The following is a 288,358-nucleotide window of genomic DNA, read 5'->3' as shown; positions in this document are numbered from 1 at the left end:
CTTAGAAAATTAAGAGACATTTTTAAACTAAATACTACTGCGATTACTCTATTCCTACTACTAATATCGACCATCGATTTATTTTTTTTTCTCAGTAGTTACAGTTTTCCCAAACACCATATGCCAAAAAATGTTTAAGAGTGAGACTTTAAATTGGATGTTAACAAAGCTTTAACTTTATTTTCTTATGTGAATTTTTCTTAGTAGAGCCACAGTGAGTGTATCGGGGAAGACACAATTCAGCACCTCTGTTTTTCAGTGCAAATCCTACTTTTTTTTTTTTTAACACCATCATCACTCCTGAGATAATACTTTGGAAAGGTGTGTCCTTTCCCGTCTTCCTCCTTTTTCTTCAGTTGGACTTTTCTTTTCTTGTTTTTTTGGTATAGTGGTGCAGGCTTCTCTCTTGCTCTCAGCTTTCATCCGCTTCACTTCGAGGTAAACCTGTTTACTGATGTAAAAGCAGGCACTGAAGAATGTAGATTGCAGATTGCGAGCATGAGCCTTTTGGTTTAGCTAGATTCTGATTCAGTAGCGCATGCAGGTTTCATGAATCCAACAGTAAATTTGCTTGTGCATTTATCTTTTGTCCAGGGAACAATATTTCTATGCACATAAGGGCGACAGATAGCATTTAGTATTCCCTTAAATAAGCTTGCTTTTGTCAAATTTGACTGTATGATGAGAAGAACATCACACTCAGTTGGTGTCTTAAGTTGAAGGACTAGTGTAGTATGTGCTAGATCAGGGGTGCTGAACATAAGGCTGGGGCCAGAATTAGCATAGACTACAACTCAGCCAGCCCACGAGAGGACTTTGGAAAATGTGAAAGCGTGCATAGGTTTTCAACTTTCAGCTGTATTTTCATTATCTGTACAGATCCTATCTACTATAGAAATGTCTGGGGGGGGGTTCACAGTGAGTCAAACTGAGTTTGAGATGCCGCTGATATAACTGATCAGCTTTAAATAAATTGCCTCTGTATTCTTTTGTATATGCACCGACCTTATGCCTTTCATCCCTCTGGCTATGGCTGTTAGCCTCTGCCCCACCTTCCTGTTTGCACTGAAGGGTAGCCTTGGCACATTCTGATGCTGGTCTGTCTTTAAGAAGTTGTTTAGCTATGGCCAGTGGAAAAATCATTTTAGGGCGCAAGGAATACAGAGCTGGCAAGTTTTCCTCCACTGTTGAAGAAGTAGCTGTTGCTGTTTTATGTATATCAAGAAGATAACATTGTACACTTTCAAGGACTGTTATCTACGGTGGGAACTAGATTATCCACATTCCAGAGACTGGACTTTTGTTTGTTATTGCCAGCCATACAAAAAGGTGATGAGAGTCCCGCTTTTGCTCTGGCAGCATGTTTTTTTGCAGCAACAGCAAAATTTGTTAATGTTAGCTGAAAGACGAAGAGCTGTGGAACCTCAACCGACAATACTTCACAATTTAATTGTTAGTAGTTTGCTAATTTAATGCATTTTTGATTTTTCGATGTCAGCAAGGTTTTCACACAAAACCTTATTTTCTAAACAAGACTGGGTAATGGAAATGGACTGGTGACAGTGCTAACCACTGCATCATTGTGCCACCCTGTTAGTATTTGTATTTTTAGACCGCTGATGACTTTGTTGCATTTCAGTATTGCACGTTTCAAGACTCTTTGATGGTTGGCTTTGCATGTTTCTCCTGTTTGTAAAGTTGTATCTAATTTCACCCTTTCTAGTGAGCCACCTTCTAGCATGCACGAGCAAAATACACAGTCTACCTTAAGAGTAGGGATGGGTATCGTTTAGGTTTTATCCGATACCAGTAGGAAACAGGTACTTTTGAAACGGTGCCGGTGCTTAAACTGTGCTCGAACCGGTGCTTAAAGAATGGAGAACACAAAATTGGTCCAAAAACCTCTCATGTTCAGTTGTTTTTTTGTAAAAAGATAACAATGTAGCCTTTTCTGCAGCTATAGGCGATTTATGGCATCACTCTTGGCTGGAAGCAGTGCTTAATCAATGGAAAAAACACAAACTTTGTCCAAAAACCTCTCATGTTTAGCTGTTTTCCACTTTTTCTTTGGTCATTTTAGCCTTTTTGGCCAGGGTGAAGGGAGTATCTGCCATCAAACAAGAAGACAGCCGCATAACTATGAGGGTGTTTGCTAGTTCACCTTACATGCATTAATTTAATAACGCGGTTAGCCTACTCAACGTAAATTACACACGAACAACATGAAGCTACTCACGCAGAGAAGAACGGCTGTTGCTGCCATCATCATCCGTCATCATTTCTGCTACACTGGCAGGGCTAGGGGCCAGGACTCTACTCTTCGGGTTTTTGGGGGATGTTGCTAACTCCGGGTCCGATAACAGGCACCACACCCACAGTAGGTGTGCACGGTGTGAGGTCTCGCAGCAAGCTATCAAATATGGCGCATTTCTCGGCTTTTAACAAAATGCTATATGTCGCTAGGTGTTTCATCAGATTTGAGGAGTTACCTCTTTTGCACAGTATCACAGAATCAGCTTAAAGCACTTGTTGCAGGCTGCTGAGTTTGCATCTTTTGCTGTGAAGTACAGCCAGACTTTGACCGCTTTTAATCATTTTTAATCTGTAGCTCTGCTCTAAAAGAACGTACGTACCTGGGCCCGCCTACTATCCTCGGAAAGGTAAAATGATTGTCTAGAATCCAAAGTGTATGACATCTCAGGAAAAAAAGGACCGAAATAAAGCACCGAAATGTGCGCTGCTTTTCGGTATGGTTACTACCGATACCGGTACCCATCCCTACTTAAGAGAACAAGACTTATGGTCACAAACTATCTATATATGACTTAATGACTATCAAAATATCCGACAATCCTGAACTTCCAATCCCTTGTAGTGGGTTGAGTTATATAAGGATGTTGTAAAAATAATGCCACCAGTTTTTGAATGATCTTCAGCCGTAGAGCTCCACTGAATAAACACTCTTTTGGTGTAAATTCATGCTTTAGTTTTGGTTTCTACTCATCTTTCTCTTCATCTTCTTTTTTTATAGTTTATACAGTTATAGTGGATTTTCCACTGCCCTCCACTTCAGCTATGAAAAATTAAATAATCATTTTCTTCCTGTTTACATTTTCAAATGAAAGTTTGTATCCAGTTGCAGGCGGAATTGGATACTGAAAGCAAGATTTCTGGGAAACTAATCAAAATCATTGAATTCTCTTTATTACATTGTGCACTGAGAATTAACATTAACAAGTAATTTAATTCCATTAAATTTTATCATGTAATTTTGCCCTAAAAGGCAAAAATAACATTTATTGTATACATGTAGAATGCAAAAATTAACTTTTAGGAAAAAGAACCGTCTTAAATGTAAATTCCTGTGTACATTTCCATGTTACTGTATAGACTGATATTTAATAAAAGGGGAAAACAACGCTGTAGTGAAGAGATCTCTTGTAAATTCCTTATTTAGCTTGTATTTTGCTTGCTGCCCCTGTGACACTGTCTCGGTTAAGTAGGGCACTTGTTAATGTACTTGGACATGTGTGTCATAGTGGCAAGATTTTCATGCAGGAAGTGTTTTTTATAGCTTTAAAATAAAGTTAATCTAAAGATTAAAAACAGAAAAGCAACATGCGTTTCCTTTTTAGTGAAAATAAATTTACTTAATACGTCCCTTAGGTCTTATTTACTCACAGTGTCATCTGTCTCGGTTGGTGACCTAATAATGTTTATGCTAGTGTCAGCAGGTAGTTGGATTTGTTTAGGCCACTCACTGTGCTGTATTGTCTCTACTGAGGAGGCGCATGGCACTGGATTAGCCATCCCTGTCTCTCTCATCCTTTCTCTCTGCCTCTCATTGGGGCAATGGTCAAGCTTAGATGTAAGGTATTCACTTTGTAATCATTGACTGTTCCTCTACTCTTGCCCAGAATGGTCTGTCATCATGCTCCCCTGTTCTTTTTAAACCCGATAGAACAACTGGTCTCCGGGTCAGACTTGAGGAGAAGTTGAAGAGGATCAGAGATGAGCACAATTTTCTGTTGGGAGTAGCAGGAACTGAATTACATAACAACAATGGATATCTTAACTTGATTAAAATCACCTGGATTAATAAAACATAAACTTGTAAACTTGTGACGTCTTAGAAATTCACTTGTTTTTGAGCTCAACCTTCTTGTGGAATTATCTGAAATTCCCTCTGGACTGTTTTGTCTGCAGGTTGCTTCACTGTGTAGCTTTGGAACGATCTTGAGGACTTGAAAAGCACACATTTTTCTCGGCTGGCTTTGGACTGTGGTTAGAATTTACAATTGGAGTGTGTCCAGGTTTGTTGTAATGTTGCTGATATAGTGGTTTTTATTGAAGCTGGGAAATATGGACTTTATAAGACCACAGCTTGTTAAAGTGTGAGAGGAATTCTTAGCTGTAAGCATAGTACTTAAATTAACTCTACAGAGTTAATTCTACAGAGTTAATTTAAGAGTTTTCTGATAAAGTTAGTTTTATTTAACAGTACCCTCATGGCATCTGAGCCTTGTCCTCTGACTGGAGCAGAGAGAGCCGTGTGTAGACTTGTCCACTGTGGACCCCGACCTCAAGCTATGCTAAAGCCTTTACCTCTGGAGCTCCAGGTGTATGTGGACAAAACAAGGACCAAGCAAAAACACAGGTACTGTAAAAAAAAACAAAACAAAACTCAAAAGGAACCCGTCAAGGTTTTACAAACCAAAATGACATTGGTGAACACATGCATCCCATATTAGGGCAATGTTATGAAATCTGACTAGAACATAGTGTAACGTCAGCTGCTTTAAATTACTGTTCCCGTCACAGTAAATCCTTTTTGCCTCAAAAAGGCAGATGCATTCGCATCTTCGATTTGACAGTAAATAAGCTGTAATGCAAAAAACTCATGGTACATCTCTTTACCTTTTGAGTGGAGCCTTTTGCAAAGCCTTTTGATTAGATGCAAGGATAATCCTTGCTTATCTCTACATTCTAGTACTTTATCTGGAATTTAGTGTTACTACTAAACTGTCTGGTCTTGTTTATCCTGGATTATGCAATGCATTTAGGGTGTATACTTCTGGATACAGGTCACTCATGAAGCCTTGTTGTATGCTCAGAATTGTTTTTAGTGGGTTGAATAGTGGTAAACTCAGCGTGAGTTCTGGCCGGACACATTGGTATCTATTGAATCTCTCCCTGGAATGTGCTGATGTATTTTAGCTCAGCAGCCAACTTCAATCTCTGAAACATAGTTTTGTTAACTTCAAGGCATGGAGTGTGACACAGGGCAAAATACAAACCCCTTTAGCTGTTCAGAAATACCAGATTTTGAAAGACTTCATGCAATAACCCTGCAGTGGTCTGGCATCCTATCCAGACCATACCCCTGCTCTCATCAGAGACAGCTGGGGTAGGCTTTAAGCTGCCGCAGCCCTGAAGTGGATAAGCAGTTAAGGAAGTGAATGGATGACATTGTCTCAGATTGCAGTCAGTAGAGAACCATATTGTTTTTCAAATGTTTTATCTCTCTGGTGTGGGTGGGACATTCTGTCTCTGTCTTATTTTGTTTCATATCCTCATGAAAATCTCAGAACATGCAAAAGAACGGCACGTCTTCGAACATCAGACTGTAAACTGATTTAAGCAGTTAAAAGTGTATCACCTTTTCAAGGTGTTCATCTTCGAGCTCAAACTCAGTTACTAAGGCAACCATCCACAGAATTTATTACAGACCTTGTTGTCATGGTGATACTGCCTCTCTGTGAAAGTATGTTTCACTCCCACTGTAATGGTATCCATGTTTACTGTATGTCCTAATCTGTGGTAGGGCTATTGTTTTTATTTCATTAGTTTCATGACTTTATTGTATGCGTGTACCTTGCAGGATGGAGGCCTCGTGTTTAGAATTGGCCTTGGAAGGAGAGCGGTTATGCAAGGCTGGGGACTTCAAAGGGGGAACAGCGTTTTTTGAAGCAGCCGTAAAGGTCGGCACAGAAGACCTGAAGACCCTCAGTGCCATCTACAGCCAGCTGGGCAATGCATACTTCTACCTTAAGGAGTATGGCAAAGCCCTGGAATACCACAGACATGACCTTACCTTAGCAAGGTGAGCAATGTGCACAAGCTATGAGTAAAACATTCACCTCAGCTTTGTGCTGCTTGTTTTGAGCTGCTTGGGAGTCTCATTCAACAATCTGTTTGCTGCACAGTAAACAGTTGATACATTTCACATTTGAAATCAGTTAACAGGCACTTTAGCTGAGAAGAGCTGCATCGTTACGATAAGGGAACTTATACACAGATCAATAAACCCCGCGTACATATTGCATCCAGCACACGGACATATAAGAGGACTATGCACCAGTATGCAGGAATCATATGCTACGTTCTGTTATTTGATGTACACACAGTTCAAAAGGAAAACAGTCTTTTTCACACTTTTTCCTTTACGTGAGACCTTCATGAATTTCAGACAAAGAATTTTTTTTTAAAAAGTGAGGGGACTTTTACGTAGTAACAGTTGACAAATACCAACTGGATATTTAGCTTGTGAGTAATCTGGTCTCCTGCAGTTAGTGCAGCTGGTACTCCTGCAGGGAACTGATTAAGGACCCTAGGGAGATTTACCTTGTTACATTACAGTCTCACCAGGGCCACTGGGGCTTGGTCCTTGGAAGTAGGCAACTGTTGTTACAGTATTTTAATGGTTATTCATTAGCTAAATGGATAACTCGTGGCTTCCTGTGGGTCATCTGGGCCGCCTGCTAGAGGACAATAACGTAATGAAACAATGTGGTAGTAGCAGGTTCATAAGAGCATATAGTAACTGCAAGCACTTAGTGCATACCATCTTTTAGTTGCTCAGTTTCAAAGTGTGAAAGTGAAAAAAGGAGAACAACACAATGGGGAAATTATTTCTCACTTCCAGCATGAAGAGAAAGTAGGCCATAGCAACCAGAGAGGAACTAATCGTGTTGACAAGTTCCGATTCAACGATGCATGATTAAGCCTAAAGTAATTAGTGGACATGGTGCTCTATTTAGTGCTTGTTATGCTTTATAATGCATTGTCAGTGACTCTCTAGGGTTGTGCATAACTTTACATGTATAACAAATAAAGAAAATCATTTATGTTCAATAGCCCATTGTTGAATAAATGTAATATAGCAGCAATATGACTGAATATCTTATAAATTCCTCGATGTGGATAGTCATTTTAGATCCAGAAAAAACAGTCTTGGAAAACAGAAACAGTGAACAAAACCACAACCTTAAAGTGACATTTGATTTCCTTGATTTGCCTGATGAGCAGCCCAAATTCCAAAGAGATTCACTTTACTGTCATCTGGTGAAGAAAACGATCAAATAAGATCTGTTGTAGATATTAATTGTACTGATGTTTAGTTTGTGGTACACCAAGCTTATCATTGTGTGTTTTTATTATATTTATTTATTTTTTTAAATAAAAGCTGTGTAGATCACTGTTTGATCTAAATGTTTAACTACTGGGGTCTCGAAAAAGCATTGATTTTGATTCTAATGGTGCAAGATCACTGAGTAATAACTTGGTCTTTAACTCTGCCGCTAATCGCCAAAGATGTCTTTCCTCCACAGAACAATAGGAGACCGAATTGGAGAAGGAAAAGCCAGCGGCAACCTCGGTAACACTTTAAAAGTATTAGGGCGTTTCGATGAGGCCGCTGTCTGCTGCCAAAGACATCTGGAGATTTCTCAAGAGCAGGGCGATAAGGTAAGATTACGTACATATATTTGGATATCCAAACAAACCAACACAAACACAAATATGAAAACCTTCTGGGAAAAAGATAGACAGCCTGCGTTTCTTCACTGTCCTGAAGGTTGGAGAGGCCAGAGCACTGTATAACATGGGGAACGTGTTTCATGCGAAGGGCAAACAGCAGTTATGGGGCTGCACCCAGGAACCAGGGGACCTGCCTCCTGATGTCAGAGACACACTGCAAAGGGCTACTGGATTTTACGAGTATGTATGTTTTATGCCTGTATGAATGTTTAGAACAGCATATCAGAGTCACATCAGTAGCTCTGACATACGAATGTTGCTGCGTTTTGTGGTGCTATTGATGATTTTTGAATATTGTCAATTGGTCCTTCCTTTTTTTGTCAAGTAGTGGCCGAGAGTTGGCTTGGCTGCTTACTCATTTAAAACTGAATAACAGTGTATATGTGTGTAACAGTGAATTTACTTTTGAGTCCCTGATGATTGAAAGCAACCATCACAGCCCTTGCTGTGCTACTGTCTTTATGACTGGGGTGAGGTTGACTTTGAAAAGATTTTTTAAATCCGTTTTAATACAGTCTTGGTACCACCACTGTGATAATGAAGGTTTCATTTTATTTTCACCATACTATCAAATATTTTAATCTCTACTCTCCTGCTGTTATTTTAGCAAGATCTTTTTCATTAATATGGCAAGATAAGAGGAAATAAGTTAGCCACTCACAACGAATGCAAACAGTTTGGAAGGTTTAAGACGTCTGTAAATGTTTCATATTTACCAGATAACCCGATGAGGTCCTTGACAAGGTTTCTCCTCCACATGATTAGAGGGTTGAATTGGGGCCAAACTGGCCCAAACTCATTGTAATGCAGGTTTTACAGCATAAAGTCTTCAGTTGAACTTTGATAAAGGAAGTGTTGTCTTTCAACACAAGAAGTGCAACACAATTAGTATTTTGCCACACACCATCTTATTTCTTTATAAATTATGGGCTGAAATGTTCACGGGCAGACTGTAAATGACATTAAAAAGAAACTTTTGGTGTTTCTATGATGTTTGAAAATATGGCCAATACATAAGAAAAAGGGTACACTGAAAAAACACTATTTTACAAATAAAAGTGTGTTCAACACAGCTCATCTTCCTGGGTAACTTAAAGAGCCCATAAAAAAAAAAAAAAAAAAAAAAAAAAGAATTAATATTTTACTTTTTTGGTTTCTTTCTAACCATAATGAATGTAGTAATTGCTTTATATCAACATCAATTAATTAGCTGTTGTCTCAAGTCATACCTCGCATAGTAGATTCAATTCTGTTGATTTCACATAAAAATGGGAATGCAAAAAAAATTCAACAACCAATCACAACTTAATGTGTGTGTCTGGATGTGTAGGATGAACCTGTGTTTGGTCAAAGAGCTTGGCGACCGAGCTGCTCAGGGGAGAGCCTACGGGAACTTGGGCAACACCCACTACCTGCTGGGTAACTTTGTGGAGGCTATAAAGTTCCACCGTCAGGTAAGAAATCCACATGTCATCCACAAGTATCAAGATTGCACTGCTGTAATGCAGAGATGGGAAGTATCAGCTATAATGATGTTTTCCAGCTTGGACCATTCACTGTGCAGCTGTTCAGCAACGGTGGTCTCCCATCATATAATACATGTATGATACATACATATCATGTTTGGGTGAATAATGTTGAAGTTCTTAGGTGTATTAATAGATTGTAAATTAAGTAAGGAAACTCAATAAAACATATTTCAATAAAAATGTTTACAAGAATCACATTATTACACCAAGTCAAAGAATTTATAAATCCCGTTTCTTTTTAGATAATGTGCTGCTCACTCATAGTTCCATACTTGACCTACAAAGTGGAATGGAATAAAGTACGGTGCAAAATTTTTTGGCAGGTGAGAAAAATGCTGTAAACAAAGAATGCTTTCAAAAATGGAAGTGTTAATCATTTATTTTCATCAATCAACGAAACACAGTGAATGAACAAAAGAGAAATCTAAATCAAATCAATACTTGGTGTGGCCACACGTTGCCTTCAAAACAGCATCAATTCTTCTAGGTGCACAGTTTTTGAAAGATCTCGGCTGGTAGGTTGTTCCAAACATCTTGGAGAACTAACCACAGATCTCCTGTGGATGTAGGCTTCCTCACCTCCTGCTGTCTAATCATGTAATCGCAGACACACTCGATGATGTTGAGATCAGGGCTCTGTGGGGGCCATACCATCACTTCCAGTACTTCTTGTTCTTCTGTACGCTGAAGATAGTTCTTAATGACTTTGGCTGTATGTTTGGGGTTATTGTCCTGCTGCAGATTACATCTGGGGCCAATAAACAATCATTTATATTTATGAAAGCATTCTTTGCTTACAGATTTTTTTCACACCTGCCTAAGACCTTTGCACAGTACTGTAAATAGATAAATAACAAATCTATACACATAAAGCATAGGTGCATATATGCTTGTGAAAATTATATGCCCTTTTTGCAGAGATAAAGTTGTTCTTTTCTTGTTTCCCTTTGCTTTTGGAAAATACTGCTTGTTTTGCAGTATTTTTGCAGTATTTTCAGGCAGAAACAAAATGAGTTAATGAACAAATGTTATTTGCATCTGGCTGAGCAAAAAAACCCCAAACATTTGAATGAAGCTCTTTCATTTTACAAATTAGTTTCACAATATCATATAACAGATGAACCTAATGTTTTACATATGTTTTGCCTTGTCTGGTGTGGTTTTGGTGGCTTGTGTCCTTACTGTTGTGGCCTTGACATCCTGGATGTTTGAACTGCAGCACAGAATGAAACCACATTTTCTTTATTTTAGCCTCCTTTATCTATTAAATGCACCTGAGAAGCAAACAGGTGGCCCGCACCGAATTTGCTTTGATGTTGAGATGAGATCAGAAACATTTGCATGACTTGAGCGTTTAGCTTCTAAGTTCAGTCAGAGTAGAGTACAGGTCATTTAATTTCAGTCAGTGAAGCAGGTGGTGTTCCTGAGAGATGTTTTTGTTGATCTTACCAAAGTAAATGTGGTGTAAAAGTGTGTGTTTCAGTGCTTTGCTATCCATCTAAAGCTGCCCTAGCGCACAGTTTGCAGAGACTGATGGCTACTCATACAGAAAAAGGAAAAAATTGGTTTCTTGGTGAATCAGCGGGAAGCTTGACTTCAGGCTTCCGCCCTCCATGTTTCTATTGAAAACCAAGTTTTTCCTCAAGTGGGAAACTGATTTCTCCCCCTCCTTCCCTGTTACTAATCTATCAGTATGCTGCAGAGGAGAGGTTTCCTATGGAGAGAATCAGAGGAGCTGATTTGATGCACCAGTGCTGCAGCATCACCTCTGCTTATGAAATAACGTTTCCTACAGAGTTTCCAGTATGAACTTGTGAAAAATCTCTCTGCCTGAGCACCAAGTAAAACAAATGCACTTACGTAAAGCAAAGTGAAAGGAGGATTTAACTTCTTGTCATTAAAGTTAACAATTGAAATTAAAAGTCTTGATTTGTGAACTTGTTACTCTCATCATTTACAGCGATTATCCATTGCCAAAGAATTTGGGGACAAAGCAGCTGAACGGCGAGCTTACAGTAACTTAGGCAATGCCCTGATATTCCTGGGACAGTTCAACACAGCCACAGAGTACTACAGGTGAGGAAAGAGTGCAGTCTGACATCTAGTGGACTGAAGGAGAAATTAAACAATTTTAACCACTTAGAAAATCTCATGAATGCTTAAATACATGTAGTGAAATAGCTATGTAGCTGTTTAATCATCATTCTTATTCATGTACCCTGTTTCTCGCATTCTTCCTTTGTTAGCCTCTATTTTCTTCATTTTTTCCCAACCCTTATTTATCCCATTATTTTCCTTCCTATAGGAAAACTCTGCAACTGTCCAGGCAGCTGAGGGACCAGGTGATGGAGGCTCAAGCGTGTTACAGCCTGGGCAACACTTACACTCTTTTACAGCAGTATGAGAGGGCCATAGACTATCACCTCAAGCACCTGTACATAGCGCAGGAGCTTACAGATAGGTATCGTTTTAAAAAAAATTGAAAGAAAACCAAACAAATGACCACAGGAACAGTTTTTAATGTCGTACATTCACTTTTTCGTAGGGTTGGAGAGGGCCGTGCATGTTGGAGTCTGGGAAATGCATATGTGTCTTTAGGGAACAACAAACAAGCGCTCTACTATGCCAGAAAGCACCTGGAAATCTCTAAAGAAGTGAGAAATCTTTACAAGCGCAATAATATAAAAAGGCCTCTTGCATTTCATGTGATTTTTTTCATCTCTTTGTCCCGATTTCTTCCGTAGATTGGAGACAGAAATGGTGAACTGACAGCCAGGATGAATGTGGATCAGCTGATGGAGGCCCTGGGGGTCACTGAGAGCGACCTTTCACCCTCAAGTTCAGAGTTTGAGATGCAAGGTAGCACTCAAATATATATATTTTATTGCTTTTTACATGAAAGGTAATCTGGTCATGCTAGACTTTGTGTTTAGGATATACTTTATTGATGTCGAAAGTTGGGAAGTTATCGTCACAGTAAAACATGAAAAACAACCTGCCTCAGTAAATACAAGATCCCAAAACAGAAATAGCTCAGAAATATTAAAATATATACTTGTTGATTAGTTTGGGCAGGTGCTTTCAGGTAAAAGTCCCACTGAGATGATCTCTTTCAACAAAGTGTGTGTCTGGAATATGTCAGAGCACAAACCGTATCGTGTAGCTTGTTAGCATGCTGTTGTTTATGCTCAGTATTAACTTCCTTGTTTTGCTCAATTGTGTGAAGACAGTGCTTCTTCTTTTCAAAGTATGTGCAAATACTTACTTCTCTCACAGATAAATGCACCAATCCAGAACACAGAACCTTTCTCCTGCAATTACTCTATCGCTTCCCCCCAAATAAAACTACTTATCACTAATAAGTAGTGTGAACGTCCTCATGTGGTTTGCAATGTCTTCTTCTTCAGCTGTCAGAAAAAAGGCGCGAACCAAGTCTTCTGAGAGGAAACGCTTCTTACACATATGCATGCATAAACAATAAATGGAACAGCAGTGGAAAGTGCTTATTATCACTAAGACATATATATATTTGCATGTAAAAAGTATGTAAATGCACTGTAAGGCAAGTATTTTACACTTTTCGGCTCAGTGCTTAACAAATTTGGTACAGCAACAGTCGCTCAGGCTGATGCCACATCTGCACTAAAGTAATACATTTGTATGTTTCTTTAATGGTTAATCTGCTAGTATGTGCAGACTTTGTAATCAAAATTATGTTTTTAATGCTAACATTTAATAATAATCATCATCATCGTTGTTGTTATTATTAGTATTACTATTATCCACAGATTTTTTACAAAAAAGCTGGAAAAAGTATTTGCTTAAGATGCCAAATCACACCTGTTTAAGTTGCATTCTTAAACAGAAAATTTTAGTGATGAAATTATTTGGTTACTTGTTACTTGTGCCAGCTCAAAACATAAATACACTTCAGTAAATTTGTATTTATTTATTCATTTTTTTTACAAATTTCTAAAATATTTCTATTTTGTTGTTATTATGACAGGTCATAGTTAAGCACTACATATATAATCAAAAACATTCTTGTAAAAACAAGAATCATTCTGAACTTTGTTGAAGGAGTTAGTAAGTGTACATTTAAATCTAAAGCTTTTCTTATCTGATTAGGCCCACACATAATGCACAAATTCTGTGTGGTATGTGTGGACCCGAGCAAGCTAACTAGAATATTTTATGTGTGCACAAAATTATAAATGCAAAACAAACTCCAGGTGGGACGGTGTGTTAAATCTGCACTGAGGCTAAATGTGACAGAAAACATATTTATGAGGTAGGATAAAGATGCTTGTTTCACTCTCAGTGGTCCAGGAGGATGGGCTGTCCATAAGGCATATAAGGCCTCGAGTAACAACAATGTTTTATTGAGTCCCCTCAAATGGTCCACCAGCTCACATAGACGTCAGAGCCTTGTATAATAAAGTGAGTAGAAACTGTAATATCTGAACAGTCTGCCTGGCTTCTCTGTGATATTTGCTTTCATAAACCATCCTCCAGGCAGAAATTCACACCCATGTCCTACATTTCCCTCTTTGGAGCAGAGCTGGCAAACAGACTCTTATTCACTTCGCTTGCATAGTGGTCGGCCTAAGCCTCATATCCACACCGAACATCATGGGACCACAACCGAGATTGCAGCCTACTGCGAAAATAAAAGATAAACAAAGGGCAGCTTGCAATCTTAAATCGGCTCATAAATGGGATTCAAGACTGTCTAAGTGATCAAAACCTAAAATTGCAATGTAATGTAATGTAATGCTTTATTACATATTTGTTTTTTTCCCCTATAGGAGCAAGACCTAAATTCACCAAGAGAAACAGCATGGACAGTGTAGAACTGTGGAAATACTCTTCAGATAAGGTGATTTCTATTATTTGAACATGTCTATAAACCACTGTAGGAAAATGTGCCTACATTGTGATCCACCTCTAACAGCATGCTCTGTTCATGCAGAATGGTGAGAACCAAGACTTGGAAAGTATACCGAGGAGATCTAAGAGTCATCTGTCGCAGCCTAGCAAAAGAAAAGGCTGTTCTGACAGCCAGTCATCAGAGGAAAGGCTGTGGTTTGACTCACCTGTGGACACTGATGACATCACTGTGCAAGTTCCACCTCCAGTGCCAGTAAGTGGCCTCAATGTTGCTGTTTTTTATTACATACTTATCGACTCCCGACCTCACATCATATCCTTATCCTAATAGCCACGTCACTGCACTCGTAACCTGATCTTCAACAAGTATCAAAAATTAAACAGTAGTTATTCCAGCTCATTTCATGGAATACAGTGTGCAAATTCTTGAAGTATAGGTGTGTTCCTGTATTTTTTGTTTGTTTGTTTGTTTGTTTGTTTGTTTTATACTTTTCCCCCCCTTTTTTTTTGCTGATAACAGCAAACAAAAAGCTTAAAATTTAACTTCAAGCTTTACAGTTTCAAGAAGCCTAAAATGTCAAGGACTTTCCTTCTTATAGGATTTTACCAGCACTTGAATAACAGTTTGTTTAAACTGGGGTGTCATTTACTCAATAACTATAGTAGACATTTTTGTTTATGGACTGATTTGAAATAACAAGAAAATGTAGATATTTCTGTTACAATATATCACAGACACTCATTTACTGTAAGGCATTTACTTTACATGGACTGATGAGTGTTCATTTCACCTGCTTCATATTTCTGAGATACACCTGAGCCTCAGTGCAGTCTCTTACAGTGCATCTGAGAAAAGGTGGAGATATTTTTGTAGAAAGCATGGTATCACTGTGAGATAGTGAATATTTCACTTAACTTCGCTTTCTTATCTTTTCTGTTCATTGTAGCTTCTGCTTTAAAGAGAAAACTGAGGGAGAAAATACATTAATTTCCAATAACTCTGGTAAAAGATGTCTTCTGCAGTGTAAAAGTGACTTCTCTGTTAATAATATAAACTAGATTCTTAATGGATATGTTTTTCCCCCCACAGCTGTTCTGTCTGACTCACCACAGCACCTAATCTTGCCTTGTTTCTGTGGCACTGCTAATTGTTGTTATTAGTAATCTGACATGCGAAAAAAAAGAGTGAAAATTACAGGGCTTTGGGAATAATAGTTTATCACAGTGAAGTAGAAGTACAGAAGTACAGAAGTAAATGTGGGTGATCTTGAGTCATACCTATTTTCAAATCTGGCATTAAGACCGTTTAAGACCATTTGTGTGTCTGTGAGCTGCAGATGTTACGAGTTTTCTTTGTTTTTGCTACAAGTTAATGGATGGCTTATTTTTGATGAAACCATAGTTTATAAAGTCCTCGGCTTCGGTTGCTAAGCATTTCATGTTTCTGGGTTTTTTTTCATGCTACATCTGCAGCATGCAGTTTGACATTTGATTTTGCCATAGCGAGTGTATCTAGGCAGATAAGCTAACTTTAGCTCTCGGAGTTGGTTGAAAAAGCTGCATCGTGCTTAGTTTTTAATATTACCAGACGACTCGATGCCTCTGTCAACTGCGCCTGTTTGATAGGGTCGGGATTACCCAAAAAGTACCGGAATGGAAACTGTTTCACGAATTTAGCCTCACCAGTAGCTTGTGAACAGGCATGCCAAGCTCCATGCTTGGAGCCTCGGGTTGTTAATGGGCCACTGAGGACTGACAAACTTTACTCCCTCCCTGTTAAGTAACCAACAGACGGTTTGCAATGGCATATCAGTAGAAAAACTCCCGAGAAAGGGGCCCTAGGTAGAGGGTGAATGCAATCCACACCAGAGTTTAGACTATGAGAGAGTGTTGGGTCTAATTGGGATTTCAGTGATGTTTAGTGTTACTCCTTTGTGGTTTAAGTACATGGTGTGTATGTTGATTGGTGTTACGTTTTGTTCATGAATAAATCATTATGATGTTTGATCTGAGTGTTTGCTGTGGGGGATGTCTGCAGTGTCTGTGTCCTTCTAGTTCTTAAAAATCAGAAACATGCAAAAAGTAGATAAATGCACTGACAGGCGATTTAGGCTGTATATACCAGGGAAAAAGTTATGTAGAAGACAGAACTCAACAAGCAGTGTTTTTCTTACATTGGTTAAAATCTGGCAAAGGCCTCCCTCTTCATACTCTATAGACAGGGGAAGGGTAGCCCTGAAAGAAACCTCTCCCATCAGGATTAAAAAATTTCATCATAGAATAAAGTTAATCGCTTCTTTCTAAGGGGAGAAGCAGACCTAAACCATCGAGCAAAAGGCCCTCCAAAGCATATCAAAGCCACCAGATCCCCCTCACCTTGGGGGTCAGTGATTCAGATCCTTCTTTAATTTTGTCACCTATCTATAATTTAGGAAGAACTTCCTTTTATCTTTGACTGTCCCGGTCTGAGACTACTCCCAGTCTCTCTCTGCAAGCACACACATATCTTTACCTCTCCCACCCTCCTACTGTCTATTCTCTTCCTCTCTCCATCATCACGTGTTCCTTTGTCTCTTGTTCTTTCCATATGGTCTACTTGATTAGTTGGCCTATACAGAGAAGCAAATGACAGCATCCACACAGAGACAGAGCAGAAACTGCTTTAAGTCTCATTGGGTGTGTTTATAGAGCCCAGTCATGTGAGTTTGTAAGAAATAAGTGATGAAATTGGTGGTTTTTGCCATTTCAGAGTAGTTGACTTCTGATGGAAATGGGTGCTCGCATGCAGTTCACTCATAACTGTACTCCTCCACCCATCTTTCTACCCCCTGCCTCCCCCTCCTTCCCTTTGTCCATACCAGCCCTCCCTCTTAGCTGATAATGTGACCTTGATCAGAGAAGCGCTACTCTCCCCATAGGGTCAACACTCCCCCCCCCAGCTCTCCATAATGAGTTGTTTTCCCACAGTGAGTGAACAGGACAAAAATGGCCTGCTGGAGAGCTGCACAGAGAGAGTAAGATAGACACAGGGGGAGAGAGAGAGAGAGAGGGAGAGGGGAGGCGGCAGTGGTTGGTAGAGATTAAAAAAAGTCTGGAAGAGGAGAATGCAAGGAAATTAGAGGTGGGTAGTTGTGTAGGAGCAGCAGGAAAGCAGAGAGTGATGTAAAGGGGTGGGTGAAAGTAGGGGAGAAGGAGGTGTGAGCCAGACGTGTGGACAGCGCTAGACAGAAAGTGAGCTCAGAAAGAAATGAGACAGAAGGGTAGATAGAGGACAAAGAAGTGCTGCTGGTAAGTTGTCTCACTTTTTGTTTTGTAACTTGGAAAAACAGCTTCCCGCAAAGGTTTAGCGGGGAGTATTCACTTTCTTTTCACATTTGATACCGAAGCGTGCCTTTATTTGCAGTTTCTGTGCATGTCTTGCACTGCATGTAAAGATATTTCACTGTTTTCACTGAGCAAATACCGCAGAGTTGGAAAAAAGGATGTTTCTTTATGATCTACAGTACAACTTTTTGTGTATTTTAAACAACAGTTTGACTTTTTCAATGCAGAAGTTGAAAAACACGTGATTCTTAGAATAGAGATGCATGAAATCTGGTGTCTGCTGACCTACTTCACATATTGCTGTAAGGCAAAGAGATTTGAGCTCTGTTCAGTAGTCGGTGTTGAAGGTGTTCAAAACAGATTATTTGTAACATATTTTGGAACAAGTCCATTATATTTGCTACGCGTGGGAGAGGAATGCAACCAGAAAACTTGTATAAGGAAGACCCCATCAGCTTGTGTTGATTTTAGTGCCATTGACCTAAGTTTCCATTAACCTGCTCTGGCATTTTTGTGTCACAAATATAAAGCAGCGGATGTTGTCGATTGTTCAGTGTTGAGATATGAAAAGCCAAACTTTTTTAAAGAATTGATATTAGGCTTTAATTTATAAATTACTGGCCGGTAACAAGTTTTTCAAAATAATTCTGACAAATGTACAGTATTATATATCACATATTTTCCCAGCTCTAGAGGGTCTAGAGAGTTAATGCAGCAAGTGTTATCATTTATGCACAAATGTTTATTTTGAAGTGCAGCCCACCACCCTTTTGCACGATTGTAGTTTAATATTTTGTGAAACATGCAGCTGAAAGTTGTTTCTCTTTTCATTCTTTGGCTTTGTGATGTGTTGCCTGAAAGTTGGTTTGTTAGCAGTTTTCCATCTTCAGATGAGGTCTCTGGATCGGCAGCTTAATTTTAATTTGAGATGGTGTTAGCGTCTCGTTTCATCTGCTGCCGTCCGGTCTGGGAGATTAGCTTTTCTTTCAGAGTTATGATATTGTAGCCCGAGTGCCACAATATTTAGCAGCATTGTTCAAACATGATAAATTCCACATCTGCTTTGCTAGCGCGGGGTATTTGTTTCACACATAAATTATCTACTTCACTTGCAAACTTGTTTGTATTCTCAAGACTCTGACTGTGTTTAATTAAAAGGAAAAAAGCATCATTCAGCAGGATATGAGCGAGAGAACCTCTTGGTGTTATCTCAGAATAAACAGCAGAAAGCTGTTGCTGGAGGACTGACTCCAGGGAAGCCAGTGCCAAAAATGGCATTCAGTCGGTGTGACTGACCCATTGACTAGATCTGATACACAAAATGATGTTTAACAGTTCAATGATTCTGTGGCAGCTGCTACATTTTACATTTCCATCTGATTTTACTAGTTGATGGTCATTGGTCCATATGACTTGCTGCAGATGATACTCATTTTATATGCTTGTATCACATTGAGTATGTAGGTCAAGGTAGTCTCATCAGAAGTGCCATCCCTTGTGAGTTAATCAGATTATTTTTCACCTCCGCAAGCTGGCTATCTTGAAAATCCTCATTATGCAACTCCTAATGGCATTGAGCTTAATTAAGTCACCTGCACATAATGGTTTTTTAATGTACGAGCAGTTCATCATAATCAAGTGCACTTGAAGTACTTTAGTTGCCTCACTTTCAGGAAGTATCTTTTCAGACAGAGCAGCAAAAAATAAGAAAATGAGAAAACAGGCACTCGGCGGATAAAACAGACGCTCTTTGTGCTTAAAGTGAGAGATTTGTTGTTTTCGTTGCAGAAGCTGGGCCGTGACCCCTCTGATGAAGACTGCTTCTTTGACCTCCTCAGCAAATTCCAGAGCAGCCGCATGGATGACCAGCGCTGCCACCTCGATGAGCCACAGAATGGAGACGACAGAGAAGGCGCCGCAACCTCCATGTCATCCCTGAGTGAGATGATAGGTTTGTTGACAACAGCATATGCCTTTTATGTCCTTTTGTCCTATGTTAGGATTAACTGTTTTCTTTATGGCATCTCTGGATCTACCAGATCATTTGCACTCACTGGGATATCTCCGCCCCCCCTTTTCCTTTAGATCCTGCAATTACCACTTCCCCCCAGACAGAGGAGCTGTTTGACTTGATCGCCAGCTCTCAGAGTCGACGTCTTGATGACCAACGCGTTAATGTTGGTAACCTCCCAGGCCTGAGGATTACTCATAACAACCTGGGCCACCTGGTGGGAGAGGGAGATCATCAAGAGCCCAGTGATGACTTCTTCAACATGCTTATCAAGTGCCAGGTAATGACACATTAGCACACACAGAATTTTGAAATGTGGTTGTTGTATTGTTTATATAAGGTTGCCTCTTTAGCACATGTGAATCCTATATTAAATAATCTGTATGCGCTCTTTCTGATTCTAGTCATCTAGAATTGACGATCAGCGGTGCTCCCCACCAGAAGCGGGCCCCCATGCCCCTACGGTGCCCGATGAAGACTTCTTCAGTCTGATCCAGAGGGTGCAGGCCAAGCGTATGGACGAGCAGCGTGTCCAGCTGCCCACAGACGACCAGGACAGCCCTCCGTCCCCAAGTCCTGAGCCAGCTAGCGGATTTTCCAGCTAGGATTTGGTGAATAAAGCTTCATGTCAAAGAAAATAGAAGCAGGAAAAAAGGAAAGGATGAGCCAACATTTAAGGACAGTGCTAAAGGGTGAACTAACAAGCTTTTTAATAACAAGACAAATTCAATGTGCAATAGATGTTGCCCTGTTAAATGTTGCTCAGTGTATTATGTTAAATGTGTGTAAATATAATGGCAAACAGGCAGATTTTAACCTCGGTGGTGCAGAGAAGAGGAAAATGTAAGTGTGGGGGTGACATGATTACAAACATTAAATATATATTCAATCTAATGCCTTATCAGCATTAAAAAAAAGAATCTGACTCAAGATTGTATTCACGGGTGTCAGATGTGTTTCTTCTAGAAGCACATTGTATAATACGGACATTTAATATAGATAGCTACAGTGGAAGTCACAAAGATTTATTTATAGAAACAGTGTTGACATTAGAGAAAATGTAGATTCGCACAAAGATCTTAAAAACATACCTGATAACGCAAAATTTGAGACAGATATATCTGAAGTGATCAATGCTGCTTTTATCATTCAATTTTCGTGGTCCCCACTGCTCATAGAAATGTGCTGTTATTTACAGTATTACCCCCCCACCCCCCAAGTGTTAGGAAAAAAAATGCTTTGGTCAATTTGAACTTCTCCATTATTGGTAACTGCACTCCATCCACACGAAGTGATAATATTTGGTTAAATTAAAACACTGATTTAAGTCAAAAATGTAATTTATGCAAAATTATGCATTTAAAAAGTGCATCTCGACACATGCTGTGCTAATGTTACTGAGCAAAAAAACAAAACAAAATCTGCAACATTTCACAGGCTCAAAAGTATGATGGTGTGATATTTAATCTCCAGTTTATGTTTCTGCTTGGCTTTTAAAGTGGTGCTATCTGCTGCCCTTCGTGTTCAAAAAATTCTGATAATGGACTACTGCTACTTACTGCCTTTATTGTTACTTAAATAGACTTAGAAGCAAAAAAATTAAATAAAAATGAGACACGTGTGTCATATTTTGGAAGTTCTAACACAATGAGCAATGCTAACTGTGTGTTGCTACTATATGTTGCCTCTCGGTGGCCAAAATCTAGTATTACCTCTGTGAAATGAAGAGTGCAGTCTGTCAGGGAAAACAGGCTTCCCCTCTTCTAGAATATTTGAAAGTTTATATTATACCTACATTTTGTTCTGCACAAATTCTGCAAACAAAGTTATGCTAACCTGTACCCTAATTGTTGCCATGATATATTGTTTCGTAAACTTTAAATTGCACCATTAAATCCAGGTACGGCCTGGTGCACTTTCCTGTTTCTTACAAACTTTCTTTTTGTTTTTTTTGGCTAAAGGCTTGAAAATATTTATTGTACAAAGTGACTGCATCATGGCACCGAAAATATTTGACCTTACCCAGTGGCTTGCTTTATTTTTAATTTTTTTAATCAAAAGTAGTACCTCAAAGCTTGTATGAACCTTAAACATACTGAATTGTGAATCAGGATGGATCATGTACCATAGTGCTTTATGTTTGGTCCATCTCTCTTTGATAAACAACACATTGGGAGCTAAGGTTAAAAAATTCTCTTCATGTTTTTTGTGAATTAAGATTTTTTTAGACACTACACGGTACGCTTCGATTTGTCTTTGCCATAATTTGTATATATAAAGATATTTTGTATTTATGTTCCTTTTAAGGGCATGAATATGTCCCCTCATGCTTTTAATAAAATGTTTGAGATGTTTAGTTTGGACTTGTTTTTTTTTAAAAAAAGCTTGCATGCATTAGTTCCTCTTTGCTTACACGTACACCTCTGTGCTGTATGAACCTCGCAATCATTTGGATTGGATTTCTCAAGCTGTAATCTTTTGTGGAACACTTCACAAAAGACTAATCGGACTCTGTTGGCCAACTCAAATATGGTTGCACAACTAAGACTGGGTAGGAATGTGAAGAATTAAATATAACAAACATAAAGTTTCTTATTTGCATTTACAACACTCCCTGCATCACGAAGCAACTTAGTGTCGAATAAACCTGTGGTGTAATTACAGCTGTATTACTCTGCATGCTGTAATTACAAAGAACTGCAATTCTATTATATAATAATTATACATTCTCTCAATATTAGGTTAAAAAACACCATTACAATGCATCTGTGTTTTTTCATGGTTACATATCACTTAATCAGACTTCCTCAAACACTTTGAGCATTTTTGCATGTCACATGTCCCCTTCTTCTCATCAGATATCCCCCAAAACTTGCAAAGACACACTGACCACAAGATTTTAATTTACTAAGAGGGTGTACTGATGTGCAGCTGTCAGACCATGCCACTCCGCTTTCCACACTTCCTCCTGTCCATCATCCCTTCTTTCCTCCCTCCTACCCAGAATGCAATGCAGATTTGAGCAGGCTCAGCCGAGCTATAAAAAGGCATAGAAGCCGGGAGGGAGGGCTGGCGTGCAGCAGGAACTGTACAGTCACACGCACACGGGGATCCAGGGAGAGCAGCCCCTTGCGCTGACATCTAAAGCCACAACGCGAAAGAGAGGTCAGTACAGAGGACAAAGGCTCTATAGAGGAAGAACAGGCAGGAAACGCCTCTGAACAGGGCTGAGTTTGTCAGAGAGGGAGACAAATAGAGGAATATCGGAGAGACAAAGTGGGCAGGGCAGTTTGACGGGATGGAGAGTGGGAATGACAGAGGCAGAGGTTCTTATGGTAACTGTCATGGGACCGTTTAGTCACACTTTAAAATGGTTCTTTTTTTCTTTATGTGCCAAAGGAGCCAATCATGGATTTCTTTGCAGTGTAAAGGCATGCAGGGCTCGTCTGTCATTCACAGTGTTGTTACTTAAGGCATTACATCATAATTATCCCAAAAACTATAATTAGCACTGATTGTATTTGCTTGTTTTGCTTTGACTTTTCCTTCCCTGGTTTCCTTCTACTTTAATACCGTGTCAACATTCTCCTGAACCTGCAGCCATTTAAAAGGGCATTTTCATGCAATCCCGCGTAGCCATTAAAGTCCGCTGCAAAGCTTTTAGAGCCCGCGAGGATCATTAGCAGCTGATGAGGCCTGAGTGCTATTGATTCCTGTCTTTACGTGCAATTTGGAACACAGACACATTAATAACACCCACAGCAAACAATTGAATGTCTTATGCTCCATCCTTTCACAAACAACACGGAATATCTCCCACCGCACTGACGTCAAAGGGTCCCCTGATTTCCCTTAAAGGGACAGCGCTCTCAATTAAAACCGCAGAGCACCCTGGTAACCAAACGATTTACAGGGAGAATGTACTATTAGATCATCGCTTTCTGTGTTTTGCTTTCAGGGGCGGTCAGTCAGAGCTTCATCTCCATGGGCTTTTTGGGAATGCTTGACAGATACCCTTTAACAGCTGCACATCGGCTCGAGGCTTTTTTTAGCAGGGCCGCATGTTTAAAAACGGTAATTAGACATGAGGGTGGTGCAGGCAAGATGGACTGTCCCATCTTCCTTAGGATGGATGTAATGGTGATTGTAGGATCTGTAAAGATAGAATTAAAAAATCCCAAACTGCATATATGAATAGACCATCACTGATATATCAGGTTCTCTAAATAATTTCAGCACTTGATTGGACTGAATTGAATTTTCATATTGCAAGATTATATAAGGGACAATTTGGACACCACGTCTCTGTTAAGACTCTCCCGAGGAAATGTAATGAAACAACCATGCTGTGGGAAAACCACTGTATGTAGTTTCCCTTCCATAATTGCAGACAGTGTTAAATGCCATGCCCACACCTAGGAGTTGTGGAATCAGGAGTTAGAACACATATGACATGTCGGGACACAGAAGGTGGCACCATAATAGGCCACACCGAGACTCCCAAAACAGGCTCTGTGCTGACTCAGATGTCAGCCTCCGAGTGACATTTACCCAGACCACAGGGTTAATGGCTGCTGACATAAAACTGGACACCTGAGAAGCAACGGCAGGGAGCACTGAGGTGTAGTGCAAGTGAGAATCAGAGAACAAGCTGACAAACTTTTAATACAAACCAAGAAGCACACATTAGGTTTAGGAATGTACAAGTTTCCTTCAGATTAAGTATACTTTAATGTATATCTTACTTTTTCTGTCCGGCAGTTTAGCCATAAAATGACTCATGTCGCACTGTTCTGCAAGCGTATTTTGCAACCTGGCACTATGCAAACTGTACTAGTTGAATTGCAAGGGCTAGATAAAATGCAAACTGCTGCAATGTCACCAGGTCAGGTTTGTTTCAATGAATTTAATGCTACTCCTCGAGTTGTGGTTCTTTTAATGCAGTGCTAATAAAATCTTGCCACAGAAAAACAGTTCCTGGAGATCCTTGAGGAGTATTTAACTCCTATTAAATATTAAAATCCTAAAACACTGTTTTTTAGTTGTTCATTCAAATACACGTTCCACGATTACACTCAAAATGTCCAACCCTGTACCTATGAAGATATTTGTTAGCATATAATGTTTTTTTTCTGGTGTACAGTGTGTCCTTTCCTTTTTAGTGCCGATGCCAAGATACTTGGAGGCACCAAGTAACCTGAGAAGTACTCCCTTGCCTTTTGACACACATTTAATTTCACACACCAGCAGCTTCTTAGGTTACTTTAAGACTATAGCTAGCCAATTTGTTTCATGTGCGTAACATAGTAACAAGCACAATAGCCAAAAAGTGCTGTATGCATAACTCCAAAGGCACACAAGTAGTGCAAAAGGGGACATTCTGACCTTGAACTCACCTCAGTGCACAGGAGCTGTGTGAGAGAAATCCATTTAATTTAGGAAACAAAACATGACAACTTTGACAGAGTGTGTGGGCATATTTTTGACTGGCACTGCTTTAAAGTATTTTGTTTTTCAACTGTACGTTCAGACGGACATGCAGCTACTTGAACATGTCTATTTATGCCAGCAACCCAGCCTTCTTCCTCATTCTTCAGACTTCTGTCTTTGAGTCAGCTAAAACGGACGTGTAAACAGGAAACAAACTGGCTATTGTCTTTTTTAGATATGCCCAGGTCTATTAATACAGCACTAAAATGTATTTTATTACGCCGAAGGTTTTGTTAATCAAAATATGCTCATAACAGCTTTTACACTATAGGAAAGAAAAGCAGGGTTGCCATTAACAGCATGCTGCGTGCTGTTGTGTCTGCTCAATCGTGCTCAGTACACTGTACTCTCAATGACACACCAGAAAACTGGCTTTTCCTACATTATACTATACAAAACACACACACAAACTAACTGTAGTGACTTTACCAGGAATAGTAATATTGCCACCTTTACTAAAACCAATTTCCTCCAAAACGTTGGAATATTGTGTAAAATATAAAATTGTTATAATATCTACTCCAAAATTTTCTCTGCTTTTATGCCCATTTCTTAAAGATTTCATACGAATTCTGTTAAACTTTTAATTATAAATACTGAAATCTCCAAATTATTTTCAATTTTATGTTGGGAATTAAAAAAAACTATTTTAAATAGAGCAATTTGATCTTCTGAGCACACAAAACTCTCCTGTATTGCTTAAAGAATATGTAGAGGTGAAAATGACCCTGTTATGGTGATTATAGCCTAAATCTGGCACAGTAATTAAGGTGATCGTGCATACATAAACCAAAGTTATTGATTTATACATTAAAGGGCTACCTATAAATCTATGCCTTGCTTGACCTTGCTTGACCTTGCTTGCTGTATGTATCTTCTGTGAATATATTTACTTTTCTGTGTCCTTTTCTCTCTTTTAGTTGACCGAAAACACTCAGACGTAACACAATGGCAGGTAATTAACACACCTGTTCAAGTATTATTATAAATGTCTCGTTACTGATGATTAATGAGGTGGAACGTGTTCATTTGTGTGTTTATTATTAATCTAATGGAGTAAAGGAAAGCAGACAGACTTTTGCGTTTCCATGGACTCTACTGCCCTCTTTTGGACAGTTTGGAGAACACAGTGAAGGTTTTAATATGTACATTTTAAAAATATTGCGCTCGGATTCTTTGTCGTGATACTGCATTTAATGAAAAACCCAGACACGATCGCAGAATATGATTAAGAACAAATGGAAATGGCCTTATTGGTTAGATTTGCAATTCAGACTTTGTTATAAGTGCCTGGGAACACTTGGCAACAAAACAAGGGGTGACAACAGTTGCCATGCCAACACTATTTAAGCAATAGCACTAACCTAGACATAAACAAGCTCAGTCTAAACAGCCTGTTGCAGCAGCTAAAAATGGACGTGTGTTCTTCTTCATCGTGTGCGCGTCTGTCCTGCACATTCAACTATCAAGACGGTTTGTTGCAAAAACATTTTCCTTGTGATTTGAACTTTTGCTGTCAAGAAAAACTTCCAGAATCATGCATGTATAATTTTGTCTGTGCCTGCTCATTTCAGACAAGCTCAAAGATGCCAAGATCATCTTTGTTGTGGGTTAGTATCCTGAGCCGCTCTTAGCACTTTAGCAGTAGCACATTTAACTTTTATTTGCCTTTATGCCACATGACTGTTTTTTTTGTTTTTAAATCTTCTTTTTATAGGTGGGCCTGGCTCTGGAAAGGGCACCCAGTGTGAGAAGATAGTGGCAAAGTACGGCTACACTCACCTGTCATCTGGGGATCTGCTCCGTGCTGAGGTGGCTTCTGGCTCTGAGAGGGGCAAGCAGCTCCAGGCCATCATGCAGAAGGGAGAACTTGTACCTTTGGTAAGAGAGGGCACTATAACGGAATTAATTGCGAGTATACATAATTTAAAAGAAAATAAAAGGTTTCATGTTTTTTTTGTCCAATACTAAATGAAAAGATAAAATACAAGCGTCAGCTCTTCTAATGCAGCTTTTTTGTCAGTGCCATATCATAGTGAAGATTGATCATAATCTTTTGGGGCTACCTGCAGGACACAGTCTTAGACATGATTAAGGAAGCCATGATTGCCAAGGCTGATGTCTCCAAGGGTTTCCTTATTGATGGCTATCCCCGTGAGGTGAAGCAGGGGGAGGAGTTTGAGAAGAAGGTATGGGCTTAATTCATCTTTGCAGCAATGATTTAAAAAAAAGAAAGAAGGAAGCTTAAATGAACAAACTGTCTTTGATCCCAGATCGGCAAACCCTGCTTGCTGCTGTACGTCGACGCAAAATCAGAGACGATGGTCAAGAGGCTTTTGAAACGCGGTGAGACCAGCGGCCGCTCTGATGACAACGAGGAGACCATCAAGAAGCGCCTGGACCTGTATTACAAAGCAACCGAGCCAGTGATTGCCTTTTATGAGAGCCGTGGTATTGTCAGGAAGGTGTGTACGACTGCTGTGACAGCGGAAAAACAACATTTGAGTCTCATGTGAAACGTCAACATATATTCTAACGCATCCATTGTCATCTTATTTTGCCTAGGTTGACTCAGAGCTGCCAGTGGATGATGTCTTCGTCCAAGTCTCCAAGGCGATTGATGTGCTGTAGTAAAGCAGCATAACTAGATGGGCCTGTGTCTGATTGTTATTTTGTTTTCAAATTTCTCAATGTGAGTTTCAAAAAAACAAACAAAAAAACAACAAAAAGAGCAAAAACGAAAGAGAAACAATACACTTTCAACTCATTTGGCCATGAAATCTCAAAGATGTCTTAACTTTATTCCTAATCCAGCAATAAGAACCTAAAGTTTTAAAGTTACACAGAAATGAATCTGTGTGAAGCAACTTTAAAAAATATCTCTATATGTACAACGTATAAGCCTTGTTTCCATTCTATACTTAACATTTACAGATATGGATGCAGGCCTGTCTACAACTCAGTGGAGCTGTATACAAGAAATGTTAACCACCTTCTAACCTTTAAGGCCTACACTTGGTCAAACACGCACTTTACACTCCCCCTTTTTCCCCTCTTAAGCGCTGCCGTATTAGAACCAAGAGTTAATGACTTCTTTATACATTGTGCCATTAAATAACTGCAGAGATCACCCACTGTGGACAAACTGGTGGAACTCCATTTTCATGTACGTTGATGGAGCTTTTAAATTACAGTTGCTGACCGCTTTTAACTTCACACGGTCATTTCTGTTCATCTATTTACAGTTACATTTAAAGCACAAAAATGTTCAATTTCTTTTCTATTTTTTCATTAAGATATACACATGTTACATGTATTTCTATAATGTGGTATATGTAAAAATGAAAGATTAAAATAGCCTATAATAAAAAACAATTTGATTTATTACTGGTGATCGTGTTACCATTGCCCTGCAGTCTGTAGTAATACTTAAAAAAACATACTGTGTTCTTTACAGTGCATAAAAAAATATACAAAGTCATATTGTGAGGAATCCTGGACAACAACAAGCACACCTAAAAAGGGGACTGTGACGAGGCTTACGAGTTCAAAAGGGGAAACAGTGGTATTGCTGAAGCTTGTAGACACAACAGGATGCAGAACGCTGCGAGCCAGTCCTCTCCTGTTATAAAGTTTTCCTTTAAGACCTTGGTGACCACCTGGTCTTCACTTGCCTCTTATCTTCCTCTCGCTCACACACACAAACACACATTTCCAGCTGGCCAAGCAAACACTGCGGCAGGTATCCGGACTACTCTCAGAGGAGAGCTCTGATCATGACCGTGCGCTGCAGGGACAAGGAAGAGGAAAACGACCTCTGAAAGGTGCACAGGATGTGTCCATCGGAAAGTCAATCAGGAGAAGGCGTCTGTAAGCGCTTTCATGAAGCCATTGAGGATGCGGCTTGAATGCTAGGAATGCTGGTCTTACTTAATAAAGGTAGAAAACAAAGGGAATGACCAGAGGTCGCAGTGGAATTTATCACGTACAGCAGAGAAAGAAAGACAGAGGCGCATGTCTCTGAATGGGGGAGAGAGGTGAGAGGGAGAGGGGGGGTGACAGCAACCCTAAGTGTGTGCTCGTGTCTACTTACCTACAGCCCTGCAAATTTGGGCTCTCCACCCAAGCTAACCTATTGTGATTTACTAAAAAAATATACAATACAGAGCAAATGTTTTGAGTCCCCCTTTATTTCTTGCTCTGTTACTAGTTGCTTTTAGTTTATTTAAGTAGTCCAGGCATCTTGAAGGGCATTCAAAGCTCTTCTTAGGATATTGGCTTGCTTTTGTTGATCCCACTCTGCTTTAATAATGTTAAAGTCTGAGTTGCTTCTGAGTGTTATGGATCATTGGTATGATGAAAATTGAAATTTTTGATAATCAGATGGTATTGCAGGGGGGATCAAAATCTGATGGCACTTTTATCCGTTCATATTTCCATCAATTTTAAAAAGATCAACTAAACTACTGGCTGGAATGCAACCACAAACCCACAATAAAGCCTCCACCATGTTTTGCAGAAGGTTGTTGATACTCACTGTATCTCCATCACTCCATCAGACCTGTTGCCACTGGTTTTCAGTCCACTTCTTGGCTAATCTGGCATACCTCAGCCTCTTATCCCTGTTTCTCTTCTGTCCAGTAAGACAATTTCTGATGAGGTTTTGGTGAACAGTAGATGGATCAGCTAAAGGCCCAGGCCCTTAAGTACATGACTTTTGGATGTCGATCATCAGTGTCCTTAACATTTTTAAGGACTACTGCACAGCATGCTGAGATATGCCAAATCTTAAACTAATAGGATTTGGGGAATCATCTTGTTACACTTCAAGAATTATACATCTAGTTCTTTGAAAGCAAGAATGTAACAAAATAAAGATTGGCTCAAGACTTTTTTTACACAACACTGTGTGATGTTTTGTAAAAATTAATGTATAAAAGAAGAGACCTACTTCATTACATTTTTCATTTGATATTGTGGCAAATATTTTCAATAGGTGGCAGGCCTGCATTGCAGACAGGCCACATTTGCACCTAGACTCTTTTGCTATGGAAGAATTCTGATGAGTGTGCAGATTGTAGTTTGGCATTCTCTGCATATGATTCTTCAAAAACATTCATATATAAAAATTTCATCTCTTGCCCACTGATGCCTTCTTGTTCCAGTAGCCCACTTCTCATCAGGGTGTCCTGGTTACTCAACATCTGGACCTTGTTAATCCGGGCGACGTCCAAGCTGACATGACTTCATATTTATTTTGAAAAACCTCATGTCTGCGGCAGATTGGCTTAGCATGGGGAATCTAGCCTTAGAACCTTTCCTGGATACAGACACCCCGGGCGGGAAGCAAACTTGCAACTCCGACTCCAAAGGCGTATAGTCTTACCACTACGCTATCCAGCTGCTAAGATACAGCACAGGACCTTCAAGCCCCTAGACCCCTACATATACATATATTTATATACATATATGTAGATGCTATATATATAGATGTCTTACTGGCTTTTGAAGTTATAACAACAATACATAACAGCTGCTCATAACAAGCTGGAAAATCTCTTGCCTCCTCAAACCACAGGCTTGGTGTCCATGACTTGGTTGGACCAAGAGACAGTTCTTCACTTTGCCTGAGTCCATCTTTAATGAGCTCGGGCTCAGTGGAAATGGTGGCATTTCTGTATGTTGTTTATATGTTTTTTTTCATTGCATGAGCTGCGTGTGCAGAGGTATTGATGATGTATGTTCACTGTCAGTGGTTTTTAGTGTTGTGATGTGCATTTTCTTTTTCTGGTGTTGCCCCTTGCAGTTAAATGCTGCTTTACATTCTCTGGATTATTTAATGATATGTGTTATCTACAGTATGAAGATACATCACCTACTATGCAGTATGAATAGAACCCCCCCCCCCAATTCTTTGCAGTTTTATGTTGAAAAGCATCATTTTTAAATTATTTGCCCACATAGCCTGTCACTGAGTGGTAAACTCTTTCTGTAATTATGAGTGAAAGAAAAGTTTTCCAGTGTTTTGTAGCCCATATTACAGCTTTATCAAAGCAGCATAGGGAGTGTTGTTAACATAAAATTTAAAGTAACATATTAAAGATTATATATTTGTGAGTTTGATCAGTAGAGGTTTAATTGATTTTGTTTTATTTTGACTTCCTTTTAGGGGTCACCTAAAGTTTCACTAACAGTCCTCCTTCTGTCCTCCTCGCTTGCTTTTTTTTCACCACCATGTGTCATTGCCTTCTTCTGTCCAGAGGATACACCAAATACCTTCTTTGTAGTTTTCCTTACTACTTCAGTCCTTCCTGAACTCAGCAACATTTTTCCTCCCTTGCCTTCCATTGCTTGGAAGTCTAATTCACTACTAAGTCAAAATGATTTGTACATCTTTACACTCTTTTTTTACTAATAGGTTTTATGCAGTGTTCCAAGTCTAACACCTGCCTACTGAACTACAAGCAGGGAAGTTCTGAAAACTCAACACTAGTGCTTATTTCTTCATAGCCTCAGTATTAGGACTTGATATTTTTTTCAGCGCCCCCCTGTGGAGGTTTTTTAAACAGTGAATGACCTCACATGCACAAAAGGATTTGCTTTAAAACCTGGTTAAAAGGTAAATTTCAAATGTGTAAATGAAACAGTCCATGTGTAAGATTTCAGCAGAGGCAGATAAGTTGATCTGAAAAAAATGTGTGCATGATGTATAACTGCTTTCACTTATTTTCACAACAGAGTCTAACGTCAGCTAGAAATTCTAAGCAAAGGCTTGTTGGGCTTTGTTTATCCCAGACATCAGGTATCTCATGGGAGTCATTCCAGCTACCAGTAACTTATGTATACAGAGTTTTTCTTTTTTTTGAGGGGGGGGGGGGTTCAACTTCCTGAGAAAATAACCTGCTTTCAGACTGTCACAGACTGTTACTCACGGCTTTAAGGCTAAAAATAACCAGGGCCGCTCATTTAACTCAAAGATAAATGCACTCTAACAAAAGCCTTGGATTACTTTTAAAGGTGAGATATGATTTTGCAAGTGGGACTTTTCTATAATGAGGGTCTTGCCAATTAAACACCATAGGGGATTGTGGGTGTAGGTTCAATTGCTTTGTAAAACGGACAGACTTCTGTTCATCTGGTATCAGCCTGTGAAATTACCAGTGGAAGGCCATGTGTCAGATCCCCCCTCGGAGTACGATAAGGAAATAAGTAAGCTGGCTCATAGTCCCCATTCTCCTTCTACTTTGCTGTGGACTGCATAGCACGGGCTGGCTGGCACCACCACAGAGACCAAGTGGCACCGTGCGGGAACCAACGTCAACTTGTGATGAAAGACGACGGCCGATTGTTTCCTGTTATTGAAAAAGGACGCATGGGTGGGGGTGGAGAGTTGGGGGCTGGCTCCAATAAAAAAGGAATGCCATTGAAGCAGAGGGCTACTGTCCTTTAGCTTCAGAGGGAATTAAATACCTGAAGCAAATGCAAAGTGTGATATACACCTCAGTACAAGAGCACTGCAGTTGTTTGAGCATCAAACACATGTAGCATGCAATTGTCTCTGTTTAGTGTCACATCCTATGTGCACTTCTTTGTTCATGCTGCCTGAAGGAATGAGGTCATTTTACAGAGTCCATACACAGAATACTAACCAGACTTAGAGACATGCGCTGCCTTCATTAAACATGTCCACTAAACTGTGTAATTTCAGGGTGATTTAGGCAGTTAAATATTTCTTTTACATCCCTATATTGCACATGTAAATCATTAGAGAGAGAGAAAATGAAAGAAAGCCACAAAACTGCAGAGTTGCTGTTTGTGCAAGTTTGTTTGCTACAGGACTTTTGTGATTACTGCGAACGCTTTTGTTGCATTGTTGATTTGATACGACGATGACTCCTCCGAGTCTGTTCAGTGCAAAAAGGATGTTGTGTCTACTCTTTAGAGCTCTCACTCTTTCTTTGTGAGGCTGATGTAGTCAAACATAAACACAGTTCAAAGAAAAATCGAACTTTTTTTTTTTTTTTTCCAGTTTTGGTTTTTAAAGTAAGCAGCTTGTAAAAATGTCACACTATTTCTTTTTAAATAAAAAACAATGACAAGGCGTTCTTACAAATAATTACAAATAACAAAATATTTTTGAAATGTTAAATAAGTAATTAATTAATGTATGTACAATTTTAAAAAATGCCAAAATGTTTAAATGTTTCCTTGAGTTTTTGAGCCGTATGTTTTAGTCTCAATTCTGGATTGCTCAGTCTTCATATTTGCAGGTTATGAATGTAAGAATAACTTTAATGATGTCTCATATCCACTTTGCTGGCACTGAAAAGCCAGCCATGAAAAAAAAATTGCATATTAGTTAAAGTAAAATGTGACAAAATGTGGTGTGGGAACAAATTTAGTAAATAAATCATGATTTAAATGAGACTAGAAAAATTTGCATTTCCTGCGAAAATGCTGTGTGGATGCTGTAACGCTGAAGCTGTCTGCTGAAAATAACTGAAAAACATGAAAAAGTGCAAAAATTGTATGGCATTGAGGAAACTGAAAATGCTGCTGAAAATAGGTGTAGAAGCAGAAATTTTTGCTGAAAAGTGGTGTTAAGCCAAAAATTCTACTGACAGGGGATAAAGAAGCTGAGACATGTACTGAAAAGAAATACTGACATGACGAGGATTCGAACCCAGCCCTCCTGGTCTCAAAGCGGCTACTCATCTCACTCAACCAAACTAATTCACACAACAACAGAGATTGAGAAAATGACAAGTCTGCTAAATGAGCAGAAGCTGCTGACCTTTGTTCAGAGAAGTGAAAAAGATGAAAAATTTGTAGAAAATAGGTGAATCAGCAGAATTTCTTCTGAAATGAGCAGAAGTTGCTGCGAATTTTGCTTATAAGAGGTGAAAAGGCTGAAAATTCTGGAGAAAAGAGGTGAATCAGCAGAATTTCTGCTGAAAAGAGTTTCTGCTGAAAACAGCTGAAAAAGCTGGGATTTGTGCTGAAAAGGGGTGAAAAAGCTGAAAATTGTGTTGAAAAGAGTAAAACAAAGTTTAACTGTGAACTGAAAAAATTGTTGCCATAAGCATAAGCTGCTGAGAATTGTGCTGATAAGAGGTGAAAAGGCTGAAAATTCTGCAGAAAAGAGGTGAATCAGCAGAATTTCTGCTGAAAAGTGGTAAAGAAGCAGAATGTTGCACTGAAAAGAGGTGAATCAGCAGAATTTCTATTGTAAAGAGGTTTTTTCTGAAAACAGCAGAAAAAACTGAAAATTTTGCTGAAAAGGGGTGAAAAAGCTGAAATTTGTGTTAAAAAGAGTTAAAAAGTTTAACTGTTAACTGAAAGAAATGTTGCCATAAGCAGGATTTGAACCCGGGCCTCCCAGTCTGAGAACGGCAGCTCATCTCACTGAGCTAAAACACAGCTCATCCCAGCAAGCAAAATCAGTCACGCCATGGATAAAGTGGAAGAAATGGGCAAAAAATATTGCATAAAAAATTCAATATCTCAAAAAGTATAGAAGTGAGGAGCACCAAAAGTCATAGCTGGAAAGAGCAGAATTTTTTAAGATTTGAACGGTGAAAATAGCACAAAAACTGAGGGAGTAGTTAAGTGCCAAAAAACGTACGGGTGTGGCCCAGTGATGATCTTCAAATTGATACATAAATACCATTTTTCTGTTAAACTGTGAATATGGTTTCTCTCACTTTTAAAATGTTTTGGTCTTTTACTTCTGTCTCCTTTTCCCATCCCCCCCTGTAGCACTTCACTTGTGAATTTGCTCCTAACTGTTAGAGATAAACAGCACTCAACTGACAACAGACTGCATTTTCCCCCTCATTGGTGAAATTGTATTCTGCCTTTTAACTGAAACTTGAAAACTGTCTTGTTGTAACTGATTGCAGGTGACACTGACCTTGCTTACTATGCAGCTGTCAAACTTAGCGTTTGACTTCTTGGATCCTAGTCCAAAACAATCCCATCTTAATACACTTTAAATAATCTATAGTGTCCATGTGCTACTTTGCACCATCACAACCACAAACGGGAGTCACAAAATGCACGTCCTTTGTGCGATATGGTAATTATTGGCATTTACTCCATTGTGGGGATATTAGTAGAAAATGGTGTACATAGGAAAAGCACCTGCAGTGACACCTGGTAAATAATTTTAACTAAAATGGACCTGCTAATATCTTTAAATTATGCATCGGTTTCCTAAGTATAGACCATTAAACACAGCACTGACCTTTACCTGATAATAGGTGTGTAATTTCCATAATAGCACTGTAATGACACCGATTATGCTTCCCTGAGGCATACAAAAACTTATTTCCATATTACACAATTCTGTGTTGGTCTGGGGACAATACTGTACATGAATAGGTGTGTGACCGGAAATAGAAATGAACATGCATAACTCAAAATGAGCAACAATTTATTTGTTCTAAAAGTGTGCCGTCAGCTCTGGGCAGCTTGGACTTTGTATGTATGTGCATGAGACGAGCAGACATCTGAACCTTCTTGTCTCACTGAAAGATGAGAAATAACCAAATGTGACAGTAATTGCTGAAACACCTTCTTGTTGATATATATTTGGTAACACCTGTGCTCTGTTGTGTGGCAGATGTGCCATTTGGTCTTCTCCAAACACATTTGGACAAGTGTGGAACAGAAACTTGGATATCTAGATGTATCTTTGGGAATACCGCTTTAATCTGTTTCACCACTGACTGCAGGCACAGCTCAGTAAATTTGCTCGCAGCAGCAGTTTTGTAATTACGGTAAATGCTTTTGTTGCACTGGTTTTCATGACACCTCTGAGCCTGATCAATCTTGCTTTTCATCACAACAAACCTAATATATTAAGAAAAGGTCTAACAACACACTGGTGACCAGAATGAGTGGATGCTTCTAATATACACTCACCAGACACTCCATTAGGTACAGTTTGCTAATATTGGGCTGGGCCCACTTTTACATTAAGAACTGTCTTAATTCTCTGTGCTAACGACTCTGCAAAGTGTTGGAATGATTACTCTGACATTTTGCTCTATATTTACATGACAACATCACAGAGTTGCTGCAGATTTAATGGCTGCACATCCATAATGTGAATCTCCCACAGTAATCCAAAAATGCTGTATTAGATTTAGATCTGGTGACTGTGGAGTTTTAGTACAGCAAACTCACTGTCATGTTCAGTGAACCAGTTTGAGGTGATTTGACATTTGTCACATGGTGAGCCATCAGAAGAAGACGGTCAGACAGTGGTCATCAAGGGATGACTACAGGCAGCTGTTGTGACACAGTAGGATGGATCCATGCTTTCATGTTGCCACCACCAAATTTTGACTCCATCATCCAAATGTCACAGCACGGCATTGGGACCATGCGTCGTTTTTCATCGGACCAGGCAATGATTTTCTTCTACATGGTTCTGTTTTGTTGGGCCCATATGAGCCTTGGATTCATGTTCTTCTGTTGCTGTAGCCCATCCACTTCAAGGTTTAACGTACTGTGTTGACTAAGAGACAATCTTCTACATACTTTGGTTGTAGTGAGTGCTTATTTAAGGTCTTATTACCTTCCTATCAGCTTGAAGCAGTCTAGCTTCTTTCCTGTGACCTCTGGCAAAAGCAAGGGATTTTTTCTCCAGGCAACAAGATATTTTCTCTTCATCAGACAATTATCTGTAAAGCTGATATGGTTGTACATCTAAAGTTCTCAGACCTATATTGCCATATTCACAGTCTCTTAAATCCTCTTACTTCCCCAGTCTGACACTCACTTTGAACTCCAGTGGGTTAACTTGACCACAGTGGGCACACTTAACTGGGCTGGGTTGTTGCCATGTATTTGTTAGACTAGGTATTTGCGTTAACTGGCAGGTGAGTGCAGATGATCAGTGTTTGTGCCAGATAAAACAGCTAAGGCTCATGGAGCTGATTCCAGAAGGTTCATATCCTTTGCGATAAAATTCTGGTTTATATTATTCATCCCTCTATTGAAAGTCCAAGCCCACTTTGGAAAGTACAGCTAGTATGTGTCATAGGAGTTTTTCTTTTCTTTCAACAATATGATCATCAGTCATCAACACATGTATAAAGCATGTTTTCCTTTCTTATGTAAGCATGCCCTGCACTAGATAAGTTTTAAATACAATAATTTCGCCCTGTGCGTTGTCACAGTTGGTTTAAATATCTGTAAAGTTTTATTAGTCAAAAACTCCACGGAATGACAATAGCATGACGGTGGGAGTGCTTATTAGATTGAAAAAAAGAGAGAAGCATACCGGTGGGAGGGGTGCTGAAGTAAATTCGCACCGCCCAGAATGCACAAAAAAGTTTGGAAAGTCCAGGCATCGTTACATTGCGCAAAGTACCACATCCCCGCCCGTGGATTATAAACCTACTTTATTCGAGATAGACACCTACATAAAAAGTAAGTTTTTGCTGTTTATAACTTTCTCTACTTCATCTTTGTAACCCTCTGTGATCTGTGATTCATTTCCTGAAAGTTTGTTGGGAAATTTTTGTGTCTAGATCCTAAGCATTCCGGCTTCATGTCCGTTTAAAAACAATTTAATGCGCATGTTTTGGTCAAATAACGCTGTAAAGATGCCAAATGTTAGACTTGCGAAAACACGGAATTATGGGAGGCAGAAAGGCGCGTGCGTATGTTAAAGGCAAACTACTTTCTGTATTAACGCAGTGCCTGATAAAATCCGCGCTTATTAGTTTACTAATATGCACATCTGTGGATTTCAAAAAGCACGTTAGTCCTTGGTTAAGTCATTTTCTCTCTTGCGGGAAATAACGAATTAACGAGACATTTTGTTTTCCATTTGGAACTCCATAAACAGTTTACACAGGCTCTTCCTTTTACTCTATATGAATCATATAACAGGAGCAGTCTCCTTCTTATCTGATGCTGGCATTGTGGTATTATTTAAAGAAAACGGTGCCGTGGTGCTTCCTGAAACCGTCGGCCAGAAGCATAGTGACCACCAGATAACCTCTAGGTTCAGACCCTCATTGTGTGCCAGGAAGACGGGCAGAAACATGATGGGATTGTCTCATAAGGAAATTCCAGTCGTCCTATGAGGAAGAAATATAAGCAGCTGTCTCCACCAATAATATCATTACAATATTCATGTTAATAATAAATAATAATCACCATAATCGTGGTTGCTCAGGAGTAGAGACCAAACTCATGCTATAAGCTGTCCATTACACACATGTGGACTCTTGGCTTGACATCGCACGCTGACTCTCAGTGGGACATGCTGGAAATTGGCAGTTAGTCAGAGCCTTATCAGCCATCACGTCTCCTCCTCTCCTCATCGTTTCCCCAGCTTCTTACTTTCTGACCTTTCCACCTTTTTAAGACTGGAATTGTTCTGCTCTTCCTCTGTCACAGTCTTTTGCTGCTCTGCCACCAGACAAGCACGCTTCAACCTCCGCCCGAGTGTCTTCACACCCCAGAGACTGAGATTCAGCTTTCTCCCAACACCTTAAACTTCAGCAGCAGAGATGGAGGATTGCGTGACACGGTTTGCCCTTCTTCTGTGCATCATCGCTACTACAGCCTTTGGTAAGTCTGCCTGCTGTTATTGAGCATTTTAGCAGTTCAGATCTGAAGTTAGTTTCCGTTCTTTCTTTCTTTTTTCTTTCTTTCTGCAGCTTGATTTTATTAAATTGGGAAAAAGGAAAACATTATCATCCTAGTCAGCAGACACTAGCTTTAGAAGATGTGAAACCTCCAGGGACTGTTTCTGGCCTAAAGTTCAAGTGCAGATATTGATCGTCTCCTGTCTCGTGCTCTGACAATAATGTATTTTTTTAGATGGAAATCAGTTTGAAGACGAAAAAAATACATGCCAAAAAAAAAACTAAACTCTTGAATGATGGTTGAATTTTACAAATCAAATGAAGAATTATACTGGTAACAAGGGAAACACTGTTATTCCAAGTCAGCCAAAGCATTTGTTTGTAAAAAATATTTTCTTTAAAGATTGTCCAGATTCAGGTAACAAGACGGCATGTGGATGCTAGATAGATTTTATGTGATCTTCCTCTGTTGTCCGCTCTGCCATTCCCTGCCTTGGCTGCATGTGGCTGCTCATATCGAATTCAAACCTGTAATCCCTGCGAGGTGGCGAAAGGATCAGAAACCCTTCCTATCTCCATAGGCCGTAATCCAGCCTCGCTCTCTTACCTCCGGTGATGCTTCAGGGTGTTTGCGTCACACTTCCCCACAGCAGCATGGCATTTGAGGTGGCCACAGTTTTTTTTTTAACAAGGTTAAAAAAATGTTATATATTTCATGTTAAAACATTAGCAGGTAAAAGTGGATTAAAGTGCACATTTTTTGTTACAGACATCTTTCCCCCCTCCAAATAAAAGATATGCTAATCTGAATATGAAAATGTTTCCCTTTTAAAAAAAAGAAATTATCAATATGTTATTATTAGCTTTAGGGAAACCTTTTATCCCAATCTGGTTGTTCTGAATTGTCAAGTGTTAAAAGCTACGAGCCTCAATTTAATAGCTGACTGTAAATGTAAAACACACATTTCCTCACTCTAAATGTCATAAAAGAACGCATAACACGCCCTGGTGTTATTTAATACAGCTTTAAAATTAACTGTCAGTTAAATGAGCTCGGTGCTTGTATTTTTCAGAGCCATATACTTAAATATGCAAAAAAAACCACAAAAAAACGAAAACCTAACAAAACACTTAAGTGCCAAATAACCTTTTCCACACTCCAGCCCCATAAACATGCAGCAGAAAAAATAAAGTGACATTTTCAGCTTGCTCTTTAAATAAAGCAAAGTAGCCGAGGCAAGCATACATCACTGTTAAAGTTATGCGCCAGAAAAACAAGCCTATTCACTGAATTTGGCTTCAGTGCTGACCTGCTGTATGACAAATCACAATATTGCCACAAGTGCTAAACACCCTCTCAGCAGGGGTGCTGGTGGCAGAAATACAGAGGTATTTTTTGGCCAACTGGCAGACCTATGGAGAGCTGACCTTATGTAGCATCCACCGCAGGGGATCAGTCTCGCTGTCTGCTGGTGTAGTCTGTGAGGAGCTGTTTTGCTCAGTCCTAATTGCCTCTGTGACACATAGTTCTGTATTTGCTATCATTTTTTTCTTTCTTGAATGAGGCTCTGTGAATTTTCCTTTTTTCCCCTCCTTCTTTTGCATCTGCTGCAGCAGCTTTAGAAGAAGACCCAGAGGGAGCTGTGCCACTATTTTCAGGCGACAAAGCGCTCTGATTCTCTGTACATCATTTCTGCTTTAAGTTTATTTCTTTATTATGCAGCCCAGTACTGTCATATTATTTAACCATTTTCTCTTATATTGTCTTCTGGGATTAATAATGCGTTCTTAAGTAAATCAAGCACAATCCTCAGGTGTGACATGCCGTACCCAGCGCTATAAAATCATATTTCCAGACAGGTGATAGATACATAAATAGATGTACGAGTATATATTCCGTACACATTTGGAAACATCCACTGTGATTCGATGTCTACGTGTTTAATCGAATCAAAGTAAACTTCAAGTCACTGTGGGAGAAGACACGATGCGAAGGCAACTGAAAAGAAGAGGTAAACAGAAAAAAGTAAATCAAAACTAGCCTGCAGCCTGCCACAAATCCCATGAAACCCTTACCCAACTGCAAGAAATGGCATATTGTGTTTTGCTTCAGGTCAGTCTCGCTTTAGCTTTATTTAAGCTTTCCATATGTTTGACCCCCTGTCAGCTCCTTGAAATCAGACTCATGAAATCCTCGTGTGACGTTTAAAGCAGGGTTTGAATTTCAAACAGTTGTTAAGCTCAAAGTTAAAGCAAGCCTTATACTTCATGTATAGATCTTATTGGTATATTACGCACTCTGAGCTACTACAGATGCACAATCTTGCAAAATGACCCAGTAAAACCCAGAGGATTATGTTTGTACCCTTAATTCTGAGAGTCATATACTTAACGTGTGCACCTAATATCCTGAAATTGGAAACTTAATTGCTCCTTGGAGCTCCCCTTGGTCTTCTGTCATGTGTTCATTTACCTTTGGACAGATTATTAGCGTTAAAGCGTTAGCAGTAAAAAAAACTTGGAGGCTGGGGCTTTTTCCTTAATGTTCCTGCACGCTTATCAATTCACTGTTGGGCTGTCTGAGACCAAAGGACTGAAATATTCTTTCTATTACAATAGTACAGACAGTGTCTTTCATTAAAATGACACTATCTAACTAATCCGGCCAAATTTAGAGACTCTATAGATGATAATAAGGTGGATGCCTCGCAGCAGTCCCTGGGTAAATCAGTAAAACTGCAGTCATCTTGTTAAGCCCACCAGACTCCAGTTCTTTAGCTCTTACGCTGACTTGCTGGCTTCCTTTCTTAAAAACCCAGACATGACTTTTGTACTTACCCTGCAATTTGACAAACACGGATAAATTTGGTTCCGAGGCCGTGTTTTCTTTAGCTCTGGATTATCTGTAAAGTCACCCTCTGCCTATGTCTTTCAGTGAAACGATCATCCGTTCTTTCATGTTACAGCATGATTATTAAAATTCTCTCTGTGTTGGGATCAGTCAGGCCTCTCCCTTTCTTGTTTGCAGCTCATCCATATTCTCTGGACGAGCTTCTGTCAGGCTCCAGTAAAACAGACAACATCACGCTGGTCTTAGTTTCACTACACTGCCTCCCTGTGAGGTCAATTGTGTTCAAAATGTTGCTGTTTGTTTTGAAGGTCTTACATGGTCCAAGCTACAGGTTTATCTCTGAGCGCCTCTGAAGCCGCGATGTGGCTGAATCCGTTTTAACTGTGGTATTTGCTTGTGTCAAGCTCATATAGACACTGTGATAGGTCTAATAAACATGCAGTTTCCCCTCAGTTGTCTAACTCTCTTTAAGTTTTCCTTCTGACTCTTTTTTGTGTAGTTAGTCGAGTGTGTAGTGCAGCTACTGTGTCACGTTTTCTTGCAATTGCATTGTTTTGAGGCATTATGTGAAGCTAACGCGGCACCTTCTCCGTGTGGATATGATAACATTTGTCTCGCTTACTGCTCGGCCTGTCTGCAAGTAGGATGACTGTTACTGATGTAAGCCAGTGCTTATGTTGTGTCACGTTAAATTTGCACTGGCTCACTGTTCAAAAATAGTGTGACGGAGAGTTGAAACACTGAAGACCGAAGACGCCTTTGTTTCCCTGGCACCACAACTGGTGCCTCCCTGTCTTGTTAAGAAGTCTACTCTTGTAAACGCCCCCACTTTCTCTTATAACTCTCTCATTAATCTTAACTTTCTAAGCACAAACTGCGATAACCCTCATGATGTCATCGGGGTTAATTTGCCTGACTTGAAAAAAGCCCCTCCAGGATACAGAGGACATTATGCAACTAGCTTTCAGGCTGTGACAAATGAACTGATCTTTGTGTATACAATCAGCGGAGTGCCCCTGCTGGCCTTTTAGATCTAGACATTTTAGCATGTATATAGTTTTGCTATCCAAGCGTCGCTGCAGATTGCGTCTCGCCAGCCTTATAATATGGGAGGTAGCTGCATGCCACCTCCTTTGAAGACAATTTTCAGATTATTATTTCCAGACCAAGCACAATAAGCGTTACCACTTAAGCCGACTGTGGCAGTTGGACGCATAAACAGTTATCTTTGCGTCTGACTGAAGTCTTTGTATTTAGTGATTTTTATCCACTGTGAGTCCGGCATTTCCTGGCAGGAAAATCGTGTTGAATATGCCCCCTGCTGCAACAGCTTTCCCAGTGGGAGACAGACATCGTGATGTTAACTGCCAGACCTCCTGCTGCACTTTTGCTTACCCCTGAGCCTCCCGCCACGGGCTAAAGGAAAAGTACAAAAGTGATTAGCGAACCACTGGAGAAGGACGACAAGCTGTCTGAAAATTAATCTTAAAGAGGGAAAGAGAGAGACGGGCGGACAGACAGAAACACAAACAGAGATAACAGAATTCATAAAGGCTGATTCATGGAGACAGTGAGGGAGTGGGGATCAAATTTATGTGACTGTCAAAGAGAAGATAAGTGGTTCAGAAGAAAGATTTGGGGGGGGGGGAGAAGTAAATAGTGGATTAAAAAAAAAGAAAGATAAGAAAAATGCAAAACGGATAAACATTAAGAGATATAGAGGAGGGAAATTTCAAGTAGTGATAAGTGAAAATGCAAAACTATTAATTACACAAAATAATGACACCAAAGAGAAAGACGAGGGAAAAAAACTTCTGAAACCAAAAGAGGGATGTGTTAGTTTACAGAAAGGGGATGCCAGGGACTTAAAAAGATTAAAAGAAATCGAAAGAGATGACTGAGGCTTCTCAGAAAGCATGCTGAAGTAGAAAAAAAAGAAAAAAAAAACACGTCATGTTAAAAATGGCTTTGAGAGTCAAAACAGTCCACTTCCCCTGTTTTACTGCAGTGAGCCAGCTCTGCCTGCAGTCAGACTGGGTGGCAGGGAGACGCGACCGCTTGTCGCTGCCTGAGACCGATTTCAATCTCCTTCAGTGTTATGCCCCTCCCAAATAACAATCCATTTCTGACTGCCTCGCTTTTCCTCTGTTTGAATACAGAAAGCATTGTGGGGAAGCCTCACTAACACCATGTCCCGGCACTTGACTGGACGGCTTTGGCGTGCAGTGTGGCGTACACGCGATGGTATCTGTGCGATCTCAACAAGGGAGTCCAAAGTTTTTTGCGTTAAATCCCCGTTTTTACTTTGTCTTTGAGAAAACTAGTGTTAATTTCATCAAAGAAAAAGCAGGATGAAAAATATTGACAAGTAATTTTTTTTCATGATCAAAGCGAAGCGGCTGCGTGTGAGGAAGCTGGATAAAATCAGCATGTCGAGATTAAAACTATAAAGATATGTTTTAGAGGGTTTTTTTTTTCTTCAAATAAAAATGATTTAACAAATAAAAACGTAATTAAAGTATTCACGATGAACCAAAGAACACTTTACGGTTTGGAGTCTTTGGAATTAAATAGTGCAACTTTTCATTAGCAAACATACCCACTGACCCAAAAAAAATCCCTTCTGTCAGTGTTTCTGTCGATAAAAGATAAAAGCTATATGAGGTCTCGGTCTAAATTCTGCTCAGTGTTTCCCAGTTTATGGTTGAATATGGGTATTTAGAAGGCAGGATACAAACATGGACACATTTCCAGGTGGGATCTGATTTATAAAAGGAACATGGGATCCAGGTGTGTGTTCACGTGTTTTATAAATTATAAATATAAACTCTTTTTGTGTGCGTGCCATTATTAGCTTTCGTGCTCATGTACACTTGTAGTATTGATCTTTAGCGCTCTTTTATAGATGAGACCTCTAATCTGGACTGAACACACCTGTGATTGGCTAAGGCTTTTTTACTTCCATCTCAGACCACCTGAATTACAATATGTTGCCCCCAAGGTTATTATGGATTTTTTTTTTTTTCATCAAATGATGCCCAAAACATGTTTCCTGTCCCAGGTTTAATCTGACACAGTTAATGAAACACAGGTGATGCAGTGTTAATGTTAATTTCAGAGAGGTATTGTCTGTGCTTTCAAAAGATTTGGCTCTCTTTACCAGGCAAAGCCAGAAAGAGCTTTTGTTTTTAAAGTAAAGAAGTGAATCAATGATCTTCTGAATAGCAGCAGCTCATCATTAGAGAACAAGTAGCTGCGGCATTAATGCTACAGCAGGATGAGCAGGATGGACAGAGAAGAGCGGCTCTGCTTAAACAGAATTTGTAAATGATGACGTTAACTGAGAAAAGTCTTTTTGGAACAGAGCAGAGAGGGACATGGGATCTGAGCCTCCTGCATTAACCTCGCCACAGATGAGAATGACTCTTGTAGCCATGGTAACCTTACACAAAGATCCTTAGGAGATATAATAATGAAAAATCGAGAAATTAGATAAAAAAGAAATCAATAAGGTCTTCAATTTTTATTGACAGAAATCATACAAAAACCTAATAAAAATCCATCCGCCTTTTTCTGTTGATCCAATTTAGGGTTGCAGCAGGGGCGGGGCCTGGAGCCTGCACCAGCTGTCATAGGGTGAGAGGCAGGGTACATCCTGGACAGGTTGCCAGCCTGTTGCAAGGCTAACACATACAGACAACCATTTAGATCTATGGCCAAACCGCTGCAATCATGTGCTTACCTCTAATAATAAAATCAGTTGTCAAAAATTTGAATGATGTCACAAGTCACATTCAAAGGTGATCAGGGCTAAATGTATCACTGGACAAGAAAAAACTGCACAGTGTTTCAGTAAACAAACAAAAACAAACAAACCAAAAATGTAAAACACGGTTCATGCTGCAGCTGTGCTATATCTCGCCTTTATGTTACATATAAGTGAAACCATCTTCTTCTTAATGGCTCTGCAAGTTTCCTTCACTACTGAAACCTGAGTGCAGCATCATCATATAAATTTAAGATACCGGCACTTAGCCGTGTCCTGAACATCATTATTATGTGACTGCAAGGTCTCATGGCCTCTGGCCCAATGTTTTTCATTATGGAGCTGTATGAGCACTGAATGCCTCATTAGTGCTGGGCGAGATAAATGCCTAGTCAGCATGGCGACCACTTGTACCCATGTCAACATGCCTGCTGTCTGTGAAGATAAGGCATAGTGTTATGCATTCTTATCTTGTGGTCTGTCTGCCACAGTCACCCTTGGTCTGCACAAACGCAGGAAATGTACCTGTACAGTATTACTGGATTTAGTGGATGAACTATTGGCAGGTCATCTGACTCACCCTATGACTTCAAGTCAGAGGTGCCAAGTGAAGTAGGGTTACGTGGTTTGTCCTTACTTAGCAAAATCTTCGACGGGTATCTTTAATTAATGCTTTTGCAGGTCAGAGTTCAAAATTTCTTGACAGAACAGTTTGACAACAATATGCTCAGTTGAAAAGCTTTCAGATATTTTGTGTCACGTTACAGCGTGAGTATAGAGCTGTTGCTCGGAAATTTCCTTTTACTTTGAATTAACTTTCAGCAACATAAACTGCTCACATGTGTTTTAGATGTTAGCGTACAATTTACTTGTACACGGTGCTTTCCTAAACAGGAAATATGGGCTTTCTCAGTACACGATATACTGATTTCTAATGGTTCACAATGTGCAGTCAAGTGCTTTAAAATGGCAGGGCCTCTTGATTCAAGCACTGGGTGGGTAGTTTTCCTGTTGATTCAGGTGCCAAACCGGTCAATCTGTATTTAAAGAGCTGAAATTTCTCTGTGATGTCTGGCTGTGCGTGTGTTTTTTCCTAGCGTGTGTGTGTGTTTGATGTGATGAGAGAGCCCTCGCTGGATTTGGACGCTCGATATTTCATTTGCTTGCATTTCTGTGATATGTCAGAAAGCAGAATATGTGACTCGAAGAGAAAGCTTTGAGACATCTGACAGATTATTTTAATCTGCTCATACAGTGTTACTACAACAAATCCAACAGTCAAACTTGGGGTACTTAATAATCTTTTCCCTGCTGCAGGGAATAAAGTTACACTTGTCAAATAACAAGTGCCGGAGTCCGGACACTTCCATTAGTTAAACAGTGAAATGAAATCAGAAAACTTGAAGCTGTCTCATAGATCTCTTTTTGAGATGATTCAAAAACCTTTGAGGCCCACTAAAGTCGTTTGTGTGGCCACATATATTTAAATATCTCTTCATGGAAATAAAAAGACACTATTCATTTTGTGCTTGTCGGCTGAACGCAGTAGATTTTTTTTTTTAAATTTCACTGATGTCAACAGGCTTTAACGGCATCAGAAAATAACATTTAGTAGTTGTCATGTACGAGTGTTTGCAGAATACCACTTCCAGTTTGAGAGCCTCTCCAGTCCCGTATAGTGCACTATGGTGGCTCTCAATCCATGGATCATGAATCGCACCCTTGACCCTCCCTCACTTAGAATATGTTAAGAAAATATCAGAGCCTTCATTAATATGCAGTCTTCATGTTGGAAAGTATTAATATTTACTGGCAAAACTCAGTCAAGAAAAACAGGCTAATCTCTATTGGTTCTACACGAAGCATATGTTGTGCAAAGCTACATCAATCTTGAATGATTAGGAGCAGCCACTGTGCAATGAATCTCTCAACGCTTCAGCCTGTTTTGGTTGCACGCAGTTAGCATGAAACTTGCTAAATTAGTCTGTCTATCCACCAATTAACACTTAGATGATTAATTGTGTTTTGCCAGTGCTCTTTTGGTGTAGAGGAGAGAAATCTAACGAAACAAGTGGATAGAAAAGAAACACTTTACCCGTTAACCATCTGCAGTATAATACATCACCGAGAGAAAATGCGAGCATCGGCATTAAAATTATGCTTTTTAAGTGTGTCACTGAGCTAATCAGCAGCAGTGGCTAAATACTAGCAACAGACAGGGCATAAGGTTGCGCGTGTGTGTGCGCGTGTGTGTGTGTGGTGAACATCGCCACTGGTTGACGACAATGATGAGACGACGGACGAATGGCTCCCAGAGGTGTAAACAGAGTTAGTGTGAAGACAGGCTGTCTCCAGACCCGCTATCGCATCCGTAATTCCTGCCCCAGCAAATAGTGGAAGCAGGACTTCTAGGACTTGCTATCAAGCTAACAAGACTAATCAGCATTTTTTTTTTTTCTTTTTTGGATAAAATATCAGACTTAGAAGAGGGAGGTGAGATGGTCAGGAAGCTTGTGTGTTGCATGGAGTGTGTACTGTGTAGTATGCAGGGGTGAGAGGCCAGGGGACAGTGCAGGCCCCTGCAGAGCACTGATAAGAGCTTGTTTACCTTCCTGTGGATGGTCAGGCCTCAATCTGCAGTCGCGGAAGCGCCAGGACAATAGGTGTGTGTGTGTGTGTGTGTGTGTGTGTGTGTGTAATCAAGAGAGAAACTTGAGCTAGCCTTGAAGCTCCCCTTTCCCTCTCTGACTAACTAGGGTAGGACTGCTGACCCTCCCTCCACATTCCCCGTCACGACTCTGTCGCCCGACCCTGGACACAAACAGTTTACTTGACCCCAAGGGACCATGGGAGACAGCTGGTCTTGATGTTGTTTGCTGTCAGGGTTTCCCCCTCCTGTTTTTTTTCTCCCTTTCCTCTCTCCTCCCTTTCTCTCTCTCTCTTTCTCTCTCGCTTTTAAACCATCCTACTGCGAGTTTTGCAAGCCTTCGTTTTGCATACACTCCAGGCAAGTAGCTCTATTTTTCCACAGAGACTCACAATGAGGGTGTGCGTGAAAGATCGGGCATGAAATCAAGCCTGCCTGCTTGCTTTCCTGAGGTGAATGAAAAGGCAGCAAGTTATTGAACAGCAAGTACTCAGTGCTTTGAATCAAAATCAGCATTTAGTTAAGGTATGATGGAACTTTTTAAATTCAAGGACTCGCTGCTGGCTGTCAGCATTCTGCACGGTGGGGTTGCTTCAAGTTAACGAAACGCACAAACAGTCCTGGGCTTTTGAGATCTTTAAGAATGCCTTAAAACATCATGTAAAACTACCCAAATCCCGCATTTTTATGGCGAATAATACAACTAAATAATTATTTGTGTGTGCTGACTATGTGCAACATCAGTCTGTGCAAAACCAAAACTGTTTGAATATACCAAGCAAGATTTCTCTTGGGTTCATTACATCAAGGGTGCTTTCCCATAAAGGAGATGTTGTATTTTCCGTTCACAGGCTTCTAGTCTTCTTTAATGTTATTGCTCCCATTACCGGAGTCAGCTTTCGTCCTTTTTATTTTTGCTGACCAGTGACATGCTGACACCCTAGAATATGTTCAAAATGAGAAGCTGACTGAAAATGAACTTTACTTTTTGCATATATGTGCTTCTCCTTTTCCTGGCAGTTATAGACAGTCTGGAGCCATAGTGAATCATTTCTAGGATTTGTGATGTGAGCAAAAGAGTTATACTGGAATGGACTGTGTGCACATAAGTAATGATCAGCTAACATATATTTAAAAAAAAAAAAGCTCAAATACATTATAGAGAGCTGTTATGTTATAGTGTTTGTAGCACTGAAAGCATAGAGTTCCACATAACCCCATTCAGCCTATCTAATGCTAGCGCCAGTGCACAGGTGCCCATATTATACTATTTCCTAGCATTTGTAATAACTTGATAACCTTGGGAACATTCAGCTTGTTCTTTTGTGGATTCACAAACACTACTTGACGCTGGTAGCATATTGTGTGATGACTAGACAGTCTATGTTTTAGATGTTGTAGAGAAGGTTTGCTTCCCATAAACGTGTTACAACAAATTTTACACAAATGTAAAAGGAACAGATTTGAGTTTGAACACGTATCAAGTTAGGATATCAGCAATGTGTAGGGTACCTTTGATCTTAATAATGATAAATCACCCCAAGTCTCCAAGCACAGCCTCTGGCCTCAGTTCAGCTACATTGCACTCTTCATAATTATGTGTCTCCCTCCTGGACAGTGATACTTCATTTGAGAGGTTCAGGTTGGCATCCCGAATTAATTACATTTTTCCAAAGTGTTTTAATTTAAATCTGGAAACAATGCGGAAGAACACTTTGGTGCACACGTGGATAATCTGTTTAGTGGGGTGTTGCTGGTCAGACAAGCTGCAGTCTAAAAATATGAAAATTACCATAATGTAATTAATACATAAAAAACAAGATGTCACACATTTCTCATCCTGCGGTCTAGAGCAGACAAATCTGTGCTCTGTTTTGTGAGGCTTATTTTCTGACTCAGTCAGGTGATACTTTTGTAAAATGCTAGCGTTAGCATGATAACATTTTTACTTAAAGAACCCGACCTGACCTCACTGCTAACTGAAACTAAGTGTAAAACAAGCGTGACAAAATAAAATGTAGCTTGCTGAGCTAAGCATAATAAAGTATGGCCATTTATTGAATGAGCACTTGAGTACCAGTGTTGTTCACATTAATCAGATATTTTTATCCCTATATTATCTTGTTTTGACATCTATGCAGTGTTTTACGCTGCACGGGTAGCTGGGGAAATAGGGGAACTATATGTATATGTGTTTTGTGGTGTGTATGTGTTTTGGGGTGAGATGAGAAGGTGGGTGTTGTCAAAACATGTGCATTTGATATTGTTACCTGCTTAGGGATTACCGATGGAAATTAGCTAGTTGCTACAGCGCTGTGCAAAGGTCTTGAGCCACACTTCATTACTTTATATTTTCACAGGAACATGGGAAATAGGTGCAGCAATGTATTGAAATCTGTGCAGACTTAAATGGGAATACAGTATATAAGGAAAAACATAGTTTGTACAATCCTAATAAGCTTGGAAATCCATATTTGCTAAGACAGCTTTTATTTTTCAAGAAAATCTGAACTGAATAAAGCCAAGCTTTATTGCCATTTCTTCTGTCTTCAGGGGTAGTTCTGCAGGCTTCATGAAGGACACTCAGAGGTCTTCTTTGAATGTTGGCTGCCTTTTATTCTGTTCTCTGTCAAGATGATCCCACACTGCTTAAATAATGTTGAGGTCAGGGCTCTGGGGAGATCAGTGCACGACTGATACTGTTCCATTGTGTGCTGTTCTATTCAGGTATCATTTTGCTTCATTGCTAGTGTGTTTGTCATGCCATTCTCATGATGAAAAATGCATACATTGTCAGTCGGGTGGTTTCCAGCTGGTATTGCATGGTCAATCTAGCGTCATTTTTTTGTGTTTGTAATTCAGTCAGTTTTCAATGACAGCACCTTCACTGTGTTTCAGATGGTTGTAGACTCACTGTTGTACCTCTTTCCTGACCTCCTCCATACATATTGATGATGATTTGAACCAGAATTTTAAAATATCAATTCATCACTCTATAAGCACTGTTGCCACTGATTTTCAGTCCAGTTGTTGTGTAATTTGGCATACCTCAGCCTTTTCTGACCATTTCACTTCTTTAAGAATGGCTGCTTGACAGCCAGCCTTCCACTGACACCATTTCTGATGAGGCTTCAGTGAACAGTAAATGGATCAACTGAAGGCCCAGATGCAGCTCCTGTGTAAAATTGTGTTGTTTTTTGTAACTAAAGAAGTGTTTTTGCAACAGGCTGCTACTAACAAAGGGCCTAAAAATACAATTTAAAGTTAGTTATTTGATAAGTTGTCTGTTATGTGTGATCACAGCGCTGGTTCATCCCTCAAGAGTGTCCCTTTTTGAAGTTTGAACAATTCATAGATGGGCGTTAAGTAGCTTAACAAAAAAATTATTTAAAAAAGCAAAATAATCATTCCTATTAAAATGGTAAAGTACAAGGATGAAAGTGAGTTAGAAGCAGCCAATGTCCAAAAGGAAAACGAAGTTTGAAAGGCCTACAAAACACATTGAGAACTACTGCTCAAGACCACAAATCTGTCTCCTTGGAATACAAAAAAATGAGGGGTGGTTCAGGACTTTCGCACAGTACTGCAAATCTGATAGACTGCATCTCTACTCATTGAGATCAATATTTGTATGCATAATTGCTAACAAATAAATAAATAAAGTAGAGCTATGAAGCAGAACATAGTTAATGTCAAGCTGATCCAGAGATTTCCTAAAATGGGCACAGTGTTGATGCTGGATTAATGGTCCCATGCACAATTGAACATGTGGAAAACGGATGTCTGTCATTTTCTGAGTCCGTCTCCCATCCTCTGGTAGAATGCCCTGAAGGTTAAGAAAGCAAGAGCAGATAGAACCTGGACACGCAAAGGGACCAGATGGACCCCCCCCCCTCAGACAAGTGTGTCATGCAGTATGGTTTTCATCAGTCACAGATATTGGCTTAATCCGCAAATATGAACCTTGTCCAAAGTCTCTTTTACAAACAGCAAATTGACAATTATTGATTTTGACTACAGACTTGGTTTTATTTTATAAGCTTTCGATCGGTTTGCTACGATTGGGTTTCATCGGTCTCCCGTTGAATAAAACTGTCTTCAAGTCTGTTTTCATAAGAGATGGATTTCTAAGTAGTCTGTTTAGGTCTATAAAATAATAGACATGACATATACAACTACTGAAAAGGAAAGGAATAAAGATTAAAGAAGGCTTTAAGATCAAATCTTATTTCATGAATGTTTTCAATTTATATCTACCCCTGATACCTAACATCTAAATAGAAAATCAGCAGCATCCATAAACACGTCTTCTCATGGAACGGAAAATGGAGGCGACTGATATAAGTAGATAAAGAGGACAGCGAATGAAATAGTTCTTCTATACCTCATTTACCAGCAGACCGCTTAGCGAGGCCATTGGCATTTCCGGGGGCAAGAGGGCAAAATGAATGTTCTTCATATCCGATGGTGACTCGTAAAAAAAGGAGGCTGGTGACACAAGCATGCACAAGCACGCAAACATACACGCACATTCTTGTGTGGTCAGTGTGATTTATACCCAGAGCTCTTGGGCAACAGTCATGGGCCGTTGACTCTATGACAGCAGAACAAGAGAGAAATAACTTTATGGTTGTGGTTATTGAGCAACAAACATTAACACAGAAGAGCAGAATAACAGGAAGCCAGCCTTGACCTCTGGGGTAAGAGGCAGAGGGGGAAAAAAAAAAGAGAAAGCAAAGAAGTATGGATGGCTCCCCATCTGGATTTTCAGGAAAACTTTTAGTTTGACGCTGAGCAGACTGAGGAACAGTGAAGATGATGATTTACAAATGATACAGGCCTCCCAAGTCCCTCAATTTGTGCCAAATATGTTCCTAACTTCATGGAATAATGAGACAACTTGCTCCACAATCTGAGAGGAAAAAAACACCACGTGGAACATAAAAAGATGCATCACTACTACAGTGCAAAAACGTGATATGATAACAATGATATAACTGAGTTTAGAATAAAAGCAGCCTATTTCCATCAGGGATATCTTAGGTCACAGGTAATGTGAGGGGAAAAAAACATGTGAATTTACCAAATGAATAAAAGCCCCCAAAAAAAACCCCAGCCCATTAAAGAAGAGAAAGAGCTGATTATGTAACATGCACTATCTTGCCGTTGTTAGTAGCATTCATCCATTTCTGTCCCATTTTTATCGCAATCTCTGGCCACTCTCGCCCACCAGCAGTGATGACATTGCCTTAAACAAGGCCGCTGATTAGTGCCACTTCTAAATAAGGCACATCCGGTTAGCTTTCCAATCCTTGTAATGTATCCATTAACCCCTTCCACCCCATTCTTCTGTCTCTGTCTCACTTGCCTCACTCCAGATCTCCTCTGTGATGAATTGTGGCCTGCTAGGTAAACAGACCAAATGCATCATAAAAGTCAGTGGAGCGCTGTGTTATGCAGCATTTGCTTAGTAAACTCGTCGCTTCTGTCATGATACCACGCTCGCTCACTTATGTGCTTCAGTGCCAGCTGCTTTGAGGGTGATTGAGGCATGGATAGTGGATGTTTCGGCATATGTTGCGTATATTCATCACACAATGGATATGCTTATCTTATTTTTGAGTGCAGATCGGTTCTGACTGATTCAACGAAAGCTCATTGCATAGTGCAGGTGGGCTAAGGCAGACTCTGTAAGGAGTAAATCCAAACTAGTGACTGTGTCAGCCGTGATGTGGCTGTGACTAGTGCCAGAAAACTTCTAGAATAACCCACTTAAACTCTGTCATCTATAGTCAGCGAACGGTGAGCGATGGGCGAGGAAAGCGATCTCTAATTGAGCTGGAAAAAGCCTCTGACCTTTTTTCTTGAGGAAAGAGGAAGTTTGTTGTGTCCCTGGCAACTTTATACAGGTTAGAATAAGCATGCGTGCACACATATTCATTCTAGTCTAGCACAATAGATCTCTCGCACACACACAGACATGCACACACAGTCCAGGTCAAATACCAGGCATTTATACCCACCCTCACCAGTGATCATACACCCTTGGCTGGATTAATTCAGCCTCCCAAGACTTGGATCCTCAGGTTAAACAGCAGTCTTCTAGCAGGGAGCAGAGTGAGCACGGTGATGAATGACCGCAGCCCCGTGTCCTGACACGTCTGATAAACGTGAACCAGCGGATCTGTTTTTAAACAATGTAGTCCTACCCACACATTTAACATCCATTCTCTGCGACCAGGGGAAAGCTTTCAAAATGATTAATAACAAATTTAGCCCTGTTCTGACAAGAAATCTGTAACATTGCTGGGTTTATCTTTCTTTTAAATAATAGCTTTTTGGCTTTCACACATGAAGGTTTTCATTTGGTTTTTCTCCTGTTATGTCAAAATATGACAGGATTGTTACAGATGGATTCAAATTCTTGCAATACAAGCTATTTAAGATATGAGACTAGAGAATACAGGGGGTTTCATTATTTACTGCAACTTAAAAACACGCTGCTGTTCATATTTAACTATTTTGACTTCATTTCTTTCAGCCACAAGTCAGACATGCACCCCAGTGACTGCGAAAGATGAGAAAGGTGAGAAAGGCAGCCCGTGGATCGTGAATGATATCGGCTGCTGGACCAGTTTTGTCGCAGAGGACAAGGCAGAGGTCCACATCTTCAAACTGAACTTTGATAACCCGGTAAGCATGTCAAAGTTATTTGAGTTTAATGCTGACTATCTAAGCTATCTAAATTATTTTTATGGAAAGAAGTAATAACCTGAAAAGTAGTGGTAAAATTCAAATAAAACTTTAGGTAAACATCACAACGTAGAAAGTTCAAATGTTTCACAATCAAACTGCTGCCATCTGTCAAGCACAGCGTAGTTGTCATTTAATCCCAAATCCCCCTGTGCGACAGGGATACGTTATCGTCTGCTCATTCATCATACTTTTTAGCTGATGGAATAGTATGTCAGGTGCTGTCATGCTGAAAAGGAGAAAGCTCTGCACCTATGTTCACCTCACAGTTCACAGCATTCCTAAAATGAAATGTTTCATTCCACTGAACTATCATTACACTGAATTTAATGATGCTCATTTACTTATGTATAGAGTTATCAGATGTTATGCAATGTTGGACTAGTATTAAAGCTGAGTCAGTTTTAAAAACTGACCATACCCAGTAAAAAGAAACATGCACTGTGTAATTATGCATATTTTAACTTTAAATATATCAGGTTTTTTTCATGATATTTTCGATGACGTATGATTTCAGCTGTGTTAGAGCTAACAGCTAAATTCTATCGTAGATAGAACCAAAGCACCACAAGAACTTTTGCAGTCAACAGTCCAAAATTCAAAATAAATACTTGAACTAAAACTTGCACAAAATCAAAACCACTTTTATACAGTATGTGAGTAATCACCAGTTCAACCAATCTCCTCAATACAAAGAAACAGACTCATCAAAAGCACCAGCAAACACCCTCCTTTCCCTTTCTTGCTCCGTCTCTAAACCTTGGCTTAACTGGCAAAATATCAGACAGCTTGTTGCAATTTTTGACATAAATGGAAGATTGTGTAACAGCAGTGCTTGTTTTAGGGATGAAGCCCTCATTGTTAGCAGTTGACCTTTAGTTTCTAATCAATAAGCTTGAGCAAAGCTTATAATGATGGCAGTGCAGTTATTTCTCAGTACCTTGACAAAAATTAATTCTCAGAGTTCAGCACTTTACTGATTATGTCACAGTAATTATGCAGTTTTTACTTCTTGTCCATAACTTTTTGGGCTTTTCAATGTTGTGACCAGGGCTTTCAGAGACCAACGTGAATGATGAATGCTTCCTTATTCATTTCTAAAAATATCAGCGTTACATTCGAGCATGTTCTTCTAATTTTTTCAAGCCAAGTGAAGCATCCAAAAAAACACCTCAGTATTTGAACACATCTGCATTTCAACTTCTTTTGAGTAATTTTTGTCATAGTTTGGCACAACTTTTCTTAAAAGGTCCTATGACTGCGTCATCTGCATATATGAGGATTATGACACTGTAATTTCACAAGAAATAAAACTGGCATAGGATGGAGCATATAATTTACACACTTGATATAGTTTGACAGATATGATTTTATCCAGTTTAATGTGTTCAAATTAATGAATAACAGTGTTAAAAGCGCTGCACGGACCATTAAACACTTCCCTTCTTTATGTAAATTGATGACCTGTGAATAAAAAGAAAAATACATAATGACTTATTTATGAAGGAAATATGTTAAATTATTCCTTTAAAAAAAAAAAGTACAACACTTTGTGTGCTTTCCTGTATCAGACATTATATTGTGGTAAGGTAAATAAGTGTAGCTTCAGAAGAGTTTTATTCCTTTTAAAGGCACATTTTCAGCTGGATGGGAAAGGATATATTTTAGTATTCAAATTAGAAAAAGAACGGGTGTAATTGTATGAATTAATGATGGCTGAGCTCCTTTAGAACTCCTTTAGTAATGTGCATACATGTTCACGGTGCCTTGCCTTGAAATGGATGTACATTATTGTTTAGTTGTCAAACCTGCGGCTTTTCTTCTGTGACAACTCAAAATGTCAGTGTAACGCAGAGATGTAAAGATGCAGCTACCTGTCTTATGTAAAGACTGAGTCTTGATGAGGAACAGCTTTTGTAGGTTAGAAAATCTGTCATGTGATCTGGGATCTTACTGCTGATGGTTGTCAGGCAGGAAAACAAAACTGTAGGCTAAAAAAGGCCTATGGAGGATCAATGTGTGGAACCTGGTATTTTATGAGAGAAACTTAAGGCAGAAGATAATAGTGTATCTGGCATGTTTTTTTTAAAATGCACATTTTACCATATTTGGTCAACATTCTGTGCAGACTTTCCCCAACTCTGAAATAAATAAGCTTTTAAACATCTTCCCACATTACAAAACATAAACACACACTCCTTTCCCAACTTTATCAGCCTGATAACTAGCCAACCATTAACAGATGCCAGATGTGAAAGAAAATTTTCTTAACACAGCTTTTTTCAACCCCTTTTAAAAGCCACATTGTTCAATTTTGGTCTGTGTTTAAAGAATTCATTTTCCAGCTAAACAAACATATGCAGTAATTGCTGATAGGGTATTAGGATGTTTTGATTTTTAAACTTTTTGCTTCAGGGAATGTCAGTGAAAAGTAATTCCAGAAAAGTTCTAATCTATATGTTGTTATTGTTCGGCCAGACTCCATTTTTCACTGTCCAACATTGTCGGTCAGCTCGCATTAGTCATTTCTTTATCAGTGTCCTTTGTTTGTTTGCTTGCTTCTGCTGTTTGTTTTCACTTAGACTATGTAGTATGTTCGCACAACTTCTGTTAAGCAAATGCTATTTATTGATCGTCCCGTTTTATTTTTCACTGTATTGGTTTTTCGCCGTCATCTGGCAGAGATTATGAGAAGGGGAAAGCAGATGTGTGCAGCCTCGCTAAGACATTGTCACAGGATGGTGAAATACAATCCCTGCCTGCCCATCCATCAGCTCCAGAATTAATAAAAGCCTCAAGGTCCTTTCCTTTAACCTCTCCCAGGAAAGCCATTGAGAATCCTGTCATCCTTTAGCAGAAACGTTTACCAGCAAGCTAAACTGATTCAATTTGATTTCCACGGGAAAATTTTTATGATATACAAAGAAACATTAACACAAGCGTCCTTAAGAATGAAGCTTGGTTATCTCACATATGGTTTTGTGCCTTTCTTTGCTTCGAGTAATGCTGCTAACATTGTGCAAGCGCATCATTGTCTTTGTCTCAAAGACACAGTTACTGCTGCAAATGTCGTCAGGTCTTTAGTCTCATTTAATGGACTGTAAATCAGAAGAAAATGCAGTTTGATGACAAAACAGATTTAAAGCATATTAGAAAGGAAATGGTTCTCGGTCTTTTTATTAGGCCCGAAGAGTAAAATTAGGCACATTATGTTCTGTGGGAGAGGAAGAAAATTTAATTGCGAAAAGTTCTAAGTGTAGTTTGTGGAAAGAATGGCACAAGCTCTCTGATAAGAAAAGGTGAACTCTGTTTGAGACTGGTGAGAGTTCACAAAAGGAATTTGGTGTGATCCACTCAACACTGTGCATCATTGGCACATCCTGGTCTCTTGATGGGACCACGAGTGGACATTTTATCATATCAAAAAGCAAGTAAAAAGTGGACATGTGACCTCTTAACACATACCCCTTATCTGTTTTTGGCTGTCTGTTTATATTTAAAAAAACCTGTTCTTGTAAACAAAAAGATAGGGGAACATATTCATCTTATGCCAGACTGTCCAGTCAAAAGGGAGGTTTGCTCTTGCGTCCTCTTTTCTTTGTCCTCCAAATTGTCTTATCACCTTCTTCCCCATTCCTTTATTTTCATACTGATTTACAACCTGCCAGGAACAGTTGACTGTCACAGTTTGACCCCACAGAGAATTATAGAGGGAGCATCAAGGGGGTACACAGTCAGAGAGAATTCACCGGGAGGAGCTGCTTGTACAGGACTCACTGATGTCACACAGAGGCTTGGATAGTCAGGCTATTGGCACAAGGCCGAGATGAGACCAAGAGAGCCAATTCAAGCCAAGGGAGAGAGTCAAAAGAATAACTGGAAACTGCATCAGCAAAGGCCCTTCAAAAAATGCTCTGAAGAAAAGAAAAAAAAACCCTGAAAAGGAAAACAATTGTATCTTGAAAGCACAGGAACAAAAGCAGCAAAGGTGAGTGATCAGGGTCAGAGTTCAAAAGGAAAGAAAGAAAGTCACAAAAGGATGAAGGGAAGTTAGACAGAAAGCTCATTAGAAAGGGGTATTTAAGGAAAACACCGCCGAGAGTTATCTCCGTATGAAGCACAATGAAGTCAGGAGGAAATGCCGTTCATTCATTTGCTCTACGCACAACAAGTGAGGCACAAACTAAATGTTACAAAAGAACCTCAGACCTCACCAAGGTTAGTCTGTCTTCAGGGCAATCTAGCTGTATTCTTCTTTTTTTTTGTAAATGTAATAATATATACCACGCACAGAAGATGGAATCAAAAATGTGATTTCCTGTGGCTCACCTTGCCACATTCACACAGTATTGCACACGTTATGCATTTATAGGGACTGACACATGGAAATCATATACAGCAGTAGCTCATATTTTATGGCCACCTTCTCCACTGTTGCAGACAACTAGCATTATACTGTATGCTAATATGTTAGCCAATTATTTTTCAACACCCTTTGCAGGGTTTTTTTTTTGGCCTGTGATATTATCTTATAGCCCCTGTCTTATTCACTGATATCTGATTTTCCTGTGGGCTATCACAGGAATTTTAAATTCCCCGACCTGTAGAACTGGGTCTATCTTTACATTCAAAGTGAGTGTGATGCTATTATGATGGGCAGAGCAGCATTTGAGTACTTGGATATCTAACAGCTTTAGACACTGTGTTCCAGGTTCTTGTGGTAAGTTATTATTTTCATGCCAAACCCTCCGCCTGTAGCGAACATGTTGCTTTTATAAGTAGTCCTAACCAGATAAATTCCACTGTATCTTCACCTGGGACTGCAGTCGCCCTTTTTAGACATTTTTCCTTTCAAACTGGGGACTGAACCCATTTATAAGGTGCAGAAGTCATTAAGCAAAAGCCTCCATGTACTAGACACCGGTTAAAGCGTGTGTCTCACCGTGTGTGCATATCAGTGATCCTTCTGTCCATAGCACTCAGCGTGCAAGGCTGTCTTTTAAATTCATCTGTGTTTGGTTTATAGGCAATTTGTCCATGGTCTCCTTAGACTTAATTTGCTCTGCTCTGTATTCGCCTGAAAATTTCCATAGCTTCAACCTGAGCTCATCACAATTCTCTTGGATCACGCTCTGGCAACATCAGGTAGCAAGTAAATGAATTTAATATGAGGGATTCTTACTGTTTCCCCAGCAAGCTCATTGTCTCCCTAACAGGTTCTGTCTGAAAACAATCTGCCTTCAAATACACACAATATAACAGAATAAAGGATTTGGTGTCAAAAAAAAAGCATCCCCCAGTGGATGAAAGCAGAAAGTTGTGTGAATGTTAACTTCCCATAAAAGCCTCACATTGGAGCAATACTTCCAAGTTTTTTTTTCCTTCTTCTTCTTCTTCTTTTTTTTTTTTTAAAGCTGTTGTTCATTTCTAATGCACTGAGTCATAAAATTGAGCTGATTACAAATCCATGACTCTTTCACTTTTCTAAACCCAATTATCTTGGGGCTCTTGCGGAAGTAAAAAGACCTGGGATTCATTGGAATTAAGTCTGTGTCGAAAAAATAAAAAGTCTTTAAACCCAGACTTATTATTCCACATTCAAAAGGTTTACTCACCACCACTTACATCCATAAACCTCTGCAGCACCAGCTTTGCCAAACGCATATGCGGAGCATAGTAATTAAGGCTGATTCATAGTGTGACTGGGGTGGTGATTAGCAAATCACATCACCATTATGTTACTGTGGTTAAAATATAGTTAATTGGATATTACATTATGTGTTGAATTATGTTAATGGAGTTTTATATATAATATGCCTCATAACAACCACCAAGGTTAGCCATTGTTAAGACAGCAGGTTGTGAATGAAACGAAGTAGATAAATTAATAATAAGACTGTACATAAGTAATTCTGACTACACCTTTAGGGATAGTTTTAATGCAACCAAGACACAGAGTATACATTACACAAATGCATCTAATTGCACATCTGGTAAATAATTAATTTTATAGCTTTGCATGTTTTTTATTTCTCCTCCCTTGCACTGCATAGAAATGTAATAATAGAAGCAAGCTACATTACCTCATAAATATCAGCGTCAGCACAAAAGCAGGCATTTGAAGACTGTTTTCTTCTTGCCTGTTTTTGACTCTCTTCAAATGAGTGGTTACACGTGTGTCTGGAGCGATCCACGTGTTGACATCTCATGGTTGCGAAAATAAGGAATAGTCACGTCCCCCCTACTGAGATTTCCTCCAGCATGGAAATGAAATCAAAGTTGTGCGGTATTAAATTGGGGTTGGAACTGTTTTTGTGTGCGGCAAGTAAAATATCTCCCTCCTCTGTCAACTTGAGGCCTATTAATTTAATGACAGATAGGGAAGGTTGCAAATTGGTGAGCAGCTCTACCCAAGACCTTTAAAGTTTGAGCACTGTCGAATTGTGATTCAGTGCAAAATGACCATAATAATGTTGGTCTTTTTATTTGAATGAGAAGTTTCAGAACTTCTCATTCTTCATGTCACAGGTTAGAAAATGCTTAAATAGCATTCGTGATGTTATTCAGCTTAAGCCAGTGTAATAATGTTTGAATTTCAGGAAAATATTACATTTTAATTTAGCCTGTGCTAAAGGTTAATCCTTGTCATTTCATTAAAGAATATTTTTCATTGTCTACAATAATTCACCCCCCCAAAAATGATTTAGCATAGCTGCTATGTATTCTGTTTTCCTTTCCTTTTCCATTCTGCTTTATGATAACACAATCAAAAACTATACAATAGGAGCCAGAAGCATTGCTTGAAGTGCTTTTCAAACATTTTAATGTTTTGATTTTATTTCTGTATTACGTGGCACATACACAACGTGGAAGGCTTTCCAGAAAACTTCTAATAGACAGTGCAGTAGCTCCCATATGGCTCAACAGTGTGACTGAATATTTATAACACTTGATTGCTTTGTCTTTCGTATCAATCCCAATCTTCCACCTGGAGATGTATACCACCTTCAAACATCATTTGCCTGCAACACTTTCAGAACCTCCAAACTATTTGGAAAGTTGTTAGCTCTTATATGTAAAGCAGACTTTCCACTGTAAAAATAGACGCTGCGTGTATGTAAAACTTCAGTCTGAACTTATATGAATAGATCTTTAAAATAACAGCTGCATTGTGTGATTTTTCTATTTTTATTCTTGTAATAATTTGTGTTTTTTTCCTTTCAGGAAAATGCCATGTTTGAAATTGATTTGACCAATGCAAAGCCAATGCGCGTTATCCTCACGTCGGCAGAAAAAGCTTATGGTGTATACGATCTCAACAGCAAGGTTCACTTGTATGTAAGTAATGCATCTTTGTTTTTCCTTTGTTTCCTGCTGTGCACACATGCAGTTTTTTTCTTTTCTTTTGAATGCATATGTGGGACTGAAACTGGAAATGAAATGCCACCTTTAGCCCACTTTTATTTAACCCTGATTACACATACTGCCTCAGCTGTAACATAAGGTTGTTAAAGAGTCACTAACTAATCATAAAAAAAGATCAGGTTGTGGGGATGCCACTACAAGTAGTTAGTTTTATCCGTAATGCATGATTTTCACATGTCTCCAGATGTGCTTGTCTATCGCCAGCTGTTTTCACACACAGTCAAGCTGACACAGCTGTGCAGCTCTGTGAGTCTGTTTGGAGAGACAGTAAACTATGTTGATTTTGCAGTGTTGATTCCCCAGTGGCCCCTCTGTAGTGAAATGTTACAAAAGAGCAAGCAGTTTGTGTTTTGTTTTTTTACTCTCCACACTATAAAATCGTAAGAGAAGTTTTAGAGAGTATCGAGGAAGGCTGATGCTGATGGCACTGGCTATAAAATTAATGTTCCAATGAAACCGGAGATTCTGACTTTTATACACTGTTCTTAGATCATGTTTGTGGACTGAACCCAGGAAGGACTTGAAACTTTTGTTCAGTTGTGTGCTTAAGTGATAATGTCAGGGCAAAATGCTACAGTGGTAATTAAAAACATAAACCAGGATTTAAATAGCACTGAGATGGGCAAATAAATGAGATTGCCTCTAACTAGGCTATTATTTCTAAATATGTTATTGATGAAGCTCCTCGTTGCTAAATGAAAAAATGTTCCAGTATCTGTACATAAGGACCCTTATCCTCATGAAAAGTTGCAATAACTTTGATTAAATCAATATTAAAACCATTAGGCATCTCCTGCTGTTGAGGGCTATAGAAAGTATTTGGTTTTTAAAGTCACTTTAGTTGTACAGTGCAGCACTGTACAACTACACAATGACTGTAACACTTTGTGCTCCCAAAGGAAGGATGGAGGTGTTTTTCCTAACTTAGAGTAAACTGAATTTAGATTTGAAACTTCCTCGAGAGGAAGAATCACAGTGAACATTTAATCGTCTTTATTTCTTTCCACAAACTTTGACAATCTAGTTTAAAACATTTTTTCGCCTGGATTGTGTGACTGTTTTTGTCTTGAGAACAATTAACATTGGATTGTAAAAACAAAAAAAAGGAAGAAAGAAAAAAGCTAAATCTCACTGTCCTTTTCGTGAAGTTAGCGTTTCGTATTTGTCGGTTTTAAGAAGCCATGATACGCTTGAAAAACAATGAAATGTTTGGAGGAATGTCACCAATTACTGATATGCTGACAGCAGTGTGATAGCATATCCTGTATCATGTCCTGTCGAGAGCCTAGACAACATTGCCTGTGACTGCAGGATGTTTTTGTGGGATGAGCCATATCACTGGGGGATAATAGCGCTTTACTGCAGATTGCATTGTAAGAGAATCAGCATCTGTTCAGCATCTGAGAAAGTACGTCACCAGCTTGACAGCTTGGCTCAGTGTCACAGCTCTTGTTGACCTCCCATAGCTGACCCGAATACATGTGGCGAAAGCAGCGTTTTATCTGTAACGTCTTGCAGCATTTTTTTAACAATGTTACGTGACAGCTTGTTAGTTGAAAAAGCTTCTTTTTTTTCTCCACCAGATTTCAAACAATTTGTAACAAACTTAACATAATTAAAATACTTATATGAACTGATAACATTTTATGGAGGAATGCCCAGCTTCTGACATGACACTATACAATTATTGCATGGAGTAACTGATGGGTAGTAGAAGAAGAAATTCCTGTAATCCTCAGCAAACAGAAAGGCTCATTTATTTCAAAAGGAAGGTTCCTTGATCATTACTGGAAGAATTCACAATAACAAACTGATATTACTGATACTAATGTGAGTTAAATTCCGCTGTAGTCATTAAAATGATTGCCATTGTTATTTCCTTTTTTCTTTCCATCCTGCCTTTGAGGCCTTCCCTGTCTGTCGTGACTAACTTGCCTTCTTTTATTTCTGTCGTTTCCCTTCACACTATTTTTGATCGCGCGTCAATCAAATATTTATGTAGAAAGACTGACTCCCTCAGGCTTCCTCGGCTTTCACCAACCCCCCCCCCCCCCTTCCTTGTGACGCAAAAGCTTACACATAAATAGTCACGCATAGTAGACAGGTTAGAGGGGGATTTTTATTTGATCTGTTTTGGATGTTCTACAGCATTTCAATTATGGTTTTTTTTCGTGTTCTTATTATTTTGGTCAGATGCTATGGTATGCCAAACATCTGTTGAATGTGTTCACCTCTAGTTGAAGCACCAATCAGCATGGTAGTTGTAGTAATGTGCTGAACAGTGAAAGAAACACTGATGACCCCCAATACGCATAAGAGCTGTTAATTTTAGCGTGTTCATTTAAAACTTCAATTTTAAAACTTCAGATACAGCTAACTGAAATATTCAAAGCAAGGCAAAAAGTTACTGTGAAATTGAAATAACATTTTCTTTTATTTGGCCAGTGATGTCATTGGATTGGTATAACCTATTTCTTCAAAATTAGCTGTTCTCCATTCATTGTGTGGCACTGAATGCACTGAAGAGGTGCAGTACTTTTTTCTTCTTCAGCTCTTGGGTCAGACAAAAAGAGAAGAACAAATCAGCCTAGATAGAAATTCATTAAAGATTGAGCCCAAAATAAACCTGAAGCCCATGGTTTCTTTTTTAATTGTTATTTATTGAGCACATTTTTACATATCAAGGTTATAAAAGCCTACTCTTAACAGTCTTAGCAATCCCTATTCCTAAAGCCTTCCCCTGCTTTCTTATTCATGCAAAACATAATATAAACTCCATTATTTCCCATTGGCCCAGACGAGGAAACAGCAGTGTCTAGTCGTTGGGATGGATGTATATATTTATACCTTGTATGGAGCCAGATTCCAGCCGACCGTGGTGACGCACAAAGCTAAAAAAGGTCCCATTTCCTGGCCCCACACAGGAAGCAAAGGAAAGACCTTGGCTCCAACAGGGTTGTGCAACTCGGCTCGTGGACACTTAACCATAATAAACATTTCTTTTTAACAGGGCCCTGCTAAGAGAATAGGGGGAGAGTTGGGTGTGGAGGGTAAGAAAAAGTATAATGAGATTGATGGCCAAATACGTTTGATCTAACAAATTCTAAGCAGACAAGAAGTAAATAAAAATACATGCAAAGCTGACTCATACAGTTCTGTGTAATCATAGCAACAGGTAGTGGACATGCCTTTTAGGACCTGATTTAGCTCTGTGCTTTCTCAAAATTGCATTTAATGAAGGTAATGAATTTGTTTTTGTCTTTTCTCTCCAGACAAACCAAAACTCCACAATTACACTACACAGTACCAATCCACCAAGTTTTGAGACAAATTCCCATTTGATACAAGGTTTACCCTCCGAAGAGGAGGAGCTGATCAAATGGGCAACAGAGTCGTTTGGGGGTGTGACTTCATTCACTACTCTTAGTAATGTTAATCATATCACATCAGCAGGAAAACAAGGTGAGAGACATTTGTGTAAAGGTGATTTTGAGTTAATTTTTATCACGATCATCTTCTAAACCATCCATTTACTTGTAAGGCATGGAAATGTGCCATACACACATTATGAAATAAAGATGAAGATCTCTCTCTCTCTCTCTCTCTCTCTCTCTCTCGCTCTCCCTTTATATATATAGATATATATAGATGTAGATATATAGATATATAGATATATATAGATACATCAGATCACAGAAGAACAGCAAAAAGGTTTCTTATCTGTCTCTAAAACAGTGTTTTAAATGAACTTTGAAACTGTGTGGTTTTTTGTATTTAGGATATGCTATCTGCATCTGTGTTTGGTCTAAAACAGCATGTTTGGATGCTGTAGAGAACAAAGTAATTACAGTCAGCACATCATGCAGCTCCAGCTTACATAACTCAGGAGAGAGTCTGCATTATAGTAATCAAGGCTGGATGCGGTGCTGTTTCTGGTGCTCTATAGAGAGCATTCATCACTAACCTTCTTTTATCTGAAGTATGCCTAAAAACACTTTCTGATGAAATAACTGCAAAAAGCAATGTGTGCACCAAAAAGCTGTTTAGAGTTGAACATTTTCATAGGCAAGATTTCTATTACTGAATGTCATCGGTGCACTGCTTTCCAATGCTTTTCATGCGCATTTGTAGGTGGACAAGCCAGAGGAATTAAAAGCAAAACAAACAGCTGCGACAGATTTTTTTTAAATTTATTTTTTTTTTCTATAAAGCTGTATGCAACAAGCACAACATGTTAAAATCTTAAGTATTCTGAGGAAATCTTGAGCTTGGCTAAAGTGTTGAGGATGAATCAACATATTTTTTTTAGTGCTGACAAGATGTCATTACATATGGCAGAACATTTGGAAAGAGTAGTAATTGAGAAGTGACCATTGATGCTGAAGATGGAAGCGCAAAACAACACAGATTTAAAGTGAACATTCATGGATGACTAAAAGCTGGACATTAGGAATATTATGGGATGTTACTGCCATCAGCAGTAGCAGCAGGATGCTCAGTGCAAGCACAATTATTTCCTAGCAAAGCCTCCTTAAGGCAGTCTGAGCCAACGCGGAGCTCTTAGATGGATTTAAAAAGAAGTGAACAGTGGTGGGGCTGAAATAGCGACGGCTGCTTGTGCTCCATTTCTATTATAATTTTGAGTATTTTAAGGAATTATGTTTGAATCTGTCTTCATGATTCCCTGTCCTTCTCTGTGATTTCCAACATGTAATGTGTTACAGTACGAGGGAGCTCAGCTTCCCTTTCAAGCAGTGCTTTCTCTCATTGAAAATGCCATATTTAAATTGTAAGCAAAAGGATGTTTTCAGCCTGCTTAGTTTTAGCTAATGTTGTAACTGAGTCATGCTCCACAAGGGCATGATAATTACTCAAGCACTGGAACATTTTACATTTCTATTTTGTTGTATCATTTGGCCTTGCCTGCATTGGGGTGTTAGGTGCATTTGCGTAGGCCTTGTTGTAGGTGTTTGAAAAGTCTGTGCAGTGACACACAACAATATGTTGCTGAGACGCCGGCTCGCCGAGCAGCTAGAGTAGAAAATGTGTGCATGTCCTTTGGGATTCGTCAATGTCAAATTTGAAATGTGATTTCAAATTCATGTCATGCTATTGCTTTTGCAGAAGACAAGTGTTAAGCAATGATAATGAAGCTACTTTTGAATTATAGTTAGAAGAGCTACAAGCCAGACAAGATTTTAAGTAATTAGAAGAAGACTGCTCCAATCCTCTGTGCAAATGGAGCAATGGCAGCCAGCTTGAATTTGACTTGGTCACAGATTGCAATAATTTGTAGTATTTAATAAAAGTGTGGGGAAAAGCAACCCTGTCCTATAGCATGAGCCATTTCTCCCCATGTGTCTTTTGGTTCCAAACACACACTAAGTATTCTTGGCACACACCGCTTGCCCATTAGTGTGATGATGCGGTGTCAGGAGCTGTGGGAAACGTATATCAACCCACAATTCAGCCATAGTGTTCTAAAACTTTTGGAGCACTGTAGCAAGTTACACCTTTGAACCATCTGTGTGTATCTTCAAAACTGCTGCTGGAGTATGTTTAACAGCAGTAAATGATAGGTGTTAATGTTCCTCCCAAAGCAGGTTAGTCCTTGGTTAGAGATTAGCTCATCAGTGTCTTTCTTGAACCATTGGACGACCGATGATAGAAAGTAATTGTTTTATGGTTTTACAGGAACCAAGCCAGGCTCTCCAATCTGTACACTTGAAATTGAAGATATGCTGGAGAAGCATTTCATGAAGATTCGATCAAGTCCAAGCAAATTTTGCTTCCCACAGCAGCAGGCCTCAAGTACTGAAACTGAGCTTCATATTATAAACATCGCAGAGAATTCCAGCATTCGGTAAACCTTAATATAAAATGCTTTTTTAAAGCTATATTTACTGGCAAAATCTTTCTTGTGATATTTAATTTTTTATTGCAGCAATGTATCCCTGCACGTGCATGCAGAGAAGCACACCACCGTGTTCATGAGGGGTCCTCAGGGCACCATGTGGACCTTCATCAATCCACAACACACCTCGTTTGTTGTAAGCATACATATTAAAGTCTCATACTTCAAGAAGTATTTATGGCATGCACCATGTGTGAGATATTATTTATTAAGATGAAAAAGACTTCAGGTATTGAAGTTATCATGTCTACCTCTGCATTGTTACTGATTTATCTTAACCTGTCCTCATTTTCTTCAGTCTAACAATGAAATAACGCTGAATACTACCTCAGTCTCGCACACAATACCCCCTCAGTTCACACTGACTAGTGATACTGCATCAGATGTGCAAAGGACGGCTTTGGGCTATTTTAAAGTTCCTACTTTTACCAGCTATACTGAATTGGAATTAAAAGAATCGAGGATTTCACTGGTTTTTAAGAAAAGCGAGACCCCAACAGGTAAGACAATAAAATGAAAGCATTCTTCTTGTTTTATGTTGGAAGTTTTACCACAAATAGAGTAGACTAAGTATTGCAAAATACAATAACCTCCCCAAAAAATACATGTTACCAAACCCAGAGACTGTACTGTATCAGTAGGATAATGACAGCAATAACAAATTAAATACTAACATTGTTGCATTTGGTGTATATTTTTTTTACTATGTTGTAATTTGAATGGTCAGTTAAGTTCTCAGTAACAGAGATACTCTTGTTTTTCAGAAATAATCTAAGAACATCAACAGTGATACAGTTGTTTCATGCAAAAAATTTTTGTTGACCTATTTTAATTTAATTTCTCACTCAGTTGCGCCAAGCGTTCCGACACCAGGCAATCCTGTTACGACAAATTCCCCCACTAAAATCCCCATGGTGATAACGCTGTACACCTCTGCAGACTATCAGACGCCCATAGACTTTAACACCAAAATCCAGACCGACAAGAGAATTTTTGCACAGGTAAAACTCTCTTTACCTTTTTAACTGCATTTATTCACTGCTTAAATAAGTGATGGGTAATGTTTTTTGTCTTTGTGGTCTTTTTTTAAATTGTTACAGGGATGACACCCATCACACAGTTACTGCTTTTAGTTAACTGCAGTCTGCAAACTGAATTAAATAGAATTTTTTTTCTATCTAAATATAAATATTTTACAATAGCAACAAAAAGGCTTACTGTTTAACATATCAGATTGTCTTTCATCAGCTAATGCCCATTGAACTTATCATCTTTGTTTTGAATTCTTTTCTGTTCTCTGCAGATTTCTGGAAATAATTCAGGGAGTCTAATCTTGACTTGGAAGGTGACCAAATGTATTTTGCGATCCAAAGGCTCGTGCCTTGGAGAGAAAAACCTGCCCTTCTTTCCAGTGGACTGCCCCTCAAATTCTTGTCTTAACAGAGCTCGATTCACCTTCTTATTAGAGCAGCTTCAGGAGCTTTCATCCACCACATGGGACATGGAATGTGATGTCAGCTTTTGTTATAGTGAGGTAAGGATTTATCAATCACTTTTAATGTTTCACATCAATACAACACTTTACAGTTTTTACATGTTTAACTCAGTCGCTTTGAATTCAGAAAATCTGCCTGTATGACAAACCTATGGACACTTTGAACTTTTGGGTGAGCTGTGTTTTTGCTTCTTCCCTAGCAATGTGCATATGGAGGAAAAGCCAGCAGGAATTTGGAATTTACCCAGCCATGCCCAGAAGCCCAAAGTGAGTTCAGTTTAAACTCCAACATGTGGATGAGTTTTTTTATTTTTTTATTTCTTTAAATTAATAAAAAAAAGTTGCAAAAAAAAGTCCCAATGGTGGCCTTGCGTTTAAAATTAAATTTTGACAGATGAATGTTTTATATTTAATTCTCTAAGAATAAACTCTCCAAACTCTCAGCAGAAATACCAAAACTTTTAAATTACCTTTTATGCCTTCAGGACTTAATTGCTAGTCTGGTGCTTGGTCAGAGTGTTGTTGCTTGCTGCAATAATTTTCATTCCTATTATTGCTTTCAGTGCAAAACAAATGCTGCACAGGCTGTTGTCATAACAGTGGATATGCAGTGAGGCACATAAGGGGTTGTGGGGCAGGCCCTCGTCCTTTAGGAAGGTCTGCAGGCTGACCTTGTGGCCACAATCAAAAATAATGACCCTCGGGGGAGGGGGGGCGAAGTCCTTTGTGTTTCCAAGGGGTTTGACTGCGCTGCTGTCCAAACATAGGCACTGAGCTTTGTGCTATTGTCAGACCAATCAACACAGTTGACTCAAACAAGAAAAGATGTCTTTCTTGAAAGAAAGTACAGTCGCCACACGTCATGATTAATTTCTAGGAAATTTCAGATGAATCAATTTCTAAACGAGAAGACACAAGGAAGCAGAAGCTGATTAAATGGAAGGACACATGAAGTGTCTTAGTAAAACTTGTAATTTGTTTGTTTATGCCTTAAGCTGCCTTTATGTTTCCTGTCCTTTTAGAGGAGAAAGATAAAGGTTTTTATGTCAGTATTGCAGGGGAAGCTGCCTAAACTACTCATCCATGCTTCCCTGTGTCCTGGTTGTCCTCCTCCTTGATTCTCTCTGCATTTCTTTGACTTATATGGTTTAAAGAAATGTGTCTTTTTCTTGGATACCAGGGTAAATTGAGAGATCTAACTTTAAAGTACCACACTTGTTTGGTTGGTCTGTTCACTTCATTAGCCAGTGTCAGACATGCAAGGGTTATTGTATACCAGCAGCACTAGCAGACTGCAGTCTGCTGCAAGCCTTCACTGGGCAGGACTATGAACTCCATTCAGCAATCTTTCCTGTTTGGTAGTTTTCATACAGAGGGCTACAGGGAGTCTGAGCGCAGGCATGCTGTCTCTCTCCTCCTCTCCACCTGCACTGAAGCTTCTGCTTCCTCCTCTTGTTTATTCAGCTTCGCTGTCAAAGTCTCACTTATACAAACTAGCGCACCAATTGATAATAGAAAAAAACGTCTCTAGGGAAAACCTACTTAGGTTGCTGTGATGTTTCTCACTCATTTAGGAATGTCCTTTGCTGTAAAATCAACAAACTGGGCTGACTGCCTGGAATGCAGTCAGCCCAAATGCCCACAAGATGTCACTGTGTCAGTGCTCTGGTTCACGTTTATGTGAAATGACACACACAAACACACACACTCATTGAGAATAGTTGCACATTTCTGCGTTAATTTAGAGTTAAATGTGTCTTGGCCTTATAACGACTTTATGAAGACACGATTCAGCTTCACACAGATATTAGTCAAATGACCATACTGTGTTAAGTAGGATTACGTTTTTGCAAAGCAAGCTCCTGCTTTCTGGTTGTTATGTCCTGATGAGGTTTTGTGTTTTGTGCATTAGTACGTAGCTTAGCATGTTCAACCCAGAGGCAGAAGGCAGCAGAAGGCAGGTGAGAAACTCATGGAAAGGTGATGATTAGTTTCCTCCTACTGCTCTGGATACTTGTGGGAAAATCTCTACAGGCAGCAGTAGAGGGGAAGGAGGGAAAGCCGGTATTTACGCAGTGGTTTTCTTGATAGATAACACATAACATACTGCCTCTGCTCTTGTGGGGACTTCTCACAGCTTACATGGTTTGGGACAAGGTTGTTTATTTGCAGCCTTGAAAAGCTTCACTACATTCCCAGATATTGATTTTGGTGCAAATTCTGTAAACAATTTGACAGTTAATTCAGGCCAGTCAGATGGATACTGAACAAATCAAAGTTTAGATCTAAGCAATATGTTTTTAACATTGTTTCTCATTGCAAATTCTAATACATTTAAGAACATCTGTTTATTTTTCCAATCCTTTTCAAATGAGGATTAGAGTTTACTGTGATGTTTGAGTGAAGGGAAGAACTGTCAGTGATCTGCTGCGCAGCCTTTTTTAAAGGTGTGTTTCTCAAGGTTGTTAATTTCTAGCTTTGCCAGCCCACTAAAACTAAAGAAAAAAATTGCTAGGCTGTTACAGTATGTACAGTCTGGTTGATGCAGTTTTTGGGTAATGATATTTTTTTGTCATTTTGAATCTATACACTACCACAGTGGATTTTAAATCAAACACTCAAGATATTTCCACCCTTGAGATGATCCATTAGGCTTTACTGCAGCCACCTTCAGTTGCTCCGTGTTTGTCGGTCTGCCTTCAGTTTGGTATTTAATAACTGAAAACCACGCTCTGCTGGGTTGAAGAATATTCAGTTTCTTTGCTCGGAGAAACTCTGGGGTTGCTTTCGCTTTGTGTTTTAGGTCATCATCCATTTGCACTGTGAAGTGCCGTCTGATCGCTTTTGCGGGTTTTGAGTGAATCTGAGTACACCACTCTACAATTCAGAATTTAGAACGGCTACTGCTATCAGCAGACCCAGTTCCACTGACAGCTGTACATGCAATAGCATGGCCTCCCCAGTTTTTGACAGAAGATGTGGTTCAGATCATGAGCTCTTTTTCTCCTTCTCCATAAATTTCTCTTCCCATCAATTTTGTACAAGTTAATCTTTGCTTCATCTGTCCAACGAATTTTTTCCCCCCAGAACTCTGCAGGGTCTTTTAGATGTTTTCTGGCAAAGTCTAACCTTGAGTGCAACCAGTGGTTTGGACCTTATTGTAAACCATCTGTATTTTAATTCATTCATTTTTAATTCAGTTGGACAATTAACTGGCAAGCAGGCCAGGTGAAACAGAGAGTGATCAAAAATGTATGAAATGGCTTTAATACAGGGCAGCATGGTGGTGCGAGGTTAGCAATTTTTGCCTCACCACAAGAATGTCCCGAGCTGGACTTCACCATCTGGCCGGGGACTTTCTGTGTGCCTCTCGCCCTCTGGTTGCAGGGATAGGCTCGTGCGACCCTCATAAACATAAGAGAATGGATGGATTCACACAGTCAATGCAATACTTTTGTTAAACCCCTTTGAATTAAAGCAGAAAATCTCCTCTTCAATCACATTTAAATTTAATTTATTTTTTTTTAAAGTTTAAAAATCCATTGTGGTAGTGTACAGAAAAATTTTCATTTTCCAAGTATGCTGGACGTCTGTATGTGCCTCGGTACATATTCATTCTGAGCTGCTTTGAGGGAAAGTATTTTATTTTTATAACTACTGGTTCAAGGTTATATGTTATCTAATATATTTTGTTAGCCAAAAAGTCTCTTGTGTAGTGGAAGCCAGCTCATGGCATGCTCAGAAAACTTCAGAAATTGCAAAGTTGGTTGTTAATCAAAATTTGTATGGCTACATTGGAACAGGACGAATTCCATTTTCTTTAAAAAAAAAAAAATTATGACTCACCCAAAACATTGGCTGTAGTTTTGGGAGGTGATAAATAGCACTGTATGTATGTTCTATTGATTTCCAGAAGGTGTTTTAGTAGATGCATAGATAGTCTGCCAGCTTCAGGAGTGGATGGAAAGAATTATGGCGATTATCATTAAGTCCTTTGTGGAGCGGCTCTGGCGTGCATTAAGGTTAAGTAGCACTTAATTGTGAAACACAGAAGCTGTTTTGGATATAGATGGCACGATTATTATTGTTAATATAGTACTTTATGTAGAGGCATGAACTATTGGCAGGTCATGGAAAAATGTCCAGTGTATTGCATGTCAGTCAGAGTATGGGTTTGAAATTTGGTGGTTTCATAGAGATGTAAATTATAACTGTACATTGCAGAGCTAGCCTCTCATTTCAGGGAGTTCATAAACTTTCACTTGTTTTTTCTATTACACAGGATATGGAATAGTAACTTTTAAGCATCACACATAAATGTACGAACAGCAGCTCACTGGAACATTTAATAGAGATGCTCTCTAAGGACACACATGGGTTAGTTGGGGTGAATTCTTTATTGAACTAAGAAGATTACATTGTAGTAATCGTGATTCACAGTGCAGATTTAGGACAAACCCAAATTAAGAACATATTTTCAGATGGAAAATCAGTTAAAGTGGTGGACGCAGTGTTTATCCACAAGTCAAAAAATCTCTGTGTGTAGAGTTGAGTTCAGTTACATAAAAAATGCCAAGTACATTGGTCTTCCTGAAAAGAAAACACTTGCTATGTGGCTATGCGATTTTGTTTTTGTTTTTGGTTAGAGTGAATAGATAGAATCTGTGTTTGTGTTATAATAGAGATAATCTAATCTACATATTCTACTTGTGTGCATTATATAATGAACCTATTGCATGACTTATTTTATTTGGTATAGAGGAAACAATTCTGTCTGTGTACTACCAAACCTTTACAATGTGAAAATGCAATGTTATTAAAAGGACACGCCATAGCTTGTAAGAAGAACATGTATTTTATGCCACCATATAAATCGTTGTATATCACATGCTGTTGATTGATTGTCCGGTGTAGTCCTGCTGGAGCACAACAAATAGGACTTTTCAGTGGTTCTTTGAGGAAATAATATTCAAGCTGCATTAAAGGAGGATTTCGGGTCTCTAAAGATTTTGTAGTTGTAGCAGTTGTAGTAAATCTTTTTCTTTCTTTTTTTTAAATTTAAGCTTGCATACATTGTTTTTGCATGTCTGCTTTTCAGCCCCAACATGCATTGATTTTCGCCTGTCTGAAGTTCTGGGCATTGCCTTTGGAGGGTTCCTGATTGGGGTATTACTTATTGGAGCGCTGTGGTTTATCAAAATCAAAACAGGTAAATTTATGAGTGAGAACAGAATGTTTGGACTCCAGAATAGATCTGAATCGATGTATGCCTGAATTTGAAATTGTCCAATTCTCCTTAATTCAGGGTACCCAACTGGACTGGAGATGAATTCAACTGTAGTCAATATTCCTGGTAAGGACTCTTATTTTTTAATAATTTCTTTTTGTTTTTAGCAGGTTCTTATTGGCTTGTATTTCCTTTCCACAGGATGTCCTTGCTCAGGAGCAAAGCGACAACCTGTTTCTACCAACCCATCCCCCTCTGAGAACAGCAGTGCCAATGCTAGCATTGGAAGCACCCAGAGCACACCTACCAGCAGCATGGCTTGAGAATGTGGTATTTTCACCCAGCAGGGCCACCATCCTCCTTCAAATTTACCTATACGGGTTTTGTGCTTTTTTTTTTTTTTAAATCAATGCCTGAAAAGCATTTGTTACATTCCTACTTCTTTAGATTCTCCTTTAAAAAGCACAACCCATGTCTTTGGCATAACACCTCTGAAACGGATGTGATCTGGGAGCTTGTAATTGGCGGTGGGGAGGGCTAAGCGATGGTAACCAAAGTTTAATCAATGCCTTCTGACGTTCACCTCTGCTACCTCTCTGTAAAGTCAAGCTCTAAGACAGGAAGTTAAAGAGGGCAAAAGAAAAAAAATAAATTGGCTTGCAGCAACAGGAAAAACAAACCATATCCCCACAAGAGCTAACAGGAAATTCACTGCATTCCTTCCAATGAATTGTGCTTGTGTGATGGCAGCACAATAATAGTCAGACAGGAGACAAAACCAGTCAAAAGACATACTTTGTAAAACAGATGAAAAGCTGTTGTGCGCTCACATCAAGCTACAAAAATATGAGGGGCTGTTTGCTAGCTCAGTCTAGTCAGCAGCATTTTGCGGACTGAAAAGATCAACGTGTTTGGATCTCAAACAAGTCAACAAAATGCTTATTTCAGTGGCTATTTTTCTAAAATAAAGTTTAAGGTTAATGGTTAACAGCTGCCTGTTATTATTTAGTCTAGACCTAAGTTTAAACTTAGATGTCTGTAGTGAATTTCATTTTCTTTCTTTCTTTTTTTAAATTCTGTGTCACTTTAGGTGAATCTTAAAATGACTGTTTGGGTCATATGTAGCCTATGAAACAAAGTTATGGTGCCATTTTCATGCTATTAATAGGCGAATCAATGCTGCTGTACTAATGTGTTGTGGAAGATATATTTACTAATTGCTCAAGAAGTACAATCAAAGCTATCATTTATGGCTCACAGGTTGCAATTAATACTGAATCATTAAGACGTCAGTTCCTTTGGTTGTCCAAAGTGTCACATGTAGAGACGTATGGCTGTATTCAGAACTGAATAGTATGGCTGTAATTAGGTGTTAGTTCTAAAACGCTACAATATCCATTCTAATGAGAGTCATCAATCACCACGTCTATCACCACGGCCTGACAATTTGCTGTACTGTTTTCACAACAGACTATGTTAAATCACATCTTGGTGTTTTCAGGGTGGTGTAATCATCACCCAGTAGAATTAAGCACAGCTGTTTATAGTGTTAACAGTATATTGTACTTACATTTGAATACTTGGCATGAAGACCAGCTGACCTTCTTATATTCAATGTCATTTTATTCAAAATGTAGGCAGTAATTTTCTGCTCTATTTTTTGATTGGAGATGAGTGCACAGGGTGTAAAAGGGCTTTTGTCATTAAACTGATGCTGTGGACCACGAATGCATCAGAGATTTTGCATTAAAGAAAAAAAAAAAAACAGCTATTGTTACCCATGCCATGACCTTGCTTAGGTGGAAAGTACAGGCTCAATGAAAAGGTGAAGATTTTTAAAATAATAAATATAAGTGCTAATGTAACACATTAAATGTTTTTTTTTTAATGTGAAAAAAAAAATGAATCCAGTCTAAGGCAAATGTTTGCTTTAAATGAGATGGCTGTGCTTGAATGTGCCCACGTGTATGTAAATTTGCCCCTGAAAACAGCTCCCCCCACTTATCCTTTGACCTTTAACTTTTTAACTGCCTACTTAAATCAGCTCTGAACACAGCCCATTGTGACTCTGCAGTATCAATTGCAACTGTTCTGTAAGACCATATTCTGAATGCACTGCCGCAGAGTATTAAAATTTGAATTCAGCTCCATGCATGCTATGATAAAAATTCAAATCTTTATTTTTTTTCATTTGTCACATGACCTGTGTAAAGATATGGAAGCTGTCATTTGCAAGAAATTAGTTTGTGGTTACCAATAATAACTTCTGCTTTCCACGTTTAATAGGCTGCATCAGCCACTGCCTGGCTAATGTTAGACTTATGCTGCATATTTGCATGATGAGGATGTTGGGGGGGGTGGGGGGGGGGGGGCTACAACTGTAAAGTGACGGTTGATCCGTGAACCCACTTTCTTATTTTAATGTACAAATGTAAATGAGTTTAGTATTTTATTGCCACTCTTTTACCTCTAAAATATTGCCATCGCACATCAACTCTGGTGTAAGTAAGCAGAAAAAAGAAATCATTTTGCATTTACAGTACATTGCATCAACACAAGTAGTAAAACTGTGATATGTTAAAACTTTATGATCACAAACACTCTCTCACACACACATATATATGATGTATATATAAAAAGTACACCCTTACTGTTTACTCAGGAATTAAGAGGGGAAGTAGCAGCCAGATTGCTGCCAGTCAAATGCACTTGATTAACTGATCATCAGTAAGTGTGAACACCTCTGTAAAAGCAGCAGTTCTGGCGATTTGATCAGCAATCAGCTCTGTTTTAAAATGCCCCTGTTTTACGCGGATGGATGCCACAGTAAATTCACCGCAAAGCCAGAGAGATCGCACAAAAACTAAACATCTGTAACTCTTCAGGCCTCACTTAGCATGTTACAATTTATGAAGATACAACTAGAAGAAGAGTGAACAAAAATAGCATGTCAGGAGAAAGCCTCTTTTGTAAAAAGAACAGGCAGAAGGGATAACGTTTGCTTTTCTTACATCTGATCAAACCACAAGACTTTGGAAGAACTAAACTCAGCATATCAGCAGAAACACCTCCTACCAACTGTCAAGCATGGCGGTGGAGGGGTTATGATTTGGGCTTGTTTTGTAATCACAGGACCTGTGCACCTTGCAGTCATTAGATCATGCATGATCTCTTCTTTTTACCAAAGCATTTTATTGTTTAGAAATTGGGTTATGCAGCAGTACAAGCTCATTAGCAAATCTACAGCAGTGCAGCTGAAAAGGGAAGATTACTACACGTTATAGTGCTAAGGGTTGTTCTTCAAGCTATTGAAACATGAAGTGTGCCTAGTTTTTCCGAGGATATACAGTATATATATTTATATCTATCTATGTGTGTGTGTGTGTGTAGACCTAGGAATTATTTAAATTCAAATGAGAAATGCTTATCCTCCTTCTCCTTCTGGTTTGCTAAAAGAATTTGTTCACCTTTAATTATGATCTTAAAAATGTTCCGAACCACCAACACTGTAAAATGTCTTTTCTTTGTATGTGAGCAATGTAGCAGAACCACATTTTCTCTCTTACTCAGTGTGTCTGCATGTACATTTTTCCAGTGCATGCCTGATTTTCTTTGTATATTTTTTGTAGACAAAGAGGGCCAGTACAAGCTGTCACTTGATTATTTGTGCAATATAATGAGGTAAACCTGTATGTAATGTCTATATGTCATTTTTATCCTTTTTTTGTAAGTTTTGTATGATAATCTTACATTGAATGATTTCTCAACCTGTATTTAATTTACTGGGACAATTCATAATCATGGCACGTATAAAATGCACATTGATTCTGTATAGCAACTGTTTTTGAATCTCATATAGGTTTTATTCTGTAATCACAGACAGTGCGTGTCACCTCACGTCACAGTACATATGGTTTATTGATTTTAGCCCTGTTTCACTTTTGCCCTCACCCTAAGGGTCCCGTGCTGTCCAAAAACACGAGATATCTCTGCAAACTGACATCCTGACATTGTGTTGTATTCATTGTACAATCTTCACTGGGTGTGAGGGGGAAGGTGCATTCTGGATTCTGAAGACAGGATGTCTCACTAAACAGTAGCATCACAGTTAAATATTCAGCACTGACAGTTACCAGGATACATTCGCACCTAAAATAGTCAAAACGCAGCTATTATTAAAAACTTTTTTTTCATTAGATTCGTGGAAGCGTTTGCAGCATGAGACTTTTTTTCTATTATAACTATCCTGCACCTGTGTTAAACCAGCCCCAGTAACTGTCTAAGCACTGACAGTAGAATCAGACAGGTTGTCAGTTAATTCAGTGTTAACCCTGCAGATCCCTTCGTTACCTCTGACAAAAGCTCTCCCTTCCACAGATGCTCTACACAGTTAATGAAATATGTGCGCATATACACAGTATGCGTGCTCTGTGTGTGTGCGTGGGTGTGTCGTTACAATAGGAACTACAGCTACATTTATGCGTGAGGATTCATACCTGTATTCCTACCAAACAGTCGGGAATTGTAACAATGTGTCAAAACGTCTGCTTTTATTTTATCAAGTATAAGATGCAGTGTTATTTTTGTTCTGGAGTTGGCAGCCTTTTACTGTTTAAAATGAGTCCATTTGTTGAGACAGTATTCAACTGATGCCGTGTACTTCTGTGTTGTCTCAGAGAAATGTATGTTTTGTCAAAATTATCTTAATAAACTCCATTTGAAAAAATTTCCCTGTGTTTTCTGCTGTGTTTCTTAGACCTTTATGTTACGCTAGCTGGTAGACCTTGGAAACAGCAAACTCCCAGGACACCACAGATCTCCCAGGATAAGCAATATCAGAGAGCAGTAATATAGCACACTTTGTAGAGCGCTGATGTGGAATAAAGAACCAGATTTACCGCACCGTCTCAAATGTATTCATAGCACAAATGAAAAATGCAAAGGAACAACAAAGAGTACAGTGTTTTTAAGCCATATTTGCCCACCAATTTGATGAAATCATTGCTGAACATGCAGGAGGCTATAAAAATGAAGATTTATTTGACTGATTTTTTTTTCTATGACAACTACTTTGGCATTCTCTTGCTTGCGGTCAAGTGAGAGCTTCTCTTGACTGCTGTGTTTTTGATTAGACAGCAAATCCATATGAGTATGGTGCAGAGAGTTTATACTAATAGATACATTATATACACACTTGCGGTTACTTATCAACCCGTATGGACATACTTTATAAGGTTATGGCATATTACAGAAACATTAAAGCTTGTATCATATTAGTTTTTGACTTAACTTACAAACGTCTCCATTACTTGAAATGATTAAATCCGCCAAGGAGGTTATGTTTTTGGTAGCGTTTGTGTGAGTGTCTGTAAACACGATGCATCCACCAAGGCCTTAAAGGTGAACTTAATGATTTATTGGTTGAAAATTTACAAAAAAGCCATATAACTGTGATTGCTACAAGTTTAGTGTGTGTTGTCAACATATAGAAAGTACTGTGTAAAGATTTTAAATATCATTGTACATTTGAACTTGTCGTTCAAGGTCAATAGATTGATCTGAAGTGATAGTAATGGAGCTATTTATTAAAACTATGTTTACTGCCATTGCATGTATTGACACGGAAGATATTTAGGGCATTTAGGGAAAGCTATATAGGGATTCTAAATATCACGCCACTTTAAACCGCTGACATCTTCTTCAACATGTCAGCGGTTCAAGGTCAAATAAGGTCAAACTTTCATGTGTTTTATCTTTAAAACTATGATTGAAATTCTGCTGCCTGTGTTTGTACTGATAAGGCGTAGGAAATGATACTGGTAAATGGGGATATTAAATATTACATTGTAGTTTGCATCCAAATGTCATGTCATATTTGACCTCTGATCTCACTTTTACATTTTACATCTGCATTTCTTGTAAGTTGACCCAAAAAGTGTATTGCCACATTTATTCACCTGTACTGTCAAGAGACAGCAAATGAATCCACATTTAAAAACAAAATTGTAGTCAAAATTTTGTCAAGTATATCAAAATGGATTTCAACCAGGCAAATAATAAAAACCTGGACTTTGCTCTCTTTTTTACTGCACTACAAAGTTCATAAAGTATGTTTAAAAAACAAAGAAAATAAAACGAATTTATGCAAAATACAATAGTATTCCATCAAAAGTGGATACTGGCCAGAGATTAAGGTTTGCAATCTCCGAGTCTTCTTGTTTCGTATGTAGTCAACAGCATCCCTGTTAGAGTTTAGCTTTATGGCTAAACAAAAAATTGTAGTGGTACAGCTAAGTTTGTCACTTACACAGTATTTGCAGCTGTAACATACTGTAAATAAAAGTTTAATGTTTAGCTCTAAAGTGCAATGAGATACATTAATAAAGTTGTGTAAGACGTGCCTGGGTTAATGCATTTCCACCAGCAGTATCGAGTAGTCAGTTTTTCAGATTTTATTATTCTGACTCAGAAAAAAGTTTGACTCATGAATGACTGAATTCAAAACACACTCTAATGACCTTGTGAGTCATATATAACCCTTATTGTTGGGGGATATAAATGAAAAGAATGTGTTTTTCTGCTGTAGTCATTCTTTAGGCTCCAACTCTTCCTTTTAATACACAAGTTCAATCAGTGTTTTCAGGACTGCAGCCAAGGCACACAATCCATGTTTATGGACAGCATTCATCTCCAAATGTGACCATGAAACCATTTGGCCTTGCACAGGATACATTTCGTGATGTGTCCGTCTGTGTGCGTGCCTGTTCTTTTCTGCAAAACTGTGCCTGGTGAAATGTGTTATCCATGCATAAAGCTCGCAACGATAGCCTCGGGGTAAAAACAGTTGTCAGCTCTTTTCTATAGAATTAAGGTGTGAATGTGTAAGAGAGAAAGATTTTTCTTTTCTCTTGACAACATCATGCACTCCGTGTGTTTATATGTAAATAAAGAAACAGATGTCAGTGTTGTATGGAGCTGTAGGCTCTGAGGATATATTTCAAGAAGTAGAAGGGAAAAAAAGCCATTGTTGCCAAGGAGTTGCTTCCCAACGATATACATCATAGTGTGTTGCTAGGCTCTCAAGGGCAGCAGAGTCGGTAAGACATTAGTGTTCAGCAATAGACCATTAGAAAAACAATTTCTTGTTCAGTCAGCTCAGATGAGTATAATAAGTAATGTACTGCAGACAGTAGTTGTTAAATATATTGGTTAACTTTTAGCCTTTCCTATTGTTAAAAAAAAAGTTAATTAAGATCACCGTGCAAGCTGAAATATAGAAAATTACCACACAGTATGGGAACACATTACTTTTAGGATTATTAACTAGTATATCGTGTTTAGACTACATTCTCTGTATATTAATAGAACCTCTACATTTATATTTAAAAAAGTAAAAATATATTAATGACACAAATGTTCTAAGTAGTAGACAAACAGAAAACATTACCTCTGATCCGCTGCCATCTGTTTTGTAAGAACCGCATAGAGTGCATATAATAGATGGTAAAAGCACAGGGAGAGAAAGGAAAAGACTGGAAATAGAAAGGTAATCATGGGAGCTGTGCCTGTGTGTATTTGCTGCGAGGAAAACGGACGCAAAGGAATGGCATCATTAAATTAGAAAACAAAATCAACCTCATACACAGAAGAAAGAAGGAAACAACATTAATAATAAATATGTAATATATATAATACGACATTATGAATAATAATCCATAATAATGTGTTATTATTGTGATGCAAATGTATGTTTGGATCTCCATTATGTTTCTGGGCTTTATTTACATTTACATTATTAATATATAGCATTTAATAAGCTGAAAAATTCACAAACTACTCAAAAAAGTAAGTAAGAATGGGAGAAAACTGGTGCAGTTGGAGTTTACCGGTGACTCTAATTTCGTGGTCTTGTTCAATGGTATGTCCCAGAGCACCACCTTAGTACTTAATAAACCCAATTGTGTAGAGGTGACCATTGACTATGATGAAATTAAAAAGATAAACTATCCCAGTATAGATGTCATTATACTGTTAAATATTCCTTTAACACTGCATAATGAGTGGCTGCGGGGAAACATACCATTCCATTTAATTACCCTGATGAATGGATTACTGCTGGCCACCACCAGATGGTGCAACAATTTGTATTTTTCTCTGAATGCACAGATTGCGTGGCCTGTCAACAGAAGAAGACAATGAGCCTTCACTGGAAGCAAAGTACCAAACAAATTTGCAGAGAAACACTTAAATGAAATCAATAACAAAGCAAAAAAGAAATTGGGTGTAAAAGCCTGACACGAAGCCTTATAGCCATGTTGAATTCAGGAAGCTACATCAGAGCACAACTGGAGCTACCCAGAGTAAGGCGGCTCTCCGTCAGACTTTCACACCCTGAGGCGCTGTGCTGCACACAAGGTTGTTTACACTCTTCAAGCCTGTGTACAGGCTCAGCCTCTCACCTCATCTCTCACCCACACATCACTCTCTCGCAGGCGCCCGTGTACTTGCCCACACCTCACTGAGTATCTACCGCCTGGTCCGGGGTAATCCTCTAACTTAAAGGCAGTACAGTCTGCTAGAAGCAAATTGTATTCCTTCAAAATGCAGACACCTCTGAGCTGATGTTTGGATAAAACACCTCAGAGGTGTACAGCAACACTTTCCCTTCCTTCAGTCTTTGCTCATCTTGCTCCCTTGCTCAGCTACATGCAAACAGTTATTGGAAATGTGACATTTAATACAAATATCCCAGCTAGTATCATATTACTCCTCTAATTAGAAAGAAAATGATTTTTTTCAAGGCATACATTCTCTTAAAACATAGTATTTAACAGGTGAACTGCTTCTAACAATAAGCAGCTTAACTTAAATTTGTAATTTATTGCTTTTACACACAAACAGGTCTACATATAAGAAAAGTGAATGTCGTGAGCAGCTTTTGATTTTTTAACATTTTTGCCAGTTTCTTCATTATTTTCTTCTAACAGTGCTCGGATTGAAATAGTGCAAAATAAAAGCCAATATAGATGCAGACCCTGTAAGCTCATACATATCTGATTTTTAAAATACATACAGTTCTACTTCCTAACATACAGCACATCTCAGTCCAGGTGCCGCTAGTGTGTGGATATTTTCCTGATAGGTGAAGGGAAACCTAGTCTGCAGATGGTAGGTCATGTCAATCCAGCCATTCATCCAACTCGTTATTTTGCAGACCTGCTAGTAGAAGTAAGCCACAGCCTCTCCATACCAGTGTGTCCTCAAAGTTCCACAGTTGTATCCTCAGATGTGCTAACAGCTGCAAAGTGCTGCCCTGGGAGATCATCAAGGTTCAACAGTTTTAACAGGATGGTCCACAACAGTTCCCTCTGCTGGAGAAAACTTTTACCCCGACAAACCCTTACTGGTCTCCTCATCTAAAATTGCCAGGTTGTCACCAGCTGAATTCTTCTTGAAATTACATACCCAGAAGTAGTGCCTGGAGCAATGCATTTTAAACTGCTGCAAAAGTAGGTCTGACAGACATCCTCATGTGACAGAGCAAAGCCAGGACTGTTGCGTTTACTTATTGAGTGAACACGGAGTCTTGAAACACGTGTATTTTCTTCATTATTACACATATTCAGCCACAGTTAATCTGTAGCCTAATGTAAGGTTACTTTTACTGGAACCCAATCTTGCTGTTGCCCTTTCCTTTTGCAACAGCTCTTTGAAAAGGAATAAAGAACAGAATAGTGTCTTTTCTATCGACTCTACCTTTGTTTTCCATGACTTCACTTTTAAAAAAAAGGCTCTTGCAGTAACATTTTAGGTGCTGAACATTTTCTGCTCTTGCCTGGTGATCCAGCTGATGTGTAATTGGTTTCGCCTAAATCCTCTACAGGTATTGGGTTTTGTTTCTCTTTTAGTTTGTCTCTCTGCTGACTGCCACAACAGATTAAAATTTTCATCAGGTTGCTCGCTTCTGCTAATGCTGGTCTATCACAGAACATTTTGTTTACCACTTTCAAATGGGCTGAACTAGGTAAGCGTTACAGAGTTCACAGTTACAGGTTTGTTTTATATATCTAGTGGATCTCGATATAACCAAACACCCCTGAGTTGTTTTGACTCGGGAATGATGGACCAGTGTTTGCACATAAAACGGTAAAGTCACAAAGGCAAAATATAAAAAAATAAGCATCTAAATATATCACGGTACAAGAACAGATTACATAGTACAGTCTAGTGAGTCATGCTGACTCGCCACGAATGGTTCTGATAGAGCATACTATGGTAAAGATCATAAAGTCATTTCAGTACACAGACTAGATATCGGTAAATTAATAAATGAGTGAGAATCACTGTATATGAACCCTGAATGTATTAAGAAGAACTGGACAGTAGTGATCTGACTGTATAGCGGTGCAGCGGTTGGAAGGGAGGCCTCACTGCAAGATGGTTTTGTGTTTGAACCTCTTGGTCAGCAGAGACCTTTCTGTGTGGAATTTGGATGTTCAGTCCAAACAGATCAATGTTAGAGATCAATGTTAATTAGCGGGTGATTCTAAATGACCTATACTGTAGGTGTGAAACTGGATAGGTAGCTGTCAGAAACAAGGCGACTGGTTAGACTCTGGTTTACAAAATGTTGCTTATTAATGCTAATTAAAGATGTTCATGACAAAACATCTTCCATGCTTCTTACATGAAATTTGTGATCATAGAGTATGTGTGTCAATATCCTTGTACCTGATATGCTGGTGTTTATGTACCAGGCACTTGTCTAATTGGTTATGTAGCCCTAAAGATAGATAGATCAATAGATACATAGATAGATAGATAGACATATGTATGTATATATGTATATAGATAGATCGATAGATAGATTCGACTGACAGGTGCAGTTTTTTTGGCAAAATTGAACTCTTAAGGTTTCTCACATTAAATTATGAGAGACAATTAGATAAAATAAGATTTTGAATACGGCAATATTCAATGTTTTCACAATCCATAAGTCTCCTTTTACTTGATCAAAGTGGTGTGCATTTCCATGGTGTTGGGTATTTTACCCTTCATCAGCTATTTAAGGTCCTCAAGGATATTTTCAGGATGTTTTCTTTGAAGTTGTCAAATGCTTTTCTTTTTCTTTCACCCACAATGTTGTTTTGCTTATTTTTTTAAGACCAAAATTATTATTTGACCTCATCCAGCAATGCTGTTTTCCTTGATGGTGATGATGTTATTGCATCACCATTCGATTTCTTAAAAGAAACTGAGTGTAAGCTCATGTTTTTGTAGTGCTGAAGCAGCCTGTGTTAGTTATAGCTTAAATGTGACTGATAAATTTCCTCTGTGAAGGCAACCTAGCCCCACCGTGGCAGATATGGAAATAAGTGGAAAGGAAAACACAAATGTAAATTAGTGTAAGCAGTAAGTGTAGCTCTAGATAAACCTCTGGCTGGCTGTAAAGACAAGTGCCTCCGTGCACAGAATGCTGAGTGCAGCTATCCCCTTGTAAACAAAGCTTCTGCTATTTAGTTTCAGTTGGCTTAATTAGAATGAATGAGGGGGCCTTGTGCAAAAAAAAAGAAAGACAGTTTTTGTGGGTGGGGGGGAGAGAGGACTTGGCTACAGTGGATGGAAAGCTGGACTGAGAGATAAAGTTAGTAGCGGGTGGCACGGACCAATTGGACAATGACTAACAGTGCCCTGAGCCAAAAGCACAGCCGTAATGAATTTTGGGGAACAACATACATGTTAATGTGGTTTCAAATCGAATTATTATGATTATATCTGCACACCAAGGAGAGATGAAGTGTGTGTGTTTATGTGTGTGCTACACAGGAGTGAAAGAGATGATGGTTTTATGTGTAATTGCTCGAGTGCATTTCCGTCCTTCTTTTTACAGACTGATATTTAGCATTTAAGTCCTGCAGAGGCCCTTCACCATATGTTGCTTGGAACAAATTTCAATGCCAGTGTTATGGAGATTACATTATAAAATGAAAATGACCTCTCACAGTGAAGGCTCCGTGCAATGAACAAAAGCCAGAAGGATAAAAATCTGTGAAATGGCCATGTGCTTACTAAAGTCAACATTTTCAAGTAATCTTGCAGTGATATTATTGATACAATTTTTCTTTTCTTTTCTTTGTTTTTTAATTGAAAGATACTGGCTGACCTTGTTATGGTACCAATGTTTTTTTTCCTGTAATGTAACCATGAATGCAATACAGAAATACAGCATTCAGCGTATGCTATTGACTCCTGTTGTCAGTGTTTTCTTTTCTTTTCTTTTTAGATCAATCCTTCTATTTGGTGACGTCTCACTATCTGTTAAAGCTGGAAAAAACCTTTAGGACTATCATGACCTTCATCTACTGATGGTAATCAGTGTTTTGGCTCTATTGTAGCCCCAAGAGCAGACTACCCATATTGTCTTTCCTTATCTGGAGAGTTTATCTAGGATGGTCTATATGACTCTATGTAAGATTTTAACTTCAGAATTGGATGACCATGCCAGCTATAATATTGTTCACCAGTTCTCCTTGATATCAAGTGATAATCCTTAGTAAATGTGTCTATATTTTATATAATATACTTTGTATTATCCTTTTTTTTTTTTTTTACCATCCTTCTGTGTCTCCTGACAATTATTTATGCACAAGGGCAAACCTAAAAGCCATCATATGCATGAATATGCTACATCCCACTCTCTGTCCGCTATATGGTTGTGTAATGAACTCAGTCAAGCACTTTTTTTCTTTTCTTTTCTTTTCTTTTTTTGCATAAGACTACAAGATATAATCAGCACAGCTCCAAATCTGTGAGGCTCCACTCAGATTTAAACCAACTGAATGGAAGCGTTTCGTATTAATTTTAAAACAAAGCGGGCATATGTTTTTGAACACCGAATTAATCCTGAAAGTACTCCGTGTTCTGATTCAGCTTACTTCTCTGTGCCATAGGACTAAAATAAACTATTAAAAAGGCATTATTGAGCCACACCGCCGAAGTGACATCTTTCTTCATTCTAAAAAGCTAGACGGCGCACTTTATTCAGTCATAGCTCCACACACTAATAACAATGATCACTTTCACTTTACAAAGACGTGAAAGTGTCCACTGTTATTCTGTGGCAGCATTAAGCTACTATACCTCTCCAACATGTTTGTCATAGGTAAGCTGTTAAAATTTAATAAGAGTTGTAGTTACACAAAAATGAATCAAAATGTGTGATTGAAGAAACCATCAAATCCATGGTCATGCACAGTCATGACATATTGAAGGTAAGCTGTCACACCCACGTGGAGAAGGTGATAATAAGGATGGTGATAATGATGATTGGAGCAAAGAAGGAAACTAGTGCGGTAGGCCCACCACCCGCAGGAGGCGCCATAGGGGTCGGGTGCAATGTGTGTCGGGCGGCGGCCAGGAGCGGAGGCCCTGGCGGACCGATCCCCGGCTGCCAAGACTGGCAATAGGGACATGGAATGTCACCTCTCTGGTGGGGAAGGAGCCTGAGTTAGTGCGTGAGGTTGAGAAGTACCGGCTAGATATAGTCGGGCTCACCTCTACGCATGGCTTGGGCTCTGGAACTAGTCTCCTGGAGAGGGGCTGGACTCTGTCTCAGTCTGGAGTTGCCCCTGGTGAGAGGCGGCGGGCTGGGGTGGGTATTCTAATATCCCCGGCTTGCTGCCGGTGCGTTGGGGTTTTTCCGGTGGATGAGAGGGTTTGTTCCCTGCGCCTCAGGGTCAGGGAACGGGTCCTGACTGTCATCTGCGCTTATGCGCCCGAGTGGCAGTTCAGAGTACCCAGCCTTCTTAGAGTCCCTGGGGGGGGTGCTGGAAGGTGCCCCACCTGGAGACTCTGTTGTCCTACTGGGAGACTTCAATGCTCACGTGGGTAACGACAGCGAGACCTGGAGGGGCGTGATTGGGAGGAACGGCCTCCCTGATCTGAACCCGAGTGGTGTTTTGTTATTGGACTTCTGTGCAAATCACAGTTTGGCCATAACGAACACCTTGTTCGAACATAAGAGTGTCCATAAGTGCACGTGGCACCAGGATGCTCTAGGCCGCAGGTCGATGATCGATTTTGTAATCGTATCACCAGACCTGCGACCATATGTTCTGGACACTCGGGTAAAGAGAGGGGCTGAGCTGTCAACTGATCACCACCTGGTGGTGAGTTGGATCAGGTGGCGGGGAGGGCGCTGGACAGACCCGGTGCACCTAAACGCGTGAGTGAGGGTGTGCTGGGAACGTCTAGCAGAGGCCCCAGTCCGCGAGATCTTCAACGCACACCTCCGGCAGAGCTTCAACAACATTCCGAGGGAGACTGGGGACATTGAGTCCGAATGGACCATGTTCAGCGTCTCCATTGCCGGGCTGCTGCATTGAGCTGCGGCCGCAAGGTGGTTGGTGCCTGCCGTGGTGGTAATCCCCAACCAAATGGTGGACACCAGAGGTGAAGGGAGCCACCAGGCTGAAGAAGGAGTCCCATCGGGCTTGGTTAGCTTGTGGGACTCCAGAGGCAGCTGACAGGTATCGACAGGCCAAGCGGAATGCGGCTCGGGCAGTGGCTGAAGCAAAAACTCGGGTGTGGGAGGAGTTCGGAGAGGCCATGGAAAAGACTTTCGGACTGCCTCAAGAGATTCTGGCAAACCGTCAGGCGTCTCAGGAGGGGAAAGCGGTGCTCTACCTGCACTGTGTATAGTGCTGGCGGTGCGCTGCTGGCGTCGACTGAGAAAATTGTCAGGCGGTGGAAGGAATACTTGAGGACCTCCTTAATCCCACTGACACGTCTTCCGAGGAGGAAGCAGAGTCTGGGGATGAGGGAATGACCCGCCAATTTCTGGGGTCGAGGTCACTGAGGCAGTTAAACAACTCCTCGGTGGCAGAGCCCCTGGTGTTGATGAGGTCCGCCCGAGTTCCTGAAGGCTCTGGACGTTGTAGGGCTGTCCTGGTTGACACGCCTCTACAATGTTGCGTGGAGATCAGGGCAGTACCCTGGGTGGTGGTCCCCATCTTTAAGAAGGGAGACCGGAGGTGTGTTCCAACTACAGGGGATCACACTCCTCAGCCTCCTGGGAAAGTCTATGCCAGGGTGCTGGAAAGGAGAGTTCGTCCGTTAGTCGAACCTCGGATACAGGAGGAACAATGCGGTTTTCGTCCTGGTCGCGGAACACTGGACCAGCTCTTTATCCTCTCGAGGATACTTGAGGGTGCATGGGAGTTTGCCCAACCAGTCTACATGTGTTTTGTGGACTTGGAGAAGGCATTCGACCGTGTCCCTCGGGTGTCCTGTGGAGGTGTTGCGGGAGTATGGGGTGTCTGGCCCACTGCTACGGGCCATTTGATCCCTATACAACCATTGTAAGAGTTTGGTTCGCATTGCCGGCAATAAGTCGGACTCGTTTCCGGTGGGTGATGGGCTCCGCCAGAAACTGCCCTTTATCACCGATTCTGTTCATAATTTTATGGACAGGATTTCTAGGCGCAGCCAAGTGGCGGAGGGCTTTCACTTGGTGGCCTCAGAATCTCATCTCTGCTTTTGCGGATGATGTGGTTCTGATGGCTTCATCGGTGGGGGGCCTCCAGCTCGCACTGGAACGGTTCGCAGCCGAGTGTGAAGCAGCGGGAATGAGGATCAGCACCTCCAAATCTGAGGCCATGGTTCTCAGCCGGAAAAGGTGGAGTGCCCACTCCGGGTCGGGATGAGTTCCTGCCCCAAGTGGAGGAGTTCAAGTATCTCGGGGTCTTGTTCGCGAGTGATGGGAGAAGGGAGCCGGAGATCGACAGGCGGATTGGTGCTGCGGCTGCAGTGATGCGGACGCTGCACCGGTCCGTCGTGGTGAAGAGGGAGCTGAGTGTAAAAGCGAAGCTCTCAATTTACCGGTCGATCTACGTCCCGACCCTCACCTATGGCCACGAGCTGTGGGTAGTGACCGAAAGAACGAGATCGCGGGTACAAGCGGCAGAAATGAGCTTCCTCCGAAGGGTGGCTGGCCTCTCCCTTAGAGATAGGGTGAGAAGTTCGGCCATCCGGGAGGGGCTCAGAGTAGAGCCGCTGCTCCTCCACATCGAAAGGAGCCAGTTGAGGTGGTTCGGGCATCTGACAAGGATGCCCCTGGGCGCCTCCTGGGTGAGGTGTTCGGGCATGTCCCACCGGGAGGAGGCCCAGGGCAGACCCAGGGCGCGCTGGAGAGATTATATCTCTCGGCTGGCCTGGGAACGCCTTTGGTGTTCCCCGGATGAGCTGGAGGAGGTGGCTGGGGAGAGGGAGGTCTGGGCTTCTCTGCTTAGGCTGCTGCCCCCGCGACCCGACTTCGGATAAAGCGGATGAGGATGGATGGATGGATGGATGGATAGTGCGGTATATATCACACTGGGGTTTTTCAACAATAGCACGCTGGATTATAAAACAATAATGTCACATGATATCCATCCAACCAAGAATTAAATGACTAATTTAAATTTTTAGTGGAAGAAAGTGATAAATAAAACATTTACAATGCAGACGTTAATTAATGTAGTTAATCTATATTTTTTGGTGGAAACGCATAAGGCTCTGAACAGTGGTGATTAATCAACATCAATCATCGAAGTTTGCATTCTTCACCCTGTAAGTTTTATAAAGAAACAAGAAAACCCAGAGGATATTCTGTGACGTGTTCAAACATCAACAAGTCTCCCATATTGACTTTGTGTCACCCTACCACTTGGCCTTTTGTTTTGGTGGGGATGGCCTGTCACTGTGATGGCCGTAGAAGGAGGGACGATTTCTCTGAGGAAAGATGTTGAGCGAAAGGTCACGGTGAATAAAAGGCTTTTAATCTGAGTACCTTGTGTCGTGTGCCCAGGGAATATCAAAGTCATCCCATTACTAGTGAGGTCAGACCAGGGCAGCCTCCCCCGTTTGCCCACTGCACTATTCTGTGTTTGTGATGCCTAAATACCCAGGGTAGGGTAGTTTTAAGAAAGGTGAGAAGCAGCATGATGTTTGGCCTCATTGTCTCTGGCTGTATGTTTCTCTCTCTGTGTCCATGTGGTTATGTGGACTTGTGTAAAGCACACTGTGCTGAGACGAGCTATAGAATGAGGCGGTGTTGCTGATGCGACACAGAGCGAACACCAGAAAAGGTCAGAAGTATTTTTAAGCATTTTTAAATACATCAAGAGTTGAACATTGTGATGCGTGATCACGAAAATGAGTAGCAATGGGAACATTCAATAATTCTCTTAGTGTTGTTTTGCTTGCAACTCTTCAGATTTATTCAGATTTCAGCATTTTATTCACACAGTATGCAGTATATAGGGGTATTTGTCTTATTGTACTGGTGGAGCTGGATCATAAAGTTTTAATTAGATGGAAGGACTGTTGTCAGCTTTACAAAATGACTGGGCTTTTATTTTGGAATCACGAGCAGTGTAGGGGATTGGCTGCCAGTCCATTAGGTGTGAAGTGGAATCACTTTTTCCACAACGCTGGGCACAAGCATCCATCATGCCACACTTTCACAACTCTTAAACTCCACAGTGCTCGCTGGCTGCTTTTAAAGTTGCACCTTGTGATCCAAACACACACAGAGGTGTTAAGGAAGAAAACAGTACAATGCAAACAAACAAAGAAACCCACCCAACCACCCCCAAAAATTGCCCTAAACCAAAAAAATCGCCATTTTCTTTTTCATAAACATTGCTACACTTTGTGAATTCTTTTGTAGCACAACTATCCCCGAGTACTTTCCTTACTTGAATGACATCTACTCTTAGTGGCCATCTTTTATTATTTTATACATAGAACCATTTTTTCTCTGTGCACAAAATATGTGCACAGGAAATATTTTTAAAATTACAGGAAGACTCATGAAAAACATTTTTTTTCTTAACATTGAGTCAGAATTAGTTGGTCTAAAAAACTGTGTCCAAAGAGGAGAAAAGGTGCATATTACTAAAATATTTCTTGAGAAGTGGAAAAAAAAGCGACTGAAATAACTGCAGGTGGTGAATGCTATGACGAATGCTATATCCCCTGATATGAACACCTGTTTAGGACAAAGCAAGTGAAAGTAATTGACACACAAGGATATTGCAAACGCTGCTGGGGTGATTTCTTAAAACAAGTAATGTATTAGACATTTCTTTTGAAAAGCAGTGCCATGTGTTACTTAATTACTTGTTTGCATTATGTTACATGACCTAAGATGAAAGTTGACACAGTAACTGTTCCCACATAGTCGCACACATTGACTGAAATCTATATCCTAATGAGGACATAGCCAATAGCAAAGCTAAAACCATCACTGCAGTTCTACTGTAGAGGCAGGTGTAGAGGCTACAATACTCTAAAACTGACTGCTTTTCTTACCTGTTGATCAGCCTCTGGGGTCATGTCCACTGACACTCACCTTTTAACATTCCCTACTGGATTAGTACTAGCTTGCTGACTTTGCAGATACTTGCAAAGAAATGATGTCCTGTTAGCCGCATTGGATAGTTGTTTCTGTTTCTGGACACAGTGTGTGCTTTAACAGCATGTTCAATGCTCCTTTTGTTCTGTGAAAATAAAAGCAATGCCCATATCTCCACTCCTTAAAATTTAAAGACTGGCCCAGCTGACTGTAGCACTGAAAGAGATTGTTATTTATCTGTCCATTGCACAGATAGACTAATAGAAGAACCTTTGTAACACAAGTAATGATGTAATTATAAATTTAACGTGATTACTTAATTTAGTATAAAGTGCTGCATTACAAAACTACCCAAAAAATGTGATATGATTGAGGTAACACATAACTTTGTTGTGTTATAGCCAGTGTAGACTGCAAATAAATCAATGTCTTTTTTTGTATGACTTGCAGTCTCTCACATCAACCTAGTATTTCTATATTAAATTTCTGTACAATAATGTAAACAACCGGATATCATGGCAAAATGTGTTAATATGCACCGGTCCATTTTATGCTTTGTCTCTCTGAAATGTGACATGGACATGCATGCAGAAATTGCATTACTGCATGCAGAAGTTGCCTTACCAGCAAGGAGAGATAATATATTTATTTAAAGCCACAAAGTCAGTACTTAGCAAAGAAACGTATGAAGTACATTCCAGGGTCCTTAATAGCCAGAAATGATTAAGCTAGGTGGCTAATATGTATACACATGCAAATGCGTCAATAATGTCTGTTTAAATGCTTTCCCGTGATATTTTTAATGTTGTCTTGAAAAAAAAAATATCTCCCTCTGCTGTTACTGCAGCTTACTGCACCTTCTGTCCATTTCACGTTTCGAAGTGTCAAGGTGTGAAATGGACACAGCAGAACGGCATGTCTATTACACGTTTTCTACACATTAATGTAGAGAAATTTAGAGACACTCTAGTTCATTGATATTTGCAGGCATTTTATTTATGCATTAAGGTCTTGGACCCTATTCTTTTCTTTTTCACGCACTCCGGTTGAATTTCTGGTGTGCTTACCCTGTTGCATGACTCATTTTGGGCAAAACTTTAGCTGTCGACACATGGCCTCACATTTGACTCTAGAATAATTTGGTATGCAGTTTGACTCAGTTACTGCAATGTGCCCAGCTTCTGTGGCTTCGAAATAAGCCCAACTCATCACTCCTCCACGGGTTGACAGTTGGTTTGAGGGGTTTGTGTTGATTTGCTATGTTTTTGATTTCTGGCACATGCGACCCTGTGCTTAATGGCCAAACATTATTTTGATCTTATATGTCTTAAGTGCATCGTTCCAGATGTTTTGTAGTTTGATTTGTAAACCTAAGCCATGGTGCCAGAATTGCATAAAACATAAGAACACAACATTCAATTTATACCCAGTAGGTTGATGTTCATTGTTCAGTGTTGAGGTGACTTGAAGGATGTGTTAGTCTAGTCATTTATATGAACTACAACACCCTGATTGAGAGGCATTTAAACAGCTTGGTATTCTACTGAGTTAGACTAAATGAGAAAAGTCAGGAATGGCATGCAGGTCAGGATGAGTCAATGTCTGAGTGACTGTTCCATGACTATTCATTTTGACAGTGTGCCTCTCCCCTCATGGACTGCTTAAGTGCAGTAGTTTAGTTTGGCTTTGTGGAAGACAAGAGAATAAAAGCATTTTAAGACAGTGGTGAAATCCAACAAACAACAACAACAACGAAAAAGTGATGGGCTCCTGGCAACTCAGCATAAGTGTTACATGTCCCACATGTTTTATGAAATTATATGGACAGCCAGCATCTGTTGCAGCAGCTTCCCTGTCACGAGTACCTTACGTCAGGTTTCCTTCTTTTATAATGCTTTGCTCTTTTCCATTGCTTGTGACTCAGGTCTTTCCTCTTAAATCAGGCGAGTTTGCAGAGAAGTGATTGGTGATGGGGCTGTGCGGTATCCAACCACTTCCAGTAACTACACCTACATGATTTAATGCAATGTATCAAACAGATGCAAATCAAATGCAACACTTAATTAATTATTTGATGCCAATGATAAAAAAAAAGTTTTTCTACACCCACACACGCGCCACTTATAGCTCAGACGCTTAAGATAGCTTGCTGTCTTTACCAAGGTTCTCCTGCTGGATTAATTTTGGAGGAGACTGTCAGTAGCAACCAGCTTCACTACTCTACTGTTGATTGTTCCTCCTTGGGGCTAAAAAATAATCACCCTTTTCTGCATCAGATTTGAAGACACTGATTTGCAAAATTTATCATATATCTCCAGTCTGCCACTGGCTTCATAACGGCACCATAAAAGAGTTGAGCGAGGGACCAAATAGAAAATTATTACCCCCAACCCCAACATGATAGCATTATACAGCAACTAGTCTGCATATTAAAAAACAAAACAACTAAGCTGTTGTGTCATTAATGACTAGAAACAGAATTATCCGACACTCTCTGTTGTCCAGCTGTCCCTGATCATCCATGTCACTGAAATAGTTTTTCACACACAAAATATATTAATGACACGTCTCATGTCCCACAGCTAAGAATCTTACAACAGAGAAAGAAAAAATAAATATTTCATAGTTATATAAGAGAAGAATGGGGTTCCTTAATGAGATGGGAGTGAGATACCACTATATTGAGGTCAACAAGATGTTAAAGAGAGCTGTGGCAACACAGATGTTGCTGTTTAGAGTCCACTCCACTGATGTTATGTATACAACATGGGGACAATGGGAGAAAAAAAGGGGAAAGAAATACTGCTTTTGGTCATAAATGTCAATCAGATTTATAAGAATGATCATTTGATCAATGAAGGGTGGTGCTTGTATGTTAAAAAAAGGTGTTTTGCATGGGATGTGAGATGGCCATACTTCACGGGGAAAATGTGCATCTTAGACAGTTTGACCTTTCTTGCTGGGTTCCGGTGAGGCAATGACAACACATTCAGAGAAATTCCATTCTGCTTTTATGCCTTTCCTTCCCTTTAGAAAACGAAAGCATTCATCTTTAGCATACTGAAGTATAGAAGGATGTTTTTTCAAATAATAACGTATTCTATTATGCTGAACAGAATTGTGGGACTTTCAGTTGTGCAGTTTAAATGGCTTTCAAGAGAAGTAAGGAAAATAAAAAGAAAAATTGCTTGTTGATGTGCCAAGGCATTGATTACCATGCTTAGCTTTGCTGCCTCTCATAGTAATATATTCACTTGTGAAATAATTTAATGTAGAAATTATTTTGCATTTTTGCAGTGCAAAGTGGAGATTGGTGTTTCTAAGAGATAGAAGATGGAGCTGAGAATGAGCCCATGCTTAAAAGGATATGTCTGCCATGCGGTGTTTGATTAATGGCACCACAGGCCTGCTCATCAAGAGGTAATAAAATATGAGGGCAGAAGTCGGGCTGCATCCTATGGTTCTGGCAGGTGTGCAGGTCTTCGAGCACAAGCAACTCCAAGGTAGCCGAAATAAAACATCTATCTTTATCCTCTCTATGTAGTTTATTTCTAATGCTTTTACTACCATTGATCTTTCACAAAAAGAATTAATATATTTAAGGACTGTGAAAATGTAAATGTTTACTACTGACACTGTAATACATATGCACAGAAAAATACATGAATACTATTCCTGACACGCCTAAGAGTAATGCAAAAATTTCAGCAGCTATGGGAAAAAAGCATGCTTTGCAGGCTTCATCTCTTTAGAAATTGAGGCTTCAAACCCTGTGCTTTCTCTACAATCCCAGAGTTCTTCACCACAGACATAGTCTGGCCAAGAAAAGAGGCTGTCACAGAACGTCATGTTGGAAGATGGCAAAACACTGAATACTGTCTTAAAAATCCAGTCATAGGAAATCTCTGTGGCCCCCAAACCGGCTGCCTCCAGGAACTTGATAGGCGAGTGTGTGAGTGCATATGACTGAAAATTACAGAGAAGAATATCAAAACTCAAAGCCAATATTCAGCTGTATCCCCAGTTCATTTCAAGACATGACACATTTTCCTCTTCCAAATTTATGTATATATTATTTGTTTCTATGAGTCTTTGCTATTATGTTAATTGTCTTAGGTGCAAGTAATTAAGAAATTGTATTTACATTTAATGCACACCCTGTTAATGATCTTTACACAAATATGCAACAGTCAAGCACAGAGACCAGACAGTGGAGAATGTGCTAATGAGACAGTAGTTGCTGAATATAACAGTGAAAACCACTGACATACCTTCTAAGCAAACCGTGAGCGCGTTCACGGTTTAACTGTTGTGGTTTGTTGTTTAGTGTTCCAAATGTGCTCGTCTTCTGCTCCTAATGAATCTCCACGCCGACTAGATGCTGCAGGCCACATTTCCCACAGTCAATATAAGATTTTGCTCCAGCTGAAAGCTGATCTAAACTCGTCCGAATCCACAAAATAACACCACAAAACAAGCAGAGAGACAGATACTTGAAAAGCAAAAGTAAGTTTTGCGCCCTTTATTTTGAGATAATTTGCTGAAATCCATTTTCTCCTTTCAAAAACCCGTCCCTGAAAGAGCCACACTGCAACAGTTCATTCCACTGTTATTGAACTGTGATTCATATTAACCCACAGGCCATGAGTGTTGTTCCTTAACATGCTGCAGCAACATATTCTAGCTGATATTATCTCTGTATAGCTCAAGTATCCTGTGGATAGCAAAAGTTTAAGCAACCCTGATGAAAATGTGTTATTTCCAAAATAAAATGAAACATGAATCATTTATTTACAGATTATGTTTTATTTAAGTTTTTTACAGTTTCAAACTAATGAAAAAGGAAAAAGGCCTGAAGCAAAAGTCAAGGCATTCTTTATGTATGGTCAGTGCTTCTTTTTGCTTTTTTTAGATTTGAACCCCATTCTATTCAGCTAAAGGCTTCGAATTTTGTAATACACTTGGGCTGTCTTTAATGCCATTTTCCTTTGAGGTCTAACAACACAGTATTAAAAAAAAAGATTTTTAAGGTTGGGTGCCTCTGCAGGGCCTTGGTGAAACCTTTAACTTGCCTCTCTTGAAGCTGTCCATCGTAGAAGTTGAAAAAGGGATTTTTTCTCATGACATTCAGGTGTTCTTAAATGTTTATTTGCATATAACAAAAAAGATCGGATGCTAAATTATCTGGTGAAGCTGGAAAAGCATTTTGGGGGATTTTTTTCTTTCAACTTCATAATGTTGATTTCTGGTTCGAACACAGGAGGAGACTCACGTCCCTTTGGGGTGGAGCTGGTGCTGCAGATACTGGAGCAACTCCTTCTTAATAAGGGAGCCGCTAAAAGTAGCTTTTTAGGGTTGTTCGTGCACGTGTCGCTGCAAGGCAGAAAAGTGCAACTCTCATTTTCTACATTCATAATGACAGCGCAAACTGCTTCACTTCTATTGCCTGATGACCTTGTGTTGTTTTGTGGCCATCAATTATTTTAGCTTTTTTTTTGTCTAGGTAGATGCTGATTGTTTAGAAAAATCACAGCACTTGCAGAATATGATTTAGGCAAAACTGACATAACCTGGCTTTTCCCACCAGTGTTGGAGTAAGCAATCCTGGAGAGCTAGCTGCAATCTCAGAGCTTGGCAAAGGTTATCTGAGAGTTCAGATCTGCTGGAATATGCACAGTCCTCATTTCCTTTTTTCAATATAATTAACTAATCTCATTTTCTTTTAACTTTATGCCATTTGGAGACCAATTAATTTTCTACTCTGTTAAATGTTATAATAACAATAATAACTTTATTTGTACAGAACTTCACAAACTCTTTGCAGTAGCAGCAATTTTAACCATGGGTTGCTTAACCCTTTGCATGCAATTGTGCCCCTGAGATATTAGAGTGCAGTTTTGCATACTGTTAAAACAATTTCTCTCGTCTTTTGAACAGTGCCTAATGCCTAACATTTTTTGTTGCCAGTAATAACACACAGCTGCATCTGCAAGTAATAAAATGTTACTAGAAATGCCACAATGAATCATGTTTTAAATTTCCTGTTTGCTGAGAGCTTATGATAGTAATAGTTGATAGAGTCCTGCTGAGAGATAATTCTATAAGATATTAGTGAAACTGAGTCTCCCTTATAGCTGGGCTTCATAGTGTTTGCCAAAAGAAAAAAACATTTTTTTCATTGAAGACTTGGTTGTATATCGTTAAATATATTATCCAGTTCATTTCTTGGACATTTCTTAAGTTGTAGCTTACAAAAGTGTCAGTAATTGCAAGTATTTTTCTGACAGACTGGTCAGAAACACACAAATATATATTGTAGCTCTATTTATGTGTATGAGAACAGACCAACCTTCCCCCCGTCTTACAGTTTTAAAGAAATTTGTACCACTGTATTCAATTATTTTCTGTTCTTTAATGTGTTATCTTGCAGATAATACTGCAAATACTAGTAACTGCAATTCAAAAGCATCTTGTTTTACCAGATTGCTTGAACTGTTTGGAAATTGTTTGAAGTTCCCCCTCCCCCCATTTGAAACTGCCAAATAAAGTCAAATTTTAAAACCAACAAAGGAAACAGAAACATAAGACTGTTTTAATGTAAGAGGTCAGTAGAATAAAGGGTTTGGGGTTTTGAATGGTGGGGGGTTCTGAGTGTTTTCATTGGGCTCTTTTTAGATAAAGGCAACATTGCAATGTCTTCAAAAGTTCTTAGAATATAAAATTATGACAGAGGAAGAGATTGATATGGTGTCTTTTATCCAATACATTATAATGAGATGCTGTCAAAATAATTTCATGTCAGACTGTCACTTCGAGCTCCACTCAGTTAAACCAGCTCATCCCGTTCCCAAAGCATCGAATACCACCGTTTTGTCCAAGCTGCTGGCATCTCAGAGCTACACAGACGGTGGCTTCTGCCATTGCCAACTGCAAACACTCATGTTTGCAAGAATGTCCACATGTCCACAGGTCTGGGGAGCTGTGGCATCAGAATACTGTCAGCCATTTTAACTTTGACTTTATGTGACTTACATGCACATTGTAACTGAAACATCTTATAGAAACTTGCATATGTGTGAGAAAAGTTATGTGCTGAAGTAGGTCCTCTATCTCCCAGGCATGCCGGAAGGCAAATGCAGCTGTAACTGTGCTATCATAGGCTAATCTTTAATGTATTAATTGTGAAATAATGTCACCCATACAAAGCAGTCAAATGAATTTCTATAACATTTTTGTTTCTGAGCACTGGCCCCATTGTTTTTGTTGCTTACATGCAAATTTTTCATAACCAAACCTCAATGCATCTCTGAAACTTCCAGCTCAGACTGAGCAACTAAAATATCAAATACTGTAGGCATTTAATTAGTATTTTCTATTTACATCCTGTTGCTTGGGCAGAGGAGGAGATGAGCCGCTGCAGAGCTGAGATGTCTGAGAAGTATTATGCCCACCAGACACTCTGAGCAATTAAGAAAATCAACTTAGCTCCATATTTGATAGTCCTTTTATTCTTTTCCAACAGACAGAAAGACCACAATGCATGATGGTGTTGGCTGATGAATGCAGTGTCTTCTCTACACTTCTTTTGGGAGTGTAACATTGCCATGTTGTAGTGTGTTAATAGTTGATGTTTGCTTTGTGAGGAGTGTCTTTGTGGATCTAGAGAAAGGATGTGGTACGGTGTCAAGACACGAACTGTAGTTCTGTATGAGAGGTGTGTGAAGGTAGTGCAAGAGATGTATGACGACAGCGAGACAGTGATGAGGTGTTTTTTAGGACTCACAGATGGGTTCAAGGTGGGGTTGGGATTACAGTAGGGATCGCCTTGGAATTTGCTGTGGTGATGGACAGACTGATAGATGAGGTCATAAGGTCAGGAGTCCCTCTGGACCATGACTTTTGCAGATGACTTTGTGATCCGTAGTTATAGTAGGGAGCGAGTGGATAAGAATCTGGAAAGGTGGAGGTATTCACTGGGGAGAAGAAGTCGGCAGAAGAAAAAAAGAATACATGTCTCTGGATGACAGGGAGTCAACCATCCAAAGCAACAAACTGTGCATAAAAAAGGGTTGAAGACCAGAGTGCAGGCAGGTTGGAGTAGGTGGAGATCGGGGTCAGGGGTGATTTGTGATAGAAAAATAGCAACAAGGGTGAAATGGAAGGTTTACCTGCTATGATGTATGGTTTGGAGATGGTGATGCTGACAAAAGAGTCAGTTCTCCAGGTGTCAGAACTGTAGATGTTAAGATTTTCATTGAGAGTGATGAAGATGGAAAAGAAAGGAGTACATCAGAGGCCCAGCTCAGAATAAGTGGTTTGGAGATAAAGTTAGAGAAGCAAAGTTGAGGCGGTTTGGACGTGTGCAGAGGAGCGATACACAGTGGATACACTGGGCAATAGATACTAAAGATAGAGCTGCCAGGCAAGAGGAAAAGAGGAAGACCTCAAAGGAAGTTCATAGAGTTCATGAAGTGAACAAGGGGATGTAGAGGGTTGGTGTGACAGAAGCTTACATTTAGCAGCTGGAAGAAGAAGTGTAGTTGATGAAATTAACAGGTGATGTGGAATAAAGCACTGTAATGAGCTGATTTACTAGTTAGTGTACAATGTAGGAAACAAGAGGTCACTTCATGCATAGCCTGGTCTGTGAGACTGAGGCTGCTTAATAGCAAGTACAAGCCATACATGTATTCTTATGTAAATGCAAATGCTTCCTAAATGTTCCTGTTTCTGCATAACTAGGCCCAGATGCATTATCCTGGAGTTCCATTGAGATTTTTACATTTTCACCTTGTAGAAAAATATTTTGTGCAGTTTTCTGATGATTGTTTTAGCAAAATAAAGATTTTTTTAAATTTTTTTTAATCTAGCTTGGCTCACGAGTGGATCATCACAGTTAGATGATACGGTATACAAACTGCAGTTAGTCACAGTTTTCAAATTTCACGCACAAATTTCCTTCACCAGAGTTACAGCAGAGTTACATTCTTGAACCTTAATGCTGTGCAATATAATGTGAAGAACAAAGTCAAAATTTCTTACGGAGGCGGTTTAAATGGAAGTCATAACTTTCTTCTTTTTAAACTATATGATTTGCACTGTATGCTTTATTCTATTTTATGATTAAAAAAAGAGCTGCAGGTTTAAAATACAGCAGACATAATGTCTGGAAAAGAGCTGTAATTCTTTTGCATGTGTTTCTTTTGTGCTCTCATTCAGATGTATAGCATGTGGATAATTAGCCTTTCTCCACCGATGAGACTTTCAGGGGAGGCAGGTTATATACTGCCTCCTACTGCTATCAGAAAAAGCTTCTGTTTATAATTATTCGGTTAATATCACTGTGTCTTTTGTTTCTCATATTCATATGTATAAGAAGCATGTACTGCTATCTTCTTGGCAGGCAAAGGTTGCATAAACCATTTAGCCACGGACACTAGTGTCTGTGTGAAAGGTGGCAAGTTAGCCATTTCCACCACTGTGTAGCCTGTTATCGTAAGCACAGCAAGTTGTCATGTAATATTGCATTTAATGTGTCTATGAAATGTCACATTGCTACGCTCCCCAAAGATGTAACTCGCCACCAGTGGTGCACTTTTGTATTTGCAGTGGTTTATACTGTGAATTTGTACTGACACATCCTCTCATTTCTTCATCCCTCTGTTGGGTTCAAATGGGGTCACTCGCAAGATGTCACTGATATTGCAGCTAAAACACTTTTCATGACGTTCATTTGAAGAAAAACACCACTGGCTGACATTGGGGACCTTCAACAAAAGAGGGCACATAAAATTGCTCTTACTTTTCTTTTCTGAAAGGTACCAAAGGAGAGATTGGCTTTGTGGATGTGCTATAGTGAAGAGGCTTCTGTTGTTCTGTTTCCTACGTTTGCTGTTTGGTGGCAGTGTCCTGAGAATTGAAGCTGGTTGTTTTGACACGACTCTCTGCTTCACTTGCAGGTTTCTGGCTAATTAGGCCTTTCTTTTGAAAACCGTAAGTGTGCACACAGCAGCCTCACTGGCACATACTGTAGCTCTGCTGTTAGATCATCTGCCCTATCACCAAAGGTGTTAAAGAAATAATGATATAATGTAACAATAACAAAGCAATAGTGGTCATTTCTTGATTTAGAAGGTATGAAGACCAAAAGCCCAACTTGGGTTTATTGGTATCTTAAACCATATTCTTTGCTTTAGCAAGTACATCAAGGCAAAGACCAAATCAGTGTTTGATTAGATCAAACACATAGGAACAGGTAGCTGTTTCATGGCTTACAGGATTTTTGAGAAATGTACAATGCTTAACAAATTTCCTTGACCACCACCCATGTAAAGGTTATGCCACAGTTGCCCTTAACTAATAGTATTGGAAATGACCAAAATGTTATTTAGGTTTCTATTATGAGTAGGCACAAGCTCTTTTGTCAGAAATAGATTTTTAATATTAAAATATAATAATTCTTTTTATTCATGAACTTTCCAATCTACTATTTTACAAAAAAAGAAGAAAGAAACAAATAGAAAAGCACATAATTATTTTTGATTATGTCGTCAAATTAGACTTATTTACCAGAAATTCTGAAATTAGATTTAGTGGTTGACTGTTACGCTTAGGTAATTTAAAACTCCTCAGAGAAGATGAGTGTGGTGTGCCTGTGTTTTTGACCAGCTTCTGAAATATCTGTTTTCTTGTTTTTTATGACAGGTGGTCTAATAAATTTGTCGAGCAGTGTATGTGCATTAGATTGCATTTTTGACTTATGAATGTCAGGTAGGATACCTTTGTGAATGACAAATGATACAGAATGCACACAAACTCCTAACCCTCAACACAATTCTTGCTGTTTCATGCATCCTGCATCGACACTAATCGTCTCCACTTAGCTAACAATTGCAATATTCAATAATTACATCAGAATGGAGCACCCGATGCAAGTGGGACATTAAACTTTGCAAGATATAACATTTCGATTACATTGGAGCTTTTTTCCAATCCTTTCAGTACTGTATGACAGGTGTGATTTTTGGATTTTTTACCTGTGAAAAAGGCTACAATCTCCACCCTATGGTGCTTTTTTTCTCCAAACAGTAATGATAAAAGAAAGCTGCAGCAATCTCTTGTTTATTTTCCCCATTCATTCAACTTAGCTTCATACCATACATTTCTCCTGGTCCTCCATGCCCTCCCTGCAGTGCCTATGCTCTGTGCTCCACAGTTTGAGAACCACTGCTTTAGACCAATCTGTCAGTATGTGCCAGCTGCCACTACCAAACATAAGGCAGTAACACATTTGCTTAAAAGCTGAAGCAGAATGTGCTCACTGCTGTGAAAATGAATGCAAACAATTCTCCAGTTGTAATGCATCTCAGTGCCTGCTCCCTAAAAGACCGTCTAAATGATGGAGCCTTTTAGTGAAATCAGATTTAGTCCTAATTGGATGACAGGCGCAGTGTGGACTCCCTCAGGACAGTGATGCACATACATGGGGGTGGATGAAATAACAAGCACACATTGCGCTATAATATAATGCCAAGCAATAAAAGTTCAACAAATAAAATCACGGGAAACTTAAATAGTTCAACTTGTTGTTGGTACCATGCTGGCAAACTATGAGGTGAGAGTTTGTGCTGCTGAGGAGCAAATGCTACAGCTGGTGTTGGATCAATCTGTTGGCACTGTTTATCTTTGTTAGTACCCTTGTGTTTGGCACTTGACGCATTTTCTAGTGCTTGCGAGAAACTGTCCAGCACATAAAGGCAGAAATGCATTACAAGTAATCCAGTAAGCCCCACAAGCAACCTTGTTTGAAATGCAATCACTGCCTGGATTGTGGTCACAAAGAAAAATTTTTGAGTGAAGGGCATAGTGGTGGTCAAGATGGATGATAGTCTCAAAGCATGAAACTCTGGAGAATACTCTTCACATCCTTGGCTGTGGTTAGGGTTAGCCGAGCAGCAGAGGTTAGGGAAAGATGAATTTAATTTCAGTTATGTGTTAACAAGCTTGCTGAGCTTTGTGACTGAAAACACTCCACTGGTTTGTCTTATGTTAAATTAGTTCACTTGTCTGAAAATGACCATTTAAAAAAGTCAACATTTTTCTAACCCGTATGATGATGGTGTGATGAATTTCTGCTGTTGCTTAATCCACAGAGAGCCACGTTTCCTGTAAACGGAAAACCGAGTAACATATTGAGTTTACTGAAGTGGCTTACACGCCTGTGGGGTCATTCATTTCCACCAAATGCTGTGGGAATTAAAATTACCTAGTCTATATCTGTATAGATATTCAGCTTGATGTTTTTTTTTCCAATTCAGATCTAATGTGCTTTCACAGTGTTCCTTTAATTCTTTTGAGCTGTATATAGCCTGTGCAACAAAGCAATGCTAGAGTCAATAATATACACGTTACTTTGCCTGATTTTCCTTTTTGGTGGTGGTGGGAGGGGAGGGTGTAAAATTGGTTATTTGAAGTGGAAAGAAGGCAATACATAAATCAACACAAGAATCTTTTTCTTTTTTTCAGTGAGAATTACCAAAGCCTCTTAATTACCCAGAACTCACATTGATTCTCAGTGAAATGGAAACACTAATAGGAACTTCTTCTCTCTCTCTCAGAGCTAAAACCACTGGAGCCCTTTAAAGGGTCTCTATCTGAGAAATGTCCTGCTGCTTTCCCAGAAGGAAGATTCAGGCTATGCAGCCTGTCACGATCTTCAAACATGAACAAAGACAGAACCGGCGGGGCTAGTGCCACCCCATGATATCTCCTCAGAACACACAGCACAAGAAATGAAAAAAAAATTAAGAAAAAACCCCCAAAACAATTAAATTTGGAGTAATGCTCTTCAGGAGGCATCTGGGATGCTAGATTACACTTTAGTTTTCACCCAGGTACAAAACAGATGAGGCATCATTATGGCCTGTCACTAATTTGCTTTTTTCAGCATAATATAATGATGATATGGGGATAGGTGGATGATTTCACTGTCTTAAAAAAAAAGGTAAGTGGTGAAAGGTGAGTTTATTTTCACATTTTCACTTAAGCCCAGTTTATAGATTCAGAGCAATATTTGATAACGGTGTGGCTTAAGTGGTTGTCAAGATAGATAATCAATTCTGGCTTTTGTCCCAAGGATACATTGACCCTTTTTGTGCATAATTGTTTGTCACAGAAGCACAAAAATCAGCATTTGCAATCAGTACCCCTATAAGGAAAAAGAAGATAAAGAATAGGAAAGAGAGAAAAGCTAAGTAGACAAACAGGCTGTAGCTTCTGATTTTTTCAAACCCAGAGAAATATTAAGGCTTTCAAAGTAGCATTTATTTCCTTCCTTCCTTGTTTGGCTTTCGAACATTGTTGATGGGCATTAGGAGGAGGAGGCAGGGCATCTGACTGGGCGCTGTTGCAGTCCATTGACTGTTTTCTTCAGAGGGAAAGGTCAGAGGATACAGTACGATGGGGCACCTGCTGAAGGTAATCATTAATAAGCCTGCTGTCCTGTCAGCAGCCGCTGGCTTTACCAGGTGTGTTCTGCTAAAAAGAAGGAAATGTGTCAGAAGTGCCCTCACATCATTATTATACTAATTGGCAGTTCTAAGCCAACAATCAACATGGATGCTTTATGATACAGCAAACAAAATTTGGGGAATGTTTGACTTGTGTTAGCTGCACATTGTACATTTGACCATTGTCAGTGAAAACCGGATACCACGGAGTTTATTGTTCACCAGGAATCTCTAATTTAAAGCTTTATGTCAGGTTTCCAAGGCAACCCTCTTTCATACACTGAATGATTACCAAGGACAGACCTTTATACTTCAAACCAAGTTGTTCTGCAGGTATAATATTACAACATGGTTCTGCAATGGCTTTAGGATTAATTGCAGTGTTACATTTTATCATGTATTTACAGCAACTTAGGGTTTTGCAACTGATTTTTAAAAATCGTCTTGTTGAAATAAATCATTTATATTCATGATTCTGTGTTTGCCACGTGACACTATCTAACCTCTCCTCCCTTGATCACCTTTCTCGAGCCACTGTACTTCCACTGCAGCTTCATGCAAATCAGGCCCCTGTCCTGCAGAGGAGAAAAGGTGGGAAACCAAATTGGATCGAATGTAATTCAGTTCACCGAGCAGGGAATGAATCGATAATGCTGAGAAATGGCTTTCGGAGGACTGAGTGCCCACCTTGGGTAAGAGGTTTCTTCTGTTTACAGCACAACCTAGGATTGCATGCTTATGTATTTTACGATAGGTTAATCAAGAATCCCAGTACTTTCTACTTCACTGCTGACATCTCTTCTTGAGATGCTGGCTGTGCAGCACTTCAGAAAATGTCTTGCCTGTTTGATAGTGTGAAAGGTCGGCTTGAATGGTCTTTCCACTGATTTGCATTCTCTTCTTGTAATGTATTCACTGAAAAAAGCTGAGCAAACAAATTGGAATAGTTTGTATTTACTCTCAGGGACATCAAACCATTTATAAGCAACAACGTTTGCATACTTGCACACACAGATCATGAATATGCACTCAAAATTAAATTTACTGATGCATTGTTTCCTCTGTTGCATTTGCTTTTTTTTAAAAAAAAAAAAAAACAACCCAATCATACAAACACATATTCACACATGAATGCTCATACAAATACAAAGAATCAGAATAAGTATGGCTCTTGCATCATTTGTAAAATAACATCACTAGATTGTGTGAGTTTGCTTTTGTTGCCCTGCCCTCAAACTTTGCACTCTATGGTAAATATTAACAATTCCACTATCTATTTTATCACCATGTTGCTTATGTCAAATCAAGCACACAATTCAGCCCATGCTGGATATGCATGTTTTGATAACAGTGACCGATTATCCAACAGTCGGTGTAAGAGCTGATGCCAGTACTCTGCAGGCGCTGCACTAGCTTGTCAAATTAGGACATATTTTGTGCAAATTTGACTGATGTATTTGAGAGTCATCAAAATCAAAGTTAGTAAAAAGTAAAAATAGTTAGCATGTTGAAGCATAGGGTGGTGTCATCCAGACACCCAGCAGGGATAAATAAAGGAGACTTAACTGATACACAACACGTGTTCTGCAGACTATAAAAAAAGGATCACAAGATATTTCATGACTCCTCTTGCTTCTCAAACCATCTTTTTTAACTTCCTTAAAAATCTGAAAAGCGTCAGAACCAGAACAGTCAAATATGCAAGCTGCACTTGCACAGAGGGTGGTTATTAATGTGCTATTTTTATTTTGTCACTTTAAGGTATACTTTGAATCTTAGCTGGTTTGTGACACTGACAGCACCCCTATTGGAGCTCTTTTTATTACTATGCAATTATGTATTTTTATCACTTAAAAAAAAAAAAAACATGTGCTCATAAAACCAAATTCCTCTGAGCTATGTGGGACTGGTTATGAAGTACTGAATCTTGATTTTTCTCTTTCATATAACAACAAAAATAAAAAGAGAAAAGGAAAAAATGAATAGAGACAAAATAATGAATACAGACACTTCCATTCAGGGAGAAGGGATACTACAATGCATAAATTACTCAAGCCAGTGCTCATCATTGATTGGACATTTCTGACAAACTTCTTCAGTTAGTTGTGTGTCTACAGATGGGTGACAAATCAGAAGAAGACACCAACATTTGCACCAAGCAATACTGTGTATCATAAGAAGAAGATGGGACAACCACACACTACCAGAATAGCTTCAGTATATTCTGATAAAGATTATATTCTCATCTTATTTTAAGATTGTCTATTGTGGAAAAATGTGTATTATTATTATTATTATTATTATTATTATCATCATTATTATTATTATTATTATTATGTTATCATCAACAAACAATTTAGTGATGTCTCATCCCCTATGGAAGCGGGGATTACCATCTTAGAAGAGACACTCTTATCAGGGTACAAATGCTTCAGCATATAAAGTCCTGTACAAAAGTCATTGGCAACGCTTTATTTGTTTATATTTCATTTCTAAAATATAGTTCTGGTTTGAGCTTTGAAGTTCTTTTAAAGTTTCTCTTTGGACATTGGCTGTTTTTTTTTTCACTCACTTTCATTTTAAGAGGAACTGGTCTTTTACTTTAAATTGTATCTATAAGCACTTTGATACCAGCAGCAGGTCCCAATTTCTTTAGCTGAATCTACAAAAAATGCTAAAGATAATACAATACAATTTTATACAATACAATACAATTTGAATACAATTTTGTTGTACATGTACAATGTCAAAAGGGCTAATCTAGTCTGTTGCACCAGCAAGGCAATTCCCTGAAACTTGGCATATTTTAGCATGTTTTGCTAAAAAAAAAAAAAAAAAAAAAAAACCCCAGAGAAAACTGGACACATGGAGGACTAAAAGATTAAAGTGGCATACCTAAAAAGCTAAAAAAGCTATCTTCAGTAGATGAACAGTAGCTGAAAGTCATGTGTCAGGTTTTTGTTGGATAAATTCAGCCTGACAGGACCTGAGAGAAGTGTCTGGCTCTTCAGTTGGTTCATCTACTGTTCACCGAAGCCTCATCAGAAATGGTCTCAGTGGAAAGTTGGCGTTCAAGAAGCCGTTCTTAGGCAAGAGTGGCAGAGAGAGGGAAAAGGTGTGTCCAGGGCTGGACTGGGACGAAAAATCGGCCCGGGCATTTTGACTAAAGACCGGCCCACCAGGTATTAAAGCCATAAAGCCTTTGAATGAAAATAAACGCTGTTGTGACAGTGATGTACACTGTCTTGTTGGTATATGTATGATTTCTATACATTTTACATCAGATAAAAACTTTGGTAGTAAGAGTCAGATAATTATTTAATAAAAGCATTTTAAATGAGAATAAGAAAGAAAAGTATTTCCTTGTGCCCCCCTCTCCCTGTTAATGCCCTACCTGGGCCCATGGCAACACTTTGCTAGACCCGCCCCTGCACAGTTACCAGCTGTCAGCTACGTAGAAAAGGATCCTGGTGTTATTTGTCTCTCAGAAACAGTTCATAACTTCCCTTCAACTCATTCATGTCACCTAAAAGGTAAACCTGTTTCTACATCACCTGTTCAGCTCTGATGATTCAGTAAGGACATCTCCTGGTCTCATCTGCATGTTTCCCTCTCACCACATATCCAAACCGATATCACAACCAGCAGCTTTTACAGCTGTGGCTCCAGCAAACATCAGCTGATACTAGAAATTAATATTAAATAAATTCTAACAACAGCTGATCAAGCTTAAACGAGCTGCCGTTGTTTAGCGCGACATCCACTGGTTTCCTCTTTCTGGCGCAAAGTGGGCGATAAACAAACAAGAGAGAAAAGCCGATCAGCTGATCATTGATCAGTTCTATGATTGATGTAAAAACAAGAGAGGGAGGGGGAGAGAATGAGAGAAAAAGAGGCAGCTGCAGCCTAAAGACACTGAATAACTCCAGCTTTGTGTCTTTTCCATTCTGGCTGAAGTACAGGACAAACTGCGTCTCTTCTCAGCTCAATACGAAACGCGTAATATTTTCTCTGAATGAGGGACCATTCCATTTTTTAAGGAGCAGTTGGAAACTCTACAAACTAACCTTATGAATAAAATAAAGTTCACTATCAGTAACATCACAGCACCCACCCAGCTGTATAGAAACTCCGTCATGCTAGCTAGTACGCAGTACGAGTTATTGTAACAGACTGTAAAAACTCAGCACAACAAAAATAAACTCCACCTAAACTTGGTTTTTATCTGACCCAGATAGACTGCAGGTCATAACTTCTTACCTGAAGTTCAGTTCACCTGACACTCGAACTGGGGGCTGCCTCGGGTCTCTCCTCCTCCTGCCTCCCCTTCCCTCATCCACCTGCTGGCGAGTTATTTTTACACATCGGCCAGCATCTGGCCAATCCACCGCCTCTCATTGTTCATGCCGGCACAAAAAAAATCATCGGCCCATAAAAACGAAAAATCACCATCGGCCCACCGGGCAAATGCCCGGTATGCCCGATGGCCAGTCCAGCTATGGGTGTGTCAAATTGCATAAGAACTGAAAATTAGTCGCCGCAGGTCCTATGGAGTTAGGAATGCAGTTTTGAAAGTTTTGCCATAAATTGTCATCAGTATGTATAGAGAAGAACAGGAGAGAGATACAACAGTGTCTGCAGCCAGCTGTAAAACACAGTGGAGGCTCTGTCATGGTTTGGGGCTGCATTTCAGCTGGTGGTGCTGGGGATTTTGTCTTAGCACACAATAGTGCGAATAGTAGTTGGTCTTACATGCAGTACCATCTGGAAAGCATTTGATGGAAAAGCATGTGATCCCCCAAACACTGCCAAAGCAGTAAAAGTATACCTGGACAGAAAAAAACACACACAACAGAACAGTTTCAATCATTAACTGATCTCCTCAGAGTCTGGACCTCAACATTATTGATGCAGTGTTGTGCTGTAATACAAATAAGCACTTCTGAGGGGGCAGGTGAACACAAATCATCTTGTGGAGCAATAGTCCATCCATATCATCCATACCATCATACCATAATCAAGGAATACTAAAACACTCACAACACTTACTTATATACCCTATGTAAGCCAGATGCACCTTTAGGTTGGGGCTTTTATTTAAAATACCTGTGACTATCCATAGGTTGTCAGTTGTCAGGCAACACCATGGCAAGCAGGGATCCATTAGCAGACCATTAGCATTTTGTTTGAAAAGTTCCTGGCTGGGTCTCTGCTTGATTTGGAATGGAAGTGAGAGGAGGCGGAGAGAGCGGAAGGGAAAAGGAAGTCAAATAGACAGGTTGATGTACAGAGTAAGGGGGGGGAAGAAGACAGGGAGAAACAAAAATTAGCTTTTCATCTCGTGACAGCAGCAACTCAAAGAGAAAGAGGGGGAATAGCCAAGCTGAGAGAACGGAACAGCTAAAAGATGCAAAGTGGGAGTTACAAAGACTTGGAAATTTGCCGGGGGGATCAAGAGAGACACATAGTGGAAGGTGGGCTGCAAAGAAGTGAAAAGAAGCAGGGCACAGTGACAGAAAAAAAAAGACATCAAGGTATAGGAGCAGAAGGAGAGGAAGGTAGCTGCAACCTTGTACACATTAAGAATGACTAGTACAGGAGGGGTGTAATTAAAGTTTCATTAAGTGACACTAACATTAACTAAAAGTCTGTGCAATTAAAGTGTCTGTGTTATGTAAAAAAGTTTTCTTGTAGGCGACTGCCAAACCTACTGAGAATCAACACCTAGCTGCTGTAGCGATACACATATTCAGACAGCATGGTTGTTCCCTATTGGCTGTTATCAAGTCTCTGTAAACGCTCCAGTTTCCAACAAGTAAGATGCTCAGGGTGAATTAGCAAACAGAAAAAAGTAAAAGCGAAAACAACTGGAGATTTTTCTCATAATTTTGTGATCGATATAGCCACATTTTTGTTTTTTTGTGAAGAATGGCTTTAGAGAGCCAGAACTATGCAGGACTATGTTGCTCTATTAGTCTTTTATATATTAAAGCAACAAAACAACAAACAAACAAACAAACAAAACAAAACAAACAAACAAAAAAGACAGTAGGCTAAAGAAAAACAGGAGTAACTAATTTTAAAAAATTCCTTTTTCCTTATTTTTGTCTCTATTATTTTTTATGATGGAAAAAATTAAAATATAGAAAGAAAAAATAGCATGATCCTGAAAAAGGCTAAGTTTTTTTTCAAGAAGGATTGGCCAATCTTCCCGCATTTGTAGTAATGCGTTTATGAGTAATGCCATTTACTAGTTATATCCATGCATTTTGCTCGTTTAGCCATGGACATCTCTAATGGCACTCGAAAGCACTTATGATGGACATAAAGACAGATGTACCCAGTGACTCAAGTCAGCATACCCAAGGAGAGCTGTGTTGCCCTTAGCAACACCGTCTGCTGTTCTTCTCTTTACCCATTGAGAGGCCTCCATGATAAACAAGTATGTCCTACAGCATGGCTGGGACTGGCTAGCTGCCTTGCTTTCATGTAACCAAGCTCCACAAGGAGCGCAAAAAAAAAAAAAAAAAAAAGGATAGAGGGGAGAAAAAAATCAAAGTAGAGGTACTGAGAAAGTTAGAGAGAAAACAAAGGAGAGAGAGAGAAACAAAGTATAGATGAAGGGTTGGAAATAAACAACATTTAAGTTCACTGCAGCTACAGAGAACACAAAAGAATGAATTGGAATTTAATGGATTGGTCATACACACGTAATCTGAAGCAGCATTGGCAGTGGCCACCAGAGAGTCTCAGCGCAATTAGAACTGGTTTTGGGGCACTGATTTTCTGATAGATGGCTACTTAGAAGCCCTATACCTCCTGAATAAGAAACTCAGGGCAGTGTCTGGGGATGTTACATCAATGCAACTCACGTAACATTCTGAAAATAGAGAGGGGAACGGCGGTAGGGGGGAACCGTGGTATTTGGATTAAATCCACTGATGTACAATGCACTGAGCGAACATAAGCAGCGGCTGCAAAAAGAAAGGCACATTTCATATGCTACTACACAGCAGCTCCGTTTTTTTTGTATTAAAAATATCTTTTTATACAAAACTTTAGGTTTTTTCAGTGAAAGAAGGTTAATTCAACCTCTACAGGGAACTGTTCTTAGACTTACAGTGGAACATTTGCAACACCTCCTAGAAACCACAGCCTTGGGTTTCTGTAGCCACTTACATTATCCATTTTTGGGTTTTGTTTTCTTCTACACTTTTCCAACACAGTGAATGTGAATCGTTAAGTGTAATTCTCAACCTTTTCTGATTTGTCTTCTTCACAGACCCTGGGCAACTGGGCCAATTTATTAAATGGTAGTTATATTGTGCCCACACGAAAAGAACACTGAGCCCTTCAGGAACTGATGATGTTTAGCAAAACCTAACAGATGACAGAAGTCATGGTTTTTGCTGCTTCATATAACACTTTTTTTTTTTCCAAAAATCTAGCATTCGTTCATTCACTCAATGGAAATTTAACTGGAAATATTTGATGTGAACCATTTGTGATTGCTGGGTTTCAGAGGGCATGTTGGAATTGTGCACCAAAATTAGTTTTTCTAATCCATTGAGTTTTAGAGTACATGCTGTGCAGTTTTCTGCAAGTACTTGGTTTCCAACTTGGGACACAAAGAAGAAAGAATTGACCACCAATAGGGGAAAATATCTAGGATATTTTGGATGCCCTGGGTATTTTACTTTTCAGAAACAGTGTCAATGCTTTAATGACAAGTGCTGATAAATTTTTATGAGGAAATATCAAAACTAGTATTAATAAATTTATGATGAGGACTTTAAGTGGATGAGCAAAGATGGGATGGCCTTGAAGACCTTTGATGACCGGCCTTGGAAACTCATCAAACTCAAGCACCAGTGGGACCATTTGGAGAGGATTGATAGTTTATTGGCAGATATAGTATAATTCACATTGGCTTTATACTAAAGCTGCTTGGTTTCTTCTACCAACAATTCTTTCAATAATTACCCCTAAAGCACAGATTACTTCAAGTACTTACATTTTGCAGAGAAATAACTACTGAGGGCTGTTAGGTGCCTCTGATGCTCACATTACTGTGGAAGTACAGACAGCATTACTACAGCTAAGCCACAAAATATTGCATTTTTCCCAAGAGACACCACAAAGTATTTTTGAGTTATATGATTTTAATACCATAACATATTTCTTTTGAATTATGCTTGGCAGTGACAATTAAATAAATAAAAATATTTCAAGCTCATGAGAAATATATCACTTCATCTGCATGTTTTGCTTCAACTGTCTTGATATCACTCACAAACCTAAAGGAGACATCCTGAGTTCTCACAAATCATTTGCGTTATATAGACTCTGTGTGGATTGGTTTCACAGTGTGGTTTGTAGAAAAGCTTTAGACGAAACCATCGGAGATAGATTTTGGAATATTGAGGTCTGTGAGCAAAGCTTTCCTTTCAGTATGTTCTTTCAGATTTGAGCACAAAAACCACATTTCCCCACCTTCAGAATGTAAGACTTTGTATGGGTTGATTCTCGAGTGCTGAAAAAGAAGGCAACTGGACTTTTTTGGGGGTTGTTAAGATTTTTCCCCTGTCATCCAAGAAGCTTCCTCAGTTCTAAAACAGCTGACGGAGGCTCCTAGTTTTTTTTTGTTTTTTTCAGAACTGAGCAAGCCTTTTGGACGAGAGGCGAAACCTTTTCACAACCCAAAAGAAGTCCAGTTGCCTTCTTTTTAAGGACTTGAGGCTACCGTGACCAGGATGACCTAGAACCTACACAGATGTCTATTATGTATCCGAATTATTCAGATATGTGGGTGGAAGATTGTGTGTTTGTGCCTCAATCTGCATGTGGTTTAACTGAAAAGTGCTTCAAAACTGTGTTCAGATTTGCAAGTGTATTGAGATTTTTAGTGTAGACACATTTGCAAATGTGAGCATAGATATAACTACTGATCTAGCTGCGTGTCGCAGCCAGGTAATTTTGAACATCTATTTCATGGATTTTAGATTACGTTTCCAGCTTTTGTTTATTTATTTATTTTCCACACACACACACATATACATGTGCACAGTGGCGGTCCTAGCCTGTTTGGCGCCCTGGGCGAGCACTCCCTCTGGTGCGTTTCTCCTCCTCTTCTTTTCTCTTTTTTCTAAACTGAGGACCTGATGGTTTTGAACTTTTCTAGTCCATCTTCCATTGGTTTTAATTTTGCACTCCGGTATGAACACCCCTCCCCCAACCCGAGGATCACCACAACATAACCTAAATGACCTACACCTTAGTTCACAGATTCACTTTGTCTAAGGTGTATTTCTGGGATTTCGCACAACCCAGGATTCAGATCAGGAATACATAATGGGCTTGGATTTACAACATTATGAATGAAATGTGCTCTATTTGGAAGCAGCATGTCTCCCTCCCCTTTCGAAGGATTGTGTGCAAGACTTTAAATCATCAAACTGTAAACTATAAATTTTAAATTGTTATTGATCCCTTTACCCCTAGTCCTAAAGTGTATATGTATTTTCTTACTTTTCTAATATTTATTGTTTGTTTACTTGCACTGTTGTAACTGGAGCCTCGTCGTCGTCTCTCTATATACTGGACTGTATGTAGCGGAGATGACAATAAAGTTTACTTTGACTTCCGCAGCCAGCAGGCGCACCGAGGGCTCTCGCGCTCACTTTTCGCGTATAGAATTTCGAAAAAACATCGGTACAAATGATAAGTCTGTATCATGATGTCTGGTGTTTTCGTGTTTGTTGGTTTGTTTTTATTTTCTTTTGTTTGCGAGTTGGTTATTAGATGCTGCTCCAGCCAGCCAGAGAATCCCCCGCCGCCCCGCCCTCTCCTCCCTGTGCCGTAAGCAGCAGGCGCACCTTGCAAACGGAGGGCGCCCTTACTCCCAGCAAATGGGCGATAGAAAACTGATCGATGCCTATGCCATTCCCAATATGCGCTGGCTGATGTCGGGGCAGCATGAGTACGAGCAATTTTTTTTTTTTTTTTGCCGATGCCCGCGATGCCGCCACCCACCACGATGCCGCCCCGGGGAACCGCCCGTGTCGCCCGTATCAAAATCCGCTACTGCATGTGCATTTTTGTTTTTGGAATGAACTTACTTAAATGTGCATGTGTCACCCATGTATTTCAGTGTACGGACCATGTATGGACTTGGCCTGAACCTGAACCAGCTCAGACTTGTTTTGTGCTTATTGGGGATTCTATACATCCTTTTAAAGTCAATGAAACTGACTAAAAACATGAAGCACAACTGTGAGTGGGTGCAGGTGTGAATTTCTGTAGCAGGAGGAATTATGGGTTCTGAGGAGGCCAATCCACGACTGATTTTGTTCCGTTGTGTAATTTTTCTATCTAGTTATTCTTTTACTGCATCGGCAGTGTTTTTGGGATGACTGTCATGCAGAAAAATGAAGCTGTTGCCCATCAGAAGCTTTTCAGAGGGCACTGGATGGTAGATCAAAATCTGACAGTTCTCTTCTGTGCTCATAATTTCATCAGTTTTGACAAGATTCCCAACACTACTGTCTGAAATCCCCCGGAACCCTGACAGAGCCTCAGACGTGTTATACAGTTGGCTGTAGGCACTCACTACCTACTTCCTGACCTCCTCCATGCATATTGATAAGTGACAAGTGGCTGAACAAAAATGAGTGAGAAAGCAGTTAATGTCCAAAGGAAAATTTGGAAAGACTTGCAGAGAACTATTGCACAAGACCACGTTCTACTGCTTGAAAGCACAATAGAAAGAAAAGACAAGTAGCTCAAGACTTTTTCTCAATAATGTAATTGCTCATAACATGATAATTACAGGGACTTTATTACTGAAGAATAAATTAAAAAGTTCCCCTCGATCTGGACATTTATTAATTCCCACCTCTCTGTGCAGTTTCTGTTGAAGCTTAAACCTACAATTGTAAAATAGCCAGTAAGCTTGTGTTAAGCTTTGCTAGCAGATAGTAAAGTAAAACTATATCATGCTTAATTATTTTGTATATTATTGAGCATACATAACACTTATATATAGAAACAAGACTTCACTGAGTCAGTACTGCAGTAATGCATTAAAATTGTATCTTTTGTGGGCCCTTACATCACTGAAGGACTTCCACAGGAAATTAGTAATTCAAAGAACCGTATCAAAAGCTGTCACTCTTTCAAAGAACAGCCAGATGGTGAATATATGAGCTGATGTCCAGGGAATGTGTTCTCCTACACCAAAATGGCTCAAGGACACAGAATACACAGCAAAACACAAAACGGAGCATTGTTTTACGGGAAAAAAAATGAAATAAAACAAATAAAAAAAATATTCCCTCCCTTTAAAACAAATGAGAAAATGGTGATGCTATAAAAACACTTGAATTGCATAATTAAAATGACAACAGCACAGTGCGGTATGAAGGAGAAGGCCATGGCTTTGACCACCATGGTTCACCACTAATAGAGGTTTGCAATCACAAAAAGGTCATTTCATTGTGTCCTGGCAAGGCAGGGGCTCTTTGAAGGGAGCAATTACAGCATTCACTGCTGCCAGGGCCCTGACTTATTTCTCTTCAGAGAGTGTGCTGTACACATAGTCCATTTTGCTTTTGTCCTATTTACCATCATTCTGTCTTCACATGCTGTTCTGAGCTCTTGTTACGACTGCTGTGGCTTCCAGCACAAAGACCTAATTACAGTAATGGCAAGGGATAAACAGATAAACAAGCAAGCAGACGAACTGCATGCCATGAAGGCAGTTTGATAATATGTAAACCTCCCACACTGCTTGCATAAAATCCATTCCAACCAGGCAGTTAGCTAGTCAGGGAAACCAGCTAAAGGCTACACCAAAGCAAATTAAAAATAACTATTAATATGATGCGGCTCTGTGAAATTATTCAGGAGATGTCCAGCAGTCTCATAAAACAGGCCATTAAAATTAAATAAAATGTAATTCAAATAAATTGTTGAGCTAGAGTTTGATCATGTTTGAACATCAGCATGGATGTGTATGTGAGGTGTGAACATATTCTAAGCATACCCAGTGAGAGTAGCTCTAGGCAGAATACTCAATGGGTGACTAATGAAAACTTGTTTTACCACCGTTGCCTTGGATATCTGGATGTAGTGCTTTAGCGTGACTGTTCATCGTGCCCATCGTTTAACCATGGGACCCTGTCTCTACGAAGAGAGCTTGGTGCAGGTGTTGAAGAAGGATGAGGGAGATCTAGGAATCTTTTGTTGTCCTTGATACCGCATAGTCCAGGATTATTGATCCAAGGAAAACCACTCAATCATGACTGTGTGCCTTCTGCAGAGCCAGCACAAATCCCTTGCTTAAAATTGGAGTCCCAAGCCCCCTTTCGTTTGTCAAACAAAAACAGACACCTAAATTGCACACACAGAGAGAAAAAATGCGTGCATGTGTGCATCCACAGCAATAAAACATTTATGGTCCACTCTTGCAAAATATTTTTAGTCTAGTGCTCATTTTTTTCTCACCTAAACCGCAATTCAAACTGATTTTAGAATAAAGGTAAGACGATAGAAGCTGCACAAGAAGACAAATCGTACAAACGGAACAGATGTAACTACAGACTACTGTGTGTGTTAGCTAACTGATTTTGATGCTTTCTGGTTAAGGCAACCCAGAAGCAGGACACAAGGAGAGGTAGGGGGTTTATTAAAGGTTAAAACTGGTGGATTTGCAGATTGACTAAGCTCTGGTTTGCAGTGCAAGCTGAAACCGGAGATGGCTGTCCTGGAATAAGGCTGGCAGAGTTAGAGCTGGTGTTAGGTAATGGAGTCAGGCTGGCAGTTGGAGGTTAGCAGGAAGTGTGGCAGAAGGAGAGTGGGCAGGCAGGCAGAAGAACTGATGAAGTCGAGCAACTGGGAAGACATGATAAACCTTGACACATGGAGAATTAAGTTAGTGGGAGTAAACACACAAAAAACCCAAACTGAAGTTACCATAAAATCTGACATAATGATCTGGGGAAGATTAGATTAAACACTCGGGCAGATATACTGCCGAGGCAAAAAAGGGATGGGATGCAGGCCTATTAATCTGGTGGTTGCTCCAGAACTGGTAGGAGTTGCCGCCCCCACATTTCAAGCCACATATAAACACACAGCGTGCTTTAATGCACTTATTAGTGTAGTAGATTCATTTTAGGATTTCAATTCTGTGCACTTACCAGGGTGAGGTTTGGTACATTAGGTACTGCCTTTGGTGTATATTTGCAATGCACCATGTCTTACCACGCACCTAATTATTCTTCACTGAAGATGAGAGTTTAACATGCATAAACAACGAAGGTGTGGTTACCTGTAACGCCTGGAAAAATACCTGCTGTGTGCTGCTTTATGTGATAATTAGCTGGCATTAACATCGCTAATAACACATTCTCCTTCTGCTGACTAAAAATAATTTTATAGTGTGAATGCACCTATGGAATCAAAAATATCAAGTGTGCAGTCTAAAAGAGGGGAACAGAGAGATCAATAGCCAGCAGACGGGTAGAGAGCATGACATTAATAGACTGGTGATCTATTTCCTGCCCAGTGCATCCCGGTCCAATTGCAAACTGGCATAGAAGACAGTAATTTTTTATAAATGTACTTCTTGGTTAAGCTCGATGTATTTAAGCAATATAATGAAAAACACTGAAAACTGAATGAATAGAGTAAGTGGAAGTTCACAGGCTCAGATATTAAAAAAAATAAAGTCAAAGTTTAATGGTAAAAGAGAGAGGCAATGAAGTGAAACAGGGAATTGCACATAAGCACAGAAAGCCACTCTAATTGTGAATCTGTGGAAGTTACTGAAAATAATCAACACAAAGTCAATGTTGGCGGCGGAGTGTGACCACTGCAGATGTAACAACTGACCATGAACCTCTGCACATGGCAAATGGAGTATACATTAGAGAAAAGAAGGGAGAGAGGCTAACCTGTTTGGGCTGATTGATGATGATATTTGTCTGACCCAGCACAAAGACTTAACCCTCGTGGCAAAATTTCATGATAAACCAAGCCAAGCATCCATCTATCCATCTATCCATCTATCTATCCATCTATCCATCTATCCATCTATCCATCTATCCATCTATCTATCTATCTATCTATCTATCTATCTATCTATCTATCTATCTATCTCACATCCTTTCACCCATCTGCCTACAGCAGATGTCTGTCTGTGTGAGATCCAAGACGTTACAGTGCAATTGTTTGCTTAGACTGCACACTATTATAATCCCTGAGGTGAGCTGAGATGCTAGACACAAAATTCTCTCTGAAGTGGAAAGTGGAAAGGAAAACTCCCAAGTTTGTGTGTTTTGAATGTTTTTGTGTATATTTTGAGTTTCTGCTCAGCTAAAGTCAGATCCCGCTGCTCTACAATGCACACTGGTTCCGCTTTCTAGGTTTTCCCACAGAGTAATTTAATCTTTGCCATAAATCCTCAATACTGACTACGAACAGACACATGACAAATTAAAAGAAAAACATGAACACTTGACCCCTAGCGTGTGGGTGTAGGCTGTTATGCTGTGGGGGGTATTTTGCTGGCATGGTTTAGAGTTTCTTGTTGGCTTAGAGAGCGAAGAGTCACAAATCAATACCAAGTTTTTTTCCTGAGTGATTCCCTTTATCCGTAGATGAATCAGTTCTATCCTGATGGAAATCATCTCTTCCAGTGTGACAGTTCTTCCATCTATCTGGCACACGGAATCACTGAATGATGAGTATGAAAACTATGTAAATCATTAGCTATGCCTTCCCAGTCGCAGCAGTCTCAATCCAGCTGAGCACCTATGGGTGATTTTGGACATCAGTGGTAGACAGTGCACTGTCACCAACATCAAATCACCCAGTGAAGAAAGAATAATGGTCTGTTCCTCTGGTAAAGCTCCAGAAACTCGTAGATAAATGCCAAGCTATATTGACTCTCTTCTCACAGAGGACGATGACTTAAAAGCTTGCTAAGATGCTTTATGTTTTTTCCTTTAATTTGTCACCCATCATATAAAGCGACTGAAAGATATTCCTGTTGCCACACTGTAATAGAACTGATTAATGCTTTGCTTTGTATATTACAAAGTAAGTAATGAAAACACATTAGAAACACCCCAGCAGAATCTGGGGAATGTGTAAATACTTGTTCAAGACTGGCATGCTTACAACATCATAAAAAAATCCTCTCAACACACACACACAAAAAAATTGAAGGATGAATAGAAAACTGTATGTAGGACACAAAGAACAGATAGTAAAAAGTGGCAGATAATTGCCTTGAAAAAAGAAACTCAGCACACATATTTATCTTGAGTTCATAAATAAATAAAAGTACTGGTAGTGGTTGAATTTAAATAAGCAACCAACAGGGTCAAAAACCAGGGAAAAAAATATGTATATGTTTTTCATTTCTCTGATTAGTTTTAATGTGAGGAATGATGGCGGCACAAAAGCCTCATCAGTGAGAGCAGTTGCTTGAGGAACATAAGCGAGGCTTTTGTCATCATATCATTTCTCTGCACAGAAGTTCCGATCTGGAGCATTGTCACGTCTCACCATGCTTATGCCCCGATGTTATCAGTTACCACAGCTTGGGGATAATACACAACAGTTCAGATTAGAGCTTTTTTTCCCTCCTAAAAAATCTAATTAATCAGGAGTTTAGTGAGAAAGAGTTTCAGTTTAATCTCCCCAGGGAGGATGCTTCATGTACCTCATTGAAGCATGTCAGAGTTCAGGGGTTTAAGGGATTGTGGCACAGGCTTACCTCGTCTGGACAGGGACAGTTATTGAGTGCACTTGTCCTTGGGGTCAGACAAGGGCTTACGTGCTAGTGATGAGAGTGACAATAGCACTGTATTGTGATTGTTTCCTATAGTTTTTGGTTTGGCAAAGGAAAAGAAATGAAGACTGAATAATCCATCCAGCTAATGTTAAAAAATGTAAAATGTATTAATTGATTAGTTATATGACAGAAAAGGAGTGGGCAAGATAACGTTTACATATAATTTCCATTATGCTGTTATTATGCTTATGTTATTATGTTATTATGAAAAATGCAACCGATGCAATGCTACATTCAGTTACTACTGTTATTGTAATTTGAACAACAAATTGTTACCCTCTCCAGAACATGTAACACGATCTTTTAATCATGCATTTAGCTGTTCACTGTTCTTTTTTGCATATTTATGGAAATCTTTAAATTGCCATGTTGCAATTATAGCATGACATTCTCAGGGTGTTTATTGCCTCTGAAAATATATTTTATGTGCTCCAAAATGATAAAGCATTTTCTGACAGTAAACAGTGACCAAGAATATAATATCCAAGAATGTGCTGTCAATAAACACCTCCAAGGCTAGAGTTTTCACTGCGACAGAGAGCACCTTTCATTCATGGTTCACTACCCCAGTGCTGGTCCTCAAGAGTCATTTAGCAACAACATAGGATGGAGCTCAGATCACAGATTGATTCTTGGAAATCTTAGCTGGATGTGATATGTGGTTTCGGCATCTCACCTCTTATCATTTAATACTCTTTGTGTACGTCTCTAAAGAGATATCGTTAATCGCTCCTTTGCATAAAAATCCCATTAATTTCTCTCTCCTGTTATCACTGGATACATTTTAGAGGCATGAGATCCAAAGCAGGTTCATCGCATAATAAGCATATCTACAGTATATTACACACGGTTTTGTTCAGGTCAAATTGATTATGGAAGTAAGTGAAACGTCTCAAAGATAATCTCACTGATCTCAAAATGTTTTTGAATGTATTGTCAGATCTTCGTGATTTTCTTTAAAAAGACTGGTCAGATTGAGGCGACATTAGGTTGAGGTTTTTGGCATTTAAAATAATGTTAGTCCTTTTGTTGCTTACATGACAGAGAATGACTTAAAATCTTAAAATCTAATGCAAATTTTGATTGTAAGTAATTATCTTATTATACTGTTAAATGTTGAACTGAATTATGTTGTACTAAGTGATTGAAAACAACATCAACGCGGCATCCTGAAAATACTAAACAGTTATATGGAAATCTTGCATTATCATGGATGGTAAATTTGATGGATCAAAAGAGGAAAAATGATCAGGCTATGAATGTGGTGTAACTGACAGCTTATTGTGTAGAGGAGCAGGCCTTTTTACATCATTAATGAAAATCCTCTCTCTTTTTTTGTTTTGATGTTTTTTAAAATTTAATTTGCAACATTCAGCAATCTGTCAAGTAGCTTTAATGAAGACAATGTTCATTAACATTTTATAGGCTAACTAAGGATACTCTGAATATTTTCAGTAAATTAATAGGCACCTGTTAAAAGGTTGGATTCATTATTTGGCAGCAACTGAAGCAGAGAAATGGGCAAAGGCCAGATGATGATGGCAAGACAACCCAGAGTATCTCCTTAACTGGAATTCTTGCTGGATATTTCTGGTGTAAAATGTTCAGTATTTAGCAAAAGTAAAGCACCCAAGAAACGACAGCCAGTAACTGAACTGGTAATTGCATCACATATCCCCCAGGTGTTCTTTTGGAGGTCCACAATGCCCAGTCTACACGAATCTATATCAATCAACTTGAGGTCTTTTCATAGTTTCTAAGATCCAAGTTGCACAGTGGAGACTGCAGCCAACTTCTTACGAGCACATTCACATGAAAGGCGTTTCTGAAGTATCTCAGTATGTAGGCGCTTTTAAAGAAACTGCTAACATTTTGGGGCTGCATGCACATTGTGACAGCACCCTCTTATAATGGGAGCAAGTTCAGAAGTGTTACCTCTGCTGCTAACTTAACATGGCATTCAGCAAAGATGCACACACCTGCGGAGAAAAGAAAGAGAGAAATACAGAAGTCAAGAATTGATATCTCACACACGTGCACACACACACACACACACACACACACACATATGCTTTGAAGGAAATACAAACAAATAATGACAATGTAGCGTTTCCACTTGGGAAAAAATAAAACTGATGAAAACCTCCATTTTTGAGTAACTTGTATTCACCCTACTGGTCTTCAGAGTAACATAATGTGGGGCCTCAAATGTCTGAATATGCCTGACGCATTCCACATGTCAGCAAGCAGTACATGGTAATCATCAGTAACCAGGCAAGGCCCTACTTCAGAAGGAGTCAATATCTGTCAGCAGTTAGCATCAGCAACCTGCGGTTCAGGCCTGGCCCCTTACAGCAGACCTGTCAGTATGCCTCCGGCGTTGCATCATTAGTATAACCCCATGTCAGTGCTCACTCATGTTGTAGCCAAGTATCCACTGTTTTTGTTCACAAATAGTTCTAAATAAAGTCTGTGTCCAAACTCCATATATTCACATTGATATTCTTCATACGATATGTTATTATTAATTTTGCCATGTATCCTTATCCATCCACCCTCAGTTTTCTATTTTCTGTTACTATGTTTCATCTGGAACAACTAAATCATTCGGGGGTTACAACACTTTTAATGATGAGGTTACTGATTCGACCTGGTGTTCCATTTTCCAACTGTTTTGAGGTTGCTGACAATGCTTAACTTCCTAAATAAAATGAAAACAAACAAACACAAGGCAGCTAGCTACCTCAGTGTATAATAACACCTCAATTTCTAAAGGGTTGAGATGATTTGTCAAATGTAAATTACAAAAAAGAATGCAGTGATTTAATAGAACTTAGAAAACGTACCAAATGCGTAATCTGAAAAAAATGAGACATTTTAAGAAAAGTATCAGCTCATTTTCAGTTTGATGGCAGCAACAGGGACAGGGCCATGTTTACCACTGTGTAATATTTCTTCTTCTTTTGACAACAGCCTGTAAATATCTGTGAACTGAGGAGACTGGTTGCTGGACTATTGGGAATGTTATGCCATTCCTGTTAAATTGGAGTTTTTCCTTCCCTCTGTTGCCAAAGTGCATGCTCTAAGGGGGTCATATAATATTTGTGGTTTTATCTAAATGTTTATGTAGCTTTCCCTTCTTAAACATATTGAACCATATTTTGAACTGGATGGCTACGCTGAAGAGGCCCCAGGGCAGACCCAGGGCATGCTGGTGAGATTACGTTTCTCGGCTCATTTGGAGGAGGTGGCTGGGAAGAGGGTCAGCTCAGAACCTCTGCCCATGTGATCTAGACTCAGATAAGCGGCAGAAAATGAATGGATTGATGGATGACTTGTAAGATATGTACTACTTAGACATCTTTCAGTCCTCTAATGAACAAAAAATGCTCAGTTGGTGAATGTGCCTCAGTGAATGGTTGAAAAGAGGTTAAAGTCTTTGTAATGTCGGAAACAACAACTTTTTACTCTTTTTAACCAAATTTAGAGGTACAGTAGACATCCAGATTTAGCCCTGAAAACAACATCCACGGATGTCTGGTGCTTGGGAGGCAAACGTTATCTGTCTACCCCAAGTATATGGTAAACACATGCACAATGTCTTGCAAGATAAGATTATTTTATATCCTGATTCATTCTCTGTCTGAAGCATTGGCAATAAATGTGTACTCTGGGGAGTGTTTGGCTTCTTTCTGTGGTTTATGGAGAGACAGAATGAATGGCCACTGTCACTCATGTCAGATTCAGTGCTTGTTAGAACACATGAAAGAATATCAGCAGTCCTCTGCATACATTTTGGATCAAACACTGCACAAATTACAGGATGCTAAGAGACTCTAGACTGAAGAATATAGGCCAACTTGAGTTCTGTTTTCCTTCAGAATTGCATAAACAGCAATATAAGATTTCATTCACTGGCTTATTGGATAAAATGCTTGAGTTGGATGCTAAACCACTGCAATGATAAAGGCTTCCTGTGCCATAAAGAAATAACCAATAGAAAATGTGGCACATTTGGGTTAAAAACTAAAGAATCTGGCCAAAAACCATTTGCAATTTGAGAGTGCAATTTGACAGGCTTTGGGAAAGAAAAATAAAAGTTGTGACACCTATACAGCCCATAAGTTTGGCACCACAACAGATGTGCTTGCAAATGAGATGATGTGTAATGCAGTATAATGACAGAAGCAACAAACAGCCTACACAGAGAAGACCTCAAATATATCTACGTATATGCATTTGAGAATATATATATACATTGTTGTATTAAGCAACAAGACATCTACAGAATCACAAGAATGAAACCCAAAGATCCTATGGACTTGTACCTGCTCTTTGCATCAGTAAAACATAGGGCTTTGTTTCTGGGCATCAATTTTTTATCAAAATGTCCATCTATCTTTTAACTTGTGTATGAGTGCCTTTTTGAAGGCATGCCGAATGAGATGGGTCCTCTGTTTTTCACAACAAGTGATTTGTTGCTCCGAGCTGAATTCCTTAAGAATTAAGAATGAGCTCTTGTCTGTTTTTGTGAATACAAAAACACAAGGGTGAAGGCTGTCAGCGCTGTGGGTTTGGTCTGGAGAGCATGGTGGAATGCACTGTGAATGTCTTTTGAGAAACATACCAACTCCATCACTGTTTTCACTAAAGTCATTTTCAGATTTGAGGAGTCATTGTCTGGTTATCTTGGCAGAGGGTTTGACTTTGATGGATCTCCAGTTGTTCTGCAGCCTGTGGGTTTGATGCAGCTTGTTTGCTAATGACCTCACCATATTACTCTCCACCACCCACGCCTCTTCTCGGAAATTATCAATAATAATGTCATGAGCTGAGATTTTTCAACTGCACTGCTCTGTTTAATAAACCACACATTTAGACATAGATTTACTGTGCACAAATCTCTTTCATGGACAGCATACACCTGCCTTGGCAGTGGATTTAATACAAAAATCTTATTCCATATGTGCTTTTGGACGCCTTTCAGCAGAGCCTTTAAGCTTGATGGCTGTCTGTTAAACAGCTGGTATACTCCTTGGTTACTTTTTTGAGGTTTGCAGGGCTGCTTTTATAATGGCAACACATTCAATAATGCTAATCTTGAGTCAGAGGAAAAGTTCTAAACTTTCATAGCATTGCGGATGCTTTTTCTTGAAAAAAAGGCCACTGGTAGCCTTGGGGCCTGCATCATCCAACGGTGTAACAATGCATCCACCCACCACTTTGCTATAGTCTTGATTCATTGGTAGCAGGCACCACAAAAGCACTTTTTGCAGAAAGGCATTTGCAGTAAGGCATCAGGATGACAAAGTCTTCTCTGGTCTGTGTCATGGAGTGTTTTGACTTGTAGGCAGACTGAATCATTATCTGTGCAATTACACAACTTAATTACGACTGCTAGGGGCAAGCCCCGCCTGCTGTCCATCTGTCAGGCACCCTTGAACTCAATCCATCTTTTTTGTCCCTTTTCTTTGGATTTACATCCAAGGATGAATGAAACTGGAACTTAAGACAGCTGAGGGCTGTCATCCATCTGCTGTTTCTGTATCCTGATTGACTGTCTTGTTTTTCAGCATTTTGAGCAAGTGATGTTCAAGTTGCTAGCATTGTCTTTAAAGTTGAGATAGTATTCTTTACTGGGAATATGTGGACGTTGCCTCTTGGAAATACCCCAAATCTCCAGACTCAGTGTCTGAATAGAGATTGTCTACTTTTCAGTTGACAACAGTGGCTGTGTCTCAAACAAGAAATCATTCAAAACATAGATGTAGCCATGGTGATGTTTATGAACTATTTGAATATCAGTGCATGTTTTTTTTTCATATTTGGATGGGACAGTAGACCTGGGAAGTTAGCACAATAATTAATTTGCTTGTTATTAATGATACAAAATCAGTAATATTAATTAATTAATAATACATTTTAGTATTACATTAGTTTACAGCAAGTAAAGTAAGCCTTGAAACCAGTGACTGAAGCCAAAAACTCAACAGAAAAATCTGATTAGAAGAGATGAGGCCATGTTCCCCACAGACGTCCATGAAACCAAAATCGCTTCCTACTGGATTTAAAAAAAAAAAAAAAAAAAAAAATACAGGCATTTCAGTCTAAGGAATTTACTTGCTGTCTGTGCCAGCCTTAAGTCTTTTAGGTACCTCACTGGCTTATTTTTTCAGCCCTGAATGGCTGCAGTACTCTGAAGTAAAATAAAAATTGTTTCCATGTTTAGAATGATCTTTTTTTTCTATTTCTATGAATTTTCCTGTGGGAAGAAAAACATATATTTTTTAACCAGATGTAAATTCATGATGTCTAGGGTTAGTCACCCCTAGATTACTGTAAGACAGCTAGACAGTGGTAGGACCTCCCACTTTTTCGTTTCCAATATAGGCAGAGCAATCGTGTAATGCTGTATAAGCATGACTGTGAACTCACATACCGTTTTCCCTCTCTTGTCTCTGGTATTTTTTTTTCTCCAGTACAGATTGCATTGTAACGAGGTAAGGTATTGTTCAATGCACGAGGCAAACACTAACCCCCTCTGCTGTTTTGTTTGGCTTTCTTTTGTTCTACTCTTTCAAATTCATGTTTGTGTGTTCTGTTTGTTTGGTCCAATTTCCTTTGATTGCTTTCTTTTGTTTCATTTTTAGTTTGGCCTTAGCATGGTTTTTCTTTGTTGTGTGCTAGGCCAGCTGTTCATTGTGCAATATCATTATGCTGCCCTTCCCCAAGACAAATTTTGTCGCATAGAGCTTCATTTGTAGCTGTCTGCGGATCTTTTGTAATATCATTTTTTCTTTCTTTTTTTACATTTTGTGCTCTGTAATTAGCATGGCCATGCAAAAGGCAGGGAGCCGGCACTTTACTCCTTTAATTGTGTGTTTTGTACTCAGTAGTTTACTTTCTTGCATATATACTTTTATTTAGTTTATATTATTTACTTTTTGTTTTTTTAGCACCTTTGAGCAGGTGTTTGGTAAGGGAACCATTCCCAGTCTCCACTAGCGTCTTTTTTCTGTTTAGGATTTTGATTTTCAAATATCTCTGGCCCAGTAGTTCTATTTAGGAATTTTGAATTAGGATAGAATCTTAGTTTTTTAACAGAACTACTGTATAATATAGTCAAAAATCCCTTTACATATGATAAACTTTTTATTGTTAAATGTTTTCACCAAATTTTGTGTATGTGACTTGTACCAAATCCATTTTGATGTACACTAATGTTTTGTATAATCAGGTTAATGGAGTCTTCTTGTTTTGCGCACGCTGTTTCCTTCATTCCTTTTAAAGGAAAGGTCATTTATGGTTTTTGAAAATCTGTGTAGGCCATGCTTCCTCACTACTATTAGAAACCAGACGTGTACACTGGAACGTACAGTGCATCCTGGTTTGTGAACATTCTTTGTTGTGTAGCTGTTCACAGATGTTTGGGGGTGGGGGGGCAAGTTATCATGCCAAAAAAAAGACACAAGTATTTAAAAACATTAAGCTGTACACAGTAGCACAGCTTTTATTTTGATATTTACTGATCTGTTTATTTCAAACACATCTTTTGATGTCTGTCAGATCAGAAATCAACAGATTAAAAATCAACAATTTCAAGAAAATGATCACTTCACATAGAGATTATGGTCTTTTGTAATCACTATTTCTACTGGGTTGTTTATCAGGTGATAATACATGTCCTTCATCTTCCTAATTGCTAGATGGCCTCATTCAGGGCAGAAGAAAGCTGTTCCTTTGGGCTGCCTTTCTTTCTGTTTTTTCTATTCGTCTTCCTTTCCCGGCATTGTGCTGCAATTGGCAAATGCAAAATGAACAGTACTAAAGAATAATTATAAATGAATCTGTATTAAAATTATATATATAATGCTAGTGGCAAAAAAGGGTAATAGAGAGTAGATAACTAGTTGACTTACATTAGGAGCTGACTTTTAATGTACACTTACATTTTGGACTTGTATTTTTAAGAATTCATCCAAACTAGTCAGTGCATCAAGCACAAGCTTTGTCATCTCTTCATCATCAGACGCGCAAACACACTACATGCTGCTACTCGTGTTTTGCAGACTCGTGCACAAACTTTGATGTATTCTTTCATCTTGCTTGTACTGTACTGTTGCTTGTACCAGACACCTGGTTCACTTGTGCACGCACTGTGACTGTATGTGTGTGCTATCTTTTCATCTGAGACAGTTTGTGGTTGACACTGAATAATGATCCAAAAGATTTTGGAGTATGCCTGTAAAAAAATGAAAATGATGAAAAATATTTGTAGAAATTCCATATAAACTGACGTGTATGACTGCAGAAGGTTAGGTCAAGAACTAACATTTCTCACATTTTAATATGTGCATAGACTAGCACTTAGCCCCCTTGTCTTTCTGGTGTCAGACAAAGGCACTAATGGAGTTCACTTATTTATTTTAAATCAGACAAGCTTACCCTTTATAAGCTAATGATGGCTATTATTGCTTGCCTTAGGGTGGCTGTAATGACATGTTGTAATAATGTTATAATCTAATAACAGTGGCAAACATGGATGTGGATAAGGCAAATACCATTGCTACCTGGCTGTCACCAATAAAAGAAGGTCAGAAATGTGATGTTTCTACTCAGGGCTCTCAAATGTTCAGCTGGTTAAGACAACAAGGAAAGCGTGGTCACATGTGCTGTTATAGAATAAAACTGTTGGGCTCTTTGTGCTTTTAATTGGGAACTGGTACAACAAACCAAATTTTAATTTAAATGTAACATCATTTAAAAAAATATTTTAAAAAGTCATAGGTCAAAGGGGGAGGTACTTAAGCATGACCTGGGGTCTATCTGTGCATGTGCCGGCCAGTGAGTGACAAAAATGATGAGAACTGTTCATAGTTTATCACAACTCTGGATACTGTTCAAATCTTCTAGCTTATGCAGGGATCTAGTTTTTAATTTGCTGTATTTTTCCACTTTTCATAAAATGCCAAATCCCAAATCTCATCAAGAGTCGAGTAAAACCCAGAAGCTGGGATGTAATGTGTGTGGAGTCCCCCCCCACCACCACCTTTTTCCATTTACCATCTTTGTTGTTTATTTACAGCTAGCACTCAGTTCTTATTCACTTGCTATGAAAACAACTCTATTCTTAAAAATCAATTGATATGCACAATTTAGTGCTTTCCCTGCTCCATTACCTCCCATGAATATCAATAGGATAATTTAAAACCTTCAAAACAATACAATATATCCAATACAATAAAATGACATGCAATCAACACTTAAGAAGTGATCATGTGCATGCTTTATAATTTCCATTTTAGTGGAATGCACAGTTTAACAGAATAAATACTGCAAAGCTTGTGGTGCAGTCCATGCTGTTTCATTGATTCATTTTGATTTACCACGAATAGGGATTCCTTAATCTGCACTGCAGTCCTATAGTGGCAGACATCAAATAGACGCATACACACACACATTATTCATGAAGCTGAAAAATGAAACCATGATGACTGACTGACCCTCTCATTTATGCAAACACACATACTCATACTTAAAAAAATGACAAGAACCGAAATGCACATGCGCACATACACACACATACACACACATCCTGTGACCACAGCCTGCTTTGAAACCAGAGTCCAAGTCAGAATAGATCTGTCAGGCTAATCAGTAGTCAACACAAGCTTGAGAAAGAGACAAGAGATCAGTCGCTTCTACTTGTTGTTAGTGGTCTGTATTTATTCTCAAACACTTTTGGGCATTTTTATTATTATTTTTACTTCGGTGCAACAGAAATATGTAACAAAAAAATAGAGGAGACACTTAGACAGAGATTTACACACAATCCTCTTTTAAAGTAATACATTTAGAGCTGAGATTAGTCAAAAACATTCAATTACAGTTAGTGATGGAAAAGTATACGACTGTCCTTTGTGCATATGAATTTGTATGAGTTTCACTTTCTAAATCCCAAATTTGGGGAAGCAGAATATTTGAATGAATTGCAATTTCTACATGTTTTACATCTTTTTATTTATCAGTTAAATGGTAATCATTTCAGTCAGAAGTAATTTAAGTAATTTAAGTCTTCCTACCTAAAGGAAGATTTGAGAACTGAGATGGAGTGATGCGATGTACTGGTGGGAGTTATTATTACACATACTGAATGCCAAGGGACACTTATGATGACTTGTAACCCTCAACTAGAAGAAGTCATGCAGCACTCATGCCACCAAAACATGCAACTGATTTTATTGCATCTTGATCCTTTTAAGAAGTCAAGAAAACAACAACACTAACAACCCAAAAGACTTGGGATGCTGTGTACAATGTAAATAAAAACAGAATACAATTATTTTTCAAATCTCACATTCTCATATATTTTTCACAATACAACCTACAAACATATCTAATGTTTAAAAGAAGAAAACACAACATTTTAAGAACAAATATTTGTTCATTATGAATTTGATGGTAGCAACGCATCTCAGAAAAGTTGGAACGGGGGCAACAAACGGCTGAAAAAACGTGCACAGTAAACAGTAACAGCTGGAGAAACATTTCCTAACTAATTAGATGAATTGGCAACAGGTCAGTAACATGACTGGTGAAAAAACAACATCTAAGAAATTTTTCAGAAGTAAATACAGGCAGAAGTTCAGTGATTTACAAAAAACTGCATTTATAAATTGTGAAACGACTTTAGAATAATGCTCCTAAGTGTAATATTGCAAAGACTTTGAATATCTCATCATCCACAGCACATAACATCATCAAAAGATTCAGAGAATCTGTGTGCAAGGGACAAGGCTGAGAATCAATATTGAATGCCCGTGATCTTCAGGCCCTCAGGCGGCACTGCATTAAAAAAAAGTCAGGATTATGTCATGGAAATCGGTGCACAGACTCATGAACGCTTCCAAAAAAATCATTGTCTGTGAACACAGGGCTCTCCTCAAATGCAGGATAAATCATTAAAAAAAGAACTCAGAAATGATTATAATCCAGAAACATCTTCTCTTGGTCAAAGCTCATTTGAAATGGACTAAAACAAAGCAGAAAACCGTTCTGTGGTCAGATAAATCGAAATTTAGGGGATTGTTATCAGCAATGAGTTTAAAAGCCTACATTCATGGTATGAGCCTACTGTAGTTCCTGTAGAATTAGCAGCTAGCACTGGCATCTGGAAAGGCACCATCAATGCTGGAAGGTAGAATGGATCAACATTGCTCTCCTGAAAGTCGAGCAACTCAACTCAGACGCTTGTGAACTGGTAAAAGAAGAGTAGAAGCTGGTAACCATGGGAAACCTTTCCCAGCTATTTAAGGATGCAGTCCTCCCATCAAATTCAAAATGAGCTAATATTTTTCTTAAGATTTTACAGTTTTTCATTCTAAACATTGAATATGTTTTCTATGTCCTATAGTGAAGAAAATATGATTTTTTAGATTTAATTGGAATATAGCAAAATAGCTGGATTCTGTTTCTATTTACATTTTACACGGCACACCAGCATTCTCAGAATTGAGTTTATGGTAAGGCCTCTTGCTGTTAAAAATGTTACATTTTCAGCTAAATATCAATCTTATTTACCATTTTTTCCACACTGAAAGCAGTGGCCTACCAAACAAATACACAGCAACTGTAGGTTACTGGTGAGAATCCTCAGTAATTTCTTCTTTGTGTGCCTCCTTACATCATATCATCTTTGCTATAATTTCCTCTGCGTAATGCACCTTTTGCCCTGCTGCATTTACTTTGCCAACAATGTTGTTCACTTGTTGCGAGCAGGTTTTGAAGCATTTCACTGTGTTGTTAAGAGACTCTCATCAGATCTGCTTGTTTGTGACCCTGCGTTAGTTTTCACAGTTCTTGGTAGGCTGTGTTGGTCATAATTAAAATCAGCTGGCTCTGTATGTGTTTATTTGCTCATTGCAGTGTCATGCTAATTTGCCCTCCTTAGGAAATCTGGCCCTTATCGCATTAACCATATTCTAGTCCACAGTCCTTACTTCAGAGTAGCTTGAAGCATTTTAGAAATAGCCAATAGAAAGGGGTAAAAGAAATTAAAGGGAGCTTAAATAGCAGGTTTGGGGCGATGGGAGGGTAAGTTAATTTCGACTGTAATGATCAGACCTGGAGCTGGCTGGTTGTTGTGAAATTGCTGCTGTCCATTTTCTACAGGCAGGAGTCCTGTCAACACAAAGCAAAGCGAGGCACGAGAAAATGTGTGTTTTCATGTCGAGGGTCAGTTTGTGTCCCCTGGAGTGTGTGTGTGTGCACGAGCTGTTGTGTGTCACTGCCATGTGTTTACCCGGTGTTATGAGCTACAACCTTGGCACTGTTTTTATACTCCAGACATGCTCCTCCACCCACGTAGTTCTGCTAGCGAGGAGATCTGGAATGAACCGTCCCTACCACCCACCCAGCAATGTTCTAACAAGTAGCTGTACAGTGTGAGTGTGAGTGTGTGTGTGCAGAGTAATATAGCATAGCAATAATGCTAAGTGTTTTTCTTCACTGTCCCACCTTTTTCCCATAAAAGTTGTAATTGCAGCTGTTTTATCCAGTATTTCACTTCAGCTTAGAAGCTGCTGTAGCTGCTTAGACTTGTGCTTACCTTTTTACATTGTACAGTCTTGTACAACATGTTCCATGAAGGATGTACATTTATCACACTAAAAGTCTTTTACCACCTGTATATCTCAAACTGAGGAATTTTCATTGTTTTAATTAACAATTTACCTTCCTACTTGTTTGCTCCAGGGCTCTCTTTAAAATAGATACATTTAAATTTCATGTTCGGGCATTAAAAATAGACAACAAAACACCTCATAATGCAGTAGCATATCGCAGCTGTGAAATGTGATAAACTGTCAAAATATAGCCAGCCCAATGGGGCCTATGTGACCTTGAGCTCTTAGGGTTTTTGCTGACAATGTAGCTTCTGTATTTAACGCTTGTGATGCGATGCAAGAGGAACAAAACACTGGATGTTCTTTAAAATTACAACCATGTGGGTTATGCTCATGATCTTCCTCCAGATTGTCATATTATTGTTATTATACTTTTTAAATCTTGGATAAATATAATGAAAAAGAAATATGGAAAGGGCTAAATAAATAAAATATGATACATTTTAACACCAATTTCAATAAGAGCAGAGCTTACATTTGTCCTAAAAGATATTTGTTTAGAAAGTATATAAATTTGATCCAGCTGCATTGTTAGACTTCTCTTCCTGGTATACATGTGTTCACACAGTGGGTGTTCACCATATAATATTTGCTATGATGTTTGCTGATAAACAACTCAACCTCTGCGTGTTTCCTCCAAGGACCCGACGACTGAGCTGCCCGTGCACAGATGAATTTTGTCCCTTAGCAAACAAATCAATAAAACTCATTTCCTTTTGGTCAATTGTTAATTAAATGCCAGTTTTCCCTCAATTAAAAACGGACTGAAGTGCAGAATATGGCATGTAATCATATTTTCCCTCTGCATTCCCCAGAGCAATTTCACGTATACAGAGATGATTGCTAATGCAAAATAATTTTCTGATTTGGATCTGCAAATTGTTGTTGCCCTTGTGGTATCATCAAAGCTAGGTAGGTTTTATCAGCCTCTGACTTGGTAAATTATTTTAATGTTGATGAGTTAGATTACCCATAAAGTAAAGCTTTCCAGTATGCTAAAGGTCATTCAGTATTATCTAAAGGTTGCCTGAAAATTATGCAGAATAAGAAGGTGGTCTTAAATCCCAGCAGTAGGTATATGTATTTAAAATGTGAAACAGAAAAATGCAGCAGCCATGGTTTTCTGTCAGTACAAAGTGTTTCTATAACTGTGATATTTCACTAAGGGATAATGAAATGTCACAGTGAATCCACCACTTACCTTAGCTTTCAGTTTTAAAAATCTGCTATGGTTCATGAACAACTTGCAAAGTCTTTTGCTTTTCAGGAAGCCTTTGTGCCTTAAGAGGCACCATATTACTTGAAGCCAACACCCCTTCAACCAACCCACCCTTGACTGTGATTCTAAGAATAATGAATTCAACACTGGCCTTGGTGAAGTCACCACGAGCCAGGATCGTTTCAGGTGCATGTGTGGAGGGAGGGGGGGATGGTCTGGGAGCTTAAACGGGAGAGGAATGACCATGGATCAAGCTGTGGTGCAGAGATGTTGCCCAGTGGGCTGCAGTCTGAGTGAGACACAGCATATAGCTTATGACAGATGTTTCTCTTGAAAATGCATCACCAGACTGAGCTTCAATTCATCCAGGTTCTCCTGGGTATCGAAGAGAATACCTAACTGGAATAGCCCGAGGTTTAACAATTTTCAACTTCAGTTCCTTCCTGTTTCCTGCATCTGAATTTTACATATACTTGCCACATTCAGAGACACATGCTGTCTCTCTTCATTGCTATGCATCCACCCAAACACATACACATGAGATTGTTTCCCCTTGAGCATTAATATTCTTATAAAATCTCCACAGTTGTAGTCACAAATATGTCTTTTCCTCTTTTGCAAAGCATCCCTGAAGCAGAATGTGCAAGACTGATTTGCTCTGTATTGCTTAACACACATGCACACACATGCGCGCGCGAGCATGCTATTTGGATTTTGTCATCGCCTTCATTTATACAATTTTTTTTTAAACAAAACAATGGGGTATGAGTGTGATCAAAATACTGAAAAAGAAAGAAAAGAGTATGTTGTGAAATTATTGATGTTGTGGCAGTGAAATTCAGAATCTGAGTTTTATCTCTTTGTTATTGCAGAAAACCTGATGAAACACAATCATTCTGATACCTAATGGCTTATGCAATACAATGATTCAATGAAAATAATCTCTCAGAATCAGTGGGGTGCTGATATGCTAAGTAAAAGGCCTCATTGGCTTTTAACACTAAATGTAGTCAGTCCTTCATTTACCCAAGCAGATTAATTTGTTTGTGAGTGTATGAGGTAATCTACAGCTGTAATTAACTTTTGGTTTTGGTTACCTTAGCTATGATTTTAGAACTGAGGGGTACGCTCTAGAGCAAGTTCAGCATAGCTAGGCTTTCTTTACATTGGCTGTAAAGGAAAGAAGAACATGGCAATCAGCTGTCTTTGTTCGCCCAGGCTTTATTCTGCTACCATGAAAGGAGGACATCTGATACAAGATTTGACTCTTATTCCACACAAAATAGACTGGGTAATTGCTAACTTATTAATCTCAGTGCATATGGTACACTCTTCTTATTAAGCCTGATTGTAATGTGAAGACAAACATAAACGCATTTAGAAATGTCCCAAAATATTTCCAAGGGATACTGTCTTCACTAGAAAAACTGCTGATAATTTCCAAGACCTTTAAACATTCTATTTGTATGTTTTTCTGTGTTATGTTGATATGCATCTCTTGTGGTTCTGCAAAATCACATTTGTCAGGAACAAAGATGAAAGCGGTGTGGCACCGCTGTAGTGTTGCAAAAAATAATTTAGCACTTGCAAGGAGAAGTGCTTTAAACCTCTCGAAACCAGGTTTTTAATCTGAAGAGTTTCTCTAAAATATTTAATACTGGAGAATAAATAAGAAACTATTATACGGCTGTATACACAGAAATTTTACATCATTCAACATCTTAATTTTATTTAACTGTTGTTAAAAGTTAATTGTTAATTACCTGGCTCTCACAGGGGTAAGCCATCTGAATTAATTTTCATTTGATTTTTGTTTTTCCAAAATTAGGCAACTGAGCCTAATTTTCATGCAATCTCAATACTATGACTGAGCTAAGGTAGAGGGGTGTTGAGAAGAACTTGTCAGATCTGAAAAATAGAAGGTTTTTCTCTCTTTCGATTGCTCCCTGAGCAGGTAAGCCTTGGTGTGATCTTTTCAGTCCCCAGTTCTGAAAATCTGAGATTGATGCCAAGGATTCATACTGCTCCTCCATAATGTTCAGCAGCCTGTCCTCTGCTGTGGCGGTGGCTTCAGCACTGAGCACATGGCCCACTGTTTTCATGCCAGATGCAACAGTGCAACTCCTGTTATACATTTGGAGCAGCTTGTGAGGGCGTTTGTAGGGTTCCAAAAGGAAATTATCTTCCAGCAGGTAAAGAGACAATTATTATTGCCACACAGTCACTTTCATCATAAAGCACTTATGAAAATCTTGCTATAAGTGCTCATTCTTTTTGCATCTATTATTTAGTTTTAGAATGATCCGCAGGCTTGAAATGAATTTATCACAGCTCCTCTTAAGTGCCATGTACAATGACAAAAATATTTCAAGGAGAAAATGCCAAGGCTCACAACCAATCAAAAGCAGGATGTAAAACATGTACAGTAAATGCACTGAGAAACTACCACCAATAACAGCCAAGCAGGTATTGCATCTAATGAGCATTCTTCTTCATTTTTTCAAATTTCAAAGAGAGGTAGTGAGGGTGTAATGCAGAAGCATTTTCAGCAATGGTACCTGGGTTTCATCTTTCATGCATGAAGCCAGAACATACACCTCTGGATGATGAAGACTGGTTCTGTAGTGAGCAGGATGGATATTATAAATCATCTGCTACTGCCACTAAAGCCAAGGGGGTGGGGAACTGGTCCAGTGCGCACTGGCAGACAGCAGCAGATGATTTGAAGGGTTACCATGTTTAATTTCTAAGGCAGCAGATAAGGTCAGGATAGTGTGCTGTAAGTCTCTTTATTGCTATTAAATACTAACTTAACATATAGTAGTATGTATAGGTAAGAAATTTGCAAGTGCATTTGCAGATATATGCATCATCTAACAATGAAAATAAGCAAAAGTGATCTGTGTACCACAGTACTATGCTGCCGCTCAAGACATTTCCAACTGATGCACTAGATTAGACTAGTTCGTATTCGGATCTTGTGCAAGCGTGAGTCATTTGTCTCATACTTGCACCTTTGTTACCTGTGGTGCAGGTAACAAAAGTACAATGGTAAGAGATTGTCACCTGACCAGGCATGATGCTGTGTGAAAGAATATGTATTTGGGGAAAAAACCCCAAACCAAGACAAAAAAAACCCCCTCACTCCTTTACCATCATATTTTGAGTTAGAGAAAGTCTGTAAGAAGGATTTGAAGCTCCTGGCCTGCTCATTTCTGCATCCTCCCATAGTCCCACATGCTAGGTTAATTGGTGTTGATGCAAGGTAGATAATGTTCGTAAGTGCTACATGTGGGTGAAAGGGTACACGTGACCTGTAGTGCAGAGCACTCTAAATGCTCAGGAAGACTTGAAAAAGGCTTTTTCAAATTGTCAATCTATTTAAGTTATTAAATGCACACTTACAAAACAAACAAACAAACATTAAAAATGCAATAATGAAAGTACTGTGAAAACTGCTATTTTCTCCTTTTTTATTCAGGGAAAACTGAACTATTGTGTGGATTAAGTACACTCTAACATGTTTCATTTCATTGTACTTATTCTTTCATTGTGGGTTTGCTAAAGTCAGGGTGAAGCCACAGAGTCAGGCAGGTCCTGTGTGTTTGCCAAAAAAATATATCAAAAAACCTTGGATTTTGCCATGTTTGTTTGGTCTCTTCTTGTCTTTCTACCTCCTCTTGAGCTTAATGTATCCACGGAAAATGGTTAATTTAACTCTCCACCCAGCCAAGAGGAGCCAACATCTTTTGTATTCAAGAATCCTGGATTGTGGACATGCTAGGCCGCCCCCAGGTAAACGTGTTAAAACGGTCTCTAGATCATTCCTGGGGGTTGTGAATCTCTTGATGATAATACTTCTGGCTGGCGATGTTGAGGGTAACCCCGGACCTGTTTCAAGTCCTGTGCTACAGTTGCAGCAGCTCCCTGGGCTAACACCATCACTGCTACCTGGGCTACAGCAGCTCCCAGAGCTAACACCATCACTGCTACCTTGGCTACATCAGCTCCCTGGGCTAACACCTTCACTGCTACCTCGGTTACAGCAGCTCCCTGGTCTAACACCATCACTGGTACCTGGGCTTAGTGATGCGCGAATCATGAACGAATCGTTCAATACTCGAGAATCACTTTACTGACTCGTGAATCATGATTCACAAGCGCAACTGACTCACTGACTCATCCCTGTTGCTGTTAGCAAACTAATTTCATTAGTAGAAATATATCTAGCTTATAATTCAAATTGTGAAGAAAAACACAACATCCAGTATCTTAACAAAAACATTTCTGCTCTGAACTGGAAGAAAAAACCCTGAGTAGAAGCTCACATCAAGACAATAGCTCCTCGGTTCACAGTAGCATCGCTCTGCTAACATGCTAACAGCACATTTGAGCTACTCACCCCCTCCCTTCCTGCGCTGAATCGTAGGGGAAGCAAATCACTCAGGACTCACTAACCCTCTCCCTCCTGTGCTGAATCGTAGCGTAAGCAAATCACTCAGGACTCACTAACCCCCTCCCTCCTGTGCTGAATCGTAGCGTAAGCAAATCACTCAGGACTCACTAACCCCCTCCCTCCTGTGCTGAATCATAAAGCGCGCGAATCACTCATGACTCACTCACCCCCTCCCTTCCTGCGCTGAATCGTAGGGGAAGCAAATCACTCATGACTCGCTAACCCCCTCCCTCCTGTGCTGAATCATAGAGCGAACGAATCACTCACTCACTCACTCACCCCCCTCCCTCCTGGCTCGCAGCTACTTCTTCTTCTTCTTGGTTGGCAACCAATGTTAAGGCACACCGCCCCCCTGGCTCACAGCTCAGTGGACATTTAGATGAGAAAATATATATTTGACACATGTAAGGACAATACTAATAAAATAAAAATAAACAAAATAAATGTTCCCTTTAGAAATTCTTTTGCTCTTTTTTGCTATATAAAATAGTTGTTTTCTTTAAGAATCACTCATCTTAGCAGTAGGATTTACATTAAAAGAGAAACAAATTAAGTTTGAGTGAAAATGTACATTTTTTGCACTCTCTGGTCAACTGACTCAGTGACTCAAATGACTCAAAAAACCCGATTCACTTTGGTGAGTGACTCATTAAAACTCGATTCAGTAAAAAGAATCAAATTTACCATCACTACCTGGGCTACAGAAGCTCCCTAGGCTACAGCAGCTTCCTAGGCTAACACCATCACTGCTACCTGGGCTACAGCAGCACTGTGGGCTAACACCGTCACTGCTACCAGGGCTACAGCAGCTTCCTGGGCTAACACCATCACTACTACCAGGGCTACAACGGCATCCTGGTCTTACACCATCACTGCCACCTGGGCTACAGCAGCGTCCTGGACTAACACCATCACTGCTACTAGGGTTACAGCAGCCTCCTGGACTAACACCATCACTACCAATAGGGCTACAGCAGCTTCCTGGGCTACCATCACTGCTACCGGGGCTACAGCAGCCTCCTGGACCAACACCATCACTGCTACCGGGGCTACAGCAGCCTCCTGGACCAACACCATCACTGCTACCTGGGCTACAGCAGCCTCCTGGACTAACACCATCACTGCCACCTGGGCTACAGCAGCCTTCTGGACTAACACCATCACTGCTACCTGGGCTACAGCAGCTTCCTGGGCTAACACCATCATTGCAGGTCCTGATTACAACTAAACCTAGTAAGTCAACAAAACCTATCATACCCATGGGTATACAGAGGAACCCTGTGTTTAAAAAGCATCGATCGTTTAAGTTATTTTGGACTCTTAATCAAGCTAGGACTATATGGGATCCACAGTGTAAAGACAAAGGGCTCCTAGGTGGCCATCTGAACATACGCAGCATGGCCCCTAAGAGGGAACAACTGGAACATCTTCTCATTAATTCAAATGTTGATTTCATGGGACTTTTGGAGACTTGGCTCAAACCCTCTTCTCCACAAGCACTGGTAACTCTACAAGGCTACCATGTCTTCAGAAAAGATAGGCATCAAGGAAAGGGGGGAGGAGTGTTATTGTATATGAAGGACTCTCTAAAATGTACACAAATAATCTGGCCCAATGAAATCTCTGTTGAATGTGTTGGAGTTAAAGTGTCACTCTCAGCAGAAATGTCATTTACTGTTTTATGTCTTTATCGCCCACCTTTAGCAAAAGTAGATTTTTATGACCAATTCAAGGCACTTCTGAATTCTTGCGACTTCAACAATGAACTTATCCTAATGGGAGACTTAAATGTAAATTGGGATATCAAAAGCGACAGAAAGAAACTAAAAGAAATCACAGATAATTTTGGTTTAAAACAAATGATCAATGATCCCACTAGAATAACAAATCGCTCTAGAACTCTAATAGACCTGGTGTTTTCTAACAAACCGGATAGAATGATAAAAACATATAACTTTTTGACTGGCTTGTCTGACCACAATGCAATATTCTTCTCTAGAAAGCTGACTAAAAAGTGACTGAGATGTGTCAGTAAAAGCATGAATATAAAAAAAACATTTATTCCAAATAGTCAAGAGCAACATTTAATGGCAGCTCTAAATAATTTTGATTGGACTAGCATACTATCCTATGATGACACTAATAAATGTTGTGATCTATTATACTCTGCTATTAAAGGGGTCTTGTCACAGTTTCAGAAAGAGAGCCATTTAAAGAAACGAGTTTATTCCTTGCCTTGGATTAATACTGAGTGTAAACAGCTTATGAGACTCAGAGACCAGTTACTTAAAAAATCGTCACAATCTGGATTAAATACTGATCGATTACATTTTATATCTGCAAGGAATAAAGTCACACAAACTTTGAGAATGGCAAAAGCAAATTTTTTCATGACTGTAATTAATAGTGCCAAAGGAAACTGTAAGCTAATTTGGGAAAATATTAACAAACTCCTTGGTAACAGTAAACATAATGCTGATACAGACCTTGAACTTAAATTTGCCAATGAACTGGTATCAGAGCCTCTTAGCCTAGCTACTAAATTAAATGATTTTTTCCAAAGTACCATTAATGAAATTGCACAATTGTTTTCTAATTCTTGTGACCCTCAACAAAATATTGGGAATACCGACACCAAAGAGGATGTTTCTTCTCCAGATTCAAAGTTCAATATTCAGAAAATTACAGAAAATGAAGTAGAAAATATAATCTCTAAATTAAGAAGCTCTACAGCAAGGGATGAGTTTGGATTTGATACCAATTTCTTGAAGCATTATAAATCTTGTCTTTTGGAGCCTGTGACCCATCTTATTAATTTGTCAATCACACAGGCAGTCGTTCCTCTGAGTTGGAAGGTTGCAAAAGTTACACCAATTTATAAATCGGGTGATAAAACAGACCCTGCTAATTATCGACCTACAGGGAGTGCAGAATTATTAGGCAAGTTGTATTTTTGAGGAATAATTTTATTATTGAACAACAACCATGTTCTCAATGAACCCAAAAAACTCATTAATATCAAAGCTGAATGTTTTTGGAAGTAGTTTTAGTTTGTTTTAGTTTTAGCTATTTTAGGGGATATCTGTGTGTGCAGGTGACTATTACTGTGCATAATTATTAGGCAACTTAACAAAAACAAATATATACCCATTTCAATTATTTATTTTACCAGTGAAACCAATATAACATCTCCAGATTCACAAATGTACATTTCTGACATTCAAAAACAAAACAAAAACAAATCAGCGACCAATATAGCCACCTTTCTTTGCAAGGACACTCAAAAGCCTGCCATCCATGGATTCTGTCAGTGTTTTGATCTGTTCACCATCAACATTGCGTGCAGCAGCAACAACAGCCTCCCAGACACTGTTCAGAGAGGTGTACTGTTTTCCCTCCTTGTAAATCTCACATTTGATGATGGACCACAGGTTTTCAATGGGGTTCAGATCAGGTGAACAAGGAGGCCATGTCATTAGTTTTTCTTCTTTTATACCCTTTCTTGCCAGCCACGCTGTGGAGTACTTGGACGCGCGTGTGATGGAGCATTGTCCTGCATGAAAATCATGTTTTTCTTGAAGGATGCAGACTTCTTCCTGTACCACTGCTTGAAGAAGGTGTCTTCCAGAAACTGGCAGTAGGACTGGGAGTTGAGCTTGACTCCATCCTCAACCCGAAAAGGCCCCACAAGCTCATCTTTGATGATACCAGCCCAAACCAGTACTCCACCTCCACCTTGCTGGCGTCTGAGTCGGACTGGAGCTCTCTGCCCTTTACCAATCCAGCCACGGGCCCATCCATCTGGCCCATCAAGACTCACTCTCATTTCATCAGTCCATAAAACCTTAGAAAAATCAGTCTTGAGATATTTCTTGGCCCAGTCTTGGCGTTTCAGCTTGTGTGTCTTGTTCAGTGGTGGTCGTCTTTCAGCCTTTCTTACCTTGGCCATGTCTCTGAGTATTGCACACCTTGTGCTTTTGGGCACTCCAGTGATGTTGCAGCTCTGAAATATGGCCAAACTGGTGGCAAGTGGCATCTTGGCAGCTGCACGCTTGACTTTTCTCAGTTCATGGGCAGTTATTTTGCGCCTTGGTTTTCCACACGCTTCTTGCGACCTTGTTGACTATTTTGAATGAAACGCTTGATTGTTCGATGATCACGCTTCAGAAGCTTTGCAATTTTAAGACTGCTGCATCCCTCTGCAAGATATCTCACTATTTTTGACTTTTCTGAGCCTGTCAAGTCCTTCTTTTGACCCATTTTGCCAAAGGAAAGGAAGTTGCCTAATAATTATGCACACCTGATATAGGGTGTTGATGTCATTAGACCACACCCCTTCTCATTACAGAGATGCACATCACCTAATATGCTTAATTGGTAGTAGGCTTTCGAGCCTATACAGCTTGGAGTAAGACAACATGCATGAAGAGGATGATGTGGACAAAATACTCATTTGCCTAATAATTCTGCATTCCCTGTATTAGCATACTCCCTATCTTTTCAAAGATAGCAGAAAAGTGGGTTGCTAATTCTATCATCAAACATCTTAATGACTCCAATCCGGGTTTGCACCCTATGCAATTCGGATTTCGCACTCTTCATTCAACTGAAACGGCTGTCTGTGTTTTTGTTGAAAGAGTGAAATCTTAGTTAGACAAGAGCAGTTATGTTGCGGCTGTTTTTCTTGATTTCAAGCGTGCGTTTGACACTGTGAATCATCTTAAGCTCTTGTCTAGACTGTCGACATTTAACTTTAGTAATCACACTGTTAAATGGATAGTCTTATCTATCAGATAGAAAACAATGCGTGCAAATAAAGAATAGTAAGTCACCCTATCTTTACTGTACGCAAGGTGTCACCCAGGGTTCAATTCTAGGTCCCCTGTTATTTTCACTTTATGTAAATGACTTGCCTAATGTGTGCAAAAATGTGGACACGATTATGTATGCTGATGATACAGTAATTTTTACACAAGCCAAAACTGCTGATGATGCAGCCCATCATCTTTCACTGGCATTACATGATTTACAAAAATGGCTGAATGACTCATGCCTGTGCCTTAATTTTAAAAAGACCGTATCAATGTTTTTAGTAAACCTAAAACAACCGTAGCTGCAGTAAAAGTTTGCTTGGGTGCACAAGAATTAATTAATGTTGAGGAATTTAAGTATTTGGGAGTGCTACTAGACTCTAAATTATCCTTTAAAAAACACATTAAAAAAGTAGTGAAAACTGTAAATGTTAATATACAGAACTTTAGACATATCTGCACATCATTAACAGACACAGCAGCGATTACATTCCTGCATTCTATGATACTGGCTCATATTGAATATTGTATTACAAGTTGGTCCTATACGAGCTCTGCTGCTATTGGGCCAATCGAAGTATGCTACAAAAGAGCATTGAAAATATTCGATAAAAAACCTTTTTCATATCACCATTGTCAAATTTTAGATAAATACAAGTTTTTAAATTTTACTAATTTCAAATTATTTAAATCTGCCTGTCTAATATACAGAGTTATACATGGTCTGGCGCCTCCACCAATGAGTGATTTTATTCAACAAAAGTCTAGCAGTGTTGCCGGGTCTCGACTGACTCGAGCAACTGTTAGAGGTGATTGTGAACTGACATTCAGGCGGACCACCTTTTCACAGAATGCTCTGTCATATCAGGGAGTGGGCTTCTGGAATAGTCTTCCACTGTCAGTGAGGGAAAGTACAAGTCTACCCATCTTTAAGAGTCACTTAAAAGGGCGGCTGAGGGACACACAAACATGTGATCATGTTTAATAATCATGCTTTATATTGAACGGGAAAAAGAGTTAGTGTATTACAAAAAGGGAAACAACTGTTAGTGCAATGGGTGAACGCAATATCACGACAGTCAGGGCATGTGCAATACTGGGGTTTGTGCAATATAATCGATGTGTTTCCGTTATTGTTATCTATACTGTCCTCTGTGTCCACTCTTCTTGTCATTGTTTGTTCTAGTATAATGTGATGACTGTTTTTGTCCTTGTCACATGACCTGTAAACAGTGTCTTTGTATGTTTTTACTAACTTGTGTTTAACACCAACCTGCCAGAGGGTCTGCAGATGGAAATTAGCCCAAGGCTATAATCTGGCATATTTACATTTGTTAAAATGTTCATTAATATGTATTGCCCCTCTTTCTAAAAATAAATTTGAAAGAAAAAAAAAGACTATGAAAACTAGGCAGGCTAAGATAAAATTTGAGTTAATAAACAATAATCAAATAAAAACGGTATGTAATTAAACACCTTTAACATCAAAAAGACTGAACATTTAGGTTCATTAGCATTAAATAATCATTTTAAGCATTTTCCAGGTCTGGACTTTTTGTTACTTTACGTTTCACATAATTTGAAAAAGCATCGAACTGATTGGGTATTTGGCTTTCTAGTCTACTACACTTCCTATTACAATTAAGCAGATGAGTGATAAACTTCAGTCACTCTTGACTGGACATAAGCTGAATAGAAGTGATGCCATCATCAAAAATAGAATTTTCACTTGTAAAAAAACTTTAGGAGTGATATATTCTTAAAAAGAAAGAATGCACTGCACCAGCTCAGCAACACTGAAAGGGCTTTAGACCACAAGAAGACAAAGTAGATGATTACAGACTTATTTCAGCGGTTAAGAAAAACAACTCCTCAACATCTAACCAATTTCAGAACAGTCTCAAGGTGGTAAGTGTATCATTATCACAGTCTGCAACCAAGAAACACCATCACTGATGTAAATACAGTTATTTGGTTGTTCTTGAGTTTACAACAAGATGGAAACCACTGGTTACACTCAAGAACATGTAGACCAAATTAGACTTTGCCAGAAAAACTCTAAATGATGTTACTCAGTTCTGGAAAAACATCTTTGAACAGATGAGACCGAGAATCTATATTTGAGGTTGTAGAACTTGTACCAGAGTAATGGAAATAGAAAAGCATTGAGAAGGAGAAAAATAGCTCACAATCCAAATTATATCCCATCATCTGTCAAGTCTAGGGAAGGCAATGTTATAGCATGTCTCGCTGCCAGTAGAAGCAGACCACTAGTATTTATTGATGATGTGACTTCTAATAGAAGTAGCAAGATTAAAACAGAAAAACCCCCAGAAAATCTGCACTTCAATCACAGCTTGATTCTTTGATATAAAATAATTTAGTGGTGTACCTACAATATAACATGGGGAAGATGAAGAATAACGATGAAATATCAATCTATGCATTAGATTGAAGAGGAATGACATGTAAATTAAAAGCTCAAGCCAGAAACTCTATTCAATTCAACGGTTTCTTCCTTTCTTGAAGTGATAAAATGTATTATATGTAAATTCATATCACGCAAGTCTTAAGAAGACAGAATTATCCATTACTCTTGTTGCACCCAATATTTGTGGAGAAGTTAAAATATGCGTCAGGGTCAATGCAACAGACTCAATGACAGGACTCTCTGGAAAAAGTTTAAAGACTTTGTTTACCTCTTTAAATGCAAAATCGTAAAAATGCTGAATGTTACTGAAGTTGAGAAGTGGGGTTTTCAAGGCTCTCTCTCTTTTTGCAGGTTCAAGTCCAGTTACCACAAGGTGACATGGCAGGTAAGTGTTCACTATCCTCACAGTTTGGGGGTTTAGTTAGTTCGTTATTACTTTCGCAGACAGAATTGCAGGTGAGACTTCTTCGTCTTCCACAGGTAAAGTGCTATGAAAAAGTGTTTACTGCTTTAGGATTTCTTATTTCTCAGTTGTTGTTTTTCATTATTCATGCTTAAATGTTTCAAATCAACAAAATAAATAAATAAATATCCGACAAAGATGACCTGAATAAATGCTAAATATATTTTTAAAATAACAATTTCACTTATCAAGGGCTATCCAAACCTACCTGAACCCGTGTGTAAAAGTAATTGTCTCCTTAAACCTGATAGCTGGTTGTTGTGTACCCTTGGCAGCAGAAACCTCAGTCAAGCATTTCCAATAACTGGCAATGAGTCTTTCACATCGCTGGGGAGGAATTTTGGCCCACTCTTCTTTGCAGAATTGTTTGAATCCAGCCACATTGGAGAGTTGTCAAGCATGCCAAGGTCTGTTTAAAGGTCATAACAAAACATCTCAATCAGATTTAAGTCTGGACTTTGACTAGGCCATTTTATTTCATTTTTTCCATTCAGAGGTGTACTTCCCGGTGTGTCGGATCATTATCCTGCTGCATAAAGCAAGTGCACTTGAGCTTCAGGGTCTGAACTGATGGCCAGACATTCTCCTTCTGGATCCTTCATGGTTCCATCAGTTACAGCAAATTGTCCAGGTCCTGAAGGAACAAAGAAGCCCTAGGCCATCACACAACCATGTCCGACTGTTGGTTTGTTGCTTTTTTTTTAAATCAAATGTTGTGCTAGTTTCATGCTAGATGTAATGGGGAGTTAAGCCTTCCAAAAATGTAAACTTTTGTCTCATCCACAGAATATTTTATTGTCATGATGTTGTTGAGCAAGCGTTTGTGTTCTTTTTGGTCAGCAGCAGTTTTCCCCTTCAAACTCTCCCATTGACGTATTTTTTTGTGTTTTTATCTCTTTCTTCTGATCTTAACTGTAATTTAAGTGAGACTTGCAGTACTGTGGATGTTTTTCTTGGTTCTTCTGTGACCTCCTGGATGAATTGTTAAAGCGCTCATGGAGTAACTTTTCAAAAACCAGCAATTCCTAGGAAAGTTCTTTATTGTTCCAAGTTTTCTCCATTTGTGAATGCTGACTCTCATCGTGGTCTGTTGGAGTCCCAAAGGAAAAAAAATTAATAAATCAGAAAGGGGGAAATACTTTGTTTAACAGCACTGTGTACTTGCAGGGACTCTCTTTTTCTCCACAGGCTCACACACAGGTAAGGTCTCTCCAAATCCACAGGTTTGAACTTGGGTGAGTATTTCTTTGTGAGCAGGAATGGGTCAGGCTGTTTTCTCCAGAAACAGGGCAGACAGGCACACCAGGACAGAAGCTGCAACAATGTAGGACAGATCAGGTAAGCACAGAGCACGAGTTAACAGGTTAGCAGGCAAGGGCTCAAACTAAGAGGCTTGAATTAGACTGCCACACTGAATAGCTTAATAATCTGAGAATCAGGGTTATATAGTGCTGGTGATAGTTGATGAAGATCATCATGGGGCAGCCACGTGTATTCCTGGGAGGAGGTAATCCGAGTAAACCACTCGCGAGGGTAGAGGAGAGAAAGGAAGATAGTGGATCTGAACCTTAGAGGGGGTCTCTGATAAGATGAGGGTCTTTCAGCAATTCGATTCTCATCTTTTTAATAGTTATTTGGTCGGTAATCTTGAATATCACCTTTGGTAATGCTGAAGGATTTTTGAAAACATGTCTTGCAATTCTGTCTTTTCAAAAATGCAAAAAGAAAATAATATGGGGAAGACTAAACAGTTTCTAGTCCCTGCAGTAATTCACTTGTTATGGATATAAACTGTGTGCAATGCCCCGAGGAATGTCACAGAAAAAAAGGTATTTTCTTCAAGTAAGCATACTAGTAGGAAATAAACACACAAACATTTAAAACTAAAGAGTGATAAATTTTGATTTCACTGCTGCATATTTTTAATGCAAGTTCCAATATTTTACCAGACTTGGTAGCTTTATTACAGCTGTGCCCACATATCTTAGATTATAGACACTCAAACACAGCTAACACTTTAGCTTCTTTAAAGTGAAGGTGAAGAGCCTACCAACAACAATCATAAAGTTTGGATAAAATTTGGGAAAAAATGTGGAAATTTGTTTATTTTTCTTTATATGGTTGTTTGAATCTAATTGCATTGTTTCACAAGTCTTGCTAGTGGTATTGGGAATAATAATTTTACTGCATGTTCCCTGTATTTTGCCAGTCCCAGTAGGAACACAGCTAAATGAACACATTAAATATTTATAACATATGTGAAATGAAAATAAAATAAATGGTATTAATACAGAGATAACATAGATGCTAATTGTGTGGTGCTGCTTGCATTAGTCTAAAGGATAAAACTTTTTATTAGCTTAATCCTGCATAGCGTTATTTCCGATTGGATATTAATTTACTATCTACCGTTGGGATCATTTTAAGTTCATCCCTCACACACTGTTTACCCTCCAACTTCACTGCTGGCTATCTATGTAACTGCACAGTCAGGTTTATCCACCCAGTCAAATTAATCCTCAGGAACAGCTTTGAATGTACTATATCGCTGCTGGATTTGGCACATGCACATAATAACAGTGTCATTCAGGGGGGACTAACACACTTTTTTTTGGCAGAAGCTTAAAGTCAAAATATATATTACCTACCCTCGTGGTTTTCCATTCATTTTCCCAAAGTGCATGTTTCCTTGAAAATAAAGGCAAAGAAAGTGTGGTTACTGGGGAGGTCTATATTTCTCTAGAATTAGAGGCTGTCCTCAACCATCCCCGAATCACAACTTTGAAGGCCCTTAAAGAAGCCGAAACGTAAAAAGCTTGCAAGGTCTACCAAAAACATTTACAAAAACTTTGGTGTTCATCAATCCACAGTAAGGTATTATTTACAAATGGAGGAAATTCGGGACTGTTGATCCTGCAAGATCACACAAAAAGCTCAACATGAAATCCTGAACAAAATAAAGTGAAACAGCAAGAGATGCCTACAATTTGCTTGAGTCTTTTTTATTCGTCCATTAAGAGAAAAACAAAGACTTACAAATAATGGAAATAGACACGCACAAAAAGAAAAAAACAATAAAACAACTGCCTGTTAAAAATTAAAGAAACAAAAACCCCCGATTTTTCACAACACTTCTCAATATTCTTCACAGTCCTCTGGCATGTACTAAACTGCTTTTGAAGAAAAAAAAAAGCCTCTGCAGACCAACAGCAAAACCTCGTCCAAATTGAGCCATGACCATGGTGGAGAGAGTGTTATTGTTGGCGGTGCTTTGCTATCTCAGGGCCTGGGTGTCTTGTTATGACTGACCAAACAATGAATAAAAAAACAACAAAACAAACTGCATTATGAGACTTAAAGAAGAATTTCAGTTCAACAGTCCCTGAGCTAGAGCTTAGGAGAGGACGTCTGATGCAACAAGAAAATGGCCCAAACATTGAGTAAATGAACAAAAGAATAGTTGTGAAAGGAGAAACCATTTATGTTTTGGAATGGTCAAGTCAAAGCCCTGACCTTAATCTGATTTAGAAGCTGTGGTCTGAGTAGAGGAAAGCTGTTTAAAAAAACTCTCTCAGACATATTGATGAACTAAAATATCTGTTTGTTTCTCTACAGAGGAACGTTCCAAAGATCCTCATCATTGTGCAAGTCTCATGAGAAGGTCTACTCATTACATGAAGTACAACTATCTCTGTGTTATTTAGGTTAGTCAGATTGTGTTTTTCTACACTGCTGTGCAAATGTTTTGAGCGACCTAGTATTAGGAAAATGGGAAATAGGTGCAGTATGCTATTAAAACACTATTTCTTTGTGTGTTTTTCTCTCCAGATATGCTTTTACTGCATTGGCAGGGTGTTTAGGATCATGGTCATGCTGTCAAATGAAGCTGTTGTCAATCCATGCTTGTTATTGCATGGTGAGTACTTTTCTGTGTTCGGAATTCCATCAATTTTGACAAGATCCCCAGCACCACTGGCTGAAATGCAGCCCCATCTGTGTTTTACAGCTGTCTGTAGACACTTACTATTAAATCTCTCTTCTAATCGGCTCCATACATACCATTTCAAATACAAACTTTGCATTTGGATTCATCGTTCAATATCCTGAAATGAAATCCCAAATCATTACCGAGCCTCAGACGATTTGAACCAAAAATGTCAAATTTGGATTTATCACTCCATAAGACCTGTAGCCACAGGTAATTTGGCATTTTTCAGCCATTTCTCTCCCTTGCTTAAGAATGGCTTTTTGACAGCCACCCTTCCACTGAGACCATTTTTGATGAGGCTTTGGCAAACAGTAGATGGATCAAGTGAACGGCCAGATGCTTCCCTCAGGTCCTGTGGAACACCTGACACATGAGAACATGACTTTCAGACACTGTTGATCTACTGAAAACAGTTTTTTTTTTTTTGTCCTCCACCTTTTTTAAGGATACTCTGCACAACATAATAAGATATCCCAGGTTTTTAGGAATCACCTTGTTGGTGCAAAATACTATTTAATGCCTGTCAGACTTTATCTATGTTATCTTTGCCTTTTTTCATAGACTCAACAAAAGAAATCTGAACAAATGATGTGTTTTTGAAACATGCTGCGAGTAAGAAAGTGCCTAAAAATACAATTTAAAATATTTTTTTTGCACAAAAGAAAATTATTGAAAAACCTTCAGAGAGCCTGGAGAATTATTGCTCATCACTTGAAGAACAACATCTTCCTGGAAGCAAAACATGGGGAAATTAAAGGTGGTTCAAGACTTTTGCACAGCCCTAATTATTGTGACTCTGATGATGATAACACATTTTTTAAGAAAAATCAAAGTAAACAAAGTACTTTAAATGTAATGTACATAAAAGGGAATATGGAATTACATTTTTTTTTGTCAAACTTTGGAAAATTTGCATGCACATGCAGCTCTAACCTTACTTCAAAGAGAACTGTTTTGAACCACTTTGTTAATGACAATGACTTTCGTGCCACATTTTTCAGACTACTGGGGTCTTAGCTTACTCGTGCTCATTTTATCTAATTACATTTATCAAACAACAAAGGCCAGAGAAGGCAGAGGAGATGCACACTAATTACATTAGAGCTGGAGGAAGACTGGCACATGGGATGAAGTGATTTGGCAACTCTCAGCCTTACTGACAGTGCTCAATAACTTCAAGCCCATCCCAGTTGTTTATGAGATTGCGCTTTCATCCAGACATCAGTCACATTTAAGATGTTGCCTTAGTCTTTATGCTACAGACCCTTACTAACACGAATAGTGAAATCATGAAGCAGCAGATGTTATTGAGTAAGTAAATCATATCAGACGAGGACTGGGTGAAAAATTGTCAAGTAACAAGAGCATTAACGTGTCCGTGAACAGAATCCGAATGTACTGTATTTAGGAATTTTCCCACAGCAAACACACATCGTAGAAAAGTCTTTTTTTTTGTCACTACAGACTTTGGAGTTGACTTTTCTCCCATGCTATTTTAATATCGTCACAAGACTCTCATCATGATGCAAAACCCATTCTGTTTGTATTCTGCACTATTTTTTCTCCAGATGCTTGGCACAGTGAGCTCCAGGAACACCAGGCTGCTCAAACAGGTCCCGGAGAGCAAATCCGGCATCGCTTTGTGGCAGTATTTTCCCTAGAAGACAGAGTGTCGCTCTTACTACTGTACAAGCTTTTCAACACAACTCTGAATCTTCTGTTGACACAAAAGGGTGTTTGTGTGTCTGTGAGTGTGTATTTTTGTCTGCGTCTGTGTGTTTGTCAGTGTTTACTGAGGGGATACAGACAGGAACTTAGTAGTTTGCAGCTGTCACAGTGAGATGTCAATATTTATGACATGTTGTTTGCTATCTGGTGTGAACTTTTTCTCCTTCAGACGTCAGCTTCAGACACACTATTTGCACATTCGCACAGCATTATTAAGCATCATGAATATAAACCACAAAGCCAGGACAATTAAATTAAATGCAGAGCAATGCTTCATTTTTCAGGAGGACCCTTTTCACACATAGTTGCGCTGCACATCACAGAGATGGGAGCTCTAAGCTGCCTCGTAGAACACCCAAGTCTGTTTGCCACTGGAGCAAGGAGAATAAGGCAGAAAAAAAGCACTGATTATTTTTCTTTTCTGCCCAAATATATTTTTGTGACTTGTCTGGGAATCAGACTGGCAACCTTATCGTTGCAATCCGCTCTTGGTGGAAGTATGAGGCAAAACCATAAAGGTCTACATGATGACTTAGAAGTAAAATAAATAAATAAATGCAAAAACGAGAACAAAACAAAACAAAGTGCCAAAAGGTTTCATTTGTCTTTCATGGAAACGCCATGCAAATTTGTCTATTTATTAAATTGGGAAATCTAATCAATCTGGCACTGAACCAACTACACCTGCATGTGGGCATTTTTTTTGTCGCTCTTCTTTCAGGCATAATGGAACTGACAGCCATTTGACCCAGAATGAAGGCAATGCTTCAGTCAAATGGAAGGAGTTCTGACACCTTCCCCAATCCCTTTAGGCCTGGCTCTGTGCATGCTTCAGCCACTATTTTTCTTTCTTTTTAGCAGCACACAACTTTGAGCAAGCAGTCTCGCTGACCTTCTATAACTCTTTTATCCGAGATCCACAAATTCAATCTTCCACAATATATGTTTTTTTCCCCTCCTGTTTCATTTACTCTCTCACATTCAGTAATGTACTGCAGTTCTCCTTCACTGTCCACATTTGTTCTCAAATTTTCATCTCGAACGCAGATCTCCTGATTGCTTCCATGCTGTGATTTGTAATGAGAAACAGGTGTGCATAGTGTTTTGTGAATCTGGGACTAAGCACAAGTACATAGATACAGGGATTTGTGTATGCAGTTTTTTTCTTAGTTGCACATTAATCAAAAATGTTCGAAACTTAAGGCCAAAGCTTCTGTGATGTGTTAAAGTCCACAAGGACCAGACATCTATAAGCATCCTTGTGCACTGGGTGATTAAAATATCATCACAGCTTAAATTAGCACTTCATTAGTAACACTGGTAATTTCACAATGGAACACTCTGCGAGAAAAATAAAACACTAGGCTTTAAAGAATAAGAAGACTAAAGAGCAATACGCTTCAAGAAGAGTTCAAATCTGAGGATGTTTTCACAGTGCTACGTTGAAAACATAAATGATGAACGAGTACACACGTAAAAAGGGCAGAGAAGCAAAATCCAATCTGAAAAAGGAAACAAAAGCCGCACACACACAGATACATATTGCAGATATAGAATTAGAGTGGGGGAAGAGAATGCTAAGGACAGTAAGAGTTGCTGTCAAGTGGAAAATGGAAAAGTGGGAGGCATGAGATTCCGTCACTGCTGGCTAGAATAACGCATATTTTGAGAAGAGAGAGCTTCAGACCAGTCCACAGCATGCTACTGAGCCCTTTAGACAGCCTCTGGTCACATCCTAATCACTGTTTAATTATTTAGAGTGAACAACTGCTCTCAAGGCAGCTTTGTTTTCTTTTCAATTGTAATTCTATTGCATATGTTTATTCTTCCTTTCTGTCTGGCGTGAGAAACAAACAAAGCCCAGTTTTTCTTTTTTCTTTTCTTTACTTTTTTTTTTAATTGCATGGTTTGCCAAGAGCAATAAGAGCAGAGAACTCCCTATAGTCAGCAATTTGAAGGAGTTGGATTTTTAAATTGGACTCCATTTGTACTGAAGTTTCCTAGTGATAAACTTTTTAGTGCCTGTTTTTATATATAAAACATCAAACATCCAGACATGTAAAACATTATTATCTGAAGATTACGGTCGTGTGAAAATTACATCTGAAATGCATTAAATTACATTTAAGACTATCTAGTGCTATTGCAGTGTTATAACAGTGTTAGATGTCTGCTGACAACTATTACTTCTATTCCTGCTCATCTTGATTAAAACGTTAACAAAATTTTTTACAGCAGTAATTTTCTATCATACAAAATTCATTTTATTTACATAATTCTTGCTGTTGCTGCACATCAGGGGAAATTCAGTGAATTCAAATGAACAATTTAGTGAACTTGTCTCATCCTACTAACCCCATAAAATTACTCCCTTTTGATCTTAATGCAATCTTCCGCATGCTAACCACTCTGCTGAGCTGGTAAAATGAATACCATTTTTACCCTTTTCCTTTGCTAATTAGTGACAGAAACCACATATCGTGGAAACTGACTGGAATTAGCGATGGCACGACCAAGCGATAACTTTAAGGTGACATGAAAACTGAGCAGCCATGTACTTTTTTTAACCGTTAAAATTCTGACAGACATTCAAAAATACATCTTCAAAGAAGCCCTTAAAATTTTCATTTAATTATCTGCAACACCCTAAGGTGGCGAGCACCCACACTGTGCTCAGTCCTTTGCTTTTGTGCCAGATGGGCAATTAGATGTATGGTAAGTGCATGCTGAGCAGCCACCCACATACAGGTTGCAACATTGCCACATGTGGTGAGCTAACCTGTAACAGCACTCATACTATATTTTACGCCTCATTCAAGGTCTTTGCAACTAAGTTAAAACTTTCTTCGAATTGTCACAGCAGGTTTTAAATAGATGTTACTTCGGATGAAAATATATCGTTCTTTGATTTGCAATTTAACATTAAACACTGCGTAGGAAAAAAAGCTTATTACAGTAGCTTTTAGTTCATACATCTTCTTTCCTGTGAAAGGTAATCAGTCTAGAAGCAAATTGTTTAAAGTTCTCCAGTGTCGAAGAGCCTTCTACACCACACTCACGCTCAACTGATGACTGTATCACCAATGTTGATTTGAAGCAATACACTGCCATTTAGAGTGAAGCTTAATGTCAATTAGTTTGGATCTCTGTGAAACATTTTTCTAACTGTATGGATCACAAGGACAAACTGAGATTGAAATGAAATACCACGCGTCTGTGTTAGTGATGCCTCATACCACAGAAGGATGTCTAACACTGAAGTGCCATCAGTTCCAAATCATGTTTGCATATAGCTATAAAGTACAACACAACACATATGTGTCCCTGCTGAATTTTCGTCTGTAACAGAATGTATTTAGCGTGGCATTTGCCAGGCTTTACATTTAAACACAAGACTTTAGTGTTACGTTAGCTCCTCTTTTTTCTTTCATTTTTATTGGCCATTAATAATGTCTTTATGTCCAGTTTGTACAATACAAAGCTGGGCTACAGCCTACTAAAGTCACCAATCTGTACTTATACTCCTTGGTATTTTCTTTCTTTTACAGTTACTAAATAAGTATTAACATAGTTATGTTTGGATGAATTTAAAGTGCTGTTCACTTAACAAACACGCATTCTTATACAGATTTTTACATCAGTTTTCATGTAAGTAAAAGTATTAAAAGTTGTTGCTATTGTGTGTGAATCCATCTGGCTGTCTTATTATCTAGAAAGCTTCACAAAAACCGAGTATGTTTTTCATTATAGTAGCAGTAAGGCTCGAATGGTGTCATCTTCATTCATCTGTGTTTCTCCAATTTGACCCCCCTTTTCTGGGCCCTGCGAGAAAAAAAAAACAGAAACTCATGACTGATGGACCTGCTGGCTATTTGGACATCTGTCTTCTCCTTCATAGCACTGGCAGGGAGAGGTCTGGGTACAGTGTGACAGGCTTCCGCAACAGCGTGTACTAACACCAGGGTAGAAACATTTCTGTGGCCTAAGCCATAGAGATCAGCCATTAGTAAGTTGTCAATCTAGCATGCAGTAATAGTCTTCTGGGCAGCTAGGAGGAAGATTCAACCCATGGCTTCCAACAAGGAGGTAGATGTGAAATCATTACAGTCCTGATAAATTTAGCACCTGTAAGGGTTTTGTGCCTGGGTTGCTGTTGAATATGGCCCAATTACTGTAGTTATGTGGCTAATGGAGTCAAATCTGCAAAGTATATTTTTAACTGACAGTGATATCCTTCACACCCATAATGCTGCATTGTACAAACTTTGGTAAACTTCGACAATGAGGAACTCATGCTGACAAATAATTGAATCCTGAGTAATGGTGCAAGGAAGCATGTTGCTTTTAAGGATATTATTAAGAGAGATTAAACGTGTATAGCCAAGAAAGTTTTTGCAAAGGAGTGATTCCAAATTAAATCCTATTTGGTTTTTTTATTCTAGACAGTAGTTTGTTTATTTGTTTTTTTGCAGTAGAATTAGTAGTTTAGGATGCAGGACACGTTGTGTAGAGATTGGAAGGTTGGTGGTGCGGCTCCTCCGGTGCGCATGTCTAGGTGTCTTTGGGCAAAATGGTGAACCCTATATTGCTTCTGATGCATCCACTGAAGCATTAGTGTGTGGCTGATAGACAGATGCAAAAAGCACTGTATTGTGGGAATGTGTCTTGTAGTTAAAAGTATTTAAAGTGTTTATTTAGACTGGAAAGGTGCTATAGAGGTACCAATCCATTTCCCAATTAATTAACATCAGGGCAGGACTGGTAATCTGGCATACCCGATACGCACTTTTGGGCTGATGGATTGACAGCGGATTGCCCAATCAAATCTCTTAATACGACCGGCCCCTACCCTACCTTCGCGCCTTGTAAAAAAGTTTAGTATGGAAGAATTGGTGAGAATCTGGAGCTGAAAAGCTGAGAGAAAACAATGAAAAGAAACTAAAAATAGATGCAGCAGAATGTGTCAAATTAACCAGCATGTTAGTTGTTGGGGCTGCTGCACCAGTAACACCAGCAACAACCAGTAACCAGGCCTCACAGTCAAGAGAGGCTTCTGCTGCTACCACCAGCTGTGGAGAAGGTGAAATTAACGTGGTAAGAAAATATCGAGGGAGATAATTAGGAAGGGAGAGATTCAAGGACTCAGGTAGAATGAATGGCTCCTTTGACCATGAGCCGCTGCTAATAGCCAAAGCGTAGCTTTTAATTGTCACATGCTGCAGTGCCACTAAGAATTGTGCCGACCTGATTAAAACCTGTTTCAATATCAATAATCAAACAGCCCAATCAAACAGGTGAACATTACACATTAATAGTATCATGTACAAGTGCTGATGATGTACTTCATCAATTTCAAAATGTTTGAGAGGTCATCAGGTTTTGTTGAATTGAGCACACTTGCCTTTTCTAAAGTATTATAATAACACTTAATCCTAATGATAACTGATAACATTATTATTACTTGTAAAAACGTGCCCTATGGGCATTTTCTGCCAGGACTATTGTGCTTGTTGGCTTCCCTCATGTATTAAAAGATCGATATCTATGTTAGTTTAACATGTTATTCTTTTTTATCTTCATTCTTACTGTATTTAGTCAATGACAAAAATAACTCTTCACAAACACCAAACAAAAGAATAATAAATAAGTATATGTCTCCTTATTTGCAAGCTAAATATTGGTTGTATAAGACAAAGTAATCAATTACAGGGACTATTAGCATCACTATTTGACTAACACTTATATTTAGAGATATGCATTAAAACACATTCCAGTTACCCCGAAGTGCCACTGGAGTCAAAATTTTTCTAGCAAAATGTATTTACAAACAGCAACAACACACAGGTTACATGCATGTAATTTCAGCGCCTACATGTGCTGTCACAGTTTATTTTGAGATCAGTTACTACACTTGATATACAGAAATTGAAAGGATTTGAATATCATAAACATAATTTCCAAAAGCTATATAGATGGTTATAATGCTGGTATTATAGGCAGTTTAAATGAGTAAGTTTCATCCAGACAGACTAACGTGCCTAGGAGGATTTAGGGAAGAGATATACATACGTTAAGATCATTATAGTAATATTTCTATAATTTTATGCAACTCTGCATGTACAATGTTCAGTACCGTAAAGAATTAGGAATACTGTGATCAGAAAATAATTAAAGAAGACTGAGGCACAGCAGGTTGTACTGCAGATGTGAAAGACTTTTTTTAAATGACATCTGAAGTACATCACAGTTCTGTCTGCAATGTAAATCTGTTAAACGATATTCTATTTCCATTATAACTGGATAGCTTATCAGGATTTATTTATACTTCAAGTGTTGCTGGAGATTCGACCTTTCCATTTGAAAAGCCACCTTTCAAAGAAATCTTCAGGAAGGTGCCTACAACTGTTGCATTCCCAATTGTTGCATTTCCAAGATCAGCTGTCTCCTGGGACTGAGACAATATCAGAAGTGTCTTACCTGGGATAAGAAAATTGTAGTTGTTGCTCTGTGATTCAAAGCCTGTTTCAGATGAAAGAAAACTTTGCATTTACTTTGGAAATCAAGCTTCTGCAGTCTGTACAGGCACTCAATGCAAGGTGTTTGAAGTCCAGCGTGAAGTTTTTGCAGTCTGCAAGGAATTGGAGTGCCAGCTCATCTGCTGAGGTTGGTGGTGGTCAGTCCACTGTGTTTTGTCAAATCCAAAGTCAATACAGTCGTCTACAAGAAGATTCAGAGCACTTTATGCTTCCATCTGCTGTAATGCTTTATGGAGATGCCAATTTCGTTTTCCAGCAGGACTTAGCACTTGCCCACAGTGCCAAAAGTACGACCAAATGGTTTGCTGACCACGTTATTGCTGTGCTTGACTGGCCAGCCAACTCATCTGATGTGAGCCTCAGAGAGTCTGTGGGGTATTCGCCAGGAAAAAGGTGAGAAAGACTTGACCCCAAATTCCAGACGAGCTGAAGTCCATTATCGAAGCAACCTGGGTCTCAGTAACACCTCTGTAGTGCCACAAGCTGATCATTTCCATGCCAGGCTGCACTGATGCAGTAATTTGCTGTAATGTAGCCCCGGCCAAGTAATGAGTGTATAAATAAACATCCTTCTCATGAGGTGGACATATCCCTATTATACATGATTTTGATTGCTCTTAGGAAATATTGTAATAGAGAAACAGTTTTTTTCTGAGTTTAATGAGGTAAAGTGAAATGAAAGTTTACCTTTTTTTAATTAACTCCAGAAAATAAATGTATTTTTTCCACATTATTCAAATTTTTTGAGATTTACTTGTATAATAAATGATAAATATATCAAATATATTAACAATATTATATATTTTTCCATTCTTTTGAAAACTATCTTTCTAATGTTGTGGAGAAAAATGGGAGAAGTGAAACCAATGAAGCCAATAGTTAGAAACGATAGAGGGGCTGTTTTTCTTCTAAAAACTAATTACTTAAACAAACTTTAAAGACATTGGCACAATCCCCATACCTAAATAATGAAACTTAAACGTGAGTCAAAGTCAAAGGTGTAATTACAACATCTTTTAAAGCCTGAAGTAAATTTTCTTTTTTTTCACCATTCTTTATTGAAGAATGTGTCAGTGATTCCATAACTTGCATAATTACAGACTGTTAAAGCAGACTGAGTTGAAGGAATTGAATGGTGAGTGATATCCTTTTATGAACTGCACTTGGCAATAACTTAAGTTTAGTTTCTGCCAACAATCTTATCAAAAAGCTTAACTGGGTAACTGCTCTTTCTCCAAAAACAAAACTGATCACAATACACCAAGAAAAGGGGACTTTTCTCTCTGAGTTTCCATGTTTTTGATTTTCTGTGACCCAATAATTATATTAGTATGTTGTGTTTTTCTTCAAAGTCTGATTATATTTATTCTTGTAGGATTTATATATTCTGAGAGCAAAAGGGCCTGGATTTATCGAATATGCTTAAATTGCATGTAATTTACTGAGAAAATCTGAAGTGAACAAATAAAATGAAACAAGAAAGCAGATGGAAAAATGCTGCACAGTCTAATTTTGTTTGGATTTCATATTAATTTGAGTCTTCAATCAAACTACTTTTGACATAAAGTCTGTTAAGAAGCATTTGGATTCCAAGATATTGTGTTACTGTGCTGGACACAATTTTCCTCTGACCACAGATTTCGAATAAAAGATTGATTTTCTTTCATTCAATTTGTCCCCCTTTCTTTACAGTAGGCCAACAGCTCTGCTAGCATTGACCCTATGGACATAGGGAAACTCAAGATATGCATCTATCCAACACTCTTGCCATGACCCAGTCACACAAACACTCTAGAGTAGTATATATTTCATCATAGGTAAACCCAAAGCAACAGTGGTACTTTTTTTTGTGTGGTATTCATGACCAGCATTCACAAAACAGCTTTTGTCTGCAGTATTTCTGCACCACTTGCAGCAACACATGGAATAACGTATACCTACAAATCCACATCAAGCACTTTGCTTGCTTTCTTGTGTTTGATGAAGCTTTGACAGCAATACAGTATGCAACTACACACTTTCAGAAAGTGCCACTGAAAATCAGGTGGCTTATGTATCCCAGACCGGCTGATATTTACTTTGCTGGAACGTAATCACTGACAAAAGGTGTGAGTTGTTCAGTTATTGTTTGATATTATGGTGTTACTCCACCACAGACAGCAGGAATCCAGATTTTCAAAACAAAATGAGAATAATTAAATGTAAGAGCCGTCTTGAACATGTCAGTAATTTCCCTCGGTGACAGTAAATCTTGGCAAGAAAGGGGGGGAAATTTCAAATTAAAAGCTATTACCAATTGAATCGTGAAATGTAACATCAATGATCCCTGGAGCATTTTATGACTGCAACTGCAAAAGAAACTTGTCACGTGTCACCACCACTTCCAGGCTAATGACTTTGTAATGGCACCATTTATCCATTTAGCCTCATTGAGTTCCACGCAATGTTGGACCTGCCAGGTTCTTTAGCCGATGGTGGATGCTTCAAGTACTTCACTGCAAGTGGACCATTGGAGAGCTAGTGAGTTGCAAAACTCTCTGTGACAGCAGTGGATATAGTGATGTCAAAATCAGTTCAAAAGTTATCCATTTGACATGCTTCAGCTTTGAGCTACGATAAAGACTGTGACCTTCCAAAATCCACCCCTCCCCCAAAAAAGAAAGATAACCAAAAACAAAAACAACATCTAATAACCTGTGGTCAGATATACTTTTAAAGTATCCGTTTTGGATTATTAAATAGAATATTAGCTCCCATGATACACTGTAGAATGCCAAGCAGTTAATGTCTACTATCCATTTCTTCTTTTGTTTGGGTGTGTGCGTGTGTTTGCTTGTGCTTTGCATTTCTGAAAACTATTACATTGGGAGAGGAAGAGTAAACTTAACTGATAAGTACACTTGTGGGTTCAACCGAATAAATCAGGCATAATCCATCCGTTGTTTTTTGGGTTATATCTATTCACACCTATATATATTTCCACTAAATCAGGATGATACTGCCAAACTAATGGAACCTTTAACATTCAAAAGAAAAAAAAATGCCCACAAGGTACCTTAAATATTAAGTAACCTTAGCTGACCTGACCAAAGATGGTTTGAGGCAAAATTTTAGCAGCTATCTTACCAGCTTAAATGCACAGTTCATGTTTATATTTATTGAATCTCAGCAGTAAAAATGTATGGGAAGGAGACAGAAAGACAGAGCAAGCTGTGCTAAGATGAATGCTGATGTTGAAGAATACATAATGACCTGAGGAGGATTTGTTGCATTTTTATGTTAAGAATTGTAGATGGCTTATAAAACCTCTCAAAAGTCTTTGTTTTGAAATTGGACTGCAGATTCTACCTATTACTCTGCACTACATTTTGCAGTGCTGGAGATATCCTCATGAAGTGAGGTACAAGCTGATATAATTTTGATGTAATGTCTAACACAGTGGAATAGAGCGCTTTTGGCTAAGCCTTTGGTCTAAGGAAATATGATCTTATGTCATGCGTATGCTGACCATATGCTGTCAGAATACACCACTCACCAGCACCATAGCAAGGATTTTAGAATGATCTCAGAGGTTCCCTAGTTTAACACCAACATGCCTATACAAATTTGATGTAGCCCCCACAGTGTTATTATAGAATATAAGCCCTAACTGTCTGTTAAAGCCACTACATTGAGCAGCCGTGACCTTATCAGTCATTAATGAAGTGAATTTATACGTTTAATACAGTGTTTGCATTAATGAATTCAGCAGCCATGACACCTGCCACTTTGGGTTAACATTGTTACCTGACACACATCACCACAGATCTACTGAGCAGGTTTCGCAGCTATGGACAGAACAACAGAATCTCCCCTGCTGCTTTTCAGAACCATGGACAGTAACCAGAACTTCACTTCAGTTGTGTTTCAGCACCTGGGACAGCAGAGCAAATTTGCTCCACAAAAATGTGTGTATTAATTGCCAAGGTTTCGCTTCCAATGCAACGTGAAACGGGGTCCACAGAGCTATGCTGAATTATTATGAAGATGAGTTTCTCAGCAAGTCATCACAAGTTCACATTAACACAGACATACAGTCACGTTGTTTTTTTATGTAAAGAACAGCCTACACGTGGTATTGTGTGACACCTTCTGCGCAACTCAACGCCTTCTCACTTTGTTGCGCTTTCAGTTGTTCTCAAAAAAACAAAACAAAAAAAACCCAACAAAAAACCTTGCATGCTTAATAAGCCTGTGTCCTTCTGAGCCCACACGGTACCCAAATGTTGACACCTTAATGAGCAATGACCAGGCTATTTATGGTGCTCATCCTGTAGCCTCGGTGTAAAGAATTAGCATACCTATCAGCTGAAAAAAGTCACGACGCGGCTTCTTATTCTCATCCACCCTCAGTTACCTCGCCTTCCGCCTCATACAGTCCAGACCCACCCCTCACTGCCTGCCATGACCGTCCTCTACAATACGAGACTGTATTCTTTGTACCTCCCCTTTCTCGCCCTCCGTCTGTGGATCCCAGCCTCCCTTCCTAGATATCCATCCACACCTCTCTACCCGCAAACGGCTCCTAGTGTGACAAAAAAAGAGAGCAGAACTGTTTCAAACACGTCGACATAAATCTCACTTCTACAGCTCCCTTTTCTCCTTTCCCTCCTGACGGACTTCATTACTTTATTCATCTGCGCGCCAATGCCCGAGACCACGCAGAAACGGAGGATTTTTTTCCCTTGAGCATGAAAAGGATTGCCAAATCATCCGCAATCCAACATCACCGACTGAGCCACCAGCATGAGCACTGGATACATATGCTCCAGCAGAAGTTGTTGGCGAGAGAACTAAGAAATCTTGGACCACAAATACAGCTAAGAGGGGAGAGTCAGTTTTAGGTAAGTACGGTATATGCTGGCTTAGACCTCTAACAGAATGTGAAGGTATCTTATGTATATTTTTTTCCTGTCTATCACTAACCACGAGGAAGTGGTCTGGTAGGCAGGGCTATATTGTGGCACAATTATGGCGATGTTGCGTGGTCAGCATGTAACTAGGGTGGCCGGTGGTGTCCTTTTCAGGATGGAGGTAATTTTCCCCCTTTTCTTTCTCACGGCGAAGCTACCTTTCAAGCTCCGCCCGGACTATATGTCGACGTAGCCCTTCCGAGGGTATTAAAATTGGTACAGTTTGCCGTACAAAGCCTTCATTTTAGACCACCAGGCAAATGACTTATTCTCACAAATTGCATGCGTTCGCCTGCGCTCTCGCTGCACGTTGTGAGGCAGCATCTTCCCCAGGTGATGCTGCAGAAGTGCGGATGTAAAAGGAGCACGAAACACTGAGGGAATCAATGATCTCAGTATTCGGGGTTGGCACATTACGCAGACCTGTTTCAGTGAGTGGCAGTCCGGGGGGCAACATTCAGAGTAGAGGTGTAAATCAGGCCTGCAGATCACTGTAGTCAGCATCAACATTTGTATTCAAGCTTATTTTTCTCTCTCTCTCTTTGGAGTCCAGATCTAGCGATGATTAGTTCACTCTGAAAGCTGCATTTGCTCTTAACTTTAAATGAGAGTCACCCCGGATTAATAATAATAATGATAATAATAAAGAGTAAATCAATGGCGCCCATTCTTTCTGTTATTACTAGTGTTTTTATTTGCATGTTATTAATAATTATTATGAATATTTTCCCATTGTTTCGTCTCACTGCCTGATATGAGACGGATCAGTGTTTGTGCGCGCCTGCTGGCCCGTCCTGTACGTAGCTTTGGACGCATGAGGGTGCGCGTACATGAGAGCAAGCACGTACGTGTTTGTTTTGTTGTAAGTGTGCGCGCGCGTGTGTCACCAGTGAGGCAAAGTTGCCGCTCCGTGTTCCCTCAAGTTGCTTTGATTGCTGTTCCACCGGCTAACTGCGAGGGGAGCTCATGCTCTTTTACACTATAGGTGTCATTGTGTGGCTAAAGGCAAGATAACTGTGTGTGATACTGATACCAAGTCTATGAAATTAGAGGAGCAGCTTCTGTTTGAAATTAGTCCGGAAACATTTATCTGCAATTCCACGGCTGCCACTGCAAATTTTGCTTTGTTTGTCAATGTTTCTTTTTGAAATGCTAGCCAAAGTAGCTTTAAGGAGCTTGATCAAATGTACCTAGAAAAAAAAAGTAAACAGAAAAAAACGCAGTTGCAGTTATAATTACCAGGCTGAGAGTGCAATGCATTAGTTTCATAATACTGAAGTTACACATATGAGTAATGACCAATGCAGGATCTCAGTCTATACTGCATAATCAAGCCTTTGATGAGCATGCTAGAAAAGGGTCTGTGTGGCACCCCACTGTAACTAACCCTGCATACTGAATTTGAAATGTAAGTTAAGCTTTATTTTTTTTAATCCTAAATGAGTATTATGCTAAAAGCAAGTGCTTTAACTCTGTGATATTGTTCTGGCTTCTCCTCTGCATGTACAGTAGAGAAAATTGCACTGGCAGCGGAAATTGCAGAAGAAAAGCTCCCTCATTCCGAATGCTTCATTCAATCTGGTGGCCTTTTCAATGGCAAAATGCTGGCAACATGTAATCATATTCAGAGGGAAAGCATTCTAAATCACGCTGCCAAAATGAAAATGCCAGCAGTGGCTTAAAGCTATATTTGTGTCGTGGCTTTAGATGACCCAATGTTGATAATGCTTTCAAGGACTGAAAAGAGAACATTCAGCAGCAGAGGTCCTTTTACAGACCTTGGCAGTGCAACTTACTGATAAATTGTCTGCAAATCATGTGACTGTGATTCTAAAAGACAAGGAAATAAACACCCATGAACATAATTAGGAGGAAATGATGACAGACTTAATACATTCACCATATGTGCACAGCGTTTCTTTATCACTCTGTGTAAAGATAAGGATATTACTTTTCCAACTGTCTGTGTGCTGGATAGAGAACAGTACCAGTCTTGTACTGGCACCAGCTCTCTCCTGCTCTTCCTCTCTCTGTATCTCTCTCTTTGTATTCTTGTACTGGCACAGCATTGTTTTTATGTGGGTGCTGGCTGCAGCTGTAGTGACCAGAAGGCTGCCTCCTAAGAGGTTTGGAGAAAAAAAAATCTGTTTTTATCAGAAACAAACAACAGGGTCACACAATGACATGTGACAAACTCTACCAGAAATCCTGGCACGCTTACAGTATTTTGGAAACGCAGCTGATCTCCACTGAGGGTTTTCTGACCTGTGTGCTGGTGCTATCAGTCCCAAAAGTACATGGGTCTAAGCATGTTTTTCTTATAATGCAGTGTTCAAAAAGCCATTCACAGCCACAGGCTCATAATTAAAGATGATTACTAGTGCTTATTCTTGCACGTCATGAAATATTAATGCTTAGGAGGATTTCACAGTTTCAGAAGGAGTTTTTACTTTACTTATTGGATGGCCATTAAAGACAACGTTTATCTCAACGTTTGCGTGGAGCGACACAAACCTGCAAAGAAGGTCTCCATAGTTTTGTGAAGAAAAATATGGGTGTTGTGCAAAGCCTCAGGGGAGCCGAAAAAGACTCAGAAATCAGCATAACAGTGACAGTTTTATTTTTATAAACTATTTAGGCATTCAGTACACGTAATTCTTCAACTAAGTAAAGTGGCCTGTCTCTGGTTTCTCTCCATCTCCTTCTTGCTTTATTCACAGCAGGGGCCCAGAGTCTGAATAGTTGCGACTGAACACAAATACCATTTTATGTTGCATTCAAGAATTAAATAATACATCAAAACCTCAAAAGCAAACAGAAAACATTATTTATAAAATTAATGTCTAATGTCTAATGTGGCTTGCTTTCTGACTACTGATGAATCTGGAGGTAATTTGATATGTATATATATATATATATATATATATATATATATATATATATATATATATATATATATATATATATATATATATATATATATATATATATATATATATATATATATATATATATATATATATATATATATATATAATTTATTTATTTATTTTTGCCCTGTACTGAACCAAAGAGTATCTTGATTGCATAAAATTTTGAAAGAAAAGAAATTGGGTAATGAGGAAAAAAAATCAGGGCATCATCCCTTGATTTAATTCACTAGTTAATGTGTACTGATTGTGCTCTTTTAAAACTTTTAGAAATTAGTCTTGGCAGCATATAAAATCATTTAACCTATTTTTTTTATACTAAAATGAACAACAGACCTGAAGCAAACTACCTGCTTTTATTCATATAAATTCTGAAAAGATACCCAAATCAACTGCTGTGCACAAGCACCATTGAATAGTAATGCTAATTAACTTATTCACCAAGCAAGGAATTTGACAAATCCAATGTGATACAATTTTTATGCACTGAGGGAAGAGGAGGCTTCACATCGACTTTGGTCTGGGTGTAGCTGCTGCTACTGGTTGTTGCTGTAGCGGGTGAAGCTGCCTTATAAAACATTTATTAGACCAATCATATTGACATATGCTAATTCTGAAACATTCACACTCAAAGCCCCAAGTACCAAAAACTAAAGTTGCCATTATCCTAATGTAAACAAGTCAGCCTACCATTTTAAGATGATATTGCATGTGGATAGTTGAAGCATCTTCTTCTAACACTGGTGTCATTTAGTGTAGAGCCAAGTCTGAATAAACATTTAGGAAACACTAATAAAGTTGGGGTTATCTGGCTATATTTCATTGGGTAAAGTTGCAGAATAAAGGATTCACTCTAAAGGCTGCTAATGAAGCATTTGTTTCCCAGCCACTTATTATTTAGTAGATGATAGTATAGCCAATCGACCAGCTGAGCAGCTCCAACAATCATTACAGATCAATTCTATTTGCACAAGCTGCTTTCACAAAAAAAGATGTCTCACTATCTGCAGATCACCTGTGGAATGCTAGCATGGATGGCATAAAAATCACTATAACAGTTTTTCTCATATACTTGCTCCCAATGCTTTTGCCTTCAAAAGTGCAAAAGTGGCCTTTTCATATTGGGTTAACACACTCTCACTCCTCTGCACACCATGCATCTTGACCTAGCACTTGGTGTTTGCCAAGTAGGAGACACTGGATAGAAAAGTGATGCTAAATTGAGCCTCCACAACCCTGACCCATGTGTCATTAAACACTGCCAGGAAGCTTAGTTATTACTCCCTAAAATATGATAACTCGGACAACACAGTAATAACTACAGTAATTTATTTTGCCTGACATTGCCTTGGTCTTTGCTGGCTTGGTGACAGCAGTGTTGTACATCTACTTGATTTTTTTGTGGAGAAGGAGAAAGATGTTTTGATTTGCAGAGGTCTGCACTGGTCGACGATTATACGTAGAGCCTTTAACTTAATTTGCTTCACTCCAGCCTCCCATGTTACCACTGCTATATAATTTGATCTGCTCTTGTCTAGAAGATGTGTCTGAGGTATTTTACAAAATGCAAACCTCCCAGTATAGCTTCTGGGTCTGGTTTGTATGGCAATAATGTGCAGCTCTGGCCAGTAATTGGCAGTTTTGTTTTGTTGCTGAGATTTTCCTCCTCACTTGCAACTCCTTGGTAAATTTGTGGGCAGCAACATAACTGTGCAGCCATTTGCTGTTAAGTGTGTTCCATAATTGAGTTTGGTGCGGCATATGTTCTCTATCGGTATGTTGACGCGTCATATGTGTTTACGTACGTGCTTACCTACAAAAATTATTGTTTTTCAGCTCTAAGGTGTACACTAGCCACATCTGATAACTAAATAATGATAGACTATTAAAGCTGCATTAATAAATACTTTTAATATCAAGAATGGATTGAGTTACCTGTACTTCATAACACAAAACCATTAGGCATAGAGAATTACTGTCCATCTCTGTTCTCCTCAGCCTAATAAGGTTCACTGTTTTGCTTTAATAGCTTGCAGCTTTGTAACATTTTTTCTTATTAAGCAGCCTACTTTTTGATTTAAAAAAAGCGCTGTAAATACTTGCATTGAAAGGTACCTGAAGTATAGGTTTTGGTGAAATCTCCATATCCCCCTGATAGCTTGTCACTACCTGGGTTAAAACCTAATTTTCACATATTGGGAATACCAAAACAAATTAATGACTAAAAGATGGGAGTCTCTTTATACCATGGGAAGGGTACAGAAGCAACTACTTAAACTATTAAATATAAATTATACTTGGATGTTCCATCAGGTATCCACATTACTTGTTTGGATGATGTGCGTCATTGCATGCATGTAAATATAACTGTGTCACACCTTTAGCAAAACAATGCTGATATTTTAACTACAAATCAAATGTACTGTGATTTTGTCTTTTACAATTGATTCAGGGAAAGCCTATAATGGGGATTTCAACATCTTGAGAAAATTGAACCCATGTTGAAAAAGCAATCAGTGTGACCTTTGTGTGACTCATTTATAACTGTCACTGTAACTTTTAAAGGACTGAGCGGGTCAGATTTGATTGACCATAAATTTACAAAAAAATTCTTAGTCATTTTGAAGTGTGTCACAGCCGCTTGCCTGACCACTTGTATTTTCGCCCATGAAAAATTATCACAAAAGGTTAAAGTCACCCAAAGAACCTTCAGTTTTCCTGCCATAAATAACAAATTCACATTCTAGTTCACATTCACATGAATAAACAAACATACAATTTCAATTGTTCCACTGAATTGCCTATCAACGTAAAAGTCATAATTTAAATGTGAACAATCACGGGAAGATAATCTTTCTGAAAAAAAAAAAAATGTTAATTGGATCTCACACAGAGAAGGTTTTAATCTTTTTCATCCTTCCTTGTGCTGACTAACAAGTGTAAAGTACTCCCTACTGGAGCACTTTAGGTACCCCCTAATTATTTCTTAAGAAGATAAAAAATATTTCAAACAAGCATTTCAAATTCTCTGGCATTTCATCACATGAAGCTTGAATTTAGATTAGAAGCTGCCATTCTCAGTAGATATACCATGGCCCAATTTTGAAAAATTAAACAGCGGGGGCTTTTTTGAAGAGAGAGTGGAGTCATGGACTGACCCATGACCTTTGTGATGCTGGTGAGTCAATGTGCTGTTGGCTCATGCCAGAAGATCGCAGCATCACTGACCTATATTGCAGCCCTGGGCAGTGGCAACCTAAACACCAGCAGATCGCCGATCAGAGGAGAATATTGAAAATGAGGTGCAAAAAGATTTTTTATATTCTTTTCTAGCCTTTCCTACATAAATCTACTGGTTCAGCATTTGTTATTGTTTTCATACTCAAACAATGAATCAAGAATTTTGAGCAACGGAAATATAAAATCAAAGGTCTATTTATTCATTAAGGAAAATATGCTTGGTGTAAACTCAATGTTTACTATTTAATTAAATTTCATATGACTGCTTGTTACGACCAAGATGTGCAGATGAGCATCTCTGAACGCACAAGACCTCAGCTACAGCAGTGGAGCACTACACCAGGTGCCTCTCTTGTCAGCTAAGAACAGGAAACTGAGGCTACAGTTTGCACAGGCTCACCAAAATTGAACAATTGAAGTCTGGAAAAACATTGCCTGGTCTGATGAACTTTGATTGCTACTGCAACATTCGGATGATAGGGCCAGAATTTGGCATGAACAGCATGAAAGCATGGATCCATCTTGCCTTGTATCAACAGTTCAGGGTGCTGCTGGTGATGTGATGATGTGGGAGGGGGGGGATATTGTCTCAGCACACTTTGGACCCCTTAGTACAAAATGACCATTTAAATGCCACAACCCTCCTGCGTGTTGTTGCTGATCATGTCCATCCCTTTACGACCATAGTGCACCAGTCAGATCATCCCAAACATTTTTTTTAACATGACAATGAGCTCAGCTTAATCAAATAGCCTCCACAGTTACCAGGTCTCAATCTAATGGAGCGCTTATAGGAAGTGGCTTAATGGGAGATTCATATATGGATGTGTAGCTAACAAGTCTATAGCAAATGTGTGATGCTGTTGGACCAAAATCTCAGAGAAATGTTTTCAGGACTTTGTTGAATCTATGGCAGACGAATTCAGGCAGTTCTGAATGCACAGGGACTCCAGTCCAGTACTAGTAAGGTGTATCTAATGATGTGGCCGGTAAGCGCAATAACAGCATTAGTGTGTTTTCCCTTAAATATAAGTCATTGAACAACATGAGCATATTTAGTTGGATATCACAGCTTTAATTTTCCTTAACAACTCTGAGCTGTAAAAGGCGTTGGGCAACTCCAGAAGTAGCACATGAAATGACCTGACACAGCATTTTCAAAAAAGTACCGACCTATAGATTTTTTTTATATAGCTGCCCTTGCCTGTGACAGAATTGGTGTGTGTGTGTTTGTCTCTTGCACATTAAGCATCTTTTTGAATTCCTGAGGCCCAAAATCAGGTATAACAGCAGACATGTATATTAATTAGAATTCTAAACATAGAAGCTCTGTGTACACTAATGTCAATCTTACATGTCCCAATGCATACATTTGCATTCCTGGCATGAGAGCTTGACTGCCTAAGCACCACTTCCTGTCACATTTAGCTTGGAAAACATTGATTGACTACAGACTTATGCATATTTGTTATCATTTGACATTGCCTTTAGGGCATTTTCTCTGTTAGCTCTTGCAGCCTCGTATCTTTAACTGGCATTCTTACATTTGGTCGGCCTTATTTTACCTTTATCATTCATGGAATTCTTATATTTAATTTACTCGATGCATTCATTTAAAATAAATAAATATCTGATTCCTATAATGACCTGTCTTTTCAGATGACTACTTATGTTTTAGAGGCAAATTCGCACCTGAAGGCTACAATATTGTTGCGGATTATTAAATATGAACCAGTTTTGCCCCAAGATGGAGAATATGATTAAAAGCTAGTAAATAAAATATGCCATTTTCAAGGCCTCTATATGTTGGTGGTATTGCTTAGCCAGAAGGCTTTCCAGAAGTTTCACTTGGAGCTCGGCAGCCAGCTTGGATCGAATCCAGGTGGTTATTTGATGCCTGTATATAAATGAATGGGAAACAAAAAGTTATAACTTTAATATCAGTGGTCACTGGGACTTACTAAAATCCAGTAAGGTTGAGGTGTAAAATTTTTCAACACAGCTTTTAAAACCTGTGAGACTACACTGACTACCAGCTGATGTAGTACCCGCCACATCAGATTTTCAATTTTAACGGTTGATTAGGTCTTTGAGGGCAGTGGTAGTACAACAATCATCTTGATTTCCCCGACATATTTCAGATTTGTGTCCACGTGGCCTCCTAATATATTATGTCTCTACTTGGCCTCTAAATGCTGTCTGTGTTTTGGTAAATACTATATATTTTATTTATAATTTGACTTAAAAAAAAAAGGTTACTGTGTCCATCTAAACATGCCATGTAACAATGGCATTGAATAGCATACATTTACTGACAGCAAGTGAAACCTGCTAAATTGAATGCATGTTCTGGAATTTATAAATTGGGGACTAGCTGCAGGGCATCATTCTGTTAAACAGGTAGTGTCTGCCTAGATGCTCTTAAGGCTGCTTGATACAGTTCAGTTAACAAGCTAACAAATAACTGTGAAGATGGCCTGAGATGCAAATAGTTGTAACAGTACCATTGGTTGGTTATGTCATACCTCCCTCCATACATCCCACCTTTGCTCTTTTTACCCCTCCTTCAAGCTACGCAGTGTTGCTACTGATCATGCACAGGAATTACGTAGTGAGTCAGTTTCCAAAATTAAAGACCTTGTGCAAATTAAACGCTCTGCTTTTGAAATGCTTCTAGTGACATTTAAAAGTTGTAGAAGGGACGGAATAAAAATGGACAAGAAATGCACTGGGGTTATAAGGCAAAAAGCTGTACCTTTTTTCTTTTTTCAAAAAAATGCTTAGCTTTTTAATGACATTTTACATTTGAAATCAAATGAACTGGGATTAAACATCTTATAAAAGCAAGTTCTAAAAATGATCCCTACCGAATCCCAAATGCAGTGCCTGCTGAAGAAGAAGCAAAGAGGCAGATGCTGAGACAGAGAAAGTATCTTAAACCAACACAGTTTCTCAAGAAAAAGTCTTCCACTCAAAAACGACCTTTTGATTTGGCCGTATTTGTAAAACGCATAAATCTAACAACTTAATTTCATTCCCTAATAAAAAGTCACTGTTAATTTTGAGACACGGTGGAGTGCCTCTTTCTTCAACAATTTTTGAAAAAGTATTATTTTCCAGCTCGACTTGCTCTCAACTGGTCAGATACTACCACTTGATCAGGAGCCATTGGTGTCACATTTAAGCTTAATGTGCGCCCTCTTAGAATAATTTTTTAATCTGCTTTGCTGTTATCATCGGTGCTCCGAGAGTCACCATAGAAACAAGGACAACAGTTGAGAAGCTTGTTACACTTGGGAAAAGTGTTAATGTTAAGAAAAAAAGCTGTATTTCAGTCTAAACCATGATGTTTTCCAAATCCCAGCTAAGTAACCTTGTTTCTTATACCTAACCAAAAAGACTCTAGAAAGGTAGCCAATGGATTTAAATGATGATGAGGTTTCCTGACCATAAATCCTTATGTGACAAATTTCAATCAGACATACAACCAGCTGTGTTATTAATGCTTTTTTTTGTGTGTGTTATTTTTTTTTTGTTTTCTTTCTAATCCCTCAATCCAAAGCTTAATCTATAAAAGCACTAACATTTTGCAGGAAAAACAGTTAGGTCAATTGTCAGCATGGTTTCTGGAAAGGAGGATGAAGCATCTGGGTATCTAAATGTAGAAAGGGAAGTGTCGCCAGAGAACTAGCGATAATAAACAGATGTTGAATATAATTAACTGCAAACTTTGTAGGATACGTTTATGGGACACACTGGGGAGTTGTTCAGATGTATTGTTTTATGTTTGAAGCTCTATGCTTAGTAATTTTGGTATTTCCTTCTGACCATGAAAGTCCTTAGCGCTGAGGTCAAAGGTTTATGCTCTGCGGCAGCAACTGCTCTTTTCACTGTCACATATTCCCCAGATCCATTGCACAGTTTTTCACATGGCATAAAATCGATAGCAATGAAGAGGGTCAGTGCAAGAGAAAGGGAGGCATCCTTTAAAATGCCAGAGTACTTACAGTTCACACTTTACTCTCTTTTGATGCATGTAAATAAAAGTAAATCACATCATTTATCATTAACATCATTATGCTGCCAAGCAATTCAGGGTTGGTCAGCCGTATTGTTTCCTAACGTACAAGTTACCAGTCAAATCTGGGGCACTTGGAAGTTCAAATGCCTGGTTCCATATCGCTAATTAACCTCCCACATCTAATTATCTTATTCAGCGATTCATGTAGGTCTTGATCACTCCTCCCTGTCCTAAGCATAAAGTGGCACAGATGAACATCAAATTAAGCTGTATATCACAGTGAAATGAGGTGGCCCTTCAGACTGACGATCAGTCTAATAAAGCTCATATACCTATTAAGTGAGCCTGATTTTGCCTAACTAAGCTATTCGGGATAAAGCTTTGTGGCACATATATTTCATCACTATAGGAAGAATGTGATGTTTAATCTCCAGAGCCTCATTACCACATGGTTCCTTGCTTGCTAAAATAAATATTCAAATTATTATACAATACTACTAGAAAGCAAAACACTGTCACTGCAGAAAAGGCTTTGCTTTCCACCAATTCTATTAGGATTGCTAATAAACAATGGCAAAGGGTTGCAACTGGGGAATCCATCACAACTGCCTGGTGGTGGGGTGAGACCCAACCATCTGGCCTTTTCTTGATTCTTTTACCACTGGTTCCAGCGACTGTCACTTACAATGCACATGTGTGGGGTTTAGTAAAGGGGAATGCTTGGTCTGTGGTGCATTCATCATTCTCTGTAGGTTATAACCCCGTCAGAGATTAAAGGAAAATGTGCTGTATGGCACCTTACCTGTGTTTGGTCGAGAGTGTAGTGTGGTATATTCTCCCAGGCTGTGGACTGGTGGCATTGTGTTTTGGCTGCAGCTGTTTTAGTCCAGCACTGTGTGTCCCACTTCAAAGAAGCGATGATTGGAGGGTGAATAAAAGCTCCAAGTCAGTCAATTGGCTCTGAATTGCCTGAACTTAACTGCAATATCAGCAGTGCAAAAAAAGTGGCTGGCGTGGTCAAGTTTTTCTCGGTTTAACTTGCTCAGCCCCTCACATTGACATCAGGGCCAGGTGGATAGGGAGGAAGTGGAAGGAGAGGAGGCTGTGTGCTCGATTTATCAGTAATTATGGAGTGCTATTTTCTCTGTCTCCCATCTATGTCTGCCCTGGGAAGCAGTAGCCATTCTTTAATCTTGACACCCAGTGATCATGTAACACAAGGAAGTGCCTATTAGAGGTGGAGAGAAATTGAAGGGGACCTCTCACCTGATTTTAGGGGTGTTTGGGGTGACAGAAAAGGTGAGTATAGGGATACATGAGTAAGAGGAAGGGAGAGAGGCTCTGAGATGAGATGGAGGCTGAAGTAGTGTCGACAATATACAGAACTGGCTTTTAAAACTTCAGGGGATTTGTGCAGAAGTGAAGCTAAGAGAACAATACAGAATAACAGAAAACAGCTTTATTATATATATGTACATATATATATATATGTATATATATATATATATATATATATATATATATTTGTGTGTGTGTGTGTGTAAGAGAGAGGTTGGCAAAGGATGTGAAAAATGTGAACTATAGTAGTTAAGTAGAGCAGAGCTTTGTGCTGTTACCTCTGGGCTTGCTTTACACTGAGTCAAACACAGTCTAGACAATGTTGGAAGTAATTATACTTTGCTTTGGGATGATTGTGTATCAGATAACATAATCAGGTGATGGCGATCCAGACAAGACTAAACGCTGTATTTTAATACCTCTTTTGATCTGAGTTCAAGTCTACACCTGGTAGCAAAAACAGACTGAACACTTCAGTAAAACAAACACCATTTTCACATTCAGACCCAAGAAGCCAGACTGTACAGCTCATTTTTAAAAAAATGTTCCAGGATAATTGCTCTGGTATGTCGATCCATATGCAGGAAACAATACATCAAACCATACCCAATTTGATTATTTCTGAAACACTTCAGAGGGTGATACACTTACTGCCTTCTAGAAAAAAAATCAGAGACATTGGAAATACACATTGATTGAGTCTCTTACTATGAATAATTTGTCTCCTCAATTGAGTGCAGTGCTGCCGGTGCTGTGCCAATCTGGCACCTCACTCCATTAACACTCCTCTCCTAATTGTGGAGTAACATGACATTATCAATGCCAGGATTTTTTTGGGTCAGTATTAACATTTTCTTTAGACAGAGAAGACAGATATATAATAGTAAGTGTTTAAAATAAGAAAAAAAAATCACAAATCCCAGATTACCACACTGTGGGCCTATTTATTATACTGAAATGCAATTTTAGCACAAAACAACGACAAAGTCCGACAAGCATGCCTGAGCCAGACAGGGGGAGTTTGTGTGTGTGTGTGTGTGTGTGTGTGTGTGTGTGTGTGTGTTTATATTAAACAGTATCCTGACAGAGAGATGGTGCGTGATGTGCATTATAAATACTGAAGTACCTCATATGCTTTCATTAGCCTCTTTAAATATGAACATATTTTAATATAAATTCCCATCAAATCAGTGATGTATGTAATGCTACACTCATTATTTGTTAATTTACTTTCACAATTAGGCACTATTCGTTCTTCACAAAGCCCCAGAACCTAAATTAACCTCAGAAGCTATGTGGCTGTAGTTTTAGAGGTGATTTCGATAATTACAATAATTTTTCCTGAAGTGATCAAAGACAGAAGAATTACTATTAAAATGGGTACTTCAAATTTATGTTACTTCATCATGCATCAGATGACCCATGTAGGTGTGTTTCACTGATCCCGTTTTTATTTTGTATCACTGCTCACTCAACCACAAAATTACTATACACTCTGTACAGTGTGTGTGCCACGGAAAAAAGGTTGAGTCTTAGGGGGCAAAAAAGCACTTTTTTGTACCTACTTATGATCAAAAAGCAGAAAAATGCATACCATCCCCAAACAGCTCAGTGGTGTGTTGCTGATGGAGCTGATGTAGTTAATTTTAATGATGGAGAGGCCAGGCCAGGTGAAGCTTGCCTGTGCAGTATCCTCTCTGGTGCTTTTTGTGCTCTCAGCACACCAACAAGACAACAATGTAGGGCATGGAAGAGGCAACGTGGCACATTCAAGTCACACTTGCGAGCAATAAAAGTGCAATCGTAGTAGTTTTGCCTGGACTGGAATCTGACTACACTAATTTGAATGTAACTCTTGAAAACAAATCACATTTGAAAGAAAAATGGATTGTGACCTGTCAATGTATAATTGGGATTAGGTGAGATTTCACAAAATGTGCTTTTACTTTGATGCGCCCCCCCCCCCCCGTTCTTTGGTTCAGATGGTTCACCAGGGAAGTCTTTCATCACTATAATTGAGCTTAGCAAAAGTTTAATAAAGGACACTACTTCATTTTTAATTCTTTCACCTCTAGGCTACTCTTTCATTCATTAGTACTACTTCTAAGCCACACCTCTCAGCTGACATCCGTTCTTTTCCACCTCCCTCCATTATCCTATCAGTTTAAAATTCAAGAGGCAAACTCCTCTTAGTTCATCATCCAATCAAGCAAGCCTAAAATTCACTCCTTCTCTCTTACCCACATGGGAGCTAATCACTAATCAGTGTTCTCTTGATTAACACGTTTAACTGTGAGGTCATTCCTTCTGAGTGACTGCCATGTCCTCTTTTCCACTTTACCAAAACAATCTTGCTTCTGCATTCATAAGTTATACCAGACCCTTCACACACACACACACACACACACACACCCTGCAAAAACCAAAAACCAAACACAAAAAGCTCTCAATTGAAAAAGAGGATTGCAAGAAAAAGAAGCTTTTTTTAATTGCAGACCATTTTTCTGCTACTGTGGAGTTCACTTAGGTATGTTTTTAAAAAAGAAAAGCAATTTTCAATAAAGCAAAATGTTTTCTCTTTAGTTGACGTCATAGATGTAGAAACATATGCAGTTAAACATTTCTGTTTAACTGTAAAAATAAATGACTGGGTATCTGGTCTTTAAGTGATGAATGACGAATCCTGCTTCCGGGCCTAAAGTAGTCTGCGTTTAATATGGCTTTTGTGTTGTTAACATATTTAATGTTTTGTCTTTTCTTCTATTTAATCTCAAAAAGCTCCTAAAAACAGTCGGTGATCACTGTTGACCTCCCTCGGCTTTTATTACCGCTAATCATTTATTTAAGCTCAGTTTTTAAAACCTTACGATGTAACTACAGCCCAGCCCATGCAGCAGTATATGAATAACTAACCTCGTATTGTGGATGGATTATCTCAGTTGTTCTCATGGCTGAAGTTTGGTCCTTTTACAGCATCCTGCCATGCGATTACATTTGTTCCTGACCACCAAGAATCCTCACGTTAACTTTTAACGAGTGGAAAAAAAGTTAGCTTGTTTATATTATGCATAGCTGTGTCGCTAGCGGTCACGTAGCACATCGTAATATAGCAGCTAGCCAAACTTCAGTAACCCTACAAACGTCACTGCTGTTTAGTTTTCTGTCTTCATTTATGTTGGAAGTGATAGCAGAGCTGTACGTTTTAATTTGTTTCCAAAATCCCTCAGTCAGGACATGCTATATTGTATTTAGATGGAAGCTAGCGAGCTAACTTCCTGCTAATTTCTAACTCTGTTAAATATTAATTAACGGAATTGAATTCTCAAAATTCAATTGTTATACCTGGTAGAGCAGAACGCTGATCATTTTATTACAGATGAAAGGCTTTAGACAGTTTTTCAACTCTCAGTGATGCCACAGTGATCATTTGATTTATGGACCTGCAGCAGAGTTTAGGCCCAGACACGGCTAGTGACGTCAGACTTAAAGACCGGATAGGGCTGGGCCATATCATACCGTTCACGGTAATACCGGTATAATGTTAGGCAATGATAAGAAAATGAAATATCGCGAAAGAATATGGGTAAAACGTGCATGCGCAGGGCCTTTATTTTCATATGCACATGGCAGAAAAAGCATGGCGGCGACAGAGAATGAGAAGGGCGAAAGCAGATCGTTGAATGAAACAGATGAACCAGAATTGGTTTGTGAAAATGGTGCAACTTCAGTGGTGTGGAACTGGTTTGGCTTTCGTCCATCGGATACACATCAAAGCACATTTTTTGGTAGAGCATGCAAGCGGGCTGTCGTTATTACCGTTATTACCGAACCGATTTTATGTGGTACACGGCGCTCAAAAATCTGTCAAAAAATGTTTTAGTACAACTTTGCTAAGCTACAAAGCCGCACCACTTGATGGATTGTCGGAGCATTATGGCTACCGTAGTCAGGAGCCTTGCGGAGTGATACGTACTGTGCTTCAACATAATATTACCGTATTGTGTGTGTATAACCTCTTTTTAAGTTTTGTGGATATTATACATGGTTATGCTCAGGATATGTCGGCCAATTTCCACTGGAAATGCCTTTTGGTTAAACTCTCAGCAAGGAATTTGCATTTGCACTATTAAATTTTTATATAGCTTTAATGCACATAAAAAACAGCTGCTTGTTTAAGTGAAAATACAGTGATGGGGTTTTTTTGCACTAATAAAGTTGTGGAGTTGTAAAGTATTTTGTCTCTCGTCAATTATATCATCGGTTATAACTTTATCGCAAATTTTCAAATATATCGTGATGAATATATATAAAATATATATAAGATTGTCAGCAGATAACATCATTGACATGCCAACTAGCCAATTTTATGGTGTTATTGGAATGTTTTAGAAAAACCTACTATATGAATTTAAAACCTACTTATCTGTGGAAAAGGTAGTGCACATTTTATAATTTTATTACTTGAATGAGAGCATCATCTACATTTACCAGTGCCTCGTTTGTGTCAGCTGAACTTCCTTCTCCTTTCTTCTATACATGCAAATATATTTGTATGTGTCAATCCGTCTATTGTTAGATTTTGATCTCTATTAAAAAATTTTTGGTGCATTTATATAAAAACCTGTAATTTCAACCATCGCTAAAGAGAGGGCTGACTTTTCAATTTCTGTAGCCTTGATTTAATTATTATTAGCACAGTTAAGTCCTTTATACCCTGTAGGGAAAGGATTACCTATATCTAAACCAACTCATTAAAAATTAAATCGTCAAGAAGCACTTCCTGTCTTTTCTTAATGTAAACATTTGAAAAAGACCTCAGGAAATCACTCCTGTTCTTCTGAGGCTCATACCGCAATTTTGGCAAAAGAGGCCTGTTAATTATTCAGCAGCAAAAGGAAATGCTGTTATTGGCAATCATGCATTGAGGTGCACATAACAACAGCTGACTTGAATAGGTGTATAAAGCCATGCATTTTACAAGGCTTGTGACAAAGTTTGCTTCTGTCTCGGAAAGGAAGGAGGCCAAAGAAGCAAAGGAGGATGGGAAAAATAAAACGCTAACCTTGTAGCGAAAGCCTCTGAGCTACGGCATAAAAAGAGGACAGCTTACGAGCGGAATATAGTGACAGTGGAAGAATTTCAAAGGCAAGAGGTCAAGAGCACTCTATTTTCAAACTTAACATGGGGAATAGGTACATGTTGGCTGCACTAACCCATATCAAGGGCACATTTTTGCAAACGATAACCTCCCAAGAAGAGCAGACGAAGTACGGTGCGGAAAGAAAATTGCTTTTCTCAGCAAAATTCCACTATCCTTTTAGTCATATCAGTCCTGAAAATGTCTGCTCAGGATGCCTTTGTGCATGGGGATCTGCTGTATACACTGCATGACTGAGTGTGTGTATGTGATAGAGCATTTCCCGAAGCACTCCTTTCTTTCTTTCCATTTTGTAACCCCCCGCAAATTCCCCAAACACATCATGTGACAACAAGTATCAGCACAGGCTGAAGCGGAGCAAAACTGAAACGTTATAAATACAGAAGCTGTATATCCTTTTAACCCCATTCGTAGCAGTGGTGTTCCCTTTCTGTTTATTGCTTCATGATATTCACATCTGCAAATGGAAATGTTCTGCGGTTATATCAAATATTTCAAGTCAGTTTCTTCACTTAAGCACCCCTACTTCAGGACAGTGACTATAAATACTCCCTGGGTCAAATGGTAAATCCGTCCAGTTCATCTGGAGGCTAGAATCCAACAAAAGCCATATATTATGTATGTTGATAGATTAATACAGTTCACTCAGCAGTGGGCAGGCTCGTTCTAACTGTGTGGGAGAACGAGCTTGGCACCGAGCAAAAATATCTTTAGAATTTTGATAATCACGCACAGTACTGACCCAAGCCATGCATAATATGGAACAGTTTAGCTTTGGAGTGCTTAATCTGCAATGAATTGAGATGGGATAACTTTTTTTTTTAGAAATTTTCACCATCTGCTCTGCGTCTCTGCAGATTTTGCTGATTTATGGAACACAGTCTGTGCTTCCTCCTCCTTTTTTCCCCTTCCCTGACACAAATATATGGATTTGAATTAGAAACAATAGGACCGGTGACCGTCGCCTAAATGTCCCATTCCTTCTGCTGCTGAAGAGCAAGGCTGCCGGTCAGAGAGGGAACTCTTGCCAAAGTCTCGTGAGTTACAATTCGTCAAAGGCTGAATTAGGAAGTCGACATCAAAATGGAAAGAAAATGAGGTCAGTAAATTCAGAGATGGCATTGCATCAGAGTGCAGGGAGCAAATGGGGATTGCAAGAGCAAACAAAAATAACCCACTGCAGCTGGAGTAAACCTCTCTCCACATAATGCCAGTGGTCCATTCTCTTGAGAGGACAGCAGCTGTTATGTATTTCTCTCAGAAGAAGCTCCCCATAAAAAAAAGCATAAAAGGGGAATGTTGTTGAGAAAAGGTGAAACAGCATTAACTCTTAGAACTATGCTGGCAAAACATTTTCTTCTTTCTTTTTTTTGTTGCAAACTTGATATATGGACATCTGTAAGTAGAAAAAGACAGTTTTAGGAGGTTAAGGTGGGGTGGCGGGACTAAGAGTGAAACACATCATTCTGTCTGAGCTTAATCTTTTGCTAGAGCTGATAAGGACCACAATGATAAAGTATATAGAAAACATTACTTTTCCTGCCAGAGTCCTGTAGCACACATATTGAAATGGGATGAGGAAATCATGCTCTCACCTTGATAAGATGATACTTCCTCACATATGTCTTTCTAAAATAAAATGCAGTTCTGCGATCCAATTGCAGTCTCACAGTTGCCTCGCAACAACACTTCTTCGCACCCTACCCTCATAGTGTGATTTGGGAAAAAAAAATGTTACAGTCACTGGCAATTATGACAAATCAGTCACAGGATGGAGAAACAACGAAGGAGGATCAGCTGTTTAATTCGGTGAGACTTTACGGTTATTTTCTTCAAATAAATGCATAAATTAAATTGTTTCAGATTTTTGAGTAAAACAAATGTGTGCACACGTGAAAAAAACAGTTAAGCACGATAGCAGGTTAGGTAGATTTACATCACTCTTATCTTACAGCAGCTTATATGAGCTGATCTCAGATAAACAGCCTTCTAAGAGATTTTTTTTCCTCCCTGCTCATTCATTGCTTTGGTCTAGACCTTTTCGGGCTAGTCAGTGGAAACCATACAGTGGATAACATCACTTGACATTTACATGCATGAGCACGGAAGGTCTGCAATGCGAACAGTGTCATTTACATCCTCCCAGCAACTCCTGTTCAGGCTCTGATTCATGTCAGGGGCTCCTCTGGGTGCATTTTGAGTATGACCAGCTCGGGGACTGAAATTAATTCTGGCATTTTTGCCTTCATTCTCATATTCCTTCAGTCGAACTTTTGAACAAGAAGTAGCATACAAATTCTGTTACACTTGGAGGATTGCGCCCTTTTTTATTTTCCCCTTTAAAGGCTTGTTGGAAGGTGAGAGACGACATATTCAAAACAACGACTGTGCCCAGCGAGGTAAATCGAAGGAAAGCAGTTAGTGGTTTCTCATCAATAAAACCACAGAGTAATTAGAGAAAGCACTTGAAAGCCAATTTGCAAGTTGACAAATGATCAATCTTCATCTGTAATGCAGCCACAGTAGCCAGCAACATCAGTGGTGGATGTGGTGACAAATGGCTCGCCTGTTGTACCATCTAATTTTCTTTGGTGAACGACTGTGATTCTGGCTAAAGAGGTAGAATCGTGCTGTTTTTCCTATCAGCTTAAAACACCTTTTCCTGGAATGAGATGAACATGGAAGTAAATCAGTAATGCTATGCTCCTTTTTGCCTAAAAATGCTATTTAAGAGACATACTCTGTTGATAATCATGTTAGCACTCCCATTCGCAATGTTAATAGAAAGGTAAGGTCTGTGTATTAATATGAGCGAAGGAAAAAAAAAAAACCCAGAGCGAAAAAAAATAATTCAACTGTCACAATATTTTTATTTCCATTGCTCAGAAATCCCCCAGGATGTAAATGAATTCCATTTTTATTTCATGCTAAATTTCTATGCCCTGTGGTTTGCCAGCTTGCTTAATTTATTTGACACCCCAATCACACACCCCAGTGTCTAAGACCATCCGTGGTCTTCGCGCTCACACTTAAACTGAAACCTTATTAATTAGCTTGCTTTATGACAGAGACATTCCCTGTTTAGAAACATCTCATAAACTACCCCTGCATAGCTTCTGTTCAGCTGGGCAGTCATCAAATCAACCTCGGTGCACACTCCGTGCACTACATCACATGACGGATGCTCTCCTCTGCTACTCCTCTCCCCTGTTTGCATTGATCCTTCCCCTCCCAGAATAGATGTGGACACAATAATTCAGCAGCCAGGTAAATTGGAATAACTCTGACCATTAGTGAATTAGTTTGCTCTTTAAAATCAGCCATTGATCCCCGAGCTGAGCTGATTGGTTGCTGACCAACCAGAGAATTTAATTATCAAACAGAGTGTTGCTTGCTCAGCCATGTTTTCTGAAGGTCAGGGTGCCACTGCAGTCCTTTTTAAAGAAATGGAAGGACCAAGGCGAGAGATTGGGTGGGGGGAAGAATCCAGTACAAATGAAGTTAGCCACGGCTGCTCCTCCCATTCCTCTGTTGCTTCCCAGCAATTGCAAGTGGCAGACCATTACCACGCCTTTCCAGACATGACTGTGAGCTCTGCAATAATAATTCTCCAAATTCAGACGACAGTGGTTTGGCATATAGATGCAACTCTGCTCTCTCACTCCTCATTCTGTCATTCCCCAGCATGAATCCTGCATACCCTTTGGTCCCATTGAGGTCATATTAATATGAACTATGGTAAAATAACCCAGAGGAGTATAAAAATTCATAGGCTGCCAGCCATCCATAACCTCGCGTCAAAGGTTTTGCTTCACTACGCGCATTATACCTGTATCACTGGGAATAAATTCACTCTGAGGCAGCTGTGCTGATAAGAGTTCAGAGAGAATCCCATCTGCTAATATCCATACAATTCCTCTGACTGAAAATGTAGAAAATAAATATTACATACTGGTGACAAGATGTCACATATGAACAATGGACAGTGTAAAAATACAGAATACACTATCTGTTCTAATTCCAGTGAGTCTACCTGTCTCCCTGCAATAGGCTTCTTTCTATCCTGATCTCTTGCCTCCCTGGGATTTAGAATACAAATAAGCAGAACAAGCCTCCCCATTCTTATGAACTTTATAGAATAAAGAGAGACACTTAGGGCCCCACACTAGGGAGAGAGGAATTGATTGGCAAAGCTAGTGACGGGACCAGAATGGGGATTGAATCCCCTTGAAAGAAGCAGAATGGAGGAGGAGTTGCAGTATGAATAAGGCTGTTTAAAAAGAGGATGGAGAAAACAAGCCTCCCTTGTCCTGTCTTGTGATTTCCTGAAGCAGACATCCTCCCCTTTTTACCCTGCTATTCAAGGGTAAACGTGATCCACTCGCTGTCTCTTCCCCTCTCAGTTCTGTTAATCCACCCCAAAAATAAATACCTCAAATGATCTATATATGCATATATACATATATATATATATATATATATATATATAACAGAAAGTGAAAACAAACCCTACATATATTTGCACAGATGACCAAGCAAATGTGAGTATGATTTTAGATTGCCATTTGTTTTGATCTCAAGCTCTACCTTTGCATAAATGCATTATCAAGGATATTGTGTTGTTGTGCATTGCTGGTACACACATCTTTTCATCAGTTACAACCACTCTTGACATGAGAACAAATGTAATTTGCTCCCATTCATGGATTAAAATTGATTGACTTGGCCATCCCTGCAAATTGTGACCTTTGGTACAGGAATAGAGTTGCATGTGTATTGAGCATGTAAGGCTCAGATTCTTAACAAAGAAATATATATATATATATAATCAAAGTGACATGGGACATTTGGGGTGACCTCTGCCATTTAACAGTTTTCATATGGCTTTCTCTTTGTGAGTATAAGCAGCAGCAATGCAATCTGGACTGAATCAGTGAGCTGAGTCTGTTTTACAAGAGCACGGGACCCTGAGCTGGGTCTTCCCATGCAGTACTGCGGGAAGACCCAGCTCAGGGTTCTGTATTAACACCTCCTCAGGCACGCGGCTACAGGCCCTTATTCTATCAGTCCCAGTGTCCTAAACTTCTGTGCTGCATAGATATCTGGTATCCTGCATCAAGTTGCCCTAAAGTCAAATGTAATTTAAGTATCAAAGAGACTAAAATTGTCCTACCTTGGACCACATGCTAAAGACCCTCTCCGGTTTGCCTGTCACTTGCAGCAACATGGTGACTCTAACATCAGTGATAACGATGGCACCGTTTTTTTTCTTTCAGTGCCTTTATTTCCACTGAGTCAGAGGTTACGCAAGATAGGCGTCAGTGAATCTACTATCTTGTAGATTGCTGACTGTCTGTTGGACAGGTCTCAGATTGTGTGGCAGGGGAAGTGTCTGCTTGACGTGGTGGTTAGTAACACAGGAGTGCCACTGGGACTGCTCAGTCCTCGGTTCTACTTCTTTGTACATCTCAGATTTCTACTATAACTCCCCAATCTGCTGAAGTTCTTTAACAGTCAAGTGCTGAGTCAGAGATTATGATCGTCTGCTCCTAAATATAACAAGAAAGAGGAAATGATGGCTGATTTTAGGGGGAAAAGAATTTTGTCCAAGCCCATGAAAAGCACAGGTGAGGAGGCTGGAATAATTTCAGAACTACTAGTGGTTGGGATTCGATTTGAACAATCAACAGGATTGAAGGAGCAACACCATAGTTGTGCAGATGCATACTCTGTATTCAGATTTTTCAGTGTTTTCATGAGGATGCTGGAAATCTACTAACAGTCTGTAGTTCCAAGTTCTATCTGCATTGTTTCTGCAAGTGTCCCAAACTGGTAAAGTTTCCGGGCTGCCTTTCCTCATAACAGCCATGTCTGCTATGGTACTAGTTGTAGAGATACCAGCATGATCAATAAACTAATACAGAAAGCTGGAAGTAGCATTGGTCAAAACCTGACACATGAGTATATAAGAACTGAATAAACTTTATAAAAAGATCCTATCTATCTATCTATCTATCTATCTATCTATCTATCTATCTATCTATCTATCTATCTATCTATCTATCTATCTATCTATCTATCTATCTATCTATCTAGATCAAAACGTGGAGAATCGTTATTAGATGTTTGAAAAAATCATCAGTAAGGGCAGGATGTTTTATTATCTCTTGTGGGTAATGTTTAAATACAGTCTAACATAATCCTAAAAGTAAGTTATTAGAGCTAGACCTCTGTGATGTATCACAACGTGCCATTTGTATTTTCTTGCCTTAAGGCTATCGCTGATATTTGTTCTCAAAATCCTCATATTCCCTCACAGAATTTAGTGCATGCAAATGCATCCAGTATCTCTCTGTCGATGAGGGACTGGATGGTTGACACCCCATCCAGTTGTTAAACCCTCCCTGTGGTTCTCTTCCAAATTATTTGGCTCTCCTTGTGATGACATTCATCGGTTTCCTACACTGAACAGTTCTCTATACAGTTCTCTTAGGACCTGGGTAATAGTGATTAACCAAGTATGTTATCTCCTCCCAAGCTAATTTAACATCACCGTCCTTAGTGGCTTATTTACTTTGATTTGCTCCTTGTGAATCAGCATTTCATGCATGCGAGCATAAGCGTGTTCATGGGAGAAATGTTTGTGTGGCAAATGCTCTCTATAGCTTTCATATATAAACTGAATGACTTTTAAACCTTCAAATAAGAGTGTATCTGATTCCTAATCCCATCACATTTCCAGCTGTGCAGCTGGTTCACTGCACCACATGGCTCAGCCCCTGAAATACCACAAGTCCATCACCTTGCCCCATGTGGACATTGCTTTTCACCAATGAGCACTGATTCATGAAGGTGGGGCCCTCACATTTTAAAGGCTTCACACAGTCAATGCGTAAACTATTATTTTAACACAGTACTAATAATAAAAAGCATCGTAAGAAATTAAATATAAATTGACCGACTACACATAGTTACTCAGCATTTAGTATAACCACTTACTCGTGCTCGGTCGAGACTCAGTTTTATCAGGTAATACATTTTGGTACAGAGTGTGAAAATGTTCAGATGGGAAACTCACAAAGCCAGCAGGAAAGAAATCTGGTGTGAGATAATTTTTTTTGGCAGTACAAGAGAGACAGCTATCTACGTATGAATAAACCTGACTGAGGATTTACTCTGTCAGGTGGCCATATGAATGTAAATGCGCTCACTAAGAGGTTTCAGACTAATGCTCCAGGTGGTGGAAATGACAGAGTACTGGGTCAGCTGTAGACATGGTTTTTATGGTAGTGCAACTGCTAAGAGCACAAAGTAACTAAATCAAGTGTTGCAGTAAGTCAGTATGTAATAGTGAGAAAGACCACCAGTTAGTCATTAATATAATAAATAGGCACATAAGGACGTCTAAGGTGAATTCTGTACATGAAGAAGGTGTATATTTTTACTGTATAGTGATCCTGTGATTCTTCTTTAATCCCCAACTTGCCAAATTATGCTTGCTGTGTTTGGTGTATGTAACATATACATACACATGTATGAAATGTTATATGTAAATACAGTATACAGAAAATACACATGCTATACAGTATAGAGTATTCCTATTAACTACATAATAGTAATATTACTTTCTACTAATTTTTAATTTAGTCGCATTTTGATTCATTCATGACCAGAATATATAATTAATTCTAATTAATTAATTAGTAATACATTAAAACTTTAAAACGTCCATGAGCTTTATACACAGAGTCGTCACAGCAGGTCAGCCTTTATCTAAAAACCACCGTACTAGCTACTTTATAGAAAAATATCCACTGATTTTATGTATATGAATAACTCATAAGCAAACACATTTGTGAAGGAAGCAATGCGCTCTCCAACCATAGTAATATACACAAAGAGCTACGCACAAACTTTCATGAAAATGCATCATGCAAATAGCATTTGTCTCTACATTAGTTGTGCAATTAAAAATGGAGAAACTTTGATTTGTCATTTCCATTATTTATTGGCCTGTCGTGCTGGATGTGCATGTAGGTCTCAGATAACAATATGACTCATTAAAGAATTGTCATTAATTATAAAGTAGACTGCTGTATGCAGACAGCACTCACTCATATAAACCATTTAAAAAATTTAATTTATATATGAAATTGAAAATTCTCACATTTTCTTTTGACATGGCATTACAAAAATGCTCACTGCCCATTTCAGCACAATCACAAAAGTATTAATCCCTGGTCAGTATTTCCCCTCTCTGTCTCATTATATTGTTTCATTCTGACAGCCAAGCTCAAATTAGTCTAACGTAATTAGCATAAAACATGACTGCTATTAAAGCGGGAATAAAGTGTTATTGGAGGAAAGTTGAAATTTCATTACAATCAGCTTATACTTCAAATATGGCAGTGTGATTATTGCTAGTTATGTAAGTTGATATTCAAATGATCTCTGATTCTTCCTAGTATTTTTGCAAGGAGATGAAACAGTGTTTAAATAATAAAAAATATAGAATTAATTTAACTGACATGCTAATTTGAGCTATGACGTGACAGAAGAAAAAGAAATATAATAATAATAATTTTTTAAAAAAGCCCTCCCCATCCATATACTATGATTAGTTTAACTTTGGCAATCAAGCAGTTCATCATGTATTTAACTGGAAAAGATTAGGCCCATTAAATTTTCCCTGCTCTTTTATGATGTGTTATTGTGTAATAAACCATGAAGGGAGGGGAAATTTTTGCATAGAGTAGCACTTAATAGCACACTGTTGCTCCACGGCCAGGGGCCAGAGTTCTTAAATGCAATTACTGATGAAAATCTTTTTTTTTCTTATCGGAAACTGCAAGGCATAATTTCAGTGTCAAATAGATATTTTCATTCAAAAGCAGAAGGAGTACAAGGAGAAAATGAATAATTTTTAATGTCCAAAAATTTTTTTTCCACTTTTAATTTAGCAGTATTTAAGTATTAAACTGTGTTAGTTATGCTATAGCATGCATGTGTTATGTATATTCTTCCCAATGAGAGGCAGGTTTCTGGCTGGTGCTTTTAGATGAACTTTTCCTATTGATTCTTTTGCTTTTATTATGTATTGTTTGTGACATATTTGCAGAACAACATTATAATTTGTGTAATGACAAAAGCAGTGGTCTGCACTTCATAGCTAATTGAAAGTTTGTTCTAGTAGTAGCTGCCACCATTGGTCAAAGGGAGATGTTGATCTTGCACGTTAGTGGATGAGTGTCATAACATGTCATAAAGTTGCCTCTAACACTGTCAAAAATTATAATGACAGCTATTACATAACTGGAGAAAGTGTTAATAAAAAACAAAAACAAAAAACAGTCTATGTATGAAGAGGCAGAATGTGCATTTTTTCCTAAAAGCAAAGAAAAAAAAAATCCAGACATGAAGGGGGCGCAAAGCTAAGAAAGAGCGGAAAATAAATATACACCATGTCACAGTGAAGTGACAATGACAAGGGCACTGTCTTATTTGTTCCGTACAAGACAATTAACCTAACTCTATGACATCTTCTTGTACCGCTAAAATAGACTTTGTCATGTAACAACTCTCTTTCTCTGCATCTCCTTCCCCCCCTTCCCTCTTCTCTTCTCTCCCATCAGGTCTCCACATAATGGAGCGAGAATGAACAGAGAGCGGCTTAAAAAAAAGCATGAACTGGAGGTTTATTGAGGTCATCTGCTTCCTGTTTATATGGGACCATATAACAGTTCAGTCTTCCCGCCAGGATCCGTTGGCCACTGAACAACATGTCACCAAGCAATATGACTGGCTCATCTCTGACCGCGGACCTTTCCACCACTCTCGGAGTTATCTGTCCTTTGTGGAAAGATTCCGCCAAGGATTTACGACTAGATATAAAATTTATAGGTGAGTTCACTTTCAGCCTGTGTACTGATGCCACTCATGCTTTTTAGGGGAATGTCTTTTTTATGGCTTTGCTATTTTCAGATTTTGAGATTTTAGTTGCAAAAAGCTGAACTCTGTACATCTTTAACCCATTAAGTGTACTATTTTATATTTAGATGCAGTCAGTCTCACCCCCGCGAAATTGTTTTATTATATTAATGAAGTGCGGATAAGACTCCTTGCTTTAGCTTGCTACTGCAGACCAATACGCTGTAGACAACAGAGTAGGTTTTTAATGTTGAAGCAGTGTTCTTCATCACAATGTTTTATAAAAATGGTACAGTGCACTTGAACCGAGTGTGTCTTTCTTTGGTAAATTAATTTAGCCAGTTTAGAAAAATTACATGTCCATGGGAATGCACATCTCGGAAGAAATTCTCAAAATCTACAGAGTAGAATCAGAAGTTTTGTTCCAAATATCTTCATCTTTGAATTCAGGTGTTTTTAGACCTACTGGTGTATAAATTCAAGCACCTAGCCAGTCAGTCTGAATGCCATGTCATGCATACCACAGCGTCTGCCTTTACAAACATTTGTGAAAGAATGGGTCATTCTAAATGGCTCACTGATTTAAGTATTGTACTGTAAATAGGATGCAACCAAGTCATCATAGATATTCCATAAGTCTCAATATTACCTGTCAGTAGTATTGTTGCAAAGTGGCAGATCACATAAAATTACAGAGCAGGGTTAGCAAGTGCTGAGGTGCATGGTGTGTAAAAGAGTTACAAACCCTCCTCTGGCATTAATATCAGCACAAAAGCTGTGTGCCAGAAGCTGCGTGGCATTGGTTTCCGTTCACAAGCAACTCCTCTGGGTGTAATATGTAGGTGGCACAGTCATTCTGTCCATATAGTCTATAACCTGATTTTTTGTGTTATTTGCTATCGAAGGATATGATGCAATAAAAACGCATTTTTAATTAGAACTCCTGTCCTACATACATCACCACTAAAAGCAAAAATTTAGGGATACACAATGTTTAATTTCTTAAGGCAGAATAATCATTTAAAGGAGTTTATAATATCATCTTGTCAATATCACATATATAAAAGAAGATAATAAATCCCATTTGCATATTCAGATCCCACTTTGTATGCTTACCCTACACAAACTATATTAAGGTGATTAGTATATTTTGTGCTTTAGTTACACTGGGATAAACAGTGGAGACTGTGGCACGAACAGAGGTATTGAATACATGTGCAACTCACAGTCAACTGCCATCTTTAAAATGACTTTAGTGCTAAGACACCAAAAAAGGCAAGAGAATGGAGTCAGTCAGCTATCAGTTTCTGGTGAAATTTTATTTTAATTTTCAATGTCATTTATTTTAATTTTATTTACATACCACTGAATCACAGCAACAGTTGTCTCAAGGAGCTTTATATTGTAAAGCAAAACCCTACAATAACATAGGCAAAACCTGGCATTTACATCCAGTCTATTTGTCCTGTCATCCTCCTTTCACTGCAAACCGAATGCAGTATATGATTGGCCGTCCCTGAGCAAGATCCTAGCAGAAGCTTCTTCTTGTTAAAAGGGAGTTTTTCCTTCCCATCATTACCAATTTTTTGATGACAGGTTGTCGTCTGAATGTTGGGGTTTCTTTCTATAATATATTTAGGTCTTTGCGTTAAGAAACAAAGGGTCATGAGGTTACTGTTGAATTGAATTGAATTGAATATAATCACATGGTGATTAATTGTGATAAATCATTAGAAATTGTAAATTTGTTGTCATCTACATATATAGGAATACCAACTGGGTTGGAATTAGTATTTTTAAATTAGTCCATAACATACTGCACAACTTTTCCTAAAATTAGTTTATTTATCATTAAGTCAATTTTTGGGTCTGTGGGATAAAAAGAAAAAATGCAGCCACATACAGCTAGAACCTTCAAGGACGTTATTTTAACCCCACAGAAATTAATTTTAAACAGCAATTGTGGCATGCCAGGCTGCTTAGCAACATATATTGCTTACTCTTACACTTACAAGACTGTGTGAAGTGTATATCTAGAGAAAAGAAGAATAATTACTGCAGGGCAAAACAGGTCACCGATGGGATGTTGAGCCGGGTCAGAGTGGGGGAGTGCGTGACGGTACACATGGAGAACCGGGCAAGTTACTGGCTGTGCAGAGCAGCAGGGGAACTGTAGCTGAACTGAGCAGAGAGTCCAGAGTGTGGAGTACTAATCCGAGGAAATAAAGAGTGAAATCCAGAGCAGAGCAGCCGAATCGGATGGGTTTCAGCCTGATGAGCCTGGCTGAGTAGGGGTGTGGATTGAGCAGTGTGGACAGTGGATGACAGAGATGCAGGTCAGGTAAAGTGGAGGCAGATGTGAATGGTGTGATAAACGTTGACTGCTGTACTTTTACAGTAACTGTGTGATTATTTTTTAAATGTAGGCAATGGCTGGTTCAGTCTGTTTCACAGTGAGCACCTTTTTTGTATTTTAATATAACTAATACCACCCGTTTTACAAAAATAATCTTTTAGGTTTTCCATACTGTTCTTCTGCAATAGTGAAATTATTGCGTGATGTTGCAAGCCATTTTTTATTAGTAAATTTACTTAAATTAAGTATTTCATCCCCTTCAAACCAGACAGAATTCTGGCTCCAACGGATTGGCTGTGTGCCCGTGTGATACACAGATCACAAAGAATCAGTCAATTACAGATACTCATCATCTTGATTCATAACTCATTATGTCCATAAAAGAAAACCTGTCAACACATTCAGTTTCTTACATTCCAACCTCTCCACCACCATGGGAAAGACCAAAGAGCAGTCAAAGGATGTCAGAGACAAGACTGTAGACCTGCACATGGCTGTAATGCGCTAAAAGACAGCAAAACGCTTGTTGAGAATGAGAAATAAAATGACCATCAATCACCTTCATTCTGGAGCTCCATTCAGGATCCTGCTTCATGGGGTGAGGATAATCATGAGAATGTGAGAAAGGTGTTGGATTATCCCAGAACTACATAACACATAACACCATAATTAGTTGAAATCTTGCAAAGTCCACAAGGTCCCTTTGCTCAAGAAGGCACATGTACAGGCCTGTCTTATGCTTATCAGTGAACATCTAAATGATTCAGAAAAGGGCTGGGATAAAATGGTGCAGTCACATGGCTTCAACTTCAACCGCCATGTTGGGAGGAAGAGAAATGCTGACTTTGACCCAAAGAATACTATCCTTCACAGTCAAGCACAAATGTGGAAACCTTGTGCTGTTTTTCTTCTAAGGGTATAGGACTTTATTGCATTGAGAGGCCAATGGATGGGGCCATCTACCATAAAATCCTGGATGACAAACCTACTTCTCTCAGCCAGAACAGAAAAGGAGGGTGTGAAAGCTAGAAGTTGACAAGGGGCAGCCAAAAAGCTAAAGGCAGAGTTTTGAGAGTATCAAAAAGAGGAATGGGCCAAAATCCCTCCTGAGATATGTGCAAACCTGGTGGCAAACTATAAGAAATGGCTTACTGCTTTGCTTGCCAACAAGGGTTTCTCCAAAAAGCACTAAACTATGTTTTGCATAAAGACCAAATACTTATTTCACTAAATAATGTGCAAATCAATTTATAATTTTTATGTAATGTGTTTTTTCTGGATTTGTGGTTGATATTTTGCCTTTCACTAGTAAAGTGAAACTGCCATAAAAATTGGAGACTGTTCATGTCTTTGTAAGTGAGCAAACTAACAAATTCAGTAGGGGAATAACAAATTATTTTCCCCATTATATTTAGTCAAATCTTATTCATAATTAGCGAAATACCAGCTCAGTTTCTTCAACTTCTTGTTTAACTGCAAAAATATTTCACTGCAAAAGGGCATGGGTGCTTGGCAAGCTTGCTTTAAATAGGAATATAACCAGTATACAACTAGTTGGCAGCCAGTTTAGTCGAGTCCCCTATTACTGTGACTTATGTCACAGATGAGCTCGACTCATCGATTGTCTGATAGATCTGCCTGAGTTTATAAATTAGATGGTGATTATTTGCTGCATTTACCCTGAGTTAGACTGCAGCCATTTGGAGACAAGATGCCTCCGACAAAGGTGACTCGGGCAATCACCTTGCGATCAAAAGCAATCACCCAGAGATTAAGGGTGTTGCATACTTAACCTCGTGGCGAGGGTACAGCGTAGACTAGCCAATCTGTCCCAGGACCTCAGCAATTCCAGCAATTCTGTGAACAACCACTAATTGTTCAAAATCTCACGAATGTTAATATCCTATTTTTATTCTAGTTTGACTGAGCAATTAGGCCCACAAAAATGTATTATTCACTCGATTAAATTAAACTCGTTGCACTGCAGTTCACTTTGATTCAGCCCAGTTCAAATCAGTTCAGTTCAATTAAATATTAATTTTGCACCACTTACTTATTTATGCCCAAATCACAGAGTTTGACATTCATTAGTTGCAACATAATCCATAACATGCAACATACATTCTGTTGCTTTACATCACCAGCCTCCTCAGTGCTCACATGAAGAAGCAAAAGTACAAAAATTGGTTGGCTTAAATCTATCTTTCTCAGAATGATGTGCTTTGATTTCCTATCATCCCCCTACAGTCTGCTAAGTCGGAATTATAGAAAGACTGCAAACAGAGTAAGAGAATCATTTGCCTCATTCTTTGGCAGTTCTTTCACAGACCTACTTGTCTCGCTTTCCTTCGTCTCACTTGGTAACTTGCCACAGCCCTTGGTCCCCACTGACTTTCACTCCTTGATATTGTCACATGAACAGTAAACAATGCATTTGCATAATGTGTAACTTGACAGAGCAGGATGTTGCACAGAGACATGAATCTCAGAGGCAAAACTTCAGAAGCTGCTTTCCGCAGACACTGTACAGCCGTCGAGTCCTGTCTGTGATGCTGCAGTGATTTATTAAAACAGAGTGTGTGTATGTATGTCAGGTGCTTCTGGGACTATTGGTGGGCCCAGGTGGTTCCTGTTGTTTTTCACACTTAACATACCATTAGTGGCATCAAATTCAGCCATGAGTTCTAGATATCCCCTTCATCATGACAAGTCAATTAAACCTAAAGTATGAAAAAATGATGTGTTTCTCATCAAAACAATCAACTATCCATACCTATACGAGGCATCTGTAAACAATTCGAACTTTGATAGATCCTTTTTATTTCCATCTGACATTTAAATGATCTTGTGCTGTCTATTAGTGTACAAAAATGAGAAATACTTCTAGGCACAGGATATACATTTTGCAAAAAAAATATGGTATTTAAGGGGAACGCATGAAATTGTCGCCAAAGGTCAAGGGCTTTTAATCATTCCAACCTCGACCTCCAGATAATTTCAGTGATTAGCGCATCTTCAACCACGAAGGTGGAGTGACATCGACTGGTGTAGTGTTTGTTTGGAATGAAATCATACATAGCCTTGGTCCTGCTTGGCACATGATTGCCCAGGCGTGCTCTGCTCTAACAACCAATGAGGACTGAATCGCTTTGTAAATTTCCCCGGGGACTTTCTCTGCCTCAACAATTTAGTGGTGGAAAGTGGTTGAATCAGATTTGCAGAGAGACAAAGCATCCATTCCTTTCGGGTTCACTTATCAAGAGAGATTACCCCGGAGGCACGCGGTGTGGACAATGCCAACCTGATCAGCAACAAACAAATCTCCCCCATCTTTAATAACATGGGCAGTGTGCCTAATTTGAAGGATAAACACGGAATTAGAAGGTTCCAGCCCTGCGTCTAGTGCTCTGAAAAGGTCATTGCCGCTTCAAGGGGAGAGACACACCGGAAGGCACCAATTATCCGCTCCCTCTAGACTTATGTGTCTTAAAGAAATTATTGGAGTGTTCTTTGTATAAGTAATTGTCGCCACTTTCTCTCTGCTGATTGCAGTCTTTAAACAGAATCTTACTCTTTGCCATATATATTTCCTTTATTGTATTTTGGTCAAAAAAGCCACTTTAACTGCTGGCTGCATACAGCTTTTTATATCAGAGCTCAGCTGAATAAGGTGTTAGTGGTGAAATTCGATGGCCTGTTTTGCTCACACGAGCATCGCTCGTGCTCCTGCTTGTACTCTATTATAGGGTCGAATGTGTTTCAGATGATGCGTGTTCTCTGTCTGGTCTTTGTTCGCAGAGCTCAATCTCAGGTTCTTGTGTGTTTGGGAAAAAAAATCCAATATAAATGCAAATCTGGTAGCCATTAATGCATTTTAAAGGCCTCAAATCAGCATTGCACTGTAATCAAAGAAGCAGGATGAGGGTTGTTATTTAGAATAAAAAATATTTATTAAAATGCATGGCTCTCATAGATTGTACTCTGAAAAGCTGTGCAGGATGAATAGAGAGGTCTGATACAGCTTCTCTTGTCACTAAGTCAGAGCTCAGTAACCCTCAAAATGTATCCAAGGATCCGATCAAAATCCTGCAATGACCTGCGAAAATATTATGCTAAATTAAATTAAAATCTCATAATAAAGGAAGTTCAATTTTTGGACTTTGATTCAAAAATGTTGAACACAAGTATTATAACTTATTTCACAAAGGAAATTTAGATTTTCTTTGTTGCACTCCTCTGTTGTACTCTGTCTCTATACTGACTTAGTAAAACCTTTTGAAAAAACACTATAAAACCCACTTTCACCGTACTTTCTCCCCTTCCAGCCCTACATCTGTCTCATCATCATCGGTCAAAGCTCTATTTAAGAAATGTCCTGCTCAGTCAGATTGAATCTTAATCAAAGTTGCTTTCAGCTGCCTACAAGGTCTGCGCAATATCCTATTGAGTCAGTGTCTAAAGAATTTACAGCTTGTTGGTGGGCACCTAAACCAGTAGTGAGAATGCCTCTGAAGCACATTATCTCCTGTTGTGAGCTACATGTGAAAAGGGCAACTTCAAACAGTGTCCTGACCTGCTTCTTTTGACATTGTCCAAAGTTGTGTGCTTAGGTTCATGTGAAAACATGTGAAAGTATTTGCTTCTTATTGCAAGTGTTTTTCCTTTGTTCCTTAATTCATGAGATTCTTGACTGTTAAGATTATCCAGCAGTAAAAGCTGCTTGTAAATCTGGACATCCTGACAAACCATCAGCATCTGGTAGACGTAGCAATTCTTCTCCTTTCCTTACCTGTGGCAGCAGGAGCTCAATGGCAATAATTTCCCAGAGATCCTCATGCTGTCCAAGTTGGAAATTTGGTTTGGAGAACTACCTGCGCCAAAGTGTCATAGCTACATGTGTGATTTCCTCACCGAGTCTCATTTCCCTTTTGGCGACTCATTACACATATTTTGACTGTTCCGAGACAATATTACGTGCTGTGCACTCCAAATGGCATTGTTATTTTCCATGCTTTGTTTTTCTTACGCAGCTGCAGCTCTCTCGTGTTACTGTGGCAATTAGACAAACACACATCTCCACAGTGAGTCTGCGACAACACTTTGACTACAAGGTCGTACAGAAATATGACAAAATTTTCCACTAAAGCGGTTGTCCATCATACTGTATGAAACCTTTTCTACAAAAGCAGAAACATTTTCAGATAAATAGTTTGAGGAATCTCAGAGAGCTGAGTGCTGAGTGAAAAAAAAAGTTATTGAATTATACGAGGTCTAATGTCAGGTCACTAATGGTTTACTAATCCTAGCTAATAACAGAAGGATACACATTTAATGATATGAATAGCTTGGAGCTCAACTGTGTTATCATTAAATATTATGTATTTCACCATACCAAACATAACAACTAAAATAAATTTGCACTGAACTATGATCACCATCATAGCTTGTTTTTATTTGGCTTTTTTCTTCTTTTTTTCAAGTTTATGTTCCCCAGTTTGGCTAGTTTGATGTAGGGTTTACAACCACGATAGGCTTTTATATAATTAAATTCACCAGGAATACTTCTCAAAGGAAATTTCCTTCATGGTGTTAATTATTCCTAAATGTAATCAGTTCTTAGACGACCACTTGATCAGCACTAAAATGAATAATCTGCTATTCTAATTTGCATGTGCAAACTCATTTTCCTCAGTTTCTAAAATTAAACAGTTCATCAAACAGAAAGCTCTGAATCTCGGACCACACTCCCACCCCTACGGGTTTTTTTTCAATTGCAATATCTTAACATCTGTACATTTTAAAAGAAAAACTTAACTCATACATATCAAGAGTGAATATTTAAATGTGCTGATATGTACCTCATTTGTTTTTTAAAAAGATATAAAGGTGTAACATTTGTCCGACTCAGGTTTCGAATTAGTTTGGATGAGCCATCTGTAATTGGATAGAGTGAGCAAAGGAGGATTTGATGTAGTCGGCAGATTTGCTGAGAGAGGCTGCAGAAATGTTTAATTCAGCACGTTGTAGCCAAAGGAAGTGATGGAGGGAGGCAGACGGGAAGTCAGGAAGGATGAAACAGACTGAAGAAAGAGGACAGAGACATTGAGGGGTCTGGAATGCCATTAGGCAGGGAGACAGGAAGGTGCTAAAAGTGTGTGATAAAGAAAATGTATATAAGTGTTAGAGACATTGAAGGGGATCCGCTGAGTTCAGTATCAAAACAAGGAAGAGGGGAGCAGACAGGTAAACTGGCAGTGAGGTCATAGTCAAGGTGAGGATGAACACAGACGCACTGGAGTGGTTCAGATGACTCACAAATACCATGAAGCCAAGTGCAGCACTCAAAAAAACAAAAACAAAAAACCCCAACATCAACCAAAGTCTGCATTATTAACACATTCTCTGCATCTAATCATGGTTCTACTTAGAAAACGATGGGTTTTTCATCAGTCAAAATTTTTTTCACTTACATTCACTTAGACACGGATTCTGTGCACCAGGAGAAAATTGCGTAGTGTTTCGGCTATCTCTATTCTTCCATGCACTTCTCTACCAATACACGTACACGTTTTTCATGTAACTGCGACTCATTTATTTTTTTTAGCTGTGAGACAGTGACAGAGACGGTCTAATAATGACAGACTGTGTGCGCAGTCAAAATGAATGTAATGAGAAAACATAATAAGATAAATAACAATGCCACCTGCAATATGAAGCGAAAAGAGAGCTTAGTGCTATTTTTTTTCTGTTAATCAACAATTGAACAGCACTATATTGCACCTTTGCAGTATTATTGTGTACAGTCTGAAGCCATATGTCACCTGTTCTATTGTATTGTCATTGAGCAGAACACAATAAAAGTGCATCCAGGTGGCCTCAAGGTTTAAGATGCTGACCATGTAATTGCAATGTCCCCAAGTCCAGCCATGGATTCCACTTGCAAGTCATCTCTCATTTTTTGACAGCTCCCCACAGTTGGCTGCCTACATAAAAAAAAAAAAAAAAAAAATAGATAAATGCTGTAATGTATATATAAATATTTCACATTTCCTAGTGATGCTTTAGTGATTGAGCAAATTAGATGACTCACAAACATGTTGTCACCGAAAGGATTTTGGCTGCCTTCTCGTGCTTTGGCAGCATACACGAATTCCCATTTGCTGACTGAAGCAGTAACGACTTCCAGCACTTGGATTTCAAGCACTCGTCTCAGCCAATCAGGCAAGCTGAAAATCCAGCACTGCTAAAATCTCTCGAGTTGCCATTATCACTGTTGTGCATCGAATGAGCAATTATTTTCTTTTTAAAACTTCTTTTGAAAAACTTTTACGTGACAGACACACTGGAAGCGTTGTTTACTGTGGGGCACAGAAAATATCAGTTTAACTTTAATCTGTCTTTATTCCCTCTACTCTAATCTGTTTCTTTTATACACACTTGGAAGACACAAATGCATACACACACAACACAAAGTCATCTTGGGGCTATTGCAATTACAATCACTGGAGTACTGCAGAAACTGGGTGTTGATCTGCATTTTTCAGCTTTCTATAAAAGTTTGGGAAAATCAACAGGAGCTGATCTGGGGAGGGACTTTATGCCACTTTCCTTCTCCAACCTAGTGGTAAAAAGCCCCCGCTGTGGGATGACTTAATTACTGGCAAGGAAGGGATGGTAATTAGAGGAGAAACAGGAGGCTAGAAGAAACTGTCAGGGTTAAGTACTGACTAATTCACTGTGTGGGACGCCTGTGCCCCTCTCCCTTGAGACTGGCAAATAACATCAACAAGCAGCAACACTGAAGACGAGATAACAGCGCAACCATGCATCGAATGAATATTTTTCTGATATAGTGATCCACGCTGCCTAGTCACACTAGATGCTCAACCAAAGAAAGCTGTTCACTTTGGTTAATACAAGTTCCAGGACACAAACTCTGGGGAGTGGATTTCATTTTAAAGCACAAGGCCCACTATTGCTGACTGTAAGATTCATACATGTAAGAGCCTTCAACATACAGAGAAAAGCTCTAAAGCTCTAATCAAGCAAACTAACAGAAAACATTTGTGTGTACAGAGACAGTAGTTTATTTCTACAGTAGTTTGTTTCTATTGAGTGAACCAGAAATTGACTCAGTTAAATAATATTTTGGTATCGTCATCGTATCTTTGCATTTTTCAAAAGCTAGAATGAATTCAAGATTATTTGCCATTTATCTTGCAAATAATAGTTCTAATTAACAATAATCGCAGGCAAAATTACTCACTTAACAAACAAGAGATAAATACTGTACGATAAAGTCTGAATATCTGAAATACACAACCTCAGAATATGTTCCAGTGCAGAGCATCGCCTCTCTAAAACACCTCATCAGAGGTGTCTTTCCTCTGCTACCCCTCTGTCCTGCAGTCAGCACATGGCTTTGGTGGTTTTTTCCCTTCTTTTTTCTGTGACCTACACAAACACAAAAAAATGTTTATTCTCAGCCTCCTGCAGAACATCTGAGTCAGTTCACTTGCAGCAAAACACTGAATCTGTTGGGCTTGTTATCTGGGCTGTCTTAGAAATGTAGCATCACAGGTTTTTCTTATAATGTGTGTTACATGTCTAAAATTATTTTCAAGTGGGCTTTTATTTGCTACCTACCGCAATATTGTGTCAGTTTGCATGGTGATCCAGGGGATACACCACCGGTGGACGTATGTACTGGATTTATTTTTAAAGTAGCCTTTTTGCGAATTAGATTCATGATTATTCAAAGACTGGATATACTGCTGGCAAATGAAACTGTCTGTTTAGATATTGTCAGTACTTAGTCTTTATATTATTTCTTATATTAAAGTACTCCTAATGTTGTAATATTCAGCCTATTTTTTTATAATCAGTAGAAAAAAAACGTCAGATTTTCTCTGTCGTTTGTAGATAAAACCGTACATGCTGTTTGTCGTTAGAGAATCTAAAGATTAAGCTGACCTAAGGGAAATCAGTTAATTTCATGCATTTATTGGGGTGCTGAAGCATCTGTGCGCAGGGAAAGCATGTTGTTGTACATATTCTTCACAAATAAAAATCAAAGCCAATTTGCTTTAAAGAATAGTTCTTTCACTAAAATGGGTGTAAAAGGGAAGTTTTAGAAGGAGGACACCGAGTTAGCTAACCTGACAACCTCTGGAAGGTTGTTTTCATCTCTTGGGGCTCACATAGCAAAGGCCTGATAAGTGGGTTTAACAAGTAATGACATGTTTCTCATTTTCAGACTTGAAGCAGTGAAGCAGCAATGATATTAAAGACTACTGACAAGTGCATGCTTGTGACATGATATCTAGCTGAAGTATGATTTCAAAGCACATGAGAAAAGTACTTTTAACTGGAGGTCAAGTGTCTAAAAAAGGACACAGAGATGACACAGAAGGTTTTATTCCTGCATGTTGTTATGTCGCTATAAAACCAGTGATCTATTTTGTTTATCTGTTTCCCCCCTTGGTCACAGAATGTTGTTTGTCAACCTACGTGATATTAAATGCTTTGCAGTTTATTTCTGAACATGGAAAAGGAAACTGGCAAAACAGCACATAGATCTGCATCTTTCCTCTTTATTAAAATTGATGTCTTTTCTTGAGAAGCTCTTTTAATCTCAGCAGTGCAAAACATGACACATAATTCCACACAGGGCCTTCTGTGTGCATTCAGTAAAGATTGAAGAGATACATTCATATTTATTTTATTTCATTTTATTTTCAGGACCTACTTGCAATGAAAGTTCTCCTGAATAAACATCTGCTGTCTTTCTTAAATGAAATCTTTAATTTAAAGTTATTTCATTTTTAGAGCCGTAATAGTGGTCAAAGTGCTAAAAAATATCCTGAAACATCTTATTTGCCTCAAAATTCATCACAGTTTTTGTTGCAGTTCTCATAAAGGTGACAGTTTATCACTTACATCACTGCAAGACAAAATCTAAACCGTATTCAAATTGGTCTCAAATTTTTCATTCACACGGCAATTTTGATGGATTAAGGAAGGTAAATTGCAATGTTTTTTTCCCAGCAGGTAAAAAGATCATTGGGATTACAGAAACGAATTAGCTTAGTAATTTTATCATTACACTCTTAACAAATGCAGTCCACAAAAACCATCAACATAATGCTTTTATTTTTTAATTCGAGCTGTGACTGACAGTTAATATGGGGTCAGCTGAGTTCAGCAGTAAATGGATATGATACAGTAAGCGGCATCCAACAATACCAGCTGATTCTTTTTACTGCATGAATGTTTTGACCTTTAAAGGTTTTCATTACGTGTAGAGTGGGGGAGCATTGTTTGTCACTGTTTACAGGATAGAGCAGATGATGAAGTGTTTTATTATCTGCATACAAAGGGACTTTAGATGTCAGGTGGATACATACGCAAACAAAGGATAGCAATCTAGAAAATGTGTTTGTAAGACTATGAAGATATTTAGAGATTCTATATGGCTTTCATTTGTGTGCAATCGCTCTCTCTCATCCCGTTGTATGCTGCGTGAGCTAGTAATAATTTCCATTTCTTCCCTGCCCACACATTGAGACTAGTTCATCAGCAGTACTTCTCACATTACACAGTTAATTAGATTCAAACACATGCTCATGTCACTCACCCATGCATTCGCTTCCGGCACAGTGTCCCATCAAATTCTTGAGATTAAAGCGAATTAAGAGATTGTTTTTGATTAGATCAATTTTCATTTCATTGCCTCATCACAATTACAAAGTGTACTAACAAAGCTATTATACCAGCAATCATATTCCATTTAGACAATCATGTTCCATTTGCTGATATGCTCTAATTAATAGTTATTAACAGAGAAGCTTACATGTGAATATGGAGATGGAATTTAGGTATCATGGCATAGCCCTCGAAAGCTTTTATTTATTTAGTTTTTTTGTCTTTCGGTAAATAAGGAGTATGATTTCATAGCTTTGATACTTATTTCTATGAAAAAGCAACTCTAAAAATAACTTTTGTATACATTCTTACTATGCTGCCACTGAGCAGACTTCATTGCATCAACTGTTATTGTGGTCACAAGTTAATTCAATTTATAGTTTTTATTTTCCCCTTACTTTGACCCAAGCTATTGAGATTTTTTTCTAGGGTCAGCCCATTATTCTGCAGACGCCGAAGTGAATAAAATCATGACCCAGTCAAATGATTTTCTGAGAGGCTTTATTCCAACAGCCGCACATTCACTGGAAAGAATGGATGAAAAATCATTCACACAATCATGTAAGAATGATTGAGAAAAACACATGTATTTCATTATCCTCCCTTTCTCTGACTTTTCTGTGCAGATTACTGCTGATTTTGCTTTAGAAAAAAGAAAAAAAATAACAGTGAAACTGAATTATGTTAGCTCGAGAAAAATCTACCAGAAGAAATAAAAAATCTGATACTGCATTTCAGTTGCAGGATGTTGCTCTTGCACATCACAGCTGATATAATTTTCCTGATTATGTATTTTTTCATCTCACTGTCATCATTGCCAGTCTAATGCAAACATTTTACACAGATGACTTCTACAGGAATATGCATGATGTTGCATCTTGAAGCATTCCTCTTTTGGAGACTGAGAATTTTTGGTTTTATTTTACCAAAACATATTCAACCTGCAGTACAATAATTATGGACCGAATGCAGTAAGCTGACTGGACATCGACTCATAGCATAGGAGGGAAATGAGCCAAAGCGTTCTTCAAAAGCAATTCAAAACTTTGGAAGGTCACTAAGTGGCCTATTCCACAGGAGTTAAGTACTTGAAGTATTTAATTTAACACGACTGAGCATGCAATCAACATGCATTTGACTTACAGGACTGAAAACTGCAGAAAAACCTGAAAGCTTACAGCAAATGCATTGTGGGTATCTCCACTGGTTCTAGAGTTCAGGCAGGTTTTACCTGCAAAGGATGCTTGACAAAGTATTAAAAACTGAGAACTGTATTTACTCTTATGTTAATTTTTTCCAATTGTATTTGAATTGGAAATAAGGGACCGTGCATAAAAAAGGACTTTAATTCCCCTATAATTAATGCAATATTCAAATTAATGCTGAGAGTCTGCTGTACTACTCCTAACTGTAACTAAGATATGTAATAACAGAAACTGTGACTAAAATGTCTAAAGAATCTAAAGTAATATGTGGACCTAGCTGTATGCATATACTACTGTGGCTTTTTGGCCTAAAACAAAATGACTGTTATTCAGTTAGGATAGCAACAAATTACAACTACTTTAATACTTTTTAAAAAAATAATACTTTTTGTATTCAAAACCATAATTACACTACAGCAATAATGTTTTAGAGCTGTACTACAGTACATCACAGCCAGTGAGAGGGCATATACATTTATAGACTATTATAAGTAAACTTGGATTATCAGGCATTGTAACTATCCTAAGAGAAGGTAGAAGACTGACAGTTAATTTTAATTGGTTCACTTTTAACACCTAATTGTATCTAAATCTATCTGCAAGGAAAAGTCTCTTGGGTTTTTTATATGGACTCTCTGATGGTATACCACTGTTTCAGTATAACACCTCCAATTTCCCCACACTATTTACTCTATTAAAAAAAGAAGGGAAAAATCCAGCCTATGCCTGTACTGAAGAGTAAATAAATAAATCAAGAACAAGCAAACAGCTCTGCATAGTCCTTCACTGTGCACTGGAGCATAGGATTAAGATTTTGTCTATTCTGAATAATTCTCAGTGGTTGAAATTCATGCAGGACTTCAATTGTATCTCTGTCTATTTGATTTATTGCCAAGCTTTGCCTCTTTATTATCGGTAATATCTCCCTACCCCTTCCTCTGCCTCCTTTTTCCCGTATATTCTGTCAAAATGCTACATAATACTTTGGCATCATTGCCCATCAGGGAGCGGAAACATGGAAATCTGAGTTAATGCACTGCTGATGATTAGTGTATTTTGTACACTAGTTTAGCTGGATCATATAGATAAAACCTATTAGGCACTTCATCTGTCAGAACATTAAACTGTTAAGACATGATTTTGCTTGTCCATTAGTTATCCCACAATTTAAAAACATAGGTTCAGAATGGTAACAGTGTCATACTTTATGGCCGATCTGTTCGGCAGTTCATGTAGGTCTGACCCTGGGTCTGCTGGCACAAGTGGCCAATGAGAGCATTGTAAGCACAAAGATTTAGTGAAGTACAGTAAAGAGGCTAGCTTAATGGAGTTAGCCTCTTAGCAAATTCATAACAGAGAAATGGACACAGACAGCTTTGGGTGATAACAACCCTGGTGTCCAACTTTTTAGAGGTCAGACTCCAACAATATCAACTCTAAAGTGTGGATCACTGGTTAATCACATGAACTAGACAAATTAAATAAGCCGCAAGCTGTAACTCATGAAAGCCTCTTGTTCATAGCTTCGACAAGTGTTCTTCAAAGAAGACAGTCTCTGAAATATGGACATTCATAAAGCCTGCTGGGCCACATATTGGTCTAGATGTAATAACATTTATCCTATATCACTGAAAAGATATCATATCTGAGTGGATGTGATCATGCAGCACTGTTACTGTGTGAGAACACCACGTACAGAATAAAAGAGAATAAGTCAATACTGTGTGGGAAGACAGAATCGCTTCACAAAGTCATTCATGGGGGAATTTCCATTATTGGATCAAAGTCTCCCCCCGTCCTAGCACTTTGCCAGCATTTTCTGTTGAGCCCTCATGGTGCACCACTATCACTCAGCTGAGCATGGCTCTGTAAAGACAGTGTGGCAAAGATTCAATCAACAATGTCTCAGGAATGTTTAATGGGCGTAAAAAAACAGAGTAGGATGCTATAAAACAAAGTCCCAGTGTGTAGGACAATTTACTCATTAATTTTAATAAGCATTATTCCACTCTCAGTCATTTGGCTCATACAACCAAAACCCCATCATTTAAAAAAAAAAAGCTACATCAATCATAATGGGTTTCCTTTCTGTTCAGAGTAAGTGTAGACTGAACAGGTAAATACATTGCAAGACCTGATAAGATTTCTCACCTCTGTCTCATCACTCTTAATTCTTATTACAAAATTCAAAGTGACCCGCCTATGTCAGGGCCTCCTTTTACTCAGAGCACAGATCACTGCTATTTCTGTTGGTGTTCTGTTTTTCATTTAATGGTTGTTTTGATAGCTCATTATCAGAGCAGGAGCTCATTTGCATAAACACTGTATTTTTAAAAGTAGTTGTTAAATTCTCATGTAAAACAGTAAGTATGCATGTCTCCCAATCCTCAGGAAGCATCTCTTTTTAACATGCAAAAGTATCTTGATATAACTCATGGGCTCGACTTGAGTTAGACTTTAAGGTCAGTGATTTGATAGACAGCAGTTAATACCTTTGCTTTGATTGGCTGTTAGAAATGGACTGTTACCCCTTGGAGTCATTTGTTTTTATAGCAGTGAATTAGACTTAAGTAGGTAATTCAAAATAACGTATCATTTTCAACTGCAAATATCAAGTCATGCCTGACAAACAAAGTAGTGGAACAAACGGTTAAAATTGAAAGGTTCACCCTTTATCAAAGCTTGAAAGCAGTCTGTTCCTTCTCACATCAGAAGGAGCAAGCACTTGTACAAAACTGCATCAGCAGCCCCAAAATCACACACCTCATTCACGTTGTGTGCGACAGGTACAAAGAAAACAAGTGAATTCTTAAAGGGAGAAAGCACTCTTCAGTTACGTGTTAAAATAAGGTTTTTCTGATGTCTGCTGATTCTGCTGATCGTTGCATTCATCAGTAACTTCTGACATCAGTGACCTTTTCCAGTGCCTATTGCATTACTTTCATGTTCGCATCTGAACACTGGATGACAATTATTCATCGTGCAAACACATTTGAATTTCTTTTTTTTTGTAACCATTCCAGCATGTATCACAAGGCTATAGATAACAATAGCAAAGCAACTGACTCACCAGATATGAAACAAAGCAGCGTGTTAAAGGTGATGTGAGAAACTAGAAACAAGTCCAGAATAAATGTGAGAGGAGGAAATTGCTGTCTGTGGTCAGCTTGATGGCTGTGGAGGCTTTCAGTAGATATTACAGCAGAGGCAAAGGAGCAAAAGGATTTACAAAATCATGTAAATCTGTATATATGCAGTCACCAGCCACTTTGCTAGGTATACTTGTTCAATCCAAGTATCTAATTAGCCAATAACCATTTAGACATGTAGACATGGTTGATATGCCCTGCTGAAAAAATACTCATCTGATAGGATTTTCTTGCACAAACAAATCTACAATGGTCAGAAAAAGAGAAAATACCCAGTGAGCTGCAGTTCTCTGGGCAGTAATGTCTGTTGATGCTATAGGTCAATGTAGAATGAGTAGATTGCTTCTAGCTGATAGGAAGGCAAAAGTAATTCAAATAACTATTTGTTACAGCCAGGGTATGCAGAAGAGCATCTCTGAATACACAACAAATCAAACCTGGAAGGAAATGAGCTACAGCCACACTGCGCATCACTCCTGTCTGTTTAGGAACATGAAAATGAGGCTACAATTCATTCGTACTTATCAAAATTAGACAATGGAAGGTTGCAAATCTTTTGCCTGGTCTGATGTGTCTTGATTTGTGCTGCAACAGTTAGACGGCAGGGTCAACATGAAAACATGGACCGCATCAATTGGTCCTATCTCGTCACAATAATTCAGGATGCTGGTGGTGGTACATGCTGCTCGGGATATTTTCCTCCCCATTTTGTGCTCTTTAATACTGAGCATTGTTTAAACACCATAGTATTGTTATTGACCATGGCCATCCTTTTATGACCACAGCATAACCATGTCATTTCGTGAGATTAACACAGCATATTACAAAGGTCGAATAATCTCTACCTGGTTTCTGGAACATGACAGTGAATTTACAGTATTCATATGGCCTCTGTAAGCACAAAAACTCAATCTAATAGAGCATATTTGTGTTGTGGTGCAATAGGAGATTTGCATTATGAATCTGCAGCAACCGTGTGATGCTTTCCAGCACCTTGTCCACTGTATGCCACAAATTTAGGCATATCTGGAGCCAAGAGGAGATCCAACCTGGTATTAGCAAAGTGTACCTATAAAGTGGCTGCTGAGTGTAATTTAACAACATTTAGAATATTTTTGTAAAATAATGATTTTTTTTGTAGACATGTTTGACTGATTTATAAATATATAACTCAACAGAATATTTGGTCTGTTATTGAGCATATTTGTATAATTACTAAAGATGATTTCAAATGTCTAATTATTCAAACAAATGCTGAAATCTGTCATCTACATTGTACCCTTTAAAAATATCAGGGGACAGATTCAGATTGAAATACCTTTCATGCAGTGATTATTGCTGTTTAATTGCAGCATCAAAGCACTCTAAATATTACATTTTCAAAACAAAATAGACGTGTACTAAATGACACATGTCTTTGATAGAAAGACTTACTACAAATAGAGCTACTGCTAATTTATGATGTAATTCAGTACAATAACCTCAAAAAGCAGCTACAGAAATTACAGCAGGGTTGAATCATCACCTCTCCGACATACTCTGTTGAAAAATCACCATTATAAGCTTCACAACTGTAAATGCTGTATAGATGTACAGGACACTGATTCTCCTTGCTCTCTCATCTGTGTCATATTTGAGGGATTATCACAGCAACGTATTCTTCTGAAAGTACTGATCAAAGACGTTCGAGGTATTCCCAAACCTGTACTTTGAGATTCAATTCAATTTCAGTTTTTTCTGTCTTTTACAAGGTTTGAAATAAAGCCTTAGTTCAGTGGCTGTAAGTATCTAACAAATGCAATAAAGTAAAACCTGTTAACACATTTTTAAGTAAAAAAAAAGTTACCTCATATTTCAAGCAACAATATACATCAAACACAACCAAACACATTAACAGTGCTATTAAATATATTTTACTGTAAAATTGTAGTTTTTTTTAACATCCTAAACACTAATTTAATTACAATTTTCTGATCTGGTACTAACCGGTGCGAGTTAATGCCCTAAAAATGTCCTTATTAAACAGGTTGCTGACGTTATGAAGCTGCTATTTCTTACAGCCAAGAGAACACAAAGTATCAAAAAGAAAAGAAAAAAAGAAAAAGAAAAACAGCCACGCTGTCTCTTGTTTGGTCGTAATTTCTGGTTTAAAGTTAAAAATAAAAGTGATATTAGGCTTAAGAGCTTCACTGTTGAAAAGGAGAGGAGAAAAGAGTGGGAAAGTGCTTGTAGACAAAGACAACTTCCAAAGGACCTGCAGTTATGTTCTCGACACTTCTCTCCTAAAACATCTGATGCATTTAGTCCATTAAAAGAGCTCAAACGCTGCTCACGACAGGCAGCAACTAGACCAACACTGTGCCTAAAATTGTCTACAAAAACTCTAAACACTCTTGGGGGGAGTAATTGAAAATCACTCTGAGAAACATGAAAGACAGAAAATATTAGTTGATGTTCTGCAGACAGTAGACTGCCAGTTGGTGTCTGTGAAAGTGAACCAACGATCACGATAACATGAGGAACCTGACAATCTGCCAGTTTAGTCAGCTCAGCGATACGTATGTAAATGTACTCTAAGCATGACAGCTAGACAGAGATGACTACAGACATGTCAGATGCCATACAATTGCCAGGTGATTTGTATGATGTGGTAATTATGGACCATGGTTATACATGTGAACATGAAACTGAGTTGGATAAAACAGTAGAGCAGGACTTCCAATCCTAGGATATGTTCTTCTTAGATGATGAAAAACACCACAGTGCAAGTTCAAGAAAACAAACTTCAGCAGACAGTTTTTAACAAAAAGTTGAAGCAATTGCTAGAATATTATTTAACGATTATCATTAAAGAAACTGTATGAAGCAGCAACAAAATAAAGGATTACAGAGCTTTTGTGTGCAAATGGTGTTCTCACTCTATTCTGAGTAGGACCACAGCAGAGTGAAACTGGCTTTTGGCAGTTTTCTTCAGCAATATCCATCCATTTCTGTTGTAACATAAATCTCTAAACAATAGTGTTTTTATTTGTGTTGTTGTAGGCCTGTATTCTTCCAATCATGAAGGCTGATGAGATCAACCCATAAAACATCACAATTGTGGCAAATCTGCCTAAAAATCCTTGTTTATCATAATGCAAAAGACATCTATAAACACAAAACAAAAGCTGTGGCATGTTTCTCTTGCATTTAATTTTTTTTTTTTTTTTGTATTCTATAAAGTAGCCTGATGTAACGGTGGCGGAAGCTAACGTCTGGAATTCCTCATTAGTGGAATACATAAAATAATCCATGTGGTGCCACAAACAACTTCTTCCATCAAAAACCAAACAAAGTCCCTTTCTGAAACACAGAGGAGCAGTTTCCAAAGAGACTTCTAAGATTTTGCCCTGTTGTTGCTTACTCGCATTAGCGATCATCTTCATTTTTTTCATTGTTCAGTGTTTTATGATCTGGTTTAAATTGAAACAGAATACATATTTATCTAACCATAGGGTCAAGAAATTGGGGGCATTGCAACCATTTGACATACCCAGCAACGTAAACAGCCACAGCTGCCTATGAATTATTTATATTTTATTTTAATTGATGACATTAGTCTGAATATAATAAGCTTTACATGTCTACGTGGGCAGGGTTCTTTTTAAACACCACACTACTCTCATTTGCAACTGTTAAACATCTATAGCCAGTCAAAAATAATATTCTGGCCTCTTTTTATTGTTGCAGTTTAAATCATGTTTGTCAAATGCTGCGGGCCATAGTGCTACCCTTTCTGACAGCATCATATCTATTCCAAATAAAGTTGTTGATAACACTTTTACAGTTGGTGCCGGATTTTATGTTGTTTCATGATCAGTCAGTATTGTTTGCTTTAATTGAAGATAAAATGACACAGACTTTGTTTTAGATAGCAGAACAGATGTAAATGTGATTTATACCTCACACTGACATAGGTCAAGATGTAAATATAGATGAATGTGTTTGCCATTTGACTGTAAAGGCTTTGATCTATAGTATTAGAGGAGGGCAAAGGGAAAGAGGAAGCTAGACATGACAAGCTGTGTTTCACTGACAGTCCTACTTTTTGTTGTTTTTTTTACATGTCATTTATGAGGCACCCAAGAACATTTTGTGTATGGGCCTTGCCAGTTTCCCACTCAATTAGTTAGATATTTTCAACAAAGATGTGTCTCTCTTTATTCTTTGCTTCCACACTTCTACTTTGAATGTCTGTCATGCTCTCTCAAGGTTTTTTAATCTGGGCTACAGCATCAAAATCAGCTAAGTGCCTGTGGTGACACACTGTATGATGGTCTTTTCCTGCCCCTGCGAGAGCTTTAGGGAATATTCAGTGGATGTCAATACAGCCCCCAACTCTAATTGAAGCAGACGACATGCTGCCTGGAACTTGTTATGACATGCCATAATCTCACTTTCCACCACTATGTTTTCAGGGTGCATCATAATAGTCATACCACTTATTGAGTCATTCAAAACATATAAATACTATGTTAACAATTACAGTAAGCACTGCAAATAAATCTTACATATAAAGGCGTTGTTGTGAAGCACAACAGGCATTGATTTGTAACAATTTAGCCAGCTTTATTATGTTGACGCACCAGGTTGAAACAAAAATAGGTCTGGCGTACAAATTTTTGTTAATTTTGTTTGTGAGTTATGGTAGCGACCTGACCTCTTTTTTTTCTAAAACAACAACACAGGCTGATAAAGGAAGAAAACAAACAAACAAAACAAAAAAAACTAAAGACACATCTTCATGAAACAACATAAGTCCCATAAGGCTAAAAAGTATGCAATAACCCCAAATATTTCTGCATTTCATTGGTAAAGCTGATAGTCATCTGACAAATAAAAGGATCAGTTCTCCTTCGCCTTTTAGATCAATTATATTTGTTCCTACATTTCCCAACAGTTGTCTATGTATAGGATAGTTTTGTTGAATTTTGTGGTGTCATTCCATTTTGTAGAGACTTTATTCCTGGCATGTTGTATTGAATTAACAGAGATCAAATGTTAAATGTACTACCTGATGAATTAAACAATATTTAAATATCTACTGGAAACTGCAAGTTGGGCGAAAACAGGACACAGAAATGCAGCTGCAACATTGTTCTTACCAATCTCTCTCTCCACATGGACAAAACCATTTTTAAAAAAAATTTCTGTAAACAAATTTTTAACAAATAAAAATACAATACACTTTCTGTTTACTGTTTCACAATAAAATCAACTGTTTTCCTGTTAAACACCTTGATTGGATTAACTTGCCTCTGTAGGTGAGAGCTAGAAAAGTCAACTTTTCAGAAAAATGGCAGTGAAATAGCACCGATTTTACAAGGAAAAAAGCCATCAGTTATAAAGTTTAATCAGTTGCTTGACTGGTTTGAATTGGTTACCATTAGTTTATGTGAACATATTTCAGGTTGAACATAGACCAAACGTATGAGAAATCAATCTCCTTTATTTTCTTTAGCAAACGGATACAATTGAACTAACAGAAATTATGACTGTTGCTGGACGAAATGTATTCATTCATTCATTCTGTTAAATTTTTACTCTAATTCTGTGTAAATCTGGTGCACATTGTATTTCCCATTACGTTGATCACTAAATGATGGTTTTCATGTCTATGTGCAATCTCTATACCTTGGCTCTAGCAAGGACAGACTATATTACAGACAGAACATACTGGTCATATCAATATTTCAGGCAAGAAACCCAAACAAATCAATGCTACTTGTGTAACCTTTGGGTTTCCTTTCCTTGCCTCAATGTATGCTTTTTTTACTAAGACAATATATATATAAATATATAGGGAATTGACTGTTTGACTACAAAGACTGTAGTTAAAAATATTCTTGTAGGATCAAGTAAACTCTTCTCAGAATTGTTCTTTGTGTGTGATGAAAATGTTTACCAAAAATACTGGACTTTTAGTTTCATTAAATCTAAGTGTTATTACATAGATTAAGTATTTATTTGTGGATGTGCATATTATCCCTTATCTTTTATCCTGTATTTCATGCAGCCAGACATAATGTACCCAACCTCCCAAATGAGTTACTTAAACACCATAAAGCAATAATCACATTTATCCCTGTCTTCCTTCCATGCAGCTACGATACCATTTATCTCCTCTTAACTTTCTTTGATAGGTCATTAAACCCGGTCTTGGAGCTGTGAAACAAAGCACTGAATCATGTTATACTGTTGGTTCCATCTTCTGGCATGTCTTATCTGGGGCAGAAAGGCCGAAGCACATATGGCTGCCTTATATAGTTTTATATAAAAATGGATAGTGACCAAACTATGAGAAACATTCTGTGACAATCAACCGACATCTATGACAGAGAGAAAGAAACAAATAAAAGACACAGTGAGCGAGCCTGGCAGGTGGTGTTGAGAGATCAAATTTGGTACCACAGTTGCAAATAAAATCTTGCAGTTATTTCAGCTTAAAAGTTTGCTCTAGATTTGAGGTACAACAGCAACGTGTACCCCTTAAAGAGCTAAGTCATGGAACAAGAGTGGAAGCTGAATCAGCATGTACTAGCTTGAGTGGTGTGTCCTGTCCTGCCAGATGAGCACTTGTGTCTTTGCTGCGTAAAGGAATTGCAAAGTTCATAAGAAAGACTTCTGCAAATCAGCAGCAACGACCTCTATTTATTTAATTTCTGGCTTTAAGACAATGCATAAACATATATGGTTAGCAATCCTTTTCGATTTCTTTGAAGCATCCAAAATGTATTAAAAAATGTTCCTTGTGAGGACATTGTCGAGATATTACCTGTGAAATGTCTGATACATTATGAATTACATAACAGTCCACTGGCGGAAAAGAAATTGAACTTTAAATGCTAATAAGTGCTGAACAGAGTAGTAAAAATTGCTTCCATCAAGCCAGACACATTGCTGACTACATGTCAGAAAAATCAAACTAAGTGACCGATCAATTGGAGTGGGCCCACGTATTCAGGAGGAAAGCTTGTGATTAGGCTATTATAAAGTGTTCTGGTGTAATTTTTATTCATAGCACTTACTTTTTAACTGAACATTCAACAATGCATTTTTCAAATGTGATAACAAAAGCTGTATACTATCGTATTCAATCTAAAAAAACCCAAAAAACAAAAAGGCAACATTTTGACATTATTTTACACACTCCTGCCATATCTGCATGTTTCAAAAACCTGGATTACTTGGATCAAGCTTCTACTACTTTACTTTATAAGAACAGTTTCTGCCATTTATATTTCAAAATTTCATTTAGGAAATGTTGGAGCCAAGAGTCTAAGGAGCTTGGAATGAAAAGCGTCTGGACATCTTTAATTTTCTTGAAGATGTTTCACCTGTCATCCGAGAAGGTTCTTCAGTTCTAAGAACAAATGGTGGAGATTTTTAAGCCCTATGGGAGTGTCCCCAAGGGGGTCATGGACCCCCTATTGATCCTCTACCTAATCACACGAGGTGTGAAAACGGGTGTGGGTCACAATCAGGAAGGTTTCGGGTGAACCCATTATGAAACCTAGCTAGGGATGGGTATTGATAAGATTTTCACGATTCCGATTCCATTTTCGATTCTGTTTAACGATTCGATTCTTTATCGATTCTCTTTTCGATTCTTATTTTTTTAAAAAGAGAACACACAGGTCGATTAGCTTAGAACTTTGTTTTATATCTTCTCTTTGAACAAGATAGAAATTTAGGAGTAACATGGCCTTACAAACCCAACAGTGAGATCTTAAGAGATCCACAGCCTACGGCTCTTCAATGGGGTGTCACAGGGTCCCCAGGAAAAAAAATTGTAAATGTAAAATAATAAAATAAATATTCTTCTGTAGCAATAACAAAGTATAACATAAATTATTCTGTAGCAATTACACAAGAATATCCAGTAATGTCCCTGCCTACAATTAAACACATTCACTTACCGAAAATCGGGGGCATCTGCTGTGGCAAATGGGTGCAAGCCTTTGACCACAAACTTAGTCACTGCTCGGTGACATTCGACTATCCTGGCCTGAAAGGAGACTCTACCGGTAGACTGCAGCGAGAACTGCCAGCCAGACTCTGTCTCTCTCATCATGGTCACCTAAATGCACAGTAATGGCAGGTTTTGTAATAAGGCAGATCGCGCTAACATAATATGCACTGTTAGTTCATCATTTACCTGCCGCATTAACGGGAGAGGACGTGCAAACGTTACCGCTGCTGCTGGGTTGAGATTCACGAGTCCGGAGCGGAATTAAAAACACGACATTCATTTAAGGTTATTGCGTGCACTGTTCCAAAAAATAGTAATGTCAAAGTATATTACTGTAATTTTTTACAGTTTTGTACTGTCTTCCTAGGATATCATTCAATTTACATAAGCAGACTGTGATCTTACATGTCAAAGGTAAAACAACATAACATCACTGTAAATATAGTAAAACACAATTTACTTGTTTCTTAAATATATTTTTTCGTACATATGCACATTTAGATCGTAAAAATACATCCAGAAACAGCTAGTTCTCTCCCATCATGCCTTGGGACATGTGCTGCTGTTTAGATGTTCTTGTTTTCTTGTTTATGGTTAGTTACTTTTAACTGTTATCTTGAATGTTGTGTTTGCGCTGTGGTGCAGAGTCACTGACAGTTGTTGTTTTGTAGCGGGATGTCACTCATGTACCATGAGTGACTTCTGTTCTGCTGTTGTTGAACCTTGAGGCACATGGACGCACCGGAAAGTGTTTAAATAAAGAGCTCCCCCTAACAGCTTGGGGTTGAATAATAAGCTCAATCTCTCTCTTTGAGCTTCTTAGTTAAGATTCCTTTGCATGCTACAATGTAAATCAGTTCACGGCCACGCTGTGCAAATTATATATTTTTTAAAATAAATGTAGAGGTAGGAATTGCAATTAATATAACTCTCAAAGTATTCACAACATTCCTGAACAGAAATAGGCCTGTGCACCTGGGGTGAGGGTGTGGCCATGAAAACAATGTGATATGTCATTGGATGTTGGGACACATAATAACATGACGCTAAGCATCGGCCAATGAATGTGAACTAACAACAACAAGGTCGCGGGTATGGCTGCGACCGTAGGAAAGAATCGTGCATTTTACAGTTTTGTTCTGTTCTTCTAGAATATCATTAAAGTTACGTAAATAGACTTTGACTTCACATTTCAAATGTAAATTAACGTCAAATCACTGTAATGTAATGAAACATAATTGTCATGATTATTAAATGTATCTGTCTGTACATATGCATATTTAGATTGTTAAAATACATTCACAAATGTATCATGATTCCACAAATATCTGTCTGTTATTTGAAAGACTGAACTGTTGAATTCAAATGTAATGCTATGGTAAAGTATATAACATGATCCCTATAAGCTTGTGTTACATCACATAAGTATTATTATCATTGCTAGTTAGGGCGATCGTGGCTCAAGAGTTGGCCGTTCGCCTTGTGATCAGAAGGTTGCCGGTTCGAGCCCTGGCTCGAACACTCTCGGTCGTTGTGTCCGTGGTCAAGACACTTCACCTACCGCCTACTGGCGATGGCCAGAGGGGCCGATGGTGCGATACGGCAGCCTCACCTCTGTCAGTCTGTCCCAGAGCATGCAATCCATTATTAGTTAAACCAACTGTTAACTGTATATTTCTGGACATTTACGTATTATGATTCATATTGCCACATTCATTGACCTTGTTTATCGGTAATTTCATTGTTTGATCACGTTACAATGTTCCTAATTTGATGTCTAAAAGCACTTGGAAAAGGCAGAATCCCATGTAACATTACCGCAACAAACTCTATTTTCACTACTGATAATGACCATATTTTTATGGGACAGTTATTTTCTGTTATTTTACGGTCGTATTTTGGCGCCCCAGCTGCCGGAATATTACTGTTTTTTGGGGATGTTTTCTTTTTCTATTTATAGATGATTTCACTGTTTAATGACATTAACTTGTTCCTAATTTAATGTTTAGCGGCACTTGAAAAAGGCGAGATCCCATGTCAAATTAGCGCAACTACTTGTATTTTCATTACTGGAAATAACCGTATTTTTATGCGGGAGTTATTTTCTGTAATTATACGGTCGTATTTTGGCGCCCCAGCTGCCGGAATATCACCGTTTTTTCAAGACGCTTTTTCTAACAGTGTGTTTTGTGAGCAAATGCTTTTGCATATTCGTAGTGTTTCCTCCCTTAAATGAAATATCTACTTTGCAAGTATTGCAAGTTGCCCTGTTGTCAACCGTTCTCGTAAAGTATAACCAAACTTTTGAGCGTTTGAGCCGCTTAGGCGCCCTGCCAGGTAAATGACGCTCCGCAACGTGGTGACGTCTTTCGGGGCGACTGGAATCAATAAGGGAATCGTTTGCAAAAATGGCAAACAATTCCAAGGAATTGAAACAGTGGGAACCGGTTCTCAACAAGAACCGGTTTTCGATACTCATCCCTAAACCTGGCCCCACCCTATCATGTAATTTCCTGAGGTCAAATGGCCCAGGATGTGAGTGGGCGTTAAGGCGTCTGGGAAGGGATCTCAAAATCTCTTTCTAAGCTGCTTAGACTACGATCACCTGGATGACTGAGAACCTTCACAGACATGTTAGAGCCAACAGTTTTTTTTGTTTGTTTTTTTTTTAACCCTTAGTCATTAGGATCTCATGATATTTGGTAATGACCAAATGAGGTGACATTAGTTTTCCCTGCAGGGACTTTCTCTGCAAGAGCCAGTGAGAAAGCAAGAAATCCTCATGGGTTTAGGAACAGGTGGAGGCACTGGGGCCAAACGTGAACTCATTAGAAGTATATTACCCACCACCAGAGAGAGACGCTGGATGTCAGACCAATCGGGAAAATCATCACATGGTTTTTAAATAATCTAAGATGAATTATATGACGAACAAAATCGGCGGCAGAGTTGCTGCTTCTCAGAAATGCACTGAACAGAAAATAAGGTCATAACTATGTAATGATGTAATCTGTCAAAGCCATATGGAAATTTGCAGCATTTGACGATTAGAACACACTGCAGTAATCAAAAAAGTGTTTTTCCTAAATTCTAAATAAACCTCTAGATACACATTCACATAAAATAAATGTATGCAATAAAAGGATGAAATGATTTTGTATTTACAGAAAGAATGGAAGATAATAATGGCAGTTTCTGATTAAAATAGCAATAAACAATCAATTATAGTTAAAAATACAACAGGAATTCTGCAATATAAATATTTGTAATGTTTCCTGTGAAATGTTTTTCTTGATGTGGGTCTCGATGGATACAGAAACGAGCTTCATAAGCATTCACGCTTATTCTCCATGATCTTTTACACTGTAAAAACACAAAAACATCAAGGGCAGAATGAGTTGTAGTTAAGTCAGTGTTGCTTTTTTTGATAGTGCACTGTGTATTTTTATATTTTCTTTCTTGAGATTTAAGTCAGAGCATGAGGAAGAGGAAATGACCTTGAGCAGTTTTCAGAAAAACATACTGCATTACAGAGGAACATCGCAGGAAGCTGGTCAGATTACAAACTAAGCAACAGTGATTATGCATGGTTGTGTCAGACTCAATAAACACAAGAGAATACGGTGCATTTTCATTATTGGCCTCTGTTTTTTAATTTTTTTTTATGTTTTATTCTCTCATACAGTTGTATTCACATGAAAGACCCCAGTGTGCACTAGCTTTTCAGACAGAGTTTCTATAAGTAATGTAGCTGCAATGTTAGTAGTGTAATATAAAGTATGTTGTTGAGAGCATTTTTTTTCCTGTTGTTTTGCAGGGAATTTGCACGTTGGAAGGTGAGGAACACTGCAATTGAAAGGAGGGATCTTATTCGGAACCCTGTGCCACTCATGCCTGAGTTCCAGCGCAGTGTACGCCTGCTGGGACGCAGGCCCACTACTCAGCAGTTCATTGACACTATCATTAAGAAATATGGAACTCACATTCTCATCTCAGCCACCCTGGGAGGTAAGAGAGGTTCACATGTTTCATTTGCTCACTTCCATGCTTGATTAACAATATTACTTGTTTTTCCACACTGGCTGAAAAAGCTTATTACACATGGCTTGCTTAAATGGTTCATGTCAATGAAAGAATTTATATGTAAGAGAGGATTTCTTTCAAGAAAAGTCTGTTAGATCTGTTAGGTGTTTTGGACATGCATATGTAATGTATTTAAAAAAATCTGATGATACACAGTATAACAAAAAAAATCAAGCATTTGGTAAGTTTTATTCATTTTTGTAAGTAAAAATTACAATCAAATGCCCCTCCATGATTCCACTACAAAAATTCAACATAATATTGTCCAGGATCATTTATTTACCAGCTTGCAACAATGTCACATCAACTCAGTGAGGCAGCTTGAGGCCAACTCTTTCTTCAGGGTTTTGAAAAACTCAGCTGCAGCTACATCACAAAAGAGCAGAAGAAAGCGGATGTGAAAATGTTCTCCAACCAAATCAAAAAAGCTGAGATTTTCAAGTGACTATTGAACAATCGATAGACTTATTCATTGATATGATGTGTGTGTGTGTGTGTGTATGTGGGGGGGATGCTGAATTCATTCAAACAAACAAGAACATAAGCATGTCCATTAAAGTGTAGCTGTTTCATTACAGAGAAAATGTAACCTTTACTCTTTCTCCCATGAACATGACATTTGACGACCTCCCCTGTGCCCCATATGATGAGTTTTGACACCTCAGTATGTGTCATTAAAGACGTGGTTTGATGAGCACTAGAGCAGGTTTTTCCAAGGGTAGCCCTATTAAGCTATATAGGCAGAAATCACTGTCACTAACTTTTGATGTGCACCCAGTCATTTTGTTCTGGAAGCAGGTCTGAAATATGACAGCAACCGCTCAGTTCAGAAAACAGAAACAAGGGTTACTCTAGTAGGCATCCAGGGGGGAAAGAGTTAAGAATATATATATAAACAGTATATGAGTATATGAAAGACAAAACATTAATGAGAAAATTACAGGAAATTGCCAGGTGTCTTGATTTGTCAGCTGTCCATGGTTAGTAACTTGTACAGAATTGCAGGCAATCAGCCAAATGGAAACGGCACGCTGTCTGCTAGATTTTTCATCTGGAAACAATTTCAGAAACATGTATTAAGTGGAGAGACAAAGACACAAGAACTTCATAAAAATAATTAGATTCCTTACATGGGGCAAAATGTTGAAAACAAGCTCTACGTATCCTATTTCTATTTTCAGTTCATGATAATTGATCATTTCAATGAACAATTTTCTCAGAAAACAGATTATCAGTCTGTATGAAAACCAATAAATGTGATTATGATGATGCTTTACATGGGCACTTAAAATGAGTTAGTAAAGGAATCCCGAAGAAGTTAAGTAGTGAAGGTCAGCTGCTGTTGCACCAAAAAATATATAAATAAACATAGCAAGAGCTGAGGTGTAGAAGGAGGTGTAGCTGAATCAGAAACCTGTGCAAAAAGTGGTGAGAAAATTATAATTCTACTTACATATGATCTTCAAACTTACCTTTACTTTAAGGGACACAGTGTGCACTTCTGTGATTAATCTATAAGCATGACAGATCATCAAATAGGACTTTTCAGTGTAGATTGCATATATTATAGAAGCATTATTCTATAGCTACTGTTAGTTACTATGAATTATAGCAACACTGTTCTACATTTCTAGAATTAATCAATTCAATTAATTTACAGTGAAAAAGAAAAGAAAAAAAAAGCATCAAAAGTATATTGAATGTACTTCACCCTAAAAAAAAAAGGTAAGCACCTGTGCTCTCCTAGCCTAACAATAAATGCTTCCTCCTCGCTATCTCTTATCTTATCACAAGCTCTGAGGGATGCATGAAGGCAGCTAACTGTGATTACGTTCCCAACTGCATTTTAAAGATATAATTAGTAAGATAATCTGCTCTGTTGTTCAAACCTTGAATTATATAATTGCATGCATGAAACATTGCCAAGTAGTCGCTTCACTTGTGTAGATTGCCGTTTGTAATGTAGCTTCGTAATCTCATGATCGAATGCCTCTGAAAAATATTCTTTATACTTTTGTCACTATTATGATGCTGTTCAACAGGCTTGGGTCATGTTGCTCCAGACTTGCCAAAGCTTGGGAAATGTGCATTTATGTACCCCGGTATCAATTATTCAGAGAGAACTGGTGTCTTTTAATTTAATTTTTAATTATGTAACCTCAAACTATATTTGTATGTCAGAAGTGATATCTTCAAGTGGAACTGATTCTTAAGCATTAAGGGGGAAAAATGAAAATCTGGTAGTAGATTTCTTTACTTAAGTCGGCTTAGGCTTTAATTATTTAGTTACACTGTGCAGATGAATATTAGATGTGAAGAGTTAGAACTGGGATATTGTATAACCCACCCTGTAAGGTGATTCATCCTGCAACACCTTTTTTTTTGGAAATTGGAAATGCAATATTGAGCGGAAACATCATATGGGGGTGAAATAAAATTAGGCAGAATCCTAATACACCAGGTACATCAGATGGCTAAAACAGTTGAAAATAACCACAGTATCATTTTCACCCACAGCATCCTCCTTAGGGTTATTGAATTGCATCACCTTATGTGGTTCCTCTATATTTTTACAGATATCCCCTAGCTCATCTACTTTGCCCCCTAAGTTATCATCACCATGTTTTCTTTAACCTTCAGGCCTTTTTTTCAAGTTGTGGGTCGGCACACTCTTATGTCAATCTTGGAATTGCCCATTAAAGAACACAGTTATATGAACCAAGAAATGTGCATTCAATACTAGAGATGAAGTAAGAAGAGGAGGCTAATTCTCTCTTTAGCCACCTACACTTTGTGGTCTCATGAGTCATTATACACTTGAGAGGAAAGAAATGAATTCTCCTTCTCCCAGGCAACTTAAAGTTGAGTGTTCAAGTGTGAAGAGCGCCATTAGAGCCCCTCCGCCCCAACTGAAAGAAAATGTTACAATGAATTACCATTGTTATGTCACCTAGCATGAGTCGTTACTTCTTTCTTTCTTTCTTTCTTTGTCTTTGAGCTCACAAGAACTAATAAAAAGGAGAATATAGTTACAGCCTCTTCTCGATATCTTTTGTTTTTACTTTTTTTAATTAAAGGCAAAATGAATTCAGTTGGGTAGTTTGTCATTTATATTTGTTGTTGTTAAAGAGTTTCATGTAATAAAAGAGGTAGGATCAATGCTATGCTAATGAATGCTAATGAACTAGCTTTCTGTGTTACTAATTGCCTGCAAATATGGTGCTGTGGTAATGACAGGGTTAACTGTATTCTAAGAAGCAGAAGACAGAAAGTCTGATATTCTTATCTGAGCACTGACTGACAGCGTCAAGGGAAAACGTTTGCTGTCTGAACATTTTGACTGTTTTAATTAGATCTGAGTTTGTGGCACATGTTTTTATTTTGTTCGTTTGTTTGGCTTTTTTTAAGGAGTGTGAAGTGATGTGTATTTTGAAGTGTAGCATATGATCTGAGTTTAGCCTGGGTACTCACTGCAGTTAAAAGACTTGAAGTTGTTAAAGGGAAAATATACCCAAGTTTATGTTTTAACTGAATTTAAAGATGAAATAAATAAATAAGTAATTAAGTAAATAATACGTACTTAAAACAGTTGGTGCAAATATTTAACACCTCGGGCTTTTTGCCTGAGAACAATAGTGTAAGTGAAGCACATTTGCTGACGGGAAAATTCAACCTTTCGGTGTGTCAGTAGTGAAGACGTCTGCAAAAGTAAGGCTGTATATAAATGCTAGAGGAAGGTATTGCTTTTAGGGAATGTGAAGGACAGATTTGCATTTTGCTAAAGCTGTAAGGAATATATTTTAGCACATCTGTCATTTTCTATCCTTCACATGCTTGAAATCATTTTTCCACTTTAAGTGAGAGAACTGCTGTTTCGCTGTGACTTCCATGGGTGTGTGTACAGCCAACTATAGAGCATCTGAGTTGAGTCAGGGAATAGAGAAAAAAGCTTAAAAGGAGACACATCCAATTAAATTCAGCAGACAACTATAGCTACTTTGGAGAGTTCATTGTCCTACATACATCTGTGTGGAGGGATTAAAAAAATACACGTTCTGCTCAAACATTTTGCAAAACAGCAAACACTGTCGCTTTAATTGACGACATTCATTTCTGCCTAGCTTTTGCCACCATAATCTACATTAACAACAACAACCACAGTGCATTTTCTAAAAATGTATTTGTAGTTAACTGAGAAAGAGCGCATTTTACTTTACGCTCTGTTAGAGCTGTTGCACTAATAACTGCATGTTAGCTGAGGAGACTCCTTTGCCCAGCAAAACACTCTATTGTGAATACACACACTGACTGAATGAGACTTATTCAGTGTCTCATATCTTCTGCCATGAAAAGGAAGAAATAGTTTATTGAAATGACTTGTGGTTGCCCTAGGCTAAAGTTCATATGCAGAACTATGGCTGTGCCTCTGGTTGTAGAGTAAAACTGCCCAGTGAAACTTGTCAACGCTTCTGTCAACAACAATATCTTTTACTCCATTATACCAGAATATATCTTGCATAAACCAGGAGCAAATGTGTAACTGGCAATAGCGTTATGCCGCTGAAGAGAAGGGGAGAAAATTGGTTGTGAGTGTTACATGTACATTTTATTACAGGCGTCCTGTTAACCTATTTTAATGACGAGATTATTCAAGTAAGATGTTTACAATAGAGCTCAGTAGTTGTTGGGTTGTGAAATAGATTTCATCAAATGTTGGTTTATTATTTACACAATCTTTGTCATCAAACATATGTATATATAGTTAAGTAAAAAAATAGATGTAATTTTTCTGTAACTGAAGAAGATTAACTGAGCAACTAAAGTAACTGAAGACAGCAGCGCCAAACAGCAAATGCAGGTTATGTTTGTGTGTATGTGTGTGTCCTGTGATTCTGTGACTGGGTTATGAAGTCACTTGAAAAGGTTTCCCACACATGTACCACTGGCATAAAATGGGGCTCTCCCTACCATTCCATTACACTTGGCAGTCTCATGTCCTCCACGACCTCTACATTCATATACACACAAGGAAAGTGAAAAAAAAGAAAAAGATATTCAGAAAACATGCTTGTACACATGTACGGAAACACTGATTTGAGATGAAACAGTTTAAAATACCTCTCTGCTGTAAACACATAAACCCTACATGAGCTGATTATTTCTGGCAATGTGCCAGCGAGGTGCCCCGCAATAATCTAACACAATGTATTACTTATAGAAAGGTGCACACAAATGACTTTTTAAAGCCAGAGAGGTAATGATTTTTCCTGGCCAGCTAGCAATAACCACAAAATATTTATGTATAGAAGACCTTTATGCCACACTAAGTTGAAATAGTGATAAAAAATGGCAGATCAAGGGCTTAATGTGGGACTATTATTCTTGTGCAGTGGTGTAAGTCGAGTGTGTGTAAGTAACTTTGCTAACCCCTGAGGGAGAGAGAGCATTGCAGCATCAGAGAATCGGCCCTCGTCCCCTCAGTGTTTGTGCTCTAACCAGGCATGAGACATTGGCCCTGACTGCTACCCACCCCTAGTCACGGTCACCACAAGTTAAATGACCAATTCCAATGCATCACTTGGGGCCAAATAACCATTCACAGCACTGTAAACCTGAACATATGTGACACGCTCTTGAAACAGTTCCAAGCATATGGTTTGCCATTCGAACAGTAATCTTTGAAGGATAGATTGTGTGAGCTTGCAGAAGTGAACTGATATTTGCTTGTTTGCTTTTTATGAATCTGTTTCTCCTTGTGGGAATGAAAGACTGAGAAATATGATGTGTACTGATTGAACAGCTCAGCTCTTTTTAGTGAGTCAACAAACAAGCACAAGACATGCAAACTGAAATGGTTGTCTGGCGCTCTGTAAATATTTAGGCCCTTTGCTGATCTAGACTTTCATATTCTTGACCTTACAGACACTTTCTGCAAGATCAGGTTGAATTCAGTGAGTTGACAGACCTACTTCTCTTTTTCAAGTGTTTTCTGATGTGTGAAGACTGACTTACTTTGTCATCTTTGATAATAAAAGCATTTAAATTATAAAGTATGTAATCAGCATAGTATCAATAATGTGATTTACCTGAACACAGCATTTTTCTAAAAAATATATAACTGGGAGGACTGGGATTTGTGCAGTCTTCTTGAGGTAGCTAAACTGGTTCCACTACTTACTTTTACCCTTTTCGTATTTTTCTTTTAAAATATTTGCATTCTTTAATGCTGATAATCAATTATTTGTGTGTTTGCATCATGCCTATCCTTTTCCCTTTCTGGGTTCTTTTCCAAGAAAAATTCGAATGTGATATATTTACCACAACACCACAGGATGAAATTCCTGTGGTATTGTGGTAAAAATTCTATATCACTACACCTCTTGTGGAAATAATGCCATCCCAATAGGGGTAAATCTAAGGGCATTTTCCGGGGATGGTGCCAGCTGGGGATGAAGCAGCAAATATGTGACTGTTCTGGGAAACCTAAGGCATCTGGTTTCTCAAGCTAAAGCTCCTAGCATTGGTATTCATCTCTGACTTCTCTGTTATATCGAGAGTTCCACCGGCAAGGAAGATAAGACTGAATATGACAACTTTCACATTCAATATATCTGCAGCTCTTGCTATGCTTTTGTAGTAGACTGAATTAAAAAATAATGTCTTCATTGCCTTAAAAAGTCCTTAAAAAACATGCTTATATAATTCCATTTCTTTTTGCCACTTGCAGGGGAGGAGGCACTGACAATGTACCTGGCCAAAAACAAGCTGGACAGAAAGCTTGCCAACGCTACTCAGAATGTGGAAGCCCTTCATCAGTTGGCTTCGTCTTACTTCATTGACCGTGACGGTACAATGAGGAAGCTGCACGAGATCCAGATTTCCACCAATGCCATCAAGGTTAGCGGATTTTAAACATGCACATTCACATACAAATATTTTTGGTTCCTGATTTGTTGTGCATGAATTTATGCTTTTTCATAATACAAGTATAGATGTATTGTGATATTCAGTGCAAAGGCAGTAAATGGCACATGCGCGAAGTTGACAAGTGAATCTCATAGGGAATAAATAACCCGTGTGCTCACTTAGACCGTCAGAGAAACACTTACTTTCTCTTCCTCTAGAGAGACATATGTTGCATAATACAAATAAATTAAAGTGAAAAGACAAAAACACAAACACAGTGCATTTCATGAATATACATTAGCCATTGTAAGGATGGTGGAAATAATCTGAATGTAATACAGGGTGTCTTAATTAGCATATTTCGCCAAAGTATAGAGGAGTAAGCATGATGAAAGATAACCAGTGTTAATGATGGCACCACAGGCTGAAGACTGAAAGTAGCTATACTATACACATACAGTAGTAAACACTTTAATTTACCACCACCACCACCACCAACCCCCCAGTAGGTACAGGAGATTAGATGATAATGAAAGTTAGTGCACAGGAATGATTTTTTTTACTGCTAAAGACAATATATTTGTTTTCATCAGTCTTCAACGAATAACTGAAACAAGAGCAACAAGAGAAAAACAAACACACAACAACTGTATTTGTAGTGTGAGCCTGCTGCATGCAACTGCTTGCTCACTGTTTATTCAGACTGATTCACCCTTTCAGCGAGGAGAGGGGGCTAGGAGCAGCAGTTGTAAAAACATGTAGATGTGCCCTGAAATGACAGCTGTACAAATATGTATGTTTATTTAACAGAAATTGTAGATTGGGAAGGACCATATAAAATCATACCAATCTGAGAAAGAACTGAGGAAAGTTGTGTTTGTTTGGAAGTAGAGTAGGAAGCTAACAAGCCCTGAGGTAAAACTGTGTCTGCTGCAGTCAAATATTAACTACTCTGAGTGAGTTAGCTGGTGTTAATTTCAAGCCCTGCTGATCATAATTATTTAGACTTCTCTAGTTTTCCAGGCATTTGCAATCACACAATTCTTTGTAAAAAAAAAAGCTTGCAGATGTGAAATTAGGCAGCGAATGCTACCTAAACTTGAGTAAAATAGGATGTTGTCTTGTAAATGTCATCAAAGATATAACTATACAAGGTCAGCTCAACAAATTTTTGCATTTTCATTTGTGGAAGCAAAATATGTACCCTAACTATGCTGAGTCACAATGACGTGTACACTCATTGGACACTTTATTAAGTAATATCTAATTAGCCAATCACATGGCAGCAACTCAGTGCATTTAGGCATGTAGACGTGGTCAAAACAAGCCGCCAGTGACTCATTCTGATGATGGACAACCAGCTGACCATCAAAATGGGGAAGAAAGAGGATATAAGTGGCTTAGAACTTTGCATATACATACATACATACATACATATATATATGTATGTGTATGGCGATAGATAGATAGATAGATGGATAGATAGATAGATAGATAGATAGATAGATAGATAGATAGATAGATAGATAGATAGATAGATAGATAGATAGATAGATAGATATTTTTCTTTTTTTTACTTTGACAAATTTCCTGTCTTATTCTGGGTAATGGCTAGAAATAGTGTTGAAATCCCCATAACTCTAAAATTCCCACAGCAGTTGCGATGCACCTGTGCTTGCACACCTGCACTAAAATTTGCAGGATAACTCTCTTATACACCCACCAATGCTCCACCTCCCTATCTTCATTCAAGGAGCAGATCCCGAGCTTTTTGTTGTTGTGAGTGACAAGTGGATTAAGGGGGTTTGGCAGATGAGAGTCCAGGTAGCAGGAAGTCAAGCATGACAAAATTAAGCAGACCTGACAGTGGCTGCTGAGTCAGTTTCTCAGGAAAGGAAGGCAGGGCGTGTGGAGAAGAGAGACCATCTATATAGCACACATACACACAGACACACACACGCGCATGCACAAACACACACAAACACACACATCGAAAGCTGAGAGGGCTACATGTCTTCTGATCCAAACCGATGGACCAATAGCGTATTTCAAGAGGAGAGGGGGTTTTTTTAACTTGGGAAAGGGGTGGGAATGGATTGGTGATGGGTAAGTTAAGGAGCTAATGCCATGCAAGAAGGGTTTCTTGTGCTTATCACGTACTGCATGAGGGTTAGTAATGAGTTGTCTTAGATACAAAATTGATGTCTTTTGCTTTTTAACAGGATAAAATAGCCACCTAATAGGTCTGTTCTATCAAGTGAAACAAACATGGCTGTGCACAGTCAGAATGGCAGTGAACTTGTAGCGTGGGTGGTGTAATCCAGCAGTTACATAAAAGAATGGAACACAAATTCATGCTTTTATTGCTTAAAACGTTCATACCTATTACTATTTTTGAACATACAATGCTTTCTTTGTACTGTTAAATATATTCAACCTTTATCATCAAGTAGAACAACAGCTCAGCTCAGATGTTCGTAAGTTTTGTCAATTTGTGTATAAAACCTAAAAAGAACAAAAAATATGCATAGATTCAATGCAGTCATTCTCAGTTGTCACTTATAACCCAATAGAAATATGTGGCGACTAGATTAGAGTCCTCTGCACATAGTTTCCTATTTTATTATTATATTGATTTATTGGAACATTTTGGGCATCAGCCTTTGTGCAGTGGGTGGTTACACCCAGCAAGTAAGAGCGCTCAGGATGTAAGGGGGAGACTTTTTAAGAATATCAGCTTCTTTCTTTTTTACTCCACTGACTAGGAAGTGGGTATAATTTGTACTTTTGTTTAGGAATATTATAACCGGACAGTGTCAGGATAGCTTGTCTTAATGTTACATGATACTAATGTTACATGAAAGCTGTTTACTATGTTCTATTGTATGCTATTATTTGCTTTTTAATGCACACACATTTGCATATCTTTTAAGAGTAAAGAGGTGCATACTTAATTGTAACATTTTTAGGGAAATCTGTGTTAAAAGCACCTAAAACAGCGGCTGAGCATGTGCTAAATGTTTGGTCAAAATATGAAAAAATGTAAAAATACATTCAGCATTATATTTATTTTTAGTGATACTAATAACATTTGGTAATATATCTTAACCTTGTCTGATATTCAAAATGCAAAACAAATTCAAAACAAAAAGCACTTGGGACGAATCTGTATTTTCCTTTTGCTTGACTATAAATAAAGGCAGCCTAAATTGCAGTTCTCCAGTCACGTCGGCTGCAGACAGACAGTGATCAAAATGTGCAGTGGAAGCAAAGTCCATCAGAAGGCACGGATCTATAAACACAGAGAACAAGGGCTTTGCTCCTCCAATATTGATTTAGTATGGCTGTAAGTCCTGCTTTGGAGTGCAAACTTACAATCAGGATAAAAAACATGCATCAATACAGCAGAAATGTTTTCCACATTTCCCATCTGCAGGTAAGCAGGTTGAAAGTCAGTTCCGTTGAAGTATTTTGTGAAAACTTCAAAATTTGACCTTTGTGGGATTCAGTATTTAAAACATTTATTCACTATTAGTTTATTCAGCATCTGTCTAACACTCTTATTACCCAGAGTATTTATAGTAGCTTGAACACACACAGTCTCATGAAAACGTATTTTTTATTCTTACCTGGGTTATCTTTCTGTACTAGTAGAATTTGTTTGATCACACAAATTCAATCAAATATTAGAATTTGTTTAATGAATATGAAAAATATCTAATCTAAGGACGCAAATATGTTTTCAAAGCACTGTATATACTAAAAACATGTTTAAATGTATCAATTATTTTGAACTATCAATTCATAGATTTAAAATTATACTTAAATTTCTAATGTGAAGGGCAAAATAAAGACGTAGCTTTTTATTGTATTTATATTATGTGACATATTTCCACAGTGTATAAGTTTGGAACGATAGATGGCAAAACAACTGTATCCTTAAGACACAATTGAAAGGATTGTGATAACTATAGACAACTAATGTGTCTCTAATGAAAGAAGTGTCCTCCATATTGGAGAATGAAGAATTTTCTTAAAACGAAAACCATGTTTCTGTCAATTGTCTGCCTAATCGAATAGCCAATTTAGCAAAGAGGATGAGACAGACCCTCAGCCAGCAGTAGAACAGCTCCATCAACAGTGTTTATATGGATATTCGTTGTGACGGGCATTCATGAGAAAGATGCTGGTGCCCTGACTGCCCTGCTCAGAGAATCACCAGAGAAGTGCGACAGCTTCTAAAGTCTTGTATATGTTTCTTACCATGATATATTATTATATGAGTCGAATATAAATTTCCCTATGAGGACAGCAAATGACCTTGAACATGTATCTATTTTGTATATTTTAATTTAGTTTGATCAAGACGATAAATGTAAAAAGTTGTTTTTCTTCTTCCCTACTTTTTTATTGCTGTTGTTTCTTTGTTTTTGTTTCACTCTCACTCACATTGTCTTTGATAGGATTTACAGGAAAGGTAACAAAAGTATTCTAGAAAATGTAATTGCTTGCAAAAATCAGAATTACTACGAGAAATAAGAAGCAAACATTTTTAAAACACCGTACACTTATACACTCTGAATACACTCTGAATACACTCTCTATTAAGTTATACAGGTATATACATTATACAGATATAGAATCCTACCAGATACACTGATTCCATACCTAAATCCTTATATGATTTTAAGTAAGAAAGAAAAAGAAAATCAATGATCTGCAGGACCCCAAATCAGAATTTATGCTGTGTATGACTTTGGCAAGCAATACTTGATTAACTGTGTCATTATCAGACTACTAATGAGGCGGCAGAACAGCACGTGAACATCAGGACAGCCAGCAGGGTATATCACAATCAATCTTTGATGACATCAGACATCTGTGCAGGCACTAATGCAAAGCTTCCTCATTATAAACGTAGTTGCTTTTTTTTCATCAATGAGAAATACAAACAGTTGTTTGATTGTTATTGGACTCCTACAGGTTGCACATGCTGTGCAAGCTACAATGGTTGGAATACTAAAAACACATAGAACACTATTAATCCTGAATAAGAAATTTTCCCTAGGACCACTGATTGTATTGCTAAGTAAAATTTAGTAATCAAAATCAGTGATGGAAAAATGGTTAAATTTGTCTAAATTAGACATGGTCCAATGGTGAAATTTATCATAGAAAAAAAACAACAACAACAGCATGGCACTGATTCTATATGTCTCTAAAACTCTACTGAATGGACTGAGCATGTTTCCATGAAGTATTTACTCATTTGGTCTTTTGGCTGGGTTTGGCTGAGGTCACCGCTGTTACATACATGTCAGCTCAAAATCTGTTCAATTAATTTGAGATCTAGTGACTGCAAATGTTTAGAAGATATAGTAGGACAACTTGTTTGCCAGCCTAGCTGTAAAGGGGGATGGTTGGCGGCTTAGCTAAGTGCTGTCTTGCCAATTTATTTTGGCAGTTAGCCTGTTACTTGTGTCAGTTGTGTCAGAGTTTTTTGTATACATCCAGTCTTAGAGGAACATAGGCACTGAATTCTTACAGATGCCCTCTCCACAACTGTGACATAGTGCAGTAGGTATGACATTTTAGAGCCTCTGCCACAAACCGGTCCTTTGAGTCCAATGCAGCTATTATGAGTTGGAGATGGATTATACTCCCTGAAGTGAAGATGTAGGAAAATATGTTGACTTGGATAGATGATTAAAGGGGACAAACCCTACCACAGACCACAAGCTATAACATAGATAGCAAAGTGGCAACGAAACTTGTGAATGAAATGGTTATCGTGAGGGTGGGGAAATGCTCAACAAGATCAATTATTTTGTGTAAATACAGAGAAACACGCTCAAGAAGCAATGGAAATGGTATAAGATTGCTACTAAAAAGGCTGCAGGGTGGTAGACATGATTGACCCCCCACCCCCACCCCTTCAGTGTGTACCCTAACGATTCGTCAGATTTTTTTCGTCAAAACTTTCTGGATCATTGCATGAACTTAAGGCACCTCGCAAGACAGCAGAAGACTACATAGGTAAAGGCGAACAACTGCTCCTGGCACTGTGGTTAGCACCACCAGACCACACACTACTGGTTGAGTGTTCACTGTAATACATGCATGGGAAACCCCTTTGAGGTGCTCCACAATGTAAATCTCTTTACTGCCAAGACACTGAAAGGACTGCAAGGCACATGCAAAAACTGAGTTGTGTTTTAGTGTTCCTTCACCTATAACCACCAAATCCCAAATGAGCTGCTATTGCCAGGCCCATCCCTCTCCTGGGGATGTATCAAAGAAGTATTTCATCAGGTGAGATTGCTGCCTGAAGATCGGCCTATATAGGGATTTCTTGGGTGTGAGAGACTCTCCTACCTAGAGTGTATGAGTTGATCCTACTGTTTGGGAATATGTGTTCACCAGGTGGTGCCCTATATATACTCCATAGCTAATGGCCATGCATTATCACAACCATCAGGGAAATGATGACTGTTCTATCAAGCACTTCAAAGTAAACAACTAGCTTCTGTTTGCCAGAAAGGCCAAAGATGTCATCAACAAACCGAGGGGCTTATTAATGACTTGTTAGCTTTGACAGTGGACAAACTGTTAGCTATGTCATTAGCCGTTTACCCAAGAAGATCATCAGCTAAACATACAGACATGTACCCCATACACCTGCCCTGGGACTGTGCTGGTCATCCCACATCCCACAGATACGCTGTGCTATAAACTAAATTGCTTTCCTCCCTTTGCCCCTGTTTCTCACAGGATTTACTATGAGGGTCAAAGTTCTTTTTCACCAAATCTTGGACAAAAAGCAGTAGTGGGATGACCTGTTAGACAGTGACATGCTTACAGCAATGGAAACTTGCTAAGATGACCCGCAACACTTGGATGACAAAAGACTGTCTTGCTGCTATGTGAGTGCAGCTCTTGACCGTGCAGCCAGTAAGTGGGAGATTTACATCTCCTGAAATGTATCCTGGCATACAAGCGGTTGCATGGGATACCTGCACACAGACAGGAAATAGGATACAGGTGATACCACAGAAAAACTTCCTATTAATTTGTAATAACCATTTCCTCTAAAGGGATAGCGAATCCAATTCATGCCAGCAAAACCCCCAATGCATAAGTTGTGCACTACTAACATTTCCCTCTATGTAAGTGTCGACTCTGTTCTTCCTGGCAGTCATCTGATCATGTCCTGCACAGAGTCCATTCAGTTGTTCTTTTTCACACAAGCATCATCTCCAACATCCAGCCCTTGAAGCAATTCCCATAGATCTATTTGCAGATTTAATTTAGCCGCTTTTCAAGTTGAAACTCTAGCCAGTCCAGCTGTGTTTGTGATTGAAACTCATGCCATCTGTGCCCCAACAATAAACCCTCTTTCAAAGTCTTTCGCTCTTTGCATCTTGAGACAAGATCAGAATCCCTTTGGGCAGCTAAGCATTTCATCCATGACACAGAGTTTATCCAAATGTTAACTGTTTAACTGTATCATACATTGAGCATGTATGGTTATTTAGGTTTATCGTTTAGTTTGTGATCCACTGGGATGTTTCAGTGCAAAGAGCTGTCTTTATCAAAAAATGTCATGGCTATACTGAACATTTAAGCTCATTCTTTAGATATTATATGGCATCTAAAATACTATATAAAGTTCTGTAATTGTTATAATTGTAATTACAGTTTGTAATTGTACAATTTGTACAATTGTAATGTTCTGTGATCATTAATGAGACTCTATGATGAATGTAAGTTGGCAACATAGTTTGAAAGAAAAGTCTGAGTCTAATGAATTACTCGAGAAATGCTATTATATAAACATTTGTAGGCACTATGTAAGGGTTATTAGCAATTCTATGATAAATATAATTGCTACGAATAATGCTACCTAAAAGCAGTGCAATGCTAAACTTATACATGTGTTATTTCAACCAGTTACACTACTAAAACTTTGCTAAAAGCTGCCGTTAATGGATATAAACATTTTTAATCATATATTAATGCGTTATTATCATTATTTTTAAGGTACTTATATATATTTATATGACCTTCATACAAACCGTTAGTGAGGTTTTATCCCACTGTGCATAAAATCATACCTTGCTGATAGAAAAAAGATGACATATGGTTGTTTGTCTTTGTGTGGCTGAACTTCATTGCTGCAAGCTAGGACTCCAGTGGGGAGGGAGGGTCATTTAGGAATGAAAATAAGATACCCAATGGAGTGTTTTAATAGAAAGAAAATGTCAATTTTACGAGTGAGTGTGTTCCAGTGGAAATGTGTGATTATGCAGCAAGAAGTATGATGAGGAATTGGCTGTGTGAATGTGTGCTTGCATGCTATCTTGACTGTATGTGAGTCTGCATGTGACTGAGCGGCTGACTGTGTCGCGTACTCTATAGTCATTCATGCATGAAGTGTGCAAGTGTGCATTCCTACAGGGTGTGCTTACTGCATCCCTCACAAGGTCACCTATCCATACAGTTACTCTGGGCAGATTTACACCAGCAATCAATATGCATATTTCCTGATGATGCTGCAGTGCTGTGGGTGGTGGTAGTGTACCAGCAAGAGTCATACGATCCTTTTTCTCATCTCTCAGTCTAGTCTTGTGAGCCTTGTGTAAGGTAAGAGAAATTTAACATGTATACAATATGACCCAGATTTCTGTTGTCTGCAGAAGCCAAGTTCGGAGCAGTTTACATCTAATTTGCATTTGCCACAAGCAAGCATGACAGATTTTATATTCAGTGTTGCTTGAGTTACAACACTCGAGGGTGCCAAGTTTATAATTAGAAATGCCCTAAAGTTGATCTTTTTTTTCAGTATCACTTAAAACTAAAGAGTTACATTAACAATGTCTTTTACACTTGACACATTTAGATATTTAAATATTCATACAGAGAATGTTATAAATGTTCAAGGGAAATGTGCTACTACAGAAAAAAAAAAATGTGGTTGCTCCGTGCCTCCAGTGTGACTTAGAGGAACACTCAGCCACACGAAAAATGATATGAAGAAGGCAGAAAAGTGTCCTGAGAGAGTTTTCACTACCAGGGTGAAGAATTACAGAGGAGCACGTCTCTTCTTTTCTATGTAGCCATAAATAGCAAGTCATTAAGAAAATGGCATGTGATGGGCAGATTAGGATGGTGCAGCAGAAGAGACGTGTAATGAAGACAGTTGAACCTTACAGTAATCTTCCCTGTCCCACTCACCCATCTTATTGCCTCATACATTGTTTTCCTTATCTCACATAGCTTCAAACCACCTTTTATTTCTCCTTGTTCTTTCTTGCAACAGAGACTAGAATAATGTGTGGTTTGGTTTCAGAGAAACATCCTTTTCAGTATAGCAGTAGAAGTAAGATCATACTACTCCCATGACAACTTCAAGGAATTGTAGAAATAACGAGAGCTTCATATGCTGTGTGATTTTAATGAACCTGACAAAAAGTGGTTTTATTGCACGCTGAAGCAGTCGATACACACTGAATCATATGTAGAGATAGGGAGATGTTTTAGGTGACAAATGACAAAGTTATCTAATACAAGGCATAAGGGGACTGTATTATGATACATCTGGAGAGATGTATTAATAAAAAGATAGGTATACACTGGCCTAAACTCATGGATGCATTTACCTTTTGATACATGTGTGCACAAACTATGAGCAAAGCTCACATAATAGATAGCAGTTTTACAGCTAACTTTTCCGAGTTTTATCCCTAATAATTCACAGTGCTTTAGAGTCTATTTTGTATAATTATTTTATATGAGATTCTTTTTTTCCATTGCACAGTTTTCACAAAATGACCTTTACCTATGATGTTAACTGTCAAATGTTCCTCTTTGTATTAAAGAAATTCCAATTGGCGCTTAATGAAAGGCAGGTGCATTAGAAAGGTCAGCTATAGATGTGAAGTGAATGGGCCTGTGTGCTGGAAAGGCAGATACCCAATTAAAGCAAGTTAACTAGGCCAATTCAAATCAAATAAAGTGAGAAAGATGATGGACTATAAATACATAGCTTGAGATGTAAACATGTAAATCAAAATTTGCAGATTTGCTTGAGGTCAAAATGTTTCATGGAGTAGCTACTTAGCCACTGATCATTATATATGCAACTGGTTCCCAAGAAACAAGCAACATGATTGAGTCTGAATGCACAGACACTGTATGCAAACGTTACCCACAAGTACCCACACATACTCCTACATGCACCTGATGTACTGCAGCTGCCTGGTATGTATGTCATGAAGCTATATTTTGCATTTTGAAAAACAGAGAACTTTGCACAGGAAAAACTTATATATGTTAATATATGTGCATTTAGTCACCAACAGAACCTGCAACTTTAGATCTCCTGTGCATCATCTCTTATTTACTTGGTTAGATGATTTTCGTGGTGACAGATGACAATTAGATGGTTGTTCCAGAACCATGGTTTCTGTCTGTGGACTGTTATACAGTCTGGGCCCAGTGGGATTCCACTGTTGTGTTCTGCTTAATAATCCAAATCCTCTAAGTCCCCCTTGGCCCACTTCAGTCCTTTGATTGCTCCTTGTATTTTTATTACGTTACACTCCATTTTCATAATCTGGTGCATAGCATTCTTATGGTGTGTGGTGGAGAAAATGAAAAGACAGAGCCTAACAAGTAATGCACTACGCTCTCCTAAGGTCATCCAGATTACAAGGGTCAGTCTCTAATCCTTAAAGCCGGGTGTGCTCTTAATTTGGAACCATAATTCTTGGAGCAAATAACTCCATAGAAAACTGGCTGTGAAGAAAAATGGCAAGAAGCAAGTGTTCATATATATGCACATAATTTGTGTGAAAGTACAGATCTAAATATCCCTTAGCTTGCCCATGAAATCACCTATTTTGTCACATGGGAGATGTCCCGAAGCGACAGATATCCACCTTTGTTCAGTCACCCTGGGTCATGCAATACAACCTTTTGAAGGAGGTCTTTCATTTCACAATAAGAACAACAAAAAAGGGAGGAAAAGAGCTGGGTCAGCAAAAATGTGAATGGCAAAGTGTGACTGCGTCGTTCTGTTATCGGTGCAGATGCACACATTAGTCAAGTGCACCTCAGCACCTCAAAACCTCAAAACCTTTGCCATTCAGTTCTTTATTTCTTTTAACCAAACTAATGAATTGTGGCTAAGAACTGCAAGGAGGTGATCATTATTACCTCATTAATAGTTTTTAAAAGTCATGCATGCTAGCCTTTGTTGAAAGGAAATTTCTTTGAATGTGATTAAAATTAAACTGGTATAAGCCCTTATATTATGAAGGCAGTAAAATGTGAATTTCTAAGCTGCAAATCAGGAGTTCAGTTACTTACAGTGCTGTAAACAACAGGTACTGTATGAGTTTTAATTTAAAATAGTAATGCTTCAGTGGATCAGCCACTTTTTCCCATTTGTATCTTAAAGGAAAAGACCAGTAAAACATTTGTTTGGTGGAAAATACCACAATGCTAGCGTGACATTTTTAAATAGTATTTCCAATCTTTGTATGTTTCTTTCACAGTCCATTCATTTAATTTCAGTCATTAAAATTTTGTGTATTTTTAACAAATAATATGCAACAGTGGCATACCGTAATCTACAGATACCGAATGTCAGTGTTATCGTCAAATATGAAGAACAAACAAAACAAAAACAAAAAGCTATTGCATCTCTAGCGTGTGCCCTAATATAGCAAGATTTATTCAAGAGCATATTGATTGAATATGAAGATTATATAGTTCTCCTCCAGTCTGTCCCTGTCTGTCTTCTGATTTTGCCGCCTGATGCCAGGGGTAGATTTACATCTGTCTAATTTCGTGCTTGTCAGCCCACCATCTGGTATAGTATCAAAATTAAAGACAGGAAAAGATGATATCACACTGTCAATCATACACACACACACAAATGTGGAATATAAGTTACTGAAGCTGTCTGTGGTGAAAATCCATCTCACAACAGATATGAATGTCACGGTTCTGGGTCTTGACCCAGTGTTTTGAATCTTGTTTAATCATTATTGTGTGAGTGTCTTATGTTTCCTCGTTTAGTTTTCATGCGCTAATGAGTTTTCTGATTATTGTGTTTATCTCTCTGGTTTTGGTTTAGTTCCCTTTAGTGTTTCCCTTTCCCTGTGTTTTGTCCTCAGTGTCTCCTGTGGATGTCAGTCTGGTTGTCATGTCCCATCAATCGCAGCCTTTGTCTCTGTGTTCTGTCTTTAACGTTCCCTCAGTCTCCCCAGCCCTTCTAAAGCCCTCTGTGGATACAAAAGCTCACCTTGTTTTTCATACATTTTAATGAGTTCAATTTTAAATCATTTTTGTTTGCAATATATAATCTTGTAAGGGCACAAAACTATAATTACCAATCCTATGTGTTTTAAATTGGTATAATCTCAAACCAAATTTAAAAATTAAGCATTGATACAATATGTAAAATATTCTAAAAGTTGTATTTCAATCCAAACTGTGATATATTCTCAATCCAAATATTTTTCACTGTTCAAAGGCAGGTTAGTCTGCGCCTCCTCTACCCCACATACCTCCTAACAAATATCATTGCACTATTTAAAACTGAAAACAGTCTTTTATGTCAGGAATTTCAGGGATCTTTTTGCTTAAATGGGTAGTTTCAGAAGCCCTTCAATCATTTCAGATGTTGGAATGTAGAAAAATGACTAATTTGAGGACTTGTGCAGCAGACAGATTCAATTGAATCTGGTGAACAAACATGTGGATCATTGTTTGCAAATTTTGTTGTTTTGTTTTAATTTCTTTATATGTATTGATTTATTTGTTATGCCTCTGAGATAAAAAGATTCTTTCAAAATCCTTGACACAGGTTTGACTACAACAAATAACTGAGCCTGGACAGATTTCTGATTTCAATACTTTCTGTTATGCTCACATTGTTTTATTTTTGTTGCATTTTCTTTTTTGTTGTCATAGATAAAGATTTTTATTGTTTTATAGTTTGGAACAGAACAATCCCATAGTTCAAAAATGTTCCTCCTGCAAAACAGCTTGAAAAAATCCCCCAAAATAATTCACATTCTTCTGGCAAGATGAACATCAGCTTTGTGGAAAATAACTGAGTCAGTTAGTTCTCAATACATTATTTGCCTGGTGGTGTAATAACAATAGTGTGAATGCTGTACAGTCTGTACATATGAGACTCTAAGTAGCTCAAACAGGGAAAGTGTCTAATACACTTAAACATTGTTAAAGGGTGGTTTGTTGTGTGATGGCTGCTTTTAAATGAGAAATACTACATCGAGCAGACTACAGAGGAAGCCCAATAGATGAAACACAGATATGTAGTCGTGAAATAGTGTAGTAATACTTGAACACACCGGGCACGCAGACGTTTGCATGCCCGCATGCACACAAGTACACAAAGTGAATCTGAAATGTGGCTTTCATTTGAGTCCTAATTCTCTTGCAGGTGACAGAGACACGGACGGGCCCGCTGGGATGCAGTAGCTATGACAATCTGGACTCGGTTAGCTCAATCCTTCTGCAGAGCCCTGAGAGCAAGCTTCATCTACAAGGTAAACACTGCCCACATTCATCCCCAGAATGCTGGCTGTCACAAAGAAGGAGGGTCAAACTTTCGCTTGACCTCTAAAATGAAATGACATCTATACACTTAGATGAAATAGTCTGAGGTGGACTAAAGAAATGGCTTGTGGTTTCTGAAGAATTGAAAGTCAATGCATTTTTTAATTGGCACTGGGATGGGGATAGAATTGCTCCCCATTCCCATCTGGGGATTTCAGCACAGTGTTCTGGTTATAGACGTGCGCTTGTGTTCTAATGTGATTGTGTCTTAAGTCTTTCTAAGCTTTGATCAAAGACAGGTCTCCAAAACAGTTGTTTGAACAGTGCAAACTAATCAGTCGTGAGAGTACAAAGTAGCACTTTCTGTGTAGCTGCAATGTGTAATAAGACAAATGAAACAAGGTGTTTAGACAGTGTTTTTTTGACAGTGCTGGAGCCATATTATGGTTTATAGGAACAAGCTCACTATTTATACAGGAGTTTCTTTCATTAGGAATTATCAGTATTCGAAAATGAATCTACTTTGCTCATGGATCATACCTTGGTCAGTGCACATAGCAAATGTACCCATGAATGGTGATGTTCTTTTAAATTAAAATAGGTCTGTCTTTCTAACAGAGCTAACAATTAGCTTAAGAGAGGAATTACATGCAGTGTCAGTCACCCTGGGGAAAACGAATGATGAAAGACTCTGTAACTGTGGTCAAGTGTTTGAGAAGTGTGATTGCTTCTTTGATTTATTTCAGTTTATGCAGGTTATTAGAACTAGTTTGAAAATCACATAGGCCTATTTTTAATCCACACATCTCCATCTCCCTCTCAGAAGGGATCATTATTCCTTCTCCAAAGTCAGAAAACTAAGTGGTTTGTCAAAGAAACACTTTTAAGTCCTTGGCTGCCACTTACTCAAAGCACTCTATAGGTTTTGGGAAAAGCTTTATTGTCATGCACCAAATGTATTAGCCTTGTGCTTTGAAGAGTGCTTTGTCACAGAATTGATAGATGACAGGCCCGGAAAAGATTCTTTCTTTTGGTTTGATAATAACTCCACTAGAAAGCGAATGCTTTTATGATTGGTTACAGGCTTAGCAATTTTTATTAAACCAAATTATATTGGTGTGTGTGTGTGTGTATACTGTGTATGCTTATGTGTACCAGAGAGCGGTGGTGGTGGCGGGGGTGTTAAGAGTTTGTCTGAAAATGTGTTCTTTGGAGAGCAATCATTGTTTCTGCTTTTAATTAGAGGACAGCTGATGGTGTAACTTCTTCAATAACTGTGGTGCTCTTCAAAGTGATGGCACTTCACTCAGCCCATGAAGAGGGATGTAGTCAGTAGAGAGCTTTTAAGGTCTATGCTGATCAAATATGTTAATAATGAGACCCAACCATTTAATACAACTTATAGTTGTCAAGAAAATGGTTCAGTTTAGATGAGTTTATTTTTTCAGTTTAGTTGTAGTTTTTTTTTTTTTTTTTATCTCCTATTAAACAATATACTTTTCTCAGATCAGAGTAACCATCTGTTTTTGTAAAGAACATTTGTTTGCAGTTTAAAAGTCGTTATAGCTTTACTTTACATGCCGTTTTACCTCAGTTACAACATAAACACAAACATCTAGGTAGTCTTTACCTTGATCTGTGAGGCACTGCTGCAAAAAAGTTGAACTCTTTGCCATCCCAATTCAGAAAAAGTTTGGACTTGGAGGAAAATACAAATAAAAACAGAATGCAATGATCTGCATTTAAAAATTGTGGAACAATTTCAGAATAATGTTCCTCGGTGTAAAATTGCAAAGACTTTCATCATCTATAGTCCATAATATAAAAAGATACTGAGAATATGTAGAAATGTCTGCCTTTCTGAGAGATGAAGTGGAAAATTAGTGTTGGGTGCCTGTGGTCTTCAGGCTCTCAGGCGGCATGGCATTTAAAACATGTATGATTCTGTCATGGAAATCACTGCATGGGCTCAGAAAACACTATCAGGAATCACTCTCTGTGAGCAGAGTTCGCTGTGCCATCCATAAATACAGGTTAAAGCTCTATCATGCAAAGAAGATGCCGTATGTAAAGATGATCCAGTAACACCATTGTCTTCTACCATACATGTTAAATGTAAAAGTCTTTTTGGAAAACATGGATGCCTTGTCCTCCAGATTATCAGCACTCACTTCATAAGCCTGCATCTCTGATGGTACGGAGGTGTGTGAGTGCTTATGGTACTGTTGCGTTGTACATCTGGAAAGGCAACATCAATGCTTAAAAGGCGTATGCAGGTTTTAAAGTAGCACGTCCTTCCATCCAGACAATGTCTTATAGAGGGAAGGTCTTGCATAGTTCAGCAAGACAATGCTAAATGCATGGTGCAGCTGTTACACCACTGTGGCTTTGTCCAGGTGCTGAACTGGTCTGCCCACAGTCCAGAACTTTTATCAACTCAAAACATTCAATGCATCATAACATAAATAAAAAAAATATGACAAAGAAGACTCGGGACTATAGCGCCTCTAGAATTATTAAACATAAATGGGACGGCATTCCTCTTCAAAAAGTCCAGCAAATAGACTTCTTATGTCATTGTACAGTGGCCATTGCTTGATGTATCCACAGTGACTGTATGTTTAACTTGTTGTACAATCCTTAGGGATAGCACAGTTATAGTGGGCACAATTATGGATTTATAAAGTAATTTTACAGTGGAAATAAAGTGTAGGGATTAAAACAATCAATCCATAATATGGATTGTAATACAATTAATGTATGAAATAAAAATAATATTATTTTTTTCAATTATAAAAGAAGTCAATAAGCAAAAACTGTATAGCTAGAAACAGACAATACCAGGAGTGTTGCTCTGTAGCTGATTAATAGTTGAGCAAATGAATGGCTGAACATTTTTTGTGACTAATATATGGTGCTAGGGTATACTAATTATTGTTCGGCTAGTTAGGTTATTTCACATTGCTGCTAGTGCGAGGATCGTATTATGTCATTTAAATGTTTGTCACATGATGGTCAGATTAAAAACAAAACAAAAACAAAAACCATGCCAGTGTGTTGTTTTAAAACAGTTTAGGTTATATTAATATCCGGTCGTTAAGTGATGACGTGACGAATCCTACTTCCGGGCCTAAAGTAGTCTGCGTTTAATATGGCTTTTGTGTTGTTAACATGTTTAATGTTTTGTATTTTCTTCTATTTAATCTCAAAAAGCTCCTAAAACAGTCGGTGATCACTGTTGACCTCCCTCGGCTTTTATTACCGCTAATCATTTATTAAAGCTCAGTTTTTAAAACCTTAGGATGTAACTACAGCTCAGCCCATGCAGCAGCATATGAATGACTAACCTCGTATTGTGGATGGATTATCTCAGTTGATCTCCTGACTGAAGTTTGGTCCTTTTACAGCATCCTGCCATGCGATTACATTTGTCCCTGACCACGGAGAACACTCAAGTTAACTTTTATCGAGTGGAAAAAAAGTTAGCTTGTTTATATTATGCTAACATAGCTGTGTCGCTAGCGGTCACGTAGCACATCATTATATACCAGCTAGCCAAACTTCAGTAACCCTACAAATGTCACTGCTGTTTAGTTTTCTGTCTTCATTTATGTTGGAAGTGATAGCAGAGCTGTACGTTTTAATTTGTTTCCAAAGCCCCATAGTCAGGACATGCTATATTGTATTTAGATGGAAGCTAGCGTGCTAACTTCCTGCTAACTTCTAACTCCGTTAAATGTCATAAATTCCGTTTTCATGGATGCCTGGATGTTAAACTCAATTGTTATACCTGGTAGAGCAGAACGCTGATCACTTTATTAAAGATGAAAGACTTTAGACAGTTTTTCCAACTCTCAGTGATGCCACAGTGATCGTTTGATATATGGACCTGCAGCAGAGTTTAGGCCCAGACACGGCTAGTGACGTCAGACTTTACGACCGGATAAAGGGAAGTCTTTATGGACAACTCTCAGTGGTGGAGGGCTCATTAAAAAAAAGAAGAAAAGTCTTGGTGTAAATTACCAAAATCATTATCATGACCAAAAGAGTATTTGTGAAGGAGAGTAGGCACATAGAACTGGCTTTGGTCTCGACTGCAGGTGGGAAGTGATGAATTATAACTAGTTGCAAGTACCACACAGTGGGGAGAACACTGCTTTTCAAGAGATGAGCTGAGTGAGTAGCCATGATTTAGCCTGTCTCGGACCAACTCTTAATAAATGAAGGGGTAATGAATGTGTAAATGATTCTCCTAATGCCACCACCTACATCAAGCAAACAACATATTCAGCAGAAAAAAAGCTACAATGCATATAAAATCCAGGAGCCCCATGGGTTCAGTCGGATAATTGCTTTCATTGTTCTGCTGTTCCTTCAGCTAAACCGATACCGATGACATTTAGATAAGTGGAAGTGACATACATAATCAGAACACACGAAATATAAATTGTCATCTCAGCAGCATGTTTTTCTTGTTTCTCCACTGTAAGGGAGGACTGTAAGTGTCATGGTGGCTCCAAAAGCATTTTTTTCCTCTTTAGACAAACACAGTTCAATTCTCTGCAAGATTTACTGTGTCCCTAGACTGGCCTTTACATTGAGTGGCCCAAAAAATAACAGCTTTGACAGCATTGTCCTCTTTTTACAATACACCATAAATGAACTTCTCAGACTGTCCCTTGAGGAGGATGACATTGGCTGGGTCCAGTGCTACTCTAATAAGCACTAGCAGCTCTCAGCACATCTAATGAACGCCCACCATGTGTCTCATTTACAAATGCCTATTGACCTTTTACCAGACAATTAGCTAAAATGCTAACTTTTGGCATTTAAACTGTGGGGAGGAGTCACAACTGGCCAATGTGGAAGATCGCAGATCACTGCCTGCTATCTAATATGAAAATACACATCACCATGCAACATTTAGTTTGAAATGATCTTATTTCTAAAGTTATTACTAAAATTATTTTCAACAAGTAATATTAACAGTGTAGTTTTTTTAATTTAATGCATGCATGCCTATACCTACATGCCTGATGTGACAATGGTTGAAGGTCAAACAAACTACCTCATTTCTGCATATAGAAATTCTTTGATGTGTTCAAGGACTACATATATATACACACACACACACACATATATATATATATATATATAATATTTATGAAAACCCAATTTCTCCAACATTGTCTAGTGTTAAAATTGTATTTGTTATTGTACATTTCTTGCAAAATATTAATTTGTACAATTTAAAATAAGAATGTCACAGTAATATGTGAACATGCATACAGTCATTAAAAAAAGTCTTCACAGGACACGGGACACAAACTAAGTATACCGATATTGCTTCCAGAGGAAGAGGAAGTAGCAAACAGGTGCTCTTAATCAAACTAGAGATGGCACGATACCACTTTTTTATGTCCGATACCGATACCGATATCATAAATTTGGATATCTGCCGATACCGATATGAATCCGATATAGTGTGTTTTTTAATCAATAAAACTGTTTTTTAATATATTGCTGCATTTTGTATAAGTTCATACTCAGGTTTAAATATACAACAACACTAAAGCTATTCTGTTATACCTGTATGTAAAAAATACACTGCGCCCAAAATATTTCATAGTTCAGCAATACTGATCAATCTAATAAACTTAAACCTACTCCATCCCTCCTATTCTGGTATTTTAAAGAGTACTTAGCAGAAATATTAAGCAACCTAACTAATAGGGTTGCAAACTCCCAGCAAAAATAAATAGGGAACCACCCCCCACCTTCCACCTCACGATGCTTAATCGACGTAATGAACTTTAATTTGATGCAGTGTGAAAAAAATGCACAGAATTAAATTATTTTTCAAGAATAATTAAATAGATTCAGCATCTTTCTTCAACAGAATTGCAGACTGCACAGATGGTACCTTCCCAAAGGAAAAAGTACTATAGCTTACTAGGGTATATTAGACTTAACAGTTACTATATACAGTAATGGACTTCTACACATTTTACATCAGATTAAAGCTTTGGGTGTAAGATTCGGATAATTATTTATTAAAAGCTAGACATTTTAAATGAGAATAAGAAAGAAAAGTATGTCTTTGTTTGCCCCCCTTTCCCTTTTAATGCCCTATCGGCCCCCCTGGCTAAACTTTGCTAGATCCGCCCCTGCACAGTTACCAGCCGTCAGCTACTAGAAAAGGATCCTGGTCTAGAAAGTAATATTAAATAAATTCTAACAACAGCTTATCAAGCGTAAACGTGCTGCTGTTGTTCAGCCGCTGGTTTCCTCTTTCTGGGGCCAAAAAGTGGGCCAAAAACAAAAAAGAGAGACGGACTCGCGACAGAAAAGCCGATCAGCTGATCATTGATCAGTTTCATGATTGAAGTAGCAGCAGGAGGGGGAGAGAGAAGAGGCATCTGTTGTTAAGCTTAACGTGCGAATGCTTTACAAACATTCAGAGATGAACTTACACACTTGCTTTACTTCTCTCTGGGATAACTTCCTCGGAGATGAAATGCTGGTTTGCTAGCGAGGCTACAAATACGCACAGCCACTCTATCACGTGATGCATAATGCTCTGACGTGCTACGGTTATGAGCCCAGTTACGCCTTGTCGCAAGTTTTGTGAGGTGCTTTTTTGATATTTAATGGATCGGATTACATTTTTTATTTCTCTCCGATATCCGATCCAGTAATTTACGTCAGTATCGGACCGATACCGATACGTAATATCGGATGGTCCATCTCTAAATCAAACGTACTTGATTCATTTATCAGGGGGAAGTGTGAGCACCTCTATAAAAGCAGACATTTTGACAGTTTGCTGGCCTGAACCATTCAGGTGTGTGTTAACACAATATTCATCCCAGGAGTAAACATCCCACCAAATTCACCCCAAGGTCAGACCCTGCAATCCTCAGAGAAATGGCAAAAAACCTAAGAGCTGCTTCTCAGACTCTACAGGCCTCAGTTAGCATGTTAAATGTAAAAGTTCATGACAGTACAGTTAGAAAAAGACTGAACAAGCATAGTTGTTAGTTTGAGACGCCAGGAGAAAATCTCTTCTCTCTAAAAATAAAAAAAAGAGCCTGACTCAGCCTGAATCTTTTTGCATCCTGATGAAGTCTGGATGGTAAGAAGGATAACATACGCAAAGTGGTTCATTTCCATTATTCAAGTTTTTATGATTTTTCCATGTAGCTTCTCCTGTTTACATATATTTTCTCTACTATCTGCACTAGAAGTGCATGGGGAAAGTGCTTTTGAAGGAGGTGGCTACAGAAAGTAATTCTGAATGACACTTTTAGATGGTACACCTGCAGAATTCCTGTTTGCGGTCTATTTAATATGTAAGTGATGAAACTGTAGTCATTTGTGATGATCCAAAATAAGACTTTTCAAGTACATTTTATTCTCAGTTTTGTGTTTTTTTGTGATTATATTTGTGTTCATTTGTCTTACCTCACCTTTTTCTCAGTTTCTCCACTCTGTGTTTTTTACCATTGTTTTTCATGCTATTTTTTAATTTAACTGGACTCTTCAGCAATCCAAATCATCTTCCATATTGTGTACACTGGGCATTTATGTGTGATGCTTATGCCACGTCTTCTTCATTTTATGTGAATGAATAGACGGAAATGAAAAAACGTATAATCTAGACTAGCCATTTTAATTGCTTATGAATTAAATAAAGGGATCATATTAATATGCAGGGCCACGTGAGTTACAACACAGATGCATTAATAGAAAACCCACTCTATTTCATTCTTCTAATTAAACTTTTAATCATGACTTTTTTTCTGGTTTTATTATTTTTATTATTTTTTTTTAAATCCAGACCTCTGTACTTTATCAGTTTACAGGCATACGAATGCAAATGTACAAATAACCAATTACAAACCTGTGATTATTTTTTTTCAGTTTTTTAGTAATTTGCTTCGGTAGGATTAGGTTTAAATTGGTCCAGGACCACACTCTGACTTGGAAAAAAAAGGAAAAAAGAAAAAAAAGGCAAGTAATATACAAGCTAGTGAATGTAGTTGTGGTCAGAATTTCTCCTAAAGACACCTAGACTGTCTTTCCGAAATAAAAGAATTTTCAAAGGGGAATGTTTTTCCCCTCCTTCCCACCCCTGTGGTCTGCTCTTTGTAAGCTGTGGGGCTGTGAGCCAAAGATAACACATTGCGGATATGACACTCCCTGGATATTCCCTTTGCTTTAACTTAAATTTAGATTAGAATGTTGTAGTGTAATCTCACATCAAGGGAGCTACCTATCAAAGCCTAAACTCAGTTTTCTCCCACAGTTTTGCTTTGTACAATATTTTTCAAATAACTCTTGTACTCGCTCTCCTTATTTTCTCACTTTCCTTTTCAGCAATCACCAGAATTAAAATTCATGCATGACTTAGCAAAGCTTTTATCTGTTAAATATGTACCCTCCCATTGCTTAAACGTAATATCACTGTGAAGGTTTCAGTATTACATTTTGCCTGGTTTGGCATCTGAGTGCATGCTATGTGGAGTATTTTATTGGCAGTCCCTGGAGCATGAGTTATAAAAAAGTGTTTTTTTCTAGACACCCGTGATGAAATCATAGATTCAACATAAATTATGGTATTAAGTTGCAGACAGTGATAATATTTGGCATGATACAGTTGCATTTTTTGTCACAAACTAATTAATTATAATTAATAATAATAATAATAATAATGATATAACATAAAACCTACAAAGGCTTTTACCTTTAATGAATCTTTTGAATGATTGGAACGTAGACTTTTTAGGAATTGGCTTGTTTTTTTATTTTTATTTTAGATCTGACTGAAAGATGCACACTATTTAGTTTTACTACAGCTGGGAGTTAAATGTACTTTTATTCTCCCTCATCAATTTGTTTTTTATTTGTTCGTCCTCTCTCTAGGCTAATGCTTAAAAACCTGATGATATTGGTTTTGGCTGGATTCTCACTTTCAGCCTCCTCTGGGACCTAGAAGTAAAAATAGCTTACTGAGGAATGAGAATTAAATGAAAGAGGGGATTAACACATGGTAGGTAAATAGTCTAGATTTTAATGGTTTTCTTAAACTCTTGCAGAGTGTGTTTCAGGTAGCGAGACAGGAATAACAAATCTATTCCCCGCCATCTGATAGTATTTATAGTTTATTAATTTAGAAAATGTATTTTTAAGTGGCAAGCCAGTAGGAGCTTTAAATGCATTAGGGCAAAGTCATAGAATATTGTTTGTGTAATGTGATATCCTACACAGAGCGACAAAACGTGTACTGGGGCTGAAAATTGCAAATTGGTAACGTATATTAACTGCATCAACGAACGATAAAAGGCCCAGCAACCTCCACAACCCATTACCCTGCAAGGATCCAATCACCTCCAGTATGGCTGTCATAAATTAGCACCAAAACAAAAGCAAACTAATTTGCTTCTTTCAGTCCCCACTGCATGCTTTTCTCTTTCTCCGGTTTCCTCAAGAGCCTATATTGGAAGAGCCATGAGCCTATCTTGGAAGATTTATGAATATGTTAGAATAGCCTGAGCCAACAGTTTTCAAAGTGGTGAAGTGAAAATAAATTAAACTGGCCCTGTAGGCAAGTCGTGCACAGAGTGATGAATTAGATACTCATTGCTCTGTCGCTCGATGCCTGTCCCTCTTTTCAAGTGAAAATGCTGCAAACGGGGAAAGACAAACAAGCATACAAATCAATTAAGTTTCTTTGATGATGGACTTGTTGAGAAATTGATTTGGGGACTATAAGTATATTAGTAAACACATTGTTCTGGTTACCAGTGAATAATTTACTAAAGAAAAATATCTGATGTAAATCATAAAGAGAGAGGAGCACAACAGTAAATCTACAGAGGCGTTTTCATCATCTTTCCCCCCCCCAACTCAGTCAGCCTCTCTCTCTTTGCTCTGCTTCTTTTTCTGTACGCACAGAGAAAGCAGTCCTGCTACATTCATCTGTTTCTCGCTGGGTCCTGCAAAACTAAAATTATTTGGCGACGTTTAGAAATTACAGGGTAACTTTGGCTATACCCCATGGTTTGTCACAAATGTCTGTTGAATTGCCTCTCAGAAGGACCCATGCATTTGTCTGAGGCAACGCTCCCCTTTGTCGAAACACGCATCCTTCTTGGCAAGACAAGCTATAACATAGGATCATTTTAAAGGTGGATGGCTGCGAACAAGTTTTTCACTTCCTCTAACATGCTAAAACCCCAAACCTGATGAAATCTTTCCATGTTGACCTGGAGGTCAGCTTTCAATTGGAAGTGGCCATTCAGGGGAAAGTTTCGATTTGGGCCAGCATGATCATAAATCTCTTTTTCTTTTTTGCTTAGTCTTGCTAGCTGCCGCTTTTGAAAATGCTGTGGTTTTCCACACAGTCTTTTTTTTTTTAGAATTTTTCTCATCAGTTCGGTTAGAAATTTATTCATTTATTTATTTGTTATTGCATTTGAAAAGACCCATGCAGCACAGGAAGTGTTTTTGCAAACAGTTTTTGTATTTGCTCAAATCGAAAGAAAAGTTGATGTGCATTTAAAGAAAAGTAGTTATTTTATAATAACGAGGAACACTTTAAATGATTTCCTATGAAGTCAGAAACTGCAATGACCATTTGTATTCATGCTGTTAGACTATTAGGAGTACATATAACTGTAATTTATGTATTTTGCTGATATTATCTCGGCTGTCTTGAAAGCTGTCTTGAAGTAATTAAAATACAGGCCTGAAAACACATGGCTCATTTAAGTTATTGTACAGTAGATTGTCTAGAATTCAGCAGGTTATTTATTATAAGAAGAGTGTAAAGCAAAAAGGCATTTCTCAATACAAATAGATGAACAATATGTCTGCGTTTAGGGACGTTTGATGTAAAATTTGGGCTTTTGATCTGATGTGTGTACACAGCCCATCGTGACACTTTGAGGGCAGTTGTATCTTTTATAACTGAAATGGGAATGTCAGAACTTGTCATATGTCTGCCCCCCTCCTCTCTGGGGTTCTTGTAAAACATGCGATTTCTGCAAGAGGCTGCAAAGGGTGTGCACGTGCGCATGTACATGGGCGTATGCGTTTCTCTGTGTGTGTGCATGCGCACGATTGTGTGACTAATACAATATCTCACCAGCCGAAGCCTACTACTACAACTGCTGTGCAGGGATACAAGGCAGCACATGACAGAACAGCTTGAACAGCGTAGCTGAAGTGCACATGCAGCCAACAGCAACCACCTATCTAATTACTTGCTGAAGCCGATTTTGTATTAGGACTAAAAATCATTTCTAAATTCTACTTAAATGGATGAACACTGTTAAAGTGTTAAAGTGGAAAAAAAAGAAACACTACAAGTTTGCATTGGTGTCCTGTTATGATGGTCTACAAAGTCAAAGGTGGGCAAAGAAAAGTAATCACCAAATGACTTTTTACTCTGACCCAACATGTATTTCTGTGTTCTGTGTGCAGCACAACTGACAATAATTCAGCATCATGTCGAGCTCATCCACCTCTCTGGACCGCCTGCCCAGCTCAATTCAGCAACTGCTTCAGCATGCAATTTCAGCAATTCCTCTTTTTTCAGATAGCAGGGACAGCGAGCTCTGAAGGCCAAGACCATTTTTATAAGTAATTTATGCTTTTACAATGATTGCTGCACCTGCGTCCTTGCCTGCTTTTTGTGTTCAAATTAAATAGGTGGCTTTTCATCAAAGCTAAACCTATATAGAGATATTATGTGGGACATATGTTTGGTCTTTTCACAGACACATCATGGATTTGCAGGCTCTTGTATCTCAGTACATCATAAGATATGTTGTTATATCATAAAATATCACTTTCCTTTTTTTGCTATTTCAAATACACACATTTTATTGTATACTTCTGTACCACAAAAACCATAGGAAAGGGAGGAAAAAAACATTTTAAATGTGTAAATATTAATTAAACTGTCACAAAGAATTATTCTCCACAACATTTTTTAAAAACTTACTGCAATGCTAAATTTTGACATCTCAAGCTGCTTCCTTCTAAAGTGCTTAGAACACTTACGATAATCTGCGATAATCTACTCACCAAAGATACACCAACACATTATCCATTTGAATGCTAAGTACACCTCATTCAGAACTTTAAAAAATGCTAACATATTCTGAGAGCTTAGAATAGCTCCAGTGGAACATGTTATCCTCTGTCAGGCCCAACACACACATACACCTACACACACAGAGGCAGAGACCTAAAGCGCTTTATGCAAAGAAATGAAAAGTGGATAAATAGCTACTTCAGCTGCACCTTTACCTCATAGCTTGCTAAGAAATAGGCAAACGCAGCAAATCTCATATGGTGTATTAAGTATATAGGATCAGCAAGAATGGCTGGGTAGGCCTAGACTGAGGAGAAACAGACTCTCATCCAGTTCAGAGGTCTTTGGTTTTGTATCATGGCTGTACCGATAACCTCCAATGGTAATTTAATGCCTCCATTGAAGTAATGCACTTTATTGCACCAGTGGATTAAGTAATGATTATTTTGTGAAATTGTGGCCACACAATGGTCAATTAATCTTTAATGAAACTGTAACTTATGAGGCGGAGCGTGGCTTTCCAATAAGCAGGCAACTGCTTGCCAAAGCAGTTACAAGCCTCAGTTGCGGCCTACACACCCTATCTATCACCATGTAAAAATAGAGCACTCTCGAAAAAGACACAATGAAAAGGCGAAGTCACAGTTGCCGAGTCTCAGATTTTAGCATTCACGGAATGGTAGCGGGCCTATATCTTCCAAACTACGTGAAGAAAATATATCAGCCTCGGATGTATGCAATGAGATTAACTGCCATTTTGAGGTGCTATTTATTTATTTAGAGCAAGCCAGGCACAGGGGTTGCAGGGAATTATTTGCACTGACAGAGCATGAAGTTGGGGGTTATCAAAGAGCTGCACAGGAATTCCAATACAGTACAGTTTCATTTCAGCATCTCCTCCTTAATCATGGTAAGTGTAGCTCCAGTATGTAGTGTTTTCCTTGACATGCACCTGCCTCAGAGCCACATAGAGAGAAGGTTTAAACCTCATTCATTTTGAGTGTATTCACGTGTTGTTGCACTAACGCAGCAAAGCCGAGTAAGTCACAAAGATAAATGTTTTTACTCTGATTAGTTTCTCATTTCATTTTTGGCCTGCAGGTTTTAATTCTCTCTCTCATTCTGCAATGCACTAACAAACGCTGATGGATTTACTTTCTGTGCATGACATCATTCTGCACACGAGTAGAAGGACAAGACACCGCATTTCCAATTCTTGAGTGTCTGCTCAGTGCGAGAATGTAGAGGAGAGCAGACGAGGTGAAGAAACGGGAATGAGGAGAGTGATTGATGGAGTGAATGCGAGCCAAAGGATGATGGAGAAGAGTCAAAGGGTATGTGCATGTGTGTGGCCAGTAGGAGTGAGTGTAATGAAGTAAGACAGTAGAGATCTGTGGGAGGCAGAGAGAACGGGACATAAACAGTGAAAGAAGAGACTGGAAAACAAGAAACTGTAAGACACATAGTGCTGAGCATCCCAAATAGTTCCTGCTGCAATTGTCCTGTTGCAAGAGTGATATCGGAAAAAGAAAATATGTACATGTTGATGCAGAGATTGAGGTATGAGGTATGGTTAGACAGACGAGGGAAGGGGGGAGGGCTGAAGCACTTGGTGTTATTGTGCACCCGGCCGCTGGCACCAGCACTGTCAGTGAGCAGCGTTGATCCGTGAACTTGCCATCTGGATTTTCCCACAAATCACATTAAAGTTTCAAGCCCAGGAATACATCAAGCTAAATGAATATTGGATCCAGACAGGCCTGATGGAGAAAAAGCCCTGTGCAACCCAGCTCTTTTGTGGTCAGACATGATCTATTCATCCCCTTTACTCCCACCATCCCTTCTTCCTTCTGTTCTCCTCTTCCCTGATAGGCAGTGGTTCTGATGAGCTGTGCAGGAGAAAGGCACTTATTATTAAATAGGTACATATTACAAGCACAGACTCTAGTACAAAGAATATGCGAGTAATTAAATTGTTGCAAAAGGTAAAACTACTTGCAGAAGCCTGAAATTTGATCTAAAGTAACATAATCTTATTTAACTGCATTCTCATCATGTTTCTAAACAAAAATATCCCTGAATATCAACCTTTATACGAATTATAAAACACTGCAGATTGAAATAACCAAACACAGCGTGCATTAGTTTTAATTCTTTCACCTGAAATCAGCTTATGTTTTAGATCCCACTTATTAAGGCCTTAATCTGTTTCTCAATTGCACACAGTTATATGTTTATTGTAGAGTATGTTGCAGGTAAAAATAAGGAGGATTAATTGCTGCATGTGCATACATAATAAGGGACACTATTTGACTCCCTGACAACACATTGAAAATGATTCATGAGCACAGTATGAAATTATATGCTTACTTTCCCTTTCATTTTAGCAACATTATGTTGACTTTGCATAAATGGATTTCTGTTTTCACCGAAAGGTGAAAATAATATGTGTGTGGCAAAAATAATGCAATCATTCATCATTCAATAACATGTTTTGTTCTGGTTCCTGGTTGCATATTTTCTGCTGAAGCACTGTTTGTGCTCAAGTAAAAGCCATTAAGAAAATATGGCCTCACCAAGATGCTGTTTCATACAAGAAGGAAAAAATCTATTTAGTTCTTTTCCAATCCAGTGGCTTGTAGAGCTAGGGATTTGTTTTCCCCAGGCTTGGACTGAAGAGAAAGCCTGTACTGTTAGCTGTCCAAGCTTCAGTTGTGTGAGATCCCCAGGGTGAGATATGGATTGGCTTGGAGTCTAGAAATTATAAATACCTTGTCAGTGATAGTGAAGGCTGAAGAGGTTCAGCTTCAGCTCTAAATTGGGCTGAAGAACACGCATTCGGCTATTGTGATTTCTCTATAAAATCACTATAATTTCTCTATAATTAGCAGAATACTGCATAGTTTGGGTATGCAAACCACAAGCAAGTAATGTATGTAATGAATGGTAAGACACAGTAAAGTACATGCATGTATGCATGCTAGAAAACGAATGCCGCGGGAGATAAATTCACTGCTATATGCGAACCAATATGACACACAAGAGCAGGCATAAATCATGGATTTATACATTGTCATCATGAGTGACCCACCACAGAACAAGCAGTTCTAGCTGAACAGAGAAGATTGCTGGAGCACATCCTTTAGAAAAATAAATGAGTACTTATGACACAAAGCAATCTTAGTAGAGCAGTCAGTCATTTCATTGCTTTTTCCCTCTTTTCTGGTAACTTGGTCTGTGAAGAGATGCCGTATACATCTCAAGATACAGCAGCATGACAGACAACATTTGCCTCATATTTTTCAGCATATTTTTAGATATTGTTTTTTTCAAGATGGTTTCTTATATTCTATTTTCTTCTGTATTTTATTTATTATCCCATTATGGGTTTTTTTTAAAACAACTGTTTCACATTTATCTGTGTTTCAGGCCTGCAGGTTATTTTCCCAGAATACCTGCAAGAGAAATTTGTCCAGTCAGCTCTGAGCTACATTATGTGCAATGGAGAGGGGGAATATGTGTGCCATAACAACCAATGCATCTGTCAGTGTGCCGAGGAGTATCCCCAATGCAACTGTCCTATAACCGACATCCAGATCATGGAGAACACCCTGCTGGGGATGTATGAGTCATGGGCAGCCTCCTACAAAGACTTTGAAAACTCTGGTAAGCTTGAATATCCTTCTAAATATGATAAGAATAATCAGATCTCATGTCCATGCATTTAAAAATTAAGATTTTTAAAATTTCTTCTTTTTTGTTTTGTTCTGTTTTACAATTTTCTATGAGAGACAAACTCTCATACATTTAGCCCTTTTAATTCTGAAGCGCTTATCAATATTTGAGCTGAGGCAGCTCCGTGTTTTTTCCAAAAACAGAACCCATATTAATGAAAAATAATGAGCACCTTTAAAACGAGCATACATTTTTATAATGCCGCTGCAAAGGGTCAGTAGCTTTGGCAATCTTGGTGATCAGTCTTCATCCTCAACTAAATCGATACATTTAGGAAGAGATCAGAAAAACACTCACATGGGACTGCTGTTTTTTAAATGACAGTAAATAGCAAAATTATCAGGTAACCAGATACTAATTACACAATGTAAAAGTGTCTGTAAAAGTGAGTGCAAAGGCAGGCACAAAGGCGACACTAGAATTTTGGACACAGCAGAGAAAAAACACATATTGTGCCTTATTGTTTTATGGCAAGGCACCATGTATATCTATTATTAATACGAAATAAAAGTGTCTCGATACAACCTGCCAGCAACAGATAAATATATTTATGCACCATAGGGGTAAGTTAATGTTAGTCATGAAGGTCACTGAGTGCAGTACATCTTCAAAGAAGTACTTGAAAAGAAAGAACACTGGAAGAAGCCAAATAAAGGAACATAACTTCTTTTCAGACCAAAGCACAAAGAGTTGGGCGGCCTCTGTTAAACATTTGAAAAATAAATGCTTGAGAACAGGTTCAAAAACCTCAAAGCATCAGATTATATAGACAATCTGTATAATTCAGCATGTGTAAACATAATGACAGGGCACATTCAGTGCCTGCTAATATTTGCAGCACTGGAGTATTCTGCTGCTTAAACTAAATGGTACACCAACATTGGTTGGTCGAAATGTTCTGTAGGTACTATAGAAAAGAGAGCTGATGTGACACTACATGATTCATTTATTGCTTAGCATTCCTTTCAAAAGACAGAGCTGTGGCAGTATAACATTACTGGCTGTGAGAAAAGGTGCAGCTGCTCTGCTTATGCTCATTGAAGCTGTGACTGTTGCTTTGTTGATATTGCTCAGACTCAGCTGCATTTGTAGTCAAATGTATTCAGTGAATTTCTCTCATTAAACTTAGTCAAGAAAAACATAATTATGCAATACATGCTTGGATTTTACAATAGTTTTTTTCAGATATAAAAACAACAGTCAGGCTATCAAACAATGCCTGTATGTGGTTAGCATGTAGTTAGTTTATCTAGCTATATACTGCCTCAGCACTGAGTGAGAACACTGAACAAACAGGTTTATCTACTTATCTAGCTAGCTACAGTGATTCCTGAAGTTACACCTGTTCCTTATGAAACATAGGGTATGCAGACATTATTGTGGCTGCAACTGCAAGTTATTGCAAAGTGCAATTTTAGTGTGAAGTAAACTTTGTCCTATTGGATCCAAAACAAATGTTAAAATACACAAAGATAACCCAAGTAAATACAAAACGAATTTTTGCAAAATTGAGAACGTTTTTCCGAAAAGCCTTGGAAATCCTAAAGATGAGTTTTTGGCAAATGTGAAATGAGCCTTTGTGTTCTGGTTTTCACCTTGGAATTCTCCCATGGATGCCATTTTCCCCCAGTCTCTTTTATTTATCTTTCTTGTTGAATCATGAACACTGACCTTAACTGAGGCAAGAGAGCCCTGCAGTTCTTTAGTTGTTTTTTTGGCTTCTTTTAAGACCTCCTGGATGAGTTGTTGATGTAGTCTTGGACTATTTTCAGTAGGCCAGCCACTCTTCGGAAGCTTCACCACTGTTTTGTTCATTTGTGGATAATGGCTGTCATCATGGTTTGCTTGAGTCCAAAAACCTTAGAAATGACTTGTAGCCCTTTTCAAATTGATAGATGTCAATGACTTTGTTTCTCAGCTGTTTCTTTAAATTGTGGCATGATGTGTTGCTTCTTGAGACATTTAAATCTACTTCACTTTGTCCGACAGGTTATATTTGACTCTTTGATTCACCGTGCTGGCAGCAATCAGGTCTGGATCTGGCTAGAAAAGGGGACATTTGTTTTTTTGTTTTTTTGATGTAGGGCCTGTTAGGTTTGGATATCTCTTTTTCCTCCCTTTGATAAATGGAATCATGAATTAAAAACTTTTTTTTATTTAGTCGGGTTATCTGTGTAAAATAATGAAACTCTCCCAGTGACCTGAAACAGTTAAGTGTGAAAAAATACATTAAAACTATAAAATCAACAAGAGGGGAAATACTTTTTTACAGTACCGTAAAGTGCTACATCTGACTATAATTTAAGGTCATTTTTTAAAATCTACAAGGTGCTGTTACATAGTTTAGTTTATCTAATACCACTTCAATTGATTTTCTTTGATTGTCTCGGTTTTTTATTTGTATTTTTATTTTTTTACGCAAATGGCATTGACAGCTCTGCAGATATCCGTAAAATGTGGTGAAAAATACATGTGATACAAAACAACAAAGTGAAATGTAATGGCACAATGGGTGAAGTGTGGTTACATTGTGAGAGCTTTAATCTCTAGATAAGGTGTGCTGGATGGCTTAAGATAAGGACTATGTGGAAGCACTTTCAAGGAAGGAGTCCTTGACGGCTTTGAAGCCTGTATAAAAGGACTTGGCAACTATTAAACTGGCATTGGGAGTGACTCAATAAAAGCGATGTTTTTTGGTGGGAGAATCAGATATATCTGAATACTGAGTGCTGGAGACACCCAGCTTTTCTAGGAAAAGGGAGGTACCTGACATCTCTGAAAGCTGGGTGGAGGGATATGGCAAGTTCAAAACAGGGGAGGAGAAGAAATCTGGCTTCTTTGAAGAAGAAGGGGAAGGGAGCTCTGATATGCCTGTGCGGAGGGTGGAGGAAATTCTGACATTTCACGGCAATGGTTGAAACGGGGTTCTCAACTGTGGTTAATTCTGTTAAACTGTCTTGAGGAGGACTGCAGGAGGGTTCAGCTGTACAACTGCATCTCTTGAATATGGGATTTGTTCTTCTCGAACAGCGTGGAGCAAAGTTTTAAACTGTGTCCAACAATATTTATGTCATACTTTTCATGGTAGACTATTGCATCAAGTTTATAGCTTTAACAAACTTTTTGCATTTATAACAAACACTATAAATGCAAAAGTATTGCTCTTGTTGTTCGTCTACTTTTGAACTGTATTCAGTTTAAACTGTAGGAATTAAAATGTTTAATTAATGAGCTTAGTATTAAGGATGGACTTGAACAATGAGTTAATCTGAATTAACTGACTCAGTTGATTAGCACGCCAAATAAAAGCCTTTTTGTTCGTGTGTATTTTTGTATTTTTCAAACATCTTCGTGCTCATTGTTGCCAAAAATTGAAGCTAGTGTTGAAAACAGCAGTTGTCTATGGAAGAGACAAACAAGAATTATCAGAGGCAGAAAGAGGGACACAAGGACAATCATCACCACTGGTTGGAACAAATTTGTTGAGGCAGCAATCTTGAAAAGGTGTCGGGGAGCACAGAGTGAGAGGGTGTTTACTGCGCTGAGAGTCTCATTTCTCTTCAGATACTCACAGCAGTCGAAGTACAAAAAGCAAAGTACAGACATGAAAAAAAAAACCATATCAAAACTCACGTTTGAAGATATAAACTTGTAAACTATAACTTATAAAATTTACTTTGTTGCAAATATTACAATAACAGATATCTCCAGCTGATTTTTTGGGGTTATTTTTAACGGTTCCCTCTCTGTCACCTAGATGAGTTCAAGTCATTTCTGAAGAGGCTGCCCTCCACTCATTTCCTGCCCATCAGCAGTGTGCATCTTCTCTGGGGCAGCGACTGGGATTTGCAGGCCCGCTACAGGCTTCTTCAGAGTTCCCTGGAGGTGCAGCGACTGAAGATCCAGCGCACCGCCCGCAAGCTCTTCAGCCTCAGCATCCGCTGTCACCACAATCCCAACCACCAGATGCCTAGGGAGAGGTGGGTAAAAAGAAAAAACTTAATTCAATGTTCTGTTCAAAATTAGCTATGAATTTACTCGGACAAGCCTAAGGTGCCTTTTCTGGTCTTGATATTTTTGGATATCTGCTTTTTTTAAAAGTAAAAGAAGATATTAAAATGTATCTTACAGAGGAGTGACATCTTTCAGAGAAATTTCCCTTTTGGATTGATGTATGTGTTCTCTTTTATTTGGTGCTCCTTGAAGCGTGCACAGTGAGGATGACATCCATTATACATTTTAACTTATGGTTCTGTTGTTTCTGTCCATCAAGTCAACTTAGTGCTGAGGCTTGCACATGCCGAAAACACTCTACCTCACTCTTGTATTTCACTTTGCAATCTAAAAGGGGGAAAAAAAATAGCTGTGGGAGTTTTCTTGATAGGTCATTGCACACATCTGTCACCACCTACTGCAGTTGCAGCTTAAGAGCCTTGCTGCGGATGTGCCATTGTGTCAGCGCTGCATGAAATGCCAGGAATTTTCAACCATCCACTCTAGCAAATATCAGAAAACACTATGCAAAATATGCAAAGTTCCTGGCTTCCACATGAAACACCCCCAAAACTGTTATGTGTAGGGGATGTCACCACATAAATGGAAACAGAATCTGTAAAATATTCATTTAAGTGGTCTGAAAATGAGCCGCTGTCAACTGTCACTGACAGAAAAAGAGCACACCCACATTTGTGCGTGAGAGTTGGCAAAGGTTTGTTCTGAAGTGTTATCAAAGAGCTGCAGTATGCGCTTCCCTGTCCATGGAATATGCATCAAGAGTGCCTGATGGCACTGGAAATAAGAGCTGCATGTTTATTTGCTTGCTTGTGTAAGACAACTTTGCATCAGATGGAGGAATTATTTGGTTTTATTATAACCGTGTGCATTTGCACTACATATATATAACAAGATTAAGATTTTCCTTTACGTTAAGATATTACCAACAAGGACTCCAGTCCTTCCATTTTTCCCCATCAAACTATAACAGATAATAAGTCAATGAAGGGACTGAGGCAAAGTTGAAGGCTTGTGTGTTTAAGATGTGTTCCAATGCATCTTCATGTCAGTGAGGCTGTGAGTTGATGAAGATGTGGGAAAAAAACTATATTGCTTGGTCCCAGAGATGAAAAACTGGTGCATCAGGATTCGAAATGACAGCAACACACATCCCTTGTGAGAGATCATTTGGCCCTTCTCTGGTTCATACTGTATATCAGACCCCCAGTGGGAAGGATCCACTCGCTACTTTGCATTATTCTACTTTGAGAATAGTGTTCCTCAACTTCTGAGATATTTTACTGAAGAAGGAATTGTATTTGAACAAGCTTGCTTTTAACCCAGAATGTTTTTAACCTTACTAAACTATGATTCAGTGTAACAAAGGTAACACTTGATAGTACCCATCATCAATATGTAACTGATAAATTAAGGTTTACAGTTAATATTTATTTAGTGTCAACAAACAAACTGATAGTTCATTACTAATTTGTAAAATGAGAACCATCTCACTGATTATTGTATTGCTAAAAGTGAAAGGTTAACAAATCCTATAAACATTATTTCAGCTGCTATTAAGTTAAAGTTTACAATTGTTTAAAAGCACATGAGCAGGTGGCTGGAAGGAGAGAAATCACAAGACTGTGAACATGTATAGACCTGGAATTGCTTTTTCCACTAACTTCTATTGTATTTCTTTTTTATATACATCTATTCATGGTTCACTTTTGCTTTTCTTTAGTTTAGTTGGTTGGTTAAGGAAAAGATCATGGTAAATGGTTTTTAACCCTGCATGGCTTAAGATTATCTAGTGCATTCAGGCTTCACTTTTGTTCTTTATCATGGCATATAAATCTTCATTATGAAGCCTTAATAACAGTGAAGTGCATAAAATTGACAAAAAATATACTTCAGTTGTTACTGTCACTGTCAGGATTATGAAGCAATCCCTAATACATTATAACTGATAATATATAATTAATAATTAAAATTTGTAGCACACAAATTAACAAGTAAGCATAAATTCGAACCTCGTAAATGACTATACATTCATTCTGATTTTATAGTCTGTTAACAATTAAAACAAATGGCACACTGCTGACAAAAGTTTCATAAACTACTTTTTAATATTGAGCATTATGAGGTGCTACCTGTTGTTGGGAAGGAGAAATACAGCAATGTGACAGCAGAGTTAATGCTATTAAATTACAAGTGTCTCAGTGAAAGAAAGATTAGAAAGGGAGAAGGGAAATCATTCTATTAGATTTGTTAACGCTAATAAGATAAATCTAATATCAGTATCTTAGCTGCAAATACCAATATGTAATACAAAGATGATATTAGATCGTGAATTTCTGAGAGGGCTGTGGCTGTGTGCTTTTTGCAATATGGTGGAGTGAGACAAAGGGAGATTAGAAGTGAAAAGGTGAAGTAAAATCTGTAATCTAACTTGGGATCATGCAAACATTCATAGTGCAGAAATAAATGCAAACATAACACATTCAAATATAAGTTAAAGGAGAGGGGAATATTTATCTATAGCTGGTGATAATCAGTCTGAAAGGATGAAGGTATACTTATTTCTGAGTCCAGTTAATTATAATGAAAACTTGTTAAGATTAACTTACCAAAAAATATAATACATTTTGATCTGTGTTGTCCCTTTACTAGTACTTACTAAATAAACCCAAAGAATAAACACATTTATACATACAAAGACAGGAAAATGAATACATCTGTTTTGTTAGTAACATATACTGAATATCTGATAGGAATTTTATTTGATATGACGGACGAGTTTATAGAATATACAATACTGTGCAAAAGTCTTGACCCAATGCTCATTTGTTTATTTGGTTGGAAAACAAGAAACACCTGGAGCAATTTATTGAAACATGTAAACATGAAAATACCGTAAACAAGGCAAAATAGAGTTTGTATTGTTGTACAGTTTTTAACACACCTCAACCAGGCAAGTTTTCTAATGTTTAAGCAGTTTTCAAAAATAGTCCTCCAGGCTTCCTGAAGGAAATTCCAAGGCTCTTCTTCGAATGTCAGCTACCTTTTGTTCCATTTTCTGTCAAGCTGTTCCCACACTGCTAATTTTGAGGTCCAGGCTCTGGAGAGGCCAATCCTTGACTGTTCTGTTGTGTGTTGATCTATCCAGGTATGCTTTTACTGCATTAGCAGTGTATTTGGGATCAATGTCACGCTGAAAAATGAAGCTGTTGCCAGTCAGATGTTTTCAGATGGTATTAAATGGTGAATTAAAATCTGATGGTGCTTTTTTGTGTTCTGTGGTGTTGCCAAGATTCCCAACACCACTGACTGAAATGCAGCCCCAAGCCATTCAGTTTGATTTAATTCATCGGAGTTTGATTCAATTCAATTTTATTTATATAGCGCCAAATCACAACAACAGCTGCCTGGAGATGCAAACCATGACATAGCCTCCACTGTGTTTTACATATGGCTGTAGACACCCACTATTCTACATCTTTCCTCCCTGAATCAAAAATTTTACATTTGGATTCATTACTCCATCAGACCTGTTGCCACTGATCTTGTGTAATTTGGCATGCCTCAGCCTTTTCTCCCTGTTTCCCTCCTGAAGAATGGCTTCTTGACAGCCACCCTTCCACTGAGGCCATTTCTGATGAGGCTTCAGTGACCAGTAGCTGGATCAGCTGAAGGGCCAGATGCATCTCTCAGGTCCTGTGTCTTTGCTGGATTTTTTTCCTATTTCTTAGGGACATGGCTTATAGCTGCTGTTCATCTCCTGTAGACAGTTATAAAGTGAAATATTTCTCCGAAATTGATACATAAAATAAAGGTCCAAGTACTAAATTGATCGGAAAAGTAGGCAATGTCCACAGATACACTTTGAAAGACCTTCAGGAAGCCTGAAGAACTGTTGCTCAAGACCAGTTTCTTGAAGGCAAAATGTGAAGAAATGAAGAGTTGCTAAGGACTTTTTCCAATATACAAATTTAGAGTTTATACAGATTTTTGACACAGGTATAGTATTTTACGAAAATAAAGGCATTCTTATCAAAATAACACAGACTCAAAGATCCTGGGTGTTCCACCTGCATGGTCTTTGTTGGGTTTGTTTTCTGACTCTAGTCAGAAGTATTCTTTATTATATCTGGTATTCTTTATTTTACTCTGCCGTTTTGACCAGATATTGTTGTTCCTTTTCGTCTTTGTCTAACTCATTCACCAACTTCTGTGTTCAGGCCTCTACAGTGTCCTTCAGGAAAGAAATGCTATGTATCACTGTATGTTGATGAGGGATTGCCATCTATCTATCTATCTATCTATCTATCTATCTATCTATCTATCTATCTGGAGCTCATTATAGAGAAATCAAAGTATGTGCTTCCATTGTTCTCTTTGGTTGATCTTTTCTTGTTATGGTATCACTTGTGGCAATGTCATATATCATTGTCAGTACTTAAAATCATTTACTTGTCAAACTAACCTTGACCAGCAATACTTTCTGAAATCAAAATTCAGATTTCATCTTCTACAGTCAGAAAAGAAGTTCCAGTACTGTCAGGATGACAAGGAAGGATGTCTGAGGGGGGGCAAAGACAAGACAGGAATATCAAGCAATTCTTTCCACCAAAGGGAAATAACCGGCCCTATCTACTAAAAATTATGTCCCTATCCAACCCGAAGGCACTGTAAATTATGCTGTAAAGCAAACACATTTTCTAGTCTTATATCAGATCAATTGGAATTAATATTATGAATGTGTCTGTTTTAACTCTTGCAATGATCTTTTCCACAACCCAAAAAAGTACATTTAGTTAATCAAAAACAGCAAGTGAAAATGCAATGTAGAAGTCAAACAGTAATACAAAATTACGTGAAAATAGTAATAGTCCTACCGAGGAAGATGAGCCCAAGTTACCAGGGTGAAATTATGCCTCACACATGCCTCATTCACTCCATCAAATCCTCAGGGTTCTCTTTAATATGGTGGCCTTTTGTTGGAGAGAAAATATACTTTTTTTTCCTGATGAGAATTTAACATGTATACATTTTAACTTTAAGAGCATTTACTGGTGTGTGTTCTTTTCGCTGTTCTTGTCACACTAGATTGAGATTAAAATTTCCTGATCACTGCTAATGCTCTTATGCCTTGTTTCTGTCTTTTGCCTCTTTAGATCTGTGATGCAGTGGCTCAACAGGGTTCAGTCTTTCCTGTACTGCAATGAGAATGGGTTTTGGGGGACCTTCCTGGAGAGCCAAAGGACGTGTGTGTGCCACACAGGTGTCACACTGTGCCAGCGACCCATACCGTGTGTCATAGGTGGAAACAACAGCTGTGCCATGTGCAGCCTGGCAAACATCTCACAATGTGGCTCATGCAACAAGGGCTACAAGTTGTATCGTGGTCGCTGTGAACCTCAGAATGTGGACTCAGAACGCAGCGAGCAGTTCATCAGCTTTGAAACTGATCTGGACTTTCAGGACTTGGAACTCAAATACCTGCTACAGAAAATGGATTCACGTTTGTACATTCATACTACTTTCATTAGTAATGAGATACGACTAGAGACATTCTTTGACCCACGCTGGCGTAAGCGCATGTCCCTGACTCTCAAAAGTAACAAAAACAGGATGGACTACCTCCACATGATAATTGGTTTATCAATGAAGATCTGCCAGATGCGAAACAGCAGCATTGACCCCATGTTCTTTGTTTATGTCAACCCATTTAGTGGTAGCCACTCTGAAGGCTGGAGCATGCCCTTTGGTGAACATGGTTACCCACGCTGGGAAAAGGTACGGCTGCAGAACTCCCAGTGCTTCAACTGGACTCTTGTACTGGGTAACCGGTGGAAGACCTTCTTTGAGACGGTGCACATTTATTTGCGTAGTCGTGCCAAGGTCCCATCTGGCCTCCGCAATGATACAGGACAGGGCCCGGTGGACCTTGCAGACCCTAACAAGCGCCAGATCTACATAAAAATCTCTGATATCCAAGTTTTTGGTTACAGCCTGCGCTTTAATGCAGACTTGCTTCGTAGTGCTGTGCAGCAGGTTAACCAGTCATACACGCAAGGTACACAGTTTTACTCCTCCTCATCTGTTATGCTCCTCTTATTGGACATTAGGGATCGGATAAACCGTCTAGCGCCTCCCTCTGCACCTGGCAAACCCCAGTTGGACCTCTTCTCTTGTATGCTAAAGCATAGGCTCAAGCTCAACAACAGCGAGATGATTCGAGTGAATCATGCATTGGACATGTACAGCACAGAGATATTAAAACAGTCTGATCATCTGACTGCTAAACTCTGTTGAACATTCACATAAGGACAGCAAATTTAACAGAAACACCCGACAAATGAACTATGGGGGTATATTACTCTTACTATTTTTTTTCTCTTTTTCATTTTTTGACCTTTTCTGCCTTTTGATGTAATATTAACTTTGTAAGCATAATTCTTAAAGAGAAAAAGGAAAAGGCAGTGATGAAAAGCTTTTCTGGCATATAAAGAAGACTACTGAAACAACTATAAGGACTGTATCATATTTGTCCCAGCATGTCTGTAAATCCCTAAAAGAACTTAAAATGAGAAAGAGACAGAAAAAAACAACAAAACAAAACAAAAAACATGAAATTTATGTACTGGTAAAAAAGAGGCCTTGATTTTACTCTGAGGGATCAAAGGTTATATCTGAAACTGCCATTCTTTATTGAAAAAAAAGGAAAAAAAACATTTTTAAAAGAAATAATGATAACACAAGGGCAGACCAGATATCACTTCATTCTAGCTAATGAGCTAAACGACAGTTTAATATTCAAAATGTTTATACATCGTAAGGATTAAGTATCCCTAGTGAGTAAGTAGTCAACACATTACTGATAGACTTTATTACATTTCAGACCCACGGTGAATCTGCATTGCTCTTTGTGAGTTATGAGGCACTCTGTCATTGTTCTGACACATAAGGCACACAGCAGGGCAGTAATGGATAGTCATGTCAAAACAAAAGCCAGCTGTTTATATATACATATGTGGTTGAATGTGTGTGTATGTGAGAGTGTGCGCTTGTGTATATCCTTTTTATTATTATTATTATTATTATTATTTGGCTTGATGCTTATTGCTGTTTGTTAATTGAATGTGTCATTTGAGATTGACTCCAGTGTTTGCTGATTCTTGCATTTGGAGCGCTTCTTCCCGTGTTTGAAATTCAAGCTGTGTTTTCCACAAGGCAGTACCTCCTGGTGCGTGAGTGCAATATTGTGGTCTGAAGATTTAACAATCAATGCTATTTTGTACAGCTTTGCAAAATGTACATGTTGTGACTGCTGATTTGTGGAGCTTTTCAGCACCAAGAGCAAAATGTAAGCATTCATCATTCAGGCACGTTTGCAAGACAATTTAAAGCCATACACTTCCCTGAGGTAGACATAAAGTAAAGTAAGTTCATAACCTTTATTCACTTCATAACACACAGAAAAAATGTTCAAGTTATATGTTTTTGTTTTAGTCCCTCAGCTGATTTCAGATAAGAGCACAGCAAAAGGGAAGTTGACAGAGGAGAGTGTATATTATATTGAATAGGAATGTCTTGTAAAGCCATTGATTTTTCATGTTGTTACACAGGGGGAAAAAAAAAAAGAAAAATATGAAGAAATGGTTGAATACTAAAGTATAAAATACCCTTTTGGCAGTGTTTAATCTGTACGCTTTTGATGGCCACGTGTATAAATGTCTGTTTTCCTTTTGCAATATGAAATCAATAACATTTTTTGCATGTTGCTGGAAGCATCAACAACTCTCATCATCCAAATGAAATATAAAACACTACCTATGTATTAATGGTCAAACTTTATTTGGGTAATCCAATGCTGAAATATTTCTACTACTGTTAACTTTTTGTAGGTCTAGTCCTTTGCTTGGATGTTTGTTAACGAAGATGTTGTACAACCAAGTTGGTCTGGCCATTTTCGGGAGTTCAAACTTTAAAAAAAAAAAACGGGGGACATTGAGTAGTTGCTGTCATCTAAGCCAAACTCTGTAAAACAAAACAAAAACAACAAAAACATTCCTCCCGGTGTAAAAGCTGTCAAAAATCCATATTTTTCCAAGTGTTCCGCCAACGTTAATATTATTTTTTTTATGTGCTAGTCTCTTGATGTAGATAGTTTAGCAGTATTAGTACTTTAGTTCAATTATATGTTATTTTGACCTAACTTGGTTCTTACATTGTAATGACACTAGTCTATGGGGTCAGTCGTAAGAGTGGTAATGAGTAATGATTTTCATCTGGGTGACAACGACAATGAAGGTGTAATTCCTAAACCAAGCCCTGGACTAACGTGTCATTACACTTACTCAGCTTCAGATTTCACTGCTTTCAGAATTCCAACTTGAATAGTATCAGTATCCCATCTAACTTTGTTTTACAAAGATTACTCGTATGTTTTATTATTATGTTGCCAGTCTTGTGAAGCATGTTTATTGCCTGGGAGGTGCTTTTTCTTTTTTTTTTTAATCACAACTTACTATAAAGCATTATTACAAACTAAAATTACATTCAGGAGATATGATTGTTAATAGCAGAATAGGCTGATTTGTATAAGTTTGGATAACAACAGCTCAGCTTGTCAGCCTTTGCTCTATTTTGGTGAATTAATCGAGGCTGTGTCATAAAAACAAGTTGCATGTTGTAGTACTAGGTCAGTTAGTTCATGTTCACATGGTAATGGTGTGTTCAGAGCAAACTCAAGTAGAATCACATATGTTCAGAATTTACCAGAATCTCATAATTCAGTCGACTGTTCTCCAAGGTTTATTTAACTTTTTCAGTTTCTGTATAAAAGAAGTTAAATCATATAACTCCAGATGCCCATACATAGCAACAATGGACTAGGCATCTATTTGTGATTGTCAGTGATGTCAGGAGAATATCATTATTGACATATTTTCATGCACGTGGAAAACTAGGCAAATATCAAACAGAGCTGAGGCTGACAAGATGATGCCCTAAAATGGCCCTATATATACACATTTCTTGATTGTTTAGCATCATTATTGGACTATCCAAATGAATTGTCTCCATTTCATTATTATTATTATTATTATTATTATTATTATTATTATTATTATTATTATTATTATTATTATTATTAAGTGCCTGTTATTGATCCCTTTAACATGTTTAGACCTGGAGTAAAACTTTGAGATATTAAACAGAAGAATGACACTGAATTACTTTCAGAATTTAAGACCATAAATGTTGAAATATACTCTTTTAATGTCCTCCTGGCAGCTACGCCGTCAGGTGTGCGCATGTGGGGGAGCTGACCACCAGACAGAGACAACAGATGACTCAAAGTAATGGTGGATATTTATTGTCTCCTGCTGTACAATATGTCTGTAAATATGAACACTGTTACAGTAACAATGCTCTGCTACAGTAACAATATTATAAAATATAACAGTATTGAAAGGGAATACAAAGACTACTTCAAAAAGGCCCTCCATTTGAGTACATTAGCACAAAGTACAGGGCACTCATGTCTTATGTATCTAATTAGAATCATGATCATTTATGACTGTTTTTATATTGTCAAAGTGTATATTAAAATTTAGTTTTGATCCACTTGCAAGATCCATAAAACAAGCACATTTTCTTGTATGGCATTATGCTACCACAGTGTTGCTTATTGTATATGTATCCATGGATATGTCTGATAATGATTTTTACACCTAATACCTTGCCTATGTACTTATTTTGCTATTCTTTTGGGATCATTATCAGCTTATTTTAAATGAATGTTTCATATAATAATCTATTTCTCATTAAAATGCTATATTTAATAAGAAGAGCAATGCTTGTTTGTACAAATTTCCTATATGAAGTATTTCGCGCATCTTTAAAGTAACCTAGTTTTGCCATAGTTGCAATGGTAAATGAACGGCTGGCCAATAAGTTATTTGTTTGGCTACATTTTTATTTTTTTGTTTGCTTGTTGGTTGACCTCAGTATTTTTTTCTCTTATCATACAAATCAACCTGGTGTGTTCATCTGCTGAACCACTTAATAACTGTATGTTTTTGTAAAAGCATTCCTGTGGCTAAAAGTGGTGCTAACACAAAGTTGATAGAAAATGTTTTGGGTTTTATTTGTTAAAGGCCTCTGTGAGACCACACAAAAGCACAGAAGATGCAGTCTCACTTTTTATTTCAAAACAAAGAAAACTTTTAAGGGTATAATATTGTGTTTTGTATATATTTATTTAGTTTTCTTTGGTCTTTTAAAAGTACTTTAAGAATTTTGTAGTACAATAAAACTTCTGTGATAATCTTGAAAGAAAGGCAGATGTGAAATGTAAAAGCGAAATCAGAGATCAAATGCAACATGATATTTGAATGCAGCCTTTTGTGATATTTAAAACTCCTCTATAGCTATATCATTTCCTAAAGGATGCTAATACAAATAAAGACAATAGTGCTTCAGGCATTGTTTTAAGGATACAGAGATTTTATGAAAGTCTAACTTTATTTGACCTTTAAGAAAAAGTTCAAAGTAATATGATATTTAGAATCCTTATACATCCCTTACACATGCTTATATGTTTTCACTGCAAACAATGGTAGTAAGAAACATAGCATTATTACCTCTTTGACCATCAGATCTATTGACCTTAAAGGAGAGGTCAAAGGTGACATGATATGACACGGGGTAAAAATGCATTACAAATACATGTATTTACAAAATTCTAAACATAGAACTAATTAGTGATAGGCTCCAAGTCCTTGCATTTAGTGGTTCACTTTAATATAAAAAGGAGTGATAATAATGGTCTTTAAAGAGCCAATAGTTTGCTTTGGGACACTTTACATTTAGTTTATTGTGTTTTCTGCATGCTAGAGGTCTTCAAAGTTGCCAAGCCTAAATTCAACACAAAGTTGTTTTTTCCTACACAAACAAAAGGAAAAGAAATAGAAAGGAAAACTGCCTAAAATGCCTTATTTGCTTTCCAGCTTTGTAATCTCTGTCTTATCTACACCACCAACAGCTAGTTTTGCACACTCTCAGACAATGAATGAGTAGCTGCCTCAAAGTTGGACATTTTTAATTACCCACCTAGTCACTTATCTTACTCTGGAATGGAAGACCCAATGGAATAAAATTATTTTGATGGACAGAGTTACAGTCAGGAAAAACTTTCCTGCTGAGAGTTAGAAATTCTGCAAAGATAAAAACTGATTTGAAATCACAAAAAAATGTGTGAATGTGGGTTGCTAGCCGTTTTTTTTCCCTATAGCTATTATCATTATCTTAAAATTAATTAACATAACCACTCTAAACAGTTGCTATCCACATAATCTTTTTTTTTATTTCTGTGTTGCAAGATTTCAGTAGGTATGGAAGGACGACATGTTTTTAAACAAAAAGATATATTATTTGTTTAATTCACCACAGGTTGTTCCTTTATAGAAATTGTTCTGCCATCTCAGTCTGTGATTTGAACTAAAAGGATAGGTTTTACAAAATGAAACTGAAGGAAAGCTTTTAAGATAATTTGATTCAAATGCAATGTAAGTGAAGCAGCTGTTCTAACAGTTACAGGACACACTCCAAAGAGCTTTGCACTCAAGCCATGCAGAAATGAAAATTCCAGGCTACTTTATTAAAAATACATAAATAAATAAATAAGTCAACGTAAAAAAAAACATATCCAGGTCATTTTGGTTAAGTCACTTTCCTCCTGTCTCTCTAGGTTATACCTAACGAGGAATCTATAAGTTCTAAGAAAGCAGTCTAAGTAAGTCACAAAAGACTACACTGTGATTCTAAATGTAATATTTGAATACTGTCGAGAGGCTGCCTTAATGTTATGGATGTAGTTACTGAAGTTATTTTGGTTGCTTAATTTTCCAACTACAGGTTGCACATAATTTTCATTGAATGTGCTTGTATTTGTATGTGGGACCAAGAAAAATAATGGGTCTGATATGTGCCTGATGTCTTATCTATACGATGCGGGGTTGTTGGAGCTCAGCAGGGTGTATGACCTTTATGTCATTGTTGGTGAGATCCCACACTGAGTGTCATATTGACACTGCTGAGGAATTGGGCCACCTCAGACAGCTGATGCTTTCTGCCAAATTATTAAAAGGTCACAGACCCTTAATTGATTGGAGTCAGTAATTATTGTCCTTTCTCCAGGGAGCCCTTGTATCTTATTTAAGCCACACTCACTCCTTAGAAGTGTTGGGTTTACTACCACAGACATCTCTTTGGGATCCTATATTTCAGAAAAAGCAAAAGAGGAAACTCTCTTTCTTGAGATGCTTGGCAAGGCTTTTCTAAGAAGAAAATTAAAGACAACTGCAGAGATGGCACCATATGCCAAGCGCACTTGCTCCTGTTGCCTAAGAGAAAAGGATTCAGGAGAAGGGTGCTGGTCCCCCATCTCCTCAACACCCACAATGGCCAACTCCAGTACCTGAATGTTTCTTTTGATGAGTATTTCTGTTCTGCCTTCTTCTGCTCAGTCTTATTTTCCTAAAACAGGGTTAATGGCAGTCAAAACGGTAAACTCCAGTTTTTAAACTTTTCTCTTGAATATTGGTATTTGCATGCACCTAAGATTGCCATGTACCATTTGAGAATAATTCCAAAACTGACAACAATATTAACTGAAGGAATGCATTACATGTAAATGGAGTTGTGATGTGCTTCAGTAATAACTAATCAAATCACCCACTTCAAAAGTGACACAGAAATGCAGGTTGTATTTCCCATATCACATATTGATGTACAGATTTAATGTATAATAATGTAAAAGTATCTTGTGTCTACTCAGACCAATCATTCACACCTCTTTTGACTACACGAGAAGTGCTACCCAGTACTGGTAATAATTCAGTGCTTCCAAAAGAAAGGCCAAATAAAATGTAGTTTTTAACAAGTGATAATCCCTAGCCACTGGAAATGGACCATGATGCACTGATGCCCCTCATTCTCTCAGAGGATCTGGCTGCCTCTAGGGCCCCTACAGAAAATGTTTATATATGTATCTGTGCAGGCCAGGATATCACCTCAATAGGTAGTTTTGCTATTTGGTGTGAAGTAAACATTTGGCCTCTCTACCCACCATCACTACACCTGGAGCACTTCCTCACTGGCACCTCCTTTGCATCAGTATTCCTCGCGAATGCAGACCAGAGGGAAGTGTGGGCAAAAAACAAAAAAAACAAAACACATGCAGTGAAGACACCCGTTAGTTTGGTTTGAAACCTGAAATAGCCATTGGCGAGACTGCAACCAGTGTTTTAGCAACATTTGATTTGGGTCCCTTAATCATGCCACATGTGGGCAGTCATGTCATGCTACTGGGCCGCTGTCCAATTAATTCTACTTACCTTTCATTGTTTTGAAGTTTGAAATAAAATAGTTTTTAAACTAGTACTAAAACTAACATTTAAGTTAGTTAGCTTTTAAACACACTCTCTTTGTTAGTGGTTAACCACTGTGTGGTTCTATTTCTGGTTGTTGATTTTGCTTCATAGGCCATGCAGAGTCTGCTGGTACCAATGCTCACCTCTCCTCCTGGCTGTTCTGGATGCCTTTGTTTGACTGAGAAAACCATTGGATCTCCATCCTCTGCCAAATCCTAGAGGATGAACTATTGCTGACTCTTTCTTTGCTGTAGAGGCATTTTACAATCCATCACCACACATCCATGGACTGGTCCTTCACTAAACACATAATCCGAGTCATTGATGGTCACATCAATCCATGAGGAAGACCGTGGTCCAATTTTGCAGGCTCCTAATCCTAATGCCTAGAACCGTTTCACACCTAGTGCTTCAGAACCATGGACATCATCCAGACAGGAGACGGAATGAGTAAAAAAAAAAAAAATATTCCACCACTGCGATCTGTCTCATTGGTCAAAAGGGTCGAGGTGCTAAGCAGGATTAAAATGTCTATTTGACCCAGTGGTAACGCCTGCCAATGATCAACCCTGAAGTTAACTGTCTCTGGGGTTGGCCCTAGTCCTGGGAGTGAATTCCTCACAAAGCTGACCAGGTCCAAGTTCATTAAACAATGCTTACCTCATGCTACAACTCTCATCATTGGTCACTTGATCATTAGAAATATCTTTGTTACTTTGCTCAATCATGGCATAGACATGTATGGTTAGTTTATCTAGTTATTCTCCATTATACCACTATATAAACTCACAAAGTGAAAAATATTGCTGCTAGGCACCTTACAACAGAATGATATATACATGTAATAATGATATGTTTACATGGAATGAAAATAAAAGTGAAAATGGAAGTGGAATGATTACATGGAAATGTAAGACTCAGGTTTTAATACACATTCTACCCTGCTGGATTCACATCTTGTCTGTCGATCTAAATTTACCTGCAGGCTGATCATTTACCTGCAGGCTGATCATTTAACCTCAAGCTGCTGCCTTCATAGTAATTAATTTTCATTTGAAACACAGACAGCTGGGAGATCGTTATTAACACATTATATAAAAGTTATAAATTATTTTGCATGTCAGTGAGTGAAATAAATATTTCATCCCCAAGTAAAACATGGCTTAATACTTGATGGACAAACTCTTGTTGACAAGCACAACAGTAAGACATTTCTTATAGTTGGCCACCAGGTATCAAATTGTTATTTCCTCCACTGAATATCTATTATGTATATTATAATAATGATTAGCATCCACAAAATATTTCAAATAAAAATACAATTTGACACAAAATTTAGCAGTGCAGTTCTGTCGCAGACACACATTTTGGTAACCATTAAGTACAGACAGTATATGTTGAATGTAACACATGAAAGAAATGCAAGCAGAGACCCTCACATTTACAGTGGGATGGTTAAAATAACCTAATGAATTAGATCTGAAAATCAAAAGAATAACAGTTAAAACAAATCTTTTTTTTAAACTATAGATTTTAATAATTGCTGTATGTGTTATGATGTTTGTGCAAAGGTTTGTTCAGATTGACCCATCTGTTTAGGAGGAGATAGGGGTAGATACAGACATACATACACAAGCTATAATCACGATAGCAAGATATTATAGGCATTTACCTTTATGACAAGAATCAGCTACCTTCAACCCCATGAACTCTTTTTGCATTGTGAATGCTAAGAGGTTCATATGTGCCTCTATTTAGCCATCCAGTCCTTCATATTGTGCTGCCTATCCTTGCTCCTGGTCTTGTCTCTATAATCCCAGTTTGCAATAACTGAGCATACTATTCCAGACCTCCTAAGGGAGCTAATATTTTTAAATTAAGTCACATCAGTTGTTGCTGCACTCCTACTCTGGTTGCTCTGAATTCCACACAAAAAAGAATTGCCCTTCTAAGTTCAAGATCTAGCTGCTTTCTCTGCACAATTTATTAATCTCCATCTTTCTCAAGCCTGCTGAAGGTGGGGAGTTAGCATTTTTTCTTAATAAGGAATGGTTTAAGTGTCCTTTTGTTTCCTTAGGTATTTTTACTGCACTTAAAATTCTTAACATTGTGATTATTGGTACTGTTCCTTTCGTCTTGATGCATGCTCAATCATCCAGGTAAGTAAATCCCCAAAAGTTGATTCTATTCATCTGGACGTAGCGTTTTCAGTGGGAGAAACGTTTCGTCACTCATCCAAGTGACTTCTTCAGTCTCAGCTGACTGCAGGTTTCCCCAACCTTATAAACAGTACATTTGCATAATGACTAAAACTAGCACCAATGAAGGAACAATGGGCTGGCAGGTCGGGTATTGCTCGTTTGTTTTGTATTTTTGTTTATAGACCCCCCAAAATGCAGCAATTCTTATTCTTATTCTTAAGTCAGAGTTCTTATTCTTGGTGATTTATTCCCTTTTGCCACCCTACACACCCTATGTCAGGTGATTTTTTGAGCTTACTGATTTATTTAACCTCCCACTTCCAATGTACAGTTATATCAAGGGTAATAGACACCAATAATTTGGATTTAAGCTTATTAAATAATAAAGAATAGGTTTATCACAAAACAAAGAAAAATATTTTATATGTGACAAGTCACAAATTTATATGTGACTTATTTCTAACTGATTCTTTTCCTCAAACTGCACAACTAAAACCGTGGGTTCCCCTACCTGCCAAATTCCATTTTTTATATTTGCCCACAAGTAGTTGTTAGTGCACCTTATCCACTGTTTGTTTTAAAAACTTTATTACTCCTCTGTTGAAAAATCAGAAAAATCAGAGACTCTCAAACTCCTTTAATTATCCAAAAGTATTTTATTATTCGTCACTTTTTTTGTTATTTATGGATAGAAATATGTTCAAAGTCTGACTGCTTACCACTCCAGGTTTGGGTTTACCATCAAAAGTTGTAAAGCATACTACTTTTTGCCTCTTTACATACAAATTGATCAAGTAATGTTGATGTTTTTATTTACTTTTTTCCATCCAGTTAGCAGATAGTTAAAGAACATGCAACTTAATCAACAACATTGGTGCCTATAATGTGATTACTGAGTTTAGAGATGTGTTTCATTTAATTTTATGTTATAGAAAGTTTGTAATTGCATTAACACATGCTATACTCGATACTGAAAAAATCTGATGTAACAATTTTGCCTATTGCATGAATCCAAACTAACAAAAGTCTTTGCACGTTTTCCTAAAACTGAAATTGCCAGGGATGCAATGCAGTCAAAGTCAGTAATGATTATTATATTGTTCTTTTTCATAAACTGTAATATGCATCATATGATTAATTTTACAGGGATAGCACTATGACATATCCCAAGCCTTCAGTTTGAACCCCCGCCCCCCACAAAAAACAGAGAGAGAAACTCGTAGTGAAACATCTCAGATGTCTACAATTTACACTTCTGTGTCTTTATTTACTCTACATTAAATTAGTGTGTTGTATACTCATTGTTGTGGAGCAGTGTCTGAAGTCTTCTACTTAACACCTGGCAGAGAGCAACACAGGAGCAGAATGCCTAGAGGAGACAGATGCCTTCCATCAAACATAGCAAAAATTGCATCCAGTAGGAGTTTGGCTCAGGATCAATGCTCCGTGACTCATTTAATTAGAACAAGGTGACAACAGTGTGTGTCACAAGGTTTGAAATATGAAAAATCAAAAACATAATGCAGCTGGAATTTATGGGGGAAGTGCAAAATCTGATTTTGATTCCCACTTTTCCACGCCTTGGTTCACATTGGTTCACAGTTCATGTTTTGAAGTATTATCTTTTGAAGCACCCAAAAGACAAAAAGGAACATATTTCACTAGTTCACTAAACCAAAACCCTCCAGTCAATAACAAAGCAACCTAGAATCATAAAAAGTGGGGCAATGACACATGCACCTTATATAATGAATAAATGGGGAAAACTATTCAGCCTACTTTAAGTAAATGTCAAAAAAATAAAGGTTATTAACAAGAAACAGGTGAACCTAAGTTTGTGCTTTCCTTTGGGTGGAAAAACAGCTGACAGGAGTAAACACACTTGTTAGTGTACACTCTCGCCTTGCAAGGAATTAGACACAAGCTGGCAGGTAGCTCTCCTGATAATTGAAGACACTGCACCGTAAACACCTCAAGGCTGTTGTTATTCTAGAATCTTGTTAACAGCTGTGGTTGACAGAAATGTGTGAGTGCTGATGTTAAGGGCATTCTACATACTGAATTTTGTGACAAGCTGCACAAATATAATGGCATAAAGTATTTTAGTTCCAAAATGCTGTCATATGGTTTGCAGCTACAAGAAAATGACTTAAAACACCTTAATGCAATTTTCTGCATATTGAAAACCAGCTTAAGTTCATATTATGAGGGTCAGGAGCAAGAGCAGAAAAACAAGACAAGGAATAGATGAAATAATAATTAGCCCTGTGACAAGTGACCTGTCCAGTGTGTAGCTTGCCTGTCAACCTATGACAGCTAGAATACATTTGAAACCCCACAAAGCTGGACAGGTGGTTAAAGAAATTGATGTCTGAATCAAAGCAACATTTCAAAACAGAAAGTAGAACAAAGACATAATAAGTCTACAAACTAAGACTGTGGCTTTAAAAATAACACAAAGACTCAACTTTCAACTAAAACCAATTTTCTGAGACGTAATTTGTAATTTTGCTTCTGCCTTCAGTTTTTCTTTTTCTGCAGAGCTTCTGTTTTGATCCGCAAGTACACCTATTAGAAAACAAGGGTTTGAGAAAAGGACTTTTTATAAAGCAAAAAAAGAAGGTATGATTGTGTATAGCACTTTGCCGTTCTTCTTCTTTTCTTTCATTTGGGTTAAACAAGAAACACTCAACACACAAGCATGACAGAATCACTTTCAATAAACCTGAATTATCACCAACCAGCTGATAATGAGTGCTATATATAAAGTCCCACGTTCTGCATAAATGAAACAATTAATGTTGTTGATTGTAAAGGTGTTGATGTAACTGTAGAGATCATTGCTTAGAGACGTGATAATTGGATACCACTTTGTTGCGATAGACTGTATGTAGGCAGAAGTTTTCTTTCCTTTCTGCCTGCAAGTTCAATCTGAATTCATTTTTTTTCAGACTTGCTTTTTGTGACTCATAAAATTAATCCACTTAATCTTTTTTTTTGGCAAAAATATGTTATTTCTTTTAATTTTCCAGGTATTCTTGGCCCCACTGCACCGTGAAAAGGTTTCTGCATTCAGAGTATTAAAGTTATTGGATCCCAGTTTTCATTAATTTTGTATATTGAACAGAATACAATTTAAAATACAGCTCCTAAAGTCATAAGAACTAGAACAAAATTGTCCAATCAGATTTTTAGCCTGACAGAGTAAAAACAATTTTGAGGTCTTTCTAATCAAATGGAATCATATTATATTGTGAAATATTCACGCTACCATGACATGTCATACTTAATCTCACCATACTACGTAAAACCTACAGCCCATTCACAAATAGTCCAAGTCAATCGAACTGGTGTGTTGTGTCACATTCTTATAAGTGGAATCAGGCAAGAAATCCATTCAGAGTAACTCACCAAAAAACACAAAAACTCTACTTCAACATTCAGGTTTCAGTGTCACTGTGTCAGCAGTAAATATCATCTATGTTTTTTGGTTTTGCATGATTTTATTCAGGGTTAGATAATAATATCTATCTGTCATTTATTGACAGACCCTGCTAATGGACCCATGGCATTGATTTTATTTTTGGGTCACTGATTTGGATGGTGCACAAGTGTTTTCAAGGTTTGCCTTGTGCTACAGTCACATTAGGGAAAAAAGTGGTTGCAGAGCTTGGCACAACCAAAATTATTCTGACCATGTCACTTTGAAGACAGGGACAAGATCTGTGACTACTTGCAGTAAGTTGCCATTTTCCAAATAATTTTAGTGTATCAAAATAAAACAGCAACAAGATGTCTTGTAGAAGGCACTTGCAAACTTCTATCAGTCTGCTACCAGTCAGCAAGTGAATAACATCCAATGGGAATTACATGCAATCCATTTGTGATAAGACATCAATTAACTCTGATAAATTGTTGACAATCCCAAATCTTTTGCCATGTGTTGCATATCTGTTGCTATATGCATACACAGGAATTCACATTAACTACTTATATTTAAATTACACTCAGAACCTCATGGAACCACAAAATCCTCCACAAATGGTGATATAGCTACTGCAGAATGTCGATTTAACAACAAAATGACATAGGTTCTTACACAACTTGCTTTTATACAGTAATAAAACCAAAATGCATGGCATGGCCTTTTTTTCTTTATTTGTCTGCAAATTATGACTAATTGTTTCTCAGTCTGAATGTTTTTTAAGCTGCATAATGTAAAAGCAGCAAAACACAGGGCATTCCTTAGAACTGTTTTCATCCCTGTTATTTTAAGTGAATGTCAGCGCCAAGCAAGTCTATGGCTTTTATTATGACTGATCTTTTTTTTAGTATTTTTTTTTTCATGTAAAGTGACATGATCTTAAAATGGAGTAAAAAATATGAAAAATTGAATTTCTTTAACATGTTGTTTCTCTCCAGTGCACATGTGCCAGAAAATAGTCTTAAAATGCTGTTCATTACTTAGGATCACCAGTTTTACTGTCCCAGTTTCACTCTCTGATTGACAGAATGGGGCAATTTATTTACATACTAATGACCGACAGCTTCACCTTTACTACTTAGTTCTTCACATGAAGAACTTCACATGCTGCTAGCGGTTGTTTTGTCTCTGAGGTCTCAGAGTAGTATAGCATAACACACTCTTTGTGAACACTAACAAACTAGCTCTCCAGCCTGCTTGATCTAGACAGGCACTGCTGAGATTGATGGCTGTGACTTGAAAGTTGCATTTCAGAAACTGCCTGCTCTCCCCTGACAATATTCTATAAACTGCTTCCTCTGGTAAATCTGGTTGCTCTCACTCCATCTGTCTCTGTCATGGGGGAGACACACACATGCACCATGATCACAGTTTCAAAACACAAGCGAGGAGCACCTTTCTAGCCTTCCTTTCTTAGTACTTTCTAGGGATTATAGTAGGATGTAGTAAAATTACGAGAACAGATTAATATGCATTAATCAGTATTAGGATGGTTGAGGTCAAAGAGATGAAACCACATGTTGTCTACAGAAAGGGTCACTGTGCTACTTTTATTAGGGACCTGCTTCTGTTTTAGGGACAAGTTTCTCCTGGGTGTTGAGGGGAGCTCTGAGAGCTAAATGCCCAATTAACCTTGCCTGGCCCAGGCACATTTTTACAAATTTAAATGGTTCCCAAATGACAAAAGGTAATTAATTAATTTAATGGGATGGCATGCTCACCTCATTGTAGAAAGGTGCTGAGTTCACATGGCATTAATCAATGGGATTACCTTTGGCCTTATTTAGCATGCCATTGAGAGGAATCTTAGGCAAAACAAATTATGGTTTGTAGGACGAGTAATTAGTCTAAGCTGATACCACTCTAGTCAGCTATCACAAGACAATAGAAAATGTATCAATTTGACATATTGAATTGGCTGCTAAATGATATATTTAAAGAATATAAACAGGCATGCAAATGTTTATTTGTAATTACCAAAGACTTCTTCGTTAGTTAGTATTAATCTCTGGCTCAGTAGTATGTCTTTTGTCCCGCCTGATTTTCCTCACACCCCTCACAGTAGATGGCTGCTCCTCACTGAACCAAGTTCTGCCAGAGGTTTCTTCCTGATAAAAGGACGTTTTTTCTTCCCACTGTCACCAAGTACTTGCTCATAGGGTGGCTCATCTGATTCTTGGGGTTTTCTCTGCAATTGTAGGCTATTTATCCTGTACTAAAAAGCAACTCATGATAAGGCACTATATAAATAATACAGAACTGAATTAAATTCTTGGCTTTTTTTTAGATTAACCCTTTAAATTCCTTTTATTTGTACAGGCTTGGTTGACATTAACCCTGAACAAATCACGAAATAAATTAGCAAGAGAATTTGACTTCTTTGCAGTATAGCAGCTCCCCTAACAAAAGCATCCCTGGTTTTCCCCTTGGTCGATGCATCAGGACGAGTATCTGGTGTTTAAATCTGCTGAATCAAACACACAGAGCTATTTGATTCAGCAAATAGCTGAATCATGAAGCAGCCAAATGTAGCTTTACAATTACTCAGGTACTTTATGTTTTAGAACAAAAGTTTTAAAAAAAGCACTTTACAGTACTTTGTATTCCTGTCATTACATACAGTCCTCTTATGCTAAGTAATTCCCACTGTCTAAACTGTTACACAGTCTGATTCCAAAAGATAATCCTTGTGCTATGATTCTTTTTAAAAAAATAAAAAATATGGAGCCATGCAGACATGATACAGACATGAAGACATAGCCTATAGGTCAAAAACCGAGAGAGTTGTGGTATTCCTGTCTAACAATAACCTTTAGGGCAATTAAAATCGAGAGATCCTTTCAGTTTTGTGTCACTAACCAAAGTTTTTCTAACCTTTGACGATTGATGGCAGGCGTGTACATTTTCTGCCCTACACTGGGACCTCAAACTAGAAACTGGAAACCCAACAAGCTATTGGAACAAGGGAGCTGCACATAGATACTCAATGCATTGGGCGATATAGATAAACCAATGACGATAGCCTCGCTCACAGCTAAATTTATCACAAACCAGTGTGATAAATTTTGCTAAATTAAAAGCGAAACACAACCCGGTGTGCTAAATCGTGTGCTAGGCTAAAATTAATGAGCTTAACATACAGATGTTAGAAAACAAAGATCGATGAGTATGGCTCAGACTCCCAGAGTTGGAACAATATCCTGGTAAGATTCAAACAAAAGAAAAACCAGAGAATAGTTTCACTAGCTGTGGTCCAAAACATATGTAAGAAATATGTACACAATGGTAAAAAAGATAAAAAGCCTGGGGCACAGTTAAACACGGGATTAGGCAGATTTCAAACTTGACGAAGGCTGACTGAATTAAGGGTTATCTGGCCATTGTGTAACTATCTATAGAATAAGTATATTAGTAGCAGAAAGGAGAAAAAGAGGATAACGTGTGTTTTGAAATGCCCAGTTACCTCAGACCACCACTGAAATGATAATGAACCAAGGCACTTTTTAGGGAATAATTGTCAAACATTCATCCTTGTCATTGTGCAAATGTCATAAGCAGCTATCAAGGAAATATCTGATGGAGGTCTTTTGAAATGAAAACTCTCAGTTGGCCACTGAACCAACTCAGTTAGTTCAGTGAAAATATAAAAAACAGAAATGCATATTTTTTCGTGTGATGGTGTTTGTCCATAAATCATCTCATATTGAACTGTATTTTATGAGAAGTCAAAATAGAAATCTGGACTGAGTATAAATGATCATTTGCTACCTGATGACTGAACAATCAATTAATATCACTTTATTTAGCTCTATTGACCATATACAAGTATAAAAGAAAATACGCCACCAAAGTCTGAACATTGTTTCATTGATGTTTCAAAATCATCTGCATCATGGAAATATGCTTTGAGAGAAGTATATTACTTGTGAAATGTTTCTTCAAAAGGTCAGACTTAAGTTTTATGTTCAAATCAAAATATCATCAACAGAAGGCACGCTATTTGTGACTTAAGCATTTCTAAATTTCCTTTGGGATCAAAGTTATCTGTCAGCATCCTCACAGATTACATTTTGGAAGCTAACAACACTTAATTTCAGATAAGAGTAGCTATGCTATGCTAAGCTATGCTTGTAGCTAATTGTGGGGAAAAATAAAAGTAAGAATGTCAAAGAAAATTATTGCATGTCAAAGAGCAGTTGCCAACAACAAAACTTATACTTAGTTTATGTTGTCAGTGTGTATTTTTTTGAGTAACAGGAAGTACATTTACAGAGTGAGCAACAAAGGCCAGCTAATGGCTAATTGTTATCAAACAAATAAGGAAAAGCTTCTTAATACTACACATTTTAAAATGTATACTGAATCCAAGAAATACTTGTGTATCTTCATTTACAGGGATTTAAAGGATATGACAGCAAGCCATTTGGATTCGCCCATTTTAGGCAATACACAATAACAGAGACTGGTGAAGCGCATGCAAGACTGTCAGGACTGATGAGCTAAGTAGGGCAGGGATTCATCTAGACTTACATCAGATTTTTAACTATGCAAAGATGAGCGTGACTGATTCACTGTTCAAATTGATGAGGTGATTGCACAGCCCATCGTGCCCACATCAGGACAGAAAGGCCATTAAATACAGTGACCTTTTGTCTTTCACTGTCACCACAATAAACTGTTGAGTAGAGCTGAACATTTCAACAATTTCCTGTCACCCTCTTTAAGTCACCCTCTGTTTGGCCCATGCTCGATCTCTTACTTTTTACACAGTATTGTTGCTATCCTTCCATCTATCTGCCATTTTTAATCCCTTGTTCTACTCTCCCTCTCTGTGCATTCAACCCCCTCTCAATCTGTTTTGATCCAATTCCTAACAGCCGTGTGCGCTTCTGTAAGTAAGAGTGAATCACCCAGGGGGCTCTCATCAAAGGGCTGCCAGGAAGACAAAGAGGCTGGGCAGCTCTGTGCTAACTGCCAATGTCCTTAAAGGGGACTTGCTGGCAATGCCACCTTTGATCAGTCCACCATGACTGTATTTCCCACAGCACTGGAGCTGTTTGACAACTTTCTGTGTATAACTACAGAATTCAAACACTGTAGCCTATTACCAAAACACCTTGTGTCAAGCGCATCAAAAAATAAATAAAAAAAAATCCTGCTGAAGATGCTCTTACTTCTTAGAGGAGATTTTTTTTTAAGTTGAACTGTGAAAATCATCAACATAAAATAATGCTTGCCGTCTATTATCTTTTATTTATTTATTTATTTATGTATTAGTCCAGAGGGAGAGAAAAGATATTTAAAAGTGGTAATGAACCATACTGCTGTCAACGTCTCAGTAGGGGATGGTCAGAAACTATAGAGGGGTTAGATTGAGGGTCCTCCTACCTCATGCAGAGAAATAGGACAAGGTTTTTGATATGGCAAGGTCAGGCCAGAGTTTAGGCCACCTGCTGTAAAAGCACAAGGACAAGGGCAGCCTTGCAGAGCTGAGCCAGTGCTGTGTCAGTCAAGCTATGCACCAACATAACTACTGGCCTTTCCTTTTCTTTACTGCCACCGCTTCCTTCTAGATGCCAATCTAGAAAGGACGAGCAGAGGGTGGGAATGGTGCTGTGTCCCTCCCCTCCATCTGGTGCCGCATGCCTCTGTCAGGATGTCAGCCTGCACATAGTAATGAAGGGTGTCATCAAGGTTACTGCAGGCTGGAGTGTTGCCGACTCCTCTTCTCTCCCTCTGTATCCCTCATCCTTGTCTCTTGTAGCACATATTCTCTATGTAAGATGCAAGTCACTGGTAATCAGCATATATTTTCTTCATTAAATTATCTTTACTTAGTAATTTAGACATCTTATTGATCCACTTACTTGCAAGGGACCACTGAAGACTACTTAAACAAATTAAAAAAACAATAAAAAATGCATTTTTTTTGATACACAATTTAAAGTATTAATTTTAACATGTCTATTAATTTTAGATTAGAAGTAAGGTGATGGTAAAAATGGCAACTGTTCAGTAAGACTACAATATTTTATCTTATCTGGTGCATAGGCATTTGACAGGTAAATGAGTAGCAAGTAAGTAAGTAAGTACATAATGTTTATCTATAAGTTTATACATTACCTTTGGTTTGTCACAAAGTATTGTACACAAAGTATAGTAAAATATACAAGAAAATGAAATGCCCTAAAAATCATACAAAACAAGTTAATCTGGATAAACAAAATTGTTTTTAACTAGTTTTTTAAAGAATCCACAGAGACACCTAAATATAATTGCAGTGGGAAACTGTTCCAAGGTCCCATAATCTTCAGTCTTCTACACTCGTAGCAGATTCTAGGTAAAATTAATTATTGGCTGTAGTGCAAAGTGAGGTATATACCAAACAATGGCTTTACAAGTTTGAAAATGTAATGACCTCTTTTTTGATGAATATTATTGTAGACACAGCCACATAAATAGAAATTTATGATAATAAGTCATACTAAAGATACTATCATTATGCTATAACTAACATAATATAAACAGACTCTCACCAATGTGCAACAATGGACAGTGTGCATACTGTTTACCAGAACACTAACCTAAGTAGTTACATTTACACGGTAACTGGTGCATTAAACCTTTCATCTGTCATCCATTATGTGAGGCAAACTGGAAAAAGCTGACTCGTGACCGCAAGGAACTTTTGGATTCAGTTAAATTCTGGGATTGCAGTGATCATTAATAAAACATTAGCTTTTAATTGCTCCACTATGTTTGTTACCCTTCAATTATCATGATGAATTGTTTCTTCCTAAACCTGATCTACAATGTGTTATTAATGGTACTATGATTAAAATAAGGGGGTTCTGAGAATTGTCAAAAGTATTACTTTTGTTGTTCCAATTCAATACAGAATATTCTTCGTATTGCGAAACCATTCTCAGTATATCATCACCATTACTATTTAATTTCACTTCTTTGCAGTGATTATTTTTTAATGCTGCAAAGATCCA

The 288,358-nt window shown here is 38.4% G+C and overlaps 4 protein-coding genes and 1 long non-coding RNA gene across 8 annotated transcripts in view; all 5 read left to right on the top strand.

Annotated features, from left to right (window-relative positions):
* The window catches only part of gpsm1b (G protein signaling modulator 1b), a 26,900-nt gene extending 4,971 nt beyond the window's left edge, over nt 1–21,929 (top strand). The window contains exons 2-14 of the mRNA XM_031754529.2: nt 5,882–6,103; nt 7,611–7,746; nt 7,856–7,998; nt 9,149–9,272; nt 11,308–11,423; nt 11,653–11,808; nt 11,893–12,001; nt 12,092–12,206; nt 14,156–14,226; nt 14,320–14,490; nt 19,350–19,512; nt 19,647–19,852; nt 19,977–21,929. Coding sequence (XP_031610389.1) covers nt 5,882–6,103; nt 7,611–7,746; nt 7,856–7,998; nt 9,149–9,272; nt 11,308–11,423; nt 11,653–11,808; nt 11,893–12,001; nt 12,092–12,206; nt 14,156–14,226; nt 14,320–14,490; nt 19,350–19,512; nt 19,647–19,852; nt 19,977–20,177 — 1,933 coding nt within the window. The 3' untranslated portion in view covers nt 20,178–21,929. The remainder of the gene's footprint in view (nt 1–5,881; nt 6,104–7,610; nt 7,747–7,855; nt 7,999–9,148; nt 9,273–11,307; nt 11,424–11,652; nt 11,809–11,892; nt 12,002–12,091; nt 12,207–14,155; nt 14,227–14,319; nt 14,491–19,349; nt 19,513–19,646; nt 19,853–19,976) is intronic.
* Nucleotides 21,930–22,583: 654 nt separating this feature from the next.
* ak1 (adenylate kinase 1) lies at nt 22,584–28,449 on the top strand. Of its 2 annotated transcripts, XM_031754636.2 has the most exons (7): nt 22,584–22,737; nt 25,983–26,017; nt 26,637–26,672; nt 26,780–26,943; nt 27,135–27,251; nt 27,336–27,527; nt 27,628–28,449. In XM_031754636.2, exons 2-7 carry the CDS (start codon nt 26,011–26,013, stop codon nt 27,691–27,693), a joined length of 582 nt encoding a protein of 193 aa, XP_031610496.1. In that variant the 5' UTR covers nt 22,584–22,737; nt 25,983–26,010; the 3' UTR covers nt 27,694–28,449. The 2 variants fall into 2 exon arrangements, with proteins under 2 accessions (XP_031610496.1, XP_039471744.1); XM_039615810.1 differs by lacking the exons at nt 22,584–22,737; nt 25,983–26,017 and adding an exon at nt 26,407–26,535.
* Nucleotides 28,450–37,381: 8,932 nt separating this feature from the next.
* Nucleotides 37,382–79,478, top strand: eng (endoglin). 2 transcript variants are annotated; one of them, XM_031754460.2, is made up of 14 exons: nt 37,382–37,503; nt 38,504–38,655; nt 54,478–54,629; nt 61,914–62,027; nt 65,387–65,576; nt 67,809–67,977; nt 68,059–68,164; nt 68,327–68,528; nt 68,878–69,029; nt 69,332–69,562; nt 69,724–69,790; nt 74,622–74,732; nt 74,829–74,876; nt 74,952–79,478. In XM_031754460.2, exons 2-14 carry the CDS (start codon nt 38,595–38,597, stop codon nt 75,071–75,073), a joined length of 1,725 nt encoding a protein of 574 aa, XP_031610320.1. In that variant the 5' UTR covers nt 37,382–37,503; nt 38,504–38,594; the 3' UTR covers nt 75,074–79,478. The 2 variants fall into 2 exon arrangements, with proteins under 2 accessions (XP_031610320.1, XP_031610319.1); XM_031754459.2 differs by having other exon boundaries at nt 37,400–37,503; nt 38,482–38,655.
* Nucleotides 79,479–148,407: 68,929 nt separating this feature from the next.
* On the top strand, nt 148,408–157,943 carry LOC120440902. 2 transcript variants are annotated; one of them, XR_005613609.1, is made up of 5 exons: nt 148,408–148,502; nt 148,856–148,987; nt 149,075–152,284; nt 152,409–152,496; nt 154,137–157,943. It is a non-coding gene; the product is annotated as an uncharacterized LOC120440902 (long non-coding RNA). The 2 variants fall into 2 exon arrangements; XR_005613610.1 differs by having other exon boundaries at nt 148,446–148,502; nt 148,859–148,987.
* Nucleotides 157,944–165,381: 7,438 nt separating this feature from the next.
* On the top strand, nt 165,382–271,979 carry brinp1 (bone morphogenetic protein/retinoic acid inducible neural-specific 1). The gene is made up of 8 exons (XM_031754632.2): nt 165,382–165,715; nt 192,104–192,371; nt 221,641–221,831; nt 228,634–228,803; nt 242,290–242,395; nt 257,938–258,174; nt 262,001–262,223; nt 267,411–271,979. The coding sequence occupies exons 2-8, from the start codon at nt 192,154–192,156 to the stop codon at nt 268,549–268,551; spliced, it is 2,286 nt and encodes a 761-aa protein (XP_031610492.1). The 5' UTR covers nt 165,382–165,715; nt 192,104–192,153; the 3' UTR covers nt 268,552–271,979.
* Nucleotides 271,980–288,358: the final 16,379 nt, after the last annotated feature.

This window comes from Oreochromis aureus, linkage group 7, assembly GCF_013358895.1.
Source record: "Oreochromis aureus strain Israel breed Guangdong linkage group 7, ZZ_aureus, whole genome shotgun sequence".
Classification (NCBI taxonomy): domain Eukaryota; kingdom Metazoa; phylum Chordata; class Actinopteri; order Cichliformes; family Cichlidae; genus Oreochromis; species Oreochromis aureus.
Note: the sequence above shows the minus strand (reverse complement) of the source record. Positions and strands in the feature narration are given on the sequence as shown.

Excerpts from the sequence above, each read along its gene's own strand:
- eng (XM_031754460.2), top strand. The coding sequence starts at position 38,595 with ATGGAGGATTGCGTGACACGGTTTGCCCTTCTTCTGTGCATCATCGCT. Across the intron at positions 38,656-54,477 it reads CATCGCTACTACAGCCTTTG|CCACAAGTCAGACATGCACC; the intron begins GTAAGTCTGCCT and ends CATTTCTTTCAG. Across the intron at positions 54,630-61,913 it reads AACTGAACTTTGATAACCCG|GAAAATGCCATGTTTGAAAT; the intron begins GTAAGCATGTCA and ends TTTTCCTTTCAG.
- ak1 (XM_039615810.1), top strand. The coding sequence starts at position 26,475 with ATGGACGTGTGTTCTTCTTCATCGTGTGCGCGTCTGTCCTGCACATTC. Across the intron at positions 26,944-27,134 it reads AGGGAGAACTTGTACCTTTG|GACACAGTCTTAGACATGAT; the intron begins GTAAGAGAGGGC and ends GGCTACCTGCAG. Across the intron at positions 27,252-27,335 it reads GGGAGGAGTTTGAGAAGAAG|ATCGGCAAACCCTGCTTGCT; the intron begins GTATGGGCTTAA and ends CTTTGATCCCAG.
- brinp1 (XM_031754632.2), top strand. The coding sequence starts at position 192,154 with ATGAACTGGAGGTTTATTGAGGTCATCTGCTTCCTGTTTATATGGGAC. Across the intron at positions 192,372-221,640 it reads ACTAGATATAAAATTTATAG|GGAATTTGCACGTTGGAAGG; the intron begins GTGAGTTCACTT and ends GTTGTTTTGCAG. Across the intron at positions 221,832-228,633 it reads CATCTCAGCCACCCTGGGAG|GGGAGGAGGCACTGACAATG; the intron begins GTAAGAGAGGTT and ends TGCCACTTGCAG.